The sequence below is a fragment of the Candoia aspera genome, chromosome 2 (assembly GCF_035149785.1).
Source record: "Candoia aspera isolate rCanAsp1 chromosome 2, rCanAsp1.hap2, whole genome shotgun sequence".
Classification (NCBI taxonomy): Eukaryota; Metazoa; Chordata; class Lepidosauria; order Squamata; family Boidae; genus Candoia; species Candoia aspera.
Window position 1 is genome coordinate 115,354,929 of NC_086154.1, and position 288,358 is coordinate 115,643,286.

The 288,358-nt window shown below is 41.4% G+C and overlaps 6 protein-coding genes across 12 annotated transcripts; 5 read left to right on the plus strand and 1 right to left on the minus strand.

Moving 5' to 3' along the window:
* The first annotated feature begins 2,793 nt into the window (after positions 1–2,793).
* Positions 2,794–27,116, plus strand: GAA (alpha glucosidase). Its single transcript, XM_063293369.1, has 19 exons — positions 2,794–3,368; positions 5,201–5,346; positions 6,220–6,385; positions 7,180–7,276; positions 7,868–7,987; positions 9,115–9,233; positions 9,842–9,973; positions 11,313–11,423; positions 12,052–12,165; positions 12,318–12,402; positions 13,848–13,965; positions 14,270–14,403; positions 14,641–14,792; positions 16,158–16,306; positions 17,942–18,083; positions 19,496–19,594; positions 19,808–19,972; positions 21,477–21,629; positions 24,381–27,116. The coding sequence occupies exons 1-19, from the start codon at positions 2,889–2,891 to the stop codon at positions 24,438–24,440; spliced, it is 2,742 nt and encodes a 913-aa protein (XP_063149439.1). The 5' UTR covers positions 2,794–2,888; the 3' UTR covers positions 24,441–27,116.
* An 8,941-nt stretch (positions 27,117–36,057) lies between these two features.
* CARD14 (caspase recruitment domain family member 14) lies at positions 36,058–59,964 on the plus strand. Its single transcript, XM_063293370.1, is given in 20 exon segments — positions 36,058–36,288; positions 37,098–37,235; positions 37,605–37,930; positions 39,166–39,336; positions 39,811–39,930; positions 40,588–40,713; positions 41,350–41,493; positions 42,446–42,574; positions 42,818–42,927; positions 45,181–45,275; positions 46,675–46,720; positions 48,194–48,383; positions 55,202–55,328; positions 56,380–56,617; positions 56,741–56,804; positions 57,546–57,681; positions 58,137–58,292; positions 58,920–59,011; positions 59,168–59,283; positions 59,619–59,964. Coding segments are annotated over 20 exon segments (2,958 nt in total). The 5' UTR covers positions 36,058–36,062; the 3' UTR covers positions 59,827–59,964.
* A 4,500-nt stretch (positions 59,965–64,464) lies between these two features.
* On the minus strand, positions 64,465–72,701 carry SGSH (N-sulfoglucosamine sulfohydrolase). Of its 3 annotated transcripts, none has more exons than XM_063293371.1 (8): positions 72,519–72,701; positions 70,897–71,057; positions 70,661–70,766; positions 69,452–69,602; positions 68,526–68,682; positions 68,285–68,366; positions 67,149–67,352; positions 64,465–65,740 (listed from the first exon to the last, which is right to left on the minus strand). In XM_063293371.1, exons 1-8 carry the CDS (start codon positions 72,628–72,630, stop codon positions 65,181–65,183), a joined length of 1,533 nt encoding a protein of 510 aa, XP_063149441.1. In that variant the 5' UTR covers positions 72,631–72,701; the 3' UTR covers positions 64,465–65,180. The 3 variants fall into 3 exon arrangements, with proteins under 3 accessions (XP_063149441.1, XP_063149443.1, XP_063149442.1); XM_063293373.1 differs by having other exon boundaries at positions 72,611–72,655; XM_063293372.1 differs by lacking the exon at positions 72,519–72,701 and adding an exon at positions 72,407–72,459.
* A 108-nt stretch (positions 72,702–72,809) lies between these two features.
* Positions 72,810–101,616, plus strand: SLC26A11 (solute carrier family 26 member 11). Its single transcript, XM_063293374.1, has 17 exons — positions 72,810–72,969; positions 73,358–73,715; positions 77,582–77,774; positions 78,532–78,617; positions 83,917–83,996; positions 84,910–85,052; positions 86,354–86,529; positions 87,819–87,891; positions 89,256–89,306; positions 89,845–89,905; positions 90,796–90,851; positions 92,344–92,484; positions 93,403–93,530; positions 93,955–94,054; positions 98,561–98,694; positions 99,386–99,458; positions 101,129–101,616. Exons 2-17 carry the CDS (start codon positions 73,524–73,526, stop codon positions 101,215–101,217), a joined length of 1,776 nt encoding a protein of 591 aa, XP_063149444.1. The 5' UTR covers positions 72,810–72,969; positions 73,358–73,523; the 3' UTR covers positions 101,218–101,616.
* Positions 101,617–117,344: 15,728 nt separating this feature from the next.
* RNF213 (ring finger protein 213) lies at positions 117,345–213,811 on the plus strand. Its single transcript, XM_063292934.1, has 66 exons — positions 117,345–117,481; positions 118,254–118,444; positions 120,698–121,375; positions 123,472–123,656; positions 125,278–125,436; positions 126,254–126,450; positions 129,072–129,358; positions 133,129–133,370; positions 136,057–136,263; positions 140,969–141,155; positions 143,725–143,777; positions 145,268–145,418; positions 146,591–146,710; positions 147,403–147,501; positions 149,194–149,316; positions 150,314–150,497; positions 150,936–151,094; positions 152,713–152,871; positions 153,198–153,799; positions 154,118–154,283; positions 157,434–157,651; positions 158,492–158,632; positions 159,846–160,007; positions 161,142–162,282; positions 165,601–165,794; positions 165,931–166,083; positions 166,516–170,097; positions 172,435–172,571; positions 172,884–172,982; positions 173,315–173,433; positions 174,414–174,548; positions 174,673–174,746; positions 176,280–176,427; positions 177,330–177,465; positions 177,877–178,068; positions 178,629–178,768; positions 179,465–179,619; positions 179,856–180,074; positions 181,115–181,296; positions 181,877–181,997; positions 185,244–185,344; positions 189,786–189,968; positions 190,118–190,275; positions 190,363–190,465; positions 190,739–190,853; positions 192,637–192,857; positions 193,144–193,336; positions 193,756–193,881; positions 195,349–195,459; positions 196,010–196,252; positions 196,968–197,049; positions 198,628–198,662; positions 198,947–199,041; positions 201,177–201,336; positions 202,558–202,732; positions 203,446–203,540; positions 204,500–204,751; positions 207,540–207,672; positions 208,618–208,719; positions 209,123–209,303; positions 209,399–209,600; positions 209,877–209,954; positions 210,336–210,533; positions 212,381–212,470; positions 212,579–212,757; positions 212,884–213,811. The coding sequence occupies exons 2-66, from the start codon at positions 118,295–118,297 to the stop codon at positions 213,023–213,025; spliced, it is 15,309 nt and encodes a 5,102-aa protein (XP_063149004.1). The 5' UTR covers positions 117,345–117,481; positions 118,254–118,294; the 3' UTR covers positions 213,026–213,811.
* Positions 213,812–215,866: 2,055 nt separating this feature from the next.
* ENDOV (endonuclease V) lies at positions 215,867–241,862 on the plus strand. Of its 5 annotated transcripts, none has more exons than XM_063293375.1 (10): positions 215,869–216,044; positions 219,347–219,515; positions 220,875–221,009; positions 222,098–222,137; positions 222,697–222,809; positions 223,381–223,449; positions 224,045–224,173; positions 231,798–231,874; positions 232,462–232,523; positions 240,698–241,862. In XM_063293375.1, exons 1-9 carry the CDS (start codon positions 215,986–215,988, stop codon positions 232,520–232,522), a joined length of 852 nt encoding a protein of 283 aa, XP_063149445.1. In that variant the 5' UTR covers positions 215,869–215,985; the 3' UTR covers position 232,523; positions 240,698–241,862. The 5 variants fall into 5 exon arrangements, with proteins under 5 accessions (XP_063149449.1, XP_063149450.1, XP_063149445.1 ...); XM_063293376.1 differs by lacking the exon at positions 240,698–241,862 and adding an exon at positions 237,912–240,691; XM_063293379.1 differs by lacking the exon at positions 224,045–224,173 and having other exon boundaries at positions 215,867–216,044; positions 223,347–223,449.
* The last annotated feature ends 46,496 nt before the right edge of the window (positions 241,863–288,358 follow it).

The following is a 288,358-nucleotide window of genomic DNA, read 5'->3' on the forward strand; positions in this document are numbered from 1 at the left end:
ATGAGCAGGTCAAATCATACTTTCAAATTTGGTGACAATATTGTAAAACTCAACAATTTTGGAAACAGATTCATAGTAGAATGAAACAAATCTTAAAAGTTAACATTCCCATTTCAACCTGCAATATTTTTATTAAACTTTCCTAACCATATATCCCATCAAAATATATTGAATGAGCTTTGTATGTGCTAACTGCTATAATTATATTACATGCTTTTTATTACATGCTTTTTATGGAAAGCTCATTTGATTCCCTCAGTGGAAGAATGGTGAACTAAGTTCTGGAAGTATACTTCCATGTCTAGAATAAAGTTGCATCTTAAAAGTAAATTTGACATGGAATTCAATTCAAACCATTCTTAGACAACAACTTAATACAATTCATGCCACATCCAAAACTTGGCTTTCTCTATTTATAGAGTTTATAATTTCAGTAATGTGGATTAAATTTGGTGTAATTTATAATCTTGGTGAATTCTAGTGCTGATCATGGTTCTTGATAGTCACACTTACTTTAAAACTTAATGGCAAGTCAAGTCTTTTAAAGTAATGTAGTTACTCAAAACTAAATAATGATAAACTGGAAAATTGTAATCTCCATAACATGTTAAAATCCTGCCTTTATTCACTTGTATTTTACTTGTATCCCTTTATCTTGTTATTTTTGTGATTATATATCTTCTTTAAAATTAAATTAATTTTAAAAAAACGTCCCATTTGGATTTTAAATCTCTTGTGTGTCCCAAGCTTCATTGTTATTTTATCAAGTAATACAAATTGCAGAAGCAATTTTTATCCAGACCATTCATAAACACTCAATGATCTGAGTGAATCTGAGGGAGAGTTGAATTCATACAAATTTAAATCAAAGCCATAGTTTATTTATATGCATAACCACTTTTACTAACTACTTAATATGCATATTTTCCATCTCCTGTATTCCAAAGTACAAAATGTGTTGTATGAAACAGCCTTAACGTTTAATAAATTATGCAAAACGGTCCACCAGTACACCTGCCTTCGGTCCTTCTAAATTTAGAAAAAACACCTAATAAGAAGTAGCAAGCATACACAGCAGCAGGAGCGGCGGCGGCAGAAAGTTCACATATAATTAACTGCCTCCAAATTCTATCGAACTGCATCCCAAGACTGGCCATGGCATTTCTTTAATAAGCAATTTAAAAAGAAGATCTGCGTTTGCAAGTAAATGGGAGTAGAATGAACGTTTCCATTATAATCGCCAAAATCACCGTAATCCCAAAAAGAAACACAAGATTTGGAGGGGCTGGTTTCTTTGTTAACGGGGTGGTTATACGTGTCAGTGGAGACCGAGTGCAACTAGTCGAAACATTTTACAGATTTCCCCTACTTTCTCTAGAAAAGACACCCCCATCACCTAAATTGTTTTGCACGGGGGAAGCTCTTCCATGGCGCGCCATAGAGATGTTGCCTCATTTAAAGGATTCTTAATAGAGAAAGGCAAGACCGGAGCCTTCCAGCCGAACCCGTTTTTCTGGGCCCACCATTTCCGGGCTGCAAAAAGCCGGACGACTGTTAGATGGCAGCGAGAGAAATCAAAATCTTAACCATCTAACGTACACTGTAGAAGGGGAGGAAGTCGAAATCGTCCTTGAAGGAGGAGGATCAATCATGTGACCCGCTATTCACGTGATCTTTTGGAAACTCCTGAGCCTTTCTGTTTCCCTTGAGAGGTAGGCTGATTGCGGGAGATTCTGTCATTTTCGCGTAAGTGAATATTTGAGAGGGGGTGGCTTGGCCCAAAATCTTGCCTTTTCTTGGGTCAGATAATCGTAGTCGTGTACGGGGCTGGGCTGGGCTGGGCTGGGCTGTAGACTTGCTGTGGGGTTTACTTTGGTCAGGCTCAACGGATAGAAAAAAACTGCTGTACACATCTTCACATTAATCAGAAAGAGTCTGAGCACTTTTTCAGACTAAGAAATGTTATGGCAGAAGCTTTCGTCAGACGCAGCTGTGGAAGTGAGCTGTAGCTCACGAAGGCTTATGTTTTTAATAACATTTGTCAGTCTGAAAAGATGCTACCAGATTCCTGATTTTTATTTACCAAAGACTAACATGGCTCTCCTCTTACAGTGTCCACGTTTTCACAGTATAATCGGCACTGAGAAACCAAAAAGGCAGTTAGAATTTTATGCTTGTAATACTGGCATCCTAAACTGTAATTCATATTGATAGAACACTTTTTTATTTTCTCTATTCTTAACACTCTTTAAGTTTTCTAAGTAAGAGAATGTTAATAATCTCCAATTAATATTGTATAAACTTCACTGTATTGAAATAATATAATGTACCAAGGTTCATAACGTAATAATCCTATAGGCAGCATGGGGTCTGCCTTGCCTGTAGGGAAATTCTAACTGTCTTCTTGGTTTCTTTGTTCCAACTAGAGCCCAGGACTTCAAGGCTGCTGCCAGATTTCCTGACACAGGAAATTTGTTCCTGCAGAAAACCAGCACATGTAGCTTTAGATGATTGATACAGCACAGAAGGAAAAATGCCCAAGAGCCTTGTCTTTTGAGGAGCAGCAGTGGTGGGGGGGTGGGGGGCAGGGGGGCATTGTTTCCATGGGAGGCAATATTGGGTGCAGAGGAGTGACTTTTAGATTTTCTAGGCCTGACATATGTTCATCTGGGACTTCCCACTTGGATATAAGGGATAGGTTCTTAAGAACAGCCAACTTGGACAATGCAGCTTAGCACAAGCCTTGAATTCCTACAGCTTATGTCTGATCTGCATCTCCTCTGCAGTTGGAGACTTTGACTGGTCGTATACCTGCTGAGGAACAAACTCCTGCCTTTCTCCATGGTGGTTCAATGGCCTGACAGAAGCTGTGGTGGAAGAAACGCACAATGCTGGTGACTTCAGCTCTAGCATTTGCGGTTATTGTGCTTGGTGTATCTGGGATCTCAGAAGCAGCCACAGCTACTTCTAAACCAAAGAATGATCACTGGGATAGGAATCATGGCAGGGAATCAGAGATACCACAGCAGAAGCTGAAAGAACACTGGGAATCCCTCTTGCCGCCTAAGCAGTGCGACATCCCTCCAGACAGCCGCTTTGACTGTGCCCCAGAGAAGCTTCTCTCTCAAGATGAATGTCAAGCTCGGGGATGTTGTTATGTCCCCGTTTCTTCCAACAGCTCTGCTGGTTGGCAGCCATGGTGCTTCTTTCCTACCAGCTACTCTAGTTACAAGATGGCAAACCTAACTGCCACCGAGACTGGCTATACTGCCCACTTGACCCGCAGTGTACCCTCTTTCATGCCAGATGACATCATGAATTTGCAGCTGGATGTGATTTTTGAAACCAAGGGGAGGCTTCACTTCATGGTGAGTAGGGACTATTATTTAGAAAAGAAGGGAGTCTGAGATGTTCTGACATTAAGCAGACATGGAAGATCCTTTTTAACTCCCCAGCTCCCTGAGATTGTGACACTAAAACTTGGTGACAAAATGGCCACATTATGATAGAAAGAATCTTGTTTTGTTCTTTTCTAAAAAGAAAAAAACCCAAGATCAAATGGGCACACAAGATCTAAAGGAGCTAAACCAAACTGAATCTTGCCAAAGCCAGAAATTGTCATTTTCCAACTGATTTTAATCCCTGTTGTGAGGAGGGGTTTTTGAGAGTGAGAATGGAAGTGGGGAGCCTTTGGGAGGAAAGCTACTCCCATCCCTACTCTTAAACTCCCACCCCCCAGCATTTTTCAAGGATGGGGTACTTAACGGTAGAGATGGAGCAGTTTCCTCTCAGTCCCATTTCCACTCTTAATTTCTCACCAAACCCATCTCTTAGTGACATCAGGATTACATCTTGTGATCCTCTAATGTTGCTTGTTCCTGCTCTATAGAAACCCTCAGATAATCCCTTTCTCGTTAAACAGAGATGGTGATTGCCAGGCTATGTGCCTTTGGCAATTCTGTGGGAATTGAGAAGCTATAGAATGGGACTGCTAGGCCAGAGTTCAGTTTCTTATGAATCTTAGCATTTTAAAAATAGTAATAATTTCAGAAGCTAAAGAAGTGAATAAATGGCTGGGTACATACATCATGTTAAGCTATTATGTGGTGTGTTTGGCTTTAGCTTAATAGTTTGTATGAACTCAGTCACTGTACTTCATGAAGTGTAGTTATGGTCTAGCTAGGATTGCTCTACCTACCCCAGGCTATCACTAGATGGCAGCAAAGAATTGAAGTTTTCTGTATTGCTTTGTTGATATTGGGCCAATGACAATATGTGTGAATCCAACTAATTATGGTTCAATAAATTATGATTATGCACAGCATGGCTTAATGTGATTAGTGACTCTTAATTTACATTTCTAGAGGCTGGAGCAGGGACTGCCGTGCCTACATAATTTTTTGCTTCTCTTTGTGACCCAAATACATCCTGCATATGATAAATACTTCAAATACATTATGCAGATAGTGTAGGTACATATGATGTATGTATCTAAATTATTCATTATGTATACATTTTCGGAAATCTAAGCACAGAAATTGTAAATGAAATGCTGTGCTACAAACTCAGAAGTGATTAACACTAAGTTTACTCCCAAGCAAAATCATATAAGAGTGCAGCCTTGAACTTATTTTGTACTGCTTACATTCTGCTCATATTCTGCTCATAGACTTCTGTTTTATAAATAACAGTCAGGGTGCAGGAATATTAAGTGATGTATTGTATCAACTGAAAGGTGGGAAAATAATTAACCAGCAAAATAAAAAGTCCTCTTGAGCCGAACAACTGGATTTCATTGTAACTCCAAACTCATAACTGCTCTCCTTTCTTTCATCTCACAAATGAGTTTGAAGTAGAAGCCAAGTCAAGAGAGCCAGTTTGGTCTAGTGGTTAAGGCAATGGGCTATAAACCAGGAGGCTGTGAGTTCTAGTCCCGCCATAGGCATGAAAGCCGGCTGGGTGACCTTGGGCCAGTCGCTCCCTCTCAGCCCAACCCACCTCACAGGGTTGTTGTTGTGGGGAAAATAGGAGGAGGAAGGAGCATTAGGTATGTTTGCCACCTTGAGTTATTTATAAAAACAATAAAGGCATAAAAAAAAGTCCCTTGCAGGTTGACTAGATTTTTCTGAGCTGCAGCACCTTGTTTTGGAGTAGCATAATCCAACTTTTTGATGCTGTGTCTGTGTCTCTTTCACCACAGCTTAAGGATCCAGCTAGGAAACGCTATGAAGTTCCTTTAGAAACTCCCAAGACAAACAATACGGAGTCCTCGACTCTCTATTCTGTGCAATTCTCTGCTGATCCCTTTGGCCTCATTGTTCTTCGGAAGTCCAATGGGCAAGTTCTGTAAGTAGCTCTGGACTTTCCATATCCAAGTATTCTTCTACATCTGTGTATTTACCTCCCAGAAAATCATCCTAATGAAGGCTGAACAGCTGTATGAAGATAATATAGGGAAGCCTGAGAGCATGTGGTAGGGGGGTGACAGAAACTAGTGCTTCTAGTTCATATATTCTGGATGTTGAAGGGCCAGTTTTTGTATTATACGCCAGAGTTTGCTTTCACCTGAAAGCATTTACAGGCTTTTGACGGATGTGCATATCTTCCAAATAGGTATTTGTATCATTCATGCATTTATATTTTGCATAGGAAGCGATGCCCGTAATATATAATATGTGAAATAACCTTTAATGATTACATCTCTAACCAGCAGTATTGATGTCCTGAGTTGAGTTTCATATTTTCTGACACGCAGTATCTCTAACTCTGGACTAAATTCTTTTGGTCTTTCCTTCAGATACCTGTTGTCTCAATCAGGCCAACTCTGGGCCATATACAAAAATAGAAAACCATAAACAGAAATTCTCACAAACAATTTAGAAACCATTCCAAAAATAATTAATCATAAATAGATGAATGCCCGCAATCATACTAGGATCTGAAGGTCTGTTGAAACAAAATAGTTTTATGGAACATTCCTGAGGGAGGAGCATCTCTCAGAGCCTCATGTTCCATGACTGCACTTTTTAAGATGAATTCAAGCATGCAGTAGCCTCCTTTTGGGTGAGGAGACTTACATAGCTCACCATGCAGCCAGGGATTGGATTGGATTGGATTGGGGCCCTGGAAGTAGCCTCCAAGATAGATTGAGGTAAGTGATAGAAAAAGGGGACATTATTTGTAAACTGTTTGCGGAGATTGTCCACTTTCTCCCAATAGGCTTAATACCACTGTGGCCCCTCTGTTCTATGCTGACCAGTTCCTTCAGATCTCCACTGCTCTGCCATCATATTTCATCTCTGGATTGGGTGAACATCTGACCCCTCTTACCCTGAATGTCAACTGGACCAAAATTACCTTGTGGAATCGGGACATATCACCTGCGGTAACTCACAGGAGGGTGGCAAGGTTCCCTGAAAGGACAGCGTCTCTATTTAATCAGGATGCTATGCAGACATCATCTGATCTTAAGTTTGTTTACTCAGTTGCTAAGGAACAGATTTAGCAACCACTGATGCACAGATTTCATGGGAATAATTCCAGTATTTTGTGCAAAGTTTGCAAAAACCTAGAAAAAGTCAAAGGGAAAAAAATCACAAACACACCCAATGAAATACAAGTTATATTCAATGGCCATACAATACTAGGGTCTTTTGTAGAAGAAATAATGACAAATAGAATAAGTTGTGTATTTTGGTTGGAACTCTGAATAGTGTCACATTGCAAGATTGTGTGACGGGTCTCACCTGGGCACTCTACTGTTTAATCAGCTTTAGTCTGCAATTTCCCCTTCCTATGGGAAATGTAGTTCTCTGAAAAACTTTTGAGAGCTCTGGAGGATATTCTCAGCATCTCATTTGAAGCCCCAGATTCTTGGCAAGAACCATGGCTGGCATACCCCTCTACTGGAGACTGGCCCTCTGTGTGTGGAAGTCTGGGAAATAGTCAAAAGCTTGCTTGATCCAACTGCTCAATAGACTTTTTAGGTTCTCATTTAATTGGCACTTGAATTTTTAAAAAACAGTTAGTGAAAAGGGACCATCATGCTGGAAAAAAATATTTGCTTAGTTGAGGCTGCCCGATAGGTTCTGAATTGCTCAGCTAAAGTCCAAGGCGTTGCTGAAGTGTTCCTGTTGTCCGCAGCATTGACTCTATGCACTATTATTTCTGTGTTTTTAGCCCTCTGCCAATTTGTATGGTTCACACCCCTTCTATGTGGCTCTAGAAAAGGGTGGCTTGGCCCATGGAGTCTTCTTACTGAACAGCAATGCTATGGGTAGGTATTGTATCAGATCACATCACTGATAGGTAAGGCCAAGCTTGCATATGATAAAAAAATAACCTAATGATCATTTGTGTATTGGATATGAAGGAGCTGTTTTGTGATTTGGAGCAGAGACTCCGATTCTGTCTTGTAATCAAGGTTCAGACCATGTAATTTCTTTTTAGCCTCAGCAATTTAGCTTGTTCTATTGATTGATTTCAGTGTGTAACAGTGCAGCCCTGCCTATTTATATTGAGAATTAAGGCCCTCCATGATGCTAAATGCGCTAGGACTTCAATCTGACAAATATTGCTTAAGCTTCCTTTTCTTTCCTCAATAGTTAAGAATCTGCTGAATGTAAAAGGACAATATTTGTACCTCTTTCTATTAAAGGGAATTGGCTATAATGTGGTCAACAGCTCTCATGGTCAGCACAGAGGCAAGAGTAGCCATTAAGCAGCAGAGAGAGGCTGATCTCATGATAATGGAATATGATGGCTGTACAGAGGTTGTGGGGGTAAAATCCTGCCAGTATCTCTGCAATATGTGGATGGTGTGCTGTGTCCTTCAAGTAGTATTAACAAGCCACTGTTTGTCTTGTAGATGTGCTACTACAGCCCAGTCCAGCTCTGACATGGAGAACTACTGGGGGTATCTTCGATTTCTATATCTTCTTGGGCCCAGACCCTCAGAGTGTGGTGCGCCAGTACATGGATGTTATTGGTAAGCATTTGCACCTTTCTGTGTGAGAAGGTAGGCAGTGTTTTGAGGACAGGCTTTCTCTTCAGTGTAGTTGCTCCCAAGAAGGTTCTTTGGTAGCTTCCTGTGAGCACTAAACACTTCTGAGGGTAATGGCCACTTTTGTCATTAACACTGCACTGCTCGGCCAGCAAGATCCCTTGTTCTTTAGGCAGTCTGGCTCTTGTAGCTTCTAGACTTCTATCAGAGTACTGGGTGTTGGTGCTGGAACTCTTAAAGGGTACGTTCTGAGAGATGGCAGAAATAATGGGACCCCTGCTTCAGATTTCTGTCATACTAATTGGAAATCTTACCCAACCTGGATTCAATAATGTGGGCTTTAACCCCCAGGATTCTTAGCAGTGGCCTTGCTGACTGCAGAATTCTGGGATTTGAAGTCCACCCATCTGGATGGTGCTCCGCGTAGGAAAGAATAGATGAAAACTTGTCATTCATGGGGAGCTCCTCCAACGGTTATCATTGTAGAATAGTTTGGGGTAAATAGGATATCCTTTTCATCTCTGAGCCCAAGAAGGTAGGGAATCCGGGGAGGAGGGGAGAGGAGATAGAGGAGAATCTTTGAACTGCCTTTTTAAAGTTTGCTTTTTTAAATGCTGAGCATCTTCAGTTCCCAGAAATTCCCAGCCAATACACTGTACAAAACATGGGCAGGACATCAACTCAGAAAGGACTTCTCTGAAGAAAGGATAGTCCGCAGTTTGGTAATAATGTGCTAGCCTATTTGTGCTTTGTACATTTTTAAAAAATCACATAATCTATGAAGCAGTCTAAACCACAATGTCAGTGATGGCCATTTTTCTCTCTCTCTCTATTCCATATCCCGGCTCGGTTTAAGTACTAGAAGGGTGGAAGCAGCCGTTTAATCCTGCTGAAGCTGCAGTCCAAAACATGGGCCTTAGATATAAGCATAACCTTTAAAATAGCTACGCTAGATTTTACCAAATTGCCAAAGTAATTTTGGGTTGAGAGGTTCAGAAATATTGTGGGTATTTTACTGAAACTCTGTTTCTATGGGAGATTTGGAAGCGCTGATTGCTTGATCCAAGAGACTTTGAGTGTTGATTCCGCTCTCTCCCCCAAATTTCTTTCAGGCTACCCATTCATGCCTCCTTACTGGGCTCTTGGCTTCCATCTCTGCCGCTGGGGATACACTTCCACCGCTGTTACTCGGGAAGTGGTGAAAAACATGACCACAGCGCTTTTTCCCCTGGTAGGTGCCTTCTCTGAATTCCATCTGAATACAGTTTCTCCCTGACCCTTGGGCTGGGTTCGCACCTTTCCCTAAGCCATAATGTGGTCGTATTTTGTTAAGTTCAGAGATTATTTTCCGATGCCCAATCACTTGCTCGGGCGATCTCCTGTAGTCAGAAACTAAGAAGCGCAATGGATGCAACGGCAAAATTATAACAAATGAACGGCTGCAGGTCCAAGTTCATATTAATGAATACATAAAGGAGAAGGCAAGTTAAATATAATACGGGTCGTCAAATATTTCTATAATGTTTACATGTCATAATAAAATAAAAAGGAATTGTACTAAAACTTCTCAGTTGGTTTTAGCTTGGTGTGTTTTGTGAATCCAGGCATTAATTTTTGTAAATGAGGGTTAATGGATTGGGTAAACTCAGCCAATTGTGATTTATTTAATAAACCATTACAAAACAGATCATGGGCTAACATGGTATGTAAACCAACCTGTGTGAAATAGTACAGCTGCCGTGTCAATGTGACCACTGAAAGAGAATACTCATTCATAGAGAAAAGTTGGATAGGGAGCAAACCTGCTCTCTCATCAGTATCTCCTCCCTGGGCTCACAGGATGTGCAGTGGAATGATCTGGATTATATGGATGCTAAGCGAGACTTTACCTTCAACAAGGATGGTTTCTGGGACATGCCAGACATGGTGAATGATTTCCATCATGACGGTCGGAGGTATGTCATGATTGTGGTAAGTTTAATGAATCCTGAATTCTCCTTTGTGGGGCTTCCTTACAGTGGCTGAAGATACTGAAGTTGACCTGGTCTTTTCCATATCCAGCCCTCCCTAATGCAGGAGTGAACCTTTTGGAAAGAGAGTGCAGTCTGGATTTCTTCCAGTTTAGGGAGGATTCATAGTTTGATTGAAGGTCCTCTAATGCAGATATAAAAGTTTCTTGTTATATGTCAGCCTAACTTTGAAGTAGGCAAGGTCAGGAAACAGGAGTTGCTAGAAGTATTGGAATGTAATTTAATGCATTTAGGGTAATCTAACAAAAACTTGAAAGTTGGTCACTACTTCAGCTTATACCTAACACAATCAAGGCAAAGTTGTTTTGAGCTTCTTTCTAACTTGCTACTTTTGCGGGACTCAAATATATTTTCTGTAATAGCTCAGCATTCTCCCCGTTCTGTGAGTCAAACTAATATCCTATCACATTTGCAATCTTTTAATAAGTGGGGTAATATGACTGGAAAAGTTATTTCTGTTTGGGACTGTGAAGAAAGTAGCTTTGTGGAAGGAGTCTCTACTGAAAACTTGGAAGGGAGACAGATAGGTGATGGTGCAATGTCAGTGGTGCCTTCTTGTATATACCAGTAAGATTGGGATGGTCTGACTTTTTTTCTCCCATAAGGGATTTTTGAGTTCTTGTTTGTTAAATTGTGTAGGGACTAGTTGAAGTTGTATGTTGCGATTTCAATATGGTTTCTGTTTCAAAATGACAGGAATCAACACTGTTGAGTTTTAACAATAATGGAATAAAGGGGTTGGGAAACTGCATTCACCCCGGGGCCTCAGATTGCTCATCTCTGCTTTTTGGAGTAGAAAGGAAAATTATACAAACCTTGGAAGTGCAGAGAACTTTAGATGTTCATGTATTTAAACGTTCAGAGAAGCAACAACAGGATGAATGTCTTTCCATACGTAATGGGTTTCTCTCTCTATGACCTTAAATATTCCATCCATGTTTCTCATTTGGAATGTTAGAATCCACAAGCTGTGTGCAGTTGCCCAACTTCAGTAATAGATGCTCCTCTTCCTCCTAAAATGTCAGGTTTGCTTCTGTTTTTCACACTATTCAAATGTCATAATCTGGACTCTCTACATATAAATAAAGGCATGTTCATTTCCTATGCCTCATGTGCTTTTTTGGCAATCTGTCTCCTAACCCTGAAGTACTGCCAAAGTTTGAAAGCGTGTGTGCTTTGTTCCCTTGCTTGAGACAACTCTCTCCTGTCCCCTTCACATTTTCATATGCCATCAGGTTCATTATGGCTGAACAGATGTCCCTCCCTCTGTTTCCTTGTAGGATCCAGGGATCAGCAGCTCCAGTCCCCCAGGCAGTTACAGGCCCTATGATGAAGGCCTGAAGCGGGGGGTCTTCATCGTAAACGCAACAGGACAACCTTTGATTGGAAAGGTGAGACCTGGGATCACCCAGGAATGGGGGCATATGCAGAAGTAGTCACTGGGTTCAAAATGACAGGAGTGACTGGACAATCAAAGCCCTGTTCCTGTTTACATGTGTGTAATGTATATGAAACATGTTAAAAAGTAGTGGGCTTCATTTGCCCAGTCAGGCCTGCCATCCTGAAGCCAGTGACCATGGCTGTGGACACTCCTGCCATGAGCCTTGGCAGAGAAAGGATAGAGTTCCAGCAGGGGAGGTGCCACGTGGTGGAATTTAAGCCTGTAATCAGTAATCTAGCAGATCTTTAAAGAGGAATAGAGCAAGGGGAGGTAGGGGTTATACTTTTTGCTCCCCTCATGAACATTTCTCACACATTTCATGTCTTCCTTTGATCTTGGGCTATTGAAATCCAGATTTGAAAATACACATCTTGAATGCAGATGCATGCGTAGCCTCACTATTGTACAACATCATGAAAGGAGAAAGGGTTCAACTTTCAAACAAGGCTTTTTATTCTGATAATTAGCATGTTGATCTTTTTATTGTTCCATCTCCAAAGATACATCAAAATGCATCATGGTAGCATATACAGAAGGTTTGCTGTTTTATACTCATAGCTCTGATTTTTATCTTCCAGCTTTGGCCTGGGCCCACTGCTTTCCCTGATTTCACCAACCCAGAGACTCACCAGTGGTGGTATGACATGGTCAAGGATTTCCATGACCAAGTACCCTTTGACGGCATGTGGATAGTGAGTTTCCAAGCCTGGGACTTGGGTGTTGAACAGCTGGGAGACATTCTCTTTTGTAGACAGTGTTTCTGGTCCTTCCAAATCACTTTCCTCTCATGGAAGTTCTAATTGAGAAAAATGGTGCATGAACCTCCTTCTCTTCCTTCTTCTAGGACATGAATGAGCCATCAAATTTTGTGGATGGTTCCTTGGAAGACTGTCCAAACAACAAGCTTGAGAACCCCCCTTATGTACCAGGTAAAAAGAGGAGCAGTTTGAAGGTGATGTTTCTGGCAAACATATGGTATAGTTGGAGAACTAAGAAAAAGAAATGAAATAAATCAAGTTATTTGAGGGATGGAAAAAGACAAATGATGGAATAAAGCCCATCAAGGAAATACCTAATATATTCAATTTTCTTGGGCAAATTTAAAACATGGCCCCAGCTTAGTTCAGTTAACAGTCATCTTGATAAAGATGATAAAGAAGAGGTATAAATATGGCTTCCCTCCTAGTGATTCTTAGGTGTGTGTGTGTGTGTGTGTGTGTGTGTTGCTGGCTTCTTATATTGCCCTAAACCATGGTTCATTTTAACTGCAGTTGAACAAGTGAGAGTGTTCTGATTTATACATAATACTAAGCCCGAAACCATGTTTTACAAACAACAGTGACTGAACTCACACATCATACCCAGCCCAAATCAGACAGATTATCTAATGGCTTAGGATACTGTGTGAACCAGCCACTGTGTACTTAAGGGGCTCTTTAGGCAATTTGATGGGACTGTAATCCTATGAGTGTTGGATTTTTGTTTTTTTCTTTTTGAGCACAGTACAACTTTCCTCAACAAATATGCAGAGAACTGATTGTTTCTAATAAGACAGGGCATTGCAGAAATTCTGGCAAAAACCTGCCAGTTAATTGAACAATACAAATTTGCTAAATAAGAAGCTACAGTGAAGAAGGTTTGGGGTACAACGTACAAGGTTTCTAAATAAAATTTGTGTTCAGTGAAAGAGTATCCTTAATAGCATATTTCACTACTGATTTTTAGTTCAGGATGGAAAGTAAACATATTGTTGGCTGAAATACATTGCAGACATATGAACTTCATAAATGACTGTATGACAAATGATACATAAGCACTGATTGCATGTGATTTCTGGAAAATGCAGACATTGATTCTGAACATTCAGCAGTTCTTTGGCCTACCATTGCAAACACTGGAATCTGGATATTTAAGAAGACTTTGGTTGGCTTTTTTCAATGTTTTAGTTTGGGGGGCATCCAGTCCAGGGCTGACACATATGACTTACAGTCAAGTCTAGTGTGATTTCTTGATGTAATTCAGTGTTTCTCAACCTTGGTGTGCACGATGCTGGTTGGAGAATTCTGGGAGTTGAAGTCCACACATCTTAAAGATCCCAAGGTTGAGAAACACTGATGTAACTTAAACTCTGAGACTGGAAGCAGAATGGCTTCTTAGTGAGCTCTCTCTGAAACTTCTATAGCACTGCTTGCCTGCTCCCTATAAAACTCAAGACACAAGTCATCAGAAGGGGATGCTTTATGCTGGGAACCAGTGATCCCAAGATCACTATAACCTCTAAAACACTTCTGCACACCTTGCACATCATGTGCCTTTTGGCTTCCACAAGATGATTTCATTGGTTATCTAGTATTTCTCCCCCTTACATTTGCAGGTGTGCTGGGTGGATCGTTGAAGGCAAAAACCCTCTGTGCCTCCAGTAGGCAATACCTGTCTTCCCATTATAACTTGCACAGCCTTTATGGGTTGACTGAAGCCATTGCAACACATGAGTGAGTATGAAAGGGAACTCTGCAAGATGAATAGTTGTTCCTTCGATCTTGTGCAAGAGAAGGAGTGCCTCTTGGATGCAAATTTAGGATAATAGTACATTTTGGTTTGGGGACAGGGACAAGGGAGTGCTATCTCAGCAGGTAAGCTGGAACTAAGCTACTAAATGAGAGGCCATGATCTACTGTGGCAAAATCTATGGCTCCAGTGTTTCAATTGTTTTCTAAACACTGTGCAATTAGGAGTGTGAAAGCTCCAGGATCCAGATCCATAGAAGTCATTTGAACACTTCCCTTCTGTTCTCAGTGCTTTGGTGAAAGTACGAGGGAAACGTCCATTTGTGATCTCACGTTCCACCTTTGCCAGCCACGGACGCTACGCCGGCCATTGGACTGGGGATGTCATAAGCGTTTGGGAGCACTTATACTACAGTATACCAGGTATAAGTATTTGCAGAAACCACTTAGTGAACCTTCTCCAAGTTCTTACCTGTTCTATCATGGATTTTTTTTTTCCATATCTCCCTGGGAAGGAAAAACTGTTATCAGAAGAAGATACTATCTGGCAAGATAAAACATTGTGCTTTCTCTCTTGTGGAACATCAGCATTGCTCCTGCTGCTTTCTGGAGCTTACCATTCAGGGCCTTTCCTAATCCACACTGTCTGTCCTTTTAAAGCGATGCTGCTCTTCAATCTCTATGGGGTGCCATTGGTTGGGGCCGATGTCTGTGGATTTCTGAACAGCACAACGGAGGAGCTGTGTGTGCGCTGGACCCAACTGGGCGCATTCTACCCTTTCATGCGAAACCACAATGACCATGGGAGCAAGGTAAGCAGGATGACTGTGGATCAGCCTGGCCATTCTTTTAATGGGGGAGGGCTGTGACAGAATGGAGTGAAGCAGCAGGCTGGCTGGCAATTCTGGGAGTGATCATCTCAACATATCTAGAGGCACCGGGTTTAGGAAGTTGATTTAAAGAGTTTAACGAGGATATACTGGACTTCAGGTGGTAGTGAACCATTTCTCAGAAGTTGATTGGTCTCTTGTCCATCAAACATTGGGTACAAAGACAGGTTGTTGAGGAAGTTTCCCCAGTCCATGAACTTTCAAAAAGTTGGAAGTTGAAATAGGCTTCAATTTGTTAGGATTTTTTCTGTCAAGCTTGTAGCCAAGGCTAGTGTTCTTATCTTCATTATGAAGCAATGACGTAGCATTTAGATTGAAGTCACTGCAAACAAGCAAGTAATAACTCATGTTTATGTATTTGGGTTTTTCCCCCTTCCTTCTTAAAAAAATTACTATCTTCTTTGTATTTAGAGCATGCTGTAAAATCTAGTTTTATCTAGAAAAGTAAGAAGGGGTGTTACTTGCATTTGTCCAATCAGTGCACCAAAAGTTAACTTAATGATCTGAGAATCCTGGATGACAAACTCTAAGACAATATAATATTTAAAAATCAAAGAAATACAGATTGCCGTAGGATGTCATAATGATAGTCTTTAGTAGTTCTTATGTGTTAAAAAAATAATCTCTATTACCACATACCTTATTAATGTGATAAAAATTGCATAACTCCATCCTGTTTGTTTTAGTCAATCCTATACTAACTAGACCACAAAAAAACGGGATTCATTTATAATGCACTCATATGCATGCTTACTTACTCAGAAGAAAATCCTACTATGTTGCCGCCTGAATGGCTGAATTAGTATGCAGTGTCCAAATTGGACAGTGTTCCTGCTGATACAGTGCTGCAAGACATGTGACTTTAATAGTTTCACTACTGTTGCAACAAGCTGTGGGACAATGCCAGAAGAGATATTCTGTGATCTGGCTTAATGTTATGGCTTCCTTATGGTTGTGAAATAAGCTGTTACCAGCTAGGTCTAAACCTTATAATAAACCATAAAGTAGGGACCACAACACTCATAACTGATTTTCTCCATGACTACGTGATAGCTTTAGCATATTGTGTGAACTAGGCCTTAGTGCCTCAATTCTTGTTAACTGCATTCCTCTTTTGAGTGTCATGCTACCCCCATAGTAGGGGGAACTTGTTAGTGACAGAAAGAAAAATGATTCAGTATGGAAAAGAACTTCCTGAATTCAACCTTAGCAAATATAGAAATGCCTTTTCTGTCTCAGGAACCTAGTCACATGATGTCTCTCATTTCTTTCCTTTCTGCTTTGCAGTCTCAGGAGCCATATGCCTTCAGCCAGGAAGCCCAGCAAGCCATGAGAAAAGCCTTTTACCTGCGCTACTCCCTGCTGCCCTATCTTTACACCCTGTTCCACAAGGCCCACTCCACAGGCGAGACAGTAGCCCGTCCCCTTTATTTTGAGTAAGTCAGGGGACGGCTGCGTTGCAAGGGAGGATACGGCCCGGTGGATTTCAGCTAGCATTTGATTCGTGGCTTTGGAGCAAAAGCTCGAATTATTATGAAATAACCTTCACCAGTGGTCTTCCAAATGAGCTGGAAGGTAGCTCCCATCATGGTGGGAATTCTCATCTTCAGAAAACAACAGGCAGGGTAAGGCTGCTCCAGAGTCTAAAGCTCTAGATAGCCAGGTTGGTCTATCTAGCATTGGAGTGAGAAACTTACGGCCCTCCAGATGTTGATGAATTTTAGCTCCCAGCTATCTGGAAAGCCACTGGTTCCACACTGTGGATTTAATGTAAGGAAGTATGAAGCTGTATTTCTTTTACTTATTTGCTTAAAATGGTTTATCTTGTTTATTTTTAGGCATTATAATGTTTATAGCCCGCTTATTAGCTTAGGGTGTGTCACATCCTATAAAATACTAAGATAAAACATTTTTTTAAATCAAAGATCCATCAACCCAGCTAGGTTTCCTCCAAAATTTCCCAATTAATTGTAATCATTTATTCTACTGGGATGGGAATATGAAGCAAGGCCTTCAAAAAGTTCCAAGTGAGTATATGGATTCATATAAGCTCTTTAAAAGCCAGTCATTTGTTGCTGTGCTCTGGAGCTGTTGTAACATTAAGGCAACCATATGTAGAAGGCATTGTAATAATCTCACTTGGACAATACTCTAGTTCCTCAGTGGGCAGCAGTCAAATGCTGTTTTGATCAGGAAATGGCTTAATGGTGTGGATGATAATTTATCCTGAATCCATGCCATATAGATGTTAAACACTAGAGGGGGGGCTAGATGGATTCTAATGGCACTTTGCAGGCTAATGGCCATGATTTTCAAGTGGCAATGTTCTAGCAGTATCTTCTGAGACTAGGAAGGAAGAGTGGGTCTATTGTACAATTAGCTGGAGGCAGTGCATGAAGACACCAGGATTGATGATATATTCTACTAAGGAATAAGGAAGAATCAGTAGAATCGGTTCCCCTTGCTAATTTCTCCATATAAGTCATCCTACTCCAAGTTTTGGTCTCATTCTCAACCACCAGAATAAACTCAGTCTTTGCATGTAAAGTCAATAGTTATCCAATGTCCAATTTCCATCTTCTCTATCCAGCTAGCTTAGGTGGAGGTGATAAGAAATAGATCACAACATCTTCGCTGTCAGCATTAGTGCTTAGAGGAAGCAAATGGAGCAGGCACATTGAACCTGTAGTTTCTGAAAAATGTCTTCACAGAATAAGGCAGTGAGTGATGTAGTGAATGCTAGGTTTGAAATGAATGGATCTAGAATCAAATCCAAAGGTTACATTATCTTGTAGCCTAATTTGCCTTGTAGCCTTGTTATGAAGATAAATTGGGAAAGAACAGATTGCCTTGAGCAAATTGGAAGAAGTGTGGGATACAAGGCAGACAGACAAATTGAAAACCTTTTGCCTGTCCTCAGCGGAGGATGTAGTGCTGTTCCTCAGTTCTGGTTGAAGGAAATGTATCTACTCATGAGAGAGAAATATTTTGTAGTGACTAGTGATTTTTTTTTCTTGATTGCCAGGAGTTCTTTAAAGTCCTGTGGTCATGTTCTTTTATGATTTTTGCAGATTCCCTCAAGACACTTATACATGGAACATTGATCGACAGTTCATGTGGGGAGCTGGGCTCCTCATTACTCCTGTGTTAGAAGAAGGGATAAGAAAAGTGACTGGCTACTTTCCTTTGGGGACATGGTATGACACCATCACGGTGAGTGTTGCTGTTGGCATTCACAGAGGTTCAGATGGAGTGTCTGTGACTGCTTTGCCTTAAGCAGCTGTTAAACTTGCACAGAATTTACCTAAGTGGCTAGAGATGGCCCATTTATTCCTGTTCTGTTTTCTTGTGCCTACTCTTCTGCTAAGAGAAGTAGTTCTGGGTACTTTTTCTATAATGTCAGCCCTATAGGGTAGGCCAATTAGGAAACCACTGTGTATAGGTCTAAAACTTATTTTATTAGACCAGCTATAGTAACAGAATCTTGCAAGTCTGAATGTGCTGCCCTCCTCCCTCACTTTATCTTTGTGTGATAGATTTCACCTGTCTGAGATTTTTCTCAAGTTAGTTTCTTGGAATGAACTTAAGCCTCACTTGTCTGATTGTTGCCTTGGTAACCGATCTTCCCACTGTCCTTCAAGGTTGTATTTTATGCCCTCTACAATAGTGACCAGTGATTTGCTTGCAGTCTAACACTGACCCTTTTCATCATGAATTTCTGGTCAGGGCAGGGGTGACATATTTTGGAGAATCAAACAGAATAAAATGTTTGAAATGATAAAATAGTGTATTGTTTCGAAGAAGCAACAAAAAGAAACATCTTTAATCCAGAGGCAGCTCAACTAATGGAATTAGTAATTAATTACTAATTGCTAATTTTTAGTTACTAGTTACTAATTAATTAGTAATTCCATTACTACTAGAATATGTAGAAGTGGGTTGTTGCTATGACGATGTATTTTCAGTGGAAAATACTGGCTGAGCTCCAGCAAAGAACTTAAAGGACAGATTTTGTATTATTTTCTGCACATCTGCCAAATGGAACAAGTATTATCACCCCTTATATACAACACATTACACAACATATTACACAGCAAGGCAAGCTAAAATGCTTAAAATATGGTCTTTGAAGAAAAAGATAACCTGTTTAAAATGAATAAATAATCCAAATGATTCAAATGGAAATGAGCAATAATTGCAGATGTCCAAAGTGTAGTATAAACGTATTTAAGTAGAAATTAGTGGCTGGGGAAAAAATGGGGCAGGGAGCCACTAGAATGCCTGTTTTCATAATGTTTTTTCTTTATCGCTTGTTTGTTTGTCTGTTTTGCTTTTTTAAAAAAACTTTTTAAAAAATCATAACCATTGTATTTTCAGTTCAACTTTACTCTTGATGTATGTACATGTATTCTTTTCCTTTCTCTTTGTTTTTGTTTTTTGGGTGGTGTTTGTTCTACTTAATAAAATAAGTTGGAGGGCGGGAAGAACAAGTATTCAACTCATAATGAAATATGCAAGGACAACTAGATATGCCCCCTTCCCCTGGACAGGTACATGCTTACACATCCCTTTCAGGGTTCAAACCCTGTCTTAACGATATGCCTTTTATATCCGTGGCCCTTCAGGGATCCGTCATCCACAGCAAGGGACAGTGGATTCTCCTACCAGCTCCGCTTGACACGATCAACGTCCATATCCGCGGAGGTCACATTCTTCCTTTGCAGGTGGGTCTAATACTCCAGGTCTCCTTCTCCTGCCACTTTGCCAGAACGTAGGAGAATGGCGCCCAGCGCTGCTGCAAGTTTCTCTGGGCAGAATGTTTTCGGGTTTGTTTTTATTTGCTTGGGAGGGGAGGAGGGGAGAGGGAGTGTATGAAATGAGGCTTTTAGGCCTTTCTGCTTTGGCATAACTTCTTCCTCCACTGCAAATCTCTCCAGGAACCTGCTCTCACCACCACAGACTCCCGCTCAAATGGAATGACTCTTGTGGTGGCTTTGACTCTGGAGGGGGTAGCCAGAGGGGACTTGTTCTGGGATGATGGCGAAGGGCTGCTGACCTTTGAGAAGGGTGATTACACACAGATCTTCTTTCTGGCAAGAAATGTGAGTCTGGAAAGGACAGATTTGATCTCAGAAGCTGAACTGCACTAGCCAAAGCATATGTGGTTTTAATCAGCTATTCTTTATCCCGAGTTAGCCCCATTTGAGCAAGCATCTTGTTTCCCTTTCTACTGGATCACTCCAAAGCATCTGAATAATAGCAGTGTCACAGGGCAGCAGATGAGATGGCAAGGCACAATATGCTAAAAGCCTTTGTACACCCTCCAAGCCCACTTGAATTTACAGGCCGCCTCTTGCAGAATGCACGAATTGCTTTCCCACTGGCCAGGTGGCTTTTCATTAGTGCCCTTCTACAGCTGAATTACGACTACAAGAATAGGATTTAAAGTAGGGGTCTGCCATTTTTTGTGGCCAAGGGCCATACGTGATTTTTGGTTGGTGTGCTCTTGGTCGCACTGCAAAAAGTAGGACAAGGGAGTGGTGAGCTTTGGATATTAAATATATTAATACAAGCGATAAGAGTTCCCTTAGTTGATATTCACTTCAGAAGAGGCTCTGAAGACGTTTGAGGGTTGCAGGTTCTGCTTTAAAGGACAGAGTGATCAGTTATGATGAGACTGGATAGGAAGGCAGTAGGCAGAACCAATTCTCTCCAAAGGGTAGACTGATGGGTGTGTATGTACATGTGTGCACATTTCTGCTACCAGAACCTTGATAAACGTGCCTTCTTGTAGCAACGTTGTCCAAGAGATGAAAACAAGGCTAATATTTGTGCATTTCTCACACATTATGTCTTAGCTAGATGCTTCTTTCTAAAGATCAGGCAATGGGAATTCATGGCCAGTTATCAAAATATTGTTGGAATGTTCACTTTGTCCCAATAGGTGTTCCCAGAAATGTCATTCTTAGCCAGGCACTCTCCACGTATGCAATCCTGTATCTCCAGTTACTGTTTGGCAAGAGCCGTCTCTGCAACTGCCGTGCAATTCTGGGAAAAGGGACAGGTGCTGTACAAAGTTGTAGATAGGTGTTACTGGCCCACTTTTTCACACTCCAAAGCACTTGAGGTGTATACTGTTGGATCTAAATAATCAAACATTTGCTTACTCTTAATATATTTCAGTCCTGCCAGTTTTTAAAAATTCCTTTTCCTTTCTTCTGATTCCTTGAGGATCTAGCTGCTTACTACTTAGAAGCCTTTTACTTGAGAAAAGCCAAGAGAGAGACCTTGTGGGATCTCACTACCATGCCATGTCATATCAAATCTGGAAGTTGCATTTGGCTACACTACATCAGGACTACATGCATCTCCATGACATAGCAGGAAAAATTACACACAGCTATACCTCCAAAAGCAGGGAAAGCTCAGGAAAATCTAGATATTGTTTAATACGCGCCTAGGTATCATGACTGCACCACGTTTGCATGATTGCTCCACCTGCTGTGGCCCTGGCCCTCTCCCAAATGTTAAGAATGACCCCTGGCCCCTGAAGGTTACCTATTGCTGCACTACTTTCATCAGCTTCTCCTTTTCCTCTTGTTGCAGGGTGTGCTAGTTAATGAGATTGTGCAACTCGGCAGCCACATAGATGGGGTCCTGCTGGTAGAGGTGCTAGTGTTAGGTGTCCCCAGCCCTCCCCAGCGGGTCCTGGCAAATGGTACCCCTGTCTCAGACTTCTCTTACCGCACGGATACCAAGGTAAGCACGTTTCTTGCCCTGCAGAAGTATAAATCTCTTGCAATGGTACCTTGATAAAGATTTTAAAGACAAAAATTGGATTTGGAGAAGATACTGTAGTTATGGATGAAGCTTTCATGCCTTCCTAGGGTTCTCAGCACTAGCTCCACTATTGACGGAAGAGGTGGGCAGCTCATTCACTGAATGCCTGCCTCCTCCAGTTTTAGTGAAGCTCCCCAAACCCTTTCCTTCTGTGACACTGAAACAGCAAACTGCATGGCTATTTATTGGTGACCATCTGCTTGGAAACTCTGTGTATTTCAGAGTTAGAAAACAAAGATCGACAAGTATTCTGGATATCTTTCAAAACCCCTTGGGGAACTTTATATGAAGTTAAACTTGATAAATATTTTTGCATTGATTTATCTTTTCAATGCTTTCCCTTCTATTAAAAATGCTCCACTCAACAATAAATTAGGTTGGGTGTGCTTGAGATAAAAATAGGGGAAAATATCCTTCTTCCAAGTCTCCTGGAAGACGCTGCTAGAGCGAGAATGAATATATTTACTCGTGTATTTTTTTTATCTTGCCTTTTTTCCTCCTCTTTCTCTCTTGCCACACATGGCCATCAGCCCCAGAAATGGCTGCCCACTCTGGCACTAACGCAGGTCTTCCCTCCCTCCCACCCAGCTAGCAACATGCCAGTATTCCAAATGCTATAAGTGCAGATGAAGGGAGTTTACACATATTCTTGTTATTCATTAATTTGTATATACATTTTTGTTTAGTTTTGTAAGGTAATTATTGTCTTAATGCATAGATGATTTTCTTAAGTGCTAAGCAGTACACCTCTATTAATTGCTGAGGGAAACATTTAAGGCTATTGGCCTTTGCAGAAACTTTGCAGAATTCACATATAGATGCTGATGGGAGGAACTAGTACAGTCAGGACCAGAAATATTGGAAGAAGGATAACTGTTTTGGCGTTTGGCCTCTGTACACCACCACACTGAAGCTGAAAGGAAACACACCCAGATGGGAGCGAAGTCAGGACTTTCAGCTGTAATGCAAGGGGTTTGACAAAAGTGGGGCACTAACCATTCAGGAAGTACAGCCAGTGGCATACACCCCCTCCCCATCGTTGGTGGCTCATAAGTAATGGAACGAATGGCTGACAAGCAGCTGCGTGGCCAGGTGTGGCCTGTTTCCTGGGTACTCCATGACCAATCAAGCAGATAAAAGGCCTGGAGGTGGTTCTGAGTGTTACATTTGCATTTGGTAGCTGTTCACTGGAACTCTCAACATGAGGTCCAAAGAGGTGTCCATGCGAGTGAAGGAGGCCATCATTAGGCTGAGAAAACAAAATAAACCCATCAGAGAGATAGCAAAAACATTGGAAGTGGCCAATACAACACTTTGGAACATCCTGAAAAAGAAGGAATTAACTGGCAAGCTCTGCAACAGCAAAAGGCCTGGAAGACCACGGAAGACAACTAAAGTGGATGACTGCAGAGTTCTGCTCATGGTGAAGAGGAACCCTTTCACAACATCTAGCCAGGTCAAGAACGCTCTTGAGGAAGTAGGTATGTCATTGTCAACATCTACAGTCAAGAGATGGCTTTATGAGAAAAGAGAAAAGTATGGACCCAGCACCCCCTCCCATCTGGCAACACGGAGTCTGTAAGCACTGATAAGAACATATTGGTAGATGCCCCGGTAAGGGGTTCTGTGAACTTTTGATTGGAGGGGTCTGACAGAAAGGAACAGCTCATGATCCAAAGCATACCACATCACCTGTCAAACATGGTGGAGGCAGTGTTATGGCATGGGCATGTATGGCTGCTAATGGAACCGGGTCACTGGTGTTTATTGATGACCTGACTGCTGATAAAAGCAACAGGATGAATTCTGAAGTGTACAGGGCTATACCCTCTGCTCAGATTCACCACATGCTGCCAAACTGATAGGACACGGCTTCATATCGCAGATGGATGATGACCCAGAACATACAGCAACAGCTACCCAAGAGTTTCTCAAGGCAGAGAAGTGGGATGTTCTTCAATGGCCAAGTCAGTCACCTGATCTCAACCCAACAGAGCATGCTTTTCACTTACTGAAGACAAGACTGAAGTCAGAAAGGCCCACAAACAAGCAGCAGCTGAAGGCAGCTGCAGTAAAGGCCTGGCAAAGCATCTCGAGGGAAGAAACTCAGCATTTGGTCATGTCCATGGGTTCCAGACTTCAGGCAGTCATTGACTGCAAAGGATTCTCATCCAGGTACTAAAGGTGATCCTTATGTTTGTAATGATGTTGGTTTGTTCCATTACTTATGAGCCACCAACAATGGGTGTGTGTGTATGCCACTGGCTGTACTTCCTGAATGGTTAGTGCCCCACTTTTGTCAAACCCCTTGCATTACAGCTGAAAGTCCTGACTTCGCTCCCATCTGGGTGTGTTTCCTTTCAGCTTCAGTGTGGTGGTGTACAGAGGCCAAATGACAAAACAGTTATCCTTGTTCCAATATTTCTGGTCCTGACTGTATGTGGTTTGTGATACCCCAATTAACTCTAGTTCAGTGCAGATAAGTACATTGGTGTGTTGAGGAGGCAATAGTGCACCATATAAATCATCATCCAGATCTCCAGTTCTCCCCTCTGCTTTGTGGGGCTACTGGTAGCCACGCAAGCAGTAATACAGTGAAGAGTTTCTCACTTTGATGACAGGATACTGTTCTGAGCAATTGTAACTAACTTCTTCTTGTCACTTCTTTAGGTCCTCAGTATCCCACTCTCTTTGCTGATGGGGGAGGAATTTGTCATCACTTGGTCCTGAGAAGAAAAAAAGAAAGACAGACAACAATTTGAATGAATGATAGACATCTCTGAAATGAAAAATGAAAAGAAAAGTTTCTTTGAGGACCAAGATGCTTTGCTCCGGTCATAAGAGCCTGCAGGGATCTCCTATGCTCTTTATCTAAACTGGATATGTGACAAGATTTGGGTAGGATTGGATGCTACCAAGTTTCATGACCACATTCTCGGATGGCTTGAGTGACTGCATTTTTCAAATGTCGCCTTCTCCTCCTCTTCTTCCTACTTCGAAAGAATGTCCGTTAGGGATGTTGTAATAGTATATTCCCCTGCACTATGCAGGGGGTTGGAATGGAGTAGCTGTTCTCCAAGTGCCAGGGTTATAATCTGTGATTTTGTAAAATGAGGCATGGAGGGAGTATCTCATTAGATAAAAAATGAACGTACCAAATATTCCAACCAATATACTGAACACATGCTACTGTATTAATATATTAATTTGACAAATGTGCTGTATATATGCTAACACTTTATAAATTTATATAAAAACATTTGTAATAGTTCCTTGAACCAAACATTTTGACCAACAGTTTTCCTCAGTGTCAGAGAGATTTTCTCATCTGTCTGGCTTTGTTTAATCCTTTCTCAGTCAGAACAACAACATTACAATACAAAGCCACCAATCATTTAACAGGGCTTCACTTAAGCGTCATGCGCTCTAGTGCCGGTTGAATGCCCCCCCTTTTTTTTTCTGAATCCAGGATTCAAGCAGGAATATGCTTATAAAGTCATTTCACTGATTCCCTTTTCACAAGATATACTCAGGAATTACTTGGCACTTGTGTTCACATTCTTTCACATGCCTCTTTCACACTTCTTTCACATGCCTCATATAATGGGCAAAATAGAATTCAGAAGACAAGTTAAATACTGTAGTAAGCTATGAATTCTCAGTATTAAAATACTAACTTTATTTTAATCTGCATTTCCTATAATGAAACTTTACCATGGGTTACATTCCTAACAAAAGTTTTTGCCTCTGAAGAATCTACTTGGAATAGAATTTATTTCCTTTCTGGATCCCTCTGGTATTTGTCTTCTTACTTTCCATATATTTAGCTTTTTTGTTAGTGTGTGTGCCTTCAAGTCAGTCTTGACCCCAGGTGACTATATCTGTTAAGTCCCTGCAGTTTTCTTGGCAGCATTTTCAGAAGTGGTTTGCCCATGCCAATCTCAGGCGAGGACGCTTAAGCAGTTCTTTCCCTTGACAGTAGGTTGCTTCCCAGTTGCTATCTCTTTTTGAGGGAGTAGCTCAGTTCTCCATCAGAGAAGTGAGTTGTCTCAAGACCAGGCCTCTTTGAAGGGTTGGTAGACTTGCAGCCTGAATAGAGAAGCCCAGGAGTAGAGTTTCTTCCACCTTTTGTATTTGCTTGATTGCTTGCTGGCCCGTCCTTTTCTTCTACTTGCAAAGGCCTTCCTCCTTACAGTGTATACATTTTTAAGCACTGAGTCAAGAAATACTCAGTTCCTGGTGATGAGACTTATTCCCAGTGAAGCTGGTGTTTTCCCTGTACCACATTCATCTACCTAATTGAGAGTTGCTTCCTGTTCATACAAGTCATACAAGGACATCTAATATAGGAGTTAGACATGATGTTCTACAGAATTGTGTTGAAATGATGTAACATGGGATGCTATATAGTCTTACAAAGCTGTAGCATGTGCAGTATTTTTGTCAGAAGGTTATATTAAGAAAAAACGTACAGTGCATTGGTTGGACAATTTGCTACATTTTATATATTTGTTTTAAAACAAGCTGTGCATTTTTGGTACAGATTAAAAATTGTGGATACTGAAGGAACAGTTCCTAATTTCTTCATTCAGTTGGAACACAGAATAGGAAAATCAAGGAAAAATTGAAATTGTCAAAATGGATGTGATGCAGAATAAGGGAATGTTTATGAACCAGAATGGACCACTTTAATTCAGACAATTAGATGGTTTGTGGCCTCGGTCCATATAAAAGAATGAACCAGCAGTGGTATCCAAAAAGGACATATTTAAACATATGCTCAGCTATAATCAAATAAGGGACAAAATCGTATCAAAAGTTAGTGGCTATCCAGTAAACTTCAGTGATGGACAACAGTGGAATCAAATAGACTACAAAACAGGAAATAGAAGATGGAGAAGTGCAATCCAGCTAGCCAAGAGCTTCCAGATTCAGATTGTAGAACATACCATAAATTGCTGGTTTCAAATATTCAATTAAACATAGAACGTTAAAGAGAAAGGTGTGCCAAGATAGGGTGTGAAGAATATACATCGATCTTATGGTCTGACTGTAACAAGTTCCATGTGTCTAATTTGTGTGAAAAAGAACTTAAGGTGCTGTGTCAAGAGCCAAGAGACATTGTAATAACTGAGAACAAAACTAATCCCAAAATTTCAGAGAGAAAAAAAAATCTAATGGCTTTCAGAACAATCTGTTGTGATAACCAGGCAAAGACAAAGGATGAAACCCGTGGGCAGCTAGAAGAACGTAACAATGACTGAACACAGACTTCCAAAGTCAAGCAATCTCAGTCAAGAATGTCAACAGATGGAAAAATATAAAAAAGAAAATATGTAATCTTTGAAGAAGAGCTTTTAAGACTTGGCTCTTCCCCCAAGTGTAGGGAATAGGGTGAGGTTAGAGTAGAAGAAAATATGCGGGTTGCATGAGGGGAATGTGCCACGTTTTTCTGTTTTTTTATTTTATTGTTTCTTGTTTTTATTATGTATATGTTGTTTTATTGGTTGGAAGCTGCCCAGGGTTTGGTTTAAGATGGGCAGCTATCCCAAGGTTTTAAATAAATAAATAAATAAATAAAAACATTACAGCTAAAGTGGACATTCTTAAGGGTAATCATGGAAGAGGCCTAAATGAGGCAAAGGATTACTGAGTTAAAGGATTTTTACAAACTGGATTAAAGAATGACTGAAACATTTATCAAGAGATTCATGAACTTACTCTAAAAACTGACATACTCAGACAACAAATCAGCTGTTTGATAAAAAAAACACCAGATGAAATGCCCATTGCACTGTTTAAAACATCAGGAGAAGCTGAAGTCAAATCCTTAAAGATAAGGCTGTCTGCACTTTGAAAATATTTAGAAAAAATGTTTCACACCTTACATAGACCTCAGCATATTTTAGCTATTCACCAAAACAGCCTGTTTTTCAGGCTTATGTGCAAATCTGAAAAGAGTTGTGGCTGCTGTAGGAGATGGATTAACTTTAATAAATTCAAAGCACAAACAGCACTACTTAAAGGTCTGTGTTTATGAATATGGAACAAGTCTGTGTGAGACTGGAAAAGACGGGTGTATGTACCTCCAGGAAAGAAGGGAGGTGCAGGAGAATGTCCAAATTACCAGAGAGTTGCACTGATTTCTTATTCAAGGAAAGCTTTGCTTAAAATCTTACAAGCAAGCGTACAGAACAGGGAGAAAAATGCTAACTGAACAGCAGGTTTCAGAAAAGGCAGAGGGACATGACATTGGGTGGCTAACAAAAACGGATAATGGAGAGAGAATGAGTATAGGGAGATTTACCTTTGCCACACTGACTATAGCAAAGTCTCTGATCGTACCGTATGGAACACATCAGAATGTGGAATACATTGCTAATGGGAATGCTAGAACACCGGCTGCTGCTTCTGAAGGATCTTAACTGAAGGATCCTTTTAAGAATTGCACCTAAAGGAAGGGAGTGGTTCAGAATAGAGAAGATTGTCTTCTTAATTGTTTCACTGGCTGGGGAATTCTGACTGTTGAGAATTCTGCCAAGTTTGAGAAACACAGAAAAGCTTTTGGGTTCTTTAATTTATGTAGCCAATATAAGAATGTCAGGATTGGAAATGACAGCGGGAATTAAACTTACGATGCTTTGACCACTAGTTGTTCCAAAGTGGTTATTTTTGTAATCGGTACTGTGCTGTTCCCTAACAAATAGAACAGACAAAACCATACAATACGGTACAATAGCTATTAAATTATTATTGGAAGTATAGTATTCTACCTGCCTGCTGTGGAATGAACAAAGTCAGGACTTGGCCCCAGAACCTCTTTTTAATGCCAGGAGTCATTACATCAGGACTGCTAGAGTTCCTTTTTCTGATCCAGAATGGAAGACAAGCGTTTCAGAACCAGGGGCTGTGGAATACCATTGTACTTCATTGTTCGGGAGAAGCCCATAGTTGAGCATGAACCTTTTGCTTTCGATTCTTTAAGACTGATTTTTCCCCCCCTACATTGGAGAAGGAGCCGTTGTGTCATTTCCTCTCCCAGGCTTTAGAATCACACACCTCTTTTTGTTTTTTAACTCTGCATGCCTGCCTGCAATCTTGGGGTTTCCAGTAACTTGATCCACCCTTTTCTGCCAGCCTAGGTGAGGCCTCTCTGACTGGCTCTGCAGGTCTAACAACAGGCTTTTTCATCTTGAACATCTGGGGTGGTTGTCACCAAACCAAGTAACATTTCCTCAGAGAAGATATGTGCCTGTTACTGACATAGAGGACCACAGTGATGAATTCTCTCTCTTAAATAAAGGCTCATAAAGACAAAAAAGTACCTTATACTAAATCAGAAGACCTAATCCTAACATCTAAGATTTCTGACACAAGCATTCTGCAACTTTGCTATTGGAGAACCCTGCTGTCAGGGTTGGGAAGACCAGTTTTCTCTTGCATGGTACAATCTCTTAGCAGTAGTTGAGGCTGAGGAACCCAAAAGCTTTTCTGTCACCCTTTCTCCCTGTCATCCATTTTCCTTTGTTCTATCTCCTTGCTTGCTAGGTTGAGAAAAACTACTTGTGCCAGAAGCTTCAACAGATAGCTTTTCAGTAGGCTTGTGAAAACAGATCAAGGGACACAAGTTTTCACTCGAAATATACCCTGGACCCTCCCACAAAGAAAACGTTTTCTGAGTTATGATCTCACCCATAAAGCTCAAATTCATCCTTGATATTGGTCTTATCATCAGAATGTAGACTCTAAGTCCCTTCAGGCTGTGCATGTCCTCTTTTTTGGTTTGCTGTGTTGGGTGAAGTACCACATGTCTTTCTTGGGATATGAATGAATAAAATAATACATCAAAATAATAATAGGCTTATGATGGACATTTCTCTACTTTTTACTATCTCCTTTAGTTTTCTTCTATTCTTCTTGCTGCAAAGGCCCATACTTTCTACATATGTTAAGGTCCAGCCCAGAGAATGTGACCCATTTACCTCCATCTGACTGTCCTGCACACAGCAAAAAGCTGCCAAGGTCAAGTCTGAAGATCCTAAATTTGACTTCACCAACCTAGACTTCAACTCTTAGAAATTCAACACTGTACCATGTGCCAAATAGTTTCAGTTAAGGCTGTTTTGCAATTGTGTTGGTTATGAAATGTAAGGTGGCATTATTGGAAAGAGTTTCAGAAGTAAGGATAAGAATCAGAGGTGTACTAGGCATAGACGTTCCCCAAGATTTGGCTGCCCAAAAGCATTAAACTAATCCAAACTCAACTACTCTGTGGACGAGGGTAAAATTTCACCGGAAATTAGTACTGAGGAGGCAGGAAGTAGCCATTCTATCCCTCCTCCTTAAACTTCCATTAAAAGTTCTTTGCAGGGTGGGGGAGGAGATATTTTTCCATTGCTAGGCCAAAAAAAAATTTATTCACTGTCTTCCTAAAAGATGAAATAGTTTAGGATGATGCAGGCCTTTCTCTAGATACCCTAAATGTCTGTAAAATCCAATACATTTGAGGAAGGCCCTGATCTCTTTCTACATTCTCCAGGAGAATTCATTGCTATTTCCTTTGAGAGAGTCATTCTGGCAAAAGGACAGGTAGTGGATTTATTTGCTTATTTATTTAGTTTGCAATTTGTCAACCAACACTGAGATGTATGGATCCTCAGCTTCAACTTTTGTCATCATGATCATCATACTTAACAGCCAGTAATCCACGAACAGGTCTAACTCTTTGCAAGGCTATCTTGTAAATGTCAACCATTTCATAAAACTGTACGAAAAAAAGTTTCCTTTTTGCCTACAGTCTCTGTATCATGAGCAGCCCTGTGTTGTATACATTTTGCACACAAGTGGGAAATTCAGTTTTTTACCATCCTTTTCTTCAAAAAGCTTAAGTAAAATTTACAACACAATCCTTTTCATGTCCATTCGCTGAATTCAGTGGGCTAGTAAGAATGCCTTAAACCAGTGTTTTGCAACCTTGGCAACTTTAAGGTTGCAAAACACTGCCTTAAACAATGGTTTTTTTGCTATGCATAGTCAATCATTTCCATACTCTAAGATAAAAGTAATTAAGCTGGTGTCTTCCAGGTGTTTTAGATGACAAAACTCGTAACTATTGATGCCTGGAGATTATAGGAGTTGTAGTCTAACTCAAGAGGAAAGCAACAGTTTGGGAAGGGCTACTATAAGTGACTCCAAACAACTGAACATTATAAATTTACAGTTTGGTGTCTGAGTAGAACTAACATTTTTTTTTATTACATTCAAGTCTAAATAGAGCAAATAACTTATTTCTGATTTGGGGGAAGAGCCAAAACTTGGTTCTGAAATGCATATTTCTGTTTCCCTTGCTTAGCTGTATCTTTAAGCTGTTAACACTGGAAGACTTTCCCATTATATTTTATTGGTTAAATTTGGGGCTTATTATCCGTAATGTTCACTGTTATGCTTGCAGTATTTCTATAAAAATGAAATTGTAATTCCCCCTCCCTCCCCTAACCCTCAAGATCACTCTCAGGTCATTCTGATTTTAACATTAAACCCCTCTAAGACCTAAGCTAAGCTGAGAAGCAGGAAATAAATATTGCAAATAAACTTACAGGAACACTTGAACCATTTATTTCAACGTGTTATTTTCATGGAAGCATCCTACTCAGACATTTTTGCAGTTGTGATAATTACTAAATAGAAATAGAAATCTCTGTGCTTACTCTTCCATTCACAGATGAGAAAGCAGTGCCTATGATTATGTGTTGATTTGAGCTCAGTCACCATCAATCTTCGAACTTTGGCTGTAGGGTTATTCTTGAAACTCTCTTCAGCTAAAACCAAGCGGAGGGAGGTCTGGTTGTCTCCCAAGCCACAGGGATCTTTTGGTGTTACAACAAAGCTATACAGGTCTGCTGTGCGTCTGGCTTGGCCCTGGGCCAGAAGGAAGAACTACTGGATAAATGAAATCTCCCAAGCAGGCAGAACTAGCCTCCTGAAAAACTGGTTTGTCTGCTGCTACTCAAAAACCAGTCTACCTCTAAGACATGCTGCATCAACATGCCCATAACAACGTTTACCTCTGTTGATCAACAGGAACAGGTAAGACAAGCAGGGTCTCTGCTTTTACTTTCAGCTTTACTGGCCAGCAGGTAGACTGGCCTGAAGAAGGAAAGGGTTCCTATTTCTTTAGTGAGAGCATTTTTAACTCGTTATTTGAAATTAGGCCCAAGGGCAAAATGCGGATGAAGTGGCTTGTTCAGGGTTTCAAAGGACTGAGCCAGAACAGCAATCTCCTCCTCTTCCATTTAGGCAACTGTCCAGAAGCAAGTCTTTAACAGGGATGTCTAGAAATCCTGGGTTGTGGTATGTAGAATGTTCAGTAGGACTGAATGATCCTAGTTTAAATCCCTACTTAAAAGAAAGTTACTGGGGTGACGCTTCCCTCTTTGTCTATCACACTTCATAGAGTTGTTGTAAGGATGCAGTTTGTGAGGAGGGGGGGGGTGAAGAGCATCCCCTGAAGGTGCCTCAAACTCATGACTAAGCGAAAAGACAGCCACAGGTGGTGAACGGACCCTGAACCTTGAATATATGAAACAAGGATGTGGGTGTTTAGATAAGATCGTTTAGGTTAAGAATTTGTAGCTAATTGTGTGTAGGATGTTAGCTGATAGAACTGTGTGTTTGAGTAGAGATAGACTTTGAAACCTTGAAACAAGGATGAGGGAGGATCTGCAGAATCATCCCAAAACCCATAAGTTAGAAGATAGGGTAAGAATGTATGAGATAATGTTGCCTGTTTGGTAGGAAAAAGGAAGATTGTGAGCTGAGCCCCCGAAAGGGGGGGAGGACAGATTTAGGGTATAAAAAGTTTGTGTAAACCTTGTTCTTGGTTCTTTCCTGCACCTGCATGGAGGGAACCCGCCTTTGCAAATGCGTTACAAATAAACTCTTTTCTCTGTATCATCGAACCTTGTGGATTGGAATTCTTTTGGGAGGTTTTCCCGCTGACAAGTTGAAAGAAGATTGTGTTTGTAGCCCAAATAGAATGTAGCTGCAATAAATACATTTATTGTACAAAGAAGGAGGCTTAAAATGTTGTAACCTGATATGTTTCACTTTCTACAGTTTATCACTGCTCTTATCCAACAGATCTCTTACCTCCAAACTACCAAAGAGCTAGAATTCCAAGTTTTTGTTTTTATCCATTCAAAGACTGCCTGGACAAGTCCTTGCAGTTTTCTTGGCAGGTTTTTCAGAAGTGGTTTGCCATTGCCTGCTTCCTGGGGCTGAGAGAAAGTGACTAGCTCAAGGTCACCCATCTGGTTTTGTGCCTAAGGCTGGACCAGAACTCACGGTCTCCCAGTTTCTAGCCTGATGCCTTAACCCCTACACCAAACTGGCTCTCTAGAATTACAGATTTAGGGGCTGACTATTTGAAGGACTACCTCTCCTGCTATGAACCTGCTAGTTCACTTAGATCCGCGGCCAGATGCTTGTTGATGCGGTATGCAGGAGAGGGCCTTCTCCTGTGTAGTGCCCTGACTAAGCACCCTCTTCCTTAAGAGGTGTGTTTGGCCCCAACTGTCCAACCCACCCTGACATTAAAAACAGACAGACATTGCAATAACGCTATCTACAACTAACTAAAAAATCTATTGATTTTAAAATAAAATCTGGGAAAGGCAGCCCAGCCACCAAATTCTCTCTGGAATAAAAGGGTTTCAACAGCCTTGGGAGAGGCTAAAAGATCAGGGAGCCTCAACTCTGGGCCAGGCTGTTCCATAACCTAACCCTAACCCACAAGGATCATCTCTGGGCCCCGTTCACAACATATGGGGTGTGACTATTATTACACCTCTTGGGAGGCCTCACAGAACAGGCAGAGTCTGGTTGGGAGATGCAGTCCTGCAAATACATGGGAGCCAAGCCATGTAAGGCTTGATTAATCCCAGCACCTTGAATTGGATCTGGAAATCTTTGGTAACTGATGCAGTGACTGCAGCACAGGTGTTGGATGGCTAATCGTGTTCACACCAGTACTGAGTAATGTTCAAACACAGCCCCTGGAGATAAGGGCATCAGCCTGTTGGGAAGGGACGTGGCTCTATGGCTGTGCAGAAGGGGGCACTTCAGCCTCTGCCCTTGCTAATGAAACTGGCTAAAGCAGCAGGGCTGACAATGGCTCCCTTTTATACATGTGGGAAATTTTTCCTAATTGGGCTACATAACATTGAGCCAGTTGAGCCAATGGTCAAACTCAGTATAAGGTAGGCTCATATTCAGGGACTTGTTTCTGTGAAGCATTATATAATTTATAACACTGCATATATTAATGACTGAGTAATTTAATGGGGCAATTTAATGCTGTCTTCAATGCTGTCTTGTGCAGTGGCGTTAGAAGTGCGATATTATTTATTCATTATTTTATTTGATACAATTCAATGAAAGATGTCTAAGTTTAATTTTTTATGCAATCCTGGATAGGATGTGCTCTTGTCAGGCACCTCACATTCTCCTCAACCTTGTTGCCCCATCATATAGTTTTCTTCTATGCATAAAATGGATGTTCAGACAGATATGAATCCAAACCCAGCTGTAATTTCTTCTGTTTGGCCAGCCCATAAGGGCTACTTACTGCCCTTCCTTTGCAGATAGGAAGCCAAACCATGCTGGCTAAAGCATAGATGAAAAGCCATTGAAATAGATATACTGTAAGATAATATTCCCAACCTGCCTTCTATATTGGAAAGGTATTAGGGACCATGATTATGTGTGTTCATATCTTACTCTGCCCCATAAAATGATCATATTCTGGTAATTTATGCTAACTGCACTCTTAATGCTAAAGACAAAAAAAGAAATAATTTTTGGAATATAGAATAAAAAATTCATGCCCTCGTGACTTCTCATTTGGACTACTGCAACACGCTCTACGTGGGACTACCCTTGAAGAGCATTCAGAAGCTGCAGCTGGTACAGAATGCAGCTGCACAGGTTGTAAACAGTGTCGGCTATTTGGCACATGTCACACCACTGCTTCAGGAGCTGCATTGCTTGCCAGTGTGTTTCTGGGTGCAATTCAACGTGCTGGTTGTCACCTTTAAAGCCCTTTAAGGCTTGGGACCAGGTTACTTGAGGGAATGTCTTCTCCCAGTTGTTTGTACCCATCCAATCTGGTCTGGCAGCATGGGCATGCTCCATGTCCTGTCAGCCAAGGAATGTCAGCTGGCAGAGATCAGGAGACGTGCCTTTTCTGTAGCGCCAGCCCTCTGGAACATCCTCCCTCTGAGATTAGGATGGCCCCAACCCTTCTGGTGTTTTGGAAGGCCTTGAAGACCTGGCTATGTGCCTGGGCCTGGGGTCCCGAGTGTGTGAAGGGCCCCGTTTCCTGGTTGTGCTGACACCAATGGATTATAGTATCTCTTGGCTGCTACTTGTATTTAATTTCTTTTTGTACTGTGTTTAGGAAAACCAGTTTGGTGTAGTGGTTAAGGCACCAGGCCAGAAACTGGGAGACCGTGAATTCTAGTCCTGTCTTAGGTGCAAAGCCAGCTCGGTGACCCTGGGCCAGTCAGTTTTCCTCAGCCCTAGGAAGGAGGCAATGGCAAACCACTTCTCAAAAACCTTGTCAAGAAAACTGCAGGAACTTGTCCAAGCAGTCTCCAAGAATTGGACATGATTGAATGGATTAAAAAACACACACACAAAGTTTAACTGTTTAATTCTTTCATGATTGTTTGCCACCCAGAGTCACTGGTTTCAGATGGGTGGCTGTACAAATTGATCGAATAAATAAATAAAGGTTCACTTTGCTATTTTATTTATTCATTTATTTATTTGAGTATGTGTATTTTATACACACATGCACATGTATCTATGTGAACAAAGAATAGAACTCTGATGATAGTCTATGTTATTTGGGCTAACGAGCAATAGTAATGTTTGAAGCAGAGAGAGTCTAATCTAGATCTCAAAGTCTCATTGTTAGCCTTAAAATGACCAATCAATTAAATTACCTGTTAAAAAGGTTCTCTAGGCATTATATGATCATTTAAAAATAGGAGAAAAATAAAATTTAAAACCAAAACAATTGTAATATAATGAAAAACCAATGCAATCTAATGGAGCAAAAATCGGGTACTGTAGTCAGACCAGAAATAAAACAGGAACTAAAATAATGTAATATGGATAAAACAGCAAAAATTTTAAAAGCTAATGTACTTTGCCATTTTCTCTAGAATTTAATTTCTGCCATGCTTCATGTCAGTTTAGAATAGGAAATGGATTTTATGAAGTACCCTTATTCCTTCATTACCAGCTTCCGAAAACTATCAACATCTGTTGTCCTTTTAGGTTTCCATTATGGTGGAGACAGGAGTAGATGATCCCAACCTTGTTGATCAAGAACTCCGTGATATGGATGAAGAACGATTATGGGAGATGGTGGAGGGCCATCGCTACAGAATTGTGCGGGGCGTCTGCCCCAGTCGTCTTACTCCCTACTTACGGCAGGCCAAGGTGCTTGGTCAACTGGATGAGGAAGAAATACTGCACAGCCCCCAGTTCACAAATAGAGCCATGAGAGTTGGTAAGTAGTCTGGGTATTGTAATGTTAATGACAACGTGGTATATGTAATGTGGTGGACTGCTGAGGAAAGCATTAGAGGATTCAGGAAGAGCTATAATGGGTTGTGATGTTCAGTGGGACTACTGTCTTGGCTCCAGCACTACACTGTCAAGGGCACAAAGAAGCCATGGCTGGTGCATAGCAGCCAAAGCTAGCCAAGTTATTTTGGAACATGGGACAATAAATTCCACACAGTTGTCCTTCCTATCGCATTGTAGTAAAAATATATAAATTAATATTTTGCTTTTCTTTCCAGTACCCAAAATTTGCTACCAGAACGGGCCACCTCAGTCTGTCTAACAGTAGCATCGATAATATCTGGGGGGGCAGAGGTGAGAAGGGAGAGAGGAAAGGAAAGAAATTTCTTCCCTCTGAAAGAAACAGGAGAGGTAGTAGAGCCCTATGGAATCTGGTCCATTCTATAAACTAGATTACAGTACATATGGGATTTATAGTGTTCCTCCATCACAAGAAAATGGGGAAGTGTTCCAGCTTGAGTGGCAACCTTGTCCTTTACTTATAGGTTAAGACATATTTGGTAATACTGTATTTAAAAGCCAGAATAACACGTGCCTGTTAGTGGAACCAAAGGAGATTTGCAAGCAATTTTGCTCAAACACTATTGCTAAATTAGTAGTGTTATTTCTGGAGGAAGGCTGAACTATATGGCATATGTCCACCAAGTTTCTCTACCTGGATAACTTTAGGCTCTTCCCCAATTGGGCTTTTTCCCATTATTTTACACTACTGCTCTTCTTGATCTCTTATAGGCCACATGCTGGATCTCTTGAAATCCCGTGGGAAAAACGGGGCCCTTGCCTTTCTGGAAAGCCTGAAACTTCACAACCCTGATATTTATGTGCTCATTACTGGCTTGGAGCCTTCCATAGACCACAACAATTTTAGTGGTGAGCTTTTTCCATCCTTCCTACTTCACCAGTTCTTAGCTGGGTTGTTTTTCTAGGCAAAACAGATGAAAGTGTAAGCTCCATTGAGAACATTGTGGCATGCTGAGAGTTGATTAACCAATCTGAGTCTCGTTTGATTTTCAATATTTGGTCCCCCAGGGAGATAATTCAGAATGGCATCTCTTCCTTACCTACCAATTCTCCCTCCATACATGCACAATATACTCTCAGCTTGCAGTAAAAAAATGTAATATTGCTGAGCCTTTGACACCTTATTTAGTGCTATAATGCTGCTGATTGAAGTAGAAGCTTTATGGTGTTCAGGCCTGGACACTGAGGAAGGCCTAAGCGTTTTCACCTCTTCTCTAGATCTGATTGAAAGCTCCCAGCTGACAGAATGCTTGGCCAAAGCAGTTAGCAGCCTGCAAGAGGAGCTAAGCCAGGAGAAGCGTCAGAAGGTGTCCCTGCTCCAACACTGCCGCAGACTCAAGGAAAACACTGCACGACTGGAAGCTGAGGCTGAAAGCCTGCGGGGCATTGAGGCCGAGTGTAACCGTATGAAGAGGGAGCTCAGTGCTCACTTCCATGAGGCCCTCAAGCTTAAAGATGAACTGTATGGGCTCTCTTTGCGCTACAGCAGTGCCCTTCAAGAGAAGGACCTGGCTATTACCCGCTGTCGAAGCTTGCAGGAAGAGGTGTGATAGGAGAAGGGTGCATGGAGCTTTTCAGGGTTTGTGATATAATTTAGCAGGCCCTGTGTGCCGTTGGTAGGAGGAATGTGGATGGTGTGATCTGTGGAGCTTACCATGGCATTTTGCTGGTCGACAGGAGGATGACTGTAGGCAAAATGCTTGACAGAACACCCAAATGGTTGTGCTTGCAACCTGCAGCCATCTGTACCTGCCCACTTTTATTTGGAAGTGCAATAGAATATAAGAAACGTTAGCTCACATGGACCATCTAGCTCAGAATCCTGTTTCCATGGATACTGCAGCTGATGAAGATGAAAGATGCAGCACAACAAACAAATGGAAAACCAAAAAAAGATAATCTAGCTTCTGAATGACTGGAACGCACGTCTAGTAGACAATGATAGAATTGATGGGCTGTTAGTGATATACCAATTTGGGAGGCGTTTGCAGGATACCAGATTATGCTGATTTAAGCTAGAGATCCCTCAATACCCATCTGCTGAAAGATAATACAGATTATTAAAAAATCAGTCTGACTCCTGAAAATACTGGGGGGGGGGGGTTGTACATTTCAACTGCACTTTTGGGTATTATTGACCAAGCTGAGTCTGGTTTGGTTGTCAGATTGGTACTAGGGAATAGAAGAGTTGGCTATTATGATTTCTTTAGTATTTGCCTTTTTTTTCTTTTTCCTCCTGTGCTGTGATCAATCAGATCTTTCTTGCATTTAACTGTGTTTTCTGGATATCGGTATGCTTGGGCTGTAGAAGAAGACAACTTCCACTTAGTGTTTAGTAGTGGGATCTGCAACAAAATGTGGATGTGGTCCCTCCTCACTTCCTAGTCAGGGTTCCTTCCAGCCATGCCCTCCACCTACTGAACATTCCCCATCCAAGTTTTGTTTTCCATTTTCTTTTTCTATTTTTTCCAATTTCTACCAAACAGTGCTTGATTTTCTTTGGGCTATTGGGTTGGGAGTTTTCTCTAATCATTTTTTCCTAAAAAATTGTTCTGCACTTCTGCAAACCTTGGGATTTACTCCCATCTTATTTCTCAGAATCCTTGATTTTGGTCCATTCCCATCAGCTGAATGGGCTGTGCATTTCAGCGACATTCTTAAAGCCAGAAGCTCAGGATTGATGTTTGGAGGGAACTGCACAAACTGATAACTTCCTTTTTCCGTTCCACCAGCCTTGCTCACAGCTTCTTCTTCCTTTCTGTGTACCTGTCAATGGTAGCTTTACCTGATGAAGCAAGAATTACAGCGAGCCCAGGTGTCATCATGCCATGAAAGGGAAAGATCCTCAAGGATTTCTGGGGGCACACAGCTGCAGATAGATGAGCTCTTAAAGCTGAGAGAAGAGAACGAGCATCTCAAGTCACTGGTGGAGCTGGAAACTTTCAGTGTGGTAAAAGAAATTGCCAACTATGTTCATGTCCTTTCCTAACAACCCTAGGAACTGTACTTCAAGTAAGAGGATAAGAGATCTGTAATACAGAATAGTTAGCAATTTCACCAATTGCAATTTTTAGGCTTCTTTGGGACAAGCCAGGGGAGGTAACTTGTGAAAAAAACACAAGTTTGCAGCAGGTAATATGTCCAGAGCTTGCTTGGCCAAGGGCAGCTTCTTGCAAAGGTAAGCCACAGACTTTTGCACAATTTGGGGCCAAGGAATTTTTTTAACCCATTGTGTCAACATTTAGCATGCTTTTGTGTAAGTCTTCTACAGCTGCACAATGTCCTTTTCAGGCTGTAGTTAGGTGGCAATTGCCCTAGCCTGAGGGCCTCCTCCATATGGGGGCCCCTGTCCCCTTCTAGGTGTGGTATGGGACAGGAGTTGGGATGAAGAAGCTGCTCTAATGAGCCTACCTTACCTGCCCAGGTGCAGAAAGACATTCTAGAGCAAAACCTTGATGATGCTCTGGAGGGCAAACAGGAATTGCTGAATCGGATTCACTCTCTGAGAGAGCAAGCAGCACTTGCTGAGAATCAGCGCAAACAGGTGAGAATGCTGAGCTACCTGAAGTTACCTGCTTCTGTGCAAGAGGGAGGGAGAAAGTCTCTTTTTGTGCCTAGGAGAGCTCAGCTTCTATACTTTCAGGGATTGCCGCTCTCCTTTGTGCCTACCCTACATAACTGGGGACCAGGAGGCAGTCCCAAACCTTCTCCTCACTTATGTGTATGGCGGCAACCACGTGAAAATTAAAAGTACTACACTTGCATTACGTTAATTGCAAGACCAAGCCTTCTTCAGTGTTTTAAAAACAACAGAAAAGGTGCAGTGAGTGAGTTAATCTGATCTGATCTGATCTGATCTAAAAGGGCTAAAGAAGAGTAGATATTTTGTAATGTTGGTTTTACATACAGAGAGCATTATAACCACAATAGTTAACCATCCTGAGCTACCAATCCCAAAGTCCTAAATATCATTGTCGCCTTGTGCTTGCTAGGTGGCTGTAGGCAAACTGTTTTCATCTTTGTTCTCAGACATCAGGTTGTAGTACAGCAGGGGGTTAAAGGGAATTTGGGCCACATTATGCTACTGCTGTTGTAAGGCTTGCCAATATTACGTGTGATAAGAGCTATGTGCCCTAAATAGAAAACAATATGATGCCAAGACTATATACTTTCATCTTGCTATATTTGTGTTTTTATGCAGTGCTGGGAAGAAAAGGAAAATACTTTAATTGAATGTCAAAAGATGAAGGTAGACTGTGAGATCTACAAAGAGAAGATCAGTGCCCTTCAGGCCCAAATAGATGAGCTACAGAAAGAGAGAGATCAGGTATTAGAAAATGTGATTAACATGGAATGACAGTTTCCCAATCAAAGTGACAAACAGGTTGCCAAAAGATGGGAGGCTGGCTGGTTGGCAGGGATCTTAAAATTGATGAACATTGCAGTGATGACCAACATCCTCTCTTAAACACTTTGTGCCATGAAAAGTCCACTGGTAGAACTCAGCACTTTTGTGAATTATGAAGTTATATGGGCAGCTAAGATCTAGTCATGCAAAAATATCAGCTATGTAAATGAGCTTAGAGCTATGTAATAACCTCATTCATTCTGTTTGCTGAAACTTTCCCATAATAATGTGTTACATAAAATCATCCGTACTTCTGCATTTGCAGAATTTGGTCCACTAAATAGGTTTTCGTTTAAATTTTATACTTTGCAATCCAGGCTTCATGCAGCTTCCTAGCTGATCAGTGTGTCCAATGCTACAACCAATATTATTGAGGTGACTATCGTATTTGATCAACATGCCCCGTTCTTTGGGTTGATTCTCATTATTCCTAAGTTAATTACTTGAGCCATTTTAACTACTGTGAGAAATGTGCTTGTTGTTGCCTGTAGCTTATTTCTGTCTTTTTTCTCCCAAAACCTTCATATATAGTGTGCCTCTATCTAATTCCTTTAGGCCTACAATGCCAGGGACACTGCTCAGATGGAAATTTCCCAAAGCCTCCTGGAGAAAGATTCACTTCGCCGTAAAGTCTTCGAGCTTACAAATGAAATTTGTGAACTCAGGAAAAGAGCAAGCATGGGTGATTCATTGCTTACTGTGAGTTATGATCCTGGTTGGTCTTAATAGACATGCATGCCAGAGGAGAGCCAAGGATAAATCAATACTTCCCAAGTACCATCCTAATATTCCCCAAGCACCATCCTATTATTTGAAAGCCTGCTTCATAAAATGCAAAATGTAGTTATTATAGAATAACTGGAATTTTCTTTAGGGTTCTCAATTTCCCCATCTCATTCCTTTTTAAGTAGCTGTTTGTCAGCCCTTTGAGGTAGTCCAGACAAGAAGCACCAACCATGGATACTAGCACTACCTTTATTGTGAGGTTACAGTAACAGAATCTTTCAAGTCTGAAAGTACCTCTCACCTCCTGCCCTTTTACTTTCTAGAAAACTAGGGAGGGTACCTTCTGCTTCTGTGGGGTGAGATACCTTTGGCATGATGATTGTCTAGTCTGTAGCTCTTCCTCCTGTCTCCCAAGGTCATTCCCACAGACCATCACACTGTTCTCTTTCTACCTTTGTATGACACATTGAACCATACTCTTATCATATGGGATGTTAGTACACTGTGTGTACCTCCTAGTTGGTTTGCAAGGTACATGGGCTTGCAACATTCTGGCTAGATTACAGATTCTAGCTAGGACAGAATAGGATGAGCATGCTTGGGATAAAACTGAGCTTTGCTTGCACTTGTGGTATACTGCCCAATATATGTTAAATCTGATAGTATCCTTACTGTTAGCAGGAAACACTTCATATGGCATGGGTACAGTTAAGGCCTTAATCTACACCTGTTTATCTTACAAAAAAGCACTAGGTGAAAGTCTCAGTTGATCAAAGGTATGATGGGCAGTGGAAGCCAGTATCTATGGGCCCATCTGTTGACAATCACGGCATATTGTTGGTGACTTGGCATGTAAGACTCACAGACTCTTCTCTGTCTTGTAAACCAAGATATTCTTCTGAGGGGACACTTTCTATTTCCTTAGGCACCAAGGAGTGGGCCTGCCATCACTGAACCCAGGGAACATTGTCCAAGGAGAAAGCAGCGCCTAATACGAATGTATGCCATCTGTCCCCGGGAAGACAGCCAGGACAGCTTCATGAGCACATCAGAGGTGTGCATTTCAATGCTCCACCCATCTCACACCTTTGTATCTTCTTTAGTTTCAAGGTCATGGGGAGGGAGGGAGAGATGGTGAGATATGGAATGTGCCTGCTCCTGAAGTTGCCCAAAGGTTTACTGTGCAAAGCTTTACTCTATTAGGACATGGAAAACTTGGGAATGTCTCTGAATGGGGAAATTTGAGTTCAGTCACATTGGAGTGTGTTTATGGCCTGACTGTCCTTTTATTTTGTAGTCTTGGTCAAGTCAAGAGCAAATGGACAGTTTCCGATCATGCAGCCCAATCCCACCTTGTAAACTTTCTCTACAGAGAAGAGCCATGCAAGACAGCTCCCTTCCTCGGAGGTAACTATGTCAGGTTTTCCCATATTTTGTGCTAGATTGAGTCTGCAGATCTGACAAAGAACACTTCTAGGTTCTTTCTGTGCTGGGATCAAATGTTTCCCTTGTATGTCTTTCACAGTGCTGAGGGGTAAAAACTCACACCTATAAGTCTTCATGTTCCATTGGATTCTGTATAACAAAACCTAGCCTCCAATCATGCAGGTGTTTAGCTCCAGTAGACATAAATGAACCTATTCTAATCTCAGCTATGTTTAACTATTGTTTATGACAGGTTAAGCCAGAGGTGGGTAACCTTGTAATGGTGGATGATGAATACACTGTGGGAGGGCTGTTATTTTCCAGTTTTGTTCTTGTATTTTCCCTCATCTTGAAAGGGTTTAACATGTTAAAAATGTCCTAAAACCACATACAATGATGCTATGTTTCTTGACATTTCATTTCACTGCAATGTAATCAGAAGGGGTTTGAGAGAGGTGGAGGCACACAAATGCTGTTTGGGAGCTATATGCAACTCTTAAAATGTAGGATACCCATTTTTGGTGTAGAGGAAATTGGAGAATGTCGACAGTAATCAAGCAAATGGAATTGCTATTTCTTGACAACAGTCTAAATGTTAACAGTTCTTTGCAAGACTGTTACATTTCTAAAGCTTTCATTTCAGCTGAGATATAGATATACAGTAGATTATAAAAAAAAATCCCTTCTCACCCCTATGGGTGGTATGTGTCTTCCTCAACCTCGGGTCCTCTACCAGAGGCCTGGGAGTTTGAGGGTTCTGCGCAGTGTCTTAGCTGTTCCTAGCACTGCGCTGTTCTGGACAGAGAGCTCTGATATTGTTCCTGGGATCTGTCAGAGCCACCCTCCCAGCTTGGGGGTCACAGCCCCAAGTGCCCCTACCACCACTGGGACCACTTTGGCCTTCACTTTCCACATCCTCTCTAGTTCCTCCTTCAGGCCCTGGTAATCACACACACACATACACACATTCAATCATATAAGTAATATGGGGATGTGACTAGGAATTCCCCTGGGTCATGGCTGGAACAGATATGATAATCTTTTGAACTTTAAAATCTGCCTCAAGAGGCCAAATTGCATCCTTTATCCAGTGAACTAGATCAACTGTTCTCTTCTATTGTCTTCAGTAGCACAGGCTGGAGCACTAAGGCAGATTCAAAGCATTAAAGAACTAGTCAGAAATATTATTTGTGGAATGTTCTTAGTGGCCTAGCTCTGTTCACACGTAAGGGAAACAAAATGACAGCTTGCTCATTTCCACACCTGAATGTTGCACTGGTATCTGACTACATGTTTAGTTCTTCAAATGGTGTCACACACATATACACCCACATTCACACACTCTCCATAATGTTTGAGGCTTCCATAGGGCTCTGGTAGCCAAAGAGATTTTTTATATCCCCTCAACTCTTCCTGATCCTGAGGAAAAACTGAAGACAGTTGTGTAGTATTTCTTCTGGTCCTATGGGATAGATTGTTTTCCACTGGCAAAAGCTCCTGCCTTGTCCTGCCTCCTGGCTTCTGGAATTGCTTCGGACCCACTAGGTGCAAGACACTATAATGCCTTGCCATTCTCCCCCACCCCCCTGCTTCACTGTGGCACCGAAGGGTCAGCGCTGGTCAGAATTAACATAAGCACTGCCCTGTGGGATTGGACCCCTGGCCCACCTAGTCCAGCAGCCTGTTCTCATGGTGGCCAACCAACTGCACAAGGAAGCCCACTAGTCTCCCAGCAGATGGCCTTCAGAGGCAGTCCCACTGTCATCAAAGCTAATAGCCATGGATCCCCATGACTTTCATGAATTGGTCCAACCCTTTTTTGAAGCCAGTCAAGCTGGTAGTTTTTAGAACGCTTTCCCCCCTCAGTGCAAAAAGAAACTGGTGAGAGAAGTACAGAGGACAGGGAGAGGCACTGGCTGGCTGCTGGGCTTTTGTTGTTGTTGTTCTCCTATTAGTAACTAGAAGGGGCACTGACTGGGCACTGAAATGTGGTGCCTGGAGCTCAGCATTGGTGGCACCCTGCAGATACTATGAAGGTGCTGGGACAAGGCTGGTGGCTGTGTGGAAGTGCCGCTACACAGAGATAAATAGAGAATAAAGCAATGACAGTGACATCCAGACACATGCCCAGAGGGGAAGGAAGCTGCTGGCTGAAGGGAGTGCTTTGATCTGATGGATTTCACTTTTTCCATTCACAAGCTGTTGTTTCCCTCTCCTTTGTGTCTCTTCCTACAGCAGTTCCCAGGAGTTCTTGGAGGAGGAATTTTCTCTCAGCTCAACTGAGGAGAGAGTGAAGGACCCCTCCTTTGAATACGAAATGGGGAGAGACGGTAAGAGTCTCCCACAGGGGAAACGCGTTCCTTATATTTTCTAGCCTGTGGAAGAAGAAGGAAGATGTGTCCTCATTCATGTATTTGTACACCTGCTTTTTTGGTCCAAGACACATTCTAACACTGCCACTTCAAAGGATCTCTTTGCAAAAGCCCACACAATGTGAGGGCAAATTAAATATATAAATATAAATATAAACCACAGCAAGACACTGAATTAGTTTTAACTATGATGTTCAGATTCAAATCTGTGTGGAAGAGAAAAAAAGAGAAGGTACAAATCAGCCTGGTGCCTTCCAGAGCTCCTGGACTTCAGCTCCTGTAACCAGGAGCTTGGCCAAAATTGGGAAAGGTTGCTGTGAATGTAAGATTCCTGAGTGGTATGTGTCAATTAATCCTTTTCACGTAAACTTGGGGTCAACAGAGTCAGCTGGCATTAAAATAAGCACTGCCTGCCAGGTGTGGAATGTTTTCACTTTTTAGAATACAGCACTGATTTCAAGGGCGATTGGAATATGCTCCTCCGCTGAAAACAATAGAGAAGAGAATCATTCGGCACTCACAGAAGAAAATAACAAGAGCAACTAAAACCTTTGCAGTACTTCTTTCACAATACGGTATATGAAAGTAAACCAGAAAGTAGAAACATATCCAGGTGGTGTGAGATTGTCAGGAATGAGCCATGCTTCTTCTTTTCTGGCATTTTGATTCCAGCAGTAAGGAGCAAATAACCCTGGGATATTAATAAACCTATATTGCCCTTCCTTTCTTGCTCTGTTAATTTCTGATTCCAATGCTTCATGACAGAAGGGAGAAAAAATATTAGGGGCTGAAAAACCTATCAGCATAAAAATAGCTCCTGCTGGTTCAGGAATAGTCCCTAAAGCAGTGCGGGGGGAAGAATCTGAAGACAAGTAGAGATTCCAGTTTAATTTGCGCATACAGAAAGAGGTAGTGCTTAGCTGAGAAAGCAGAGGTTGCCTGCTTTCACCTGAAATAAGGGGAAATGAACTTTAGCTGGATTATTCTCAAGAATTTAATGTACAGTATATAAACATTACATAATATGTACGTGTATGCAGAAAGTAAAGAGAATCTGCCTGGAAATCCTGTATTTTTCGTTTTCTTGTCTTTCTACTATAATCCCCCATAATATGGAAAACGTCTTTCCAGATTTGCTCTTGAAAACCACGTTCACCTTCCCTCCCCCTATTTTTCCTCCATGAGGAGAGAAAATATGGGAATCCATATCCAGCAAGTCAAGGGAAATACAATGAGCATGTGCTGAAGATTATTTACCAGTCATAGGGGGAGTTTTGCCTGATTTCAGCAGGGCCTGGGTTAGAAAGCAACCAGTGATCGCTTTGCTGTCATGTGTTCCAATGTTTCTTTGTTACAGATGGCTCTTCCCTTTGGCTCCACGTAGACCCTTGCATCTCTGAGAGGTAAATATAAAGCTCCAGGCTGTAGGGTTTTGTTTATTTTGTAATACCTTACAGGTATTGACAGGCCCAAAGACAAGGAATGTGAGGTGAGATAATGGAAAGAAGGTTCTGGCTGCCAGACTTCCTACCTGGCAATCTAGACTGGAAAGATGCAAGAGTCTAAGAGCTCTGATAAATAGGACTGATTGGAAGAAAGGTTATTACAAGACAAGGGTTCCAGCAAGTATCCTACTGTCAAGTGAGACACTAATATAAAGGCAATTCAGGGAGGCAAACTTTTGTCTGTTTCCTCCCACTTTTTTTCATGTAGGAGGCCGGAAGCTTGCCTTTTTTATGAAGAGAGGCAGTCTGTATCTATCCACTGCTTTGACAACTGTCATACCAGTCAGTGTGAGAAGTAACTCAAGGACAAACTGTGAACGTTAGCCAAGGAATCTATAGAAGGCAACTGTGACAGAGAGAGGTATAAGTAAACTTTTATTCAGGCAAAAAAGTGTGTGATTCTATGGACATAATTACTTCTATTTAAGAATAATTCAGAATCAGTGGTCTGCTATGGTACATATGTGAACATGCTCACAGAAGGAGTCTCTCGGGCAAAATGTGAGGGTCTTGAAAGTGACTTTGTATTCTGGTTATTTCCTCTGATCTTTTGAGGCATGGTTTCAGAGCATTACTTGGGTGGCCTTTACTGGCTACTAATGCGTGGCAGAGAGATGGTCATTTATCCGGGTCTCCTACATACCCTTCCATTGCTGCTACATTCTGCAAATTAATAAGCCTGGTTTAAGGAACAGCATGCCTACAGGCCAATCCACCACTCTCTTGCCTGTTGCCTGTTCATGTCCAACAGAAATTAGAGATACGTTGTTTGCTTGGTTTACAGCAGAACAACTGCCAGAGCACTGCAACATTACTTAAAACTAGAGTGGGCAGCAAAAATCTGGATAGCCACTAGATAGCAGGAAAGTGTTAAAGTTTTCTATTTACAATTGCCAAGGCACCTGCTGGGTTTTCTGCCCCTGCTCCACATTTTTAAAAGTTATTTTAATTTAAATATTTTGAATAGGAAGCTGACATCCTGCAGAGTAGAGCAAAGCTCCACTTTTAGTTTAAAGATTAACTCTGGCCCTTTAGGCATTCTCAGAAAATAAAAAATGATAAATGGCTGCAAACAAGTTTTTGTGCACAAGCCCAGGAATAAAGACAAGAATAAAACAGCAAGAGTAAGCTAGAGTGGTAGAGCATTTTGGGAGCCTAGAGAGTAGGGAACAACCATTTCAAGTCCATAATAGCTTTCCTTGATCTTAATTTGTTTTAATCTGCACATTGAATACCACAGATAAGTGTTTCTGCTCAGTTAAGACCAGCATAGGAGCCAACCTAAAGTGTATAAAAAGCTGGAGAGATGCCCCAGTGGGAGACGCCAGAACCTATATGGACTTTATCCTGTCTGCTTTGCTCTCTTCTTAGTGCACCCATGCGCCGACGACTTGCGCAGCGCTTCCCAAGCCGTATCACAACGATTGCCTTCCAAGCTAATGCTTTGCTGGAGCAGATCAGCATCACTGGGGGCAACCAGACTGGCATCTTCATTGATCGAGTCACTCCTGGATCTATTGCCGATGAGATGTCTTTGTCACCAGGCCAGCAGATTGTGCTGGTAAGGCATTCCTACATCTTCACTGTATGTCATGTTTTATGTCTCTGCAAGAACTCTAAGGGCCAGTGGGCTCTACCAGATGATGAAGTCCTGGCACTAGAGCAACAGAACCAGCTGCTGATCACACCTGAGCAGGGCTTTGCAATTTGGGTGTATCTCAGCATTAGCACTGCTTCCTCATTGAATGAGGAAACATAGTTTCAGTTCAATGAACGCAGTTTGAATTGCAATGTATTGCTACTTTGTGCTTTAAAGGGTAGCCTGTTCTCCCATTGGAGAGGATTATTTTTTTCACCCCACATCACATCTTGTTGGCTTCTCTTATAGAGAGATTCTATCAAAGTTAAGGAAAGGGGTTCAGATGCAGAATTGCTGGTAGGCCGGCATTACAAGTCACAGGGGTTGAAAGATAATGTAAGCTTGCCACCATAGTCACTGATAATTAGCTTTTGGAGGTTTTTAATGGATGGGTTATATTTGTAATCTACTTCTGTTTGTACTGCTTTGCTTCAAATTACCTGTAGGATTTTCCCCCAAAACACTAGATAAATGATCATAAAAAAGTACACTGTACATTGAAAAACATTGGAAATATAAACTGTACATTGGAAAAGGCACTTGTCAGGGTTGTATTCTATCACCTTCATTATTCAACATGTATGCAGAAGTGTTTATGAGAAAGGCACATCTGGATGAATCTAATATTGGGGTAAAAATTGGCGGTAGGAACTTCAACAACCTTCGTTATGCAGATGATACAACACTGCTGGTGGAAAGTAAAAAAGGTCTAGAACGGCTAATCCTACTAGTCAAAGATGAAAGTGAAAAACTTGGATTGTGCCCTAACACCAAGAAAACAAAGATAATGACAACAGCAGAGAACGTGCAAGTCAGTGTTAAGATCAACAACGAAGTAATTGAAGCAGTAAAGGAGTTTAACTTCCTTGGCTCTAAAATCGATCAAAAGGGTGACTGCAGCCTGGAGATCAGAAGACGTGTAGTGCTTGGAAGAACAGCAATGACCACTATAAATAACATCTGGAAGGATAAATATCAGCCTCCCAACCAAATGCAGGCTAGTTAATACGATCATATTTCCAATAGCTACGTATGGTTGTGAAACTTGGACTTTGAGGAAGGCAGATAGGAGAAAGATAGATGCTTTCGAATTGTGGTGCTGGAGACGACTACTACGCATCTCATGGACAGCGAAGATTACCAACAAGGAAGTCCTAGTCAGAGTCAAACCAAAAATATCCCCAGAAGCCAAGATCACCTAACAAAAACTGTCATACTTCAGTCATGTTATGCGAGCTGACTCACTCGAAAAGACAATTATGCTGGGATTGGTCAGTGGTAAAAGAAGAAGGGGCCGCCCTAGGACTCAGTGGCTTGACACCATCAGAAGGGACACTGGAATGACTTTGATGGAACTAAAGGAAGCTGTAAGAGATAGAAAGGCATGGAAAGCATTTGATCCACAAAGTGACCGAGAATCAGATACGACTGAATGGATAAACAACAACATTGAGCAACACATGGAACTAGGAGAGGTTGAATGGTAGCTGTTTTATTTTCTGGTTTTGAGGAAAGGGGAAAGGATTTGTTTTAGCCACAGACTTAATGGAATCAGAGGGGGCAGGACAAGGCAGCCAATTATGGTCCAGTTTGAAAGGACAGCAACAAACACTGATTATGGCAGTTCTCTGTGCTCTGTTCTGAGTCAGAAAGGGACCAGGCTCACAGTGTTTGGTTGTCTGAATAAATGGGCAAATCATCCGAACAGCCAGAATCAATCTCAAGTGTGTTTTAGAAGGGTAACAAAAATGTTGGTCATCTGGAAAAACTCCATGTTGTGTGTGTATGTGTGTGTGTGTGTGTGTAAAGATGACATATTTCCCTTTGGGCACTTTTCTCATTTTAGCCCCATCTCTGTCCCCATCCCTGTTTAAAGGAAGAGCCCAAGGTTTTTTAGCTGACATGCAATCAGTGCCAGAGAGAGAAAACAAAATAGAAAAAGCAAGGCGTTCTAAATGGTGCTGATGGAAGAAAGAAGGTACTTCCAGCATGCCGGGAGCATTAGAACATAGAATGATCATGGTTGCTATAAAATTCCATTATCCAGTTCTCCAGCGATTCATCAGCAGTTTAAGAGCTGGGAAACAGTGACCCCCATACTGGAAAGCCTTGTTGGGCATCCTCTGTCTGGGTTAGTCTTTCCCAGTCTGGATACCTTTCAGCTGCATAGATTTTGTTGTTGTTTATTCATTTAGTCGCTTCCGACTCTTCGTGACCTCATGTACCAGCCCACGCCAGAGCTTCCTGTCGGTCGTCAGCACCCCCAGCTCCCCCAGGGATGAGTCCGTCACCTCTAGAATACCATCCATCCACCTTGCCCTTGGTCGGCCCCTCTTCCTTTTGCCCTCCACTCTCCCTAGCATCAGCATCTTCTCCAGGGTGTCCTGTCTTCTCATTATGTGGCCAAAATATTTCAGTTTTGCCTTTAATATCATTCCCTCAAGTGAGCAGTCTGGCTTTATTTCCTGGAGGATGGACTGGTTTGATCTTCTTGCAGTCCAAGGCACTCTCAGAATTTTCCTCCAACACCACAGTTCAAAAGCATCGATCTTCCTTCTCTCAGCCTTCCTTATGGTCCAGCTCTCGCAGCCATATGTTACTATGGGGAACACCATTGCTTTAACTATGCGGACCTTTGTTGTCAGTGTGATGTCTCTGCTCTTAATTATTTTATTGAGATTTGTCATTGCTCTTCTCCCAAGGATTAAGCGTCTTCTGATTTCCTGACTGCAGTCAGCATCTGCAGTAATCTTCGCACCTAGAAATACAAAGTCTTTCACTGCCTCTACATTTTCTCCCTCTATTTGCCAGTTATCAATCAAGCTGGTTGCCATAATCTTGGTTTTTTTCAGGTTTAGCTGCAAGCCAGCTCTTGCACTTTCTTCTTTCACCTTCATCATAAGGCTCCTCAGTTCCTCTTCACTTTCAGCCATCAAAGTGGTATCATCTGCATATCTGAGATTGTTAATGTTTCTTCCAGCAATTTTAACTCCAGCCTTGGATTCCTCAAGCCCAGCATGTCGCATGATGTGTTCTGCGTACAAGTTGAATAGGTAGGGTGATAGTATACAGCCCTGCCGTACTCCTTTCCCAATCTTAAACCAGTCCGTTGTTACGTGGTCTGTTCTTACTGTTGCTACTTGGTTGTTATACAGATTCTTCAGGAGGCAGACAAGATGACTTGGTATCCTCATACCGCGAAGAACTTGCCACAATTTGTTATGGTCCACACAGTCAAAGGCTTTAGAATAGTCAATAAAACAGAAATAGATGTTTTTCTGAAACTCCCTGGCTTTTTCCATTATCCAGCGGATATTGGCAATTTGGTCCCTAGTTCCTCTGCCTTTTCTAAACCCAGCTTGTACATCTGGCAATTCTCGCTCCATGAATTGCTGAAGTCTACCTTGCAGGATCTTGAGCATTACCTTACTGGCATGTGAAATGAGTGCCACTGTTCGATAGTCTGAACATTCTTTAGCGTTTCCCTTTTTTGGTATGGAGATATAAGTTGATTTTTTCCAATCTGATGGCCATTCTTGTGTTTTCCAAATTTGCTGGCATATAGCATGCATTACCTTGACAGCATCATCTTGCAAGATTTTGAACAGTTCAGCTGGGATGCCGTCATCTCCTGCCGCCTTGTTATTAGCAATGCTTCTTAAGGCCCATTCAACCTCACTCTTCAGGATGTCTGGCTCTAGCTCACTGACCACACCGTCAAAGCTATCCCCAATATTGTTATCCTTCCTATACAGGTCTTCCATATATTCTTGACACCTTTTCTTGATCTCTTCTTCTTCTGTTAGGTCCTTGCCATCTTTGTTTTTGATCATACCCATTTTTGCCTGGAATTTACCTCCAATGTTTCTAATTTTCTGGAAGAGGTCTCTTGTCCTTCCTATTCTATTGTCTTCTTCCACTTCCGTGCATTGCTTGTTTAAAAATAATTCCTTATCTCTTCTGGCTAACCTCAGGAATTTTGCATTTAATTGGGCATATCTCCCCCTATCACTGTTGCCTTTTGCTTTCCTTCTTTCTTGGGCTACTTCTAGTGTCTCAGCAGACAGCCATTTTGCCTTCTTGGTTTTCTCTTTCTTTGGGATGTATTTCGTTGCCGCCTCTTGGACAATGTTGCGGACTTCTGTCCATAGTTCTTCTGGGACCCTATCTACTAAGTCCAGTCCCTTAAATCTATTCTTCACCTCCACTGCATATTCCTTAGGCGTATTAGTGAGCTCATATCTAGCTGATCTGTGGGTCTTCCCTAATCTCTTTAGTCTGATCCTAAATTGTGCAAGAAGAAGTTCGTGATCTGAACTACAGTCAGCTCCAGGTCTTGTTTTTACCGACTGTATAGATGTCTGCCACCTTTGGCTGCAAAGGATGTAGTCAATCTGATTTCGGTGTTGTCCATCTGGTGAAGTCCATGTATAAAGCCGTCTCTTAGGTTGCTGGAAGAGAGTGTTTTTTATGCACATTGAGTTGTCTTGGCAAAATTCTATCAGCCTATGTCCTGCTTCGTTTTGTTCACCCAGGCCATGCTTACCTGTAATTCCAGGTGTCATTTGACTGCCCACCTTAGCATTCCAGTCTCCCGTGATGAAAATAACATCTCTTTTAGGTGTGTTGTCCAGTAGGTGCTGCAGATCCTCATAGAACTGCTCTACTTCAGCTTCTTCAGCATCTGTGGTTGGGGTGTATATTTGGATCACTGTGATGTTAGATGGCTTGCCCTGAATTTGAACTGAGATCATTCTGTCGTTTTTTGGATTGTATCCAAGCACTACTTTAGCCACTTTACTATTAATTATGAAGGCTACTCCATTTCTTCTGTGGTCCTCTTGTCCACAGTAGTAGATCTGGTGGTCATTTGATGTGAAGTGGCCCATTCCAGTCCATTTCAGTTCACTGATGCCCAAAATGTCTATCTTTAATCTTGACATCTCACCAATAACCACATCCAATTTGCCCTGGCTCGTAGATCTTACATTCCAGGTTCCAATGGTGTGTTGATCCTTAGAACATCGGATTCGCCGTTCACCACCAGCACCGTCGGCCGCTAGCCGTCCTTTCGGCTTTGAGCTAGCTGCGTCATTACGTCTGGGGCTAGTTGAACTCATCCTCTGTTCCTCCCCAGTAGCATTTTGACCATCTTCTGACCTGGGGGGTCTCATCTTCCAATGGTATACCAACATATCTCTGGTTGTACTGATCCATTTAGTTTTCACGGCAAGAATACTGGGGTGGGTTGCCATTACCTTCCCCAGGGATTGCATTTAGTCTGACCTCTCTGTCATGACCTTCCCGTCTTGGGTGGCCCTTCACGGTTTAGCTCATGGCATCATTGAGGTGCTCAAGCTCCAGCACCACGACAAGGTAACGAAACTTTGCTGAAGGCATAGATTTTAGTTCCTTGAATTCTCCTGCCAGTGAGGCCATTTCTGAGACAGTTAAAGTCCACTCATCTAGCAGGTGCCCCAGGTGGGGAAGATTAGTCTGGGTCTACAGCTTTGCTATCATTCGTTGGGCTAGAATCACAGCTTCTGGGAAGCTCAAAATCTACTCAGCCAGTCAGAGCAGTGTTGGTAAAATGTTCAGGGTGGGATGTATCCAGGCACAACACTGGATTACCTTCAGGGTTGAATTTCTACAACTGGCTTGGAACAAATTAATTTATTTGAAAGTAAAGTAAGCCAGAATTCGTTTATTATTAAAGAACAGACATACTGCTTAACTGCTTTTGCATAGCTTTTTCTGCCAGTGTGAGTGGTTAAACAAACCAGGGAATCACCTCCCATAGTTTGTTTAGCTTTATTTCTGAAATGTAATGGTTGACTGTTGCTTTTCTATTAAGTCAAGCTTTGGTTTCTTAGGCACACAAAGGCCATGAATCCCAGCTCAGACACCATAGTAAGCAACCCACAGGAAGAAATTCATTGTTTTGCTTTGCTGTTCTTGCTTCTAAGGGGATCAAAGTGGGAATGATTAGGCAGGATGCACCAGCATGTGCTAATAGAAGAGAGCCAGTTTGGTGTAGTGGTGAAGGCTCCAGGCTAGAAACCAGAAGACTGTGAGTTCTAAGCCTCCCTTAGTCATGAAAGCCGGCTGGGTGACTTTGGGCCAGCCAGTGTCATGTTCATCGTTTCAATGTTAAAGTGCATCGTAACGTTTCGCATGTCAGCCAGACTCTCTCAGCCTGACCCACTTCACAGGGTTGCTGTTTTGGGGAAAATAGGAGGCAGGAGGGTTAGCTACGTTCACCACCTTATTTATTTGTTTTATTTATATTTCAAATTTCGTCACCGCCCATCTCACTCAAAGAGCGACTCTGGGCAGTTGTTATATATAAAAAAGGTGGGATAAAAATAAAATAATAAATAATATAATAGTTCATAAATAATGAAGGATTTAGACTTATTGACACATTCAAACTGGACTAATCTCAAGGCAGTAGCTGAGAAATTGTCAAAATGGGATTATACTGAGCGGCGAATCATATGTCCCATAAAAATGAATCCAACTCCACTCTAAGCTCTATAGCTCAGCTTCCAGCTCCATTGTGGAACCTCCTTCCCTGTCAAGCTGTTTGGTCTTTTGACAGTTTCCGTGAAAGTATCATTAATATGGGAAAGGACTTTCCTCTCTCCGAGCTGAGCCAGGTTGCAAGTGATTGACCTCCCCATCTGTTTATTTGTTTCTGAGTCCCTTTGATTAACATTTCAAGTGCTTTGAATTTATAGGTGGATTATGGAGTCATGGAACCAGGTTTCAAAGCGGTCCTAGAAGATGCAACTCTTGAGGAGGCTCTTTGGGTCCTGGAAAGAGTGAATGGATTTTGTTGCTTGTCTGTGAAGCACAACATGGAGGGTAAGGATAGTTGCTTACCTCAGAGATGGGCCATGTCAGTCTCTCTATAGGTTGCTGAGCTGTGACTTCCATTAGGCCTCATGATAAACCATAAAGCTAACAGAAATTGGGCTTTGTTGACAGCTCACATTACCCATCTCCAGCCTACATGATGGCTTCAAAATACAAAAATCATAATGAACGATTCAGGCATGCTGGTGATTGGGTATTTCTCCCTCCTAGTGGGATCCTACAATGAAGAAAGGCAAATAGTAGATTTGTGAGTACCCCTAAGAGTGGCATACTGGAAAACAACATGAAGCTTTCCTGTACTATACCACTGAAGTTCATGTAAAAGATTTAATAATAATTGAGATGGGGGGGGGGGTAGATTGATTGTGCTGCATTAATTAGTATGAAGGAGGATCTACTCATTGTTTCCATGTGGGAATTCCTTCCCAGCATTTATATGTTTTTCTGAATCCCAAGAAAAATCAGTTGAGAAATCAGGAAAATGGGAAAAAGTATGACCCAGAGTAAGCATTGAGAATGCTAGCCAGGAGGTGCCCTCTACCATTCTGGCTGTAGCTTTTGGAAGGTGGGGTGGCTTTCTCGTGGGACCTGAGGAACACTGTGTGCTAGGGGCTGCCAGCATCCAAGCTGGTGCGACAGATACCACTGTCAGATCTACCATTATGCAGGGAGCAATCAGGGCCAATCTAATAGGTCCTCAGCTTTGGCGCCAATTGGATGGCTTTGAGAGTGCACAGTGCCTTCTGGTTGCATGTTATGAAAAAGGCAGAATAATGTGATTTTGGGAATTCCAGTTTCTTGTTCCTGAATCCAGAAGATTAATTGGAAACTGGAAACACTAGATGTACTCTTTTGATTTCTCTGCCTTAGGCATCAAAATATCTTCAGCCAATCTTGGTATCTCATGGACATGAGTATGGAATGTAAAGGACCCATTTGGGAAGTAATTGTTGTGCTCTTGCTTACTCACCCTCCGTCCCACCTGGCCTGTGCTATTGCTACTTTGATTCACAGTTTCCAATCAACTTCATCTTACTAGGTTACAAGAAACTACTGAGTGACCTGAACTCAAAGCTGGTGACATCTGGTGACTCTTTCTATATCCGATCCAACCTGTGCCTTGAGAGACAGGGTCCTGGGGAACTCCCAGTAGGATGCCATAACATTCTGCATGTCACGGACACTGTGTATCAAGGCCAAACCCAATGGAGTGCTTGCCACGTGAATCCTTATACCATGAAAGACATGGATACTGGCACCATCCCCAACTACTTCCAGTGAGTATAATCATCTCAACAGGTCTGAAGGGAGTAGGGAGTACATTCTTGTCTGGTTAATGGAGGGGTGCATATCTACTCTCTTCTGCTTTACACATTTCTGTCTCCATTTCTTTGATATAGGGCACAACAGCAACTCATTGCCCTCATTCAAGAACTGGCCCAAAAGAGCATGGCTTCCCGCAAGGTAATAAGGCAATCTTTCGTCCATGCTCTGCTTTGGGAAGTTAAATTTGCAAGTTGATTCAGACTGCAAACCAAGCTACAAAAATGCATTTCCACCAAGCTGGACCAAGATAGGGGTGAGGAAGAGGAACTCTATACAATGCTACATCACTGATCATCCTCCACACAGACAACTTGAATTGGGAAACAATAGCAATTTTAAAATTATCAAAAAATGCAAAAGAATTCTTTGAAGCATGGCATTCTAGCCAAGCTGCAGTCAAGAGACATATGTAAGGACCTATAAAAGAAATGTAACCAGACTTCATTCATGTGCAAACTAATTACCACCCATAGAACTCCCCCACCCAAGCATGCATATAACTGACAGTAGGAAGTTGTACACAACCTCACATCCCCCACATCTCCTGCACTGATTATATCATAGTAGTAAGCCAAAACTGTCGCACTGAGAACTCTTAACAACACAATAGGCCAACCCTGAGCTCCAGATATGCTGCACTGTCACAGGACCTGCACTCATACTCATATGTGGAAGGCATCTGGGTGATAATTACTTGAAACAAAGGCTTGGCATGAAAACCCTCTTGGGGACATTGTTCTAAGACAACTGCCCCAAGATGGTGACCTCCACATGCATCGAACTTCAGCTCTGATAATTCCCCAGCCAACTGCTACCATAACTCCTGGGTCAGCATTATACATTCTGGATTTGATATAACACCTTTCTTTTTGCCTTTAGAATTCCAATTTGCAACCCAAGTTGGTGCGTATTGTGAGCACAGACAACAGGATCAATCCACTCTGGTCAGCTATGGAATGTAGTTTCTCAGATTCAAGCAAACCAAAAGGCAAGTTCAACTAATGTGAAATTGTTTGTAGTTGTTGAGAAATACCATGGTTGCAACCTACAGATATTCATCTAGGTAAATTTAACACAGTGGAGCTTTTCTTTTCTTTTTTTTTAAGTACACATGCCAAGGATTGCACTATAAAGCATCTGTTGGAAATAACTAAGGATATTGCAAAAAAAAAAAGTCTCTGAGACTTTCTAGAAGCCAGACCATTTTCTAGAAAAACCATCTTGCTGTAGTAACCAGGTTACTTATCACAGGCCCACTGCGGCTATTGTTTTTCTGGGTTTTTTATATTCCTGACAGGAATTCTAAAGAACCTTGAAGTTGATTGTTGCACACAGAGAATATGAAATGGGGCAATTCAATAAATTTCCTCAAATGTGCTTTCTTAAAATATAGCTAGGGAGCAAAAAACAAGCAGTGGATGAAATCCACAACTATTTATTTTGTGACCGCTTTACTCTGTCCCCTTCTAGGCAATCCCAGGAGTTATGTCAGTCTGATGCCATACACTTTTGTCAGGCACTGCAGACCTGGGCGGCCGCGTCCCGTGCTTGTGGTGCCAGCACTTTTGAGGAGGATCCTGGCTGACAAGCTATGCCTGTCCAGTGGCTTTGAGAAATGTTTATCAGGTATACAGGGGCCAGTTGCCTTTGGTGGAATTTTGCATGGTACTGATTGTTTAAGCCATGGAAAACTCAGCATCTGAGCTTAGAGCAAAGTGAGTTGAAATGTCTCCCTCAGCCTTTCTCAATCTTCTGACCCTGGAGGAACCCTTGAAATATTTTTTCAGATCTCAGGGAACCCCTGCACATTCAGGCTCAATTATAGGCCAGAAGTTACAAAATTATCATACTTGTTTCATGTGTAGGCCTGTCTATATGCATTAACACTGTTCTTAAACTAAAGAATGAAACTTACCTCTTTAATGTGAAGTTGCCTGAATTTGAAATAATTTTTAAAATAAATCGTGATCTCCCAGGGAGCCCCCGTGACCTCTCAAGGAACCCTGGTGGAGAAACTCTGGGCTAGCTGATGGAATTGGAAGAGTGCACTGGCTCACAGTAAACTTTTCCAGTTCCTGTTCAAATAATTATCTTATTCTAGAAGATTGAATATTTCTTGATACTGTATTTGCTCATTCTCTCATGTGTCCAAACAGTACTTCTTGTAAGACATTTAAAAAAAGGAGATGTAGTTTGGGTTCTAGGACTGTTCAGAACCATGCTATCTGACTCTTTTCCTTCCTGCCCCTGCAGAGACTCAGAGTACAGATACTCTCCATGAAAACAAAGAGTTGAATGTCAGTTCTTGTGTACCTCGACGGGATCTGGAACAGTTAATGCAAAAGGTATTAGAGGTTGTGAGAACAGATGTTGTACTTGGGTAGAGATGCAGTTATCTCAGGTGAGGGACTAGGATGTATAGGATGTATGTCCCTTAGGACTAACACTGCAAATATTGTTCAGTGGCATCCATGCACTTAAACTTCTCACTCTACCTCTAGAACGTGCATGCCTGGCTGGACCTGGGCCTGGAGAGTGTGCAAGAACTTCTGGCAATGGACATTTATCCCATCATTATCCTCATCACCATTGGTGAGAAGAATGCCAAGAAATTCAAGTGAGTGCTGCTACTTTGATGACTTGCATTTCCCTCTGGCACAGCTGTCATCCAATTATCTTTTAATCAAGGAGGTGATTCATTTCATCTACCATCATCTACCATGATCATCAAAATCACTTCATCTACCATATAACTTGCTTTTATCTACCATATCTTGATACTGGCAGTTCTTTCTCCCATGGCCATCATTCTTCAACCTTTCCTTTTGAGATAATTTAGGAACTCTTTTCCTTCTCTGGCTTGTGTTTGTTTTCACACGCACACACGCACACACAAGCTTTGTGGGTGAGCTCCAATTTCTGACTTCCATAACCAAATGGCTTGAATTTCAGGAAAGCTCTTCAGCGCCTTGGAGCAACTGAGGAACAACTTTTGGAGAATGCCCGGAAAGATGAGGCCCAGCTGGAGACAGTATCCTGCCTCTATTGCACCATTGGTCCTGATGCCTGGGGTGACCTTGATGCTCTCATCAGCTGTGTCCGTATGGCTGTTGCTGATGAGCAGAAGAAGGTGGTGTGGGTAGAACAAGTGCCTCACTGACCTTTTTAGACAAATGTGTGGGACTTAAGGCAATTGTTTCATTTGAGCCTAGGAAAAACTGAAAGATGTTACTTGTTCTGGGCCGAGATTAAAAGGAACTAGAGCATTTTCCAAGCCTATCAGCTGTGTACATACAGTTCAGAGAAACTGCCATCATTTCTTTCTCATGTTCTCCATCCTTCCTCATTCACTCTCTTTCAGATTGATTTTATTTTCCCTCCCCAGCCCTCTGAATTCCCAACCACACATCAATCATACTTGTTGGCTGAATGTGCAGAGTCCCACATGCTTTTTTAGGTGAGATGTACATGCAGAGGTTTGGTATCATTAATTTCTTAACTCTTGGGTATTTAGAGTTGGTTCTCAAATCAGAAATGCATGGAGACTGGACTGAACCACATGGGGCACACAGTTCCTTATGAGCGCAAGTGTACAGTATATTGAACACTGAGCATGGAAATAATTGATGCAATTCATTTTCTTATATAAGAATTTCCCACAGGATAATAGAATAACACTGCATTGTTTTAAAAAACTTATCAAATACATTAATTAGCAAACGGAGCAAGTTTTTGGCAAGTTAACATTCCCAGCACTGCATTAGTCTGTTAATGTCTGAAATTGGACTAAAAGAACTTCAGCCATGCTTCTGTCCCACTGAAACTCCAAAAGTTTCACTCAGTTTGCCTTATTCCATGGCTTACAATACAGAGATTTAACTAGCAGGATTAGTATTAGATCAGGTTCAAATCCCCATTTGGCATTTGGTTCACTAGCTGACTTTGCAACTGTCACTCAGCCTAACAGGGCTTTGTAAGGATAAAATGGAGATAGAGAAGAAGCATTTATGTTGCTTCATCATCCTGAAGGATAGAAGTGGTATAAAATGAATAAATGAATGGACAAGTACAAGATTCTCTTCTTTCGTATCCAGATCAAACCTTAAGCTGCCAATATGACACCACCTTCTTAGCTTTGTCATTGGCCAAAAACAAGTCATTCTCAGTGCACACTATTGGTAATAATCGGCAGGTCAGCAGGTGGGCCAAATTCTGCGTCTCTCCACATTCACACAGCGTGTTGTTATCTGTCAGCAATCCCCATCTGAGCATCTGTCTTACACTTAGGCACTCCAACCCTCCACTATCCAGAGCCCTCCAAATAGCATAAGGGAGGTTGAATCCCTCGGCCATATTCTCCTCTGGGACTCTTCCTTGGTCAGTGACTTCTCTCCTCCATCTTCCAACTCGGTTCTGCTCTTGCAGGCCCTCAGGAGTGTTTGTTCTTGCCATGAAACTCTTCCTAGATTTTAGTCGACGAGTTTAAGGCTCGTACCCATACAGAGGGTGCCGGGGATCACTCTCTTGTTTTGTTCTCTCAACATCTGCTGCCACTTCTTTCCTGATCTTGGGTAGTGCAGTACCAACAAGGGGGTACATTTTCTCAACTGGTGTCGGTTTAAGACACCCTGTCACTATTCGTACGGCTTCATTTATGGCGATGTCAACTTGTTTCGCGCGTGTAGATGCACTCCATACTGGAGTGGCATACTCTGCTGCAGCGACACTCAAGGCCAAAGCTGATGCTTGTAATGTGGATAGCCGGGCTCCCCATGTGTAATTTGTCAATTTCCTAATAATGTTATTCCTCGCACTAACCTTGGCCTTAATATTCAGGCAGTGCTGTTTAAAGGAAAGCGTTTGATCAAGTATCACACTGAGATGCTTCGGTGTAGGACAATTCCGTAATTGGTTCCCTTGCCATATAACATTCAATTTAGCCCCGGCGTCTCGATTTCGAAGATGGAGAGCGCGCACTTGGGTCTTACTTGGATTAGGCCTCAAATGGTTAGTAGTGTAATACTGTCCTAATTTTTCAAGTGCTACGGTGAATCTTCCAGCTATCTCATCAAAACTTGATCCTTGTGTAGCCACTGCTGTATCATCTACGTAGATTAACAGTCGTGTGTTGTCGGGAACTCGTTGATCATTTGTATATATATTATATAATATCGGGGACAGTACGCTCCCTTGTGGCAGTCCATTCTTCTGTAACCTGCATTAACCTGCATCTACTGTTCTTTCCATTCAAAGTCACATAAAATCTCCAATTCTGTAGTAGATTGCCAATAACCCTAGTGAGCTCACCGTCTCCAGTGAGACTATTTATCTTGCATAGCAATATCCTATGATTAACGGTATCATAAGCTGCAGTTAAGTCAATAAAAGTCACTCCAGTAATCATCTTTTGTTCATAGCCGTCTTCAACATATTGTGTAAGACTAAGTATTTGGCCACAGCATGACCTCCCCGGTCTGAAAGCTGCTTGCTCCTTCATGATTTTTCTATCAATAATATCCACAATTCAGTTAAGGATCATCTGTTCCAACACCTTGTAGAGATGGCAACACCGGTTGGTAATTTTTTGGGTCATCCAGGTCTTTACCAGTTTCAGTAAAGCGGCAACTCTACGCCACCTCCACTGTTTGGGGATCTTAAACTCATCAATACAATTATTCATCAATCGTAAAAGCCACTCCAGTGTACAAGGGCCAAACCGTTTTATCTGCTTTGTTCTTATTTCATCTATACCTGCTGCTTTATTCAGTTTCATATTCCTTATGGCTTGCTCCAATTCAGATATCACAAAGGGGGTATTTAACAATCCCTCCCTTTGTTCCCCTGCTCAAATGACTTATTCCTGTCATGAGTACTGATGGTGAGCAGGAGGGGGCCCCCATCCAGGGGGGAAAATGCATGCGTAGTACTGAGGAGTTGAGCAGCCATTCAAAGAGACACAGATCAGACCTGCCTTGACTTTTGCGGTTTATCTGTCTGGGTTTTTCCCACGCTTCTTCAGTTTGTTAGGATTTTCTGTCTAATGTAGCAGTAATAAAGCACTAGAGACCTATTCCTCGTCTCAGCGTGGTTCCTGACTGTTAGGACAGTTCCCTTATATTTTTGCTTTGCATTTTCCCAATCTTCAGCAGCTGGCTGGCTACTTGGTCTGCTGTTACACCAATACACTTATTCTGTAGTTGAGCTGGATCATCGCCTAAGGTTTTAAGTAGTTTCCGGGCTCGTCTGCTGTTTTGCTTCATGTCAAGATTCTCGACTAACGCACACCAGCGCGAGTTTCAACTTTCAGCTAGTGCTTGCATCAGCTTTTCCCCAGCTTCGACTGTATCCTCCCAAAATGGTTGTAAAGCACCTGATACCTATCCAGCAGGGGTATGGCATCATCAGTCAGACCCTGGATGTATTGAGTACGACATCCCCTTGGGATATTTTTCTGATATTACAAGATGGAACTGGATTACCAGTCTCTCACTCTGTACTAGCATTCCCTCTCTTTCTCAGTTGTGAGCAATTTATACTTCCCAAGCTACGCAGTCTCTCAAAACACGTCACCCTCAGCTTTCTCCTTCATTGTACTGGCATCCCAGACCTCCCTGGCCCTTTCCCCCCCAAGGTTTAATTCTTATGAACTTTGTGCTTCCAAGCCTGTTCTTAGGGAGCTTTTCAGATTCCTCTTGGAACCACTGAAAAGCAGAGGTAGAGAAACATAGGAAGGACTCCTCACTACATTGCTCTATTGCTGATGGGCAACGTTTTCAACTCAAGAGGGTTGCATTGAAGACTATTGGATAGATCAACGATCCATGTGCCTGTGTGTGTACACCAAGCACCTCATAAATGGGCATCGAGCACAGAGCCCTCTAGGACATCTGAATGGCAATTTTAGCACCACAGTAGACCCACTCAAATGTCTCTCTGTTGCTAAATAACCTCTCCACCCTGTTGCCAGTTCAGTACAGCTGTTTGTAGGGAACCAGCCTGCATGTGTATTAGGGTTGTGCAACTCCTTCAGAAGAGTTCCCTTGGAATATAGGGGAATGCATATGAAGTACCTTTTGAAACAGCTTCAGCAGCACTGTCTTTTCTCAAATTCACAGGGCTGCTTTAGAAGCTGCTGCTGGCTGCCTCTACATATGCCAGTGGATGCACAGCCACTTCTGAAACAGTGGCATAAGCTTAGAAAAAGAGGGAGTTGCTTTAATAGCCTGAAAATAAGTGCTTCGTAGGTCCTTTGTGCATTCCAAACTGACTCTTTTGAAGGAGTTGCATGATCCTAATATATGCAGTGTGGGCTGGAACCCTACTGTATAAGTATTCTTCCGGTAGATAGTCATGTGGAATGCGTAATATCTAGCACAGTGTTTCTCAACCTTGGCCACTTTCAGATGTGGACTTCAACTCCTAGAATTCACAGCCAGGCTGGGAATTCTAGGAGTTGAAGTCCACACATCTGAAAGTGGCCAAGGTTGAGAAACAATGATCTAGCAGAAGCTGATATTGCTACAGCAGCCTCAGTGAGGAGAGGGAATTTCAAAGGTTGCTTTATGCTTAATGTTTGGGGTACAATCATTCCTGAGATGATCAGCCACACAGACTTTTAAAATCAACTGCTAATAAGCCCATAGCTCGAACTGCCTGCTAGTAGCAATGACGACAAGGGAAGAGAATTCTGGGTTTCTGCAGCAAGCTGCAAAACAGGCCATTGAGGCCAGATGTGGTCTATGGGCTGCCTACCCTTATTTTAATAAAGAAAGGAATGAAACCATCACAATCAAAAAAGCTAGTTAGAAATATTTCATTTCTTTATTGTATTAAAGCAGGCTTTAGCCATACTACTGTATATTCTGGAGAACTGGCTTTAAAGTGAACAGGAACACCTGCTACACAGACCTATACCATACCAGCATGCATATCGAAAGCTGTTTCTAATCATTTCAGTATTCTGTGGTAGAATAATGATTAAATGTGTATGTTACTGAATCTAGAGATTAATATTCACCACTAAATTTTTAAAACTGCTTTTGAACTTAGTTTCTATCCATGCCCTATGTCTAACAACTGAAATGGGACCAGCCCATCTATATTCTTGTTGCACCACAATTTGGGTGAGGACACTTATAGCAGTGGCTGAGTCATCTGTTAAGCCAGGTTTCTCCAGTCACTTTAATTGGACCACAACTTTTCATCACTTTCACACAGCATGGCCACTGTCCACTCTTACTTGGAATGATGGCAATTGTGGTCATCCATCTAGAAGACATTTCTGGAATTCTTATGGCAGCAAATGTTAAAAATATGGTGTGACTTCTTTTCTGGGCCAGAGGCAAACGCTTCCTTGTGTTTCACTCTAATACTTCCCTCAGCTGCAACTTCAGTAGTATTTAATTCTGCAAACTACAATGGTTGCATCACCACCCACTTGACCTGCAGATCTTTTCGTTACTGCTGTTCCGGACTGATGTGTAACTGCCACCAAAACAGGAAGGCAAAAGAAAATCACAGCTCATTGTGGAGTGGCCGACACTGGGGGACAGGCTTATCCTCCAGGACACCGTCAGGTACACATATCCAGGGATCACCGGTCTCCCACTGCCATTTCAACAACAGCCCCTGCAGCTCTTCAAGAGCCTGTGCATAGCGGGGATCAGAAGCCACATTGTGGCTTTCTGTAGGATCGATGCTGTGATCATACAGTTCCCAGCGATTCCGATAATAGTAGTTATGCAAAGTTTTATTCCAATGAGTAGGTTGCCCTGCCTGAGTTCTGTTCAACAGGTCCTGGAATGTAGGTGAAACATAGAAATCTTGGTCAATGGGGAAGGGGGTTCGGTTCTGTAAATTGTGAATGAAGTGCAGGGAGCCATGCTGCACAGCTCGCATGGGATAGTGCATGGTCACCTCATGCAGGCTTTGGCTTGCAAACACAGTTGTCCATTTCGGCTCCAGTGATAATGCCGGCAGCAGAGACTTCCCAGTGAGTTGCACTATCTGCTTCCCAAACAGACTGTAACTGGGATATGGCATAGAAAACCAGTCCAGAATGGTGGGAGTGATATCTGCAGAGAGAGAAGGGAAAATTGAAGCATAAAACTTGCATCTGATGCAGAGGGAGGGGGCTGGAAAGAACTTTGGCCACAGGTGTTACCTAGTATGGAACAATACTTGTGGGTCATATAACAAACCAACTGTTTCTTCCAAAGACTTGTGTAGGTTATATTGGAACCAGTTAGCCCCATTTTGTACCTTCTACATCCTCCTACACAATAGAATTTCAGCTTAATAAAGATGGCAAGGTCTTCACATACAGATTCACAGTGGGAGCCAACATGTCAGACTTCACACAGACTCAGCAGTAAATCTCTACTCTCAAGAAATTCAATGCTGCATTTAGTCATCACCTAACAGAAGCTTCTCAGACACAACATGGCTAGATTAGTTGCTTTAGTGCAGACAAGAAAGAAGCCATAACTAAGCAGCACAGAGAAATCCCCCCCGCCATTCTTTCTCAGCTCCAGGGTTTAAATCTTAAGCCACTTCTTCCTGTCTTTTTGAGTCAACAGACTTTGGCCGTTTTTTGAGATTCTGTTGGGCACCTGCCTAATGTTTACACAACAGTTCTGTCTGGGCTGGCCATTGCTGGTTCCTTCCTTGCCAGCTTCAGCCCTTACACTATACTGGCATCCCACTCTTCTACTTGCTCTTTTCCCTTTTTTTGCTGTTCATATGAGGGAATGAGAAAAGGGAAATACGACCTATGCTGTCTTCTGATACCAGCATGCGCATCCAATTGCTTCAGTAGGTGTGTTCCCACATTTGCCATGACTTATTTAACCTTAGTTTGTTAATAAGCCCTAAGTAGGCAGCCAACATATAAGACTAAATCATAAACCACAATTTATAAATCACACCAGCTGAGTTCACACCTTGCAATAAACCAAAATCAATTACTACAGTGGTTTAGTATAGGGTGTGAACTGAGCTTTTTATTTTATCAGAATAAAAAAACAAAAGAAAAGAGGTCTGGGGAAAAAAAATGCTTCTCCGAAGAGCTCTTTAGCCTGAGAAAGATTTTTTTTATCCCCATATCTTAAAGATACCTATATATGATCAACTGGAAATATTGATAATGTATGCCCTTTAAGGCATTTATTTATTTCAATGCTTTAAATAAATATCAGTATAACAGAGCTGTTTGGAAAGGTTCATAAAGAATATATATATATATATGCCTTGCTGAAAATATACTGGGAAAAGAGAAAAGAAGGCATAGACAAAACTGCCAGAGGAGTCAGCTGGAACCACACTGGTGTCATTTTTCCCTCTCTCTCCAAAGAGAAAGATCCTAGAAAAGGCTAATGCAAGGTGGAAAACATGTTACAGTTTGCAAAGTAGCCTGATGCGCTTTAGCACATCCCAGCCTCCTCTGTGGGACAAATCCTCCAGTTCATCTCTCAGAGCTCTTACCCAGGAGGCTGACGTAGGCACTGCTGACCTGGCCCCAACGCGAAGGATGCTCAGGAGATGAGACCAGGAGGGGCTCAGCTGTGCCTGACCAGTACAGGTTGGTTCTGCCACTGGGAAAGGGGATGCCATTGTCCGAAGTATAGATCACAAGAGTGCTGTTGAGGAAGCCTGCATGGCAGAGTTCTTCTAGGACAAGGCCAAGGCCTGCAGAAAGAGAATAAATATATACAATAAATATATTAGAAAATAGAAAATAGAAAAATAAATATAATACATTAATGGCATTATCCAGAACTAGGCTACATCCACATTAAGGGTCAAAGGAACACTCGTTTGCACCATTCTCCTTGTTCACACATAAAAGAAGCAGCATCTACATCATCCAAATCTCAGGAAGAAGTACAGCTTCCTTTTCTAGGCATCACACAGCCAGTATTAAAAGATTATTCAGCATTAATTGACCATCTTTCTCCCATTAACTTCCAGTCAGTTAAGATAATTGTGCATATTTTTGTAAGGATGAATGGATTATTGTTGCTTTGCTTCCCTATTGCAATTAATATATTGCTATCTTGCCATAAGACATGAGAGCCAGTTCCGCATAGTGGTGAAGGTGCTGGCCTAGAAACTGGAAGACTGTGAGTTCTAGGCCTCCCTCAGATGTGGAGACTGGCTGGGTGACTTTGGGCCAGTCACTCTCTCAGCCCAACCCACCTCACAGGGTTGTTGTGGGGAACATAGGAGGTGGGAGCATTAGGTATGCTGTCTTGAGTTGAATAAAATAAAGGTGGGATACAAATAAATAAAATAAAAGCTACTAAGTAGTAGTAGCAAGACTATTATACATAAGAGCTAGAAACAGTTCTTAGAGTCAACACAATGAGATGCACAGGGTTCTAAAAACTAGAAGAGATGTATCCCTTTTTAATAAAGAGAATATGATTACTATCTGCTCCCTCAGAACAGATATTTGTGCCTTTATGTACATAAAGCAGTATCAGACTGTCAAATATATAAAAATGCACCAGATCCTCATTAAATGCTCCTAGGGTCTTATTCCCTTTTAAAAGTACCATCATTCAAGCCTTTTTTCCCCACTCCTATAGGCAGAACTTCCTGGTTCAGTAATCATCTACCTTGATCCATGCGCCCAACAGTGGTGTATTGAGCTGCCAAATCTTCACGAGCAGCTGGTGTGTCTTGTACAAAATAAGGGACCTGAGGGCCAAAAGGAGACACAGCTGAAACTAAAAGCTATGCTAGGAAAGACCTCTGGGTACAAAGGTGAATTGTTATGAAAAATACTGGAGGAGGCTGATCTTTGCCACTTGCAGGTATTGCTGGAACCCAGGTGGAGAAGACAATCCCAGACCTCACCTGCACTTGATCTGGATGGTAGAGCTCAGGTTTCCAGTCTGGGATCCAGCCCATTCCAGGCTCCCCACTGCCAAATTTCTCACAGAAGACTCCATACTGTGGCTGGGAATGACCACAGCGATGGGGATCATGGAAAGCAACATAAAGAAAAAAAGGCCTACAGGTTGGAAAAAGGGCAGGAACACGGTTAAGTGCTATTCATAATGTCCCAACAGTGCTTTCTTTCCACTATTCAAAGCAATACTTTGGATGCTCTCCAGCTTTGCTAAGGTCCATTTTCACCTTCTCCATACAGGTAGTCCTTGACTTATGACCACAATAGGTACCGGAAAATTTGTTGTTAAGCAGTGTGGTCATTAAGCAAGGCATCATGTGACTGCACCTGATTTTACATTTTTGTGGCGGTTGTTAAGCGAATCACTGTGGTCATTAAGTGAATGACATGGTTCCCCATTGATTTTGCTTGTCAGAAGCCAGCTGGGAAGGTCGCAAATCGCAATCGTATGACCCTGGGTGCTACGACCATTGCAAATACATGCCAGTTGCCAAGTGCCTGAATTTTGATTATGTGACCATGGGGATGCTGCAACAGCCATAAGTGCAAGGACTGATTGTAAGTCACTTTTTTCAGCACCACTGTAACTTCAAATGTTGCTAAACGAATGGCTGTAAGTCAAGGACTACCCGTAATCCCCTGAATTCGGTTTCTCTTTGGTTTTGATTCTCTGTCTCTGTGCACAGAACCATTTAATTTTCAAAGACATTCTCTTTGGATCTCTGCTGGGCCAGTCAAACATGAGTGAAAGGTGGCTATCCTCTTCACACCTCCACCTGAGTGCCTTGGTTCAGGCAGGGCCCTGGCCGTGGATATGACACGGGGGCTTAAGGAAGGGATGCACCTGGGTCATTCCAGTGCCAGATCTTACTTCTCATCCACACTCTGGAGAAATTTCCGAACAAGCAGCTTGATTCGGGTGATGTTCCTCCCCACTTGCAGGACAGAGCTGTTTTCTTCAGTGTAAGCAAAGTCAAATGGATACACAGCCTCTGGCCCAACGTGCTTCTTGCCAATGATCCCTGAAGGAGACAAGGAGCTGGAGCCAGTCAAACAGGGGAGGAGAAAGTGAATAGATCCCTTAATTATTAACTTGTCAGGGTAGTGCTCACTTTATATGAACATTTTTTTTAATCCATTCAATTGTGTCTAATTCTTGGAGACTGCCTGGACAAGTCCCTGAAGTTTTCTTGGCAAAGTTTTTCAGAAGTGGTTTGCCGTTACCTCCTTTCTAAGGCTGAGAGAGCGAATGGCCCAAAGTCACCCAGCTGGCTTTGTGCCTAAGGTGGGACTAGAAGTCACAGTCTCCCGGTTTCTAGCCTGGTGCCTTAACCACTACACCAAACTGAGTCTCCATGTACAAAATAGACATGACCTTATGCTGGCATCTACAGGAGGCAAGGGGGGAGATGATGCAAAACATCATGGCAGTGTTGGTATGATGGCTCTGTCATGCTATCATTCTGACATAACTGCAGTTTGCTTGCCAATATGACTTTTCAAACTCTCCAGCAGTTTCAACACTTTGCGCTGCTGCCTGGCATTTAACTGTGGAATAGATCCAAGGATTCTACACTGCAGTACATATATTCATTCATAAAGCTTAACAGAAGGTACATCTAAAAAAATACTGACACAATCAAGTTTCAGAAACTAAAGGGGTGCAATTTATACTGTGCTATAAAATGTTACTATGTTGGAGTTCGGCTAAATAAGGCAAAGGCATATCTGAAGCAGGCAACCTACAATCCGCAGACAACCTTTTTCTGGTGGCCTCATCAAAAAATCTGATGATAAACCATCAGATAAAAGTAATGCTATGCTCTATCGGTTTTAATTGAGCAGTTAAATAAAATGTCCATTCTACTTCCAACAGCAATAGCTGCCTGCCTCAGAATTAGCATATGTGACATCTCTTTTTAAAATAACATTTATCATTGCTAACATTTTCTGATTTGGCTGCAAAGAAGGGAGACCAAATGTCTTTCCTAAGCATGCAGGCTGTCTTATCCAAGCCCCAGACAGAAAGAGTTCCAGCTGAATTGAGGAAGTGGAGGAAGGAATTCTGCTCTCTGCTTACCTGTTCGTATCCCAGCCTGGTTAAGCAACAAGGGGAGGCTCCGGACCCTATCAAAGGAGTTGAAGTGATGCACATCTTGATGCAATCCGTACATCCCATTTTGGTGCTGTGGTTAGAGAGAAATCATTTGCAATAACATGGGATCTACAATTTGGTGGCAATAATAATTTTCAGGGAAAAGGACAGAACCGTGCTCTGGCATGGCATGCTCTCTGCTCCCATCTGGGGAGCGTTACCTGAGGCAGGCCCGTCAAGAGGCTGGCCCGGCTGGGGGAACAGCTGCTGACAGAAGTGAAGGCATTTCGGAAGATCAAGCTCCGCTGGGCCAAAGCGTCCAAGTTTGGGGTCTTTATGACTGTGTTGTTATACACACCACTCTCAAAACCGCCATCATCCGCTGCCATGGAAAAGGGAGAGCACAAGTCAAGAGGTGAGATCTGTATTCTGCTCCTGTTCCTTGTGAACATTTGTTACAATCCTCTGGGACAGTCATCCACAAATCCATTAGGTTTCTGGCTGGAAAACATCTGGAGGGGGCTGGATTATTGAAGACTGCTCTCTTAGTTGGAGCAGGGCTTAGTTTTGTAAAAGAGATCTAAAGAGGTTTCAACCTCTGACATTCCAAAATGCTGTGCTGCATTACGGACTCAACCATTTATCCAAAATATGCTATATTGAGCTGTTGGTCCTTTTTTGTCCACCATTACTGTAGTGTTAAAATGATGTCTAAATGTTTTTGCCGACCATGGACAAAATTGATTGGTGTGATATCCTTGTGATTACGGTGCGGGTACATAAATTTGCAGAGGTAACTGCCAACCATTGATTGATAATCTTAACCTTAACCCATTTGGGGTGGGGGGAGTGTGAGTCAGCCAAAATAGGAGGACATAACTGACTGGCATGCAAAACTCACTGATGTGCAAAAAAGGAACAAGAGCTCTACATCGCTCCCCAGCATTGTTCCTTATAGCCTGGGAAGCCTTGTAGTCACAGCTGAAAAGGGAGAACTGTGGAATTTGAGCCACTTTATGTTCCACAGATACAGAGGTCCCACTAATTTAACTAAATGGACACAGCACAAGCTACAAAGTTATGTTGTGGACAAAGGGAAATACACCAAACATCTCACAGTCCTGTTAATTCTATCATACCTTATCAAAATTGGCATGAGTCCAGCCTTTACTTATTTCACTGGTATCTTTATTCTTTCACAAACAACAGCTGAGACCTTGCATCTCAGGGCACCATAGCCAAATAGCTCAATGCCTGTATCTATGTCCTTTAGGTTCCATACGTAAGCTTGCAGCCTTTTTTTCTGGGAGAATTCATGACAGACTTCCCACAACTGGAAAAGTCTGAACCTGTTTAAAGTTTGCCTGTCCTACAGCAATTAACCCACCACAGGCAGCTCAGTCAGAGGAATATGTGGGCAACAGAGTCCACGTTTGGAACCTCTCTTCCAGCCAACCCAAACCAAGAGAAACGTGGGAACAGAGTGGTGACTGTAACCAGAAAACCTGTATCAGTTGAGTTCACCTCCTGCTAACTACGTCGACACAACCACGAAACTGTCACAGCAACAATACTAAAATGGTTTGCCCATGCTTCCTTCCCGGATGCTTTTTCGACTTCCCAGTCTCTCTATAGCTCTGGGATTTCCTGATTGCCTCCCATCCAAGTACTAACCAAGCCCGACTCTTTAACTTGCTTCGAAACCGGCCAAAGTTTGCTAAGTGATCCCACCTTCTTAAAGCAGCTCCCAACGAAAGCCAATCGCGGGCGAGTATTTCGCGCGAGGCATCCCTACGCAGAACGGTCTGAGGCGCGGCCGCAACCCCAGGGTTGGTTTGCTCACCTACAATCAGTAGCACGTTGCGCGACCTGCTGGGATCCCCGTTCCTAGCGTTACAGAGCCTCAGCCCCAGAAGGAGGAGCGCCACCACACACCTCTGCACGGGAGACTGCATGACAAACTCGCATCGCCCGGGCCTTTCCTCGCCCGGCAGACGGTCACAGAACCGAGCTCCCCGGCGCTCAGCGCCGCTGGAAACTAGGAAGGAGCGAATCACTGCCCAGCTCCGCCTCCTCTCCAAGTCCAGCCCGGATCACATGAGCCGAGGGGGGGAGAAGGCCGCTAGGAATCTGGGAGTAATCTGCGTTTAGTTGCAGGTCAAGGCGCCTGAATTGAGGAACTAGACTAGAGTCGTGCAGGCACGCTCCGGAAGGGGCCGCTCGGTACCTTTGGAGAGGTGATCGGATGACTGGGTAATATTCCACATCTTTTACCACGACGCAGTACTACTAATGTAAGTTTTCTCAGGTCTTGATGACTTAAAATGCTCCCTCTTCCCTGCCTAGTCTTGCCCCTCCACCCGGAACTGTCCTAAATTACTTTTGGTCTCCTAACTTTAAGTCAATCGCCTCATTTGAGCGACCCTCCAGACCTCTGTCCTGTTTCTCATTACAGCTCTAGTAAGTGCAGAAGTACACCACAATAGTACACCAACAGCTGGGCCTCAAATATTTAAATACAGAATATGCCCTCAGTCCATGTCCTGTATGGAGATTAGAAGATGCCATAGCAATTGTTTACTTTTTAGGGGGCAACAGTATTATTCTAAGGTGGGATCCTCTGTTCGTATTCAAAATGGAGAATTGCTAGTCACTCAATCGTTATCCTATGCCTTTTCCCAGGTGTATCTATGAACTTCCTACCGCCAGTTTGGGAACCTTTCTGATCTACCCCAGCAAAACCATCAGCTGTGTTTGCCTCTCTCTGAGACATTACCTGAAAGTGGTTTGATCATGGCTGAGCTGGTGGATCCCAGGTGAATCAGTCTGAACCACACAGAGTCCAGCCATGTCAGAAGGAAGCCGAGAGCTTTGGAAGCAATGTTGCAGAACAACTGCAAAGAGATTGCCAGTGCTGAGTTGGCTTCCCAAGTATTCTCTGCAATGGCTACAGCTGGATCTTGTGGCTGGGCTGACTGTGGGGATGACCGTCGTGCCACAAGCTCTTGCTTATGCTGTGGTGGCTGGTCTCCCTGTGCAGGTGAGGTTATTCGTCCAGGAGCTTTTGTTAATGTGTTTTCTGAAGGCAGCTGAGCTCAACACAATGCTGTATTTGTACAACTTGAAAGTACATATCCTCATTCTGTATTCCCACTAGCAGTCTGACTGGCCTCATTGTGGGAAAGGTGCCTTCATCTGATTGGAGAGCAAAGAGGAAGATGGTAGAAACAGTTCTAATTCAATTCCTTTTTTTTTTTTTTAGCATCAGGGACTGTTGGTCTGGCAGTAGTGTTTGATTTTTGCTTGAGGGAAGGAAGGATTAGCTTAGCTTTACCGGATACCACAGAGGGCAAGCGGCTGGTGGCTTAAGGAATGGAAGTTTGGAGGAAGGAATGGCTAGAACAGGCATCCTTTTCTGTTTTAAGCATTAGCCTGAATGATGATGATTAGTTGACACCCTCATTTATTCATACAAATGTATGGTGCTCATATTCTTATTTGGCATGCTTACAGAGAGATAAAGAAAATCCACATGTTTTATATCCATATGTTTTTGTTTTCTCACCTGTCCTAGCCAAGCAAGAAATTATAAGTGGGATGGAACAGGAATGTGGCAAAACCTGATAGAGAAGCTGCTTTATACCAAGTCAAAATATTGTTCCAGATGTGGGCAATATAGTGCCCATTGGCATCAATGTATCGTTAGCACCTGCCTGGCTATCTATCCCACACATTTTTTTAAAAAAAGATTCTTTAAAAACATTAATTGGGAAGCTGGTATGGTGTTTCTTTATTTTCCAGAATGCCTCTGTGCCCTTGCATACGTACAACAGTGCTTTGTTTGGAGAGGCACTGCTTACCCAGGAAGAAAGACAAATGTTAGCAGGAGTAGTGGAAAACATTTCTGGGGTGCTAGAGGAGGAAAAGGAACAACTTCAACAATTTGCCTTCTGGTAAATGAGTGTTTTGTATCTGGCCATGCCCATTGTGGCAGCCATTTTATGGATGCATACATTCCATGGGAAGCCATTTTGAGATAATGACTTTTTCTCACAGGCAAAGGTCTAAATGCATCTACCAACCCAAAAACATTGCTTGCCCTAGTTATCCACTGGCAGACCTTCATTTTCAGGATTCATTTTCCAAATGAAAATGGTTGAAGTGAGATATTTATATGCCAAACATATCCTCTGCCATTCCACTCAACTCCTCTTGCTGCTCCATGGAAGAGGAATGGTGGTTGATCAGCATCAGCTTAGCCTGGATAGACAGGAGAGGGTGAGGGCTAAATTCAAGATTACCCCACCTTGATTCTGTTTAGTATGAGAGTGGCAAGAGAGAATCTCTGTTAGATTTTCAAGATTCTGCTCTTATACCCTGTAACAATAAAATAGAGTTCTAGTAGTTCATGTGTGGTCTATTTCCTGACCTGGCCTACCTCAAAGGGCTGACAGATACTATGAAAGAAGAGAATAAGCATTTTTCTTGTCTTCTACTGCCTCCGGTTGGAGGAAATGGGCGGTGACAAATTTGATAAATAAATAAGACAGACATTTATTTGCCCAAGCAGTAGAAAGTTCTCCACTTCTGTAATATATTAATAGTGATGAATCCTTGTATACCCAAAATTACATCATCCATGCATGAATATCAGCAAGATTGGAGAAACCTTAATCTTTGTAATATATTTGCAGGGTTAGCAGATTGTTAATAGATAATCTGCAGGATTATTTGGAAGTTATTTCCAGATAACTATGTATAGAATTGCAACCAAATGTATTCATGTAGTGCAGGGATCACCATGGAGTCTTTGGGGGCTCAAATGAATTTTTTTGGGGTTCATTTGGGGTCTTGGGACAATATAATGGGAAGAAAATAATTTTTAAAACCAGGTGGGGCATGGACCTGGGAGGGTCCTAAGGAAATCTTGATGAGGACAATGGTACTCATGGGCCTCATGCTGAAAACCTGGCATTTAGCAGTTTAAAAATTCTTTTTAGGAAAGGGAGGCCATGAAATAGAAGTCCATGAATATACTGTTGAGGGACCTGAAGGTCCAGGTGGGGGACAGATCCCCCTAGAAAAGGTTTATTTACGTGGTCACTAAAAGTCAGTCCTGACTAGATGGCACATAATCATCAACAGAGTGAGAAATGTTTAGCCAATGAATTTTGATAGTCCTTAGCACAACCTTCTGTGTTGTGACGACCTGATATTATGGATTATAACTCACATCAACCTTATCCAGTACAATCAAGGTTATGATATTTGCAGTTCAAAATGTTTGGAAGATCCCACATTAAGAAAAGCTGTTCTGGCAAACTATGAAGGCTTTTTGGTATTCAAAAAAAGTACCGTACTTGAACTGAGATGAGCAAGAATTGTTTAGTTCTGAAATACCTTAATAAAACATGGTTTTAGTGGTATCTCCCGTTAAAGTATAAAGCTGCCTTGAATCAAGCTTGGCTTGTGGTGATTTGCATGGATGCATTCTTGTAGTTCTCTTGGCATCCTAGGAAGTAATTTGCCCTTTTTTCTGGGATATTTTTTCGAACATCCCAGTCAAGCCTATTGCCCTGTGTTTCTCTAGAGCAGTGTTTCTCAACCTCAGCAACATTAAGATATGTGGACCTTAACTCCCAGAATTCCTCAGCCAGCCATGAAACACTGCCATAGAAGTTCCCATCGAAGTACAGGTAGTCCTCATGTTACGACCATATGTTCAGCGACCGTTTGAAGTTATGACGGCGCTGAATGAAGGGACTTAACGACCGGTCCATCTTGCACTTATGACCTGTTGCAGTGTCCCGAGGTCATGTGATCACCATTTGTGAGGTTATGTGCCGGCTTCCCACAAGAAAAGTCAATGGGGAAGCCAGCAGGGAAGGTCACAAGTCACTTGGGTAAATCGGGGGGACTTTCTTTGCGTGCCCTCCTCCTCCTCTCGCTCACTCACACTGCACCCTCCTTCCCCCTTTTGCATGCATGCACCCGCCAGCACCTTCCTTCCCCAGCCTCCCTGCACTTGCATCCACGCACTAGCACCCTCCTTCCCTGGGTATCCCTGCATTCACACACATGCACGCAGTCCACATCCTCCTTCCCTGGCTGCTCTGTGCTCTCACACATGCATGCACCCACCAGTACACCCCTTCCCTGGGTCTCCCTACACTCACATGCACCCTGCGCCCTTGTTTCCTGGCCTCACTGTACTTGGGCCGCACTGCAGCACCCCCCTCCCCCAACTCACACACAGCCTGTGCTAGGCTTGCCACTAAACAACCTGTGCATCTCAGGGTTACAACAGCAACCAGGACTGCCTGGATTGCCATCACTAAGCGATGTGGGCACCTGACATTTTGCTTTACAACTGCATTGCTTAGTGACAGCAATCCCGTTCTAATTGCTGTCATAACTCGAGGACTGTCTGTATTAACCTTACCTATCCCTGCTTGGTTTTGTAGATCAGCCAAGTTCAGATGCATGTTGCCACCTAGCTGGGCACTTTGCATTATACAAGGTGAAAAAAATCCATCATATATAGGTAGTCTTCATTTAGTGACCACAACTGAGACCTGCAACTTGGTCATTAAGTGAAGTGGTTGCTAAGTGAAACCTCAACTGTGCTTATGATCTGACTTTGCTTTACAGACCTGCGAAGGTCATAAATGTGAGGATTGGTCATAAAGTTACTTTTTCATCACCTTCGTAACTGCAAATGGTTTCTTAAGAGGCACTTGCTAAACGAGGACTACCTCGTACTCCTTTTTAAAATATTTCACCAAATTTTCCATAGAATGTGATTTGCATTTTGTAGGCCTTTCATAACCTTTGCAGTCTTATTGGATTACAGTTTTTCAAGTACTATGACTAGTCTCTGATGTTGCCTTCCCCTCTCCTTCGCAGTATGGTCTGTATTCTTCTTTCATGGGTTGTTTTGTGTACTGCCTTTTGGGGACCTCGAAAGATGTAACGCTCGGCCCCACAGCCATCATGTCCCTGTTGGTTTCTTCCTATGCCTTCCATGAGCCCGCCTTGGCCGTTCTACTCGCCTTTCTTTCAGGTTGCATCCAGTTAGCTATGGGACTCCTCCATCTTGGTAAGACATGGCTGCTTTTATATTGGTCTTTTAAGTGCACTGCCTTGTTGCTATTAATGCCAAAAAAGATGCTTGGGACTCTAATCCAACAAACTAAAAAGTAGAAATGAGTCGTCCCTATTTTTGTATCCTCAACTCTCTATAAATTGCAGGGCATTTTTCTAAATATCTACTCAAAAATATATCCTATTGAGTTCATTGGGGTAACTGCCAGATAAGCAAGTACAGGATTGCAGGCTCAGTCAAACTCTTTTAGGGTGATTTATAAACCATTCCTTACCCTCTGATAGGCTCTGATACTGTCTGCCTATATTTTTTGAAATGCATATGCATATGTAGTTGTGCAAAGAGAGTCACATACGCTTCATTTAAATTTCAGGTGTACTCTGTTTAAAGTATTTGGGGATGGCGATGCTTAAAAGAGATGAACTCCACAGAAGAAACTACTCCACAGATTATGTTTTCATATCATTTTGCTCTTCCTAATTTAGTTTTGAATTTACAACTTAATAGTCAGGTTTCTGCCCAGAATAGGACTTGAGTGCTTATTACAAGTTATAGCTGGAAAGAATCGCCCTCTCTCTTGCCCCCAGCTTCATCTAGCTGCCAGGTACTTTTTTGCTTTAGAAAGGGAGGAGTTGAGATCCTACAAAGGAAAGAGAAGATGACATGAAATGTCTGAGGACTGGATGAGAAATCCAGCCAGTCTAACTCCCAGGGTGAAATAACCCTAAGTGTTTTTTTCCATTCCTGGCAGGTTTCATTTTGGACTTTATCTCGTATCCTGTCATTAAAGGGTTTACTTCAGCTGCTGCAGTCACCATTGGCTTCAACCAAGTCAAGGTAAGCTGTCTCTGGCCACACTTCACGTAACAATTTAGTTGAAGTGGCTTCTGTAGGAATAGGATAGGGGCCCAACCAGCCTATTAAGTAAAGGGGGTTGATCTCTTATAGTTGGGGAGTTTGTAGGACATGCGGAAGATCTTTTGTGAGAGAAAAATAGGCAGGCTGGATTCACATTCCAATGTTTTTGCAGCTGTTTCCTTGAAACTGGTAAAAACTGCCCTTAATTTTGTTCTGCTTTCATTTCATACTTCTTAAGAAGCAACAAGCTTGTTTTCTTGAGCTTTCCACAATTCTGAAATGTATATAATTGTTTGTAGAGCTCAACCGTTTCCTGTCCCCTACATCCCTTTGCTGTAAGCATTGCCATAGGATGTGTGCCACTGAATTTTACCTTTTTCTTGTCAGTGCTGTGAGATCTCTTATAGCATTGATGTTTCCTCTGTGGTTGACCACAGTCAGCGATTTGCAAGAGGCTGAGAAGATAGCAATCACAGATACAATTCTTTGTGCTTGCGAGTGTCAGTTACAGGAAATAGCCCTGAAAAGAAGCCTCAAATCTTTTTTTTATAGAAGGTTTTGCTTCAGTTCGCTCAAAAACATTTTCTGACTTATCACTAGGGCGAGGATTTCTATGACATGTCATATTTTTTCTGGAACCTTTATTTGAATTTATAAGTAAGTTAAAACATGTTTTAGAGTAATCTGGTGAGAGATTACTATTTTGCCTGAAAAGTCATGTTTTGACTTTTTAAAGGTGTTACATAATATTTCTGCTTAATTTTATAACAAATATCATATTTTGGTCATTGGCAACCCTCCTGATAAGCCAGTGAGTTCGAGCCAGCAAAGAAAGTGAGAATTTGCCTGTTGTTTTTTTTCTTTTTCTTATTCTCTCCTCTACTCAGGAAGGGGTGTGTGTGTGAGTGAGAGAGAGAGAGAGAGGTGGGAACAAAGGCTTCTCCCCTGATCAGGCCTGAAAAAAAAAGTGAGAATTTGCCTGTTTTGTTTTCTTTTTCTTATTTGCTCCCCAACTCAGAGGTGTGTGTGTGTGAGGGAGGGAAAGGGAAAAGGCTTCTCCCCTGACCAGGCCTGAAAAAAAGAGTGAGAATTTTCCTATGTTTTTTTCTTTTTCTCATTTGTTCCCCATCTCAGGTGTGTGTGTGTGTTCAAGGTGGTGGAGTCATGTGAGAGCTGAAATTTGATTTCAACTCGCCTAAAAGTAGATGTTCAACGAGTGTGAAATTATTTATTTAATTAATTAATTTCTATCCCGCCTTTATTTTTATAAATAACTCAAGGTGGCGAACATACCTAATACTTCTTCCTCCTATTTCCCCTACTACAACAACCCTGTGAGGTGAGTTGGGCTGAGAGAGTGTGACTGGCCCAAGTTTACCCAGCTGGCATCTTGTTCAAGAATTTGGGGAGCAGATTTTCAGTAGCAATGGTGATATTTTGTTTTGTAAATTATGTGAAGTTAAGGTATCGGCCCAAACATTTTAATATTCAACAACATTGTGATACTGCGAAACACAGGAGTTGTTTAACAAGATTTACCTTGACTGAAAACAGGCAATGTCTCCTTTTCAAGAGAGCTGCTTCTTCAACTGCAGGTTCATCAAATACCCAGTCAGAATTTTGTAAGGATCTCTGTACAATGATGGTTACTTCAAATACTCCCTTAAGGAAATTAGGTAGTGGTAGCCTCAGGCATTTTCTGGAGAAGTACACCAGTCACCAGATTCCAAATGAATCAACTGTAAAGAAAAATTACATCTCTGCCTGCTATGAAGATGTGTTAGAAAAGATAAGACCTGCTGTTGACAACAATAAAATATGGATTTCAGTAGATGAAACAAGTGATGTAAACGGAAGATACGTAGCCAGTGTTATTATTGGCACTCTGAAATGTGACAGGTCTGGTGAAGTATTTCTTCTAACATGTGAAACTCTACAAAAAGTAAACAATTCCACTATTGCTATGCTCTTTGACAATTCTATAAAACTACTCTGGCCAGATGGTGTAAAAAGGGGAAATATCCTTCTCTTTGTAACAGATGCCACTCCATACATGACTAAAGCAGCCAGGGCACTTAAACTTCTTTATCCAAAAATGATCCATATCACATACCTTGCACATGGTTTACACAGAATGGCCAAAGAGATTCAAAGCAACTATCCTGATGTAGATAAGATAATTTCGAATGGGAAAAAAGTGTTCATTAAAGCTGCACTTCGAGTACAAAAGTTCAAAGAAATTGCTCCTACTTTGGCTCTCCCTCCCCAACCTGTCATGACACATTGGGGGACTTGGCTGGATGCGGTTGTGTATTATTTCACAAATTATGCTTCCTTGCAGTGGATAGTTAAAGAATTTGACTGTTGTGAATCTTCATCAAGATTGTGCAAGATTCCTTTTCTGAAACCTTTTCTGGAAACTTAGCATGTATAGGATCTAACCTCAGTAGATTATCAAGAGCAATCACCCACCTTGAAACTGTAGGAATGGAACTTAGTGATGCACTGAACATTGTAAAACAAACAGAGTGATTTAAAGGAAGCAAAGGGGAAAGTGGCTGAAAAAATTAGTGATAAACTGCAAAGAGTGTTGCAATCTAACCTGGGTTATTCAACACTTTGCAAAATAAGTAACATTCTAAATGGACTCGAAGCAAAATTTGAAGACTTCGGGCCAGAATTTTTTCCCGATGAGTTTGCTTTTTTCAAATTTGTTCCTATAACCTCTTGTGATGTCGAATGGAGTTTCTCCAGATACAAGAACATACTGGTGGACAACAGAAGGAGTTCTGAGTTTGATAACCTCAAGATGCACGTGGTCATCCAATGCAATTCTGCTGTTAATGAAAACTAATCCAGGGATGACCATTTTACTCTCAAAATGTTCATTTGATTCCTTCAATACTAGCACTTCTGCACTGGAAGTGAAGAAGAATAAACCTTTTAATTTGTGTGTGTGTATGTCTGTGTGTGTGTGTAAGCACAGATTTTTAAAAATTGGGTGCTAATTTCATAAAAATTATAAAGTCATATTTTTGCTTTAAAATTCATATTTTTGGTTTAATTGGTCATATTTAAACGGTTTTAAGGTCATAAATGCTTGCATATTTCTAACATTTTTAGGTCATAGAAATCCTTGCCCTGCTTATCACATTAGCAGAAATACTGATGGTCTATGCCATGCCTTTAGCTCCCTCTTGGAAGTTGCTTACTAGGCCCTAATAAAATTTTTAAGAATAGCAAAAACAAAAAAGAAAATACTAGCATGATGTTTTAAGCCTTACAAATTGGCTATTAATGACCATATGACTGTACATTATGATTTTTCTACGCTGACGAAGTATCAACCATTTTACATTTAAAAGGATATTATCTTTGCATTTGCAAGAACTTAAGTAGATATGCCAAAACTTAAAATGGGTTGTATTGAAATGGAAAGTTCTATTAATGTGTACTGCAAACCTGGGTTCCCTGGGAAGCTACCTAAGTCTCATGAAATACAGTATGTTGTTCTTTAATACAGTATCAAGGACCAAGGTAGCAGTATTTCACAGGGAAGATGAACGAAACAACTGCAAATTACACAGGAATGGCAAAAACCAGACAAGCAAATCAGAGGAAGTAGATGAATTTGTATACCTTGTTAGAAAGTTTATCAAAGTTGAAGAAATGGGTGGAGAAGTTTTAAGGTGTGCAAACACTGCTAGAAAGGTAGTAGGAAATATGTGCTCTGTTGCATGGAATGGATGTTGGCTGAAAGAAGCAAAAATGGCTGTATATAGGTGTGCTTCTGCCTACTTTGTTATATGGGAATGAGGGTTTGGTACTAAAATTAGCTCAGCGTAGTAGAAATAAGAAATGTGGATGATAAAACAAGAGATGAGGATCGAATCACAAAACCATATGTAAGGAAGACAAAGGGGAAGACTCAGAAAGTTGTGACTGAGTCATGATGAAGTTGATGAGATTCTCCAAAAAAGAGAGGTGAGAAGTTTAAAGAATAAAAGGCAGTATATGAAGCAGTAAATGGGTGTAGTAGATGGCTTACAAGGATAGAAGGATATTGAGAGGATGTTGCTGTAAACACAACTTAGCTTTGTTTCCTTTTCTTAGCCCAAGGCTTTAATTGCTTTAGCTTACTTTTCTTACTCCCTTTCTGCACTTTGCATAAGGTTGCTTAACCCAAAAGGGAATATCATGATGGGTATATATGTATGTATGTATGTATTTATTTATCAAATTTGTCACCACCCATCTCCTCTGACCAGAGGCACTCTGGGCGGTTTACAATATAAAACAATAAATATATAATAAAATTCCAATAAAATCCCTCTAAAACAATTTCCCAACTACCCCATCTAATAAAATCCAGATGGTTGTGATTTCCTTCAGTCATTACGTAGGAGGGGCACTTCAAGGCACCAGGCAACCCCAAGTATGGCGATTCTCCTCCCTGCCCCAAGCCTGGTGGCAGAGCCAGGTCTTCAACTTCCTCTGGAAGGCTAGGGCCGATGGGGCTAATCTCACCACTGGGGGCACGATGTTCCAGAGGGTGGGCACTACTGCAGAGAAGGCCGGCCTCCTGGACTATGCTTGTTTGTATTCTTTTTTTCCCCACCACACAGAATATTTTTGGGCCCTCTCCAGGGGCTGATTTTATTTATTTGTCATATTTCTTTACTGCCCAACTCGTATTATAATATCTGATTTTGTAGAAGAAGTAAAATACTTAGCTATTTTGGAACCTGCAAGGGGTTTATTTCTTAAAAAGTGCAGATTAGGGTGGTTGTCTTAAACAAACATGTTGTACCTCAGCTCCATAATGGGTGTAGGCAGGGATGTGAAGCCTGCAAGCCTCCAGATGTTGCTACAATCTCTAGTATCCTGGCTGCAAGGCCAGTTGCAAGGAATGCTGGGAGTTGTAGTTCGGCATCATAATAATAGAATGGGAGTTGTAGTTCGGCATCATCATAATAGAAGGAAAGGAAGAGACCACATTTTATTCCAATAAGAAACTAATTATAGTTGCAGACAAGCAGCTTGCATTTTCCCTTAATGTTAGCTTCCTAAATAGCCCCAAATAATCACAAATGGCTGACTCTTTGGGAGGAGGTGGGCTTTAAGTTATGACTGCTTATGAGATTACCAAGAGCAGCTCTTGTTTCAAATGGCTTCTGGATTCCTTTATTCACAGAGTATACCCTCCGTAACTGGTACGTCTATGTCTTTTTTAGTTGTTTCACCAACTCAATTCTTTCTGGTATTGAATTTTCCACAGACACTTCTGGGTCTGCAGAACATTCCACAGCAGTTTATCCTACAGGTATATTATACCTTCTGCAGAATTAATGAGACAAGGTATAAAATTGTTTCTCTCTTGGTCCTTTTCTTTTACTCCACTTCTTTCTGTTTACAGAAGTGAGAAATGTAGTGCAGAAATAGCATTTGGGAATCACTAACGTTTTTAGAGTGTTACATTTCAAGATGATTTTCTAGCATTCCTAAATCCTGAAATTCTGAAAGCTCAAATACTGTATGGGGAATCTTGCAATGGATCTGGAATGCTGATAAGATTGGGGCAAATCAAGTTGTTTGCCTCAGTACTTGAGGGCCAAATACTTTTTTTTTCAATAGAAGGCAAAGAATAAATGATCCTAAAACTGTAGAAATCGAAAGGTAGCCTAATATGTAGCCATCTGGTCTTTTATGCTTAATTGGGGCATTTTGGGGTGGATTTTATTAACTTTGAGGTTGACTTTATTGCTCTTACAAAAGTTAAATAAACTATATATGCTTATAGGATATGTTGTATGAATGAATGAAATCAGATCTGGGCATAAGTTTTTCAAGCTTTTAAATTTTATATATTTCCTTTAGCTGATTAAAAATCTAACCATCAGGAAAGCATATGTGTTATTTTAATATTAAAAAAAATACAGGAATCTTGGTGGCTGAATAAAGTGATGCACAAATTGGGCGGCTTAGGAGAAGGGTCCATACTTAGAAAGCAAATAGGATGGAGGGGGAGTTGTTTGCAGATCAACGTCATGATCTTGGGGTGGTTAGCACTCTGAAGATGCTCCCGTAAATTAAATTAAGAACTTTTTGAACATCTCTATCTTGGATTATATATTTTTATTTAAGAGCATTAGGGTTTTTTTGTATTTTAATGACTATTCTGGTTTTATTGTAAACTGCACAGAGGCACCCTTTGAGTGAGATGGGCGGTGACTAAATTTTAATAAATAAATAAATGCATGATTATCTTCAGGGCTGGAGATGCCATTCTTGGGATGTCCTGCCTAACAGTGCTTACGGTCCTGCAACAAATGAAAACAGGCATCCCCAGGACCCATCTACTGGAAGTCTTGCCTGTCAGGATCAGCCGGCATATAATTTGGACAACAGCTACAGGTTTGTCTGTCCTGTTCTCTAAGCATTTAATTTTCTTCTTCTTGGCAGTATTTTCTCTGTGTTGTGTTGTGTTGTGTTGTGTTATGTTAGTTTTTGTGATGGAATGTCTAGCAAACCTTGGGAACATGGAGGAGAGAATAAGTGTAAAGGAAATCAGACCTGACCTTAGGGATAGGGAGGGAATAAACTTCCAAGATTCATGCCAGTCTTTGGAGGAAGGCCAGGTCAATAAACAGGCATGACAGGGATTCCAGGAATACTCCTTATTTTAGTAAGGTAGAAAAACAGAATCTTGAAAGCCTGTCCAAGTTTCTCTCTGTCCCATCTTTTACTAAGCAAAATCAAGACAGGGTTATTTTGAGTCCCTTTCTCACACTTCCCTCTTTCTCAGGACTGTAATCTGTTCTGCAGGTCCCTCCTTAATGGCTTGCTCCTTCCTTCCCTATCCCCAAGGTCAGCTCTAAATTCCTTTACAGTAGGACAGTTACAGGAGAGAGGAGAACTATTACCGGAAAGATTCCTTATTCTAGGAAGGGGAGAAGCATGAGAAAAAAGACTCAGAGTAACCCTGCCTTGATTATGCTAGCTATAAGTTGATCTGGAGAATTACTCTGGCAAGTTTTCAAGATTCTGTTGGATTACCTTACTAGTAATAAGTAGTTCTTGTGTTCTGAATCTGGCAGCCTCAAATTATCAGATTGGCAATTATCTCTATATACTGATTCTTTTAGTAGAGATCCCTTGATACAGATTGGCTAGCCAAGTGAGATGCTCTGGAATGCTTGGTTGCTTAGGGAAAATACTATACAGGAAGGGAATGTTACCAGTTTGGCTGGCATTAATAAAGCTTTACATGTGGAATAGCTTGCTCTGCATCTTAGAGAGAAGCTGAGCAGGAGCCAAAAGGCAAGGAGACTGAAGGAAGGCTAGGCAGTGTATTAGAAGGGAGCAATCTGAGGGATGGTAGAGAAGGAAGCTTCAGGGAGCAAAAAAGACATAAGAGAGACCCAGAGGAAGAGGGGCTGAGCTTCTCTTACAATAGGGTCTGGTTTTGTTTTTTTTTGGTAAGAATCTATAAAGCACATGTATGTATGTGTTTTATCTACATCACAAATAAGAGGTGGAAGTTGTGGCCAGAAACTGCCCATTTGTAGAGCAGAAATGTTGGAAAGTCCAGCATTGGACACTAGTGTGCAGGGCTACTGGGACTTGCCTTTCCTGCTTTTGGCCTTGACTGTTCCTTCCATCAATGCCTGCCATTTGACTATGCAGATCTTTATTTAAGACTTTCTTCCTTACAGCCCGTAATGCTGTTGTGGTTCTCTTTGCTGGTCTTGTGGCCTATTCTTTCCAAGTGACTGGCTCCCAGCCTTTCAGCCTCACAGGAACTATTCCCCAGGGACTCCCTCCCCTCCAGCCACCACCGTTCTCCGTCGTTACATCCAATCTGACTGTCTACTTTGGGGAGATGGTGCAGGTGCGTATTTCTTCTGTACTGGGTCAGTCTCTCTCTATTTATGTCAGCCCTTCTAGGTAGACCAGACTAAGAAACAATGCCATGTAGGTCAAGGCTACTTTTATTCTAACAGAATCTTGTAATGTATGCGCTCCCCCCTCCCCTTTATCCATGTAAACTAGGGAGGGGCTTACTTGAGATGTTTTCTCAGGTTATTTTCTTGACCTGGCTCAGGCCCCACTAGTCTGATCATTGCCTTGGTAGCAGCTCTTCCTCCTGTCCTTCAAGGCTATTCCCTCTGCTCTCTACAGCTTGATCACAGCTTTACAGATAAATACAGTTAAACTTATAGCTGATTTGGTTTTTATCTCTCTCAAAAAGTGTAGTGATGGAGTTTAAACATATTCATCTACACCTGCTACAAAAAAATGTTCTAAAAGATCTTTCCCTTTTTTAAAAAAAACAGTCCTTATTAAAGCATGCTGTTTTCTTTCATATACTGAAATAAATTGTTGTTTGCACTGTAGGCTGTAATCAATATAGAATTATTTTTCAGTTAGGGTTGGGGACTTTTTTTGTATCAGAGTCTTGGCTGAAACTTAAATAGTAGTAGTAGCTTGAATAGCCTTTTAAGCTTGCTGTCACTTGCATCTTAGTACTTTTGCGCTGATGGAAGTTCTTGGAATGCAGAATGCCATAAAGTTACAGGAAAATTAAGGCTTCTACTCTTCAGTGATCCAGACATATAAAGTATAATATGGAAGAGTTGTTTATGTTAAAGGATGTATAGAAATATTTTAAATAAGCTAAAGATTTTCTGCCCTTTATGTGTAGGTAATGTCCTCATTACGCTAATTGGCTCAAAGCACAAATTGCAGGTTAATTTGGCAATTTCAAGATTCAACAGCTTGGATTTGTACAGTTTGATTAATGATAAGATATTGAAATGGGGAATATTTCCTAGGGTTGTGCAGGGATCTGGATTCCAAGGCCAAAATGTATTCAGGGTGTATGGGGTGCACAGGTAGGACCTGTTAGGAGCAGCTTAAAGCAGCCGCATCTTCTCCTGGTCTAAGGTGGCTGCCCTCCACATTTGATGCACCATCTTGGGAAAAGACACATTTGGTTTAAGGTATTCCTTCCAGATCACATAATGTCTTTTGAGTCCAGATCTCTGCACAACTCCAGGGTTTACTCTGCCTCTCTGTTACATTTCCTCCATTGGTACGGGACATTCCATTTGTAGCCATAGTTCCCTCTTCTTGGTCAAAACTGCAGTGGAATACAAATAGCCTCTTCCATCTCTACAGGCCATTGGACCTGGCTTGGCGGTGGTGCCACTCATGGGACTGCTGGAGACAGTTGCTATTGCCAAAGCATTTGGTAGGATCATTACCTTTTTGGACACTGAGGTGGAGGGAGGGAAGGCAGCACTTTGCTTCCATGCACACCTGACAGCTGAAAGGAGGTTTTACTTCTATCTGAAGGCAGTGACCTCTGGTCACAAATCACAGTAAGCCATAGTCTGTTTCACCGTGGATTATTGAATAAATCACAACTATCTGATGTGCACAATGCACTAAACCCTAAACCATGGTTTATAAACGAGTGGCTGGTAGCATCAGGATAAGCCAAAACTAAGCAAGCCATATCAGGCTTAGCCTGATCTTTGAATCCAGTGTATTTGTACAGGGAAGATAGTGATAATTAAATGTCATGCTTTGCATCTCCAGTCTGTTGTGTGGGAAACAGGTCTCTTAAACTACTTGCTGCTTTTGCTTGATGTAATTCCATATACAGGTAGTCCTCATTTAGTGACCGCAATTGGGAACAGCGACTTGGTTGTTAAATGAAATGGTCACTAAGTGAAACCACAACTGTGCTCATGATCTGACTTCGGCTTTCCTTTGCTTTACAGACCTGCAAAGGTCATAAATGTGAGGATTGGTCGCAAAGCTACTTTTTCATCACCATTGTAAATGCAAACCATCACTAAATGAGGCAGTCGCTAAATGACTACCTGTAGAGAACATGTGAACAATGCACCTGCTGGGGTCCTGGCTGACTGGCAGTATAGAATTGTCATGGGGAAGTGGGTCTACCATGGGCTGTGCTCATAGAAAAGAAGTATTGCAGGGTTGTTGTTTTTTTGAAAACGTTTATAGCAGAAATGAGGGACTGTGGCTCTCCCTATATTGGTGAATGATAGCTTCCACAGCCCTAGCTAGCATAGTCTGGGATGAGGCACGTTGGACATTTCAGCAGCATCAGAAGGAAGCAGGCTACCTACCCTTGGACTAAAACGTGAAAGTTTTCCTAGACTAATAGTCATTCAGGGTGAGATGTAGCTGTTTTCTTGTCCCTTCCTGCTTTGGAGGGATAGAGAGTCACCTCCATACACAACAGTACTCTCAGTGGAAGGATTAGGTAAAGAAGCAGAAAGAGGTCTCTTACTTAATCCAGGAGTGATCTCTCTTAGTTAGCGTCTCTCTGGAGTATAAATTCCAAAATCCCTAACAAGCCTAGTCAGTGGGTATGCTGATTAGGATGATGGGCACCATAATCAGACATACTGCATTTGGGAAGCGGTATCATTTTCTAGAAACATTTACTGCCCCTTGCAGTATTTCTTTTAGCTTCACATATCCCTGCCTACAGTGCCTTGCGAGCTTCTTTCCTGTGGAAATCGCTGACATAAATTATTCTTGGTCTGATTAGAATCTAAAGGTCCTTTTTTTGCTTGCTAGCCTCTCAAAATAACTACCAGATTGATCCCAACCAGGAGCTGCTAGCCATGGGTAAGGATTCTGCACAAACGGTTTGGTTGCAGTTGGCTGGATGAGGGGCACCTAAGCAAAATGGGAGTGAAGCAGGGGTGGCAGGGTGGGCTGGGGGAGGCGGGGAACTCCCATTGTCAGGCGCAGTTACTCTAATTAGCATGTAAGCAGAAAGAGCCCTGGGAACAGGCTTCACTGGAGAATCCTCATTCCGATGACTTGCAGCTTTAGCATTTTGGGTTCATAGAGTTGGAAGGCGTGTTGTGGGCTAATCCATTGGTCAGTATAGGAAACCCAGGGCTACAGCATCCTTCACCCTCTCCCACAGGATTAGTTCTATTGTTGAACTGCTCTTACCTGTTATAGCTTGTCCTCAGAGTCACCCAAAATGGATTCACCATGGCTTAATAACCCACCCCAGCCCTATCTTTTGTAGACCATGCATATCAAACCTTTTCCCTTCCTTTCTGGGGTGGGGAGGATGGTTCTAAAGAGTCCAGGAGGGAGGACACAGGCCTTGCAGTCTCACCGATTCTTTTCCTTGCCTTTCTTCCTCTAGGTTTTGCCAATCTGCTGGGATCCTTTGTCTCATCCTATCCAGTCACAGGTAGTTTTGGCCGGTAAGGAAAGGTGGGTTTTTTTTGGGGGGGGGGGTTGAATGTGGGATATTTATATAGATTAATAAGGTAGTTTGAAATGGTATTCTGCATGCATCACTTCCCATGGATTCATTGCCCCTTAAAAACGCTTAATCTTATGAAAAAGCTTTTCATAACCTTCTTTATGGGAGAGAAGGGGGTTCATATCCATGTGATAATTCATGCAGAACTTTAGGCAGGTTGCATTTTACTATAAAGTTTTTTCCCCCTTATTATTCAGGTAGGCATAGCCATTCAGGAACCCAGCTGGGGATACATTTTTATATTCAAAAACAGTTCCTGAGCTAGTTAATACAGTGAGAAAAAGGTGATGCCTGAGGCCAATTTGGGATGCCTTTTTTTTTTTTAACTAGGAACAGCAGGAAGGATGGTTTACCCCAGAAAAAGGCTCTTGTCTTGGAGCTGCACTTTGGACAGAAAACATCTTCTCATAACTCCCCACAAGTGTGGCAGTCTGAGTCTGAGATCTTACTGTTTTGGGCTGACTACTGACCCAGAGCCATTTTTTAAATTGAAGGCCACATCCTTGTGAAACAGGGAGAAATGTGTAGGGGAGGCAGTGGGGAAAGTGTGTGCAGTCCCAGCAGAAAGTGAGCACTTGCAGAGTAAAAGCCACATTTTAATTAAAATCTCTTCATTTTTAATTTTTTTTAATAAGTTGATTTTCTTCCAGCCTCTTCCACTTGATCTGGTCTTACATCATAACTTGCAAACTGATAATCGAAGGATGTGAGAAGAGAACTAGGGGAAGCATAGTCAGCCTTATGGAAAGGGCGGTAAATTGTGTGCATGCATGTCTTTGATGCTTCTGGGCATAGATGGGGCTAATCCTTTTGCTGTTCACATTGCAGGACAGCAGTGAATGCTCAGACTGGTGTATGCACTCCTGCTGGAGGACTGATCACAGGTAGGGAAAAGAACAATGCCTGTGTTGGAGGAGAATAGATTGGAAGCGGAAGGTTATAAATTACAAACAGGTCAACACAAATGCCGCTTGTGTAGCTCTCCTTCTTTCACTAAACCTGCCTCCTCCTTTCACTAAACTTGCCCATATAGTCCCTCTGCAGAAAAGTAAATACTGCAAGTAAAGTACATTGACTGTTTTGTGCAAACATAGATCCTTGATACACAGCAGGTAGCATCTTAAAGGCTAACAAATTCATTATGGCAAAACTTTCCTGGATCTTAGTCTGTGTCATGATCGCCGTTGATGTTTGCGACATCGTAAGGGCTCGCATGACAAAGCGCTGATGTGTGTCCCTGGCTGGGAAGGCGCGGCCGATAAACCTGACAAAGAAGGTAATGGGTTTGGGGGATCTCTTAAACAAGGGCTTATCGCCCGGCAATGGACCATTGACTCCATTGACAGGGAAATGCATAGGGCGAGGGTCTGATTGCCCGGTAATGGGCCATTCATTCTCAGGGAGATGAGTAGGGCAATGCCCGTGGCGAATGGGACCTGACGACCTCTCACCTGTCAAGGATTGATGGCCTGTCACTCCGTAGAGCTCGTGGGGCACACCCGGGGAGTGTGGGGGTGGAGCGCTGTTTGGCGCGAGACTATTTAATTTGAGTTCTGGCGCACTTTCCTCACTCTCAGCTTTTTACTGGTGTGCACTCTATTCTAAATAAAAAGCCAGAACTTAAACTTGATTTAGAGTCTGAGTCTTTTATTTAGTCGTAGGCATTCCTTACAGTCTGCTTCATCAGATGCATATAGTATCATCCTGAAAGAGGAGGATATATATATCCATGGTTGCAAATGAAGGGATAATCAGATGACAGAAGAGGGAATTGAAATACAGGTAATTACAATGATAATTACCTGTTTATGCTGGACATTCCTAAGACATTCACACTGTCTGGGCTTGGTGGATGTAGTTGCATTGGTGAGCTGATTAGCACATGTAGCTATTTCTTTTTAGTTTATGGAACATAAAGTTGAATCTTCTAATAAGTTGCAACCATTGGTGACTCATTGATTAAATTTATATGCCACCAAATCTTTCAAGATTCCCAGCAGCTTACAAGAATAGAAAGCACATAGTAAGAATTCAAACATCTGTGGTAAGCTCCAAAGTAACCCAACTCACCCACCTAAAACAACCATAGGAGGCAAACTAAATTAAATAATAAACCAAGATTGTTAATGTGGCAATGATGGTCCCCTCCCAAGGCTCTCTGGAAAAGTATGTTTTTTCACCAGTTTCTGGAAGGCTGTTCCAAAGGAGCCAATATCACTTCTGACTCTTTTGTTTTTGCTGCAAAAAACATCACTTCACCCTGGAAAACCCCTGGTATCGTAATGCATTCAGCCCTGCTCTGCCACCCAACCTAGTCTTGGCTTGTTGTAAACTTGCATCTTAACTCGTATTACGTGTGTCTCTTTTCTTCTGCAGGGGCCTTAGTACTCTTATCCCTGGCGTACCTTACGTCCCTCTTTTACTACATTCCCAAGGCAGCGCTGGCAGCAGTCATAATCTGTGCTGTGGCTCCAATGTTTGATGCCAAGATCTTCCGCACATTATGGCAGGTTAAAAGTATGAGCATGGATGTCTTGTTCTTTGCAAGGCTGGTCAGTTGGAAACGTTTAATACTTCCCTAAACACACTGAAGCTTGTTAGAATTCTGGCCTGAAAGGATATGTGTGTTTTTGAAGAAGGAGTGGGAGATGCTGTTTAGGGTAGGAAGAAGCAAAATGGAAAGTTCCTCTTTCTCTGTAGCTCTTCTTAGTGCTGGCTTGGTATTGACATAACTCTTGAATTGGATTAATCCACTATTTCTTTATTAAGAAAGAGGGAGTGGATTTAGGACTTAGATGCTTTTCATTGTTACACAGATTTTTAGACATGTAGGATGCAGTCCTGAGGCTACTGGAATGGCATCTTAGAAGCCATCGTTGAACCCAGCCTGTTCTAAGAGGACCTATATTAGATGGGGCGAAGGATCTGATGGTTCGTAAGACCTTGCAGCCTTGTGATATAGCCAGAGACCTACAGTATTTAAGTTAGATATAGAACTGGTGTAAGTTCTCAACATCTTGCTTCTCCTGGTGCAAGGATAGCACACCGTTTCTTGAAAACAGGAAAGCAGAATATCATCCTTAACCTGCCCCCGGCCCACTGCAAAGGCAACCTCAGCCCGTATTGTGTAGCACTATGTCAAAATTAGTATTTTCCTACCTCTGCCAGCAGAAATGGGGCTGTGCAGTCTCCCTGCTATGCTACGTTTCCTTGTCTACTGTCGAGCTTAGAGACGGAAACAGCATGATGTGTACATGTTGTCTTTTGAGCTTCAGTTCTAATCACTTTCCGGCACTACTTAGGTCCATGCTCTTAATAAAACGGTTGTACATAAGAACAGAGCTAGTTTTCTTTGGAACTGCTTGCTTGTTTTTCTCCCCTTTTGCTGATGGGGTAAACGTGTTCTTGATTGAATTCTCTGTTCTTTTTTCTCAGGGCTAGACCTGGTGCCTCTTTGTGTGACATTCTTCCTTTGCTTCTGGGAAGTGCAGTATGGCATCATAGCAGGGGTGATGGTTTCCGGAATCCTCCTGCTCTACCCCCTTGCCAGGCCTCGGATAAAGGTTGGTTTTTAGCTCACTGAGTCAGGGGTTGGAGGGTTTGCAGAAGACTGTTTCCTTGGGCAAGAAAACAGTACATGGCAGCCATACGTGATTGATCATAGAATAATTTCTGTTTTGCTTCTATCTGCTCCTGACTGGTTGTGACCCACTTAGGGGGAAACAGGTAATGGTTGACTTAGGCAGTGCTGAAGCAAGGATGTCGGCGTTTATATGTAACATGGGAATGTATAGACATTTGCCGCTCTTTATTCCTCTCAAATTTTCAATGTTACTGAGACTTCATACAAATAAGAGATACTACATAAACCTTCATTGAGACAATAAGCAGTTTCATAGGTACATCAGGAAGCATTGTGATGACTCAAACTTACTCACCTCCCCTTGTATTCCTTCCCACAATACTTTCTCCCAACTTTTTCTCCAGGTTGTGATGAATGAGGCAATAGTCATAAAGCCTGAGAATGGCCTTCAATTCCCAGCAGTTGAGTTCCTCCGAGATATTGTACACAAGCAAGCTCTATCAGGTAAATTGTATATGCAAACTTCCTGAGATGAGGCTTCTGTACACTTTTATCTAAGAGAGTTAATATTCCTCCTCTTGGGTGCCTCTGGAAGAAAAACTGCTCTGTGGGGTTGGTTCCATGTCTTTCAAACAGAAAATAAGCAAGAACTTCAAGAACGTAGGTATTTCAGTATGCCTTTTGAGGAAATGTCTGTGATGCACAGATATTGGGACCAAATGAGAAGGGTTGCCGGCTAACAGCTCTTGAGCCGAACTGATGGAACTTCAGAATAGACATTTAAACAAACGTATGATGTAGAATAAAGTTTGCTTGGATTCTAGCTCTTCAAGGAGTTAACTATGCAGGTGAAACGGATCCTCTTAATGCTATTACATGGTTGGCAGAAGCCTAGTGTTACTCAACAGGAAAAAGAAGAATGAGTAACCCCTTTCTCCCATGCTCAGGAACTTCCAGATGGTCAAGTTTACGCTTACCAGTGGGTAAGGCAAGAAGTAACACAGCCTAAGGCTTCAGGATGTTTGCATTCATTTCTTAAAGATTAAAACAGACCTTTAGATCTTTAAACAACCCCAGTTCCATTGGTTGGAGTAGCTATCCTGTCTAGTCCAATGCAGATTTTTATCTAGGTGTGACTAAGGCTAAAATGTGGGAGAAATGGACATGCATACAGTATGTATTTTTACCTCTTATGTCCCCATGTGCCCAGCTGTTTGTAAAATCTGTGATGTACTTGGCACAAAATGGATGTATATTTAGACTCAAAATTAAAACAAATGTTTTATAGTTTTAAACATGTGGGACATCAAGAACAAAGAGGTAATAAAAGTTTATTAGTTGATTTACAAAAACAGCACCACACAAATGCTCTATTCCTAGGCTTGTTGGGACAAAAATGTGACTTTACTCTAAGTCGCTAGCACCTGAATTGTCCTCGCTCTCTTCCAGAGACCTACTTCTGGGTGCATTGTTTGCATACCCAATTTGGATTTTGATTGTTTTATTTGGATAGCAGATTTTCATCACTTCTCTTAAGCCTTTTTTGTGTTTTAAAGTGATTTGTGATGCAACTTGAGATGCTTTTTAAGGAATTGATATTACCCTGCCATTATTCCTTACAGTTTAAAAAAGTGCAAGTCATGAGTAACTAATTGTTTAGACTGTGTCCATACTTTTTTCTTCTCTTTAATGTAAAATTATTTTTGTAAACTGTAATAGTCTTCTTTGGCTCACCCACAATGGAAATCCTGATAGCAACTATCAATTAGATTTTTATTTATCCTGATACACACTACAAGGCAGGACAATAAGGACTGGAATAAAAATAGGATAGTTACATTCTACATTCTTCCTCATTTAAAAGAAAAATATGTAAGCTCAGTCTTGAAAGTATTTGATTTGGATTCCTATCATCTTGGTTTTGGGGGCTGGGGGAAAATGTTTGAAACATGCTTTCAAAAACTTTAAATACCCTTTTAATTAAAGGAAGGGCAGGCAACTTTTTTGAAGTTGGGGGTCTGCATTTTCTTTTTAAATATTTTTGACCTCTGAAAGCCATGGCTGACAAAACAATTAGACCTTGGAATATTTGGAGCTGAAAGGTCCCCCCACCCCCATATGAGGATGTTATGTAATGGGGGGCAAAATAATCCTTGCAAAGGGTTTAATGTATTGGTTTTGACTCTTATTTTAGGGGGGGAAATAGACTGCCAAAAATTGCTGCCCATCAATCATATAGTTGCAGTCTAGGTGTGCTTTGTGGGTTCAAAATAGATACAGGGAGCCCACTTGTGACTCAAGACTGTGACCTACACTTTAATGAAAGCTTAGAACTGTTTAACTTTAGTAGGATTTTATATATTGGAAAGGGAGAACACCAAATATTTTGAAAACAGAAAAAAGATTACAGGTATTCTTTGCTTGACAATGGTAGCTGGGACCGGAAATTCTTTCGCTAAGCGACACGGTCATAAAGCACAACATCACGTGACTGGGCCACTTCTGGCACTTCTGGTTGCTGTCGTTAAGCAAATTCTGTGACGTTAAGTTTGCTGTCACATGGTTGCCATTTGCAACCTCCTCCTGGCTTCCCCATTGACTTTGCTTGTGGGAAGCCAAGCCAGCAGTGAAGGTCACAAATGGCAATCACGCAACAACAGGATGTAATTGCGAGCTGGTCACCAAGAGCCCGAACCAGGATTATGTGACCATGGGGATGCTGCGATGGCCGCAATTACAAGGACTGGTCATAAGTCCCATTCATTCAGCTCCAATGTAACTTCAAACGGTTGCTGAACGAGTGGTCCTTAAGTGAGGGCTACCTGTATTTTAGTGCTGCCCATGGTCTCATGCTGGGTATGTGGCTTCCATCATACTTTACAACCAGTTAACTTGTGAGGCAAGCTACTTTTAAGATTTTTATACTGATTACATATGTGTGTATGCACATGCATGTGTGTATGCTCTGTGTTTATTAAACAGCAGTTGAATGTGCAGAAACTGCAATATATCTGATATTCCCCAGAGATGATCTCCATGTCAGCTATTATATTTCTACCTGGCAATTTTTGTTTTAATTTAACAAATCGAACCATGTCCTTGATCAGTGAGAAAAGCACTGCAACTTGGCCAAATTCTCTTGCGTATACCCTGTAGAGCTTGCTAACTCTTTGATGGATCTCTTTCTCACACTCTTGTTTTCTGGCTTCTTTTCTTTGAAGGAAGAGGTAGTTGTTTGTGGTAGTGGTGCTGGGCAATGTGAGAAGACTCATCTGCCCCCCACTAGCCTAGAGATGGAAGAGGCCTGAGGAAGAAAGTTGTGGCAGCTTGTTCCTCTCTCTTTCAATGGTCTTCCTAAATCTCCAAGTGCTAGAAAGAGTAGAGCATATGGTGTGTGAGGAACGCTGTTCCCATCTTCCCCATCTCAGCCACCTGTGAAACAGCCTGTCTTCTCCCCAAACTGTGCACTCCTCAGATGTCTTGGACCTCCCACAGGTCATAACCAGTCAGTTCAGCCAAGTTTGCTGGAGTTAAAGAGGATTGTCTACCAAAGGCGAAAACTCAGAATAATTTCCCCTCCCTCCTTTTCTAATTAGGAAGAGACCCACCACACTCTTTCTTTTGCAATTTTGTTTCATCGTTTTTCCTGAAACACATCAAATTCGAATGATGATAGATGAGGATTTCATGGTGACTTACAGCAGATCACCTAGTTGTCCCAGAAACGCTGGGTCTGTTGCCTGGCATGCTTCGCCAATCAGACATGCAAGACCTAGAGATCTTTCCAGAGAGCTTTATTCTGTACAGAAGAAGGGCACTTGGGAATTGGTTGCAAAGCAAGCACATCCCACCTTTGGGGTGGGCTGCTTTTATATTGTTGCAAAAGTCACATTCTTTAAGTCATCAGTCGCAGCTTAGCTAAATGTCACATTATGATCCTCTATCTCAGTAATGGATATGCTTGCAGTTGCATGTTTGGTCACGGTAAAAATTAAAATAATTAGGTGGACCCTTGGCCTGAGGCAGCAGGGCTTGACTTCTCATCCCTGTCTTGTCTTTTCTTAAAAAAAAAACACTTAAAAAAAACTTTTTAAAAAAGTGTGTAAGGAATAGTGCTCCTATAGTGGCAAATGCTACTTCACCCCCAGTTATTACTACTTTGTTATGCAGGATCTGTCTTTCGGAGCTTGAGAGGCAGAACTACAGGGAGATGGAATATAGATCCCTTCCAGCTCATCCATTCTCTGGTTCTGCAAAATACATTTGGCTATCTGTTGTTGGAATCCAATCTCTGATTAAGAACACTGCATTATTAGGGTTCTTAATATTGATTAGAATCATTATGATAGCCCTATTTGATATAATTATACTAATCCTGTAAAGATCTATCAGCTCTGCTCACCTGTTGTATTTATATTTTTACTGTTTCTATTGTTGTTCTAGTTGTTGTGAGCTACCCAGAGCCACACTTGGCAGCTGTACAAAATTAATAAACAAATGAATAAAATATCTGCACAGGATAGAGATATAAAAGAATTCTGCCATGGAATTAGGAATTATTTTTAATATTCTGCTCCCACCAGATGTCACAGCAGCACAGATGTTAGCATCAAGGCCCAGCTTGCATTCATCTTTCCCTGGTCGAAAATCTGTGTCTTAAAAAAATGTCTATATTACTGGAAGCTGTGAGCAAACAGTAATCATGATTTTTAAGAAGCTTACAGTGGGGGAAATTCTGCTAAAGATTACAATTTTTATATTAAATAATGAAAGCAGGATGATTTGCATTTTTAAAGGGTTCTTTAATTTACACTGAAAATTATGTAATTTGAGGGAGATGTATGCAAAGCTTCCAAATGTTGTGAACCTAGAAGATTTATAAAATGTTCTTCTATTTTTTTTTTCCAAATCTGGACCAAAATATTGCTCTGCTAATGCAGTTAGGAGATTCACTGCATAAGGCCTTGTGTTCTTCCTTCCTTAAGCACACTTGATGTTGTCTTCCTTCAGGGCCTCAGCAACGCAGTGTCATCCTGGACTGCAGCCACATCAGCAGCATTGACTATACTGTGGTATTTGGTCTGTCTGAACTTCTGCAGGAATTCCAGCACCGGGAACTCTGCTTGATCTTCATTGGCTTGCAGGTGGAAGTTGGGGTGGGGTGGGGGCAAATGTAAATTGTGGCTGGGTAATTTAACCTAAGTCTTACAGGCCTAACATTTTTCATTTAGAAAAACGAAGATACTGTTTAGTGACAAAGCATATGCTTTGTATGTAGAAGATTTCAACCCTTGGGAATGCAGGAGCATGGATATGAGAAGCTAAGGCCTTGAAGAAATGCTTTCAGTTCTCATCCCCTCTAGCTTTCACCAGTTGAGGTCCTGCTGGCTAGTGTAGCCCTAATGTATCTGCAGAGCAGGATGGTGGGAATAGACTAAGTTGTTCACTACGTGGATTTATAGTCTGATTTGATGTAGAATAGCCACATATGTTCATAAATTAAGCACACCAACAGTGCATGGTTTCTGAAACACAGAATGCTCAATGTCTCTCTAGAATATAGTCTACATATTCAAGATATATGGGCTGCCTTATACTGTGTCAGCCCACTGAGTTGTCTAGCACTGTATTCTTTCCTTTGACCCAGAGATTTGTCTAATCCTACCTTTTAGCCAGAGAAATAAGGGGTGGAACTTGAAATCTTAGATATGCAAGGGATCTGTTCTGCCTTTGAACTGTGGATTCCTTTCCTTCCTCCCTCCGTTTGGCTTCTAAGAGCTCTCATGGGAAAAAAAAATGACTGACTAGTTCTCCCATTGTCCTTCATGCCCACAGGCTCATGTCCTTGAAGTCTTGCTGGCTGCTGACCTGGAGGGTTTCCATAATTTTTCCACCCTACAGGATGCAGGTAGGTAAGGATCTAAAGAAAATTTACTGATTCTTAAACAGATACTGAATATTCAGGGCTGTGGTGCTTTGTTATATAATTGGATGTTTTCATCTTCAGACAAAAAATTATTTCTCAAACTGCACTCCTATCAGTTGAAAAGTCAGTAGAGGTAGCCTTCGCATAACTACAATTGGAGCTGGCAACTCTGTCACTAAGTGCCATGGTCATTAAGCGAGACATCATGTGACAGTGACGCTGTTTTACTGCTGGCTTCTCCATTGACTCTGCTTGTCAGAAACTGGCTGTGAAGTGGGCAAATGACAATCATGTGATTGCAGGACACTGTGATGGTCATAAACACCCTCCAGTTGCAAAGTGTCCAAATCTCAATCAAGTGACTGTAGGGATGCTGCAACAGTCATATGTGTGAAGACTGGTTGTAAAGTTACTTTTTCAGCATGGTTGTAACTTCCAATGGTCGTTAAACAGGGCAGCCGTTAAACAAGGACTACCTGTACACTGTACCTTTAAATTGTACCGTTAAACAAGGACTACCTGTACAAGGGACGCGGTGGCGCTGCGGGTTAAACCGCTGAGCTGCCGATCGGAAGGTCGGCGGTTCGAAACCGCGCGGCAGGGTGAGCTCCCGTTGCTCGTCCCAGCTCCTGCTCACCTAGCAGTTCGAAAACATGCAAATGTGAGTAGATCAATAGGTACCGCTTCGGCGGGAAGGTAACGGCGTTCCAAGTCGTCATGCTGGCCACGTGACCCGGAAGTGTCTATGACAACGCCAGCTCCAAGGCTTAGAAACGGAGATGAGCACCACCCCCTAGAGTCGGATTCGACTGGACTTTACGTCAAGGGAAACCTTTACCTTTACCTTACCTGTACACTGTTTGAGGAAGGTGCATACTGTGAGGTGTGGGCTAACCCTTAGCCTGAAAAATGAAGACAGAGCATAAATAAACATGAGGGGAACAGAATGGAAAACAGTGCAGTCAGAAGTTGTGAATTATAAGCAGGCTGTGTAGGGCCTAGTCTAGACTGACTGGAGTTCTTGCTGGGCAGAGGTGATGCAGCTACCTAGAGCCTCTTAAATGACTGCTGTGGCAGAGGCCAGAATGATTTACTTGCTTCTGCAGTTCTTAAGGCAAAGGAAGATCAGAACAGAAGTGTTTTCTTGCAGTGAGAGCTAGGTTTTAGCTTTTTGATTTTTTTTTCTTGTCCTCTCCTCCCTGAGATTTAAGGGGGAAACCTCCTGGTGGTTTTCTGGCCAGTGCAAAAATCCTCTTCTGTTTCTCCATCTGTTGCTGGGGAAAGATGAATGTGATGGTCCCAGCAGGGAATTCAGCTTTTTGAGGAATATCTTACTTGTCCTTAAGATAATTCAGATCCAAAAATAACAAGAAGCTTGGTCCAATCCAATGTCTAATACAGTTGATTTTAATGGTTTCTAATTTATCTGGTTTTTAGTTTTATGTTTTATTATGGTATAACAAGTTTTAATAAGTGCATTTTTGTGCACGTAGTTTGGACATAAATCTTTTATATAGTACAAATGTATTTTACGTAGTATATATGTGTTCTCCTGGCTTATAATCTTTAGACTATTTGTCTAAAACAAGCAGGATTTGGTTACAGAAACTACAGTGTATCAGATTCTTAGCATAATGTATTTTTTTTTGTAGAAAAAAGTCTTGGAGAATTGCACGTTGCCATTGGAGATATGCTGGCTGACCACAGCAGCTTACTGACTACAACTGGCATCATCCAGTGAAAGAAGAGAGCTCGTTAATGACTGTGACCATCCAACAGGAGAACCTCAGGCTGGAGGATGAAGCTTTGGGCCCTTAGAGTGGCATAACAGAGTCTGAGTAGAGACTGTATCCACTCTATGATTTATGGGCACTATTACACATCTCAGTTGGAATTCAGAAATTGCTAGCACTTTGGAATTTTTTTAATAGGAAAAATGAGGAACGTCAGCTCAACAAACAAAGATACAAACAAATAGCTGAAAATCATCTCCTTTCAGGACTCTAGGAAAAACTTGTGAAACCAGTGTGGGTTAAATACTTCTATGACTGTGATTTGTAACTTGGGTGCCTCTAACATATTTCTGAAATCAATGGAATTATTAATTGGTGATATTATTAAAGGGACACTGTTCTTCAGAGTGGCACTGTTTGTGGCAAATAGTTTCCAGATACTGTATATACTGTAATCTGTAACATTCAGTTCAGTAAAAAATGAACTGTTAGATGCCTTTCTTTTACAGAGTTTGGATAAAGTCAGATTACTTGCCCATGTGTAGATCAGTTTACATATCTGAAACATTTGAAGCACTTTTCCACTTGCCACTCCATTTTTTGTATAGTCACTATCATCTAGTTGAGGAGTTCTGATGTGTCCTGGCTATCTGTCTGGCTGCTCACTTGGCAGGAACCTGCACGCACCAGCAAGACATTGATTTAGTGCGATCAAGTAAGTGTTGACTGTTGGTGTCCACACCGATAGGCTTTCTCCAAGAAGATCTGTCTTCAACCTGGCTTTTTATGTCTCCCAGTGGTGCATTCACTGCCATTATAATCATGTCCATTCAGCTTGCTGTTGCTTTTCCTCTTCTTCTTTCCTTCTCTTTTTCCCAGCATCATGGACTTCTCAAGGGAGCCGAGTCTTCACATAAATATGTTCAAAATACTATCATTTGAGCCTGGTCATTTGTACCTTGAGTGAGAACCCTGAATTGATTTGTACTATAATCTGTTTTCTTGACTAGCCATCCATGGTATTCTTAGGGGTCTTCTCCAACTTCAAAGTTCAGAAGCATCAATACTCTTTCTATTCTGCTTCTTCAAAGTCCAACCTTCATATCCATAGAATAGGGACAGCCATTACTTGTACAAGTCTGATAGAGATACGTCATGGCATCTAAGCATCTTTTCCAAGGCCTTCATTGCTATCCTATCAAGTGCTAGTATGTGACTTATTTCTTGACTGCTGGTTCCTTTACTGTTGATAGTCCTAAAAGGCAGACACTATCCACCATTTCAGTGTCTTCATTGTCAGTTCAAAGGCTGATTGTTGTACCCATTGTCATTAGCTTGATTTTCTTTATATTTAATTGTCCTATTTTTTTTTCACTGTGCTCTTTGACTTTCAATGCTAGAGCTCGCAGATCATTTGCATTTTCTGCTATCGGGTGTCATCAGCATACCACAGATTATTGAAGTTTGTTCCTCCAACTTTAAAACCATCCTCATCTTCCAATCCAGCTTCCCTCAATATATAATCAGCATATAGGTTGAGTAAATAAGTAGTATATAACCTTATCTCACTTCTTAGCTGTCCTGGAGTCAGTCTGTTTCACTATGTTCCATCTGGACTGTGGCTTCCTAATTTGTGTATAGATTTTATACGAGGAAAGTAAGGTGTTCTGGGATTCCCATTTTCCTAAGGACATTTCACAACTTGACATGGTTGACACAATCAAATGCCTTTCTAGAGTCAATGAAGTATATACTGACTTCTTTTTGGTGTACTTTGGCTTTCTCAATTATCCAGCATGTCTTGTGTTCCTTGGCTTTTTCTAAAGCCAGTTTGAACATCTGACATCTCCCTTTCCAGGTAGAGCTCTAATCTGCATTGTATGAGCCTAAGTGTTATTTTAGTAGCATGTGATACTAAAAATATTGTGCAATAGTTTGCACACTCGGTTAAGTCTTCCTTTGGTACGGATATGCAGTATGACCTCTTCCAAACGGTTGCCCACTATGTCCATTCCTTTAACCTTTACTGTGCTGAGCTACCAAGAAGCCATAGGTAGAAAAAAATCATTGATCGCGTAAGCAAAGAAGCTGAGGGAGGGAAGATGCATTACAGTGACTAAACTGTAGTCTGTGGGGAAAAAATGGTGTACACTACAGGAGAGACTATAGCTACTTGCGGTTGCACAAATAAGGGTTTAAAATGGTGTTGGGAGCCAGGGTGTCAATTTTAACACTCAGCGCCAGGATGCATCCTGCCATCGTAGTTCTGGGTCTGTAGTAATTAGGTTAGTATACTTACAGAGCCACCAGGAATGCTTTGAAGTAGTAGCCTCGCGTGCCTGCAGGGGTCAGGAATGTTGATTAGAGTTATTTAGCAGCGACCTGACACCAAGGTCAGGACAAATGGTGTTACCAGTTTTTCAGTGTAGGATGTGTAACTGGGAAATGTAAAACTGTGAGAATATAGGGGAGGGGTTGTAACGGAATGGCATCCTAATGGGGAGGGGGCTAGGGCAATTGGGAGAAATATAACTACCATTTGCGTGGGCATTCCCTCATTCTAGCCTTTACACTGGAATGATCACTTGTATTGAATAAAGGTCTCTTTCATGTCCTTTAATGGCTTGTGGCAAGAGTCTTTGAATTAATAGCAACCAGGATCAGGACCATCACACTCAGTATATGAAGCTGTTGTCGGGTTCTGCCTGAGACCCAATAAAACCACAGACGCCAGAGTAGGCGTAGGTTCTGGTTTTATTTGGGAATAGAATGCATGCCTTTAGAAAGCTGAGAGTGAGGGGAGCGCGCCGGAACGGGATTTAAATAGCCCGCGCCGGTCAGCGCTCCACCCCACATCATCCCAGGTGCGCCCCACGAGTCCCAACAGTTCGTCCTTGCCAGGTGAGAGGTCGTCCAGCCCCCCTGCACCCCAGGCATCGCCTCGATCGCCTTCCTGTGCGGGCGATCAGGCTTCTAATTCCTCGAAAGCCCAGGCGCGCCTCTCCTGTTTGGTTGTCATTCAATTTCATGTTAGTTACTTTGTATTGTTGCTTCCTGGGCTGCGGGCCTCGGTCGTTACATTGTTTCTTTGCACCCATTACTGCTTTTTGTGTTTCTTTATTGCCCTTGCCTAATCCGCCAGGGACCCATCTTCTTGTATTGTCATGCGAGCTGTTGCAATGTCACAAACATCATGACAGCTGTAAGGAGATACAAAGCTTGTGGGGATACTGGAGCTTTCATGCGAACCTCATTCCAACAAATTTAACCTTTTAATTACTGCAAAAATTATCAGTGTTTTCTAATTAACTGTTTTTCTTTCTTTTTCACAAATACTGCAGAACTGATTGGAGAGGTGAAAGTCATTGCTACACCACCTTACGTTTCCCTTCTCAACGTGCAGTACTGTTTCTCAGGCACACTTCCTATTGCTCAACTCCAGAGCACCATCCATGCCCGGGAACTCAGCAGACAATGACTGATTCCCCTTTTCCAATGTTCCTTGCCAGATGCCTGCAACCTATTATGCCCTTTCATTCTAAGTGTAGATAGGTTTTTCTTGAGTACTAGGAACGTTTGTTTGTAAATTGATCAACTGATTGCCCTGCGTTTTTTCCAGTCTCAAATCTTCCTCTTTAGTTTCCTGAATCTCTCTCCATACCTTCCTTCATTTCCAAATAGCTCCCCTCCCTTCTTCTCTCTTTCATTTCTCTGTTTTGTACTAGAGAAAAAAGAAACAAGTAGGAAAGCTAGGTTTTGAAGACAGGCTCTTTCAGAAAAGAGCAGAAAGAAAGCAAACATACAAACAAACCCTGGAGTGAAATTTAATGAAAGTGAGAACAACAGAGCCAATCTTCCTAATATTTTATTGTCAGGTGTGGGATGTAGGGCTTGTATATCAACACAAACATTTCTTAAATTATTTTCACTTTTAAAAGTTGAACTTTTCCTCAACAAAATGGTGCTTCTTCATACCAGCATGGCAGTCTAAAGGGAAACAGTGAGGTTCCCAGTTGCTGTTTATGTTTATAAATCATGGTAGTGTTTTCTTACCGTTTTATGTGTCAGCCGCCCAGAGTCACGTATATGAGATGGGCAGCCATATAAATCGAATAAATAAGGCATGCTGACTGTGGAGGAAGTAGTTCCTCAAAACGTACTCAGGACACAAAAATCTGTTCTATATTCTAAAATAAATTTCTTTAGGTGGGGAAGGACTTACATTGTCCTTTTTGCTAACGGTCCAAAACCTTGAGCAATGTGTTGGAAATCACAGTGATACTTGTTCGTTGATGCCAGTCTGCAACAGACCTAGTTAGAGAAATTGTGCAAAATCCTGGTTATCTTCTTCAGGTGACATAGGAACTTATTTCTGTGAATAAAAATGTATGTTGAATATTTACTTCAAGCAACCTCTCAACAATATTTACCATTTATTATGTTTTTGTAGAGTTACTGCAGCTGAAATTGTAAGGATAGTATACATCCAAGATGACACAGAGGATAAAAATGGTTTTGATTTGCAGATCATATCCAGTAAACTGAACTCTTCTCTCTTCCATGACCCCTGCCACTGAATTATGGAAGAGGGAAACAAATCATCAACCATAAATGGAATTGATACCAAGACCAGTGATAAAACCTATTTGCCCACCAACTGCCCTTAGTCTATCATACAATTCTATCACCTTTTTTTTCTCATTTAAACTTGAAATTGTAATATGGGTGAGCCTGATCTTATCCTTAAATGACTTACGCATATTGTATGAACTCTCACTTAAATTATGATAAAAGAGGCCATTCTTTTACCCTTGCTATGTTGTTCGAAGTTGACACACTTCTCCCATATTTTTACTAGGCTGTCAACCTTTTCCTATCTGAAGTGACTATAATTTATCCTAGACAGAACAATACCTTTTGCACTGCCACTGTGTTTAGCGTTGGCTTCCTTTTCTCAAGTTAATTACTCCCTTTTTTGTTTCTTCTTTCAAACTGTGACTTTTCCTACCACAGCTTCCTGTGGTATATTAGCCAGTAGCCTCTAGCCAGAGTTCGTGGGGGTAAGACTAGACCCCAGTTCTTGTAAGGAGAGAAATGAATATCATGAGAAAACTGTACACAGAGCTATAATCTGGAAAAGGCTCAGTAGTTGTAACGGTATGTGGGAATGACCTTGGGAGACTGGGTGAAGAGATGTTGCCTAGGGAACAGTCAGATAAGAGGGAGCATAGCCCACAGCTGCACAGTGGGGGGAGCAAGAGTCTCAGGAGGGACCCTCCCTAGTTTCTCAGGCTGTCAAGGTGATGGTGGGAGAATTGTACTTTCAGACTAGCAAGATTCTGTTAACGTAGCCATTCAATAAAGTAGAATTAGTTCTTCTGGTCATGTTTCCTATCTGGGAAAGGCTGCCAGTGGTCTATTATCCAAGAGAGAAACTGAAGTCTCACAAGACAGCTGCATGAATCTCATGACCTTTTCAATTAGGAAATGTCTGGAGCTTCTACAGATGCATATGCAGGCAATTGTTTTCAGATTCTCCAGCTAGGCTGATGATGAGCCATTGATATCTGAGCAGATATTTCACTAGCTGATACACAATTTCAGCTTGTTAGAAGGAATTCTTACCAGGGTTTGTCCCAAGCCGGGAATGAAAAGACGCAGGCAGTTGCTGGAACAGAGGTTGGTTTATTTCCCAAGAGCATGTGCAGAGTACAGAGTATGCTGGTCAGAAGGTGGCCACACTTGTATTTCCCCCACAAGCCCTTTATATAGGAGAGCTTGTCTGTTGTTACACAAAGGTGTTCCTGCCCCCCTAGGAAATTGAGAAAAGTGTAGTTTACTGGACTTCAGAGAGGAGGCACTCTGTGGTCAGGCCCCCAGCTGTTTGTGTTTTCTGGGCTCCCTGCGGGCTGCGGCTTTGTCTACTAGCTTGGAATTTTCACCTTGTAAGGAATCTTGTGATTGGATTATGGAGATCTGTTTGGCTGGGGAAGAAGTTTACCTGAATGGGCTCTGTTAAAGTGTGAATGAGCGGCCTTTTGTGCTCCAAGGTTTCTGATTGAATCGGAAGGGAATCCTTTGTTTAAAGAGTTGGGCTTCCTTTTAATCTCTGGCATCTCCTTTTTGCATCAAACGCATTCTATTTTATAACCTTTAACCTTGTTCAAGGAGAAGGCAATATTACAGGGAGACAATGTTCTGGGGGAAGACAACATGGAGGGCAGGGAGAGATCTTAATTTCTTCTAACAAGCTCATTAAAACTGATTACTTGAATGGGCACAATGATTTTGAAATATTTTATGTTAGTGTTCATTTTGCAATACATAATCATTGTTAGAAAAATCTGGCCAGTTGGATATGACTGTTGCTTGCACTCAGCTTTTCTGAACTGAACCAGGAATAAAGAAATACATAAACTACCAGGAGTAGTTAATTATATTTGCGAAGTCAGAATGCTGGGAGTAACAACCACCCATAGCATCCATCAAGGATAGCTGTTGGGCATGTTTAACATTGTGGGGAAGGGGCTGAGGGTTGCAAAGTTAGTATCACAAAGCAGTATTACATATCACATCCTTTGATTTCTAACCATGAAATGCCTGTTTTTTAGGGCTTTAGCCTAAAAAGTGAGGGTGAGGTACTAAGTTGATCAACTAAAGAAACTTTATTTGCACAGCGCTGTTTAGACAGGCTGAAAATCAGACCAAAGGTATAAATGTAGAACATAAGGATGGGTGGGGGGAGAAGTGAACAAGAGAAAAGACAGAGGGAATGAATGCATGGATAATACCTTTCCAAATTACATATCCCAATGTATAATGGCATCCTGAAATTCATGTGCTCTTTCCAACTTAATAAAATTCTTCAGAGGTAAATGGCAACATCAACACAGAGATGGGCCCCACAGCTGATGTTACACTGATTTAGGGAATGCAGAATGATTAGCTCTAGTTTTGGGAAAGGAAGAATAATGCTTGCCTTTTAAACACCCCACCATCCTCCTGATGCACCTGGGAATGACAGGATATCTGGAGATTACAAAGAATACCATCCTCTGTTTTCAGGACCATCCCCTTTGGAAATGTTTTGCTCAGCCCCTTCAAGGCCAACTGTTCAAGCATAGCAGGCATAAAAAAACAGTAAGCATAAGTGGGCTGAGTCCTAAGTAAATAAAGCAAAATAGAAACCTATCAATTCTGTCAAGGACAACCTTAGGCAAGATCCCCACCCACTCATGAGCTGAACAGAAGGAAAGTGCAGAAGAAGGCAGTTCAACTCCTTTGTGACCCTCCCACAGAATAAGCTGTGATCATACATTGGTGAAGTTAATTGCTGTTCTATGCCAGCCTGCTCTACAATCAAACTGCTGATTACATTGACTGACAACAGATCAAAAACAATTGGCCAGGACACTTCACTCTCACCTTTGCCACAAGCTAAGCAACTGAATTCCCTGCTTTGACTTGGAGGGAGAACTGCTCACAAACATTGAGGAGGAGCATTGATTCAAGACAGAAGAATCAAATAAATTATATAATAGCAGTATGATCTATGTTGAGTCTTGGGTAAAACAAAAATCTGCTTTTTAGTTGTTATTTCTACTTCCCTCTCCTTTATTACCTGAAGGGGTGTGATTTTACTTCTCAGTTTGGCTGAAACCTATTTTGTTTCTGTGCATCTGATGAAGTGAGCTGCAGCTCATAAAAGCTTATGCCTTTTAATAAAAGTTGTTAGTTGGGAAATGTGCTAACAGACGCCTTGTGATTCCAGAGATGAGTTTATGAATCCATATTAAATTTAAATTCAAGGTAATGTTATCAATGAAATTAGTGCTTCAGAAGGGCACAATCCTGCTCTAATGGATATTAATTGCCAACACTGTAGTTTTGGAGCGCTCAAACATTTTAGTCCAAGTTGATAGGACAGCATTAGATTAGGGAAACTGAGCACAGGGAGTGAATTATTTCTTAATAGGGATCAGTAATGGGACCTTTATATCAGAATGGAACTTCTTTGTTATTTGTTCAGTTGCTTCCAACTCTTTGTGACTTCATGGACCAGCCCACGCCAGGGCTTCCTGTCAGTCATCAACTCCCCCAGCTCCCCCAGGGACAAGTCTGTCACCTCTAGAATATCATCTATCCATCTTGTCTTTGGTTGGCCCCTCTTCCTTTTGCCTTCCACTCTCCCTAGCATCAGCATCTTCTCCAGAGTGTCCTGTCTTCTCATCATGTGGCCAGAGCATTTCAGTTTTGCCTTTAATATCATTCCCTCAAGTGAGCAGTCTGGCTTTATTTCCTGGAGGATGGACTGGTTTGATCTTCTTGCAGTCCAAGGCACTCTCAGAATTTTCCTCCAACACCACAGTTCAAAAGCATCGATCTTCCTTCTCTCAGCCTTCCTTATGGTCCAGCTCTCGCAGCCATATGTTACTACAGGGAACACCATTGCTTTAACTATGTGGACCTTTGTTGTCAGTGTGATGTCTCTGCTCTTGACTATTTTATTGAGATTTGTCATTGCTCTTCTCCCAAGGATTAAGCGTCTTCTGATTTCCTGACTGCAGTCAGCATCTGCAGTAATCTTCGCACCTAGAAATACAAAGTCTTTCACTGCCTCTACGTTTTCTCCCTCTATTTGCCAGTTATCAATCAAGCTGGTTGCCATAATCTTGGTTTTTTTCAGGTTTAGCTGCAAGCCAGCTTTTGCACTTTCTTCTTTCACCATCATAAGGCTCCTCAGTTCCTCTTCACTTTCAGCCATCAAAGTGGTATCATCTGCATATCTGAGATTGTTAATGTTTCTTCCAGAGATTTTAACTCCAGCCTTGGATTCCTCAAGCCCAGCACGTCACATGATGTGTTCTGCGTACAAGTTGAATAGGTAGGCTGAGAGTATACAGCCCTGCCGTACTCCTTTCCCAATCTTAAACCAGTCCATTCTGTGGTCTGTTCTTACCATTGCTACTTGGTCGTTACACAGATGCTTCAGGAGGCAGACAAGATGACTTGGTATCCCCATACCGCTAGGAACTTGCCACAATTTGTTATGGTCCACACAGTCAAAGGCTTTAGAATAGTCAATAAAACAGAAATAGATGTTTTTCTGAAACTCCCTGATTTTTTCCATTATCCAGCGGATATTGGCAATTTGGTCCCTAGTTCCTCTGCCTTTTCTAAACCCAGCTTGTACATCTGGCAATTCTCGCTCCATGAATAGTTGAAGTCTACCTTGCAGGATCTTGAGCATTACCTTACTGGCATGTGAAATGAGTGCCACTGTTCGATAGTTTGAACATTCTTTAGTGTTTCCCTTTTTTGGTATGGGGATATAAGTTGATTTTTTCCAATCTAATGGCCATTCTTGTGTTTTCCAAATTTGCTGGCATATAGCATGCATTACCTTGACAGCATCATCTCGCAAGATTTTGAACAGTTCAGCTGGGATGCCGTCATCTCCTGCTGCCTTGTTATTAGCAATGCTTCTTAAGGCCCATTCAACCTCACTCTTCAGGATGTCTGGCTCTAGCTCCCTGACCACACCGTCAAAGCTATCCCCGATATTGTTGTCCTTCCTATACAGGTCTTCCATATATTCTTGACACCTTTTCTTGATCTCTTCTTCTTCTTCTGTTAGCTCCTTGCCATCTTTGTTTTTGATCATGCCCATTTTTGCCTGGAATTTACCTCCAATGTTTCTAATTTTCTGGAAGAGGTCTCTTGTCCTTCCTATTCTATTGTCTTCTTCCACTTCCGTGCATTGCTTGTTTAAAAATAATTCCTTATCTCTTCTGGCTAACCTCTGGAATTTTGCATTTAATTGGGCATATCTCCCCCTATCACTGTTGCCTTTTGCTTTCCTTCTTTCTTGGGCTACTTCTAGTGTCTCAGCAGACAGCCATTTTGCCTTCTTGGTTTTCTCTTTCTTTGGGATGTATTTTGTTGCCGCCTCCTGAACAATGCTGCCAACTTCTGTCCATAGTTCTTCCGGGACCCTAACTACTAAGTCCAGTCCCTTAAATCGATTCTTCACCTCCACTGTATATTCCTTAGGGATATTAGTGAGCTCATATCTAGCTGATCTGTGGGTCTTCCCTAATCTCTTTAATCTGATCCTAAATTGTGCAAGAAGAACTTCGTGATCGGAACTACAGCCAGCTCCAGGCCTTGTTTTTACCAACTGTACAGATGTCCGCCACCTTTGGCTGGAAAGGATGTAGTCAGGAACTTCTTTACCTTTGGAATTTCTTAGGTGAAAACCGGTAAATCCACGTAGTACAGAGATTGCCACACAAATCACAAAAACAAATGTTGCATTGGCATTTTCTTGTAGCAAAATGAAATATTGTGACTTCCCGGCTACTGTGCTGCCTGATAAAACCATTCATATTTCTTATCAAACCCATTGTTTTCTCTATTTGTTTGCCAAGGTCTCATCAAGACCACAGGGATGCCCTATAAAATATTTATAGGTGTAATGCTACCCATAACATATTTGCAGCAGCGTTTCTGCATAACTATTTGGATTGTAGAGAGCCATGGAGAAGAAATGTAGCAATTAGCAATTGCTGCAGGAAAGGAAAATAGCATTAAAAAGGAACTTAAGTTGATTCTGACTGTTGGCCCAGCCCAACACTGGGTTCGTTCACCCTGTGCAAGGAGCCAATGATTCATGCAGAGTTGAGGAAAGTGGAATTCAAACACTTTATTTCTGTGCAGAAGCAAAGGAGTACGCATGAACAGCAACCAAGTGCAGATCAAGTGCGCCTGCTGAAATTCAGCATGTTCTTTTATACCATAAAACCACATATACATGTCATAATTTCCTGATTGTACATCACTTGTTCCTGATTTATTGAAGACATGGGCAGTTTAGGCTAATATCCCATAATAAGCATGCAGATGCACTTAAGTAGCTAAGCTTTCTGCCTCTGGGTGTGTTTTCTAACAAGCTAATGATAAATGTTGTTTCGCCTTTGCCTGGACATCCTTAACCACAGCTAAGGTAAATGCCATGTTACCTTCCTCTATTCCAGTAAAAAGTTCTTTAGCAAGGTTGTGAAAGGTGCAAGGTCACAAAGTTACGAACCTGCCCGCTAGTCTGAGGCTTCTTGCATATGAGGTGTTTGTGGTTACCCTCTTCAGCTCCTACTAGCAGGTGCTAAAGCAAGACATAGCTAACTGCTGGTTCTGACAAGCAAAAGCAAAAGCATAAGCAGAGGGATTAAAATGGAATAGCTCTGGTTGAAGCTAATTCATGGCTTACAAAACCCCTGATGGTTTGTTAATAGGCCAGGCCCTCATGCCCACAACTTCGGTATGAGAAAAGGAAGAAAGCCACACTTACAAGGTTCTGTTTCTGTAGCCTTCATCAACAGAATTCCAGTATTTCTTGTGAAGTCTGACACCCCTCTGCTTGCGCTAGTTGCAGGGCCGCAACTAGGGTCTGTGTCACCCAGGGCAACCATGGATTCTGTGCCCACTTTGGCGCCCCCCAGCACTCATTTTGGCGCCCCACCAGTGCGGTGCCCTGGGCACATGCCCCAGTTGCCCCCCTCCCCCGTTGTGGCCCTGACTAGTTGGGGAAATCATACTGATCAGTGGCGTACCACTAACGAGTTATGTTAGAGCAGTGTTTCTCAACCTCAACTATTTTAAGATGTGTGGACTTCAGTTCCGACAAATGAAGTCTGGGGAAGGAGAGAAATACTGGCTGGGGAATTCCGGGAGCTGAAGTCCACACATTTAAAAATTGCTGAGGTTGAGAAACACTACTAGACTGTGAACTGTATTTAAGCTTTGATCAACAAACATATGCAATTGTTTGGTATAGTGTTGCTTTTTGTAGCGATTGTGCCCACAGGGCACAAAGGTCTTGAGAGGGAGGGAAAAGGTGTTCTGAGAGTCCATCCTCCCAAGACTGCAATGTAGCAATGATCAAATCAAAGATATTCTGTGGAGTCCTTGGTGCTCTCTGAGCCTTGTGGATAGTGGGCAGCTGGACATGTTGACCACCCATTCTGGTTCTGGTGCCTCTTTGTTTCTGGAGTTCAATTTAAGTAGCTTAGCTTGGAGTTTGGTTTTCCTTTTTTTGGCCTGTCTCAGTGATGTGGTCTTGATTGTAGTTGTCAGCATGCTGATGTGTTCAGGAATCATAGCTTGTTCTAGTTGTTCTTTCAGGTTATCTATAGTGTGTTGATATTTGTTTAACCTGAGATGGGCATCCATGATCATGAGCTGTATCATTTTTTGCCCACTTTGTTGTGCTATCTTCCATCCAGCTGTGCAGTTATTGGAGGTTTGTATCTGACACTGGAGGGCAGGGCATTCTGTCACAGGCATTCATGCAGAAAGAACAGCTGTTCTTTGGTAGAAGTTTGCCTACCTGCAGATTTCTCCCATTTGCATGCTTTCTGGAGTGTTTGACGCCCATATGTGGTATCAATCGAAGCAAATATTTGTAGCTCAGGTTTGAACTGTGGAGTCCTTGGTGCTCTGTTGTTTTCTTGCAGACGTTTCATTGCCAAACTAGGCAACATCTTCATTGCGAACAGGGAGAGGGCCTTGCTCTTGGTTGTAATGGGTTGGGTGGGGAGGCACTTTTTGATAAAGTTGAGAGGGTATCCATTTTGCTGGAAGATGCTGTACAGATGATCTGTTTCCTTTTTCTCATGTTCTGGGTTGCTGCAGTGTGTAAGTGCTCGTCTGAATAATGACCCAATAGCCCAAGAAGAAAAAACAGGAGTTATTTATAACATACAGTGCAAAGACTGTAACAGCCACTATGTGTCATGACCTCGTTGCAAGGCACAAAGAGCCTCACAACGTGGATCATGATCATTAAGGAAAAGGGGAAGGAGATAATCAAACCAGGGATTAACACAAGCACCCAAAGGCACCCACACCCATGGACCCATAAGCAACTGAAAGGAGAGACGTCAGAGGAATGAAGATAAGAAGCACATGGTGCCCCGGAGGACACAACCGTCGCAGGGAGACAAAGAAGACACCGGGGAAAACGCCCAGGCAGCCATCAAGGGTCCCATCAAGAGGGATCGAGGCATTGAGGGGTGGGGAAGCCCGGGGCAACACAGGAGGGTATAAAAGGGGCACCCTCACACTACCTACCCCGTTCCCGTTTTTCGTTCTGTCAGCTATCATTCCAATAAACCAGAAATCCTTAATACCCATTAAGTGAGTCTGTGTCTTATTGCGAAGCGAGGCTGGCCCTGACACTATGTAGAAGAGACAGGCAGAAGACTAGCAGAGCGCATCCACAAACACCAACTAGCAGTCAGAAGACATGATGAGAACTCCTTAATCTCACAACACATGGACAGACTCAAGCATACTTTCAACTGGGAAACTGTGAGCATCCTAAACCAAGCCAAATCCAAAAACGCCAGAGAATTCCTGGAAGCCTGGCACTCAAACAAAGCAGCCATCAACAGACACATAGAGGTAAACAACATTTACATACCATTCAGAAGAGACAATAGAAAAGCCAAAAGACCAGTACACTCCCTTGCCAGCAATCAACACCCAGATAGGCAAAAATCAACACTAGGATTAACACCAGATGAACAATCAAACAGCACAATACACCCTAATTAAGGAACTATTAACTCAGGCTATCAACCAAGCAGCAAACAGCCCAGTCAAAGAACTCCCAAGGAGAGAACAACACCCCCACCAACACAAGCAGGGCAAGCCACAGTATATAAACCGAGAGCAAGGCCCACTCCCTCTTTGCACTGAAGATGTTGCCTAGCCTGGCAATGAAACATCCACAAGAAAACAACAAGGCTCAGAGAGCACCAAGGACTTCACAGTTCAGCCTTGAGCTACAAATATTCACTTTGATTGGTACAAAGATATTCTCATTCAATATCAAAATCCATTTTAACTGGTCTTCCATTGTTCTTATTTGTTCTACTGCCCAGAAGTAGGGTTTTTTTGTTCCCATAAACAGTCTGACTCACTTTTAGTGAGCAACTTCATATAATCTAGACATTGGTCTATGAAATACAGCAGAATCTGTACTGCAATTAGCTTCACTGATCCTACTTAGCTATTCAAATTCACTAAATCCAGTCCTGTTGTTTGAGCTAGTTTGGTGTAGAAACCGGAAAACAGTGAGTTCTACTCCCACCTTAGGCACGAAGCCGGCTGGGGGACCTCAGGCCAGTCCCTCTCTCTAGGAGGAAAAAGTCTGGGGCACTGAAAAACTTGTGAAAAACCTTGCCAAGAAAACGGCAGGGAGGAGTCCAGGCAGCCACCAAGAGTCAAAACTGACTTGAAGGCACAACGAAGTCCTGTTGTTTGAGGGGGGGAGGAGTAGAAAGCTGCCTCCCAAGACAAAATCAAAAAGAAACCTTTGTTTCCTCTTTTTAGAAACCAACCGAGAGAGAAACCCACCCTCTTGATTGGTTCCTTGGTAATGAAGCTTCAGTTGTCTCCACCTGTTGCCTCGATAGGCAGGTCAAACGAACTGTTCGCTAATCTTTCCAGCATTGCGAGTTGGGTGGTTTTTCCGCCCAACTGGGCTAGTTTTAGAGAGCAGTTGTGGGAAATTTTTGACGGTTGCGGTTTTTTGGGGCTACTTTTAAGGGCGTGTTGGGCTATAAAAATTTTGGGCATCTGGCAACACAATCTTTCCAGTGTGTGAAGTTCCTCACATTCAGTACTGGACAGCCCACCGCAAAAAGTGGTGGAGACGCTTTCAGCCGGCTGCCTGAAGAAGGAAATTCAGCCAGCTGAATAGAGTCGGGCTGGGCTGGGCTGGGCTGGGCTGGGCTGGGCTGGACTTTGCCGCCGTAAGCGAAGGCAGCACACGAAACTCCTCCTCCCGCAAGTCTTTCGGGCCCTCTAGAATTCTCCGCCTGCAGTCATGCTTTCGATTCTACAGCAGCCTGCAAAGTAATTTAGAGGCGGGGCACAAGTGTGACGTGGGGAAAGCGATAGTTTGTGCATCTTCTATTAAGGCGGCAAGGAGCGGTGGAAAACGAAACTTTGCCGAGGACCGGCTCTTCAGCTGGCTGTGCTTGCGGTTTGGAGCAGAGGCGTCTTTGGGGAAAGGGGTTTTTTAATTGCGCGGTGCGCTCTCGGCTCTCCCGGTGGGTTCGTTTTGGATCGCGGCTGAGGTGAGTAACGCGCCGTGGAGATGCGTCCCTGCAGACAACTAGCCTGCTTTACGGGGAGCCCCGTTAGCTCCTTTTGTAGCCGAAGAGGTCGGCTAAAGAATGGGGTTATGGCGCTCATCTCTTCGGGGTGGGATGTGAAGCGCTGGTTCGGGGCTTCTGCCACTGAGAAAAACAGTCCGACTTTTTGTGAGTTGTCGTATCGTGGTAGGACGGGGGGCCTCGGTCCTTTTGTCGTTATGAGAAAATGGAGGGACGGCTCTGCCTTGCACAGGAAAACGAGGAGGTGAGGAGAAAAGGGAAGCGCGGCGACGCGTAGCCGTGCTTGCAAGATCGCTTTCCTTACGGGATAATAACTTCCCAAGTTGCGGGTTGCGCTGGTTCTTTAGCGTCCTGTATTTGCAGCTTTTCTGGGCGTGACACCGGTGATCTGAAATGAGGGACAGCTGTTTCCATCTTTGTTTAGATACCAAAGAGCTAAACCCGCCTACTGTTTCGTTTTTAGTTGAACGCTAACTCACTTATCCCCTCTTCTGGGATCTGCCACTGCTACAAATTACGCTGTACCGTAAGTTAGATAGAGGAGAGTAATACAGTAGACTCTTGCTTTCAAAACCGAAAGTGATGTTTTCCCGCAACAAAATACCGTATTCCAAAAAGTGTTTCCTGCTTGCAACCCTTCGGAAAACGTATTGGAGGGAAGGCTGGCCGTTGTAGCGTAACCTCCGGGGCTTTTGCAGATTTCGCTTTCTCATTGGTGAGACCGGGCGCATCTATTGGTAGTCGGTGGATGGAGAGGAAAACGAAAGCTATCGGCCGGCATTTGCATAGTGGGCGTTGATTGGAGCCTGCTGCTGCGGCCGCAGAGCTACGCGTGTAGTACCGAAAGCTTTTCCTCGTTCCACTTTTTTTTTTTTGTAGAGGCAGCTTAATTGTACGAAGTATGAATAACTCTCCTTCCGCTTTTGCTCAAGTTTTCCTGCTTTCTGACAGGCTGTAAAAAAACTCATCCTGGGTCGCCGATCACGCAAGAAGGGCATTAAATGCCCTAACTGTCAACGCACTCAAAATGCATCAAACAATTTCTGCAGTAATTGTGGAGGATGCTTGGCTCCTGCTTCGAGTGTGCAAGGTAAGCACCAGCTATTTTTCCAAACAAACAAAAATTACCTGCCATTTTAGAATAAGGATTATCCCAAATAATTACTCCAAAGAGAGAACAAGACTAGATTTTCTTTCCCAGTGTCATCCAGATTCATTTGACTGCCTTCAGTGCTGGAAATTTAGTGGAGTTCCTACTATCTTCAAAAGCATACAGAATCAATCTAAATTTTGTTCCAGTGCAATTTGTTAAGTGTTTAACAAATATGCCCAATTATATAATCGAAAATCAGGTGAATTAAAACTCTCAGTGTTAGGTGAAAGTTTCAACTTTGAAAGAGAAATTCTTTAAAAGATTTGATAAGTTAATTATTAATTTTCAAGCATCTAACGGAAATAATATTAACATCTCTCTTAAAATATATAACAGTCCTGAGGTGATACTCATTCCCATAATGTTTGTAGACTCATGGACATACTCAGTTATCAATTTCACCCTTACTCTGTTCTCTGACTGAAAGTGCTGTTGCTAGAGAAGTGGAGAGCATTTGAGATAATACATGCTATTAGGTTAAGTGCATAGTTGCTTTTAAGTGAGAGGGGTGACTGTGTACTTCAATTTCAGCATTGAATGGTTGATGTTCCCTGTGGTACTGGCCTGGGAATGCAAATACATTTTGCAATAAAAAGGTTTAGCAGAAAATGGATAGTTTCAGTAGCTTAAGCAAATCTTCATTTGTTGAGATTCACATTTCTGCCTCTGATTTGTGCTTAACTGACTTTCAGAAAGCATTTTGCTTTAGTTGCAGATAAGAGTGATGCAGAAAGGACCTCGACGGTAGAGATGGAACCTGAGGGAAAATTACAGGTGGAAAGCTCCCCTTTGTTGGGATCATTTGTGGATGAACAGCCATCTAGCAAACAAACACATGGAACACCTGAGGAGTCTCCATCAGGAAGACTTGGGAAGGGCACCTCAGCCTCCCGAAAACGAGTGAGTATATTTGGATGCTGGTTGTGCTTGGTCCAGAAAAGTTGGCGCTCCTTGCAGTAAGAGAATATTCAATTACTCTGTCTTCTTTTTCTTGACTGGAATCTTAGAACTGCTCATTTGTTTTTGCTGCATTTACTTGTTTATCTGTGGTTTGTTGATAGTTTACTGCATTAGAAGCTAACATTTGTATTTTTCTCCCAAATGATAAGTTCTCTGAAAGCAAGGCTATTTTTCCACAGGCAGTGGAAACTCTGAATGTTGATGACTGTACTGTACTGGATGAGGATGATAACCCTCCTTCCAGAAAAAAAAAGGGGGAAAAACCATACCTCAAGGAGGGCAGTAATCCATACTCAATTCCTCAGCAGGTAGTTTTTCCACTGTGTGGTATAATCTAAGTGCTTATTGTCATGAGCTGTTGCCTACTCACATACTAGTCTAAGTATTCTGAGATTTGGGACTTCGATGTTCTGAATATGAGTAAGTTTTTGAAACAAAATTGAGAGGTCAGAGTGTTTCCCTCTAGGATATCTATTGATACCAAAAGTTGAAATGAAGGACACCCTTGGTGGCTAGAAATAGGAACCTGAAGCTGTAAAATCTGAAGGATGTCCCTCCATCTTGAACCTGGGTCTAGCCCAACACTCTGACTGCTGTACTTCCCAGCTCTTACTGAGCTCATCAAAGTGAAGCAGTTGTGAGTCTCCATGGTACTCTGTTAATTGGGCTAGATTTTAAATGTCTGTTTAAAACCATGTTTAAATATAATTTATAGCAACATACCTAAGAGTGTGCTATCTGCATGAGCAGTTCAGCCTGAACTTTTATATTATGTGCCTCTTGTACTTATCAGAAAAATCCTTAGTACTGATGCCAGACTTTGCAGTATATTTATTAAAAAATATACAGCCCCTTTTACTCCTCATTTTTTCCTAAAATGCATACTAAAATACACATTTTATTAAGTGTGAAACAGCAGAATGCATTAACTGTTAAGTTTCTCTAAAAGTTATACAAGCAATGGAGAAAATCCTTGTTGTTCCATTTTTTCCTTAAAGGGAAATAAGTTTTGATAATTGTTTAATTATCAAAATTGGGTTTGATACTTGTTTGCACTATACACTATAGTATATGATACACTTTGCGTCATACAGTACAGTAGGATCTCAGTTAACCGGAACTCAAGCAATGAGCAAAAAAAATGAAGAAATAATACGTTAAATAAAAATTTAAATAAAATCAGTTTTTAGCAGAAAGATAAGTTTAAACTTGGCGCACCGCGCCGATCCCCCTCCAGCAGAAAGGCAAGTCCAAAACCGCCACGCCCACCCAACCCCTTGTCATGATCGCCACATCGCAACGGCTCGCATGACAATACAAGGAGATGGGTCATGCGACTAAGACTAAGGCAATAAACACAAAAAAGTATCAGTGAGCCTATAGAAACAATGTAACAACTGGAGCGGCAACCCAGGAAAAGGTAACTTACAAGTAATTGAATAACAAACAGGAGAGGCGCGCCGGGGCTTTCGAGGAATTAGAAGCCTGATTGCCCGGCAATGGGCGATCGAGGCGATGCCCGGGGTGCAGGGGGGCTGGACGACCTCTCACCTGGCAAGGACCTCTCACCTGGCAAGGACGAACCGTTGGGACTCGTGGGGCGCACCTGGGGCGATGTGGGGTGGAGCGCTGACCGGCGTGGGCTATTTAAATCCCATTCCGGCGCACTCCCCTCACTCTCAGCTTTCTAAGGGCATGCACTCTATTCCCTATTAAAGCCAGAACCTAAAGCTACGCTAGCATCTGTGTCTTTATTGGATCTCAGGCAGAGCCTGACACCCCTTTTCTGTGATACTGATTATATTTATTTCCTTTTTCCTCCCAGTTCTTAATCCTTGCTACTCTGTTTATTGCATGGCTTGCTTGGGGTGACTTCATCTTTTTTTCCTGAAACATTTGTATGGTGCAGTTACATTTTGTTTGTGACAAACTATAGGCAAACTTGCAAAGTCTCTTTGCAGTCATTTGAAGCTGTGTCACAGGAAGAGAGAGAATATTTGATAATCCAGATTCTTATAATTTTGATTTTAAAAGTGCTGTGTAAAGATATGGCTAACAGTATGCTGGTGCTGAAAATCTAGAAGTTTGTTATATTTAATGAGAAAAGGATAAATTTAGCTATTAGAATTGTTTGTAATGTTCCAGAATGGGATTTTTCCATTTCAAATAGCGTTTTTTCTTTCTACCTTGTAGAAGAACAGGAAAAAGAACAAGAAGACTCTTCCAGATAGTGAATTGCATAATGCCTTGTCAAGCTCAAATTCAGCTCCATCCAGTCTTGACTGTTCACTTACACCAGATTCAGCTGATGTGAGAATCCCATTAGAAGAAAGTCAACACTCTGAAGCGAAGTTGATTGACTTAATGCCATCCACTGGTGACAGTAGTGGCCATATTAGAAATAGCTCCTTCTATGCAGATCAGGGCCAAGAATTTGTGGGCAGAACAGAAATCCAGGCTCAGTCAGAGCATAATAACAACAATGGTGCAGTAAGTCAACCTCTTATTGCCACTGTCACAGGGGAGAAGATGGAGAAGGAAAGTTCCAGAATGGTTGTTATAGCTGGTAAACAGAAGGATCCTAGCAAGAAACAATGTGCCACCAATTCTGTTGGACCTAGTCAACTTTCCGAGAATACATCCAACATATTAGATGAAAGTCTAACACAACCTGTTTCTAAGGGAAACATGGATAACAGATCTTCAGATTTCAATGTTAATGTTACATCTTCTGAGGAAAAAAGTAGAGGATCAAGTACTGAACATCAAAACGCTGAAATGAAGAGAGCCTTGCCTGAATCTGAAGTGGGACACAGCAATACAACAGAAGTTATAGAAGAGGCCAAGCAACAGAGTGCTTCTGGTTCAAAAGTAAATTGCTTGTCTTATTTGTGCTAACCTATATCTCAGTCTGTTTTCTGTTAATGTAATGGTATGTGGGAATGACCTTGGGAGACGGGGAAGAGCAACAGCCAGGAGAACTGTTGGATAAGAGACAGCTGAGCCTGCAGAAGGAATGTGGGCATGGCAAATATCTCAAAAGGGACCCTCCCTAGTTTCTTGGGCTGTAAAGGCAATGGGGGAGAAATGTACTTTCAGACTTGCAAGAGTCTGTTAATGTCCATTGATTAGCCTATCTGGTTGTGCTTCCTGTCTGGACTACCTTGCAAGGCTGCCAGTTGGAATGCTCTTTTTAGGGGGAAAGCTAGAGCATAAGCTAAATAAATATATAACATTGTATAGATGATGATTTTTGTGAAGCAATAGACACATTCTGCCCCGTAACTAAATCCTTGCTGTAGCTCAGGGGTTCGCAGCTTTAAACTTTGTATATCCTATTACAATGTCCTTAGAGATAATTATTTTTGCAGGCCATATGTAAGGTGTGTGACAACTTGACATCCATGGGTGTGTTTATGCACAGGCCTGCAACTAGGGTCTTTGTCACCCGGGGCAAACATGGATTCCATGCCCATTTTGGCGCCCCCCAGCGCGGTGCTGGGGCGCATGCCCCGCTTGCCCCCCCTAGTTGCGGCCCTGATTATGCATGTTACCCCCACGTAGCATCTGTAGGATAGAAATTTTACTATTCTTATGAGGTATTTACCAATTTTTATGAGGTATTTTTTAAGAATAATTTTGAAGTCTCCACCATGGATTACTTGCAGCATCCTTGCAGACCACCAATGTTTCCTGGACTATTGTTTTGGAACCCTTGCTTTAGGAAGTTCCGCAGTTCTAGAGCAAGAAGAAGAATGTAATATCTGAATACTTAACAGTTCTAGATTTCCGAGTCTACTGAAATCAACTGCTTTGATTTTAAATTGATGCAACCCTTTTTCTACACCCACCATCTTAGCCAGGTAAATAGCATGTTGGAGACTGGTATAGGGTGCTCCAACAAAGGAAATTTTTTTCAGCAGCAGCTTGTGCTAGAGATCCCCAACCCACTTCTATATACCACTCTCTATATTAGAATGTTGAAGACACTGAGGAATCTGGTAAGGAAATATCTCTGAAACGAAGACCCTACGGGTCACGGGTTGTCTTCTATAAAATACCATGGACTTTATTAATCTCCCGAGAATGTTTCTCCTGAATGTTTCTTGTTTTCCTTTGATTAAAAAAAGTTGTAAGAAAGGAACTTTGAACTTGGTAACTAGGGTTTAGATTTGTATTTGGCTTAAGGCTCTCCTTTGGGGTGAGATGGGTGGTGGCAAAATTTGATAAAATAAATAAAAAGACATGGCATGGTCAGAGTAGAATCTTTATTGCAAAGAAGGAAAAGAGCACTAAAACAGTTAACTGCCTTCTATTAATATGATGGTGCAATTTCCTGTTACTCCTAACATACTTCAATTCCAGTACTTTCTCCTATCTTTCCCATGGTTGAATAGATTTTTTTACCTGAGGCTGAAACTTAACTACCTCGTATTCATTTTATCCTATAGAAGAAGACCATAACAGTCTCCAGAAAAAAAGAGATAATGAAGAATGTCATCCCTGCGTAGTCTTCCCTTCTGGGGGTGGGGGGGAGATGGGCGGTGATAAAATTCAATCAATCAAGAACGTGTGTAGAACTTGACCTACTTCAAGTTATTACATTTCATTTCTTGATTAAAGAGGATTGTCACTCATGGACAAATGTGAGATGTGTGCCCACATTAATTTTTTGTTGTTGCATAAGTTATATATGGTGATCTTAAACAGGAGATCATACTTTATATCTATCTGTCTTCTTGGATCTCTTAATAGTGAAACTTTTTTGTAAAGCAAGAGTATCTTTCTGGCAACCAGACAGGGAACATCACAGAAATGGGCAATTCCATTTTTCTGGTTACCTTAAGTAATTGTGGCACAGCAGATTAGCAAAAACACTTACAGGCTGATCATGGATTTATTTGCACGGGCACTTTTTAATGATTTTTTGTTTTGTTTTTGTTATATCTGATATGCCTTTATTACAGAAAGCAAAGTTAGAGGCAGCCAAGGGGGAGAATGTCTCTGAAAAGGGAGAAAAAATATGCACTCCAGTAGAAGAGTCTGGGAAGAAAAGGAGGGGTTCTGTTGCTTCTGGAAATCAAAAGCAGCAGTCAAGAAAGAAGGCCGATGCACAGGAGATAAACCATGAAGACCCTGCTTTCAGACAAAGGTATGACATACTTATATGCCATGCAGTATATATGGTTTTTTTTATAATAGGCTAATAATAGTTGTTACACGATTCTACAAAATCTCATTTTCTTTTTTATCCCTATTTGCAAGGAATGAAATGGAAGTTTCAGGTTTAGTGGAACTGTAACATCATAATCCTTCCTTCATAGGTTTTTCCAATTACACAAAAATGGAAACAGTGCAGCTTCTAACAGGCTTGATCAAGAGTATCCTCCTGTTTAAAGGAGTAATTCCAATATGCTTAATCTTTAGTTGATCAATTTTTAATTTCTTTTGTGTGGGTAGACCTACTGTGCTTTTGATTATTCTTTCTCCCCTCCTGTTATAAGGAAATAACGAATGCTCCTAAACATCCATGTGGGTCTTCCTTTGTGATTTAAGCTCTTACTAAACACAGGAACAGTCTTGGCAATGTAGGCGAGACTCTTCTGTGGCTGTCCTACTAAGGGTGTATATCAGTCTGTCTCAACCCGGTTCTTCCAGAGCAGTTGGACTCCCAACCGTGCTGGTTTGGGGTGGTGGCAGTTCAACATCTGGAAGATGTTAGATCAGGAATTCTGGTATGTGTGATGGATCACTCGGTGGTACTTTCATTTGGGATCCCTGTTTGGAATGGCTTGAAAATGGAGCCCTCTTCTTACTGTGGATGTTCTGCTTTTGAATGCTTTGTTTCAGTTGAAATCAGTTATTAGCTGAATCAAACAGCTGAGAACAGCATCACTTAATTCTTGAAAAAAAATGCTTTATGCTGATAACTGAAATTTTAGAGTGCCATAGATTGTTTTTTGCTTCATACAGAATTTTCTGTCTCCTGATGATGGCCATGTACAGATGCACTTTCTGGCACACACACACACAGCAGCCCCCCAAGTTTCTCTCTTTTGATTAGGCTTTTTTAAAAAGCTTTTTGTTGCAAATAGTAGATTCCTCCCCCGCCCCCCAACCTATTTGCAAGCTGTGGAGCAAGAAGAAGAAAGGTCCTGTGCAGCCCCGATTTACATGCCAGTGGTTCCCATTCAGTGCTGTACGTGAGACTAAAATACCCTTCAAGTCAAGCTAGCTCCTAGTGGTCATCCGGACAGTCCATGGAGTTTTCTTGGCAACAACATAGAAGTGGTTTGCTGCTGCTGCTGCTTTCTGTGAAAAATTTCAACTTCCCAGTATAACTTACAGCCCTGAGATTTCCTAGCGGTCTCCCATTCAAATACGAAGCAGGACTAAACCTGCTTTCCTTTTCAGGATCAGCCAGAGAGGTTTACTCTGTGTTTTCCTTGCTGTGATGAAATAAAGGGGATACCAGTTTTATTACAAGCTAGGTGCATGCTAAAGATAATCTTACTAACCGCAGTATTAGAGAGCTCACAGTGGCTATTGCTATGAAGCCATTGCTTGTTTATTTTATTACTGTGTTTCAATAGTGTACTGTATTTTATATGGTATTTACTTTTTGAAAATTTGTACATCCTCTGAAGATGTGTCCTATATCAGGCAGTATATATGTAATTTAAATCAATACTTGTTTTATGGAAGTTTTCTGTATCATAATTTAGTAGTATTAATACTGAAGTTGTCTTCTGTCTTCTTATCCTGTCTTGCAGTCAGATAGATTTTGAGAATGGTATTACAGTATATTTCCATGCCATTCTGTCTAAGGACTTCAAGATAAATCCTGAGAAGCATAAAGTATTCATTAGGGCAGGGGGGATTTCTGATTTTGCTGACTGGAAGGATAACGTCTGTGAGCTGAGCTGTACCAAGTAAGTATATCTTTGCAAATTCTAGCATAATCTCAATTTCAGGGCTAAAAGGCTTTCGCTAGCATGTGAATTACATGGGAGGTATTTAGCCTTCATTGCAACAAATGCTCTCCCCCTCATTTCTTTTTTGAGGGTAAAATTTAGCTCTGTCTGAATGTGGGCGTGCTGATGTTTGTATTATAGCAAAGTTATCTTAGGACAGGTGCTTATATTGTATCTTATATTACAGGGGAAAGGCAGTTAGAGAAAACCTATATACTTGCGCTCTTGCTGTTAATTATTCATGAATAATGAAATTGATAAAGAGGGCAAGGTCACTTCTTTGTCCAAAGCTGTACATTGTGCAAGGGCGTGAGTATATTGGAGTGAAGAAATGCTAGACTCTGTGATTTATGCTCATGTTGTTGGCACTTCATACATACCAGTATTCTGGTAGGGAGAAGGGGGACATTATGTCTAATCTGGTAATGGGCACAAGAAGATGCTAGATCCCAGAGCTCTGCACTTATGTGGTCTGCAAAGAAAGGAAACTAGTGCTAGTTAATGTCATTTTGTGCTTCTATAAAATTGTGGCAGACCCACAGCCTTGATTATACTTATTGATGGTGATTTATGAAGCCCCGTTACTTTTGAAAATGAAAAGGAAGGTTTAGTATTGCATTTTACTTTTACTGTTAGTGTATACAAGAAATGTAAGCCCATTACAGTTTCAGGAAGAATATTCATGTTTTTATATGCTTCTAGAATTTTATCTCAGCAATAAATTGCTTTCTTGCCTGTTACTGCTTTGTTGCTAATACAATGTTTTAAATACTAGAGATCTTGAAGAACATGGATACCTGATTGAAGGCTTCACCATAATGTCTAAGGAAAACTTGAATAAACCAATTTCTTATAAATACTTGGTTACAAGTGGCAAAAAACAGTTGTATGAATTCATTTACAAACCTGCTTCAGCAGATGTACATGTAAATCGCTCCTTGTTTTTATCACCAGAGTTTTTAAGTGGTACAGGTAAGGAATTACCCCTTGTATTACAATCTTGCCAGGGTTCTATTAAAGAAACTCTTGCCAGGGTTATATTAAAGAAACTGAGATTTTGTGGTATCAAAGAAAACAAGAGTCCAAAATATGCGATAGAACAGTTTCTCCAAAGAAATGTTTTTAATACTAGATTAGGTGTAGCAAAAGTCCTTCCTGTATTTTTCCTATTTCAGCTTTTCTCTTATATTCTATTGATTCAGTTTGTCTCAGTCTTTCAGTTTAATTTTTAGTTGTTGAAGGATGTGTCCAGATTGGTAGTAGACAGATGCAGCTTCCTCAGTAGGTTGACAGAGATACTCTTGAATGTACACCTGATGCATCTCCACAAGGCATTGTGCTTCCTCCAAATCCCACCTTTTTTGGTGATTGGTCAGGCAGATATTCAGCAGATCTATGACTATTTCCTTGACTTCACATCTCAGCTGGATCTGTCCAGCTGGCATATCTCTCTGAGTGGATATGAGTAATTTCATCCTCTAGTTACCATGCAGAACCATTGCAACAGCCCAGCAGACAATCTTCTGCCTCAGTTTTTCTTGCTAGATAGTCACTTTAATGCTACTGGGTGGCTTTATGCAGATCAAGAAGAGCAAAGAAGTAAGCATGCTTCACGGTGTAGGCTTGAACTTGCACTCTTGTCTGTGTTCAGTTACATTTGCTTTTGATTTTATACCGGTGTTGCTCTAGATACCCCTTCAGTAGAATTATCTCTTGAAGCTCCTGGGAAAACCAAGGGGCTTCCTTGGATCAATGGCCACTTAGGAACATCCTCTCAAGTGCCACAGCCAACCCAATATTCCAGCCACCCACTCAGCAGAACTGCCTGCTAGAGCTTCAGAAAATTCTTCAGGCGTCCTTGGAAACCAATAGGAGCCTGGGGTGGATTGCTCAAATAAGTCCCTCCTCCCTACCTGTAAACTCCATAGTGACCTGATTATGACAAAGGAGTGATAGAAATGGCCCCTGCTCTCGGGTCATGGCTAGCTGCTCTGAGACAAAATCTCAGAACTAATGTGTGACTGCCTTTGTGGGTCACATCCATAATAATTCGGGATTGTCATGGTGGCCATGAACCCATGAGCAGGGTCTCCTCCCCCCAGTGAAGGCAAATTGAAATGCCCCTGAACAAAAATTTAGGGGAGTCCAGTACCAGCTGAATGATGAGATCAAGCAGCCTCAGTAGGGATAAAGTTGCACAGTGGGAAGTGGGGGTGCAGAGCAGTAATACCACTAGTCTGTAAGGTCCAGCCTCACAAAACAGCATATTCGTTGGGACTTTAGATACAGTACGGAATTCATTTTTTCTCACACTATTTCCCCCCCACTTATTTGGTTTAAGGGTCTGGAAACCTAACTCTGAATTGACAGCCAGTGGAATAAGCTGCCACAAGTAGTAGTAAATTCTCTACTGGAGGTCTTCTAACAGAGCTGAATACTGTAATCAACCTTCTCTAGAGGATTTTGCACTGAACTATTTGTTCTAGATACTCTTATGTTCTCTATAGTCCCTTTCAGCTCTGTCATTGAATTTATCATTTTGGAGAGATTACAACAGATCTTAATAGTTACAGTTTTGTTTCCCTGATTTTCTTTTTATTATAATTTCTTATGTACTATGAAAATGGGAAGTGGATGTAATTTTTTTTGTAATGGACGGTAAGTGGGCTTTTAAAAAAGAAGTATTCTAGTTTGGTCTGCTGGAGATGTACAGGTAGTCCTCACTTAATGACCACAATAAGGAAATTGGTTAAGTGGTATGGCCATTAAGTGAATCACAGTGATCGTTAAGTGAATCCAGTTTCCTCAATGGACTTTTTTGCCAGAAACCAGCAAAAAAGGTCACAAATCGCATTCACGTGACCACAGGGCGCTGCAACTGGTGGTAAATGCGAGCTGGCTGCCAGATGCCTGAAATGCGATCACGTGACCGCAAGGATGGTGTGATGATTTGCAACGGTTGTAACTAAGAGTACAGGTCATAAAGCACTTTTTCTGAAGCTGTTGTAACTTCAGACCATTGTTAAACGAACAGTCGTAAAGCGAGGACTACCTGTATGTGGCTGGCAATCAATCCTCCTCCAAATGTAGTGTTTCATCTTTCAGGCTGTGCTGATCCAATTTCAGGTTGTATTTATGGAAGAGCAGACTTTATTCTGTTGAATTGGCCATTGTATCTGAGTTTGATCATAAGATTCAACTGGAAAGAGCATTACTGCAACAGATTTAAGATTAAAAACTAGGTCATATAGTTTCTGGCTTTCTGCGATGATAATAGAAGACAATCTGCTGTTTCGGTATCTCTGCTATCAAGCCAAAAAGAAAATTCTATTCTCATCCTAGCTGAGGAAGCTGAGAAATTGCACATTTACTGATCTTTGTGTACTGCTGTATTTCAAAACGCCTCCAGCAGTAGGCAACATAAAATGAACGTGGATGGAATATAGCTAATACCTTCCACAGAGGTTGGAGGAAAAAGACCGTAAAAAATTGGGGGGGGGGGCTTGAAAATTGCATAATGCGGTTGCATTAGCACACAAAGTAGAAGAGCTGTATCTTGCATTTCAGAACTTTAATATTACTTTATTTAACAGATTGGCATCAGTATGACGATATAATATGTCTTAAACCTGAGGAGAGTTTGTTGAAGAAATTTATGAGTTCGTTGTGGAAAGATAAGGAAAAGGATATTGTGAGAGGGAAACTGATAGCAGTAAGAATAATGCTGGACAGACTCTTCAGTATACTTCATCCCTGGAGTCCGATTAACCTCAAAAGCTTTTTCCAGCATTTCCAGCAATTTTACCATGTGAATAAAAGACCAATGGTAAATGAAGGACAGCGAAAGGAATGGAAAGAGCTGCAATTTGGAGAAAAGCAGGTATTAAAATCTCTTTATTGTATACACAAATAAAACTTTGTAGCCAAACTTCTATAGAGTTTGTATCATCTTGACTGAGGTGACCCTGGTGCACTTTGTTACGGTGACCTTGGAACAAAATGATGCAGCTAAGTTATTAAACTGGGCTGAGTCCATATGATGTTTAGGATAGGCCGAATATGAACTCAGTCATTGTGGGAATGAAATGGAACTCTTCAGGGAATGCACCTCTGCACGTATTCCACTGTGGACTACATAAGACTCTAGTATCAAGCGAATACTCTGATGTTTAAAACAACTTTGTACTTCAAAAGTGAAACTGATGCAGGATTTAATTCAGCTGGGAAACCGTTTCTGGATTACAATTATATATATAAGCTAATAGCACATCTGAAATTTGGGCTTCTCTAAACAGAGTCTTTAACTGTTCCCATAGAAATTACTGTACTTCCCAGTTTTATGCTTTACAAAGTATATGTATATGCCTGCCTGCCTGCCTATCACAATTATATAACCAACATGCTTTTCCCTAAACTACTATATTTTGTAAAAATATAGTAGTTTACTTATTCGTGTTGATATTCATATATTGGATTTCAAAAATGACCAATAGCTTTTAGAATAATTTATTTGTTTATTTATCATATTTCTTTACTGCCCATCTTGTATTAGAATGACTCTGGGCAGTTTACAAACAATTAAAATATCATTAAAACCATACAATATAAATATAAATACACATAAATATAAAATGCAAGATTTAAAAGTCCAAAATGGTGAATAACAATCTCATCATTGGCCCCCTCAAGGTGCCAACCACCACCATGATTGGCTATCCCCCCTCCCATCCCAAGCAAGGTGGCACAACCAGGTCTTAACCCCCTTCCAGAGAGTCGGGGGAGTGGGGGCCTGCTTCAACTCTGGGGGTAACTTATTCCAGAGGGCAGGTGCCACAGCAGAGAAGGCCCTCCTTCTGGACCCTGCCAGCCTCTCATGGACAGGGTCCGTAACATGCCCTCTCTGCCTGACTGGGTGGGACGGGTTGATGTAATGGGGGTGATTGCTTTAAATAGATGAATATTCTATAATATAGTATATTCATATATTTAAAGCAGCCATTGAAATATTGAAAATGTCAACCTAATTCTTTGATGCTTGTAAACTCCCTATTTTTCTACCTTTATACTTTATTTATTTATTGCTTTTTAAAATAATGACAGAAAAAGGAAAACAAAACAAAAAAATACACAAAGATACATATGTAATAAAAAATACAAAACAAGTCTTAAAAAATAAAACAAAGTAACAAAAATAAAAAATATAATGTCTCATTCCAATAATAAACAATTGCAATTCTATATTTATTTAATGCAAATATGATGCGAGTATGTCTGTCTAAATCTATCTATCACAATTATATAACCAACATGCTTTTCCTAAACTACTATATTTTGTAAAAACAAGTCCCATATTTCATTATACTTATCCGTACAAAGCCTACGTCTATAGGCAATCCTCTCCTAGGTGGCAAGTGTAATCAAGTCTTCAATCCATTGAGTAAATAGGGCCATACATCTATCTTTCCAATTTTGCAATATCAGTCTTTTGGCCATAGTAAGGGCATGGAGAATCCACTTATGTTGTCCAGTTGTCAAATTCCATGTACTAGGTATGTGATATTCATACATTAAGTTGTTTAAGGCCCATTGACACTCTTGCTATAGAAGTTAAGATGCTCTCCCATTATCTAGGCAATATAGGAATCTCTAATTCTTTATTCCATTCATGTCCTAGCCTCTGCATATCGAATTGATATATTGATAACAAATATCTATAAAAACTAATAGTAGTAATAGCCTTAAACTGTTAAACCTTTAAACAAGTTGTTCTGTTAAACTGTTAAACTTTAACAGTTTAACAGAACAACTTAAATGTAAAGTTTTATATTTCTTGTTCTGTCTTTTTTCCCCTCTGAAATCTTTTTGTAGGGTTCTTTCCTGTTTAAATCTCTTTTTCTTAAAAAATGCTCAATTAAGAAAGATTGATTGGTTCTGGTGTCATAATGGTCACATTTTGAAACAGCTGAAGCTTCTGAAGACCTTCAAATTGTAGAAAGTAGCTTAAATGGTGATGCATGGGTCACTGTGGCCAAATCCAGCCAGCACAGGAGCAATTATAGCTGGTGCAGTGGACGTAACTGCACAACTACGTTCCTTTCCATAGCTGCCACCTATGAATCTAATGACAGTGGAGGATCAGCAAGCAGCCCATAATAAAATTCAAGTTTCTGAAATACGTTTTCTATGACCAATAGTGTATCTTTCTTTCCTCAATTATGTTCAGCCTAATCTATTTCATTATCAACCCTACACAATATTCAAGGGTACTTATTATTTCCTTGGAGTAAAATGGCAAGGATGATGATGTTAGCTGGCTGACAGTGCTTAGGCAGTGCTTAGAATACCTCTCTTAGCAGTTTCACATAGACATTAAATACAGTAAGAGACAAGATGGAATCTTTATCAGTCAGAGATTGCGCCTTTATAGATCTTGAATTTCAAATAGAAGATTCTTTAGTATTGGACATTCTGCACCTACAAATCTACATGGATCACTTCCCTTAATTATGGGGCCAGTCACATTCTGGCTGATTTAAGCGGTCACAAAGGACAAAATGTTAAATACGTGATAAACCCACTGTCTCCAGATACCTGGCCCGTGCCCTCAGCATGTACAAACTGAAAGCATTCTAAAATAATGGGACAAATGGGTGTAGAAATTATATATTCTGACCTGTCCCAATGCTGGAGTCCAAGCTGAGGATGATGTGATTGACATTAATTACACAGGTGGTACAAATTGCTCCCTGTAAGCTACTGATTTTTTCCCTTTTAGCATCCGAGTCAAGGCATAGCTGAAATACTTTCAACAGAAACAATAAAAACAAGCAAGCACTGTTCATTTCCTCTGCTGCATCAATTAGGAATAGATCCCAGTGCACTGTTTTCTCTCAATGTTTCTTCCATTTGTGCTCTGTTATCCCTTTTGCTTCATCATTCTCATCTTCATATTAAAAGTGGAAGGCTGATAGCAGCATAGATTTTATTGCCTGTGCTTTTTCACATTCCACCGAGCATGGCAGGATTTGACAGTATTGCAGACAGATGAGATAGGAAATCACCCAATATATACAGGAAATTGTTTAGATCTATTGGACACTTGAGTCGGATAATTTTTTAATCCACTACCTCTGCACAATCACTATTCTAGAAGCAGAAAGCTACTACACAACATAACACATTAACAGCTTGAATTAAACCAATTTCTTTTCTAAGTTGAAAAACTGACTTGAAGCCAGAATTCCCTAGTTTGGACATGTCAGGGAGCTTTGACTTAATCTAAATCAAGAACTAAATGCGTGAGAGGGTACTGATGAGACTCTGTGCCTGTACCTTGGCTTATGAAGCCAATAACCTGGCCAGTCACTGTTGTAACAGGCAAATATACAAGAAAAGTTGACCACTGTATACCTGTGGTTTGGTTGCAGCAGGAATTTCAGGCATTTCATGGACAGGGGAAACTAACATTAGTGCGTAGGTATTGCTGCAAAAAGGCAAAATATGTTCATTCATAGCCTAATCTATAATCTGACTTATTTGGGTTAGGTTCAGGACAAGGTATGGATCTAGATGTTCTGTTTTTTTAACTATAATTTATGCCTTTATATGATATATGGTTAAAGGTGCAATTCTCTCTCTCTCTCTTTAAAGCTGCAAGAGGCGATTGTGAATTACTTGATGGAAGGATCCAATTACCTTCACAACCAGAACACTTCAGTGTGTGATAAATTAGGCCTAGCACTGATAACCCTTACTCTAGCAAAAGATTACAATATTCCACTATCCAGAAAGGAACTGCCACAATTATGCACATTTCTTTGTCTGGAGAAATCACCAGCAGATGTAGTGAATGAAACCAAGCACTTCAGAGAGATGTTTTCCGAGTGTCAGGGGTATGTAACTTTGGGGAATATAAAGAGAATCTAGGGTGGAGTGGGGGTGCTAAGGTTATGGGAGAAAGATGGTGGGTTTGGTTGGGAGGAAGGCAAGCAAGCAAGCGGGTGTGTTATGCATGCCTTATCTGCCTTGCTGTTTTTTTTAAAATATGAACTGAATAAGTCTGTTTGCTACTTTGTTTTAGTTGATGTGTGGGTGTGTGCATGTCTGGTACTAGAACTTTTATTTTTTTCATGTGATAGATTTCTGAGATCAGTGTACTTTTAGTGAAATATGTGATTTGACATAAGTTGCTCCAAAACGTTGCTTGTCTATAAATCTTACCAGTTTCCCCCACAACAACAAGCCTGTGAAGTAAGTTGGGTTGAGAGGGAGAGACTGGCCCAAAATCACCTAGTAAGCTTCCATGGCTGAAGGTGTACTTGAACGTGGGTCGTCTTGGTGTCAGTCCAGCATCATAGCACTGCACCGTGCTGGCTGTCATGTGACATAATGTATATAAATGTATATATGTGTTAAAAGCCACACTTCAAAAAAGGTGCAGAGCCAGCCCCCCCCCAAATTAATTGAATTGATAACTACTAATTAAATTTGTTTATAAAACAAGGAATCCTGTTTGTAAAATTAACTGATCCCTACCTTCATGCTTTCTCTTAAAGACAAAAATACACTTCACACACACACACACACACACACACACACACACACACCTACCTCTTGGGAGGAGGAAAACATGAGGAACCTTTTCCCTCCCCTCTCAGGATCTTTGTCTCCAGCGGGCGCAATCAGCACAGATGGCAACAGTGCACATTACAATGATGGCATAGATTTATTAAATCAAAGTTTGAATGTTGTTATCCTTTCAGTACATTTCTCAGTTCCAGCACAACTCACTAAAGGTGCATGCCACTGATCAGCATGATCTTCCTAGCTGATGAAAGCAGAGATGTTGTCTAAATTAGCAATCAGATGGTTTCCAAAAGATGTCTTGGAGCATCTTGATTCCAGAAAGGTTTCCCCATGTAGAAAACAATTTGGAGGGGAGATTCAGTTGTTCTCAGGCAGTTCTCAGACCATGGAAGTTCATGCCCTGACTCTTTGTCATGAGCACTGATGGTGAGCAGGAGGGGGCCCTATCCAGGGGGGAAAACGCATGCGTAGTACTGAGGAGTTAAGCAGCCATTCAAAGAGACACAGATCAGACCCGCCTTGACTTTTGGGGTTTATCTGTCTGGGTTTTTCCTACGCTTCTTCAGTTTGTTAGGATTTTCTGTCTAATGTAGCAGTAATAAAACACTAGAGACCTATTCCTTGTCTCAGCCTGGTTCCTGGCTGTTAGGACACTCTTGGTCCTTTCACCCATCAGTGAAAGTGTGATCTTCTCCTGGTCTTTGGCATATTGTTCTTAGTCCACCCTAGCGTGCTTTTGTATTTCCATGCACCTGTGCATTTTGATCATCCTTGACTTACGACGGTTCATTTAACAACTGTCTGAAGTTACGATGGCCTAGGAATGGGTGCTTTATGGCTTGTAAAGCACTTCTGCATGTGACAAAATGTTGCACGCCCCCCCCCCCATGATCACATGATTGCATTTTGGACCCTTGGCAGCTGGCTCACATTAAGATGTTGCAGCGTCTCACAGTCACATGATTGTGTTTTGTGACTTTTTTGCTGTTTTCTGGGAAAGCTGGATTTGCTTAATGACTGTGGTGATTTGCTTAATGACCCATGATTTGCTTAACGACTGCCGTAAAAGTGGTCATAAAATCAGGTCTGGTCATGCAGTGACTAGACTTACAACTGCAACAACTTACTATAGAAATGCCAGTCCCAATTGTGGTTATAAGTCGAGGAATACCTGTAGACGGACTGTACGTACTTCATTAGATCAGAATATTCATTATGCTGTTCATCAAGCTCATTATTCATCATGATCACTAGAAAAGGTTATTTGCTGGGCAAGCCTGCAAAGAGATTATATTCTGATCAAATGTGGATGCCCTCTAATTGAGCTGGCCCTTGGCTGCTCTATATCCAAAGTACAACACGTTATCCTTCTGTTGTCCTTCTCACAACACATTCCCCTCCTTCCAGCAGAAACCACAAAAAGTAAGAAGGCACAACAACAGGATGTAGTTGGGAGGAAGGGAAAGGGAAGAGAAAATGGGGGACCCAGATGGGATGGAGATGAAGAGAGGGGCAAAGGTAACTGAACAGGAAAGGAAGAAAATGGGAAGTTGTGTGTAGGTCTTAAAAAAGGTATGATTCCCAGTTATGTGCATCCTCCCACGTAATGGGCACCCAAGGGTGGGTCGGTCTTACACCGTTTGAAGACAGATCCCACTTGCTATTGGTAAAGAAGGTAGTTTGTTCTCTGGGTCATGGAAGATATCTCAGTGGCCATGCTGTCACAGCAGCTATTTTGCAAATGTGAATCCTCACCTCTTAGGGCAGATATTTTCTCTGTGCCCACATTGTATTCTCTGAATTTTCCATGCGCTTGTCAGTCTCAAAAGGTTGGGGGACAGCAGCGCAGAATAGAAGAAACAAAACAAATTCTGTTATTTTGTTATAACTGTGAAGGACTCTATTTCTGTTGGAAGAAAGAATGGCAAGCTACAGAGAGATTTAGATAAAACGTTTTTTTTAGTCGATCTTAATTTCTTCTCTCTCTTTCAGTATGGAGCAGTATTTGATAATGTTCTGTAATAGCTGTATTGCAGAAGACATTCACCAGTGGGTGTGGACACTCCCAATTCTTTATCTATTTACTGTGGCTGATTCTGAATATAAGGATAGGACTTGCCTTGAATCTGAAGAGAAATGGGCAAGGTTGGAAGGTATTCTGTATTCTGCGGTCAGAGATGAAAAATGCAGCTTCATTAAGTAAGTTTTTCAGCCTATTACCTTTATTTCTGAAATGATTTCTGATTTTTTAAAGTTGATTTGAGCTGAGGCGTCGATCTTCAATTTTTATAGACTGGAAAGTTTGACTCCAAGAAATAGAGTGTCATTTGGTGATGTTGACCTCCCAAAATAATAAAGGTTTATGACCCTCACAAATGATACTGATGTTAATAACACTTATTATCAATTGTTGCATGACTAATTAAACTTTCTCCAGTGGTGTGGGTGGGTTGCATGATTAGTTCATAAAATGACTGAATAGATTACTGGGGTGCATGCAAAGGTTTCAAGAAAGAATTGAGAGTATTATCAAACAATATTGTGATATAAGAGAACATTATGTATGTTCTCTTATATCACAATATTGTGATAATAAACTGATAACTACCAGTTTAAGAAGTGTCATATTTTGGTAAAGTATTCTAATGATTAATATTAAGTAACTAATATACAGTTGTAATCGAAATTATTCAACCCCCATTGCAAATCAGGTTAATTGTCAAAATGTACAGACTTTCAGCTGTTTGCAATGAACAAATCAAAAGCAATTGAAATAGCTCAATACAATGAATGCATCAAGTGGTGTCCCCAAATTCAACTGAAAATGCAACTTATAATGACTTCTCCAGTCTCAGAATTATTCAACCCCCTGAATAGAATCTGTCACAACAGCACCCATACAGTATGCAAAATAGCTGTTGTCTCAAGCACACTTGATGCAACTAATCAAGGGATTCATTAGTTGCACCAGGTGTGCTTGAGCTGGAACACATGAAATACCTGAACTGGCTAGGGGCTTGTTGAGTGTCACGTTTGACCGCATGTTAGAAATACAGTATGGCTAAGTCAAAAGAATGGTCCAAAAAGGTAAGAGAAGAGATCATCGCCCTTCACAAACAAGGAACAGGATACAAAAAGATAGCGAAGGCACTGAATGTTCCTAGAGACATGGTTGGAAGCATAGTTCACAAGTTCAAAGTTAAAAGAACAGTGGTTACAGTACCTGGACGGGGCACAAAAAGGAAGCTGTCAATGGCTGCAACCAGATTTCTGAGAAGGCAGGTGGAGAGAAACTGTCGAGTGATTGCAAAAGACCTGCAGCAAGACTTGGCAACAGGCACTGAGGTTTCAGTGAGCACAGTAAGTTGCATACTAAAAGAGAAGGTTCCCATGCCAGAACTCCAAGATGTACACCACTACTGACCCAAAAGCACAAGAAAAGTCAGCTCTAACATGCTCAAAATTAAATAAATAAGCCACAGAAGTTTTGGGATTCTGTTCTGTGAAGCAATGAAACAAAACTGGAACTTTTCAGCCCGATGGATCAGCAGTATGTCTGGAGGAAGAAGAATGAAGCGCATGCTGAAAAGAACACTCTGCCTGCAGTTAAGCATGGTGGTGGCTCGGTGATGCTCTGGGGCTGCTTTGCATCCTCTGGCTCTGGAAACCTGCAGCGTGTGGACGGCAAGATGGATTCATTGAAGTATCAGGTAATCCTAGGAGAAAACGTCATTCCATCTCTAAGGAAGCTGAAGCTTGGGTGTCACTGGACCTTCCAACAGGACAATGATCCCAAGCATACCTCAAATTCCACTAGGTCTTGGATGCAGAAGAAGTCCTGGAAGATTCTGCAGCAGCCATCACAGTCACCTGACTTGAACCCCATAGAAAATCACTGATGGGATTTGAAGAAGGCGGTTGCAGCACACAAACCCAAGAATATTACTAAACTGGAGGCCATTGCTCATGAGTGGGCTAAGATTCCTCAGGAACGGTGCCAGAAGCTGGTGCCTGGCAATGCATCTTTTTTGCAGCAGGTTATCACAGCAAAGGGGTGCTCTACTAAGTACTGAAGATGCTTGCCATGAAGGGGTTGAATAATTTTGAGACTAGAGAAGTCATTATAAGTTGCATTTTCAGTTGACTTTGGGAACACCACTTGAAGCATTCATTGTGTTGAGCTATTTCAATTGCTTTTGTTTGATTTGTTCATTGCAAACAGCTGAAAGTCTGTACATTTTGACAATTAACCTGATTTGCAATGGGGGTTGAATAATTTCGATTACAACTGTAACTGATCAAAATTTTCATTTGCCAGAATGTATCATTAATTCTCTTTTAAAGCAGAAGTAGAAATGCTGACTGAAAGAGTAGGGCTGTAAACAGGGTATAGTTTGAGTAAGTTATTTAAATTACATGTCCTTCCATCCACAGTAGTTGATTATATGGTGCAACTGGCTGAGGAAGCTTATCGTGTGGGTCAGGCCATGTGTAGGATTGAGAGCGCAGTGACTTGGAGTAGGGCCTATTAAGTGGTTGTGCCCCATTTTGTTTCTACTCAATTATGTTTGGCACCAAAGCATATGAAATTTTTGTGTCAATTAAAAAGTAATCTACACATCTGCACTGCTGTGTATGTTTTGGAATCATTTTTTTATTTTTAACTTTTTGTAATTTGACATAGTTCTGTTTTGATCTGTGTTGTAGTCATGCTTTGGGATTATTTTTTAACGAGGCGAAATGGGTAATCACTTTTATAAACAAATAAATTTAAATATGGACTGCAAATAAGAGAGCCAGTTTAGTCTAGTGGTTAAGGCACCAGGCTAGAAATCAGGAGACAGAGTTTTAGTCCCACCTTAGGCGTGAAAGCCGGCTGGGTGACTTTGGGCCAGTCATGCTCTTTCAGCCAACTCACCTCACAGGGTTGTTGTGGGGAAAATAGGAGGAGGAAGGAGCATTAGATATGTTCCCTGCCTTGAGTTATTTGGAAAAATAATAAAGGCAGGATAAAAAAATCTAAAAAAAAAAAAGATCCAACAAGAAATGTGAACAAATACGGTGTTCTTTGTTTAGCAAATGATAATGATTTTTCAGAAACATTAACAAAGCAGGCTAACAGCAAAAGGCTGGAAGGCTGGACCCAAAGCCTTGTGGTGCTCTGCAGGTAGTCCTCTCTTAATGACTCTAATTTCCATCACTAAGTAAAATGGTTGTTAGGTGAAACATCACGTGACCACACTGCTTAGTGACAGCAGTTCCAGTAGTCCTGGTTGCAGTTGTTAGGCAAGGACTGCGTCATTGTTAGGTGAGGACCTCATGCTTCTCCTGCCCTGAGCAAACTGCTGGCTCTATCCCACTGCCTCCTCTTGTGCTGGGTCTGGCAAGCTCCCTTTGGCAGACGAGACTCTGCTGCCCTGCCATGCTCACCTCCGCTTCAACTTCCCCCACTCGCCTATCTCCCCCACATCTCTGCCCTTTTGGCCACCCTGCACTCCACCACCGCTGCCTACTCCTGCCACCCCCAGCTGACCTTCACCGTCTTCCTCCTGCTGCTGGCCCAGGAGCTGGGCGAGGGTGCAGCCAGTAAGCCCTTTGTGTTGTGTGTGGCGAGCAAGGCCTTTGCAGTGCTCTGGAATGTGAACGGTGAACGAGGCCTTTACAACGCCTTGTGACATGGTCCCAGGACGCGCACAGTGAGCAAGGCCTTGTTTGCGGGGCATCCCAGGCCTGCATCACAAGGCATTGAGAAGGCATTTGCCATGTGTATCCTGGGGCTGTGCCCCCACGCAACACCTGGATCCCTGGCCATCAGCGGGAGGAAGAAGATAGCAAAGGGCAGCGGGGGTTGGCAAGAGTAGGTGGTGATAGAGTGCAGGGTGGCCAAAAGCGCAGAGATGGGGAGATAGGCACATGGGGGTAGCGAAGTACACACTGCAGTCATAAATGTAGGCAAGTTGTGAAGCACCTGAATTTTGATCATGTGACCTCAGGGGTGCTGCAATGGCCGTAACTTCATGCACTGGTAGTACGTACCATTCGTTCAGTGCTGTTGTAACTTTGAAAGGTCGCTGAACAACTGGTCATTTAGCGAGGACTAGGTATACTAATATAACAGAAGGTGGCTGTTTTGGATAGAAATTGGAGTACTAACTATAGATTATTTTTTTCAAACTACACATAGATTAGATCTTTTTTTATCACCTGCAGTAGTCCATAGAGCCTTCAGATTCAATGCATCCATCCAAATATAACAATTTTCTTTATTACCAATTTTGGAACATGTGAATTCTGTAATGGAGATTGCTATACTTATGGCATCCTCTCCCTCCCTCTCTTCTTAATTAAGAAGCTACTATATCTTTGTACTTTTAAAAATTTGGGGTCTCTCACCTCTACTAATAGGTTCCTCTTGCTTCTCAAGGTCCTATTTTAGATGCAGCCCTAGTAGCGCTCAGTAACTGCTGAGTTCATTATTAGAGGAAATAACAAAGAAGACAAAAATATCAGTGTGTTGGTTACCTACATATCTCGAAAAAAATTAGTTTTTGAAATGAAAATGTAGCCCTCAAAACTAAATTTGGTCTCAGAATCTGTTTACTCCTAGTAGCTTTCTTTACTACTGCTGGGTTCTCCCCTTTGAAACTTTCTTAATTCAGTTTAAGTTCATTTCTTGGTCATTTCTGAGTCAGCAAACCCAGTTCTTTTAGGTGTAGCAGCTGACAAATGTAAAACTAACCCAAAATTTCTAATGTTTTAGGACTATAGATTCGTAGTTTCTCATATTCCATATAACCTTGAGATTGAAGCTCCTAAAAAAAGTAAGAATATGGAAAGTACTCATTGTGCCATGTTTTTATTCAAATTTCTGTGTAATTATCATGCTTTTCTGTATGTTGAAAAGGAATCAAATGACAGAAAAGAAGCATTTGCTGAAAGGAAACCAAACATTATTCAGATCCTGGTTCTGCTTGTTACCACTATGGAATCTGGTGGAATTTATCTCTGACTCTTCTGCTGATCCATTAGACTGTCTTCTAGGAACTTTTTATAGACTGAAGGAGTTGAAAATCCACAATAATAACTGTCAGGTTTGTTCTGATTTCTAATGAACATTTTCATTCATCTTTGTCTGATGATGGCAAGGGATAGATTACTAGAGACTCAGTCCCATGTGCGATCCATAGGTTTGTTACAGGTTTGTCATTACTCCTGTTATAAAGTATGTGTAAGCAAGTACGAGAATTTTGGTTGGCCAAGCTATTCTAGGAAATTGGTCCATTAAGGCCCGAGTTACAGATTTGGCATCAATTTGGCATATGTCTGCTATCTTTGGCCAATGGGTAGAATAACCTCCCTAGATCAGAACATACTGTTTGCCCTGGGTGCCTTCAAATAGATTGGTCTCACAATATCCACCACTTGCCTCTGGAAGGGTCCTGTATCAACAGTAGGTTGCAGAGGGCCTTTATTCTTGTCAGGGCAGTATTCCATGCGCTGGCATATGTCACAGAATTTCATATATGCAGATACATCCTTCTCAATAGAAGGAATACTCGTTCACTTGGGTAGTGATGAGCCAGATTTGGCAGCCTCAGGCAAAACTAGGTAGGCACCATGAGCTGATAATAAGGGCTGTAAGCCACCCTGTACCCTTAAGGAGATGTATTTGCACAGAATTCCATTTTTGATATATTGTGGCTCTCAGGACTCCTTGAGGGTTTTCAGCCCCACGAGGTAGACTAGACCAGGCAATCCACTCCAGGAAGGCTAAAACTACTTTTATTAACCTTGGCAATAATAGCAAAATCTTGCAAGTCTGATTGTACTGTACCTCCTCCCCCCCATTACGCTTCAGTGAATTAGGGAGGCATCTGCCTGAGCCACTTCTAAATGTTATCTTGTTCTGGACTTAAAAAAATACTTCAGCTGATGACTCTCTACAGAAGATAAGACATTTTCTGATAATTCCTGGATTGTTGTGTCTCCCAGAAGGCCCAGTCATGACACTGCCAGTTGGCCTCAGTCTGTAGATCAGGTTTAGGGTATGTGGAGGGGGATAACCAGTGTAAATGCCATTGGGTTGTGGTCCCCTGATTCCTTATTTCCAAAGTCAGGGAGAGTTGTCACTGGAAACTGCCAGAGGAGTTGTGGTTGTTCTTCCTTCAGTTGAGGGGGTATCAGCCCTACAGAGTAGACCAGATCAAGGAATCAACTCCCTAAGGTTATAACTGTACTTTATTGAGTTAGGCTATAGTAAGAGAACCTTCCAAGTCTGCTTGTGTTTTACCTTCCCTCCCTCTTAAAACCCATTGAGCCAGGCTAAGCCTCTTCCTGATGCTTTATCCTTTCCCAGGGTTTAAGGAAGGCTTCTGCCCTTGTTTCTGTAATGGCTTCTGACTATTTCCTTTAAGGCATTCTCCATGACTCTCTACAGGGGGACACTTAGTGTTATTCATGAGTTAATGATAATGGGTAAAAAAAGATTTGGGTCTGATGTGGGTCGTCTGTTTCCTTCCCTCTATCTTCTACTTGAGAATAAAAGAAGAAAAGGGAAAAAACCCTGCACAATTCTAACTTTAATGAGTTGGATATTGGATTCAAAGAAACTTGTAAGAAAGGGGAAAAAAGTCTTTCCCCCAAAGAAATGAGTACTGTATCCACTTTCAAATAAACTTTCCAACCAAGAAAAAAGAAGAAAACAATTCATATTTATTTAGGCTCACTTTTTTTACTTGAATCGCTGCTTTCCATAGTGTGTGCTTGTAGAGTTATGTGCAGGGTTGTGGTGGCTTGGCCTCTGTGACTCCCATAAGTGGGTTCCCTAAGTCTTCCCCCACAATCCTCAGTGTTGCAACCTCCCATAATCCATGGAAGTGTGGCCTCTCTGGTCATTACTGCCACCATTCTGTACAGAGAAATTTCCTCTGCATCTTTCTCTCAGAAAGTGGTGTGTAGGACTGCTACTTTCTCCTCTTGCCTGTGGGTAGCTAACAGTGAGTTGTAGGCTCACTTCTCTGGCAAGATGTGTGCGTGGGTTTCAGAAAGAAGGTACTAGTTGTTATGCAGATTAAAGCTAGGTAGCTAATGGAGAATTGCAGATAATAGGGGAAGGGAAAAGGAAGATTTCATTACCATATGTACTCATGGATAAGCCGACCCTTGAATTTTTAACCAAAATGTCATGAAAAGTGTGTCGCCTGCGGATAAGTTAACCCTCTAAATTTTCATGTTTCAATTTTCACAATTGGCTTATCTGCAGGTGGCACGTTTTTCATGGTATTTTGATTAAAAATTTGAGGGTCGGCTTATCCGCATGTATATTCGGGTACTTAAAAAATTCATTACCACATATAATCGCAGATAAGCCCATCCATGGTTTATCCGTGAGTATATACAGTAACTCACAGGCCTGAATGCACACATACACAATGCAGGCAAATTTTACGTAGGTATGTATGTTTAGGTAGGCTAATTGTCCAACTCTTCTCCAGGGCAGAATGTGTTTCTTACGAATGGAGGCATTCAGATGCTACAGAAAAACACCCCCACACACCCCTTTAGGCAGCAACTGTAAAGCTAGGCATGGATACTTGATTGGGAGATGTTTGTCTAAAACAGTAATTTGTTTATCTGACTGAGCTTTTTTCTCTATTTTAGGAGGTAAAAAAACTTTTAGAGATAGTGTTGCACATCCTGTCTGAAGGAAAGATGTAAGTAAAATGTGCATATACTTTTCTTTTAAAAAGTATTCATTTAGAACACGCCTCACTGAAGTAAACAATAGAAAAATTGATGGTGATTCATTTTTTGTACCTTATTTTGCCAAGCTGAAAATGGTAATTCAGTGGATAGTCACAACTAGGTCTGCTCAGGTCTTTGAGGGGGTACTTCATGTTAATATATTGTTTTCTACTGGGGTTTGGGATTGGGGTTACTATGGTAACTAATCATTTTGGCAGGGTGCAGAGGTTGAATTCAACTGTCCCCTTTTCGAATGTTAATTTTTGCACCTGGGGGGAAGGAAGGAACTTGCTTGGACTTGCTTTAGTTTCTGTTTCCTTTTTTCTGTAGTAGGCATGTAGCTGCTCTGAGAGTCTGCAAGAATGCAGAAGCCTTTTAAAGATGTTTTGCTTTCTGTAAATACATTATTTTTATAGAAATGCCTGGTGTGTGTGACTTTTCTGATCTCTCCTGGGCTAAAGGCTTTCCCAGCAATCTGCCAACACTTCACTTAATCAGAGATTGGAATGAGTAGCTGATGTGTGTGCAGTTTCTAGACAAAGCATACTGCCATTTGCAAAGCTGACCTGCTGATAAAAGTGCGGCCAGGCTTATGAGGCAAAATGGCACACTTCTAAATGGCCCGCTGTCTCAAGGTAGTATGATGCCTCTGTGCAAGATAAAATGCAAGCAAAGTCAATGGGGAAGCCGGCAGGGAAGGTTGCAAGGTGCCCCCATAAGTCGCTTACGCTGCTTTTTCTCCCGAGGAGCCCCACTATGGAGTATGAGATCCCTGGGATTTCGTACTCCATAGCACCTTGCTCCTTCCCAGCTGCTGCCCTTGCCAGCCTGCCCGCTCTTCCCAGCACCCACCCGCAGCACCCCCTCCCCACTCCCGCATGCTCGTTGCCTGGGACTTCCGCTTCTTCCCGCTTATTGACACGCAGAGTCCTAGGATTACGACGGCAACTGGGACTGCCGTTGCTAGGCAATGCGGTCAAATGACGTCACTTGTTATGATCACATCTCTTATTGACGGCAATCCCAGTCCCAGCTGCTGTTTTAATCCCAGGACTACATGTATTTTGCTAGGGCTCTGTTTTAGGCTTAACTTTGATAGTAGGCAACTTCTCCAGTCCAGGGACATATCTGGAATTTTGTGAGTGTTTGCATTCACAAAATGGCTTCTACAGAAGACTTCCTAGTTTACAAAATGGATGCCATGATAGGTATGACCAGTTGTAAAGCACCCATGCACTTAACTATCCTAATACTGGGACTATTTATAAATAGTGTTGTAATTGCATTTAATAAGATGAGAAGTATTTTACATTCCTATAAGCTTATAGATGAATTAAGCTTATAAAGTGATGTTTTCATTGCAGTATCAGTTTGAACTCTCAGTTTTGTTATGTATATTTTTAATGTGCATTTCTGGTGTCTCTTAATTGTAAAAATATATAAATTTTCTACTATTCAGTACAATGCAGCAAAATGATTGGAGCTGTTCCGCTTTAGTCTGTCAAAAGCTTCATGAGATATGCAGTAATCAACTCCTGGGAACACAATACAAGTTACTAGCTACAGCAGTTGAGATTGTTTCAAAAATTCTTGCACTTGAACCTGTAGAGGTAAGCTTCTTTCTCTTGCCCTTTAGTAGTTCAAGATGAGTGGGGAAAAGGCTCTCTTGATCCCCCTGAGATGGATCACTTGGAGGGGGTGGGATTCATTGGGACAAATAACTTTGTTAATGTAGTTATACGAAACACATAGCCAGCACAGAAGTTCCATCACTGTTTTGTATTAGTTCAGACAGATAAAAGTATTTCAAGTTCACAAAGTAATTTGACTTGAAATTCACAACCCTAATGTGATGATAGCAGTTAGTTTATTGTCAGACCTGGCATAGATTTGGGAGTGGTTATGGGCATGCTGGATTTAACCCTACCTGTTCTTCCCTGTTTTGACATTCAAAAGATATAGCCGTAGAAACCCCAAGGAGGTTCCGGGGAGGGTTCTGAAGTTTGGCTTTTCCCTTCCATGTTCAAATTTCACAGATCTCGGTAGGAGGAATGCATCATTCTGTGATGCCTGGGTTATCCTTCCAAACATTTTAGGATTATAGTTGAAATAAAGGAAGTGGATTATATGTCAGTCACGTTGGCAAGCTTTATCTTAAGGGACCTAGGAAGCACACCTTCTCTATTGCAGTACCCACCTCTTCCATCAGAGATGGAAGAACCCCTTTTTCCTGGGGTTCCAAAAAGCCTTTAAAAAGCCTTTAAGCTTTGGTCCGAGGCTTGGGGTTAATGTATTGGGGGTTGCTGTTCTGCATTTTAATGGTTGTTTTTGGTCTTGAGCTGTTCTGTTTTGTTTGTTTTTATTGTTTCAATTTAGTATTATATTTTGTAAGCCACCCAGAGTCCACTTGAATTGGCAGCTATATTAGATCTATTTTTAGTGTTACTATTATTGGAGGTGGGTAACTGCCTCTAGAACCTCGTGTGGCACAGAGTGGTAGGCGGCAGTATTGCAGCTGAAACTCTCCCCACGACCGGAGTTTGATCCCAGCGGAAGCTGGCTTCTCTGGTAGCCGGCTCAGGTTGACTCAGCCTTCCATCCTTCCGAGGTCGGTGAAGTGAGTCCCCAGCTCCCTGGGGGAAAGGTAAAGTGAGTTAAGGAATCTTTCTTCTCTTCAACTGCCTCTAGGTAGATCTTTCTCTCCTAAACTTTTACTTTTGCTAATTCAGGTAATAGGCTGCTCCTTTGTTCAACAAATTATATTTTCCTTTTCATATGACAGGTTTCAGAAAAGGACATTGCCACAACAACATTCCAAAATGTTTGTAAAACTACTAGGGATTGGTTTTGTAACCGCCTTTCAAAACGTCTGTTGGGAAAAGGGTCAACATCAGTTATTGAGGTTTGTATTTTGGAATTGCAGGTATATCTAGATTTTATCCAGAACATTATGATCTGTAGTTTCCTTTTTTTTCCCTTTTGAACAGTAGTCCTAATTTTCTTTTCCTTGCCTCTGGTATATCAGTAATCCTTATAAAGAAAACTGTTAAATGCATGAATTTTTGCACTGTTGTTATGGTACGTTGTGAAGTGAACCAGCATCTCTGTTGATTATCCTAGCCTATCAGTGGCATGGGTCACCAATTGCAATATTTTTCTCAGTTCTTTACAAAACTACAGAATGATTAGAGGATGGAGAAAAGAGAGACCAATGTTGAAACGTAATCTATTTTATTGTAGAAATTGTGAAAATGGTTTGGATACTTACTTTCTTGTTCTTCAGGTATATGAGTTGTAAAAGCAAAACGCATAATAGGATCTCAAATTGTAGTTTCTTTCCTTCAGATGGAGCTTGACCTGATTTATTACAGTACTCAGTTTAGGCTTCCAATTCTCTCTCCCTTTTATTATAGTTAATTGGTGATTCATACCTTAAAAGCATGTATTCTTTCCTAATAGGTGATTAAGTATTCCAGCATTAAAGTTAAAGAAATATTTCCATTTGAGTTGAATAAATACTCTGGTTCCTACTTCTTCTCCCTTAAATCGTTTTTCATTTGTTGTTTTAAAATGTGAAATAATGCTTCCTTGTAGGTATGGGATCATTTTTTGAAAATAGAATTTCCTAACAGCAGTAATTCTGAAGACTGGAAAGAAGCTTTAATTGCAGTTTTGAAAGGCAGAATTAAACAGGTACCTAGATGGATGGATGTCATATGCATGAGATACTAATCTGCTTGTGGCAATTGATTGAGATCTAAATGAGGATTACCTACTTGAAATGTATAGAAAGCTTTTGTATAACACTTTTGTGACTCTTCTGTCCTATTGTAATGGCATTAAACCAAGATTAGTCTGATCAGTATCATATCTGGGCAATACTGCTTGGATTTTCAGAGGGCTTTCAGGCATTCCAAATATGATTTTGGGCAAAGAATGAATCACTGGAGTAGCATAATCTTACCAAATCTTTTGTTTTGAACTGATGTGTGGTTCTGCAAATTACAGTTTATTGCTTACTGTATGGTGTGAATCTACTCTGTTCAACAGTTAACGGTTAAAATATGGCTTGGCACAGTACACAAACCAAGCCAATATTTGGCTTTGCTTCTACATCAATCTTTCCTAACCTGGTGTCCTCCAAATGTGTGGGGACTACAATTCTCAGCATTCCTGGGCTCTAGATATACCAGGTCTGTTCGTAATAAGACCTTTCTTTTCTAAGACTTGTTTTTGGAAGAGAATGCAGATCATCTGTGCATTATTGAGATCTGATGAGGATGCTGCTGTGGCCCTTTCAGAGATTTGCACTCTTAGGTTTCAGGTCCTTCCCTGGCAGGGATGGGGAAGGTGGTGGCACATTGAGGATTTGTTGGACTACTGTACTGTGTTTATATGAGACTGAATGATACAGGACTGCAAGATGTTTTCTGGAATGGTGAGAGAAAAATCCACACCTCTGCACTTCTGTCAACAGCTTTGTTGGGTCAAACATCCTAGTTCAGTTTAGAAGACCACACAGAGGTTTCAGTTCAGAATGAAGCAGCTGACACAAACAAGTCACACCTGTGTTCTGGGTCTCACACAGGCTTCCTGTTAACTTCCATGTGCAATTCAAAGTGCTGGTTTTGACTGCATATGGCTTGGCATTGAGCTATTTCCAGGCCCATCTTCTCCACTCAGTTTTAAAGCTGCCCAGTATGGAGCTCCTGGAAGAATCTACTAGCAGTCCCCAATTTCCATGAGCTTAGGGAATGGAGGTCTGCGAATGTTTCCTTGTGGAAGCATCAGTGTTATGGAACTCCCTGCCCCCTGAAATCCAATCAGTTCATACCTTGTTAGGCTTTGAGGAATTATTAAAAACAGAATTGTTAAGAGGACTTCAGATCTATAGATGTCACCATCCTTTTTATTCCTTTTCAGAGAATAATTTTATCTGTGGTTTAATGTTTGGGAACTGCTTATTTATTTTATAATTTTAATTGTACCATAGACATTTTATTGTTGTGATTGTAACCCTCTGAGAGTCAATTGTGCTGGTCAAAAAAAAAAAGAAAAAAGGAATAAATTAAGTGACTCAATAAATGCCCAATCATTGTAGAAAGGCTATTGCAAATGATAATAGTGTATGGTAGATTTTAAAGAATAGATTTGAAGATTCTCCTAACATCCTACGATGATGCTTAAAATTAGAGATACATTTGAAGTAATCTGTATCATGCCCCATTTCCATCCTGAACAAGCAGAACAACATTTTATGTATTTTGAAAAATGATTTATTATAATCAGATCTTATCACCATAATCACTAAATTCCACTTTACAGAATATAAATACTTTGAAACCTCAAATTGTGCTTTGTTTTTCTTTTGTTGTTTCCTGATAGGAAGATGCTGTTGAACAAATTAAAGCCTACTGTAGTCGCTATGAGGAAATTAAAAAATTCAATTCTGTGATTTTGAAAACATTTGAAAACTGTGCCATTGAAGCTATTGATTCAGCATACCAGGTAATTTATGTAAAATCAAAGATTGTTTAATCCAGCAATGGTTGTTATGCTTCAAATCCCAAATTAAGGCAGTATGCCTTCCTGGCATATGCTGGCCTCTCCTTCCAAGCTGGCTGACAAATGCACTGCATATATAGGTAGTCCTCAACTTATAACCACAATTGGGACAATTTCAGTTGCTAAGTGATGCAGTTGTAAAGCGAGACATCACTTAACCATATCACTTAGCGACCACAATCCTGGCAATCCCTGTTGCCATTGTTAAGCGAATTCCACCGGCCATTAGCTAGGACCGGCCAGTCCAAGCCATTCCAGGCTTGGTCCCTCCCAGCCCCAAGCTTCAGTAAGGTAAGGGCCTGCCTCCAATTTGCCACACACCAGGAAGCCATAGCCACCCCAGCCCAGTCCCAGTCTCCCTTGCCACCCTGCACTCTGAGATCCATGCCACCCTGTGCTCTACCGCCCCAGCTGACCTTCGCTGTCTTCTTGCTCCTGCTGCTGCTGAGGTGTGCCTGGCCTTGCTGTTGGGCCGGGCTGGGGCTGGCTTCAATCTTATATTCACATAATGTTTGTTCTCAGCCCATTCCTAACATTTAGTCAAGGTCATTCTGTCTCTTTCAGAAGTGAAGGTTGGTTAATTTGGAGTAATAATAACAATGTATTGCCTAGGTTACATAAGACTAAGGATTGTTGTTTAGTCTGTAGTTTATAGCTACAGTATAGAAAAGTTAGAGGAAGGGCCTTCAAGGCCTGCCCACACATGATGTTTCAGTTTATAAGGTTCTATGTCCCCATAGAGAGGTGACTGTCCCTGTTGTAAGAGTAGTATCTATCTCAGCAAGTTAGAAGAAAAATTCACATGGAAGGAAAAATACATTTTCAGTGGGGAAGTACCGTTAGATGATAAAATGAATTTTGTGAGTCTTGTGCAAAATCATTGCATGATAGAATGAATTTATCACTGTCTAATAATGCATTTTTTGTGTGTCTTTCCTAGAAACAAAAAAATCTGCTTGAGTTGATATCTTCATTTGATCTGAACAAGCTGGGCAACATTATATCTGCTGCTATCATAAAATCCTGGCCAAGGGATGAAATGGGGACGCCTTTGACAGACCTTCAAAGTGTACTAAAGCATCTGCTTGAATGGCAAGACAGCAGACATATATTCATTTTCAATCGTATGTAAATCATTTAAATGATCACCGCTGTAGTCAGAGGGAATATGTAAAGGAGCAAAGTAGCTACGTAATGCAGAAAATACATTGAATAATGGAGGAGTTATATTGGATATTTCATACATTTGGATATTTCATACATGTATATTGTATTAAATTATGACAAAATAGTAATCTGCTTCATGAATGTTCATTGATATTTTGACTGAAAGAATATGTAGTCTTTTTAAAAATTTTCCCCTGGCAAAAATAATAAGAGTCACATCAGTGAGTAGGGCTGAAAAATGAGATGTAGCAAAGTATGCATGTGAGTGGGACAGGGAAATGAGAATAAGTCATCTTGCTTGGAGTTGTTTCCAGATGACAAGGGAAAGTAGCTAACTTGAGCGGTTTAATGCCCCCAAATCTTTAAGTACTTACTGTTTTTAATATATTTAATAGGTGCAGAAGAAAACATTCTAAACCAATTTACTGAAGATGCTCGATCGTTAATGGCCATTGCTGAATCTTCATTTGAAAATGTTGTCAATACACTTGTAACAGGCCATATTCTGATTAAGCATTTGGAACTAATTTTAAAACATAAGGCACAATTCATAAGTAAGTTTCTTTTGCATATATAAATGGAGAGGGATAAATTGTACTAATGCAATTCAATTGCATGGTTAATTGGGTTTTATGAAAACATAAATAACCAGGACAGTAAAGAACAACACATTTTTGTTTTTATCTGGTGTCATCTTAGAGGAATTGTCATCTGTGAATGAGAAGGAATAGAATACATCTTTAAGATGATGTGGGCCGACTGCTGGCTTCAACAGTATTGTCTTAAATATGCTTTGTTTAAAAATCATAGGAATTTAAGTTGAATAATAGGATGAGGATACAGGCTTGCTTAACGCCTTTGCTAGTGAAGATGGCTTCAGTTAGATCAGCAAAGATACTGCCCTTAACGTGAGTAGTTGTGCCATGGTGTACCAGCATTATTAGTCTAAAAAGACGGTGGTCTATCATTGTAGTGGCTAATTTCCTCCAGAATTGTTCTCATGGAATAGAATCAAAGGCTGCCTCAGGTCTATAAAGGCTACATACAGGGCACCTTTGGGCTGACTTTAGTATTTCTCAGCTAAGTGATGTAGCCTGGTACATTGATTCATGGTTGAGTACAGGTAGTCTTCACCTGACCATTCAGCGACTCTTTGAAATTACGACAGTGCTGAAAAAATGGATTTATGACCTGTGCCCGAAATTCTTACTGTTGCAGCGCCCCCGCAGTCTCATGATCCAAATTCAGGTGCTTGGCAGCCCGCCCACACTTAAGACTGCAGGGGTGCTGTCCCCCCACCAGCCGAACTCCCCCACCAGCCTATCTCCCCCCCACCCCCGGTCTCTGCCCTTTTGGAAGCCCTGCACCCTACCTTGCAGGGTGGCAAGCAGACTCAGAACTGAGCGGTTCTGAGGCCGCAGCCAGCTCCAGCCTCCCTAGCCCAGCCGTGCAAAAATCTGGCCAAACCCAGCCCGCTTGTGTGAAAATCTAGCCCAGCCAAGCCCAGGCACCATAGCAAGCTCCTGCCTCCCCAACCTGCATTCATTCACCCGGCTGCCTCCTCTCCCAGTTCCCCGCATCGACCTTTGGACTTTTTCACCCAGCCACTAGATGCTGGCTAGAGAAAGGGCCTCATGGGTGATGGCAGCTCATCTACAGAGCCACCTCCTCACTGAGGCTCATCGGGTACCTATATTATATTACTTGCTTTTGAAGATCTGTACACTTTTTTCCATGCAGTTTAAAAACCACTTTAGAGAGTTGTGCAGAATGTGTGTTCTAGAGAATACTAGGATGTTCTGATTTTGGACCATGCTAATTCAGCTGTTCTAGGGATGGTGGGTAATTTTGAAATGGAACAGAAAATGGCCCATGCCTGAGATGGCCCCAGATTGGCCTAGTCTAGAAAAAAGACATATTGTTCCAATGATCCCTAGAATCTCCCCTCCTCAGAATGGCAAATTTTGCATATTGCTACTGTTTTGGCATTTAGAACTTCAGAATTATTCCTACTGTGTTTTTATGCTATATCTGTTTAGCTGCTGTCTAGGTAGGCTTTAGTGTTATTTTGTATTGTTTATAGATTTTTGACTGTGCACTGCCTAGAGAACTTCTCTTATCAGCTGGTACAAAAATACAGTATAAAATAATAATTCTCAATTTTGATTTCAGAATGCAAAGAACAATCACTCCCAATTGAATCACCTGAAGGACTGAAACTAGAAGAAGTGTTAAAGCTGAGGCTACAGGAAGTATTGCATGTCAAGAGGGAGCAAAAACATTTGGGAGTCCTCTTGGATATGTTGAGGAAGGTTCAGTGCTATGTAACCGGTAATTTTTTAAAATAATGAGTTAATAATAATAAATAATGATCATTTTAAAATCAGTACTTAGGGTTTTCCTCTGCAAATTATTGTCTGATACTTCTCCTTTGCAGTTATTGTTTATATCCTCCTAAAATGGGGCTTGAATGTATGGAAGGCTGAATGGGAAGGCAACTGAAAATTCTAACATCAGAGAAATAGAATAATGCAGATATGAAAATGCAAATTCTTGAGATTGGTGCTGTAGACTGAAGCTTTGTGCAGCTTATATCAAATCGTTAGACAAACTGAAAATTACTATGTTCCAACTTACATGTTTTCCCTTTTTTAAAGTGGATTTTACTGAAATGGAGCAAAAGTGTAGCAAAAATCTGGCACTGGAAATATTGGATGATGTTGTGAATGTGAGGAAACACACTTCATGCAGTGATGATGGAATGGAGACCTACCTCCATTTGAGTCAAGACCTGAAAGAGATATCTGAATTTGTGTATAATTGCGAAGATAGCCACATCTTTAAGTATTGCTGGGAGCAGGCAGCCAAGAGGCTGATGCATAACACTGAGGATCCAGACACAGAAGAAACTGTGACCGTTCTAAATATGGAGGATGTGTATGACTGCTTATTTGATCCTTGTCGCAAAGAATTCCAAAGGCTTTCTGATAGCTTGAAATTGGGAGAGCTCACATTTGCTGAAGTGAATGCTCTCTTCAAAGATTTTATTAACCATTACAAAGAACTCAGAAGTGATTTCCAAATTATGTGCAAACTGCAGTATCCGGATAATGGAGAATGGATAGATGAACGGATCCAGCAGATCCAGCAGTATCATGAATTGGATTTGGCATTAGACTCTGCTAAAGTTATTGACAAAGTCAAGGAGGTTTTGAAGCTTTCTGGCAATTTCAGTGTCCTGCAACAATTGCTGAACTTAGTAAGTATATCTCTAACTTGCTGTTCAAAAGACAGTCCAGTAACCTAAGAGATTTTGCATAGTTTTGGTCTCATAAAATTATAGGGGTGTACTTCTAAGTGGTGGCTACATGCTTCACTGATACGGCCCTATGAGCTGATAGAAACTACACATCTCTGTTTTATGCCTACGTTTCCTAAAAGGAGTGATAAAAGGCCATGTCAGATCTGTGAATCTCTAAGACCAGAGGGTTAACAAATTAGAAATCCGTGGAATAAAGGGAAGGGGATTTGTGTGTTCTTGATATGCATTTTTTATTTCATGTAATCTACTCTTCAGACAAGTGAATTCCAATCCTTTCAACATGAAAAGCTTTCTTCTATGAGCCCTTCATTGATGCGTGCTAAAAAACTGCTGCAAGATATTACTAAAGAACGTCGTGGGTGCCTCGAAGAGCTTGCAGTTAGGAAGGAGTTTGTTAACTGGGTCAAAGAGGCTTTGCAAGGTAGAACTGATATATCTCTGCTGTTTCTTCTTGACCTTGAACAAGCTTTAACTCTACTATATGTTGGGTTGAGCTGTTGTTTTCTCCATTCTGTATATCAGGTTGGGATCTATGAGAAGACTTGTGGACAGAGAAAGCATAAAGCTGAATGTTTTATTTATCTTTTTGAACCTTCTCTTCCTCCTTTCTCAGTCTGACATCTTGTTACTTCTATACTTTGTCTGCTTTGAATTCTTCTTTTGCTTGCACAGTGAGGTACATAAACTTGAATGTGGTATTTCTTTTCCCTACTGTTGCCTACACAGAGACAAAGCATGAATTAAACCTTGACAAATAGAACATCTAGATGCACAATCAGGCATAACCAAGCAAAGTCACACACATGATGTTGAGAATAAATGCAATAGGAAAAGGTAAAGGTTGAGGAAAAGTTTCCCCTTCAGATTCCTATGTAAATAGTATAGGAGACCAGGTGTGGGGCAGTGACACCTATAGTTTTTAGGGGCCTTTGCCCTGCCAAAAATGAGCTGGGTTTTTAAGAAGGATCTAGGCTATCTTAGTATCAGTGGGGACTCAAATGCAGAAGCATGGTGTCACAAGACTGAAAGAATGGAACTAGAAGAAGGAAGAAGGGCAGAGCAAAAACCATAACCTGAAATGTGAAGTTCCAAAGGTACAGTGGAGAACCAGAGGCCATTGGTGGTGGAGGCAGCAGCAGGATCAGTGATGGAGGTGGGGCAGAGAGACATTAATGATGATGTGGTGACAGGTTCACTATGGGAGCCAGCAGCAGGCTATTGTTGGACGGTGGCTGCTGAACAAGGGCAGTGTTGATGAGGGCAGCTCAGGAGGCTGAGAAGATGCCAAAATAACCCATTATTGTAGGCCCAGGATACCGCCATCCAGGATGGGGCTGCCTAGAGCACCAGTCATGCTACATTGGAGCCTGAGAAGCCTAGGGTGCTGGTAGCAACCAGACAGGGGCCAGTGGGTATAAAATAGCAACCTAGGAAAAAGGTTTGCCCGCATTTCAAAACTTCTGTCCAGCCACAAACCCGAGCACCTGCTCCCAACCCAAAGGCCAAGCGCAGGAATACAGCACTAACTGGGCATGTAGGGAACTGGGCTCTGAGTTGGCTGATCTGGATAAAAATAACGGAGTAGTGTATTTTGGAGACATTGTAGGTAAGATGGAGCTAAGACATAGGATAAACTAAGATAAAGGTCAGAATTAGATGAATGCTAGGAAAGCTAATTCTGAATCAAAGTGAAGGCTATAGTTATAGCTTGTCTGTAAAAGGATAACTATGAAGAGACCCTATTCATGGGATCTACTGTATGTTGCTTTACGCCCGAGTGCCCACGTCCCCAGATTTAATCTACAACACATGGAAAAGTGGCATATGAATATTTGGGAGGTGGAAGAAGGCTAGAAAAATCAGCAGCAGCAGCAGCAGTTAATGTGATTGGCACCATATGAGACTTAACATTATAGCATCACAGGAGACTGAGCAGCAGCAAGAGCTTTCTGTAGACTTGTCACCTCCATCGAACTAGTAGGCAAATGCGATACCCTACGTATCACTCTAAGGATCTCTTGGTAATAGAAGAATTTGGGTGCAAGAGCAGAACGTGCTACTGCTTGCTTCCATAAATTGTCAAATAGACTTTGAGCGGGGCATTGTGTCTTCTGCTTTTGGATTTCAGCTATAGCTACAAGTGCTGCTTTGTGGAATCAGCAGGCAGAAGATCTTGAGGATTACTACTTATGGTGCCTTTGTTTTGAAAATGTGTAGAAGAGTCTGAGTTTGTTAAGGTTGGAAGAAAGGAGTGACAGGAATAGGCGACTCCCTGCCAGTCTAACACACTGCATCCTGGCCCTCCTTTCCGCTGATCTTGGTAGCAGATGCACTCTAGCTTTAGGCCAACTCAACACTGATCTGTTCTCCTTCCGTCTGTTAGAAACTGATAAATCACTTCTGAGCTTCCTGACTTCTCTGTATTCTAAAAATATTTCTCAGAATTAAAGTAGAATTAAGCAGTAAAATGTTAATGTATTTCACATAGCTTGTTATTATTAGGAGGCCTATTTCAGTAGCTGACTTTGTGACTTTTTCATCTTGTAAAGAATTAAGGAAGGTGACCTGGGATGAGCTTGTTCTCTGCCATGGTGGCTCCTTGTATTCATGCAGACACCGAAACAAAATGGTTTGTGCTTTGCTTTGCAAATAAAGAGGAGAGAGCAAGGATCAATTTGATTCTCCTAGGAAAGCTCTCAAAGGAGAAGGGGGGGGGGCTGCAGATGGGCTGGTAAAAAGGGGTAGAACTAGTAATTATAAGCTGGGTGAGGCGGATGTTCATGTACCTTAAGCTTCTTGTGAAAGTGGGGAGCAGCTACCTATACAAGTGTATTGCTGCCTCTTAATTTTTTTTTAATATGGCAGAAAAGTTATTTACTTATTTACAGGGCTTATATGCTGCTCCGGTTGAAACTGACTGCAAATACTCAAATTACATTTACATAAATCAGGCTAAATTGCAAATTTTAAACATAAATAACAATACAAAATAAAACACAGGAGCAGAGAGGGAAAAACCCTATATTCGTTAAACTCCAAATTACAGTCAAACTTGTTTTCCGTTGCTTTCGTATTTTACATTAATCTAGTTTAATCATCATAATAAAATGCTTCGGGATCATTTTCCTTCTTTTGTTAGGGATGTGCAAAACCTAACGTTTTAGGGAACTTCGGAATGTTCTGTTTCTCCTCTGCAGTGCCCCAGGACATGCAACGATTTTCTAGAAGTTAATTCTCCATTTAGAAGTAGAGCCACTTAGAGTTCAGAGGACCAACTTCTAAAAACTGTTGGATCACACCTGAAACAGTGTAGCCAATGTGGAATGGAACGTTTCCAGAATTCTTCAGACTGCTAGGTTTTCCCATCTTTATTTTTCATTATTCCACTGCACAGAGTCTTGTGTAAACAAAAAAAAGCAACTGTAAGCCATGCAGGCATTGGATCCATCCTCCAGCTCAGATAGTACAAGCAAGTGACTCTGCTAGAAAGCACTGCAACACATCCAGGGAAGCCATTCATAGATCATAGATTTCCTTTTATCTCACAGAATGCTTTGTTCATTTCCATTAGACATCAGTGAGCTGAAAGTGTTTGTGGAGCTGGCTTCTATATCTGCCGGAGAGAATGACTTGGATGTGGATCGTGTGGCTTGTTTCCATGATGCTGTATTTGGCTACTCCTCCCTGCTGTATGATTTAAAGCAAGAGGCAGGATTTGAGGAGTTCATGGAATGTTTGAAGAAAATATGGAAGGCCCTGGAAAGTGATCACAACCTCTCCACAAAGCTGGTAATTACTGCAGTAGTACCATAGCTCTGCATTACTCGCCTTTAAATGCCTGTGCGTTTGAGAAAGATGCTTTATGCATATTAATTCGTCAAAGCTGAGATATAATAGAAGTATTGTTTGAACCTGAGTCTGCAGATCAGTATATACTTGGTCTATTCAAAGAGAAACGTGGAGCTATGTTTTGTCACATAAAGTCCAATTTGCACATTATGTCAATTGGTGGCTTCTATTTATTTATTTACTTAGATTTTGCCACTGCCCATCTCCCCCCAAAAGGGGAACTCTGGGCGGTTTACAACAAGGATAAAAACATTAAAATACCATAAATAAATATAAATACAAATATAAAATTGAAGATAAATACAGTATAATATCCAGATGATGATTCTAGTTGGAATGTCATTCACAGGAATCTAAGAGGCCATTTTAGGGTGCTAACCATCTCCAGGGGTGATTACTTCCCCTCCCACCCCAAGTGAGGTGGCAGAACCAGGTTTTTAATTGTTTTCGGAAGTCCTCAAGAGATGGGATCTGTCTTATCTCTGGGGGAAAGATGATCCAGAGTGTGGGAGCCACTGCAGAGAAGGCATGCTTTCTGGACACCCCCAGATGAAATTCTCTTACAGGCGGGGTCCATAACATGCCCTCTCTGCATAAATAAATAGGTTTTAGTGAAATTTAAGTTGAAGTTCATTAAACTTCTATAAAATATGCTTGAAAACCCAGAAAATAGTGGGGTAGAAATTTTAGAATGTCTGTGCTTAAATGTCATCTCCTTCACCTGATTTGGGAAAGTTACAGGCTAATGGGAATAATACATGTTATATTTTCTCCCTATAGCATGATTCTGCAAGATACTTGGATTGGCTAAAAACCATCAAAGAGAGTCATGGCTCTGTGGAATTGTCATCTATATCACTGGCAACAACAATCAATTGCAAAGGAATTTACAGAATTAAGGCCCCACTAGAAGGGCAGAAGGTGAGACATTGTTTAAGGGAATCCAAAACATGATGTCCTATTTTTTCTATTCTTCTGCTAAATTCTACAAAACTATTTTAAACGTTTGTTTATGCATTTAATCCATTTGCCTCAATTCCTGAAGCAATTCTAGGTGGTGTAAAACAAAATCCAGATTAAACACAGAAATACAGTAATATATCAAAAAGATATTATTGTATTAAATAGACTGCTGTAATCCTTGTTTAATGGTGCTAATTGGGACTGGAAATTCTGTCATTAAGCAATGCAATTGTAAGTCAAAATACCATGTGACCGTGCCGCTTAGCGACAGTAGTTCTGGCAGTCCCAGTTGCTGTCATTAAATGAGAACTGCACAGGTCATTAAGCGAGGACCTCATGTGACTGCGACTTCCAACTTCCTGCTGGCTTCCCCATTGACTTTGCTTGTGAGAAGCTGAGACGGAAGGTTGCAAATCACAATCACATGACCACAGGAACGCTGTGACAGCCATAAGTACAAGGTCCTGTTGTAACTACCACTTGTTCAATGGTAGTTGATAGTAGCTGTTATAAGTTTGAACAGTCGCTGAATGAGTGGCCATTAAATGAGGACCACCTGTATCTTATTTCTCCAAGAAGGACCTAGTATTCAATGAACCCTTGTGCTGGTAGAACTTTGTGACAGAGTCACCTCTTCCCTATTGGCCAGGCATGCATTGATGTGATTTAGCCACTGTGGCCAATCATGATTGGCAGTGCGTTTTGTAGTGGAGGCCTTGTTTTTTCAAATGCTTTTTCTTCCCAGCATTTTATAGATGAATAATGGGTGAATAGCACCAGTTTTGCTTTGGTTTTCCTTTTCTCTCTCCCCCTACCTTTTCAGTGATAGTTATTTGTATGTTATTCTTATGTATGGTTTGCATTTTTATATTTTATTTCTACTGTAAACCCCTTCAAGATTTACAATAGTGGGAAACTGTATAAAAATATATTAAATAATAATGTATAGATATTAAGCAATCAAAAGAGTTCTGTGGCATTCAGATGATTGTAGATTTGTGCATTCATTTTCCCCTGATTATTTTCTATTAATAACATTTACTTTATCCCAGGGTAGTTGTAGCTTCACCATAATTTATCATAACCTGGAGGTGATAGATGGTCAGGCTATTCCTGTATAAAGGAAAACATAGGTCAGAATTCTTTTGCACATGTTATGTTTTGTTGTAAGGTTTGTCAGGACACTGTTCTACACCTGACTATTCAAGAAAGTCATGGGGACCAAGAGAAGATACGGCAGTATTCTCTGGAAGAGCTTGAAGAATTGATGAACAAGTTGATGCTGATGTCAGGAAAGGTAGAACAAAGTGCAGAAGTGGATAAATTTTCTGAAGTAAGTTTCCTGTCCTATTTTCCTCTACTTTCTAAATTATTACTACTGAAATACATGTGATGGAGAAGAATGAATGTTATGATCCTGCTTTCTTCTTCATGCTGTTTCTAGACTGTATTGGTAGTATTCCATATTCAGAAAAGCATTACAATGCCTGGATATTGCCTGCCAAAGTCCATAACTAAATCCACATCTTGCTAAATTAGCAAATTTCATATTTCAGTGTTTTTGCATCTTTAGTGAGAATCTATAGATTTTAACATTCTTGAGAACAAAGTTATTGAAACCTTTCAAAGAGAATGGGTTATTGAAACCTGTTAGATTTGATGATCCCATGAGAGTTCAACCATTTTTTATTCTTAAATTTCCATGGGTCTGTGCTATTGCATCAGATAACATGAGGGTGTACATCATCAAAAAGGATTACCAACTCCTGTAATGTTGAGAGTATGACAGTGATTAAGAGGAATTGATGATTTTAGATACCCAAAACATTTAAAATAGATATATTTTGAATATGTTTAAAGATAATTGCTTATTGCTGAATTGTGTTAGGAAGGTAATGGTTATGATGTTTCTTTTGGGAATATGGGATTGTTTCATCCCTTTGTGATATATATAAGTATATCTTAGTCTCATATCAGAGTGTTGGATGGTAAAGCACATGGACACCCAATTTATTATCATTTATAGCAATAGTAAAATTTGTTTCATGAATACTACAGTGATTCAGTATTGTAATGTCATTGTGATCCCGCTCTCATAGTCAGACATGGGACTATGTCTCATTTTTCTGGCCTGTTCCTGAATATTTCATGTTCCTACAATTCTATACTCTTTTCCATTTACTCACATATGCTCCCCATGCTAATAGCAGCAAATAAACTATTAATGGTTCCTCATAGCTTTTTGTGAGCTTATTGGTTACAAGACGGAATGGGCTGGGCTTGGGAGCTGCACAGAAAATGGCTATGGATTGCATACTTGTATTCTAAATAATTAAAAGTTGATTGAAGCTAGATTAAGGCATTTGCTAGTAAGCTGACAGTGGATAATATATACTTTGCCTGGGTTGTTGTAATAATGATTTGGATTCAATCTACTGTTGTGTTTTTGTGTGTGTTCGTCACTCAGGTGTTTACTAGCGTTCGGAGACTTGCATTGTCCTTCATAGACCTTTATTCTGCTGGAAACATGCTCTTCCGAAACTGGATTGCCGACATATATTGCTCAGCTAAGAATCAGTTTTGCATTAATATGAACTTTAATTTAAATTCTATCAGTGGCCTTTGTGGAAGTGGAGAAGTGGCAGAAGTTCTGCCAGCCATATGCAGAAAGATGGAGAGTTTCCTGGAGAGGTGGAATTACTTCATGTCTGAGAAGCGATCCCAGTATTTTTATCTGAATTACTACATGGCTGAGCAACTAGTATATTTATGCAAGGAGCTTGGTTCAGGGAAACCCAGTGAGGCTGCCTTAATGATGCTGTCCTTCATAAAACACAGCTGCAGTAGAGAAGATACTGAAGAAGTCTCCAAACTAGTGGTATCTGAAATACCAAAGAGGAGTTTCGATGTCATGTATGGACTCAGGGCAGGTAGAATAGAATTGACGGAACAATTGGAGGAAATCTGGAGATCCTACATGGAGAACATGGGCTTATTCCTTCCACACTGCTTTGATATTGAAACCCTTGGTAGGTTCCTATCTACTTTGGCAGATTTGGAGAAAAGGAGTGTTGTGCGAGTATTACCACAAGGTCTTCGTGCTGGGCAGCCCAACATCATTCTCTGCCCTCGCTCTGAAGTTATGGTTTCCACACTTGCCATCTACATGAACAGTCCAGAAGAGATGCTACCCTCTTATGATGAAGTCTTCTTGTGTACACCACAAACTAGCTATGAACAAGTGGAATTGTTTATGAGGCGGTGCCTTATTCCAAACAATAAAGAGAAGAAGATTTATACCTTGCTCTTTGCAGATGAGTTGAGTTATGATGTTGGCTATAAGTTAGAGGAACTATACCAGAGCCTTCAGTTAAAACATACAAGTGACTATCATTTAGTGATGTTCTGCAACTGTGAAAGAGAACACTGCTACATCCCCTCTGTTTTTAGTAGTTTCATCATTCACATGGTCCCTCTTCGGCCCCTAAAAGATATTCAAAGTTACCTTGGGAAGCATTACAAAGCCAGTGAGCTTGGAAATCCATCAACGTCTGTCTTCAAGGATAACATGTGTGTTGGGATTGTATCTTCTGAAAGAGCTGGAATGGGTGAGAGAACCAAGTCCAAACCATCTTCCATCTTGGATATATAATCAAAGTTTAGCAAGAAAAAAATGACCCAGATTAACACATTAAATATTAAGCAGGCTTGTTTATAATCAATCTGTTTCAAACCATGGGTTTATGTTAATAGTAGTAGCAGGTTAAGTAGTGCTATGGCTAATTGGAACTGTGATTTTTAATTAACATGTAATGTGAATCTTTCTGAACTTCTTGCTGTGATGTACCTGGTCCTAGTTATTAATTTAGAGACTCCCAACAGAAGCCATCCAAGGATATGTAAGAGTTCTTTATTAATACAAATGAACAGCTCTGATACAAAGCTCAGACTGAGGATTACCCGCACAATTGCTGGTTTAAACATTCCCTCCTCAGCCATCCCCCCTAATGGCTAGATACTCGCTGACATAAACATCCTACCCTGTAGTACTCCTCCCCTCTGCTTTTATCTTTCTAATGGTCCTTCTGAGTCCCAGCTGCAAATTCCACATCTAACTCTCAGCTTGTTTGATCTTACCAGCCCAGCTGTCCTTGAAGCTGAATTGAAGTCTTAACAATCCTAATCAACAATTCCATCTTCTACTGCCAGCATGCTACACCAATTACTTCAAAACCCATGATTTATAATGGAAGGATTTTACATCCTGACACTTGCCAACTACATTGGAGAACTAGAGGGAAAAGAGGAGTACATGAATGTGAATTAGATTAAAACTTGGCAGTGGAAGTTGAGGAAGTAAATGTTTGTGATCTTCAAATTTTGGTCTATTGAGAAAGCACCTTCTTTGCAAGCATACGTTTTAAAGCCTTTGTGCTTTTACTCACAATAGAAAACAGAAGAAAGAAACACCTTCCTCCTTTAAAAAACCCAGAAAAGAAATCAGAACCTCCAGGTTCAACTCCCCTTAGCATTATCACCCTGGCCACCATAGTCTCTGTGTCTCTCACACACTCTATGGTGTGTGGTCCTCAGGCACCAGAAGATTACCTACTTCAGAAATAGTATATTATGTTTTGTTACATGTATGAAGGTGACAGATTCACAAGATCATTACATACTTGTGTTTAAGGCTGCCTCCAACTACGCTTTCCTTTATTGCCTTTTGGACTTTTTTAAAATAAGAATTTTACTAGATTTAAAGCAAAGATAAAAACTACAAAAAAGAAAAAAACTACAAAAAGAAAAAAGAAAAAATTAAAAAGGTGTGAAAACATAAGAAAAAGTTTTTTAAAGATTACATACAGAGGTGACTTCCGACTTTTAACAGCAAGGATATACAGCATTTTCCATAATCAATCCCTTACTCTATGTCAAACCAAAACCACATCTTTTCTATAAATCATTCCATTAGTACATTATAAAAATCACTAAATACAATTGCTCCCTCCCCTTATAGTAAAAGAAAAACAAATATATAAACTTCCTAATCAACTCCCCCCAAAAAACATTTAATTATTTCCTTCCTACTGCTACTCTATACATTTCTGTCCACTATAATAGATAAAACTAAAAAATATGTAAAATGTCTGTTCTTACAATTAATAATACTACAGTCATAACAGTCTTAATCATATTAAACCTAAAACCAAACATACATTATTATACCATATCCATCTTAATCCAAATCATTAAAAGGGAATGAAGTCAAACAAACCATGAAAGCAATCCAGATAAACATTCTTAAATCTTTACCCCACTTCAAAATAGACCAATACACCTACATATCTCCAGAATACACGTAAGGCATTTTTCATAAAAAGATCAAACAGCCCAATTGCCCCCCTTAAAAACTCTGACTTCTCAGCAGAAAACCTTCCGTAAAACAAGACCTCTTCCTTCCCATAACATTCCATCAGAAAAACAATTCCATTTCTAGTTTGTGGTTTGGTCTTTCCTTTTAACTCCTTCAGCACCACAATCTGGTCTTCTGGCATTTTAACAAAAGCCTCGATCTCGCTGTCACTAGAAACGTTGCTGAACATTTCTGTTTCTTCCACGATATCCCCAGCCAGATAACACTGAGAGAGCTGATATTTTCCACATTGTCCCAAATACCTTGCACAATAACTTGACAAGAATCGGAAAACATCTGCTTAAACTCAGAACAGAACCCTGAGAGAGTCTGCTTGAAATCTTCCATGTCGCAAGCAGTAGATTATGGCACCCCCTATATGCTTAACTAATAAGAGTTAATAAAATGTTTCCAGAGATGTTTACACAAGTAAAAGTATGCAAAAGGGCAGCTTCACAGGGAAAGTGGCAGCAGAAAACTGAAGATTGGAAACAGCAGATTCAAAGTGTACGAAAATGTTAAATTCTTCAAATTCAGTACAGAAATAGTAACAGGGAGACAATTATTTAATCTCAATCCTCCTTAGTAGGAAAACAAGCCAAAACTTAAAAAGATTTTCTTAAACCCAAAAATAACGATAAGCACCAAGAGGGATTGCTTTTCCTTGCTGTAGAAAGCCTCTCTTAAAAGCCTCTCTTTAATAAACTTAAAAAAATAAATAAATTAGGTGATTTAGAAATGGGGTGGGTCAACTTAGTTTCTCTTTAAGACTGCAGCGCGGCTTGGAAATGATGATGTCCCAGCCTCCCAGCAGCTCTTGCCCAATCATCACGAATACTGTTTGCGATTGTCTGGCTACAAGTTGCCGTTCTGGAGAACAGATGGGATGATTCCGAGTGTTTTCTTTATTCATGAAAATGCTCCTGGGCTTCAGTAAAAAGCCTGCCTGAGCCCAAAAGATTGCCGCGTTGTCAGTTCTGTCCATGGAGCCCGCAGACACAGCTGTTCAGTTGGCCATGTCCCCCACCAGAAGCCCCTATTGCTTTTCGGTCTTGATTGCTCACCCACATCATCATATAACCACTAAATAACAATCCTATCCAGTGTGTGTCTTTGCATACACAAATGGTGACTGACAGGAGCTATTCTTGTGATATGAAAAACTAAAACAAATACATATATTAGATGGTGTGATAGTTCAGCATATGTATGATAGAACCACTATATATTTTTATGGGACCATAAGAATAGATTCAGCATTCTAATACTTGAGATCTAATCATCCCTAGGTTACTTTTTAAAAAGAGGAAAATGGGATTTTTAAAAGCATTTTAATTTATTCTGATCTTTATTCTTAACTGGTTTAATTTTCTTTGACATTTCCTATATTCTCCCTATTTGTTGCTAAGCACTTGTATAGACTATGCGAGTTCTCAGCCTCAAATTAATTAGGTGTTTTGGGGTTTTTTTCCTGTCAATATCTAAAATGCATTTTTTTTGTTAAAAACAATAGGAAAATCTCTCTATATAAAGAGGCTGCATCAGAAAATGGAAGCAAAACTGCAAGGTCGCAGCGTTCTTTTAAGAACCATTCGGCTGATTGAACCCCATGTGAATGAAAGAAAAGTCCTGAACTGTCTATTTCCATTCCTGGACCACAAGTCCCAGAAACAGCCCATGATCTTCCATTTTGATATTACTTCTTCTGTGAGTATACCACAGTTTTGACTGAGGATGTTTCCCCTTTCACACAATAAATCCTTTTGTAAGAGGATATGTTTACATCTAGAGGAGGAGCATCCTTCTTTATTTGAACCTTCCTTATGTTTCTGTATTCTTCTAGGTTCAAACTGGAATTTCAGAATTTTTGTTCAAGCTGTTCATCTTACGGTATCTGGAAGATATAGATGGGAAAATCTGGCTCCGAAAACAGTGCCACCTGTATGTTGTAGAAATTCTGGAAGCATCTCCCTCACCAAAAAAACAAAGAGAATCTGTAAGTATACCCAGAGGCATATATTAGAATATATATTTGCTGTATTTTTAATACTTTAGAGCAGAGTTTTCAAACTGGGTTCTGTGGAATCCTAGGATTCCATGAGACTATGGAGAAAATAGGGATTTCCCCTTAATCTCTTGAGGAGCAACTGAAGGAAAAAAAAACTGCAAGGGACAAAGGTGAAACTGTTTGCAAGGGACTGAACCTTTTTTCCCCTTGAAGAACGTTTTCCCATAATCCCTTGTAGCGAAGAAATAATTGTGTTCTTAGTAATTTCTTACAACTCTGTGCAGTATTGACAACTCTTTTCAATAGTGCAAAATTAAAATATAGAAAACTGATGGAGCCTGTGAAAAAGAGGAGAATAAATTCAATAAACTTTACTTGTATTATAACTCCTTCCTTTTCCCCCCTCTATTTTATTTTCAGATATTTCCAAGATTGAAGTACAGTTTCCTTGATGTTTTCCCCCAAATAACTTGCAAGTCTCCTAAAGAAGTACTGGAGAATGATACTCAGAGGAATTTATTTCATGACAGAAATAATCCAGGAATGGATCAAGAAATGTTCTGTAATGCAGCTTTTCAGAGACCATTCCAGTATTTGATAAGAGAAAACAGAAATGAAAATCTTGATAGGTTCCAGTATAGAAAAGGCTTGGTGGAAGGGACTCCAGGACAATGCCTACAGCTGTTCTTGATGTATTGTGGAATGATTGATCCTTCTTGGTCAGAACTGAGGAACTTTGCTTGGTTTCTTAACCTTCAGCTGAGAAATTGTGAAACCTCTGTGTTCTGTGATGTTGATTTTGTCGCGGACACTTTGCAGGGCTTCAAAAATTTTGTGGTCAAATTTATGATTTTAATGGCAAAAGATTTTGCAACTCCTTCACTTAACATTTCTGATGAAAGCCCTGGCGTGCAAGTTTTTGAAGGGGTTACTGAGGAAGCTCTTGCTCCATTTCTGCTTCGGAAAAAGTGGGAGTCTGAACCCCATCCATACATATTCTTTAATGAGGATTCTGTATCTATGACTTTCATTGGCTTTCATCTCCAGGAGAACATCAATGGTGGCATTGATGCCATCAATCCTTTGAATGGCAGTATTATCAAGAGCAATGTCATGACCCCTCAGCTTTATATGGGATTAGTTCTTCAAAAAGTTCCATTCAATGTTAATTTTGATGCACTGTCCAGAGCTCAGAAAATTGAGAAACTTTGCACAGTCTTAGGGATCCAGTGGCCAAGTGATCCTGATGAAACTTATGAACTTACAACAGACAATATACTAAAAATCCTTGCTATTGAAATGAGATTTAGGTGTGGAATTCCTGTTGTCCTGATGGGAGAAACTGGCTGTGGAAAAACCAGGCTTATAAAATACCTGTGTGAACTGCGTAAAGGTGGTGCCAATGCTGATAATATGAAGCTTGTCAAAGTTCATGGAGGTACCACAGCAGATGCAATCTATACTAAAGTGAAGGAAGCTGAATGTACGGCAAAATACAATAAGAAGAATTACAGTTTTGACACAATTTTATTTTTTGATGAAGCTAATACTACGGAAGCTGTCAGCAGCATCAAGGAAGTCTTATGCGACCACACAATAGAAGGACAGCCTTTACTCCCCAACTCAGGTTTACAGATCATAGCTGCATGCAATCCTTATCGCAAACACACACCAAAAATGATCCAACGCTTGGAGTCAGCTGGACTGGGTTACCGTGTCAAAGCAGAGGACACCAGCGATAAGCTTGGCTCCATTCCCCTTCGGCAGCTAGTTTACCGCGTCCATGCACTCCCTCCAAGCATGATACCTCTGGTGTGGGATTTTGGACAATTGAACAATATTACTGAAAAACTATACATACAGCAGATTGTGCAAAGACTTACCAGCTCAATCAAAATGTCTGCTATTGAGATCCAAATTATTACTGAGGTGCTTTTTGAGTCACAGGCCTACATGAGGCAGCGGAAAGATGAATGCAGCTTTATCAGCCTCAGAGATGTAGAACGCTGTGTGGAAGTCTTCAAGTGGTTTCACAGCCACAGTGAACTTCTCATTGAATATCTGGAGAAGTATCTGGCAAGTAATTCTCCTAAAAGTATAATTCAGAGAGACAAAATCATTTGGTCTTTGATTCTTTCAGTTGGTGTTTGCTACCATGCTTCCCTGGAACAGAAAGAGGCATACTGGAGAGTTATCTGCAAAATACTTCCAGAACCGTACCACAACGAAAAAGGAGTTTTTGAAGAAATTAGCTTAGTTCAGGATCTTTTCTTAAGCGGTGTGCCTCTGAGGCAAAGAATAGCAAAGAACCTGGCTTTGAAGGAAAATGTGTTTATGATGGTCATCTGCATTGAACTTAAAATCCCTTTGTTTCTTATTGGGAAGCCAGGCAGCTCAAAATCTCTTGCCAAGACCATTGTGGCTGATGCCATGCAGGGTCAAGCAGCGTATTCTGATCTGTATAAGGAACTTAAGCAGATTCATTTGGTGTCTTTTCAGTGCAGCCCACATTCAACCCCTGAGGGGATCATAAATACATTCAAGCATTGTGCTCGCTTCCAGGAAGGAAAAAACCTTGGAGAATATGTCTCTGTGGTTGTATTGGATGAAATTGGATTGGCAGAAGACTCTCCCAAAATGCCTCTGAAGACCCTTCATCCTCTCTTAGAAGATGGATGCATTGATGATGATCCACTTCCTCACAGACGGGTTGGCTTCATTGGGATATCTAACTGGGCTCTAGATCCAGCTAAGATGAATCGAGGTATCTTTGTATCCCGTGGAGACCCAAATAAAAATGAACTCATAGAAAGCGCGAAAGGTATTTGCTCTTCAGAACTTTTTGTACTGCAGAGAGTTGAGCGTTTCTTTCCTATCTTTGCAAATGCATATGAAGAAATTTGCAAGAACCAAATTAAGGAATTTTTTGGGTTGCGCGACTATTATAGTCTTGTAAAAATGTTATTTGCTTTGACAAAAAAATCTGGAAGCATACCAGGTCTCTGTGAAATAGCAGAGGTAGTTCTCCGAAATTTCAGTGGCAAAGAAGATGTTGAAGCCTTGGATATTTTTATGTCTAAGATTCCAGGAGGAGGAGATGACATTTATAAGGATATCAGTACAATTGTTTTAATCCAGCAGAATATTTATAGTGATTATCAGGATGGTGAATGCCGATACCTGTTAGTGTTAACAGAAAATTACGCAGTACTTCAGATTCTCCAACAGTGTTTCTTCAGAGATGTTCAGCCAGAAATTATTTTTGGTTCCAGCTTTCCCAAAGATCAAGAATATACTCAGATTTGCAGAAACATAAACCGAGTGAAGATTTGCATGGAGACTGGGAAGATGGTTGTTCTTCTCAACCTACAAAACCTTTATGAGAGCCTCTATGATGCCCTCAATCAGTATTACGTTCAACTTGGTGGTCAAAAATATGTTGACTTAGGTTTGGGGACCCATCGAGTGAAATGCAGAGTGCATCCCAAGTTTCGACTGATTGTCATTGAAGAAAAAGAGGTGGTGTACAAACAGTTTCCCATTCCATTGATTAACCGGCTTGAAAAACACTATCTGGATTTTAATACTGTACTGAACAAGGGGCAAAAGAACATTGTGGAATACTTGAAGAAATGGGTGGATGACTTCGTAGCAGTTAAAACTGAAAAATATTTGATGGGTCAACAAAAATACACACCTTCTGATGTTTTTATTGGCTACCATTCAGACACTTGTGCTTCAGTTGTCCTGCAGGTGACAGAAAAGCTGAAAGAGTCTTTTCTTCCTCAACAGCTAATGCAGAAAGTACAAGAGCAGGCTGAGATGGACCTGTTGAACTGTGCCACCCCAGATTCTGTAGTCCGCCTTGGTGACTCTAAACTGGACTTTTTAAAAGATAAGTTAGCTAGGATATATTTTCAGCAACAGCGACACACTTCATTTGCTGAATTTTTGCACATACGCCTTGAGTCAGACTCCAGAGACCATACGGTTTTCATTGAGGTAAACTGCAATTAAATACTTCCTCCTCCCGAACTTTTTTTTTTTGGTATTCATAAATATGGTGAATTCTTGGGGTTGGTGTGATACGTGGCAACAGCTACTTAGAGACAATTTTAAAATGCTCCCAGTCGGGGTGCATTTCTATCATCTGTTGGAGTCAGGGCTAATTACCTTGATTCAGGATGGATACAAACAGTTTTTAAGACTTAGGTCTATTTTGAGCCACCTTTGGATGGATAAAAATAACATAGTTAACATGGGGAAAAGTAAATACAGTTTTTACCAAGTCCAGTCTGCTGAGATGATCATTAATATAGTCATCTATACTTACAGAGCAATTCTTGTTGCTTAATAGGTTGTAGAAAATGGGTTATTTAGATGTAATCACAGAACTATTCATTACAATAATATTTATTATTCCAATTTCTATCATCGCCCATCTCCCCCTGAAAAAGGGGACTCTGGGCGGTTTACAATCTATCCTGTTTAATCATCAAAACTATAAATCACATATTGATTACATATTAATGTAGAAAGCCTCAAGCTTGCACACTTAGGTGAGGGAAGGAGAACATGCATATACCTGAAGCTTGCTAAGGTTTCTTATATTAGTAAATTGTTATTTTCTACAAATTTGGACAGTACAAAAGGAGCACAGCTTACTTGCATGGCTGCTGTGTTATTCTGTGTGCTTAGGATTTACCCTCAATACTAAATGCTTTGAATGAAAAATGCATGTAGGAGATACTTGTGGTGATAATGTGGAAATGTGCTTTCCTGTCAGCATCTCAGGATTCACAAGGTCTTTAACTGAGCAAGCTGAAATAAGATTTTGTCTTCGGAATGTTTTTCTAGTATTCCATCTGTAGCACAAAGGTTGAGAACCAGTGTTCTTTTTTCAGTGTAAGGGTCTGGAATGCTTAAAGCAGAGCATAACTGTTCTTTGAACAAACAAAGGACTATTTCAGTACTATTTCTGTATATTAGAACTAAGGAATTTGCTATACAGGTAGTCTTCACTTAACGACCATTCCTTCAGCGACCTCTCGAAATTACAACGGCACTGAAAAAATGGACTTAAAACCCGTGCCTGAAATTACGACTGTTGCAGCGCCCCCGCAGTCACGTGATCAAAATTCGGGCGCTTGGCAGCCTGCCTGCACTTATGACTGTGGGGGTGCTTCGACTCCCCCAACCTGCCTACCTCCCCCCGCATCTCTGCCCTTTTGGAAGCCCTGTACCCTGCTTTGTGGGGCAGCAAGCAGACCCACTGCTGCGCCTCTCTGGGGCTGCAAGAAGCCCCCGAGCTGCAGCACAGGATGAAACTGCAACCAGCCCAGCCCAGCCATCCCAGCCTCCCCAGCCTAGCCCTGGGAAGCCAGCCCAGCCGCCTCAGCCTGCATTTGTTCACCCAGCTGCCTCCTCTCCAAGTTCCATGCACCGACCGTACGCCTTTTCTGCCCAGCTGCCATGGGCGAAGCAGAAGCGCCTGGCTGCCTTTGAGACTCCTTTTGGGACCCAGCTTCTCTAGCGAATGTTTCTTCCACGTGGCTCCCTTTGAAATGTTGTCTTTGGAAGCTTACGCCCTCTTCTCAGAGCCTTTGGAAAGAGAGTACAGCTCTGAGAAGAGCACATAAGCTTCCGAAGACAGCATTTCAACGGGAGCCACGTGGAGGAAACATTCGCTGGAGAAGCTGGGTCTGAAAAGGACTCACAAAGGCAGCCAGGCGCTTCTGCTTTGCCCATGGTGGCTGGGGGGAAAAGTCGAAAGGTCGGTGCGGGGAACTGGGAGAGGAGGCAGCTGGGTGAATGCGTGTGGGCTGGGTTGACTGGGCTGGGCTGGCTTTGTGCGGCTGGGCTGGGGTGGTTGCAGTTTCATCCCATGCTGCAACTCGGGCTTCTTGCAGTCCCAGAGCCGCACGGTTCTGGGTCTGCTTCGCACCCTGCAAGGCAGGGTGCAGGGCTTCCAAAAGGGCAGAGATGGGGAGATAGGCGGGGTGTGGGGGAGTTGAAGGCAGTGTTTGGGGCTGGGAGGGACCAAGTCTGGAATGGCTTGGATTCGGGTGAGTGCTCGGGCAATCCTCACATTTATGACCTTCGCAGGTCTGTATAGCAAAGGAAGGCTGAAGTCAGATCACAAGCACAGCTGAGGTTTTACTTGGCAACTGCTTCACTTAACGACCAAGTTGGCAGTCACAATTGTGGTCACTAAATGAGAACTATCTGCATGTGTGTGGGAAGGGAAAGAAAGTCTTTCCCTTTGGATAATGAAAACCTGATGTCTATTCTATGAAAACTTTGTTAACATGACAGAAAAACCTGCCTTGACTATTCTAGATTACAACCTTCTCCAGGCTCCTGACTGCAGCAGACACAGAGATTTTGGAGGCAGAAGTGCAGCATAATGCAGACAGCCTGAGAGTTTTGTTCCTGCAGCAATTTGACACAGAAGACTCATTTTTAAAAGAGATTCGGTGAGTTTTCATTGTCTAAACAGGTTACAGAATAATACATATTTGCATGTTCCTTGCTTTATATGTCTTAGATTACTTTTTTGAAGTGGCATAGAAGTGCTTGTAATAAAGTAAATGATTAATAGAGTAAATTTGGTATCATGGAGTAGTTTTATAACTGAACTGAAGTGGAGGATTGTAGTGCATTTATGTTGTTCAAACTGCTGGAGTTTTTGGAGAGGTAACATTGTTTTAAACAGGGGTCTGGATGTGAGTGATCCATTCTTTCTGCAACAAAGTAAAGCCCATTTAAACATTTATGTCCTTTCTCAGGAATTTTCTTGGTGGGAGGACACATGGGAGTAAAATCCTCATTATTCAAACTGATTTTGAAAACGGATCTCTCAGTGCCCAGCTCATTGCCTCAGCCAAGTAAGTTGCCTGTTAGATAAACCTATTAGATAAATAATACTGAGCATATAATTAATAGTTGCTATAATGTATGTATTTATTTAACAGTATTCATAAACTAGCCAAGTTCATAGGAGACTTTTACATAGTCCGATAAACAGTCCAGGCAAATAGTGAAAATGCTAATTTCGTATAATGCTATGTGGACCTATTGGTCATCTTAATACCATATATCAGAACGGGGTGGAGAATAAGCTTTATCGGTATTGAAGTAATGGGAGATATTGGGCAGGTGAATAAGGGCTTTGCTTTAACTTCGCAAAAGAGTGACACCTGTTTCTCTTCCCTTGCAGGTATTCAACTGTTAATGAAGTCAACAAAATACAGGAGAATCAAAGCAGGGTGTTTGTATTTTTCATCACTAAGCTGCCACGAATTGAAGGAGGAAGCTCCTACATAGGATTTCATGGAGGTAGGTTGACTTATGTACAAGAACACAGAATAACAAGGAGACTGGAGATCTAAAGGTGCTGCTGTGGCTTCAGGAATGTTTCCTTCTTCCTCTCACAAATGGTCCCAGCAATGCGATTTACAAATTACTGCAATATAGAAAGAGGCGTGCTTCTAATACAAGGCTACAAATAAGATGAAAAATTTATTATGCCATTTATGCCAGAAAAACTTTGCAAATGTTCTTGTATAGCATTCATAAATATATCTGTTTCATTGTCCACGTGTATTAGAAAAACAATCTGAGCAGCTGTGTAAATACAACAAGGTATGGAGCTTGTTAGTTTCATTTATATTCTTACACATCCTTTATTATTTATTACAGAGATTCCTGTGCCAAACTATTCACTTATACCTTACTGTACCTTTCTAGCCTAATGTCCATCACATTGTATCCATTGTCTTTTGTTTTTTAGCTTGTACTTTAAGACAAAAATCATAGATATGCTTAAAAAAAAATCAGGATTTTGTGTATAAAACTGAAGTTAAATACTTTGACCTGGGCAAATATTATTGGAATATATAAAACTTAATTTTAGAGAGACCTTCCACTTCGTGTCACTATAAATGCAAAATCTATTTTTCCATTGTCTTTTTTTAATAGAAACTCAAATGTGTAGTAAAAATAGTATACCCCTTCAAACTCTTGTTTTTATAACAGCATTTTTTTTTCTTTCCCTGACTTCTCCATAATTTCTTCAGAAGCTAATATACAGTATTTGTTTCCCATAATCCTGTCCTTTGGGCCTTCCACCTTTTCTGAGACATGTGGTTGGCCAAACTGAAAGGGAACTTAATAACTATGAGGGCCTTGCAGTTACGTGGCAGAAGATATATTATTGTTACTGTCTACCGCTCTCTATGTTAGGTTAAGTTGTTTTCCTTGAAAACTATTAATGGGAATGCAAGTGGCAGCCATGAAATATCATCTGTTGCTTTTAGGGCTGTGGCAGTCTGTACATATTGATGATCTGAGGACATCCAAGGATATGGTCTCTGATATAACATCCCTCAGAAGCATCACCATTAGCCAGCTGTTTTGTGAAGATAAGGGAGAATCTGCAGAGAATCCTGAATGTAAGCATTTCAGCTACGTGTTTTATGTAGTGTTAAATTCCAACAGCTTGTAGTAATTTCCACCATCACTTTTAGAATCAAGTTGCATTCCTGTATGAGATTTTCTTTACCATTTTAACTGCAGTGACAGAGGAAGCAGAAGAAATAGAGGAGGAGATGGAGATGGAGGGATCACCAATATCCAAACCAGAAATACTTGTAAGTCCTAATATAAGTCCTAATATTCAGTTCGATTGCTTCCCATTGATGCAAGGGCAAATCATTCCAAAGGTGTGCATTTTTTTCTTTGTAACAACTTGCTTTCTTTATTCAATGGAATCAGATTATAGAAATAACATGACACATATTCATATCTAGGTATTTATGATTATCTATGCTAGCCTTGGTATGATTCACACATTGCCCTTTTAAAGGAACATACATAATTTGAGCAGGATTCCTATTTGTGATCATGCCATTAGCTGCTATTTATGATCTTTATGATAGCTCTGTTAGCTACTGTTTCAGAAGACTATATAGATGGGCATAACGTATCTCCTTTCAGTTATGCAAACATGTTTTTGAAATCTCTGTAGCTGGCTGCCTACCTGCCTGGTTCCCAGCACCACAGTGTTTTTGTTTTACTCAGGCTGCTTATCCAGGCAGGATCTCCTTTTTATCTGGGTATCTGTGTGATTGTTTCTTCCCCTGCTCCCAGGCCCTTGGGTGAATCCAAGAGTGGGCATCTTAAGGTACCAGAGTCCCATGTGGCCCTCAAACTTTGTTTTTTGCTGAAGTTGATGAAAAAAGGGTGACATAATCTCCTCCTGTGACATAGTAGAAGAGAAAAAGTAGTGGTTTACAAAAAAATCGGATTTGAAACAACTGTTCTGATCCTAGTGGATCTGTTGAAATGCTGGTCTGACCATATGAGAACCGTCCTGGACACAAAATAGCTGTTTCAAGCTTGGAATACTCTTTTTGAACTTGAAAGGGCTGTTTTGTACTTAGAACTCTTCCATCTGTGGTTGGAACAGCATTGTTCTGGCAAGATTGGGACAACCTATTTCAAGTTCGGAAGTATTTCAGATTTTTTGCACTGCTAGTAAAAAACTTGACATGTAAGCCCTAGTAAAACACAGCATAGTTAAAACAGTTTGGTCTAGTGGTTAAGGCAATGGGCTAGAAACTGAGAGTCTGTGAGTTCTAGTCCCGCCTTAGGCATGAAAGCCGGCTGGGTGACCTTGGGCCAGTCCCTCTCTCTCAGCCCAAGAGCCAATCAGGCATGATATGAGAGTTCTAGTCCCGCCTTAGGCATGAAAGCCGGCTTGGTGGCCTTGGGCCAGTCACTCTCTCTCAGCCCAACTCTCCTCACAGTGTGCTTGTTGTTGGGAAAATAGGAGGAGGAAGGAGTATTAGGTATGTTCATTGCCTTGAGTTATTTATAAAAATAATAAAGGCGGATAGGAAAAATCAATTTAAAAAAATTTTAAAAATAAACCAAAAAAACAAAACAAACACCAAATAAAATCCTTAGGAACTTCCTCTCAAGGAAAGTCATGGCCCTGGACATGCATCATCATCACTGCTTTCTAAAGTATTGTGATACCCAACTATCAAAAGGCTCTCCAGTTGAGTTTAATTAGATGCTCACTCCTCCCACATCTCAAGGGATCTAATAGTCATGGTGGAAATTATTGTATGTTATTTCAGGATATGCTAATACATTTTTTTTCTTCTGTGTCTGGAAAGACTAAGATTTTGGACACAACCATACTTTTGAGGAGCTGTGTTCAAAGTGCTGTTGGCATGTTAAGAGACCAAAAGGAAGATGCTGGTCGTAGCACAAAGAGAATTGAAATTCTTCTTAGTCTCCTATCTGAGGAAGATGATTTGAAAGGTATATATATATATATATATGTCCAGAAGGGACATGGTCCTTTGTAAAGTGAAAGATATTTTAATGCAAGTTCCTTATTCCATAATATATGAACTTTCAGGATACTAAATAAACGAAAAGCTTGAAATAAACAGTCAGTTTTTATTTTATAGTTCTTAGGGTGTATTTGCTTTGTCCGTATCTCTGCTTGACTAGACACCATAGAAAATCAAAAGATGAGAGCTTGCCTTCCTTCTGGAGTGCTTTGGAAGTGTCAAAATGTGTAAATATGAAATGGTAAAGTAGATCCTTGTTGTTGTTAACCTGTATCAATCCACTGCAGGATGAGGCTTCTTTATTGAAAATTATGGACCATAATCTACTCCCTTGTCCAATGTGAATTGGCAAGTAGATGCTTTTTACGTCCCAGTCTAGGGTTGAAAGAAAGTGAATGTATAGGAATTCTATAGAATGTATAGGAATCCTGCAAAAGGAGAAGGGTTTCAGCCTCATTGACGGCTACTTAATGACTCCTCTTCTCCGTGTCTAGTATTTTATTTATAGCATACCTTTACCCACACCATTAGCAGTGGTGAGATAAGTGGCATCACTAAGCAGTTAAAGAATAGAGAACAGAGAAAGGGAATAAAGTGACATTTCTCATAATGGGTATGTAGACCTGCAAATAATTCTTCAATAATCTTAAATTGTTGAGGGTAATGGCCAAGTTTGTAAGTCATATAGCTCTTCTTATGGAAACACATTTATGATTTCATTTAGGATCATTAAGTACTTGCAAAAGACCAGGAAATCTTGACTGTTGTTGATACAAAATCTGAGTTACCCATCAGTAGTGTCTTTAATCTTGTTTGAAATTTAGCACTAAAAAGTGTTCAATTAGAATATCCTCTGCTTTTTTCCAGGTTGTTTCCTGAAGATTACAAAGAACCGTCTTTCTTGCCTTTTGAAAAAACAGGAAGAGAATTCTTTCCATGTGAAGGAGTGGGTGCTCCGGGAGGCATCAAACCTCAGTGCCCTCCAGGAAGGAGGAACATTTAGGTACAGCTTGCACTACGTTAGGCTGTGCACCATGCCTTCGGCAGAATCCTGGTATTCCCATGTCAGACAGCTCCAGTGTATAGATTAAGGATTACATTCACGTACTAATCCATTCACTCTCTGGAGCCACTTGCTTTTTTTAACTGGTGGGTCAGGTTGAAATATTACACATAATCCAAATATGCCAGTTTCTGGGAGATTGAGTTTCATTGCAATTTGTCACTTACTGAAGTTTTAGTATTTCTTCAGTCATAAAATATGCATCTGACGTTTTTAAAATTCTCCCTAAAGTACCTTTAATTCGCTATGAGGTTAGCCAAATCAGCTGAAATAAAAAAATGACATTTGGATTTGATTTCTTTATAATATGAAATGCCATTTTGTTTGCTTTTCCTCTCTTGATTTATGTAGGCGCACTCTGTGGAAACGGGTCCAGAGTGCAGTGACTCCACTTTTGGCCTATATGGTATCTATTTTGGACAGAGATTATAATCTGGATTTGCTGGTCGAACCAACTACAGAAGATTGTGTGAAAGCCTTGTGGTTATTCATCTTCAATGAACTGAATCTTCTGGATATCCCTTATGTCATGGGTCAGGGCAGGTAAGCTGCAGGAAAAAGATGGGGATGAGGTTAAGAAACAGATTTGTTGATCACAGAGAGAAGTAAATGGAATTTGAATATGAAGGAATAACTTGACATACAAATATGTCAGTGATGTGCAATACTGCTTTAGCTGTTCATTTTTTAGTGAGCATGGCTTATTAAAAAATAAATTCTGCTTCATAAAGAGTTTGTCACATTTACCACCTCAGCTGAAAGTAGAAAAAAGGTAGAAAAAAAATCTCCCCAATCACCAACATTTTGATGAAAGAGTGAGGCAGGGTGAACAAATACAGAACTTCAGAAGAACAAATCGAAATAGATTTATTTTACGTGATGGCATTCTTGTTATTCAATATATAGATAATAGTGTGTATCAGATACCCCACCATACAGTCATCAATCCATTCAGTGTGTCTATGTTTAAGCTGATCACATTTTTACCTGTACTTGATTGAAATATATCTCATTATATCTTACTTGACTTTTTTTTTTTACATTAACACATTTAAAATAGATTTAAAAGGTATCTGTTCATTTCAACTTTTACCTTTTTTTAGTTCTCAAACAAAACCAATTCAGGTGCAGAATTACATGGAAGAGTCTGCAGGGGCTGGCAATAAAATGCCTTTCAGCTGGAAGATAAAGGATTATTTGGAAGATCTTCGGGTTCAAGCACAATACATCACTAATAATGAAGGTGAGTGCAGGGAGACAGTGAGGACAGGAAGGCCTGGCGCGTGGAGTCACAAGGAGTCGGACACGACTTAACGACTGAACAACAACAAATACAGGGGGAAAGTTAAAATGATGTCCCTTTGCTTGAGAAACTTGGCCAAATTTGGTCATACATCTTCAGTTTATTTGAGAGTGGTAGTATTGAAATACAGTGTATCTTAAACGTATATTCTTTCTGATTTACTGTAGGTGTATACCTTCAATGGCCAAGTCTCATATTTCTGGAACACTGCTTATACAGTAAAGTTATTGTGCCCAAATTCTTCCCCTTTAGCAAATACGTTCTATTCCTTAATAAAGTTCAAGTGTTGGTTATATAAGATGAACCTTTTATTTTGAATTTCCAAATGCTAATAGAGAAAATGGCCAATCATAGACAAAATTGCTGTATATTTGTATTGTATACTTATTCGTTTCCAAAGAAAAATGTTTGTGAAATTAAAATCTCAGATATTTTCCCACATCTGTGGTTCAGTGCTAAATTAAAGCATTTGAGTAATTTATCCAGAAGCTCAGTTAGCACCTATAAACAACAAAATCAAGAAAATTATATTTTTTTATACTAAATGTGTTTTACATGTTAAAGAGGACAGGTGTACTGGTTGACTTTATTTCTGGGGGAGATGCAAAGCAATTTAAATCCCATTTTGTTTTCCAGGCCATGCAGAGAAGTTTCTAGACATCTTTCAGCAGACACCACTGGGGCAACATATGGCTTGCTTCTCAGAGGAAGAAAAGACCATCTTTTTTCACTGTTATGTCAGAGACTTTATTCTCCTGGCAATGGGTGTGACCTCAGAGAGAGATCTAAATGTACGTATTTCAATCCTAGATGGCTAGGGGTTGGGGACACAAAAGCTTGCCTTATGATGCCCAAGAGCTGTGTGCTCTAATATGTGGCTATAAGTGGGTGGGCTTGGCACTTAATTACTACTATATTACATACAGATAAATGTTTCCCATCTCTTTGAAATACAGGTAAATCCTTATGATTGAGCAACTGATTATGAAGAGAATCTCTTTCCAATGTGTTGTTTTTGTATTTGCAGATGTTGCAAGTGGCCCTCTTGTCATGTGTGGAAGAACTGAAGGCCACCTCTTCTAGTACAGAAGCAAGAGTGCCATCCCTTCCTTGGATCCATCTTGGTTACCATCAGTTTAGGAGCCAGCTCCAGAACTTTTCCAGGATTCTTGCTGTGTACCCAGATGTGCTTCATGCTCTTGAACAAACTGAAAAGAAAGGAAGCTGCATTTTGCACAGCCAAATGGTGGGTGGGCTGTAACATTTAATCTTTATAGGAAAACATGACACTTGGGGAGAAAAGGTATTATCTCTTGAGTTCTTAATCAGGAGAAATTAATTTATCTGCAAACAGGCGCTCCATGCATGTTTTAACATGTTTTTATGGGCTGTACTCCTCATGGTGTATTTGCCTTGCAGTGAGAACACATGGATAATCTCCCAAGCAGGGTCAAATAATAGTGGAATTGCTTGTATAAGTGGATATAGAGCATTTACTCTCCCATAAGGTGTGAAAATTAAATTTAAATAAGATATAGGTGATCGATTGCAATATATTGTGATAAAACTACAACAAAAACTCTTCGCTAAATGAATAAAGTAGGCTGAAAACAAGAAGTATAAAGTTAAAATGAAAAGAAGAAAATAAGATTTTAAAAGGAAGACAGTAGAAATGTAAGTCAAAAGTACAGAAATCAAAGGTATGTAAAATAGTGGCCATTAAAACTGGTGGATGGGATAGACAGGAAGAAAGCCACCTGTAATAACTGATGATATTACAGAGGGGAACTACAGATAGTCCTTGTTTGACAACTACAGTTGGGACCAGCAACTCAGTTGTTAAACAAAGCAGTTGCTAATGAAACCATTGACTGTACTTACGATCTTTCTTCAGCTTTACTTTGCTTTACAGACCTGCAAGGGTTGTAAATGAGAGGATTGGTCATAAAGTTACTTTTTCATAATAGTCATAATTGTGAACAGTCGCTAAACAAGGCAGTCACTAACCGAGAACTACTTGTATTTATTTAGGGAACTATTTAGTATTTGATTTTTATACCACAATAATTGTCAGATATTTAGTAAAGTACAAAGCCATGAATACAAGACACTATGATGGAGTGAGGGCATCAAAATCCAAGATAATTTTTCTATTGCTGTACTTTACTAAAGGACGCTTAGATCAGATAACCTTAATGTAATTCTCAGTCTTAACTATAGGATGAATTGTATGTTCTTATGTTACTTGTGTATGGTAAGAGGCTTCTTAATGCCTGTTCGCCATAGGTACTAGATGTGTTTGCTGCACTGGCCTGTACTGAAATGTTGTCATCGACCGTTCTGAAATGGGAAACTCATGCATGGCTCCAGCAGGTGAAGAACCTTCAAATGCCCATTGAACTTGTATGTACAGCAAACTGTAGACAAGGCAGTGGAAGCCAGTGCAACCAAGTACTCCAAGCAGTGAAGTAAGTAAGAATTCCAGGGTGTAGAAATGTTATTTTGTGTCTGCTTTCTGTTGTGGTAAGTATCATTTTACACTTCTTTTTTCTATTGTTGTTAAGTTGCTGGCTTTTTAGGTCAACTTCATAACTGACTTCCTGTGGTAATCACATGCTCTAAATACCTTTAGCTCCTGTTGTCCAAACCTATGTTGCATCTGAATCTATAAAGTTGCAAGTATGTTGGGGGTTACACAGAATGCTACATTTGGCAGTCGTGATTTTTTTGAAACTACGGAGGTTCAAGAGGACAGATGTGTCCTTTAAGCTGCCTGTTGGCAAAAGGCTTCTTCAGAATAATTGTTCCTCTGCCCTGCTGCACTTAGCTACACTTTAAAGGCGACCTGGTCAGTTGTTAATTCCCAAATTAACTCTTTGTTTCCACTCACAGTGGCCTTTGCAAGTGAGTTCATAGGTGTATCTGCCTCTGTAAAAGGCAGTGAGGATCTTTTTATTATATAGTATGAGTCAATTTAATGTGTCTTTCAGTTCAGCTTTTTGATAGTATCCTATTTTCCTTTTATAAATAAGCCATTTTTTTCAACAGGAGACAATGGAATAGGATTTTCTCAGTGTCCCTCTTTGTGGAGCACGTGTTGCTTCCAGCAGAAAGGCTGATTCCAGAACTGCAGGAGGTGGTAAAGAAGTGTATCATGCAACTTGATCGTGTAAGAACTGCAGTCTCATCTGATTGGAAGTATCACTTTTAGCCTTTATTTATTTACTTGTTTAGCTGGTTGTCATCAATACAGCGACTTGTTGTTGTTGTTTTTTAAATCATTTTCTGACCAATGCATACATTTATGACCAAATTTCCTGCCTGACAGCAAAAGCCTTTAGTGTGAAACTGATTAAGGTCTGGTCAGTTTCAGGCAGCAGAGTGATCTGGTTGGATGGTTCTAATCAGGGTAATTAAGGTCACAGAACTGAGCTTGTTAACACGGTGAACATTTTCTAGGGAAGTGCCAGGCTGGGAAAAAGGCAGCTCAGGAGGAGATAACTTGTTTAGGCAATCTCTCCACCCTGTGAGGGGGCAAAAAAAAGGGGGAGGGACAAATAAATTAAAACAGGTCAGGCACAGGACACTGGAGGAGAGAACGTTATCTAAATGAGATGGTAGCAACCAGTGATCTTTGCAGCATCTTCTCTCCTTCCCTCCCTCTCTCTGTGTCATGTGTTAGCAACCATTTCACTTCCAATTTAAGGGCTGAACTGCAGTGACTAAATGAGGAGAGGATGTACAGACTTAACTATTTAAACTTTTGGATTAATTAGTATATGTCCTCAGAATCTACTTTCTGTTCATGACTTGTCAATTGTGGGGAATAGTAGCTATAATTTATGTCCTCCCCCACTCTTACTTTTTCTGCTTTTTCTTAAGCTGTTGCTTCTTCCTCCTTTTCTTTTTCTGATCTTCATTTGCTGAGTTTTACTTCCATAGAGTTGTACATATTTCCAACTGGAATTACTTAGTTACATATTTCACTCTGTCATACAGTACTTATTTCTTGCTTATAATTTCTGAGTTAAATATACCCTGATCAGGGTAACCATGGTTTATACTAAGGAATGTGCCATCTGGTTTGGAGGAAAAACTAAGTGGAGTTTTGGGACCAGTTGGAATTTTGAGAGCTACGTTATGTGGCCAGTCATAAAACACACATTTATTAGATAGCAAATTGGTGAGCAAATTCACCACCCCTGCTTAAATTCCTAAGGTATTGTCTACCACCTCTGCTTATCCAAACAAGCCATGGATTGTTATCACCCAACATTTTATTTTCTCACAGTACCTTTGAAGTCTACTTGGATCACAAAAACATCCTTAAAAATAAAGATGAGCACTGAGGCTGGTGCTTTACAGTGTTAGCTTTCCATTAACTTTTAGTATTAAAACAATATTTTTGTATATAATTTTTATTGAGAATTTTTACATAAATGAAAGACAAATATAAAGTGTAAAGTAAAAGTATAAAGGAGAAAAAAGTAAAAGTAAAAGTATAATGAAGTAAAGTAAAGTATATAGAATAAAAGTATAAAAAAGAGAAAAAAGAAAAAGTGCAAAAAGTGCAAAAAGCAAAATAGAAAGTTAAGGAACAAAAATCAGGGGGAAAAGGGACTTCTGACCTTCTTTTCAACACTTATAAACAAATTCATTATCCTCCTCCCTCTTTGATATTACAAAAATCCCCTTCAGCTTCTTATTTAATCCTTTTTTCAGTTACCAAATCCATTAATCATTACTTCACTTTTTCCCATTTTCAACAAAAAGTCCATAAAAGGTTTCCAGTCTTTATAAAGTATTTATTGTTTTATCCCTGAAAAACAGGTCAGTTTGCCATTTCTGCCATCTTCACAATCCATTCCAATTCATTGTGGGTATTTTGGTATTCCTCCATCATTACACACAGTAGTCTTGCTGCAATTACCATATATAAAATCAGTCTTCCATGAGTCTTTTCTAATTGGCTATCCATAAGTCCCAATAAAAAGAGTTCTGTTTTTTTTTTCCAATATTAATCTTTAAAATTCTTTGTATCATTGTACGTATTTGTATCCAAAATTTTCTAGCTTTTTCGTAAGTCCACCATGCATGGTAAAATGTCCATGTTTTTCATATTCCCAATATTGGCTTCAAGTATCCTTACATCTTTGATAATTTCTCTAGTGTCATATACCAATGGTACATCATTTTATAAAGATTCTCTCTTAAATTATAACACAACGTGAATTTCATTCCATTTACCCACATTCTCTCCCATTTGTCCATCTCTATATTGTAACCAAAATTCCTAGCCCATTTTATCATGTAGTCCTTAACTTGTTCCTCTAACATTTCAAATCTTAACAAAAGTTTATACATTTTTGCAATCACATGCTCATCATTTGTGCATAATTCATTTTCAAATTCCTTCTTATATTGTTCAATTCCAGTTACCTTTTTATCTATATTAAATCTTTCTCTTAATTGTGCATATGACACAATTATATGTATCCCTCTGCAGTCAATCGTTCTCTTGACTTCATCTTAAGTTCTCGCTGTTCCTGTGTTAATAGATCTTGATATGTTAACCACTTCTCTTTGCCTGCTTTTCTTTTGCTGAGACCAATAAAAGGTATTTTCGGGCACAACCTAGGTTTGCATTTGTTCCATACTCTTAATATGACACTTCTCACATAATGATTTTTGATATCTACATTAACTTTTAAGTTTATTGTACTGTAAAAACCCATGCCAACCAAACCTCAAGTTATGTCCTAATTCTAACACTGTCTTACTTCTCAGCAACACCCACTCTTTCATCCAAACCAAACAGCACACTGCAAAATAAAATTTAAAATCAGGTAATTGTAATCCTCTTTCTTTTGGATCTTGGACAATTTTATGTTTAACCCTTTGTTTCTTGCCCTGCCATATAAATCTGGATATTTCTTTTTGCCATTGCTTAAAAGGTACATCATTTTTCAAAACAGGTATTGTTTGAAATAAAAACACAATTCTAGGTAATATATTCATTTTTACCACAGAAATTCTTCCGGACAGTGGTAATTGTAACTTGTCCCATCTTAACAAGTCTTTCTTAATTTCATTCCACACCTTAACATAATTATTTTGAAATAACAAGCAATTAATATTAGTCATGGTAATACCCAGGTATTTTACTTTTTTCTCAATTTGAAAACCAATTTTTACAATAAATTCTTTTTGATCTTCCAACCTCATGTTTTTTGTTAACATCTTCATTTTCTCCTTATTAATTTAAAATTAAAACAATATTTTTAAAATATTTTATATTTAAGTATTTAAAATATTTTTTTAAAATGGTGTGTGAGGGAGTATGTTGGCCCTTCAGTTTCACTTTTGGAAATTGTAATGATAATATTTCTCTCCCCCATCCCCTCTCCTCCCCCAGTGTTTTCAGTGGGATTCTGACATCAAAACTAAGAAAGTATTCACTGCAGTGATGAGCGTGCTACGTCAGTGCAAGGAAGATGCCAGTCAATCATTTTGCAGGTAATGCTTTAGAGATGGGATGATCCATATTGTAAGGATGACTTACGCAGAACTGAAAAAATGTGTAAACTTCAAAAATATCACAAATGTTCTCTTTTCTGTTGGATCTCAACCTGGTATTCCACAGAAAGGTCAAGACCTATAGTAACTCAACCTGGTTTCCAAACTATCTTCGTAGTGAAGGTGGTAAGGGTAGGAACCATTACAAATGAATGGGCCCTTTCTGCCTTTACAGATTTGCGTCTTTACCTTCCACTCTATCTCCTTCTTCCCTGTGCTAGTGGAAAAGGGGCAATGGAGGAAGATAAAGTACTTACACACAGGCCACAAACCTAGGTTCAGAATAAGCACCAACGTTGAACCTGTTTCAACATTCATCACTATGTTAGTCCTTTTCCTGGATGCTTCATATCTCACTGTCACATAATTCAGAAATCTGAATAAAATTAAAGAGGAACTGACTTTTTTTTTTCAAACTAATTTAAACAACCAGAATGTAATGCAGTGGTCTGGCATACAATGAAAGCATTTACAAGAGGATTGTTCATAGGTGAGTAGTAGAGAAAAGAAGGAATACTGAAAAAAGCCCATGGATCACTGCCTTGTCATGGGGAAGGGGCTTGCGTAACTCAATGAAGCCATGAGCTGTGCCGTGCAGGGCCACCCAAGATGGACAGGTCATGGTGGAGAGTTCTGACAAAATGTGGTCCACTGGAGAAGGAAATGGTGACCCACTCCAGTACCCTTGCCAGGAAAACCCCATGAACAGTATCAAAAGGCTAAAAGATACGATGCCGGAAGATGAGCCCCTCAGGTTGGAAGGTGTCCAATATGCTACTGGGGAAGAGTGGAGGGCAATTATGAGTAGCTCCAGAAAGAGCGAAGCGGCTGAGCCAAAGCTGAAGGGATGCTCAGTTGTGGATGTGTCTGGAAGTGAAAGGAAAGTCCAGTGCTGCAAAGAACAATATTACATAGGAACTTGGAATGTAAGATCAATGAATCAAGGTAAGCTGGATGTGGTCAAATATGAGATGGCAAGATTGAACATTAACATCTTGGGGAATCAGTGAATTACAATGAACAGGTATGGGTGAATTTAATTCAGGTGACCATTATATCTACTACTGTGGGCAAGAATCCCTTAGAAGAAATGGAGTGACCCTGATAGTCAATAAAAGAGTGGGAAGAGCAGTACTGGGGTACGGCCTCAAAAACGACAGAATGATCTCAGTTCAAATCCAAGGCAAACCATTCAACATCACAGTAATCCAAGTCTGTGCCCCAACCACTGATGCCGAAGAAGCTGAAGTTGACCGGTTCTATGAAGACCTACAACACCTTCTAGAACTAACACCAAAAAAAGATGTCCTTTTCATCATAGGGGATTGGAATGCTAAAGCAGGAAGTCAAGAAATAACCGAAATAACCGGCAAGTTTGGACTTGGAGTACAAAATTAAGCAGGGCAAAGGCTGATAAGAGTTTTGTCAAGAGAACACGCTGGTCATAGCAAACACTCTTCCAACAACACAAGAGACGACTCTACACATGGACATCACCAGATGGTCAATACCGAAATCAGATTGATTATGTACTTTGCAGCCAAAGATGGAGAAGCTCTATACAGTCAGTAAAAACAAGACCTAGAGCTGACTGTGGCTCAGATCATGAACTTCTTATTGCAAAATTTAGGCTTAAATTGAAGAACGTAGGGAAAACCACTAGACAATCCAGGTATGACCTAAATCATATCCCTTATGATATACAGTGGAGGTGATGAATAGATTTAAGGGATTAGATCTGGTAGACAGAGTGCCTGAAGAACTATGGACGGAGGCTCGTAACATTGTACAGGACACAGCAACTAAAACCATCCCAAAGAAAAAGAAATGCAAGAAAGCAAAGTGGCTGTCTGATGAGGCTTTACAAATAACTGAGGAAAGAAGGAAAGTGAAAAGCAAGGGAGAAAGGGAAAGATATAACCAACTGAATGCAGATTTCCAGAGAATAGCAAGGAGAGATAAGAAGGCCTTCTTAGATGAGCAATGCAAAGAAATCAAGGAAAACAATAGAATGGGGAAGACTAGAGATCTCTTCAAGAAAATTGGAGATATCAAGGGAACGTTTTGTGCGAAGATGGGCATGATAAAGGACAAAAAAAGGCAGGGACCTAGCAGAAGCAGAAGAGATTTAGAAGAGGTGGCAAGAATACACAGAAGAACTATGCAAGAAAGATCTTAATGTCCCTGATAACCACGATGGTGTGGCCGCTGACCTTGAGCCGGACATCCTAGAGAGTGAAGTCAAGTGGGCCTTAGGAAGCATTACTAACAACAAAGCTAGCGGAGATGACCGTATTCCAGCTGAGCTATTTAAAATCCTAAAAGATGATGCTGTTAAAGTGCTGCACTCAATATGCCAACAAATTTGGAAAACTCAGCAGTAGCCACAGGATTGGAAACGGTCAGTTTATGTTCCAAAGAAGGGCAATGCCAAAGAATGTTCAAACTACCGTACAGTTGTGCTCATTTCACATGCTAGCAAGGTTATGCTCAAAATCCTACAAGCTAGGCTTTAGCAGTATGTGAACCAAGAACTACCAGAAGTACAAGCTGGGTTTCGAAGAGGCAGAGGAACTAGATATCAAATTGCCAACGTTTGCTGGATCATGAAGAAAGCAAGAGAGTTCTAGAAAAACATCTACTTCTGCTTCATTGACTACGCTAAAGCCTTTGATTGTGTGGATCACAACAAACTGGCAATTTCTTAAAGAGATGAGAGTACCAGACCACCTTACCTGTCTCCTGAGAAACCTGTATGCAGGTCAAGAAGCAACCGTTAGGACCTGACATGGGACTACCAATTGGTTCAAAATTGAGAAAGGACTACGACAAGGCTGTATTTCATCACCCTGCTTATTTAACTTACATGCAGAGTACATCATGAGAAATGCTGGGCTGGATGAATCACAAGCTGGAATTAAGATTGCCAGGAGAAGCATCAACAACCTCATATATGCAGACGATACCACCCTAATGTCAGAAAGTGAAGAGGAACTAAAGAGCCTCTTGATGAGGGTGAAAGAGGAGAGTGCAAAAGCTGGCTTGAAACTCAACATTAAAAAAAACTAAGATCATGGCATCTTGTCCCATCACTTCCTGGCAAACAGAAGGGGAAGAAATGGAAGCAGTGACAGATTTTATTTTCTTGGGCTCCAAGATCACCGCAGACGGTGACTGCAGCCATGAAATTAAAAGGCGCCTGCTCCTTGGGAGGAACGCTATGGCAAACCTAGACAGCATCAGAGACATCACCTTGCTGACAAAGGTCCATATAATCAGAGCTATGGTTTTCCCAGTAGTGCTGTATAGCTGTGAGAGTTGGACCATAAGGAAGGCTGAGTGCCGAAGAATTGATGCTTTCGAACTGTGGTTCTGGAGAAGACTCTTGAGAGTCCCTTGGATTGCAAGGAGGTCAAATCAGTTGATCCTAAAGGAAATCAACCCTGACTGTTCATTGGAAGGACAGATACTGAAGCTGAAGCTCAAATACTTTGGCCACCTGATGCGAAGAGAGGACTCACTGGAAAAGACCCTGATGCTGGGAAAGACCGAAGGCAAAAGGAGAAAGGGATGGCAGAGGATGTGATGGTTGGATAGCATAACCGATGCAATGAACATGAATTTGAGTAAATTCTGGGAGACAGTGGAGGACAGGAAGGCCTGGCGTGCTATGGTCCATGGGGTCACAAAGGGTTGGACACGACTTAATGACTGAACAACAACAAAATAAATCAGTTGCATGATTACCTGGAAAGAAAAGGTCAGTTAAGGGTGACTCATGTGCTATTAACTTCAAGATAGGATTATTGCAGTGTACTTTTTCTGTGGCTTTCCTTGAAGATGGTCTGGAAATTGTAACTAAACCAGAATGTAGCAGAGCCTCCCTAAGGTCTGGCATATCTCCATGTTGAAGTAATTTTTCTGGTTGCTGGTGGCTTTGTGGTACCAATTCAAGGTGATCATAACGGTCTTGGTTTAGGGCACGTTAAGTTGAGGAGTCTGCTCCACACTTTTAGATCACCAGTGGAACACTGTTGGTGAGTCTTGGCATAGATTCCTTGAACAGCTGTGATTAATTCTGCTTTTCCTAAGCCAGGGGCTGTGGGGGAAGCGACTGGCACTGAGGTTAAAGCAAGCCCCTCCTTTTGAAGATAGGGCTCAAAACAAACTTACTTGCCAAGGCATTTTAACTGTATTTTTGTTGCTTTTATTATATTTCTGGAAGCAACCTTGAGCTGTGATGGGAGTGGGCAGCATACAAATACTCTAAATGAATAAAAATAGTTGTGGAGGGTAGAACTGTGCTTATCTGTGTTACTTTGTTGTGAACTCTGTAATTAAATGCATATTGCTACTTACATGTTTCCTCTTGAATTCACAGGTTTGGGTTAAGGTCATGCCCAATATGTTTGAACGATCCTAGAGATCCAGTAAACCTTCCTTGTGATCATGTATATTGTTACAATTGTATCAAACAGTGGCTGGTGCCAGGACAGATGATCTGTCCATTTTGCTGTGTCAGTCTACCAGATGATTACAAGCCCATAGTGTCTGAAGAGCTCAGGTAAACCTTGTTCCGGTTCCAGCAGATAATTTTTCTGAGGACTTTCAGTTGCTGCATTGGTTCTGCATTTCTCGGCTTGAACCCGCATGCTATGCAGTGCAAATTCTGCAGTTGACTAGATAAATAATAACGTACCATTTTCTCCACAGCATTGCCATAAAGAAAAATACCAACTTCCGTAAATTATGCAACAGTTTTTTCATAGACCTGGTTTCTACAATGTGTTTCAAAGGCAATAATCCCCCAGAGAAAGCTGTGATTGAAGAGCTGTTCAATCTGATGTTTGTTCACAAGGCAATTTTGAGAGGTATGATCATAACGTCTATCAATAGTGCTCTGTCCTAAAGGGATGCATTGTGCTGTTTCTCCAGACTGATTTGAATTATATCCTTAGGCCCTGAAAGCTGGCATACCAAATCTTTGTCCCCCTTTGATGATGTGGTGGATAAAACTCCTGTAATCCGTTCTGTGGTGTTAAAATTGCTTCTAAAATACAGGTAAGATTTTCAACTGGGATGCATAAATTGGGACAGAGCATTCTACTTCAGAGTTAGCATTGCTGTTGCATAGACCATTTTCATTGTGGGCCTCATTAGGGTTCAGACATCACTTTTTAAAACTTAATTGATTCTTCTCCCTTCCCCTTGTTATACAACCGCAGAAATGCATCCTTATGTCTCTGAGGGTATCTTTTTATTTCCTGAATATCATTAAAAACAATACAAATGCCTACATTGTTTCTGGATAAATGGAGATTTCTCTTTTCATAGCTTCAGTGATGTGAAAGTCTATATACAAGAACATTTATCACAAGTTGTAGCAAGTCACATCATGGACAAGGAAGATAAAATAGAGCTGTACATGCTATTTGTCAATTGCTTTGAGGTAAGTGTCTTTTTCAGATTTCTTTTAGAGGGAAACATGACCAATGAGGACAGTAAGTTGAGGGGAAAGAGTATTATATTTGAATTTTAAAAAAAGTGTGTGGTACTCTCCTTAAAGGAAAAGGTATTACAACCATTTTTGCCTAAATAATTTCTAGTTGTCCTATTTCTGCTGTTTTATGGAGGCTATGGTCCTGTGCACTTCGATTTTCTCAAAAAAAAAAAAAAGTGTATTAAGGACAAACTATTCAGAGACATGGGAGAGATGCTGCTGTTATGCTATCATCTGAAAATGGACAAGATCAGAATCTGCTATAATGTAGTCAAGCCTGGTTCTTAATTGACTTCTATAGATCTAGAGTAAATGGCTGAATTTTTTTTTAAAAAAGTGAATTTTTGTATTTTTCTACAGTCTTTTCATTTTTCAGTTTGGTTTTACATTTACTAAGCTACCATTTGCTGAATCTAGGACAGAAGAAGCAGCTTTTCATGGATCACATAATGGCAGCTTAAATAATGTTTGGTGTAGTGGTTAAGCCATCAGGCTAGGAACTGGGAGACTGTGAGTTCTAGTCCGACCTTAGGCTCAATGCCAGCTGGGTGACCTTGGGCCTGTCACTCACTCTCAGGCCTAGGAAGCAGGCAATGGCAAACCACTTCCAAAATCTTACCAAGAAAACTGCAGGGACTTGTCTAGGCACTCTCAAAGAATTGGACACGATTGAACAGATTTAAAAAAATGTAGATCATTGCAAATGCACATACTTTATTAATTTTACTAATTGGAGATTATCACCATGTTCCTGGTTTTAACAAGCCGAATGATAAACAGTGAGCTGTAGTTTGACTGACAGATTTTTGTTTTTAAATTTTGGAAACATGGCTTAGTTCTTAATACCAAGCCCTCCTGTAGTCCTCCTGTTTCTGAATTTTTTATTTCCCCTGGAATTACCACTTAAGGAATCTTTAAGTTAAGGGCATTCCAGGAAACATAAGACAGAGCGAGTCTCCATTGCTGCCTCCACACAGAATTTCTCTGATAAACTTGGCTATGAGTGCAGCAAGCTTTTTATAAATTTTTTTTATCCTGCCTTTATTATTTCTCTAAATACTGTAACTCAAGGTGGCGAACATACCTAGTACTCCTTCCTCCTATTTTCCCCACAACAATAATCTTGTGAGGTGAGCTGGGCTGAGAGTGTAACTGGCCCAAAGTCACCCAGCCGGCTTTCATGCCTAAGGCGGGACTAGAACTCACAGTCTCCCGGTTTCTAGCCGGGTGCCTTAACCACTGGACCAAACTGGCTCCCTTGATTGTACTTCAGTAATAAGTGCAAAGCTTGGCAGATCAGGGTTGCTAAACCTATACCTACTAGATCTAAAACCTGTCCATCCCCTAATGCATCTACAAAACTAAGGGCCAATACTCACCCTTAAGCTGGAATACGATTTTCCCCTCCATCTGCTTTAAAATGAGGACAGTTGAATGTTGGGGTTGGCAGTGCCTCCACCGTTCCATTGCCTGCTCCCAAAGGGTAGACCTAATTCTTTATTTTGTTGAAAATATTCCAGATATTTTTTTAAAAAATACCACCCCTTAGGAGCTGAGTAAATTCAGTAAACTGTCTAAATTCTCAATCCAGCAGTTTTGGTATTTTGGTATAAAATATTTTATTTTCATAGAGAAGACTTAATGGCTTAATTTGGATGCTTTAATTGGTATAAAATTATTGGAAATTATTGGAAAACAATAATCAAATTGGAAAATACTCTTTTATTTTCAGGATTCAATGTGTGAGAAAACAGGAAATTTCCCCAAGGAAAACAAAACAAGCTGCTTGGCAAAGGATGGGTATTTTCTGGAAAATTATTTTCATCAGTACAACAGCAGCTGTCCAGTCTCCCAAGAATTCACCATTGAGTATTTGCAGGGAGTTGCCAACATCCGTCTGTGCATGGATAGAGCTGCAGAGGTGATCTTTGAACTTCATGAAACTTCAGGCAAGTGGATTATAGTAGCCACGTGGAAATGCTAACTTACCAGAGAACTCTCATGAGCAAGTTCTTATTCATTGTATAACTGATTTATCCTTGGAGTTCTTATTTGAAAAAAACATGTTCCTGCAGGTAGTACGCTACCACTAGAATGTGTCCTTTTCTTGTAAATACAAAACTTTTGCAAGGCAAATTCTCTTTGCAAGGTACGTTCTCCACCCTCTTAGAACTGCTGCTTATTAATACAGTAGTGGTGTTGAGAAATAAATACTAATTTCCCTTCTTTCTGCAGATAGTAGTGAAGAAAAAGAAAAGCAACTCCACCTGAAAAAAGTGGAGCAGTTCTTCTGTCATACTCCAAATAACTGGTATAGAATCTACCTTGTTCGAAAGCTTACTAACAAGTATGGGTTGGAGTTCACACAGAAGCTTTTGAATAACCATCAGTATCACTGGGTATTTCCATCAGAAATAATTAAAGAGCAACAGGTAATTCCGATATATTTCTGTTAACAAGTTCTAAATATTTATTTCTGGAAGATGGCTATGAACAGGAGGGGCTAAATGAATGGGCGTTAGGAGGAATTTTGTAAAAAGATCTGTGTTTTGCTTACCTTGATTAGATTGTCTTGCTGATTGAGATTGGTGGTAAAACAATGGCTGGAGAGGCATCTGTCTAAGGTGACATGGTCAGGCAGTTCTTCTGAATGACCAGTGGATTCATGTGCCTCTTTACTTAATAGATAATATGAAGTTTAACTTTCAGAAGCAGCATCTGCTTCTAGTTGCCCCACTTTCTAAAGAAAGTGTCAGAATCCCATTGACTGTGGTAGGGACAAAGTGAATGAATGAGTGAGTGAATACGCAGCTTTTAAGAAGTTCATTTACTTTGTGTTTTGTGGCCTCAGAGATTCCAAGAGACCAGTTGCATTGATCGATTCCTGGTTTGTGGCAAGAATTACAAAGCCATGCGTGATGCTGTGGGAGAAGGATTGATAAAATGCCAGACAGAGGGCATTGCAGCATTCCTGAAGGTAACTTCCTTCTTTCTGAGCAGCATAGCTCTTCTTGGTTGACGTGAAGAGGGCCTTCTCTGATTTGGTAACAAGCACAAAATACTCAAGGATTTCTTGGATGCTCCATTCATTTCTGTTGTCTGTTAGCTATGCTGGACTTCAAGAGATTTTTGTTGATATCATTTTAAAGATACCATTTGTTCTGTTTTGTTTTTTTAAGGTCTTTCCAGAGAGTGTTAGATAGCCAGTCTGGATTCTGGAAGGAAGTTTTACTGTTACTGTTTACAATGGAAAGCTATTTTTCCATCAAGAATAGCTCATTGCCGGTTTGAGCCAGTGAATCCCTTTGGAATTTAACTCTCATGGCTGCCATGGGGAGCTTTGCTCACCCCGTTTTTCTCACCTCCCAGATGCTCTCTGTCATTCAAGATTACCTTAGTTTTGTTTTCTGGACATGTTTCCAAACAAAGCACTAGGCTGTAACCATCCTCTACTTTTATTTTCCAGGACCAGAAGTATTCCTGTACATAAAGTTGAAGCCCAAGCTGGCACTTTTCATTGCAATGTGCTGAGTTGTTAATAACTGCTTCAATTAATAGAATCTGAGGGAAAACACAGTGGGGAGTAAGAAAGATGCACATAGGATCTGAGCTTTAATCCACTTTGGTCTTATTGGAATAATTGATTCTAATTAACCTGTTCCAGTGGTTTATTTTCTTTCCTACATCTTTTTGTAGCATGCTTTGTATATTGTGTTGTATTGGTGTGGGAGATAGGTCTACTTACAAGAAGCTGAAAATGACAAAAATAATCCAGTCCAGAATACTTGTACTAGTTGGTGGAATAAATTTGACTGCCATCTTGGGATAGAGATTCTTGTGCAAATCTATGCCAGTTCCCTTGCCTAGTTTGCCTTACATACTTGGTGAGAAACCTTTTACAAAAACAGCTTGGTCTGGCCATATATAGATTGGTCTAGGAACATTTAGGGGGTTCAGTGGTTAAGACACCAGCTTGTCAACCAGAAGGTTGCAAGTTCGGCAGTTCAAGACCTGAACGCCATGTGATGGAGTGAGCACCCACATTCGCCCCAGCTCTTGCCAACCTAGCAATTCAGAAGCATGCAAATGCGAGTAGATAAATAGGTACTGCTTTGGTGGGAAGGTAACAGCATTCTGTGACTGTCATGCTGGCCACATGACTGCAGAAGTGTCTTTGGACAATGCTGGCTCTTGATCCATGAAATGCAGATGAGCACCGGCCCCTAGTGTTGGACACGACTAAATGGGAACCTTTACCTTTTAGGAACATTTAAACAACCGTGATTTAATATCTCTTTAGAGTTTGGTGTGTAAGGCTGTCTTGTTATAACTTCAGGTTTTATTCTTTTAATGATTCTGCTGTCAGCCAGAGATGGTAGCTCTACTCCTGATTATCTTGTTTCTTACTTTTAACAGTTTTGGTTATTTGTATCTTTCTCTTCAGACATATAAAGACTCCAAGTCTGCACTGGCAGTTCATTTTCTCTTGGCTATCTTCAGAGAGGTCACATCACTGTATGGGTGCAGAGACTCAAATATTCACCCTAAGCAGAAGGTAAATGAGTTTTGATTGTGATCTGCAAATAAGTGCTGCTTTAGAAGGAAAGATCATGCTCATCATAGAAATGCCTGGGGTAGACTTAAGTACAGGTTGGTTGTGCATGAAATAGAAAGTGTTACTTATTTTCTACTCAGAACACTCAAAACAGCAGTTTTGAGCTTAGAACATTTCATGATCAGATATTTTGCACATCCTGAATGGGTTGTGGTTTGTCCCAGCTGTTTCCATTTGGAAAATTTGTGACAAGACTGTACCTATACACCAAATAGGACCTGTTGTGGTGTTTTCTGTACTGCTTTTTGTGTTTTATGTTAGTGGATTCATACACTATCCAGAGAACTCTTGGTATTAGTATATTGTAAGCTTCCTAGAGTTATTCAAGTAGGTAGTGTACAACTGCTGATAACGAAGTATAATAATATTGAATGAATGAATGAGTAAGTAAATAAATAATCATCATTATGCCACGGATTAAGTAAGCCTTTTGAGCCTATGGGAAAACCTTATTTTATTTTTTGTAAAAAAAAATATTTCTTTTTTTCAGCAATGTGAAGTACTTAAAGAATTCATCCAGAACTCCAGAGTTCTTCCTTCTCCAAAACTGGAGTCATTTGCTGAATCTCTTGTGACTAATCAGCTTCCCTTGCTGACCCTGCCCCCTCTGTCTTTCGGCCACAATGTGATGGTGATTGAAATGGCAGTTCATACTGCAGTTGTTTTGCTTTCTAGCCAGAATCAAATCCTTGAACCTCTAAGGAATCTGGCATTCTCACCCAATACCATGCAGGTAAGGAAGTTCCTGCTGGACTTTGCTTTAGACTTCTCTTAGTTCTTTAGGTAAACCCTTATTTTTTTTTAAAAACATTGATTTGATTTGTATCCTGCCTCCCTATCAATGTGAATATTCAAGAAGGTTAGCAACTACTAAAGTATGTAATACAGATTTTTAAAGAATACAGAAAGAAACAACAATGAAATTAATGAATGAGAAATAAAGGCCTACAGAACACAGTTCTAAAGGTCGAGAAAGTGGATATCAAACACTCTGTAAACTGGGAGCGATCTGTGGCAAGGGCCTCTCTTGCATGTTTTAACAACTGGATGGATCCATCATGGGAGAGGCTATCCTTCAGATAACCATGCTGTAGGCCATATAAAGCATTAAATATAAACACCAACAGCTTAAATTATGCTTAGGAAACAATTGGTATAGGCATCATGCAATTGCAGGATCACTTATTGGTTAATAGAGTAAGTGCCATGTAGCATACCAGTTGAAGCTTCCAGACATTCTTCAGAGGTAATGCTGGGCAAACAACTTGTTTGCTAGTCTCTCCTTCTGTTATACCTTTAAAATTTGGAGATATTTCTCAATGTTTCCTTTTTAATTATATGAGAAAATGAGTTTGGAGCAGTTAGGTTGGTCAGTCATAAAGAAATCTATCTCTGTGTATTATCTAATACCACCTTGATTCTCTTTTTCCATCTGTCCCTTTTACCAGAATGCTTTTCTGCCAACTATGCCGGAAGACATGTTGGCTCAAGCTGTGAAGTGGCAGGGAATGAAAAATGTTCATTGGTATAGTAAGTATCATCCTTTTGGATGTATGATGGGAAAGTCATGGCAGACATGTTCAGAGTATAGATCCGAGTACATTTGGCTACTTTCCAGTATCTTATTTCCACAAGGCATAGGGATACAAGTAGTATCCATTTTGGTCATGGTCCTCAAATGTATTAGCCTTGTGACCTGCATGCTGATCTTTAAGAAAATGTCATAGGACCATAACAAAATAGGTATGGTGTTTAGGTGGCGGGGGGTGGGGCTGTTGACAAAATCATAGCCATGAGGAGTGTGGCTAGTCATAAAAGACCGTTTCATAGAAGGGCAAGCTAAAGAACCTAAAATGCAAATTAAACCTAAATGCAAGATGAAGGTATTATTTGAGCTCCAAAACACAAACCTGCTCTGTTGAAACCAACTTTTCTCTCTCTAAATGAAATTAACCACCTCCGCCATGCACATAACTCCTCTCCATTGCTCTGCTCAATCCAAATCTCTGTCACTAATTTCTCAGTGTAGGGTTGCCCCCTCCTCTACATCCTTCTTTCTTGTGAATATGTGCACCAGGCAACTTTTTCCTTTCTCCTATTCCAAGCAGTGTTAACAAGTCTAGCAGGGGTTTCTAGCTTCGCTGTGGGCCCACGTAGAACCCAAGGAGGAATGTATGCACAACGACAACAGGTTAAGAGCATGGCATTTTGTAGGGGAAGCGGAAGCGTCTGTAGATTCAGTGGTACCCATGTTGCTGTACCTGCCAATTTGGCGTGAAATCAGGTGTGTCAGTTTGTGATACGTTAAAGAACCTCACAGAGTAAAACAACTTACAGAAATAGGAAATATTTATAAAGATGTTTACTAATAATCCTGCCCTGGTGATGGCATGCAACAAGAAAATAAAAACACCAATATTTTCCAGTCATACATATCAAGGTCCTGTAAGAGATACAGTGATAATCTGCAGAACTGCACAAACTATCCCTGAAAGCAACCAGTGAATTTTGATTTTAAAAGGAGTTTTAATCAGGCAATGTAGTAGGGTGGCTTGTTAGAGTAGCTACACACTTCTTCCATTTAGAAGGATGCTGAGATGCAGTTTTAGTTGGAGAAAAGTAGAAAAACATTGGGAAAGATGGTGATTCCAGTCTTGCTGCTATGTTGATATGCAGAACTTTTATCAGTTATACTTGGCTTCTGCAGCACAGCTGTAGAACGCTTCCCCTGCTGAATAGTTCTCCTTATTCTTTCTAAGAAAGAAATGCTAAAGCCTCAACAGATCTTCTACACAGGTAGCAGCTAATATGCAGCTTTCTTGTTTACTTCTGTTTCATATGGTATTGCTGTTTTTGAAGACCTGAAAACCAGACCATTCAATATTATAAATGTTGGAGGGTCTCTCAGTCCATCTTTCTAGTATTTAGTTAAGAGATGCATGATGTGACATTTGCATTTTGAATGTCCTTTTTTCTTGTTTTATTTCCTTGTACAATGTCATTAGCTTTTTGAGGTCAGACTATGAATCTTGAGAGTAATTCAGAATTTTCTTTGTTCCATTTCTGGTACCAGTGCCGACTTACCTTTTTTTCCCTTTATTCAACCAGCATGTCCAAATGGTCACCCCTGCATTGTTGGAGAGGTAGGAAATTTCATGTGAGTGTGTGTGTGTGTGTGTGTGAGAGAGAGAGAGTTGTGTCTTTTGTAGTAAATTTCTTTAAATGCGTTCTGTGGTATAGTTTACTTAACACTTAAGTTTCCCTCAATATTATATGTTCCTTAAGGCAACATTTCCTCAGCCAATTAACTAAAAAATGTTACCTTGATTAATAATTTAAGAGGGATATTCTAATCACAGGCCAATTGGACTTACTGGAACGGTGATGAACTATTTTTCTCTTTTTAATATTTACTTTTTTTTTTCAGTGTGGTCAACCTATGCAACATGGTGTTTGTGTTGATTGTGGTGTTCAGATTGGGGGTGTTAACCACACCCCACTGCCAAACTTCCGAAAAGCAAGGTTTGAATTTCAGTTTCTTGGAATTCTGAAGGGAAATTTTATTTGTAAATGAAAAGATCAGGTACCATGATTTGGGTACATATGTAGTTTCCATGCCTGGCAGCTAATATGATCCAATCCACACATGCCCTCACTGCAAGTTAGATTAAGTATCACCTACACACTCCTGGTGGCAGTTTTCATTCTGAGTAAGCAAGTTAAATAAATAAGTTTATTGTAACCACAGGTCGTAAGAATGCAATAAAATACAATAAAATAACAATAAAATTGTAAAATTGTAAAATAAAGTAATAAAAGAAGCATTAGATATTAAAAGGTTACAACAAAATAAAGCCAAAACTACAACTAAGAACTTAAGTATTTCTTCCTAAGTTTAAATGAGAGCAGAGCAAAAGTAGCAATTTGGTTGTGATAGTTGGAAACACATCTGCAAGAAGAGAAATCAGTTTTTCAAGGTCAGAGCCCTTAGGTTCATCTGCCATTAATAATTTGGCCCTGATCTCATTGTATATGGGGCAGTGGAGGACCTAATGGATAATGTCCTCCACTTGACCAACACCACAAGGACAGAAGCATTGTTCCACAGGGAGCTTACAAAATCGCACTTTGAGATATGCGGAGGGCATGGTCTGCAGGCGAAGAGATGTTAAAGCCCTTCTCATGGAAGACTGGTTATGTTAACCAGGTACTGGGAGAGGCTTCTATGTTTTTTATAATGATGATACCAAGATGAGAATTTGGATGATTGTACTACAGATGCATCTTTATTAGCATCCCTTTCAAAAAGCTAGTCTCTAATATTTTCTCTGTTCCAAGTTCTCCCAAAGGTGGTAGGGAATACATTTGTAGAATGGGTGACAAAAGCTTAGTCTATTGATTCCCAGCTCTGTAATGGAGAAAACTGAGTTTCAGAAGATGGGATTCTTGAAGGCTTTCTAGTTTCTTATTGTGACCTAACAATGCAAGATGTATTCTAACGGTGATGGAACGTGGCCTGACCTTCAGCCTTAAATAGGAGGCCCAACATCTTCCTTATGAAATTGTTTTGGACTACTTCTATTTGGGGAATGATCTTCTCATCCCACCCCCAAATCTCAGCCCCATACAGCATCTGAGCTATCATCTTACCTTGGAATATTTTCAGTGCAGGGGCTACCTTATAGAAAAATGTCAGAATAGCACCTACTGTATGCTGGGCAGTTGCCAAGACAGTAGATAAGTGTGCTTTCCATAAAAGGAACTTATGAAATGTGATGCTCAGGTATTTAAAAGAGGGACGTTGCTCTATTAGTTGGGCATTATTTTCCATCTGTGTTTAATACTACTTTTGCCAAAACCTACCTTTATTTTTTTGTAATTTATCTTCAGTTTTTCTGTTTCACAATAAGAAGCTAGTCTGGCCAGTAATCTTCTAAGGCCAATCTCAGTGCAGGAAATAAGAGCCATATCATCAGCATACATTAACATTGAGATTTTCTGTCCATTGAGTGAGGGGGAGAATAAACTTTGTGACTTCATGGCTTTATTCTGAGTAACTCTAGCTAATTATGATCCTACTATGCCTACTCTCCTGGTCTCTTTGGAGTCAGTTCATTAGTGTTTACAACACGATGAGGCTAGCGTGCAAAATACATAAATAACAGTCTTGAGTTCCAAAGGAAGAGTGTTCCTACTGCTAGGCAAAGTTCACAAGAAAGACAATGTTATTCAAACAAGTCAGATTTCTGAGACCTCACAGAAGGGGCTTGATATACTAAGAGCTAACTAGAGCAGTTTAGAGTATGAGCCTACAACCATTGGCTGTCATCAAGAGTGGTGGTCTTTGTGATTTACATACAGTACATGGGCTGCAGGCTGACAGAGAACCCTTTCAGAATCTTCTAGCGCTTGCACTGAATAACTGCCATATTTTTCATCAACTTTCTAGGATTATTTCAGCATTTATATAATATATTTAATTTTGTTTGCTACAACTCCTTAGTGAAAGCAAATACTGTTATAACTTTCTGTGCGTTACATAATATACCTACGCCATTTTGGATGGTAAATATTTTATGTTATAATTCCTAGTATCTGGAAATGATTGAAGAAAAGTAGGAAAAATGTGCAAGTTTCCCTGTGTAATATCTATGCAGGAATATTCAGGACAGGACACACAGAGGCCACATACTTGGAGATCCGGGGAAAAGGAGTCCTGTGATCACATCTGAGAGGGAGTTACCTCCAGCTGTCCTAATTCTGATTCGCTTGCTCACTCATTTGGCATTGCTTTTGGGAGCCTCATATGATGCCCAGGTATTTTCTTTTGAATGAAAATTACAACTTATATGCTTCTTTCTGAAATGCATTGTAGTGCAGGAACAGATGATGACTTAGTCTAAAACGGAGTTACTTGAAAAATCAAGTTTTCTCAGTATTATGAGGAGAAAATAATAACAGGTGCTAAGGCTATGAGGCCATAATAGTAGTCATATTATGGTTAGCAATTAAGAAGTAACAACTTCATTAAAGTATTATAACTACAATTATGTGTTTAATGATTATGGAACATAAGATGCCCTGGATATTGCCATTGTTCTGTGTATGCTTCAAAGTTGCCAGGAAACAAAATGGAGTCCATGTTGTGGTTCTTCTAGATCAGCATTTTTCAAACTTGGCAACTTTAAGATGTGTAGACTTCAGCTCCCAGAATTCTCCAGTCAGCATGCTTAAAGTTGCCAAGTTTGAAAAAAAACTGTTCCAGATGGAGTCTTGTAGTTTCCTTTCCCTCAGATACTTATGCTTCACTTCTCCCACACCCATCCTGCTTCTGAAAGTAGCCTGCATATTACCACTTTACGCTAGAATTAGCTGAAAATGTGATTTGCTTGATCAAATAAGATTATCACATGGGTCTGGAGTTAGCTATTTCCTGACTTGCACTCTTAGCAAAGAGCATGCAGTACTGTAACCTGAAATGCCCAAGGTCTGTTTTTTTTTTATGCAAGTGCTCATTGCCCATAGAGAGATATTACTGATATTTTTAAATAATACATTGCGATTAAAGTAATCTGCATTCCAGAATTGAGTGAAAAATGTGATTTTGAACATGCTTTATGAGAACTAATATGATACTGTAGTTAAGATGTTGGTTTGGCACTGGGAAAACTCCGCCTTAAGTCCACCTTCAGCTATGGAGCTCACTGCTGATTCTCTTTCACTCCAACCTACCTTGCAGGGTTGTTATTGCAGGGAAAATGGAAGGAGGGAGCAGAGTATATGCTGCTTTGAGCTCTTGATGGAAAGGTGGGATAGAAATCTAACAAATCAATAGGTTGAAAGCATAGCTCTTGATTATGGTAGTAGAAAATTAAATTCAAGAGAATTATGGGTTCCCCTTATATTGTAGCGATTAATTCATTTATCTTTATGTTAAAGGAAAATTTAAATTTTTTTTTAAATAGCTAGCTTTGTGATTAAATGTTCCTTTACATGTCGTACAGACAAGAATTCTGAACAGTAGGTTCTGTTGTTCAGTCTCTCCTGCAGATCATAAAGCCACCGGTTCAGGATCCAGTAAACTTCTTGCTGTTCCATATTCATAAGGACTTAGAGCAGCTGATCAATACTCTTGGAAAGAGTGCTGATGAAACCACTAATGTTATCCATCTCATTCTGTGTAGCCTTCTCAAGGACCAACGTGCAGGACAATGTAAGGAGAGCAGCTTGCTGAATGTTGCTTTCATGTCGAGACACAAGAATTGTAGCCCATGTTTTGGCAATATATTTCAAAGGAACTGGGAGGAGCAGTGGCCAAGAGTGACTAAAAGAAGGCTATATTTTACCCTTGAAAAATCACTGAGCCATCTGTCAATGGGCGGTTGGCATACCTGGCTTTTAGTCTGATTTCATGGTCACGCTCATTTCATTAAGGGATTTCTATGGGTTAGGTAACTTACATCTTTCCAAAAAGTCCTTGATTGTATCTTTAATAATGTTGTGTGCCTTCTTCATTAACCTGCATAATACTGCATGATAGTGCTTGTGATAGTAAACAAAGGTTAGTGGGGAAAATAACAGACCCACCAAAGTTTTCTGTGGACTTCTTTTTACAACGCAGTAACTTGCAGTGTTCCTTTTTAAATCTTCGCCCCACTGAATTGCATGTGGCTTCTTGTACAAGTTTGGAGAAATCACTTCTGCATCTGTCACTCAACTGTACATTGAAATGCTTCACTGTGGAAAGAATATGGAGTCCATACAGAACTCTGCATTATTCTGTTGTTACAGTAGCAATGTAAGGAAGAAAAGTGATTATTTTCTTTCTGGAGCTCTGCCAAAAAAAAAAACCCCAGGAGTTTTTTTTTAATCAAGCAAAATAACTGGGTAGTTGGGGGCAGAATAAATGCAATAAATCTTTTGCAGGGCCAGTGCATTTTGACAGCCAGCTTTCCACAAAAGAGCACAGAAATAACTGGGAAAGAAGTGTTGCACACACCGTAATTCTACCTGAACTAAAGGTAAAAAAATGCATTCAAAGAGTGCATTGGCTAGCAAAGACAAATAATAGCTATAAAGTAGTGCAACTATAAAGTATTTATTGTGAAACTCCATATGTAACTTATTTCTTTGTGTTGCCATTTCTATCTGAATAAGTAAGTGAGAATTTATGTGAGAGCTACATTCAGATAAAGAACTAATAGCAACAATATTCACTAATTTTAGAAAGGATTTCTAGCATGCTGCTAACAAGCTGGGCTGAATTTTAAATTAAAGGAGGGTTTATATGCTCCATAACATATAACTGGTGACACTGGGCAAAATGTGGGTTAAATGTAAGGAAAGCAGTATGCCTTCTTTCTCTGTGCTGTAGACACAAAGTGCTATACTATCTTGGGTCCATAAATCAAATTAATGGAAGATAAGGCTATTAGTTGGGCCTGTATCATGTTGGCAGTATGTAACACCAGTTGCTAGAAAACAGGTGATAGTTGTTGTGTTCTTGTCTTCCTGTGGGCTTTCCACCAAATTATGGATGGTAACAGCAGTCTTTATTCTTTAGCCTATTCTGCCATTAAATCCTGGGATAAATATTAATATCAATGAATTGAAAGAAGCAAAGTACTAAATAGTTCTGTTTAATGAATTAAGTATGCTTGTTAGGTTCTGCTCATTAGTTAAGTGTACTTGCTTGTTGAAGGGAGTAAGCTGGTGTACCCTCCATTGTAACCTTCCTCCAATCTTACACTTTGGAATGAATACATAGAGCCTTGTTGAGGTCAAGCTCAACATCCCCATGGTAACCTTAATGCCTGGGGCAAGCTCCAGAAATTGCATAGAGCTGTGTTTCAGATTACAACAGATATGGAAGATGCTGAAACAGCTTTTGTATATCTACCTTATCCTAGTTTAAAAGGGTTATTTTTGTGTATTTCGTTTTTATGATGCCTCTCACACATACACCATGTTCTCTAAGCAGCTTTTGGATAAAACTCTTCTGGACTTGAATAAACAAATCAGTGAAGATGAAAGACTTTCTTCCAACCCTGTAGTGAAAATTATTTATGGGGACCCTGCAGTCTTCCTACCCCATCTTCCTAACGACAGTACTGTGCACTCTTCTCGGATATGGAGTTGCAGGAAGAGGATCTCAGTTGAGCACCTGGCCCATGTTGTCCAACAGAAAGGGGACAAAGATACTGTGCCCATCTTGTGGAAATTTTTGCAAAAGGTGAGCCTGCCAGTATCTTTACCAGCAGTCATGTCCTGGGATTTGTGAAACTGAAAACATGCAGCTCTAGAACCTAGTTGTCAGCTGCTTTTCCTAATTAATTGCCCAACACAAAAGCTTGCATCTGCTTTCTCTTTTTGTATTAGTTTTATTAATGTAACCACTTTGATATAGGAGCAGAAATTCTTCTGTCAGCTGCTTGTCAAAAGCTGGGCTACATCAGTGCACATCAAACCACGCAGAAACTTTGAAAAATTAACGTTGCAGCTGCAACATAAGGAAGCTTTGTGTTGGTGTTTCTATAGCACTGTCATCCAGAGACCCAAATCTGTTCTAAACTTTGAAGGTGCTGAGTGCTGTCAGATTTAGATCAAACTAGCTTTCTATTTATTCATGGTTGCACATGTGAAATTAAATAGTAAAATTTAATGACAAGGGACAATACATGGTTACTTGATTATTTAGTTGGTAATGCAGCTGCCTTCTGGATCATCCTTTTGATCAAGTGCTGACTCTATAGAAATCAGCTGCTTTCACTCTTGCAGTGGGAATGGGCAGGAATAAACTAAATCATAGAATCACGTCTCATAAGTGGGATACGGCCGGGGGACCAATTATGATTGTCTTACTTTTGATTAAGAGAAAAAAATGACATAAACGTTAAGTGCATGTGAACCTCTGTTGTGTGCAGTCAAACATACAGTTCAAAACAACTTAGTCTTGGCTACTATCATTTAGTTAAAAGAAAGACAGACAATGTTTTACTGGGTCCAGCCCTTTTCTGGAAGTGGGGATTATTGCCCCGAAATAGTTAACTGCTTGTGGATGTAGTGGGAGACTCCACATCACCTCTATCTCTACCTGTTAAGGAAAAAAAAAATTCTTCCTTCAAAAAGAAAATATTTGCCACCGTTATCAGGGAAGAGCACAAAAATTTGCTCTGAATAATTCTGGACAATGTAGGAATAAAGATAAGATAATCAGAAACAATTCAAAGGACATAATAAAAGACTACCAAATTTGAAATAAAATAATTTAGAAAATGGATAATTGTGTTTAGCTGTTTAATTACTTAGATAATAACTATATGGCTGAGAGAATGATGAACTGGTTGGACATAAGCTGGTCCCTATTTAAATCCTAAGTCCAACTTACCCCCAATTCTCTACTGAATTTTACACCAAGTTCCTTGTATTATTTCCTGTTGATTATAATTCCTAGCTAAATTATCTGACCAAGAAAAGACAGATCTCAGGCAGTGTTCTGATAGAACAGGTGAGCATCTTTAGAGGGACAATAGTATGCACGTAGGAAGTTTTCTCATCTCAACGCTGCTTCACCAGAGGTTCTTTGATCCTGGCTATTTGAACCTTATTTCAGCTTGCTTGTTCCTCAAACCCCACTGGTTCAATTAATTACACTGTAAGTAATTGAAGTTCTTTTCCTCTCCAGCTATTCCCTGGCTTCTGTGTTTTCACTTTCTTCTCAGGGTTCACCCAAAAACAGTGATTGATCCGAAGCCTTCTAATGGATTCTCCTCATTTTTTCCGTATGTTCTGAGGGGTTGTTCTCTTACATTCTTTTTTCTCTTCAAGCCAGCACTCAGCTGACGTGTACATAAGCAGAATGAGTTCTGAGTCCAGTGCCCACTCTAGTTTTTGCTAGTCTGGGAGCAATTCCCATTGCATGAAAATACTTAGGTTTTGATCCCATGAATTTTTGTTTCATGATGCCTGAAAAGTGCCTGAAGAGTCAAGACCATCTTTCCCTTAAGTGAGACCTGAATTAAACCATACCATAATTCTCAGTTGTAATGTCTCACACACAAAAAAGTGCTATACAGTGTGCCAAACCCAAAATCTCCATGGTCATTATGTGAGAAGATAAATAGTATCTGCTCAGAAGTCATTTGGTTCCCACTTAAGGTGAAGGCACATGGAATCTGAAATTGAAGTGTGAGTTTGGGGGGATAAATTAGAAAATTGTAATTATTTTTAATATGTGGAAAGATCTTAGTAAGAGAGTCCCCCTCTTGGGGGGCGATGGGCTGTAATAGAAATGTGAATAATAAATAAATAAATTGAATTATATGGGTGGAAGCATACTGTTTTGTTTCATGGAGTACATCAGTACAAAAATAACTCTCCCTCAGTATTAGATCTATTCACAAATACTGCACATACTCCAGTGCCCGTCTCAGTGGTCCAAACCCATGCAAGAGTTCAGAAGGCTTTTGTAATCCCTTGTTCTCAACTGCATTGAAGTGCACCGTGCATCTTCTTCTGGCTAAGAAGAACTTCCAATTTAAAAGCAAGTGTTGCTGACATGGTTTTGCAACTAGATTGCCAGTTGATTCTTCCCACAAGAGGAACAATCAGTATTTATTTTAATAAAGTGTAAGAGTGAGCAAGTTCATTTCTGAAATATTAACATTTGTTGCTGATACAGTAGCTACTGAGTACCACATACCTTTCTAAATTGTTTATAATTGGATAATTGTTAACAATATTGTCTTCCCAGGTTCATGGACAAGTTGGAGGATTTTTCAGAACAAAAAGTGAATGTCTATTAATGTTGATTTATAATTGATCTGTTAATATTAATACAGTCTTATCCGTTTGCAAAGCCAGGAGCACATGCCCCCAATACTGCCCCAACTTTGAGAGAACCAGGTTTTATGTATATACTGTATTTATATATTGTGTTCTGTCTTGACAGTTAACTTGTGTTTAATTTCTAAAGACTTAGCCTCTCCTTTCTGATTTGACCTTTTCTGCTCCATTTTTAGGAGGCTGAATTGAGGCAGGTGAAATTTCTGCCAGAAATTCTTGCCCTGCAGAAAGACTTGGTGAAGAGATTTCAGAACGTCTCAGAAATGGAGCATCACTCAATTGAAGATTTTCTCAGCAATTTTTCCTCAGGTGAGATTCTCCCTTGCTCACTGGCTAGATAGCAAAGCATAAGAATGTTAAAGCATTTGCTTAATACCAAGCACATTTAGAAAACAAAGGCGTTCAGCTGTCTGGAGAGTATTAATTTGTGCAAAGTTTATGCTTGGCAAGCATTGCAAGCCTAAATGAGGAAAGGAAAGGAAGATGGATCAATCACTCCCTCTTTATACATGCAAAAAGACCAATTGCTCTGAGCCTCCCCCCATATGGAGAAAAGGGGATGCTTTGATACAGATGTGATCATTCCCTTCTTCCTTCTAAATGGAAGGCAGCTCTTGAGGGCATCCAGGAGGTGGGTTCAGAAAAAGGGCATCCCCTACCAGAAGCCTCTCTGCTGACCCCAACTGGCCTACTGGGGGTTTAGGAAGGGAACAGTCTGGCCTTTGGGCCAATGATGCCCCATATTTTTTATCAAATTGATTACTGGCACAAACAATTTAAATTTGTCTTTTCTTCATTTCCTTCTTCTGTGATACTACATCATCAGGACAGACGCAACCTAAGTCAAACAAAACTAATATTTTGAAAATTCTCATTCAGTGTGGGAACCAGGTCCATAAATCTCTGTTTTTGGTGGAATGTAGATCATGCCCATACAATCTAATGAACTACTAGATTTTACTTCAGCCAGATGTGATGGTTAGGCATCTTCACACATGATAGGTTCTCCTTCTGAATGTTAGGAATACAAACTAAATGAAACCTTTGAGTTAAATGCCCTAGAGCTACTGGGGTCATTGGGGTTGTCAGGGATGAACTGTAAGTGTGACTGGTAGCCATAAGAAATGGTATGGTATCTTGTGCTGGATAGTCTGCTCTAGCAGAGTTGCTTTTAATTTCCCATTTTTTGAACCAGAAAGCAATATTTGACTATATTCCATCTGTTACATACTGTTTGTTTTTTGCATCCTCTAGGAGGTGTCAAGTCACTAATGAGTGTCAAGTCACTAATGAGAGTTAGAGTGGAAAAATTTCTGGATGTGTGGAACAAGCTCAGATTATCCATAGAAACAAATGGTAAGACTCCATCTTACTCTATCAGTCAAACAAAATGGCAACATTAAGGAGTTCTTTGATACCACCAAAAGGAAAAGGTCATGTTTTATTTACCCTTAGCTGGCCTGTTCCCCTGCAGACTCTAGCCCATAGAGCAGGAAGCTGTGGCTGACTCCTGGCATCTCTCATCATTGGCCATGCAGTTTGGGGGGCTGATGGAATTGTACTTCAGCAACATCTGGTGGGCTATATGTTGGAACCTACCGACTTTGTTTCTTCCAGTACTTCCTTTGTAGTGCATCATTTGTATGACTTCGATGGCATTAAATGATTATATAAGCAAGAAATGATCCAAAGCTAAAGGGGAGTATCCAGCAGTAAGACCGTGAATCTGGCTTCCAAACATTTTCTTCTCCCACTGCAGGTGAAATTAAGCTTCCTAAAGAGTATTGCAGAATGGACCGCACTATGAAAGATACATTTGAAATCCTTCTGCCTCGCCGGAGAGGTCTAGGCCTGTGTGCCACGGCTTTGGTCAGCTACCTCATTCAGTTACACAATGATTTCGTCAACACCATAGTAAATGATTCCACAGATGCCAATAGGTATGCAGTTCTCAATTCTTCCTGCAGCTGACAGATACTGCTGAATAAACAACATAGCTGGTTTTCTCTTCCTTTTTCTTGTTACTTCTCAACAGCTATTCTGTCAGCCCTGCTGAAGTGGCCGAACTGCATATGATCAGCTATGAAGTAGAAAAGGATTTGATCCCACTCATTCTGTCCAACTGCCAGTATAGCATGGAGAAAGGAGGAGAGGCACTGCAGGAATTTGACCTGGAAAAAATTCAGCAGCAAATCGTCAATAGATTCCTACAAGGGAAGCCCAAGATCACATTGCAGGTATGTGCACAATGACCATATTTTTATTTATTTAACTTATTTATCAAATTTTGCCACCATCCATCTCCCTCAAAAGAGATTTTGAACGTTTTCTTGGAAAAAATAAAGGACAAACCTGAAAAAGGTGCAAATATGAAAGAGGTTCATAAGGATAAAAAAAAATTAATTGATGTTACTAGTTAGTGTTCTGGGGCCTGTGAGATCAAACTGCTAGTCCAAAGATACTCTTGCAAAGATCTGCTCATGAAGCATATGTTTTGTTGTCTTTCTTAATAGGGCATACCCACTCTGGTATATAGATATGACCAAAATTATGAGCATCTGTTCAGTGATATCAAGAGAAAGCTGGATCAGGTGAGTTTCTGAGAAGAGGAAAAGACAAGAAAATCTTGCTATCATCTTTCTTGTTTGGGTCTCATCTTGTGCTTATTTACTTGATTGTCAGTCATGGGGTGTTCAATACAAGTAACTTACAGGAAGGTGTGTGTTTACTCTTCAGTTGAAGTAATTTTATCTATCCAGTGTTACAGATCCCTGGCAGTCTTAGTTGTTACTTTGTAGAAAAAACTTGGTGTAGAGATTGAGCATGGTGTAAACAGCAGCTTATCTGGATATGTGTGCATTTTTACATTGCTTGCATGCCTTGAAGAGGTGCCAGATGGCATAAGTGCCTTTTCTTTATAGCAAAATGCAACAAGGATGAATGCTGATTGATCTTATCTCCTTAAATTACAGAGCTCCCTTTCAAATTCTAAAATGGGCATGATCAGAGGGGAGTTGGTGTCCTACAGTGACATCTGTGAGGCACTCTCTGTCACTGAAATTATTCTAAGATTCCTGGCTACAACGGGAAGTGATTCACAGATGACTTTGACCGACTACACTGAAAATGTCCTGCAGATGAGCAGTCAGATAAGTCTTCCAGTGATAAAGGTGAGTGCAGGGGATCAGGAAAGAGACAAGCTGGTTAGGCTGAAGCTATATATGTATAGCTCAGACTCAAAAGATGTCCACCATTCTGATCACTGAAGAAAGTTTCCAATCACTTTATGAGTGGTAAATATCAGTCTTCTTGAATTCATGATAATTATCCTTGTAATTGGATTGCCTTTTGGTAGTATTTGGGCAGTAGAAGGGAAAGCATAGTACAAATGAAGAGTATAAAAAGATCCCTGATGGATCAGGTAAGTGCATTTCAATCAGGTGAATCTAAACAGCTTTTAAGTAAAACAAATACATTCCACTGTTGCTGCCTCGCAGCCAATGACCATCACCACATCTTATGGTAGTACTTTCTAGAATTTATTATGCATATTTCTAGGGGGACCAATTATAATTACTTAGGTGGCTTAATATATCTGGACATAAAATAAAAAGTAAAACCCAAAAGATAGTGTCATCCAGAGGGAACAGCAGAGATAACCCCCCCAAGGTCTTGCTGGACCAAGAAAAAGTACAACTGGTGCCCAAGATGAACCTGTGTGAAGGCCCACAGCTGCCACCTGCTCTTCAAGCAGGAGTTGTGAGTCCAGAAGAACCCCCAAATTATGCACCAGACCAAGACAGGATAGTGCAGCCCCATTCTTGGTGAAAGATGGAAGATCCTCCACACTAAGGGGCCCAAACACCACTTAGTCTTGCTGGGGTTGAACCTGAGCTTGTTCCTCTTGAATCAAAATCACACAGTGTCCAGACACTAGGACATAATGTCAACAGCATCACTTGGATGGCCCAGGGACAAGATGCGTAACTGAGTATCATGATGCCTGACCCTTAATTAGCAGATGGCCTGACTCAGCAGCCTCATGTAGATGTTAAATAGGAGGGGTGAGAGCATAGAGCCCTGAGGTACTTCATAAAGAACTTCTTCCTTTTATCAGTCCTGAATCCTAAGTTCTGTCATTGTGAGAAGGGGAGGAAATCTCCTCTTTATCCACATTTTCCATACCATGCAATTTTATATATCTCTATGCTTGCCTGGGAGCGCACAGAACATTTTGCTTCAAAATGATTCAAATGCGAAATTCCATTAAATGGCCCATCTTTCAAAAGTTCAAAGCTGGGGTTTTGAGTGCAAAATAGGTGGTTTTCAAGCATTGGGGAAATAAATGAATGTTCAGAAACTCTGGAACAGACTCAAACACTATTCAGGACAACCCCATTTCCAAGTGAAACAGCAATTTCAAAACTCAGGATAGGACACTCATTAAATTAATGCTTAAAATGCTTCAAGGCAAAATGTTTTGCACACCCCAGTCTCTAATTTTTTATTATATATAATATTTCTGCTCATAGTTAATTTTAATATTTTAATTAGTCCTGCCTTTTAAAAAGTCTGCTGCTTTGTCATAAGCAAGCTACTGCCTTTACCAGCTGGGCATTGTTGTAGTCACCTAAAAAAACTTCTTCCCAGGACAGCACTGGACTGGGCCAAGATACTATGGTGCCACAGATGTAATCCAAAATGTGCAATCTAGGTTCCCTTGAATTGTAAGGTGTTGAGAGGCAACTGTTAGTGCAGAATATGTCTTGTGCTTTAGCATCAACTGTCCCCATGCATGAATTGAGCTTGGTGTTGTGCTGCACAGAATTTACAGGAAAAATGTTGGCAAGCACTTCCCAGTATCAACAGATTTCTAGAATATATTTGTTACAAAGGTTTATATTAATATTTTATTTAATTACCTAAATGGCCGTTCATGGGTGCCATTTAGAATTAGGTTTGCTTTACCACTTGTAAAAACTGTGTATATATGTTTGTGTGTGTGTATTCCTTTTAGGCACTGAGCCGGTGTCAGCTAAAGCATGCCATTGCATTGTGGCAGCTCCTTTCTAGTCATAAATCAGAACAGCAGCTGCATTTGAAAAAGGTAGGATGTGGGATAAGGATGTGATCACTTGACATTTCTTGTCACTGTTTTCCCTTTTTCCCCATTAACTATTTCGGTCTTGTCTCTTCCTCATAATGTATATTCTAGGATCCTTTTGGAGAGGTCAGTGAAATTTATAAAGAGGAACTCAGAGCGGATGATATCTGTCTTCTCAAAGCTTTCCTCACCCAGACAGGGCTGGAGTCCTTCCTTCAAGAGTTGCATGAAATGATCATGCTGAAATTGAAACACGCCCGGGCTGGAGAAGAGTTCAATCCTACATGGAAGTAAGAGCACCAGCAGCCCAATCCACATCCTTGCACATCAATTCACTTTGGCTTTTAGGGTAAAATGCATCCTGTTTTGCAGAGTAGCTTGTTGTTTTTGTGCTCATTGTTTTTCCTTCTTTCCAGGCTTAAATATACGCTTATTGAATATCTTCAAAGAAAAGACAGCAACGTGCTTCAAGACTTGGAGGCTATGTTCCCAGAAGATATCCAGGTTTCCCAGGGTATTGCTGCCTGGAAAATGGCTGCTATTCTTAAACGGGGTTGATGCAGTCCAGGAAATGAATCCAGACACTTTACCTCTCTCCCTCCATTCACTGACGAGCAGAGCAGAACAACATTTAACTTGTTTTTTTCTTTATACTATAAAGAAGTTTATACTATAACAAAAAGAAAGGGAGATTACAAACTTTTGTACTTCAGTTGATCCTAAATTAAAGGATTATGGCACTGTATGTGAATAGCGATGCACTAACAAAGGAATTGCTGCCTTAGATCATGAAGGATTTCTAGAAAATGCAAGTTGGATAGGTACACTGCATTCAAAGGAAAGCATTTTCATTGTTTATAGATTTCTAAAAGGACCATATACTGTCTGTAACTTTGGGTTTATAAATTTAATTATAAACTTTCCCCTTTAGTTTGTTTACCCTGGCAGGAGGCGGAGAAATCTTCTTTCCCTCAACTTCTCTGGATTTTCTAAGTGCTATTAAAGTTGTCTTTTTTATTATCAGGGACATACGGTCTTTGTATTTTTTTTTCATGCACTAAGTTGTCTGCTTCTCTGAGACTGTGTATCTAAGCAAGGCATGCTAAAGCTCAGTCAAAGGAGCAGTTCACATGGCTGCCTTCAACCCTGCACCAACAAAATGACCCCTCCAGATGTCCATAGTTATCATTGCCCAGGTTGCCCCTAACCTATCTTTCTGCTGCATTTTTGTTGAGGGACAGACTTAGTTCATAGGCATGTCTCCCTGTCCACAAACCCTTTTGCATTCTTGGGAAGCCCAAAATCAAATCATAGGAGATTGTGGAAACTCATTTTTTTTTAATTTGATACTCATATTTTAATTTATAGCTGAAATTAGTATTTTTGTTTGAAATTTCAGTTGACTCAGATTCATAACTGATCAAAAATGATCACAACCTCTCTTTGGGCTGAACAACAAATATATGTAAATAGAATACCAGTTAAAGCATACTTCTTGAATCTTAAGAAGGATGTGATAGAATGCTAGCTATAGTGAATAAAGTAGAATCAGGTAACAGTCTCTTAGTAACTATCTGTAAATAATAATTGAAATTTCGTTTAGAGGTATTAAGCTAGCTTCTCAAAGCAGTTAAGATGGCATTCAGCTATTTTAAGTTTCTGTGCATAACTGACACAAAAATGGAAAGCATCTTTGGGCATAAATACTGTTTCATATGGAAGAAAACACTTTTACACTTGTGGGAACCACGCACTAACCCAAAAAATAACTTGTAATCCTGTTAGAGAATAATATACCTATATTTTAAAATATTTGGATCAAAATATAACAAGTAATTCAGAAAAAGTAAAGCAGGTAAGAAGCAAGCAAGTATATAAGTCAACCATCCAATCATGTATAATTTTTGTTAAAACTTAAAAAAAAACTAATTCAAACTAATATAAAGTAAATAAAGGGAAGAAAGCAAAAAGTGCAAGAAAAAGTTAAAAATAGAAAAAAGATACAAAGCAGTGGCTTCTGATACTCTTCACAGCAGTTAAGATGTGATGGAATGTGTGTCTCTGAGAGGTGATGCTCTATGGAGCTTGCAGGAGAGGAAGGAGGGGGTGCATTCCAGGGGGAGAAATGATCTTACAGTTTGGAGGACCTTGGGCAGCCGGCCAAGAAGCTGAGACAGGACCCGATTCCCTGGGGTATTTCTCCCTAGCACCTTCTTAGCTTTGACTAGTTTGGCAAGATTCTGCATAAGGCAGAAACAACAAAGAACTAGAGCTTCATTCCCAGCTCAGCGTTGTTTCTTTGCCTCAATCCCTGACATAGAAGTAAATTATATTTTAACCTCTCTAAATTTACATCATAAAACTATCATCTGTCTAATTATCAAAACCATAAATCACGTTCATTTTTTTCATTATTATGCAAAAAGTCCGTAAGAGGTTTCTAGTCGCCAATAAATCTAGATGGTGTTTTTTTAAAGAAATTAGTTTATCCATCCCAGCAAGATCTGGTAAGCATTTTAAGAAAGTCTCAGTGAGCCATGAGGTTGTACTTCCTTTGGTTTGCCTTCGAGATTTTCCTGTTCAAAACCCAGTATCTACTGACAGGTTTTGGCTGCCAGATATGAGTATGTATTTCAATAATTCTGTACTTGGTTTTACTAGTTAATTGACATTTGTATAAAGTTAACCATTGGCCATTGTCATTCAATTCATTGTCGTTCAATGTAAGAAACAGCTTCTGCTCTTCCTTGAATTGCATGGGAATGATGTGTTAATAGAGCTGGCAGAGAACAGTAGGTCCTGACTGATTTTCCAGTATTCAAAAATTGCAATTTATAAAAATTATCTTTTTTTCTTTTAATAAAAAATCCTTGTTACAAAAGTGTTCAGACTATGTTCCTTACTCCTTATATAGCAAGTTGTAATTATATCACCTTTCTTGAGCTGCCAAACATAACAGTTTGGTGTTACTAGTTAACTGATAGTTAATTGACATTTAGCAAATCACCAAAGCTAAAACCAGTGCTGGAACGCACAAGGTTCCTCCATAGAGTCATTCAAGAAACCCTCTGCTGATTATTGTGTGCTCCTGGCGCACAAAAATCCGTAGCTATCTCTGAAACGGGTGTTATTTCTGGATTTATTCACAAGCGCGTTAAACACCGGTGGCCTTAAACCAGAGCTGCAGAGCCTGGGCTACAAAAAATCTAGAATAGTAGATGACAGCCAAGCCCTTTCTTTGCTGCCATCTAGTCGTGCGGGTTTTTGCAGCCTTAGCTGAGCGCCTGTATGGCGGGGTGGGGCTGCAGGCGTCGTAGCCGCAGCTACGGGCTTTCCATTGGGGCAGACCCAGGCCTTCCTGAATGCCCAGCGAGCGCGGTCGCACATTCCCCAGCCCTCCGGTGCAAAGGGGGAGCCGAAGGGAGGGAGCGCTGTGCGCCGCGCTCGGCCAGCGGAACTGCCGCTCTTGCCCTGCGGGAGGAAGTCCCAGGCAGTAGGAAACTCAGGGCGCCGCTGCAATGGCGGACAGGATGGGAACAACGGAGGAAGAAAGGGAGAATTTGCGGCGCTGGGAGCGGTAAAACGCCAGCGGGGGGAGCCGGAGATAAAGAAGGGTTTGGGAGGTCTTCCTGCCAGCGGGGAGCCTGGGATTTGTATTTCTTGAGCTGCTGTGTCTGGCGCCGCCTCCTGGGTCTCTCGTGGCTATAGCGCTACAAAAGGCTCGAGGGCGCCTGCCCGCAACCTGCCCTTCGCCAGGCGGGTTGGGATTGGAGTAAAGGTCCGGGCTCGCGCTGAGCGGGAATTGCAGGAACTACACTCGCAGCCCGTTTGAAAGCCGCACGCCGGGAAGGGGGGCTGCTGGGGACACTGGCTTGCGAGCCCTGCCCTGAGCTGAAAAGGACTTGCTTCTAGGCAAGAACGCGAACAGCGCGGAGCGCGCAGATGAGGCGGTGTGGTGCCTCCTTCCTGAACTGGGGATTGCGGGTCTAGACATGGTCAGCTGCTTTCCAGCTGCTTCTCTACTAGGGCCAAGCGGTGAATCTTGATTCGGAGGGAGAAAAAGGAACTGAAGCCTGGGCCGCGGAGGCCCTCATGTCACAGGAGCGCCTCTTTTCCTGTGCTTTTCCCTTTGGAGTCCAGGTCCTTACACAGCCCTGCCTACAATGCTAAAATTTAATCCCATTTCAGAGATAGGTGAAGCTCCAACATCTGAAAAAGATAAGGGCAGAACAATCAGTAAAAATAAAAAACTGGAGCAGACCTCATTGGAGAAAGATACCATACAAGTAGAACATTTCAACATAGAAAAAAAGTATTTTGGGTAGAGGACCAAAGAATCCCAGGATAGCAACATAATCTGATACAGAGTTAGTGAAGAGGGAGAAGCTTTTCTCTCTGTCGCATAGTACTGGAAGCTCAGATCATCCCATGAAAACTAGTGGGAGATTTAGGGAAGATGAAGAAAATACTGTACGGTAATTAAAATAGGGTCTCAGATGTTTATCTCCCCAGTTCCTGATAGCCTCAGTGAGCAGGTGGAAGGTCACAAATTGCCCATATCTGGAGATCTGCAGGATCCCCATTTATGAATTGATCAGTGGGATTACTGCCAGAAGGACATTGGAGATGTGCTAGCCCCAGTATCAGAGGCAACATGCTTCCACATAGCAGTTATTAGACAACCTGAGCAAGATAGTGGGTTCATTCCTTGCTTGTGGGCTTCCCAAGAGCTCCTGCTCAGCCACTGTGGGATCTGAATATTGCATTTGATAGGCCTTTAGATTTGTGTGGCTGTTCTTAGGTTCTTCAGTTAATGCCTCAGAAGCAAACCATGTTTTTCTTGAACTGAGTTAAGGTTATGACTACAACTCAGTAGTTTATATGCCTGGCCAAGAAGTGTTTGGCATTTGGAGTCTGTATATTGTATATTGAATGTTCAAACTATCGAACAGTGGCGCTCATTTCACATGCCAGTAAGGTAGTGCTCAAGATCCTGCAAGGTAGACTTCAGCAATTCATGGAGCGAGAATTGCCAGATGTACAAGCTGGGTTTAGAAAAGGCAGAGGAACTAGAGACCAAATTGCCAATATCCACTGGATAATGGAAAAAGCCAGGGAGTTTCAGAAAAACATCTATTTCTGTTTTATTGACTATTCTAAAGCCTTTGACTGTGTGGACCATAACAAATTGTGGCAAGTTCTTAGTGGTAAGGGGATACCAAGTCATCTTGTCTACCTCCTGAAGAATCTGTATAACGACCAAGTAGCAACAGTAAGAACAGACCACGGAACAACAGACTGGTTTAAGACTGGGAAAGGAGTACGGCAGGGCTGTATACTCTCACCCTACCTATTCAACTTGTACGCAGAACACATCATGTGACATGCTGGGCTTGAGGAATCCAAGGCTGGAGTTAAAATCGCTGGAAGAAACATTAACAATCTCAGATATGCAGATGATACCACTTTGATGGCTGAAAGCGAAGAGGAACTGAGGAGCCTTATGATGAAGGTGAAAGAAGAAAGTGCAAAAGCTGGCTTGCAGCTAAACTTCAAAAAAACCAAGATTATGGCAACCAGCTTGATTGATAACTGGCAAATAGAGGGAGAAAATGTAGAGGCAGTGAAAGACTTTGTATTCCTAGGTGCAAAGATTACTGCAGATGCTGACTGCAGTCAGGAAATCAGAAGACGCTTAATCCTTGGGAGAAGAGCAATGACAAATCTCGATAAAATAGTTAAGAGCAGAGACCTCACACTGACAACAAAGGCCCGCATAGTTAAAGCAATGGTGTTCCCTGTAGTAACATATGGCTGTGAGAGCTGGACCATAAGGAAGGCTGAGCGAAGGAAGATCGATGCTTTTGAACTGTGGTGTTGGAGGAAAATTCTGAGAGTGCCTTGGACTGCAAGAAGATCCAACCAGTCCATCCTCCAGGAAATAAAGCCAGACTGCTCACTTGAGGGAACGATATTAAAGGCAAAACTGAAATACTTTGGCCACATAATGAGAAGACAGGACACCCTGGAGAAGATGCTGATGCTAGGGAGAGTGGAAGGCAAAAGGAAGAGGGGCCGACCAAGGGCAAGGTGGATGGATGATATTCTAGAGGTGACGGACTCGTCCCTGGGGGAGCTGGGGGTGTTGACGACCGACAGGAAGCTCTGGCGTGGGCTGGTCCATGAAGTCACGAAGAGTCGGAAGTGACTAAATGAATAAACAACAACAACATATTGTATATTAAACATATGAAGGACAGAAAATGGATGTTCCCAGTGAACACCAGTCATCTTGTGGGGGAAGCGGAAGTTAGTGTAATATCCCATCAGCATCCCAAAATTGGAATGAATCTACAGGGTCTATAAGACCATTCAGAAAAGCTTTTAGAATGTGGGTGCAGAGTGGGAATAGTTTTCAAAATGAAAATGTGGATTTACAATTAACAGTAAAGCAATGTATCTGCATCTTTCTACATATCCATATTGGCTGAGATGGAAAACATCAAAAAATCGATCACTAGTACATCATTTTCAATTTTCTTAATTCTTGGAGGGGAGAAGTCTTTTTATATTTATGGAATAATGGATTGATGGTGGGGGCATAGAATAGGGTCATTTCTTAAGTTCTTTGAAATTAATAAGGTTTCATGATTATTAGTTTGAGAAAAAGATTTTTTCCTTTTTCAAAAAATCCAAAATAGTTCAATATTTTATTCTGGAAGCATCATTTTTGTTGGTTTTCATGCATCTCTCTCTCGCTTTCATTTGTCACCACTGCTGAAATATCCATTATATCACCCATAATGCTTTTTGCCTGTCACCAGCCTTAAATGGTGCTGGGAAGAGGCAGGTTCTACTTAGTCCTATTGTATTTCTTAGTCAGCAAATCCAGATGAAAGAAGATGTGATTGAACAAGACACAGAGGAATGGCAGAGCAACTTCTCCTTTACTGGACTGAGAAGAGTTGGAGGAATGGATTTGTCTTATCTCAAAGATGCCACACGTGCCTGTGCTTCATTGGTGGTGCTCAGCTACCCAGACCTTGAGGTAAGAATGATAAAAGGCTAAAGGCAAAACAAGGAATTTCTGAACATCAAGGGTTAACATAGTAAGGAGAATAAAACTCCAAATTTCCAAAAGTTTGACTACCTGCCTTAGTAATATTAACTTAGTTGTCTTGGTGGATTCCAGCTGCTGAGATATTTATTTCCATAGTAGGATTGAGGATAAAATCTTGGAAGCGATTCGAGAGAAAGTGGTGAGTTCTGGGACTGTTGCCAAATTTAAGTGTGTTCCAGCTGTTGTCAGTTTAGCTTGTCATTTTTCAAACTGTGGTCTCCCAGTCCTCTGATTTTCAAGTTGGGGAATGTTGAGGCCTATCCCATCAGTCCATCAGCATTCTCCAGGTGAAAAGGGTATACAGCATTTTCAAAGGTTGGTAAGTCTTTGCCAGTTTGCTGTCTCACCATGAAGTTAGTGGAGTTATAGTTTTGCTTCTTATCATATTATGATGTCCCTGTGCACCACAGTTACCTACAAGAGCATCTCTTCAGAAGATCATTACTTAAGAGAAACTCTATCAGAAACCACAAGATCTAATATACAGTAGGGATGGGTGGATGGGTATGTGGGTTTTCCACTGTTTCAGCCATTCCCCAATAGGTTTTTCAGGATACTTCTGATTTTTCCATGAAGAATGAGCTGTTATGTTTGAAAATATATCAGTTTTACCTCTTTGCAAGCATTTTTAACATTGTATAGAGAAATACAGATAACTGTTTAGTGTCACTTCAGTTGCAAGAGAACACAGATGTGATCCACCATCTGCTACATTGTGCAATCAAAGTATTCCTGACCTTGGCTGTTTGCTGCCAAATACAAAATCCTGGTGCTGTTGGGTGAAAGAGAACTGGCAGGAGATACAGGCTTCTTTTCAGCTCTGAGACTTGGTGAGAAAGACAATCTCAAAGAGCAGTTTGGTAGACAAAGGAAAGGGGTGTGATGCTTTTTCTGTTTTAGCCTAGATAGAGGCAGGAAATCTTTTTTGGACCTAAGCCTGGGTTTTTTATTTCTTTTTGCTTCATATTTTAAGTGAATAAATATCTACTTAAATAAATATTTATTTACTGATTATTTTAAAGCAGTCTCTGGAACAATCTGGTGTTCTGATGACAGTAGATGTTTTGCCTTGTTTGCATGCTGTATCTGTTCTCACCTTATATTTGCAAACAGAAAAAAGGTTAAATTTCAACCATTTTGCTGCTCAGTTTTGGGCATGCAAAATGGGAGCTGGGAGGTCCATGCAGTGCATGGGTTGTGGCTGCCCACCTCTAGCCTAGATGACCTTGAAAATATTGGTCTTGCTCCCTGGCAAAAGTGTTATTCTTTCTCCTTCTGCCATCACAGGTCCTCTACAATGACTGCTCTGTGGTGGCTGTGAATGCCCCCTATGTGGCAGGATTCCTGGCTTTCCGAGAAGTCCCTTTTCTACTGGAGGCTGTGCAGCGGCTGGAGACACAAGAGCCTAGCCTCATGCCCCAGGTGGGATAGTTTTCCTTTATGAGAAGAATGCTACTGCATTATGTCAAGGATCCATTTCATCCAGCATTCCCCTCCTTGGGAGAGCCAACAACGAGGACTTGAAGACTTCTGGCCCTTAGCGTTTTGTGGCTTACTCCCTCTGGATGTGGATATTCCGTCTAGGTATCCATGACTGTTTTTCTCTTTCCTGAATGGCCAGTAGTCACTAAGAACATCTCTGATCTCTCTAGAGAACTGTTTCTGTACCTTGGCAACTTGAAGATGTGAGGACTTCAACTCATGGCTGGCTGGGGAATTCTCGGAGTTGAAGTCCACACATCTTCAAGTTGCCAAGGTACAGAAACACTGTTTTAGAGAGTCTGGGCCCAAAGCCAACATCTTTAAGTTGTGCTACAAACCCAACAGAATAGCTGTTTTAACCTAGTTTAAAACCTCTTCTGTTTTGTCATCCAGCCAGAATAAAAAGCACCCTTCCCGCCAGAGCCAGGGTGAAACAGCTAGAGTGGCTTCATTCTAGGAAACTGTCTTCAGGTCACCCCACAGATTTTCAACTGGATTCAGGTCTGGGCTCTGGCTGGGTCATTCCAAAACGTTGAACTTCTGGTGAAGCCATTCTTTTGTTGATTTGGAGGTATGCTTTGGGTCGTTGTCGTGTTGAAAGGTGAAATTCCTCTTCATCTTCAGCATTTTAGCAGAGGCCTGAAGGTTTTGTGCCGAAATTGACTGATATTTGGAACTGTTCCTAATTCCCTCCACCCCCACCTTGACTGAAGCCCCAGTTCCAGCTGAAGAAAAGCAGCCCCAAAGCATAATGCTGCTGCCGCCACCAGGCTTCACTGTGGGTATGGTGATGCGCAGTGTTGTTTTTGTGCCAAACATACTTTTGGAATTATGGCCAAAAAGTTCAACTTTGGTCTCATCAGACCATAACACATTTTCCCACATGCTTTTGTCAGACTTGATGTAGGTTTTTGCAAAATGTAGCCGGGCTTGGATGTTTGTCTTTGAACTTTTTGCACATCTCCGTTAGTGCAAAAGCTTTCCACTGTATGTTACCTATGACTGATGTGCCTCTTTGGTTTTTCTAGGTGCTTCTTGTCGATGGAAATGGCATCCTGCACCACAGAGGTAAGTCTCCTGGCCCATCCTTGCCAGTAAATCCTTTAGATTTATTGTAAATTTAAATGTAGATTTAAAGTTTAGATTCACTTCCGTCTCTGAGCTGTTTATAGCAAGCCTGGAAGATCCCAGCATGGGGAGTCACTGCATTGGTTTCTCATGCGTGTTTGCAGAGCTCTTGGAGAAGAAGCTGTTGGTGTTCACCACCTCCTTGGCAGTGGTCAGAGGGGGAGCAGGGGGCAAACAAAAGAATTCAGTCTCCTCTCTGTAGGCTGTACTAACCTTCTTGGTGAGAGGAGGTGAACAGGTTGTCTCCCCCCATGCCCAAAAGGAATGGCAGAGCAACCAGGAGGCCTTTGGAAGGGAGGTGAACATCAACAAATGCACTGCAAGGTTGACACCAGCCTTATTTCCCTCTTTTTGGTTTCAACATGGCTTACCCTTCCTTGGGAGCTTGTTGCAATTCATGCCCAAATAAAGTGGCCCAGATTTTCTCTTCAGAACAAATCTGAAACTTCTCTTACTACTTTTTCCCCAGAGTTGCTTTCTTCTGTGTTATCTTCAACAGGTTTTGGCATCGCCTGCCATCTTGGTGTGCTCACCAGTCTTCCCTGTGTTGGTGTAGCCAAAAATCTCTTGCAGGTTGACGGTTTGGCCAATGATGAGCTTCACAAGAAACAAGTAAGTGTTGAAAGGTGTGAATTTCAATTTCACATTCTTAATTCCAAACAGTAGGGGGACTGTTAGTTATTATCCCCCAGCAGAATATCTTGTTAAAATTGGAAAAGCTGCTGGCTTATGTGTACAAATAGCTGTTCTGGTTTTTTTCCAATTAAAATGGGAACAATGATGGTGCTATCTACAGAATGAAATATATTCAGACTGATTGACAGTTACGTAGTGACCAATATGCATTGCCCACTGTGTGTTAAAAAATACAACCAACCTTGCCTTCCTGCTGTGTGCGTGTGTGTTTGCATGACCTTGACACATGAAAATTACTGAAGCGGGAGCCACTTATTTCTATGCAGAATAAAACTTGTAAAGGAGAATTCCATCCAAGCTATTTTGCTTTCAGACTTTTTATTCAGAGATTTCCTGTATAGAACAGCAGTGCAGAAGAAACACTGACACTTGGCTAGCACAAGCCCGTTTTTTTAGCCGAAGAGGCTATAGGAATTAATCTTGAATTGATCCAATTACCTTCATCCATCCCAGCACATCTGCTGTAATTTCTTTCCCCATACTCCAGATCCGAGATCTTCAGGCTGGAGGAGATGCGTTCTCACTCTCAAATACCTCTGGGAAAATCTTGGGTATGGTAAGTACTGACGGGGTGGCATAGTGTGTCTATTGGGAAGTGGAAAGAGTCAGAAGTGAGAGAGCAATAAAAAAAAAAGATTGATTCGTTCTCAGCTATTTGGCAACAGTCAGGCCTGAACCAGTCTCTGCTTTTCAACATTAACATTGTGTTAAGCATCATACTTTGTCTTGGGTGCTTGTAGAAAACTGATTAATAATTATCAATGAATGAATGAATGAATGAATGAATGAATGAATGAATGAATGAATGAATGACATATTGGCCTTATTTTTCCTTCTTCGACTTCAAAATCTAGCTTCTCACTCCTTTGGCCAGCTAGAATTTTCCTCAGGGCTTTTATTATGGAATATAGAAGAGGCACTGAGGAGAAATAAAAAGAAGGGGAGAGAGAACTCAGTGTCCTCCTGGTTGAACGAAGCATGTATTTAGATGCACATACTGCAGTATTGCCTACTTCAGGGTACAAGAAATACATGAGTCTGATGTTTACGTTGTTCCTACCCCATTTTTCTTATTCCTCTATCATTCATGTTTTTTGGAGGTTGCATAGTTTGCCTGTACCTAGCAGTATCTCTGTTTCTTATCTGCCCAGGCCTTGCGCAGCTGTGCCAAGAGTACCAAACCTGTGTATATTTCAGTAGGCCACAAGATAAGCCTTCTATCAGCTGTGCGCCTGGTCCGCTCTTGTTGCAAGTATCGGATTCCTGAGCCTATCCGGCAGGTATGAGTAGAATGTGTGCTTAGAATGCTGACACCAGCAACCTCAAGTAAGCAATTTGGTCAGCTAGCATGAATGTACTCTAAATGTATGGACTTCAGTTCCCAGAGTTCCTAGCTAACAATGACCATTGCTAAGAATTCTGGGAGTAGAAGTCCATATGTCTAGAGCACCCCCTGGTTAGGGGAGGCTAGGAAGCTAGGCGGGGCTAGGTGATCTGAACTCTGCTGTATCAGATCATTTTGAACTTCATCTGTATTACCAGATGCCTCTGAAAAGTCACAAATAGGGTGTGATGGTGACAGCAATCCTTTTGTCGCTTGTTTTCAACATTCTATCTCCTGAAGATGTGCAATGAATCATTTTAGGGCTTGATTTAGAAATTTAGAAAATGATACAGTTCAACTGGGACTACATTAGCAATTGTGCAATTTGACTGAGGCCCTGAATCAGAAGCAAGATATAGTGAAGTCAACCCTTAGTTTTCCTGTTGATTGAAAACCAAAAATAGATTGCACATTTTAAATTTTAAATACCATTAAATGAAATTTACATTTATATTAAGACTCTTCCAAAGAGCTGAAACTTGCCCAATATCAGAGAAATTGAAACAGGGATTTTAAATTTTAGTTTTTAAAAGAGGAAAATTTCTTACCCTGGATCTGCAGAAATGGGGATCAAAGGTTATCTGCTCCATTTTTTTGGATCTGTGTAATTCCTTTTAAAAAATTCCCTAGAACAGTAATGGTTGGGTTAAGAAGCCAAGATGTATCTCAGTGAATAAGCACCTCTTCTTTCCATGAAAAGCTCTATGCAACTAGTTTGTTCTTTGATCGCACCATTTGCACAAGGGATTAGGCTCTGCTGGGCTGTACCAACGATCATCTGAGGAGGCTGCAGAAGCTGCTGAGCCAGAATTCAGCCAGTGGATGGCAGCACTAGATCACCATTTTATTTACCTTGAGGCAGAGTTTGAGCAAGGAGAGATTCTAGCACAAAATGTGTGGGCCACAGACTTGTCAAGAGCTGGCCTTGAAAGATGCAGCCATCCCTTTAATATGTGCATGTGTAGCAAAGAAAAGCTCAAGCACAGCAGTTTCTCACCTCTTTGCAGTGATGTTGTGATAGGAGGTACCATTCTTAATGTCCAAGTACCCAGGCTGCAGGAAAGATTTATGAGTCAATAATGAGCCCCTTTCACCCCTATGTCAGCATCTTTCTAGATGCTAGCTTGATTCTAAGCTTCAAAGGAAAAATCCATTTTGAACCTCTTATGGGTCCCAGCACCAATTGGTTTTAGGGAACAGAATCCAGCATGTTGAGCTGTTCCCCTCTTGAGCTGGAGCATACTTTAGATGTGAAAACTTTGAATAAACTAGTTATAGAAGAAAGGCAGAATATACTGGAGCAAATCTAGGAGGAAAGAGATGTGTCATTGATAAGGGCTACCAGATATGAACTGCAAAAATCCAAATAACCACAAGGTGACAGCAAAAATTTAAGATTTTCTGCATCTCTTTGCTTCCACTATTGGTCGTCTGGATTTTTGCAATTCAGCTCTGGTAGCCTTGTGTTTGATCAGCCCTTGGAGGTCATAGCCCAGGCTTTGGAACAGTGTTTGATAGTCTTGTTTCCCAATTATATTGACCATTGCTTGCATTTTTGTTCCTGATGGTTGTCCTTAAGAGTGTGGCTCAGTGGTAGATGGCCCAATGGCTCACGCTTGGCATGCAGAAATGTCAGGTTCAATCCCTGGCATCTTCAGATGGGGTTAGGGAAATGCATTCATGAAACCCATCAGAGCCACTGTCAGGCGGTGTTGACAGCACTAAGCTGGAAACAACAGTGAATTGATTCAGTATCGGACAACTTCCCACGTTCCATACCCACACATCTTCAAAAGAATTACTGAACAAATAATAACTCAGCACTGAAATTAGGGTCCATGTTCTGTGTATGGTGGTGGCTTGAAGCAAATGATGTTCCTTCTTATAGTATGTAGGGGGATGTGCATGGCTCTTGACTGTCAATGCCTCTAGCCCTGGCACAGAAGCCATGAGCATCCAAGAGAGCCAGTGTTTGCATCGCCTCTGATGCCTTTCTATGGAAGAAACATCTCATGTGCCCGAACCAACCACCTTCAAACTTTTAGTCTTCCAGTAATATTCCTGCATGTGTGACTATGTCCTCTGTAACACAAACAGAACTCTGCACCCTGCTTTCTTCCATGCTTTTTTCCTTTGCTGCAGCATGCCTTGCATTTCACAACCCATTAGCATCTTTATGCTGCCACTCCCACATTCCTCACTGGAGAAAATAAAGCTGCATCCCAAATGGGGGAACAAGCTTAAAGCGAGAAGAGGTGCCTCCCAGCCCTGGATAATAGTAATAGTAAATGGTAGAGGTAGTAAGGCTGCCGTATTTTCTTGCATTGTGACAAAAGCACTTGCAAGCCACACAGTCTTGGCCTTTTTGTCCAGCGTGGCCAGCCTGATGTTTTCTGTTTATTGATACTCCAGGCATAATCTCCAGTCCCTAATGCTGCTGCTAGTCTACTCCAAGAATAGATGTGATCTTGAGGGATTATTAAGGCAACATGACCCACCTTACTGATTAGCCTCTTGGGTTAATAAGCTAAATTAAGCCTTCTTAGCACAGTGCTAAGAGTGAAGGCTGGAAAGTGATTTTGCAGTCTAAGAGGACACTCAGCTTCTCTCTCACTCCCTGCCATGGAAGCAAAATGAGGGTAGCTCTTGATGCTGAAGGTGGCATAATAATCTTTGGTGAAGTGGGCAGGAAAATGAAACAGAAGGCATTTTATTGAAAAGGTACTGGAAGGTATTGCAATTCCCTGGATATTGAACCAATTAAATACCTAGCCATTGCAATCCCTGGACTACAACATTCATCACAGAGAACCTGATCTTTGGTCAAACAGGAATATTTATTTGCTAACTGAATGGGGTTTTTTTGAAATCACTTATAAAAGAGAGACTTTTCTCCACTGTAAGAATCCCACTTTAAGCCATGTTTGTTTTCATCCAAAGCTGATTATCTTTTATTTTTAATTATATCAAAATTATATCTATTTTATTAAGAATTAAAAACTGAACTTAGAGAAAGAGAAGAGATGGAAAGAAAGAATAAAAAGTGCAAGAAAAGAGAAAAAGAAAGAAAAAAAAAGAAAATATAATAAAGAAAAAGAAAAGAAATATATAAAGGTGTGACTTCCAACCTTCATTACGGGTATAAACAAATTTAACTTCAAAAGTTAAACAGACATCTCTTCATCCCATATCCCATCTTTAACTATAAGCAAATCCATAAAACATCAACTTTTTAATCTTGGTATCAGCAAAACGTCCATAAAAGGTTGCCAGAACATTGCAACAAAAGTTCTTATTTTAATCTTGATCAAAAAAACCAAATTTATATTCCTTCCTTTTACTTCTAACAATCTTAATCTTTAATTCAATCAGATACTGTTACAGGAATTGATTTCTCTTCAATTCTTCTTTATCCCATCACACAGGTTTCTTCAAGGCTTTAACAAGCCTCTTTTGTAAATTCAATAAGAAAACATTTTCCAGGTCATTCTCTGGGTTTATCATTTGTATTTCCCTTTTAATTTTTAAAACTTCAGCCAGTTTCTTTTGTATATCCAGTAAAGCATCCTTTTCCAAATCATTCTCTTGGCCTGTAATTTGTAGTTCCACATTCTGTACTTCCTCTATTTTATCAGATAACATTTGTTCCACATTTTTCATTCCTTCATTAACATGTTTTAGACATGGTCTATCCATAGAAGCAGACATCATTACTGACAGTGTTGATATTGTAGTTACTAACTTCTGGCTCCATTCGTCAAAGATCTCCTTTAATATTTTGGATGTTACAACATTTTGTATCATTCTGCAACTCCCAGTATTAACTGACATCAGGTGTTGTATTTTTTTTCTGCTTAAAATCTTCAGTCCTCTCTAATCTCCAGTTTCTAAAATCATCACTTATCTTTTGTTATGACTTGCAGTTGCCAAGTTAACTAAAGTAAGTCTGTATCCCACAAGAAGTTGTTGATTTTTTATAGTTAATTCCAAAATTTTATAGTGAAAGTCAACATTCCAAATTTATCTGGACCCTTAATCTGCTTATAACTTTCTTAGATTAAAATCTTATTTAGCTTTTTGCTGTTTATTTCAAATTCTTTAAATTCTTAAACATGTAATTAATTTTTCTTTTGTTCAGAGTTTAAGATAAACTCACCCGATGAAGACTTTTCAAACTTGTTATTCCAAAGGTCTCTAATAGCTTTAGAATAGTTAATAGGCAATTTCTGAAAGTGATTAGAAAGTGAGGTTTGCAAACTTAGTGTCCTTTAAAAGGCTCCACCATGGTTTCGAGTAAGATGGCTGATTCCTTCGTCTCCTGGTACTCAAATCCACAGAAAACTGCTGTCCTGCAGTCTCCTTGTGAGGAGCAGCCGTCGGGAATACATGTGGGCAATCTCCTGTCCTTTCCTTAGCCAGAGAGGTTCCAAGGATCCTTGGTCTTTGCTGTGGTCATTGGTTCCGCTTTCACAGTGCCATCTTCAGTTCACCATACTTCTCCCAGAAATCCTGTTTTTAATTATCTGAAATTCAATTTTAAATTTTCTGGTTATTAAAATGTTTTGTAGGTGCTTTTAAAGTAGAAAAGTAGGCTAAAATATTTATTAAATAAATACAATGGCTAAATGGCATTTAATTATGCTAGAGAAGAACTGGCTTTCAGCTTCTATTATTGCCAATAATTATTGGCTTGAACCATTTGTATTCAACGGATTTTTGCCTTGTAGGATTTGTAGGTATGGAGCCAAATGTTGTAAATTAATTTTGTTAGGCAGATCTAAGACAAATTAATTTGTCATAATGAATGTATCTAAATGTTCAAAACCCCATTCCTTTAACAAAAGGTGGACATACAAAATAGCTAAGGTGGTCTTTTGTGCCCTGGCCCTGTTCATGAAGTATGCAAGCTTTCATGTTAACAGAGTTGTTCACCTGCTCTCTAACCTGGAAGCTTGAATCAGTCTGTACCAATAGCGAATGATTCCTGTCTGTTCTTTCATATAACATATTTAATAGAACAGGTTAAAACAAGAATAGCCTTCTGGGTCCTATAAGACTGCAGTTCCCATCACCATTGGCCATCTAGAGGGTTCATGGATTCCATGTCCCTCCACTAAAGATATTTAACATTTGACGCCTGCCTGCATCCCTCCCCATTCCCTCCATTATTCCCTACTTTGTGATGTACCAGATGGCAGCCTGACACTCATAAACTCTGCTGAGTACTTGTAAACTGTCCTGGTTTTTAGGGAAGTGAAATGTAGGTTTGGCTGAGAAAACATAAAATAAATAGACACAAGGAGCTTTGTTCAACAAGTAAGTTGTAAGAGTGTTGGACTGGCATTGAGGAGACCCAGGAAAAAGTCACCACTTGACCACAATGTTCATTGAGTGACTTGGAGCTAGTCTAGGGCTACCAGGTCTGGGCTGAAAAAAACCCTGCATGACTACTAAAGGGATCTCCCTCTGCTGCAACCTAGTGGTTGTCCAGATTTCTGCAGCCCAGATTTGATAGTCCTAGAATAGTTACTTTCTTTCATCCCAACCACCCTCTTATATTTGTTGTGATGCTATCACTGGAATGAAGAATAGGAACCTGAAAAAGGAAAGGTGAATGAGATTTAAACTTAAAGAAAAGACTATCAAAGGAAAAGATATTAGTGCAGTGATTTATGGAAGGCTGCGTAGAACATTTCATGTGAAGACTGTCTGTTCATTCATCCCACAAAAAGTAGAGAAAGGATAACTTAGGAATAACAGAATGAAGAATGTGAAAGTGGTAAGTAAGAGTAACTGAAGATAATGTATAGTGGAATTGAAGAAAGCAGTCAAGTGTGACTGGAAAGGACTGCTCACACAAGAGGTTAGGTCAATCAGACAGAACAAGGGTGACCAAAGTTGAATCTCAACACATCTGGAGCTGCCTGATTCTGTACCTCAGGCCAATTCCATGCGGGTGTATTCCTCCCTGCTGCTCCAATGGAATCATCTGGTGGGGGGTGCTCTTAGTCAGATCCTGTTCTAAGGCTACAGCAGGCTTGAGAATCCTGAATGCGTTTGTGCATGCATGGGAGCATTTTGTTCTCTTGCCCCTCTATTTGCTGTGACCATTGCATGGAGCAGGTCAGTGGTTCTAGATCACCCTCCCCGTTCCAAGCCATGTTAGTCTATGGTGGCAAAAAATCAAGGAATCCAATAGCACTTTTTCTGACTCACGATGTTTATTAAAAGGCATAAGCTTTCATGATGGTGAAGCTGATAAAGTGAATGCAGTTCACAAAAGGTTATGTCTTTTAATAGAAGGTGTTAATGTGAAAAGGTACTACCAGACTCCTGACTTTTTGTCTTCCCCATCCTGCCACCCTTCAGATGCATTGTGCTTTAATTCCTGTTGCCAGCAATCTGACAGGAGTCTGGGAACTCTAGTTTATCTGAATAATATGTTCTGTGCGGACCTGTTATGGCCCTATGAAATGAATTGTTTTAAATTCAGGCAGCCATAGAATTTCTTGAACCCTCTCATCCCTTACCCAGTTTCACTGTAAATTTAATTGTACCAGATGCCAAAGCTGTCACCCAATTTAGTTTTGTTCCAGAATTTGGCAGCAATTCTACCGAGAAATGTATTGAAAGACTCAACCCTAGAAAAGAAAGCAGTAGTCCATTAAACATATTTATCTCCTTTGCTGTGAAGATTTTCGGTAGCACTTTGCAGCCCATATCAAACTGCTCAGTTTGCTTTGAATGGAATAAGATATACATTATTTGAAAGATGGAGCTTGGCATTCTCTTGCTTTCTCTTTCTCTGCCTCTTTCTCAAAAAGAAGCACAGTGGAACTGATTTGGACCGAGATCCTAGTGTGGGGTGTATAGGAGGCTGTCAGCCGTAAGCCTTTCTCCTCTTGCTGCAGTCCCAGCCTGGCTCCCACCCTCTTAAATGAAGGTCTCCAATGTAGTGGATCCTTGTTAGCAATGTAAATTGGAGACACTAAAGTGGAAGAAGTAGAGCTACCCTCCTGTTCAAGCTGGTAGTTTGATCCCAGCCAGATGCCCTTACTTTTAAGTAAAGAAGACAAGTGTGGTTGCTAACCAGATTAAAAATGTAATACATACAGTAGTTTGACTCATAGTCTGACTCAGAATAAGATAGCTTCTCACATTTCCATGACCACAACTGGAAAATAATATTAGCTAGATGGGCCATTGATCTGATCCAGCATGGCTTTTCTTATAAATTAATTGCAAGCTTTTGGGCATTGGTGAGCAGAAGGGACCCATTTTCTTCTCAGTCCAAAAATGTATCATGAGATGTAACCCTCACTTCTCCTTGGGATAGAAGCTGCTTTGTGATTGGCCTATATATGACTAGGATCGAGATTTGTAAGTCGTATTTTTTTTCTCCAGGTAATGTCACAGTCCAGTAGCTCTATCCCTTCTCCCTCCTCCGATTCTCCAAAAATCCTAGAAATTGCCACTTGCACCAGTCAACCCCCTCATTTTCTTCTCTGCCCCGATTATAGGCAGATATAAGATCCAGAGAATACATCCGGAAACATTTGGAGGTCAACTTTGCAGTACCCCCTCCTCAGCCAGAGAGGTAAGTGTGTATGTGACTGGAAGGCTATTTGTCCCCCACAACCCAGTCAATCTGCTTTTTTAGTGCTCTCTGGGAATGGCATTAAAGTGACAGCCGGGGTAACCTGGCAAGTTGAAACCACAACAGGGTCTATTCTGCTCCCCAGGACCAGCTATTTCTGGCAGAGCACCGTACATTCTCTGCAAATTACATGGTTTCCCAAGACTGTTTCAATCTAATTTGCCACAACCTTGGGAAGATCACAAAACATTTTCATATCTTGGAGCAAAGATGCCATTTTGGCAACAAAGTCATCCAGGTAATATGTATGATCTGGAAGAGTTGCATGTCACCTCTGCTGTGTTATGTCCAGAGTTATTCCAGGAGGGTAACATTTTATTCTTAGAAATCGGTCTTCCAGTGAGTAGCATTAACATGGGTGAGCTTGGAAGGTACAACAAGAAGTGGAATCTAGGATCCAGCCCCTACAGATGGATTGGGATGACATACTCTGCCCTTACATACTTGCATCCCAACATCTAATGCCAGTACATAAACTAGGGTGTTTTTGTCATGATGTGTGTTTGATTGCTTGCTTCCCTCTTCAGAGGCCGAGGTCTAAAAAGTGCCAGATTGGGGGAAGCTGACAAAGATGAAGGCAAGTCCTGAGGTATGAATGTTCCAGTGAGGCCCTTGGAAGAATTTTACCCTGGGGTGGGAGATGGGGACACACCTTCAGTTCAGGTAGCAAAATGTCTTGGGTTGGCACAATTTCCACTCCAAACCTTAGTCTCTTTCAGGTTCATTTTTGATTTTAATCTTAGTTTGACCCTGTCCTATTTTGCACCCTCCCTTCCCAGATTTAATCACAAAGGTGAGCTTTTCAGCTCCAAGACTGTCATCCTGGGGACGGGAATGTAGCCTTCTGTCATGTTCACCGTTTGAATGTGCTTGGTACATCGTAACGTTTCGCATGTCATTTGCCTGATACGGGTTTGGTCTCGGGAGAGAGGAAGATTCCTTGTCAGGGAGTTGTTATCTGTTGGCCGCTGGGTTGGAATGTGTTTGGGTTATCTCATGTGTTCAAGGTTGCTTTCCCAGGATGTGTGGAAAGCGGTTACCAGCACCTGGGAGGGGGGTGGTTGCTATGGCTGGTAGGGGGGAGGGATTACGTTTGGAGCCGAGGGTTTTTAGTTTGTATTTGGCGCGCTTTTAGTCATTCTCAGCTTTCTCTGTATCTGCCATAATTTCCCTAATAAATCAGATTTCATTTAAGTAACCCCTTGTGAGTCTGAGTGTTTGGGATAGGCAACCATTACATAAAGCTGAGAAACCAAAACTTCAAATCCCGCTGGCCCCTATCCAGGAAAAGACAGGTTCTTTCGATCCTGTGAGGGAGAGTGCTGGCGATGGTCGATCCAAATGTGCTACTCGTGGAGAGTGATGGGTCGAGTGAGGGAGAGCCCGACTCTACCATGATGCGCCCCGACAGAGCCCCCCTGGGAGAACTCTCAGCGATTCAGGAGGAGGCAAGTTCGGGGTCTGGAGCTACGGGCATGAAGACCGCGCCAGAGACCACGGTCACGACCCCAGGCAAACTGGTCACCTGGGACAACAGTCGTGGGGACTTCTCAGAGGCGAGGAGTTCGTCCTGGAGGCAGCGATACCCGCTGTCCCCAGCGGTGGTACAGATGCCACCGAGGGGGGACTTCCCCACTCCAGACCGAATTCGGGTGCTAGAGTCGAAGATAGACTGGAGCTCATTCTGCAGAAAATGAGCATGGACCTGAGTTCGCTGAAAGAGGTGCGGGAGGGGTCAAGCCAGCGGCATTCGACCCCTTCCTCCCAGGCACAGTCCCCGGAACGGAGAAGGGGAGCTCGCCCCAGAGAGGGGGACCGGGCTCCCAGGGTGGAACTAGCGTCGCCGCCCGTCCCTGAGCGGAGGCAGCCGGGAGCTGTCAAAGCAGCTGAACCACCAGTGGGGGGGTGCGGCCCGCCGGGCGGAGGACTGAGGGACTTTTCTGTCAAGTTCGACGGAGACCTGGCAAAACTCTCGTTCTTCCTGACGAATGCCAAGGCGTACATGGAAGAGTGGGGGTCGCTTTTTCGCTCGGAAAAAGCGAAAATCATCACCATTGCCACCAAGCTTAAGGGGAGGGCAGCGGACTGGTATGTACAGATGTGCCAGTCGGAAGCCCCTGAACTGGAGAAATTTGACGAATTCCTCTGGGCCCTACAGCACCATTTTGAAGATCCACTAGCTAAGGAGCGGGCAAAGCGTGCCTTGAAAGAACTCAAGCAGGGATCGAGAACCGTGGCTGACTACGCGCTGGAGTTTAAAGCACTAGTGGGGAAGGTGGAAGACTGGTCGCAGGCAACTGTAATAGAGTTGTTCAAGGATGCTTTAAACACCGAAGTGCTGCGCTGGTCGCTGGGGCGAGATGATCCTGACAGCTTGTACGGGTGGATCCAGCTCGCTGGAAAGGCTGAGCATGCCCACGAGGTGTTTGCGCAGAGACGGGCGACGAAGTCAGGGCGAGATGGAAAACCCACCCGCCCTTTGGGCTCCTTTGGAAGATCCGGACAACGTTCGTGGGAAGAGGAGAAGGAGCGCCGCTACGCGAAGGGGCAGTGCCTGCGCTGCGGCAAGGAGGGGCACCGCGCAGCGGTGTGCCCGCGGGTGAAGGGCGAGGACCGGCAGGGAAAGTCGACTGCGAAGTCCCCCTCTCTGCCGAGGAAAATGAAAGCAACAGTGGCTGACAGCGAGTTGGAAAGCATGCCATTCTATGGGGACGAGGGTGAACCGGAATTGCTGCAGCCGGCGGGAAATGCCAGCCACCTGCTCTAAAGGGCGCCGCAGGGCAGGTGGTAGAGGAGGGGCGCGAGCCTGTGTCGGTGAGTGGCAACTATCGCATTCTCACTGTGAAAGTAAAGTTGGGATCCCGCTCGAAGACGATAGAAGTGTGGGCGATGATCGATTCTGGGTGCTCACGGTGCTTAATGCATCCCGACGTGGTAGCTGCCTTGGAGTTGCCCACCTTTCCGTTGCAACGACCCATAGCTTTCACCCAATTGGACGGATCCATGGCAGGGGGCAAACCGGTCACGCATTTCACTGGTTTGGTAGCCTTGCAAATGGGTAGCCACCGGGAGGGGTTGTCCTTTATAGTGGCTCCGGTGGGGGGCCCTTTGGTGGTTTTGGGTGTCCCATGGTTGGTCCAACAAAATCCTCAGATAAATTGGGTCTATCGAACTGTAACATTTAGGGACGGATTTTATCAAGCACCAGAGGGAAACGAAGCCCCAGAGGAGGTGGTGGGGGTAGCGGCAGCTGCGACTCCGCAGTACCCAAACCCTCCTCTTGAGGGTCTACCGGAGGAATACCAGGCATTTGCTGATGTGTTTGGGGAGAAAGAAGCGGATCAACTTCCCCCCCATCGGAAAACTGACTGTGCCATTGAGCTGGTGACTAACACCCAATTGCCTAAGCCAAAGATTTACTCAATGACTCAGAAGGAACTAACTGTGTTACGGGAGTTTGTGGACAAAAACTTGGCAAGAGGGTTCATTGAACCAGCTAGCTCGCCAGTGGGGGCACCGGTTCTCTTCCGCCCGAAGAAAGATGGGACATTAAGACTCTGTACCGATTTCCTTGGGCTCAATGCAGTCCCAATATCAAATAAATATCCCTTGCCTTTGATAAAAGATATGTTATCACATCTGGCTAAGGGGAAAATCTTCTCGAAACTGGATTTAAGGGAAGCCTATTACCATGTGAGAATCCGGGAGGGGGATGAATGGAAAACGGCATTCAATTGCCTGTTGGGAGCTTTTCAATATAAGGTTTTACCGTTTGGTTTGGCTGGGGCTCCTGGGGTGTTTATGCAATTGATCAATGAAGTTTTACATGAACATCTGTTTAAAGGGGTATTGGTCTACTTGGATGATGTATTGATTTATACTGAAACTCTGGAAGAACATGTACAGTTGGTTAAGCAGGTGCTTCGCAAGCTAAGGAAAGCTGAGTTGTATGCCAAACTGTCCAAATGTGCATTCCATCAAACACAAATTGATTATCTGGGGTACAGGATCTCAGATAAAGGCATAGAGATGGATCCTGCTAAAATCCAGGCCATCTTAGAATGGGAGAGACCCCGCACCTGCAGGCAACTGCAAAGTTTCCTGGGGTTCAGCAATTACTACAGGTTGTTCATAAAGGGGTTTGCAGAAATAACTTTGCCCCTGACAGATTTGCTTCGGACGAAGGGGGTGGGAGAAACCCGCCGGGTAAAAAACCCAGGCGCGCTGCTTGTCAGGCAGCGTTCGAGAAGCTGAAGGAGTCTTTTACACAGGAGCCCATTTTACAACACCCTGACCCCTCCAAGCCTTTTGTTGTTCAGGTGGATGCCTCTGATTATTCTACTGGAGCCCTGTTGTTGCAAGCAGATGGGGCGGGTTGTTTAAAGCCATGTGCCTACCTGTCCCGCAAATTCTCTGAGATGGAGAGACGTTGGCATGTGTGGGAAAAGGAGGCTTTTGCAGTCAAAGCGGCTTTGGACTCTTGGCGCCACTTGCTGGAAGGGGCTAATCATCCATTTGAAGTGTGGACTGACCATAAGAATTTGGAAGCCCTTAGTACCCCTCGCAAGCTGAGCCCTAAACAAGTCCGCTGGGCTCAGTTCTTTAACCGGTTCAACTTCAAACTGAAGTTTATCCCAGGGAAAAAGAACTTTTTAGCAGATGCGCTGTCCAGGCAACCCCAGGACTCCAGCTCAGCGCCAGAGGTGGTCAGCACGCTGTGGACACAGCCACAACTGGGAATGCCAGCTGTGACCCGCAGCCAAGCCCGTGCGCAGCAGCCTACCGGCAGTGATTCCGCTCCGCAAGGCACCTTGTCCATTTCATCCCAATTGCAACAAAAGTTTCTAAAGGAGCAAAAAACTGACACTTGGTTGCTAGCCAATAGAGACAGTGTTACTTTTGACCGGGGATTTGCTTGGAAATCCAATCGTCTCTATGTCCCTGACAGCTTGCGAAAGGAGGTTTTACTCCGTTCGCACGATGATAAGGTTGCTGGGCATTTTGGCTTTGTAAAAACTTTGCACCTGGTTCGCAGACAGTTTTGGTGGCCCACATTGCGCAAAGATGTGAAGGATTATGTGGCATCTTGTTCTGTTTGTGCTATGTCTAAACGTAAGGTGGGAAAGCCTCAAGGCTTGTTGCAACCAGTGGCCAGTCCCGCTTGCCCCTGGGAGGAGGTTTCCATGGATTTCATAGTGGAGTTGCCTCCCAGCCAACGAAAAACTGTTATTTGGGTAGTAAAAGACTATTTCTCCAAGCAAGCTCATTTTATCCCATGCGTCTCCATTCCTTCAGCACGACAGTTGGCCCGCCTATTCCTTGTACACGTGTACAGGTTACATGGATGTCCCTCCCGCTTAATTTCTGACAGGGGCACACAATTCACCTCTCAATTTTGGCGGGCATTTTTAAAACTTTTGGGCACTAAACAGGCATTGTCCACGGCGTGGCATCCGGAGACTGACGGGGCCACGGAGGCGCTAAATTCAACACTGGAACAATATTTGCGTGCTTTCGTGAATTATCAACGAGACGACTGGGTTGGCCTCCTTCCCTTTACTGAGGTTGTCTACAACAACGCCGTTCATCAAAGCACCGGTCAAACCCCTTTTCGCACCGTTCACGGCAGGGATTTTGTCCCCATCCCTGACTTGCCGCAGCCACCTGTCCCGCCTGCTTCACCATCCGAATGGGCAACACAGCTGGCGGACTCTTGGCCGGTCATCCAGCAGGCCCTAGCAGACGCACAGTCTGCTTACAAACAGCATGCTGATAAAAAGCGTGCCCCTCACCCTTCGTTTCAAGTGGGTGACATGGTGTACCTGTCTACCAAATTCATCAAGTCCTCTCAACCATCGAAAAAATTAGCTCCTAAATTTGTGGGTCCATTTCCTATTGTGGCACAAATTAACCCAGTGACTTTTAGACTTGATTTGCCGCATAATTTGAAACGCTTACACCCTGTCTTTCATTGCAGTTTGCTCAAACCCCTTACTCGCTCTGACCGCTGGCATGATCAACCTCTGCCGCCTCCTCCCATCATGATTGACGGGCAACAACACTTTGAAGTAAAAGAAATTCTTGACTCTCGCCGGCTTCGCAACACACTGCAGTACCTGGTTCGCTGGAAACATTTCCCCCACCCGGAATGGGCGGCCACTCACGATGTGACTTCCCCTATTCTTGTTCGTCATTTCCATAATGCTTACCCCTCCAAACTGGGTCCATAAATTTATTTTTGGGGGGGGGGAGCAGTATGTCATGTTCACCGTTTCAATGTGCTTGGTACATCGTAACATTTCGCATGTCATTTGCCTGATACGGGTTTGGTCTCGGGAGAGAGGAAGATTCCTGGTCAGGGAGTTATCTGTTGGCCGTTGGGTTGGAATGTGTGGGTTATCTCATGTGTTCAAGGTTGCTTTCCCAGGATGTGTGGAAAACGGTTACCAGCACCTGGGAGGGGGGTGGTTGCTATGGCTGGTAGGGGGGAGGGATTACGTTTGGAGCCGAGGGTTTTTAGTTTGTATTTGGCGCGCTTTTAGTCATTCTCAGCTTTCTCTGTAACTGTCATAATTTCCCTAATAAATCAGATTTCATTTAAGTAACCTCTTGTGAGTCTGAGTGTTTGGGATAGGCAACCATTACACCTTCCTATCTGTCCCAAGCAAGTGCTACCCGGAGATCAAAGACAATCAAAACAGCTCTTTTAAGGGTACTTTCATCCAGGGATTTGCCACTTGCCTTAGTAGTAATCTAAGGCAGTGATGGTGGTAGACAGGGTTCCCCTGTCAGTAATAGCTGACAGATTACTTCCTGCAGGGCAGAGAATCTTGGGCTAATTCCTCAGGAAGGATTTTCTCCTGCCATCTGCTCCATTCCATATCCTGAAGTTTCCATTCAGTGCAGTGAAAATCCTGAAACCTAGGACAGCCTCCCCCAACTTGGTCCCTTCCAGATGTGCTGGCTGGGAATTCTGGGAGTTGTAGGCCAACACATCTGGAAGGGACCAAATCATTATGTGTGAGCTTGATGGTCATAGGCTTGGACTGATCCCTTTCAGCAAAAAATACATTTCCTAACATTACATTAGATCTTGACTGGAGACACTGAACACCGACTATGGTACCTGGTTTGTAATGATTGTGAAATGCTGTTTTGTATTTATTTCATATTTGTATACTGCACACTCCTAGTAAAGCCAGCTTGTGGCAGTGCATGTGCATCTATGAGGATGGGGAGTATTTACTGGTTTTAATAATTTGAATAGTGTGAATTATTCACAACAATTTGTTCAATTTGCCTGCCATGAAACAGATGCTGGTTAAACCTATTATGGAGATAGAAAAGAGGTGGGTTATCCCTGAAATCACAGGTCCCTAAATACTCAGTATTCCTTTTTCCCATTCTAGCCAAAAGGATGTCTGAAGAGGCACAGGTTGTTCTGCTGCCTTACTGTCCATCCCTGTGTTGTGCCCCTCGGCCTGGAACGGTCCCAAGATTTTGGAAAGACTGCTGATGCAGTGGTAGAGCCGGGCAGCTGCTAGCTCTCAAATCTGTGCCATCACAGCCCACTTCTTGTCTTTCCCAAGAGCAGGTACTCACAAGTGCCAAAAATAAGTAGCTTGTTTCTAGGTTACACACTCCAAGTGTTCTGATTTCAGAGATGGATTAAGTTGTTTCAGGGCTTCTGTTCTTTAGTGCCATCTTACTGTTTTGCACCATCAACTGTGCAACAGCTTCACAATAGAGAGGAGTGTGTATAGATTAGCACAACTTTGTTCAGGCCAGTGATAATGCTAGTGAAGGAGTTAAACCTGTTTACTGAGAAGGAAATCCTCCTGAGTTCAGTGGCACTTATTAGAAAGTCAGCTGGCTGCAGGCTGCAGCTTCTCTTCCCCTAGGTATTATAGCGTCCACCTAGAAGTGCAGAAACCTGCTGTAGAAACACTTTCTGTCGATAAACAATCTCCAAAAACTGCCTTCCTGGAGATACTGAAAACATTGCTCAAATAAGCTAATTAATTAGTTACCAGCGAGTCTGTTAATGAGCTTTTCAAAATTCCCTGCATTTGTTGGCAGCCTTAAGAATTTTTATTCTCCTACCCCTCTCCAGGATAAATGAAGACACAGACTCTGAACATCAATGGGGCATCAAGAATGTGGTTCAGGACCTCTTTCTATAAATCATGGCCCAGATGTGTAGCTTGTGTGCTGCTCCTGGTGATGACCCTTTCCTGACGTGCAGTGATAGTACACAAGAAAGCATTGGTGGGAGCCAGTTGAAGGATGGGCCCCTCGGTGTACAGACCTTCAGTCCTCGCTCAAGGCTGTTTCCCTCACTGTGTGACAGGAAACTGGTCTTTGTTTCTTGGTATAAATGGAAGACCAGCTGAGAAGTGATCTGATTTGTGTGGAAATAAACCCCACCCCAAACATGTGCACACCACTTGGACTGGAGGCCATCGGGCGGGAGGAATTGTTCCCCCCACCAGAATCCAGTCTTTTTTCCGAAGCTGCTGTTTGCCCTTCAGAGCAAGCCCTAATTGACACCTAGGGAGGTTTTGCTTAGGGGCAGATGCCTGGAATGCAAGTAGCCAGATCTTTTTCCTGAGACCAATGAGAGGAAAGAGAGATGAGGTTTTTTCTCTTCTACACATTATACTGTCATGCTCAGCTTTTATTTGGGCTTCAGCTGGCAGCTGTATCAAACAAGCTCTCCAAAGCACCTATCTGTATGATGCAAGTGTGTGTGTGCTTCCATAGACACATTCAACATTTGGGGAGAGGACATCTTACATGTGGAATATATAAGGATGATTCATACTCAGCTGAAATGAAGAGAAGCCATGGTCTGAACTTGGAGAAACATCTTGGGATGTATGTTTTTTTGTCTCTGATACAGCCACGTGCAAAGCACATCATTATCTCAGTTTGTAATATCCTAATGATAATTTAGATTGTTGATTTATAAATGAAATGCTGAAAATAAATCTTGACTAGTAATTCTGTAAATGATGGTATGGGTACCCTTGTGTGTAATTGGATAAGAACAAGGGTAGCAAGAGTGTGCTTCCTGGCATCTGCTGTTGCTTGTACTGTAAAGAAAATAGATTGTAGGACTATTGGGGAAATAAGAGAAGAAATTGTGATCTGAGTGAGAAATGTTCTTAAACGCAGCATGTTAGTGAAGCACAATGGTTGTCATCATTTGGTTGATGTGTGTATGTGTGTGTCTGCCTTTTGCTTGAGGGTTGTTGGGTTTTTTTTCGTGATATTGAGTCATTTCAACGTCTGGCTTGTCCTCCGTCCCTCACGGTCTGCGTGATTGTGATTGCTGCTGTCACTTTCACACCTCCCTGGGGAACAGATGCTGAATTCCCAATTCCCGATGGTCCCAGCAGATGGGTGGAGAGAGGACTTTGTGTATTGGGTGGGTGTGTAGCTTGCGGAAGCCAACCATCTGCTCCCTTGTTTTGTAGGAGGTTCCAAGACCTGGGTTAGAATACAGGCTTATGAGGAGCTTTAAATCTTTCCTGGTACATCCGTTGAGCCACCTGCAGCCTGCAGACATAGTCATATTTGGCCTCCAGCAGTTGACGCTCTAGCAGCCAGCCTGGTCATTTGGCAGTACTGAATAACTCACCATAAAGCTAACAGTAAAGAGGATTTGGTTGTATTGCTTACATGCAGGCATGGCAGAAATCGGTTTGCAGAGCCCTGGGAAATGTGCCATGTATCTTGTGAGCAAAAGCTTAAGGACAACCAGTCAAAGCTTCTGCTCCTCTACCTCTGTTTATTTCTAACTCAAGACCTGCTCTGGATCACTTCTGACATCACTTACCCTTGGCCTATGGCTGCATCCCCAGGATCTTCCCCATCCAATTCTGTCCTACAGGTTGTCCAAGTTTTGATCCTCCCTCCCTCCCTCCCTCCCTCCCTTCCTGAAGTCCTTATAGTTATAGTTAAGTCCTTATAGTTTTGACATGCAACTCTGACTTTGCTCCCAGCCTCTGTTCCCTGAGTCTCATCATGCAACCCAGCTTCATCCCAAGTATTAGATCTTCTCCACCTTTGCTTTTGTCATGATCTGCCATTTCAGCTCCATCCCCTGTTCCCTTCTTAAACCCAATCTGGGTCGCCATCTTCTTAGATCTTTGTGCAACCGTGCTCTGCATTTGACTTTGAACTTTGATGCTAGGCCAAAGTTCCTTACCCTATTGATTCTCCAAGCCCTACAATAGCAGGGATGCCGAGAGCAAGTCAGCACACTTTTGCCAGCCTGTGTCAGCAGCTTCCTTTTGCTGAGGAAAGTGGTGCCCTAGCCCAGTGCTACCCCAGCCAGAGCGGAGCTGGCATTTATTTGAGAACAACCACAGCTTGTTGCTGCTGACAGATGAGATGCTGAGCTGTGATTCAAAGCAGGGGTGGAAACACGGGGGCTGTTAACCATTTTGCAACTCAGCTCTTTTGCTACTGCAAAGGCTCCTTGGTGAACAGCGTCTGCAAAGGCAAATACAATCTGGCTGAAAGCAGTGGTGCCATCTGCCCGCAGCTGTGAAGGTGTCAGTGCCTGAGCCCCCAGGCCACCTGCCAGATGGCTCCATCCATCATTCTAATGCTTCACTTGTTCCTCCATACAGGAGCTGGAAGCAGCACTAACCATGGTCCTGCAGGGCCATTTGGAAGGAGGCTTGCCACCTGTCAGTGGGAAAAAAGCGGGGAGGAAGCAAGAGTCTCCTGCCTCCTCTGCTTCCTTGGTAGAAGAGAGTAACCTGAGCAAGAGCCTGAAGATCACAAGGTGGAGGCAAGGGGGCTGTAGAAGCCTATGGATTTGGAAAGCCATAGAATCAGATGGCCTCATCACCCTCTTCTTTGCGGGTGTCTGTGCCTACATGCATGTTGGGCACAGGGAGGAGCCTTTGGGAGGTTTCAAGAGGAGCCCCGCAGCACCTCCACATCCTAGAAAGAGCAGCAGCAGCAGCAGGCTCCTTTTCAGAATGGATCTGTGACTCTCGAATTTCCCCTTCCAGTCCTTGCGTGGGGTTAGTTTCTCCTTTACTGACTAGCTTGGGTTGGATCCTGTCCTTGCTTCATTTGTGTTTTCTCACCCCGCATGTCTGGGGCTCAGTCAATGGATCATCTTCAGGAACTGACAGCGGGAAGAAATCTGAGGGTTTCAATCCTGCTCCTGCTTCAAAGTCAATTTTGTTTTCTTTAGTTTTTTAAATCAAGACTGTGCTTGAGTTCACACATCACTCTATGCCATAATAAGGTTTGTGGGTCTTGGCATAGCATGTTTTGTGAATCCAGCAAATTGTGATTTATCTGACATTTTTGACAAGCCATGGCTAATCAGACTGTGGCTTAGTATGATGAGTAAATCCAGCAGCCTATGGACCTTCATGCTCCAGAAGTTACAAAAGCGCTCTGCCTAGTCCCTAGGATGTCAGTGGAGGCACCTTTAAAACCTTAGTGTAGTCAACTGCTAATTGTAGAAAAAAGCTTTTGTTTTATTTTGAATTTATACCAAGTCCTTCCTTCCTTCCTTCCTTCCTTCCTTCCTTCCTTCCTTCCTTCCTTCCTTCCTTCCTTCCTTCCTTCCTTCCTTCCTTCCTTCCTTCCTTCCTTCCTTCCTTCCTTCCTTCCTTATTTATATGCCACTCCAATCATACCTGACCCTGAGCAACTTATAGCCCTCCCAAAACAGTAATAAGATTAAAACTGAAACATAGCATTGTAAGGATAATACAGTGACAATGTAATCAGTAATATTCCACAAGATGAGGAACAACCATAACATGTAGCTGAGTTGGGACCTATCTGATATTGGGGAGTGCTGTTCCAGAGGAGGGGAGCAATGACTAAGAAAACTCAGCCCCAGCATCCCTGCAGATAACATTCCCTAAGAATGGGAACTGGAGGGAGTGTTCTCTCCCAGATTCCAAACGATGGGCAGATTGGGAGAAGACAGTCCCACAGACATGCAGGACCTGAGCTCTGAAGTGCTTGACAGGTGACCACTAGCACCTTGAATTGCAGCCTGCCTTTGTAATGCCTGCATATCAGGCAGGGCTTTTAAGGGATTAGGGACCCAGAAAAGGGAATGTTAGTAGCTCATAGTTCATACAGTGACCTGAAGTTCCCCAAGTCCTTCCTTCAGGAATTTGTATTGGGTGTCCTTACAGTTGACAGCAGGAGGCAACCACCTCTGGTGGCAGATGCTGGGGAAGGAGATAGCAGTGGCAACTTCCTGGCTGTTCCTGTCCGATTTTCCTGATTTTTTGTCTGTTGGAACTCACTCTCCACACCCTTCTCTGAACCCCCTAAACAAACTTGCTGCCTCAGGTCTTCTAGAGGAACATCAGTGTAGCAAAGATTTCCCTGCCTGTCCAGGGCAATCTGTATGTGCCAGAAGAAAGAAGCCCTCTTACCCTTAGTCTGAGGCAGCCATGTATCTTGGGCTGTCCAGATCTTTACAACTGTGTAACTGTAACCTGGATACTGGATTAATGCATTTTCTGGATTCGTGCACATACAGTGAAACGCATACTAACCAAACAGGTTGAGTTTACATGACATGTCAAGTCACAAACAACTAAAGGTTTGTGCCACGGTATATAAGCAGAGAGCAAGGCCCGATCCCCCCTCTTTGCACTGAAGATGTTGCCTAGCCTGGCAATGAAACATCTGCAAGAGAACAGCAAGGCTCAGAGAGCACCAAGGACTCCACAGTTCAGCCCTGAGCTACAAATACTCGCTTCAATTGGAACTAAAAGTTTGCTTGGACTGGGGCTTTGTCTGATCTGATTAAGCATCTTGTGGAGCACAGCCATCATGTGAGAATTTATTCTTGTCCAATATAATTCAAAGCACTTCTGAATCTGGGAATCTTCTCTCAATTCATTGAGAGAAGTAAGCCAAAGATGGACAGCTGATTTTTCAGATTTTGATGGGGTTAAATGATCCAAAGAGATGCATCGAGCCTTGGGTTGATTTAACCTTTAAAGGATTAAAAAAGAGACAAAATGTCAGTGTCATATGTACTGTAGCATTACTGCCAACTTTCAGTGGGTGGGGTGGGGGTGCTCCAAGAACAAGAGAATAGGGGCTGGGAGGGGTGCGTACAACCCATAAGTCACAGGTTGCCTGCGACTAGGATAAGCTTTTAACTCTCCGGGTACAGAGAAAGTCAGCCTTCACAGAAAGAAAACGAAGGGTGAGTGGTATTACAGAAGTTCCAGGAATGGGGGGATAATTTGGATGTTCTGTATTATTCTATTTCTTTTCCACTACTAGTAGAGGAGTGCAAAGCCTGAAAAAGGGGCTTTGCAATATTCAGGATCCTGTACAAAGTGCCTTTCTTCACAATGTTAAAGCAGCCACATCTTTTCAGGCTGGCATGAAGTTCCGTTATTTAGGCTGACCATATTTCCTTGAGACAAAAACGGGACATTGGGATGGCAAAACGGGACAGGGTTAAACTTATGTAATATTCCGTATTCACGAAAAAGACAATAAAAAACGTTATTGACAGTAAGCTGGGAAGGTGCAGGAGGGGGAGGTGCAGCAATGGTTGGGTCCGGAGAGGCTGGTGCAGGGGTGGCTTTGGGCGGAGAGGTTGCAGGAGGGCTGAGGGCGGCGGCGAGCTGGGACAGGAGGACAGGAATGACGCAGCAGGAGGCTGGAGAAGCAGAGGGCTGAGGGCAGTGGCAAGCTGGGGCAGAAGAACAGGAACAGAGGAGTCTAGTGAACAGCTGTCCTGGACAATCTGTTCTTCTCTGGTGCACCCTTTTATTTTATTTTCTTCCCGCCGTTTTGGCCTGAGAGCCAATCGGCTTCTTTTCTGCTGGGCGCGCTTTTCCGACCGTCTTCCACTGCACTGATTGGCGGCAGCGACTCTTCCTCTTGCTCACCACCAACCAGCTGTTCCTGCAGTTCCTGCTCTGGGTTTCCTGCTGGATTAAGAACTACTGCCAAGTCAGCCTCCTTTTCAATTTCAATTTCAATTTTTTCCCGCTTTTCCCAATAACGGCTCCAACGTTTTTAAAAAAATGGGACAAAATTGACATCTATATTAAAACGATGGGATGGTTGGGAAATGTTAAAAAACGGGACTGTCCCATTCAAAACGGGACGTATGGTCAGCCTACAGTTCTTGCCACATGCCTGTACCCATGCAGCCACTTTGCTTAGCATTTTTCCCAGCAAAGCAGAGTGACTGTGCATACCTACACATCAGGAGACAACGAGAGCAGTTTACAGAGCCGCAGTGTGAGTCTGGAAAAAGATGCAGCTGCTTTAATGATTTGACGAGAGATGCTTTCTGTGCGCTCCCACACCTTGTAATGTGCTACTTTCTAAGGATTTGCACAGCCCTAAGAGCGAGCGTCCCTGCTCTCTTCTTTAACATGGTCTTAAGTCCTTGCCTTTCTGTCTTGCTCTTTCTATACATGCAACTGAAGTTAATGGAAGTATTTCCAAATTCAGCACAAAATTACAACAGAGTAACTATATCTTGGCCAACAATGCTAAGCATGTGTTGACTTCTCAGCACATATATCCAGTCACTTCATCCTTGTTGCTGGCTCTCTAAAGGCAGTGACAGATTAGCTGGATCCCTTGTCAGTTTAGAAGTAAGGATCAAGGAAACCTTGTTCAACATATGTGAAACCTTCATAGGGAGATATGTGGACTGGTGTCTGCTCACTTCCTTTTCTTGAGACCCTTGAAATCTCTGTTCACTAAACACCTTTTTCAGCCATGTTTTATTGGATGATGTCTGTGGGTTGTTAGCAGCAGGCTGGTATCCCTAACATCTGGTTTTGTGCACTCTGAATACAAATTGGGCAGCATTTCTTTCACTACATTAAAGATACAATGTGCCTGAGGAGAGATAGTTTGCAGGATTAGTCACCCAGCTATGCACCCTACTTCGTTCTTTGCTTTCTTCTTTGTAGAGAAAAGGGTCTGAACAGGATGGAACAGTTTCAAGCCAAGGCCTTTATCTGGATTTCCATGTACTTCTGACCCACACCCCTTTCTCCACATTTTTGGAATACCAACGACCTAAGTGCTGTTTGCAGTGAATTCATTAACTGGGCTGGGTAAGAAGAACACAGGTAGCTGCTCGGTTTTAAAAATTATGAAATGAATCAAGAGCATCAAGAATTCAGCAAAGAGCAAAAGTTGAATATATATATATATATATTCCTTTTCAAACAATGCCATATTTTATTACTGATTATAGCCAGAGTTACCAGCTTAGAACTCAACAGCAGTTCCTGGACTGCAAAAGAGGAAGCAGATTGAACATTTTTGTCCATCTACATGAAGGATCTTGTTTGGATCTCTTTCACACACTAAGACTTTTCAGCTGGGTTTTCTATTCTGAAATAATACACGTTATATTTTCTATGGTTTTAATTAATTGTACTTTATTATCTTTCTTCTTTATAACATCATTAGAACTTTCTGTGTATTAATAATATGCCCAGGAAATTTAGATTCTCAGGTGACCTAAACGTTTTACCGCTAAGAACAATAAAGAGAACATTAACTCCTATTTTGCAGATATTCTGATCTGAAGAGAAGTGTTGCTAGCTTGAGTCAAATACCAGTTTGTTTCCAGATCAAGAACTCTGACATAACTAGGTGTCTCTGGGCTTGGGCATCTGGGACTCTTACCTGGATGCACCCCCGACCTTGTCTTCAGCTGCCTGTCCTTGGAATGACCCAACCCTCCTGGCCAGTCCTCACGTGCTTTCTCCTGCCAGTAGTTGACCTCCAAGCAGTTGGGCTGAATGTGCTGCTCCCCTACCGGCATATTCCTGAGAAGCTTGCGTGGCCTCCCAGAACCACTGCTGGACAGAGCACAGGCTCTTTCAGCTAGGAAGCATGTAATGAAAGGGGAAAATAACATAACAGGATGCATTGGATGATAGGAGAGATTGGCCAAGCTCCTGGGAGGCATCATGCTCCTATTTGGAGGATTAGCTGTACTAGAAGGACCTCTCAAGCCTCTTTGCCTTGGCTTTGTGCAAAATCTTAGAGAATTAAGGTAAGTAGAGATGCCAGGCTTTATCATATAAGACTAAAGCCCTCTCCAACTGCGTAGCGCTCGTTGGAAGGGTATGTAAGGAAAAGTCCGTGTTCTAGGTTGCTTATAATCTAGCATTCAACACAGGCAAGAACTGACAGGGGAGGGAACAAAACTATGGGACATGAAAAATAAGTAGTACAGAAGTCATTTTTCTTGTCACTGCCCAGAGGATTATACCTCCCATGGTGATACACATGATAGCTTTGCGAAAAGTGCCAGGCTCATTGGTCAAGTGGAGCTAAAACAGATCCCGCCTGCCCCCGTCTCCCTGCCCCCCTCCCAAGAAAATCCCTGGGATGCTATTTGCCAGGCTCTAGACCAGGGTTCCTCAACCAGGGTTCCGTGGTGCCCTAGGGTTCCGCAAGAGGTCACGGGGGTTCCCTGGGAGATCACGGTTTATTTTAAAAAGTATTTCAAATTCAGGCAACTTCACATTAAAGAGGTAAGTTTCATTTTTTATTTTTAGTTTAAGAACACTGTTAATGCATATATACAGACCTACCCATGAAACGAATATAATCATTTTGTGACTTCTGGCCTATATTTGAGCCTGAATGTGCAGGGGTTCCCCGAGGCCTGAAAAATATTTCAAGGGTTCCTCCAGGGTCAGAAGGTTGAGAAAGGCTGCTGTAGATAATGTAATCTGGTTCTGGGAAGCCACACAAGTTCCTCACAAATTGGCTAGGGGAGGGGAGGGGTAGGTAGGAAAACAGTACATTCAGCCAGGCTATTCTAGCTTTGTAAGCCACCCAGAGTCATAGTAGTGAGATGGGCCACTATATAAATTTATCCAGTAAATAAATGTGGAGTTGCAACAGGCTAATGATTTGATGTGATAGAAGTAGATTCCTGAACTCAAGATGAGCTCCATCTCGTGCTGTTCTGCCTCACATTTAGATCATCCTGTTAAAATTAAAGCATATTGTTGAATATTTGAATTTAGCAGGAATCCTTGCTGGAGAATGTGCCCCTGAACCTATGCAGAGTGCTAAACAATACCAAGGAATTAAGTAGCAGCAAATCCCATTCAAAAGGAAAACTACTTGTAATATAGGATGCAGACAGCGGGCTTAGCCCAGCTGTCAGTGAACACTGACATTCCTTACGTTTGAAGAAAAAGGTAGATTAATTAAGAAATACATGAGATAGAAAAGACTTCATCTTGAAGAGAGAGGGCTGGGGGCAGGAGGGGGGAGTTCCTAATCTCTCTAAAAGCAGAGACAACCTTCCTCCCTCCCAGCATTTTACTAACAAGGGGCCAGTAAGGGGTGATGTGAAATCCTTCCCCTTTTCTTTCTCTCACCATTTGCCCCAGTGGTCAAAAGCCTTGTAGGTAGAAAGGAGGGATGCAGTCGATAAAAGAATGGTCTGTTCTGTGTCTGCTCATCCAAAAAGACCACAGCAGAACTGTGTTGTTCTCATCTCTTCTGTAATTGCTTTGGTCCATCTAGTGAATACTTAGGCAGTGGCTGACCAAATGCTTCAGGGAAGTGCAAAGTAGGTCACAGTGATGAAAACATGCAATCGTCAAAGGGCTAAATGAACGTGGTGCTCTATTTTGCTCTAATGCTTAGCAGAATAAACATCCATGCCTTTGTGCAAATCTTCTGAAAACTCACGGGAGTCCTAGTCTACTCATGCGGCGGAGATTTAAGACGGCAGAGTGGACTGCATTTTTCCAGACCCATAGCATCACTTTTTAAAAATTATTTTAAAGAAGGGGAGAAAAATTTCTCTCTTCTTGGTTCCACTCATTGCCACTCATGCTCTCTTTCATTTCTCTGTCACGTCCTTTCCTACCCCTATATTCTCAACTGCAGAAGCCCTAACCAATGGAGCTTTTCTATACAGGAAACTTGCAGTGACCACTGCATCATTTTAAACCAGTGAATGCCCAGACTCTGTTTCCAGGAGTCCCAGTCCTTGGTAAATACGTCCTTTAACTGTGAAGCAATTTTTTCAGAATACAGGCAGACCTTGGATGAAGCTTGTATTACACAACTGTATGAAAAATGCCGACTCTGACCTTCTACTCTGAACATTTTGTTTCCTTGATAGTAATGAATCACTGTCAGACGATTATGAAGCAATCAGGAATTAAATGACACAGGGCTGTAGTTTCACTTCTGGAACAACTTTTGATGGCAAAGATTTGACTCCAAGAAACAAGGTTTTGATGCCATGGCTCAGTAAATTCTAACAATACTATTCCTGATCAGTTATCTATGCAAGTAAATCAAATACACTGGAGGAAAGCAGAGGAATGGTGTTTGGGCAATCAAGTAAGAAATCAGCTTTTGGAGGGAGAAATTTGTCATATATAAATCATTATCATGGTTCCAGTCTAGCTTTTGACAGCCTTGAGCTTGGTCTTTTGGAAGAATCCATGGAAGATGGAATTAAGGTTGTCACGTCCTTTGCTTCAATAGTGATCTTGTTCCAAGGGTGTTCAGCTCCATAGAACATAATGGTGCCCTTAATTTCATCGAATGTATATTTGCCTCTTTTAAAAGTGTGTGTGCATGTGTCTGTGTGTGTGTGTGATTCAGACATCTCTGTTCCTGTTCATTGTAGATATCACACTTCTACAGATGGAGGATAATCAGCCATAATAACCCAAGGCAGAACGAGCACTACCTCAGAAGTCTCCTTCAGTATCCATAAATTATGAAAGTGGAGAAATGCCAGAGCCAAACATGCTTCTGGTCCTAGGGCTTTCACTGAATCTCTTATAGTGGGTTGGTACAGCAATGGCAGAGCGTGGTCAGACTGACTTTCTCTGTGAGAATTTGTTGCTCTGTGGCAGCTGATACTTTCTATTGCAATCATTGCATGGAAATCTTTCCTAGAGATCCACACCACTGAAGACATGCACATGAATGTTTTTTACCCCAAGTTATTAATCTGTCATCCATCAAGGAAGCCTGGATATTGCTGTCCACTCTTTAGGCTAACAGCAAGGCATGTTTAACAAAACTCTAAATTTCCTCCCATACCAAAGGCAGCTTCAGTCACATGGGTCCCAGGGGCAGCTGTCTTACTTGGTGTCTCAGCCATCTTTGTGGTTTTCATTTCCTGGATTTTTTTTTAATTGCTAAGAAAACAAACCAGATCCCTGTGGTGGCCTAATTGCAACTGGAACTACCCCAGATTACATGGGGGAAGGCTTTCCTCACCCACTTTCTCTGCTAGTTTTACCCCTGCATGTCTTTGGCAGGAGGTAAAAAACAAAAAAAAAAGCAGAGAGGAGGAACTGGAGTACTCTCATTTTGCAGATGTTCTAAGCTTCACCCTCTGTATCCAGAGGCCAAAATAAAGTAATCCAGGCTGAGATCAAACCGTCTGTGAGAAGGTACAGTAAATTACCTACCAGCAGGCCATTGATACAAAGTGTGGTCTTTCAATTACAAGCATGTTATATGAATGAACACGGCCACCATTTATATGGCCCAATGGCTGGAAGTGAAGGTGTTCATTCATTATGAATGAAGGCCCTAAAATTTTATTCATTTTCTAAATTTATTACTGATATTTCTATGCCACTCTGTTCCAAAATGGCTCTTGAGTGGCAAAAGGTATGAAAAGTAGCTATGTTTGACTTGGTGGAAGGATGCGGTGGAAACAAAATTGGTATGCAAGAGCAGAAATGTATGGAGAGGGGTAGTGAGCAGTGTAGATTTTTTAACATGTCATAAATTCGTTTTACCATTTGTTAGTCCTTTTCTGCACTCTGCATAACATCGCTTACGCACTGGGTGTATGTATGCATGCATATACAGCTTGCAAATCAGATTGTTGCTAAGCCGTAAACCATTGTTTACAAACCATAGTGACTGGCTGAGTTCCTACCACCCATTATGTCAAAACCAAACCAATTACATGTATGGCTTAGCACCACACGTAAACCCAGTCTCTCTGTGAGTTGATGGGTGTTTACAGGAGAGCTGGACAAGGAGGCAAGGGACTCATTCTTCTTTATGCCACAGGCTCTGGGTAACTCCATTCAAATGTGTCCACCAATGTCCCACCCTTGTAAACTGCCATGGAGAATATATTATGAGGCCTCAAACAGTATGTTTTTGAAATAACACTCATCCCAGGGGAGAAGTTTATTCAGTCAGCAAATTTTAGTTAGAAAGCCAGTTGCTTTTTATTCCTTTTATCCTGTGGACAAAAGCAATTTTACTCATGGTTAATAGTCTTTTAATTGGGAGTCCCACAATTTAAAGATGAGTCAGGCTGACCAATTGGAGGCTGAATTTCTAGGCCCACTGAAATATTTACATCTTTTCCCAACATTGCAAAAAGTGCAAATAATTCTTATATTTTGGCTGGGATTGCCCAACATATGAGGCTAAAATATGATTAGCTCATTTGTGGCACAGTCTGTTGTACAAACCAGACATTTGGATTAATCCAGTGAGGCATCATTCACTTAGCTCTGGGTGGTGTGTTCTTGGAAGCATGTCTGCATGAAGCCAGGGCCTCCTTTCTTGATCCTACTTTCTTTTTTGGTGTGTTTTCATCTCTCAAAACTTCTGACTGCTCTTAACATACAACCATTCCCATATCAAAATGGTTCTCCTACCTTCTGACCCACAGCTCGGCTGCTCCTTCTACTGAACTCTCCTTTTTGTTTTGGCACCAGAAAATTGTCTATCCTTTTCTTTTTAAAGATGACACCAAGGAATTGGTAGTCTGTGCAAGAGGAAGAAGTGAATGTTGTGAAAGTAGGGCTATAGAGTAGAGGATTTGGGGATTATATGATGTCATGGTCTTGGAGAGTGGAGAAAACAGTGGAATAGGTGGTGGTGGAAGTGAAAGGAAGAATGAGGCTTTACAGCTGTGGAGGTATCAACCAGTCCTGTCAGCACAGCCTGGACTTGCTGTGTTAGAGAAAGCTGAGTAATTAGAGATGACAGAGAGTGCTAGACTGAAGGCATGGTGACCTGAAGAGAGGGGAAGAGCTGGAGGCTGACTGGTTTAGTATTGGCTGCTCCAAATGGTGCCATGTCTCCACAGGTCTTTGTGGATCATGGGAGCTGGGTTAGATGCCTCGTTTGCCCCAGCCCTATGACTGCTGTGGCAGGGCATGTCTATCTGACCAGCCCTTATTTGGTCATCAGTGATCTCCAGATGATGAGACATCAGAAATGTGGCTTGGTATTGTCTGTGAATGGCTCTGTGGTAGAGGGAAGAATTTAGTCACCTGTTGGGACAAAGTAGTGGCAGCAATGTTGGTTTGGATTGCACCTGAGTGGGCTTTCCCTTTTGCTGATCCACGGAAGCTCACTGCAGAGCATCACGAGATGAAGCAAAAGGACAAAGGAGACATCTAGAGGGCCACCGGCAAAAGACCAAGAGTAAATCCACTGAGCTCAGATACAAGCCTATTGCCCAGCCCAGCATGGTGGTAAGAACTGCGAAAGAGCGGTATTTCTCCACTCTTATTGCATCCACAGATTATCATCCAAAGTGGCAATTAAAGTGATCCAGAGCTTTTAGAGAAGGACAGGGTTATTGGATCACTGTGTGGAGTTAAACTGCTCAGATTTGCTTCGAGTTGGGTGCTAGCTGGGCAGGTCCTGAAAAGTGAATGGAGTCTTTATCCTGTGATGTTATGTGGGCTGAGTTTGAGCCTCTTGGTCCTGAGGAAGCAGAGAGGGTTCTCTGCAACATCAGTGATATGGATCCTTGCCCTTCCTGATTGTCAAAAACCTCCTGAGAGGTTTCAGGAGGCTGGATCAGGGCAGTGGGGAACGTATCTTTGAGTGTACCTCCTCCTTAAGAAGATATTGCTTGTCCAGGCAATTTTATGCAACTATTGGCCATCTTCCAGGGAAGATGGTTGAGAAAGTAGTGGTGATTCAAAAAGTGGTGGTTGAAAAGGTAAGATCCTAGAGGTAACAGAGTAGCTGTGCCATTTTCAGTCTGGGTTCAGGCTCAGATATGCAACCAAGTCCCCATTTTTCACTCTTGTAGATTACCTGAAGTAAGATGAGGATAAGGGAAATGTGACTTTTCTGGTCTCATTTCTGGATGATCTCTCAGCTGCCTTTGACGCCATCAGTCTTGGTATCCTTCTGGATCACTTTTGAGATTTGCAAGGTGGAGCACTTGTTTTCTAGTGAAAAATAATTCTGTTCTGTTCCAAGAGTTTACACTCAGTAGAAAGCAAGTTACTTTGTAAGGGGGGGAAAATCACAATTTACAGGTGATCTTAAAGAGAGGCAAACTGGGTGGCCATGTCCTTCCTGTACCTGAATAGTTAAGTAGAATGAAGAATTTCAGAATATACAGTATATCTTCACTTTTGCATGGCTGATGTTAAAGCCAAATGAAAGGTAGAGGAGCAAAAGCCTCCTTCCTCACCTGGTGCCCCTGACACGCTACAGCCACCCTGTTTCTCTTTCTTCCCTCTGGTACTGCCTTGAGCCCTGACTCAACGAAATCAGTTGGTTCTCTGCACAGAGCTAATTAGATGCTGTCTTGGCTTTGCAGGTTTTCAGCATAAGGAGGGAAAATAGTACCGTTGGTGTGCTTTTTTCCCTCTTACAGTTATGATCGAATCATCACACTGCATGTTCATTTTCCACAAATCCCCAACAGTAGGGGAGGTTTTATGGAACCTCTTCCTGGGATGGGCTTCCTAAAACCCCTTCCTCAAGTGTCCATGTGTGTATGTGTGTGTGTTCTACCACTTGTTGTCTCAGCTATTGGCAATGTTTGGCAATTGCATTTTATAAGATAAATGGGGAAGGAGGGGCTGTGATGAGCATCTGGTGGCCAGGGCCATTTTATCATTGTTCTAAACACCTCCTTCCCTCTCCCTACCACCACCCTGGTCTTCTTCCTCCTCTTCCCCTTCTCCTAATCGTAGCCTCTTGAAATAGAGCATGTACCTGACATTATAGAGTCATGAATGTGAGATGGGTGGCTATATAATCGAAATAAATTGTTATTGTTATTGTTACTGTTGTTGTTCTCTAGGGCAGTGTTTCTTAAAGTGGGGGTCCTAGGATTCCTGGGGATCTCCCAAGACCCTCTCAGGAGTCCACAAAATCAAAATTATTTGCCAGGCTATGTTGAAAAATAATGCAATATTAAAATCCCATCAAACAATCATGAGAAGTGGTAGCAGCAGGAAATGCATCAATTTTAATTTTTAATTTGGTAAATATTTATAACTATAACCCATACAAACAAAAGCTCTTTTGGGGTCCTCCATAATTTTTAAAAGTGGGAAAGGGATCCTGAGAGCAACAAGTTTAAGACACACTGCCCTAGGGTGATATCAGCCAAGCTTTTCATTTGGCCATGTCATTTCCTGATGGCAGATGAAATCTGGAAGTCTTATTTTAAGGACATATTAATTAAATGGGAAATATGATGCATGTCTTTGACATCCAAATTAATAGTTTATGAGGTCATTATGAGAGGTGCCATGAGGATGATGGAAGAGTCTGCTTGGGCCCAGCAGAGATGAGGAAAATTAGTGAGATCAGCTTCTAAGAAAATCCCATATGGTGCAGAAGCTCAAAAATAAGTTTTCCTTTATAGCCTGTGACCAAGGAGGGGAAGAGGAAGAGGATGTGAAAGGCCAGATTATTTTGTCCTTTAAAGATGATAGCTTGCCTCATTATTAACACATTTTTAGAGTAGCCACTCTCAATTATATCCTCTGTTTCATTTTCTTCCATTCTTGAACCCAATCAGTTTATGTCACTGCCAGAAGAGACTTAGCCTATGACATATTTCAGACAAAAATGCTATGGAGGGGAAAGGAAGTTTTTTTGCCTGAAGGCAAGGGAAGAGGAATATACAGTACAGTCCTTCATGTTGCTGCACAAAAGGATACTTTTAACAGAAAATAAAATGGCTTGGCTTCAGTGGCACTCCAGGGATCCTAATGCTTCCTTCGTATTCATAGGATGCTTCCAGAGAAAGCTCTGAACCAGGGTTCCCCAAAATGGTCAATATCAACCCCCAAGGGTAGATTGGGCTATTCATTGCTCTTGTTGTTGTTGTTTGTAACACTATTAAAGTAGCATTTATTGCATTATTTTCATATAATAAATGTTTGGGAGTTGATGAACATCTGAAACTTGGAGTCCTTGGTGCTCTCTGAGCCTTGTTGCTTTCTTGCGGATGTTTCATTGCCAGGCTAGGCAACATCTTCAGTGCGAGGGGGGAGTGGGCCTCGCTCTCAGTTTATATACCGTGGCTTGCCCTGCTTGTGCTGGTAGCTGAAACTTCATGAAGGGGTTGATGAGCTGAAGAGTTTGGAACCCCTGCTGTAAATATGAAGATGATCTGCCTCACAGATGACAGTCTATAAAGGGGCCAGAGGATGCCTTTCTCCTGGATTGTTTCCCTGTTTCTTTGTGGAAACACACACACAGGACAGCTTATTCTTTTTCCTGGGTTTGCCCAACACAGCCATAAACTAACCACACTGACCGGATTCACAGAACACATTGAATCTCAAGCTAGCCAACCACCTTCTCATCATCCATGCTGCAATTCCGAAGCATCTGTCCTTTGGTAAACCTGCTATGGTAGCCGTCCCAGCTGGGGTTACTTCCCAATCGAAGAAATGCCTAGGATCAGTCAAGAAGCTGCTGTGCTGCTTGTGTTTCTAAAGGGGCAAGTGTCTGCAGACGTCGAGCGAGAAAATAGCTGCTTCTGCTAATCAATATGTGGCTCCATTATTGCTCTTTTGCCAAGTAGGTAGCAGCTGTTTTACTGGCTGTAGGCAATCACTCTGCTTTTTCCAAGGGAGCTGGAAACAGCAGCCTCGGCTCACCTTGTGGAGATGAAAGTTGACATACATTAAACACTGTGTAAACTGGGAAGAGGCGTAGATTGAAAAGAAAAAGATGGGAAAGAAGAGTGCTGCTTAGCAGATACAGCAGAACTTCTCTCCTAGTTATCTGAGAAAAAGCTCAGTATTTTCACACTTTGGGGCCTGCTTAAGGCTTGTGTAAGAATCAAGGGCCATCTCGTTTTGTCCTGTCTCAGTTCGATACTTGTGAATGAAGGGAGCAGGAGGAGAATGCTTGTATTTCGCAGCTCCTCCATGGTCCCTGGATGGAATATCAAGCAAAGATCTCTCTTTCCTTTCTTTTCCAGCAAACAAAGGCTCACACAGCTTCTCTTGACAAGCTTACCATCTTTTCCTTCCAGGTTCTTAAGAGACTGGCTATGTCTTTCTTGGGATTCTCTCAGTTACTGGTCCTTATGTAAGATGGACTTCTTAACCAAGTAGCTTACAGCCTCAGCCTGCACAGGAAGACTGCCCAAGTGATGTCACACTTACTCAGCGGGCAGTGTAGAGCCATTCCTGGCTGATCTTGAAAAAAGACAAGCAAGGAGGGACCTAGTTAGTTCCTGGATAGGATAACACTACGAAATAAAACCACATGGACATGTCCATGAAGTCACCAAATCAATTACCGTTACGTATCCCACACCTCTAGTTTAGTTCTAGTTTACTAGCTAGTGTTTGTCCACAAGTCACATCCTTACAGATATCCACAAAATATCACATATGGAAAGCTTCTGGAGCACAGCACATGCTTCAGCCAGAGAGGAGCCGGCCGCATCATTTGTGAGTCTGCTTTGAGCCAGGAAAGGGCTCGGCATTATCCAAAGGGAGCAGGGAACTGCTTAGACTCTGCTGGCAATCAGTTCCTTTGAAGACATCCTTGTATGACTGACAATTAAAACCCTGGTTCCTTTTAATAAATCCCTGAAGAGAGAAGGAGAATGTGAAGCTGAGAAAACAACTCGGTTTGGAAGAAAATGGGCTGCTGGGCACTGTTTTTCACCTAAGGCAAAAATGTCTCTCTGCAATGTGCAATGCGTAGGCACTATTCCTATTTTCTTAATTCTCAGGAGGATGGAGAGCCCTAATTTACTTACTTTGTGTATTTTTTAAAATGACACCTTTGGCCTTACCTTGGCTTGGGCTGTGGCAGCAACAGCAGCTGGGCTTCTGTGATACAGCCTATTTTAGGGCAGGCTGTGCCTCTCTCAATCTGCTGCTAGAACAGGTCTGCGGCCCTGTATTGTTCCTTATCTGTGTTTGTTGCCAACAGTGTCAGTAAGAGCTGAAGCTGTGCAGGGAGAGATAGGAAGCCTGACGCAGGCAGTCCTGGGACCGCTGACCATGGAGATAGCAGGACTCCTTGGCTGCTGACATCTCCCTCCCATTTGTCTCCAGCATTTCTGCTTAGAAAACTGGGGTATGTTTTGAATGGAATAGCAATTTGTTTAAAAAATGCAGCACCTGAGGTGACCTTGTTTCACCCTCTTACCTGAGAATGAATCTCATTGACATTTATTGGGCCAAGAAGACATATTTACTGTATATGAGGAAAAGTTAGAACTGCCTGGCTTGCAATCAATGAGTAGATTTTCAGGGGCTATTCATTTCTTTTGTGGTCCTGCTTCTCAAACACTCTCCTTCTTGAAACATTACCTCTCCCCATTCAAACTTGGTTTAATATCTTCTTTCCCCCCAAAGAACAATTTGCAGCATTGGTCCTCTTATCCAAGTCTCCCCTAATACAATGCCCACCAGATGTGTTGAGAGTACAATAGGCCTGCCATTTCTGCTAGCAAAAAGAGGTGTTTGCTGCCATCTAATCTGTTACCTAGATTTTTGCAGCCCAGCATAGTATGCCTAGTTTACAGTTCCCCGAATTCCCAATATGGCCTTTAGAGTTCTGGGAGATGTCCCAGGCCCCCTAGAGGGGCTCCTCAGGAGCAGCTGGCCTTGCCTGGAAGTAGGGCACACACCGTTAGACTATGCCTTCTCTTCAGGAACATCCACAAAGCTCGGAAGGTCTGGATTGGCTACAATAGGGCCCAGAGAGCAGAGGTTCTGCTGGTGTGGCATTCTCCAATTAGAAAAGCTGTACCGATTGAGTGTCTCCCTGCCATACAAAGTCTTAGATGATAAAGGTTGCCTACAAGTAATGGCCTAGCTCTAGAAATAACTTGATGGGAGGAAAGCTCGTGTCTTCTAGCCTGTGTAGTCTCGTTAACAACTCTACTTTGAGCTCTTTCTCCAGGCAGCTGATGACTTCTCAGAGCAATTCCAAAGGCTTTTGGAAAGTCTTTAGGAAAGCAAGGGCTCTGTAATACCTTCTGCAATGGTGCCGGGACCAGTGTGATTAAAGCTCTTTGATTAACACACAAACCTTGTTTCTGGTGAGCTGGAGGTGGGTGCACTTGGGGGAATCTGCTTGACAACTTCGAAGGCTGCTGTGACAAATTGCTCATATATCAATTAGCTTCCTCAGTAAATGTCACCTGATATCTACTTGTTTGTAGAAACTGGAGATCCAATTAACCTGCCATTGTCGCTGCTGGCAGCTGGAGCACCCCTTCCCCCCTCCCCACTTTACAATGTTCTAGCAGAACTCAACAGCACGGCAGCTTTAGACGAGTCCCACGGCTCTGGGGCTGCTTTCTCACAGCTTGCTTAGCTGCAGTTAACTGAATTATGTTTTATTCCTTTAACCTGATTTTCTGGATTCGCATGACGTGTTGAACCCTAACTAACCCCTCTGGCTGGGTTAATGTGATAGGTTGGCTGCCTTGTGCAAACCCAGCCAACATTTTCAAAGGAAGGGGCTCCTCAAAGGCCTGGGCCCAGGATATCTGCTCCTTCTACAGGAACCTTCCCATCAGTTGCTCATGCAGACGCAAAGTTTCCATTTTGTTGGGCTTTTCATGGATTTAACAGGATGTTTTTATTTGACTTAGTTTTAAAGTAGTTTTATGGTGTTCATTTTCATTTGCATCAAGATTGTGTGTCCTGTGGGCAGAAAGGCAAATCAGATTACTACTACTGGAGAGAAAGAGAAGAATAAGCTACTTTGATGACCATGCAGCTATACAGAAAGAGGAAGGGGAAGGGGGAGGGAGGGGGGGAGGGAGGATCATTCTACAGGTATGAAATGCTGATAGGTCCTACCACAACCCCAGAACAGGCATAGCTGAAAGTCATGGCCTGTCTACAGAGCCTTCATTGAAAGGTTTTGTAGTGTATGGAGTGTTTCACAATATTATCTTCTCTTCTAGTGGTGGCATTGATCTGGTCTGGTATCAAAAGTGAGGCAGTTGCAGGGGTTCTCTTGCAATGCTTAGTTCCTCATAGAACAGGTGCATCCCTCAGCAGAATCACTGATCTTTCTTGCAAGAATGCTGCTGGCTTAACAGCCAAAAAAAGCATAAGAGCAACTGAGTGGCTTGGCATTCTTTGGTGGACATGATCCCTTTTTCAAAAGAGATTTACTTTTAGGAAAGGGATGGGTACAGAGAAGACCTTTCTTGCTGCACCCCTGAGTAGTTCTCCTGTCAGAGAACTGTAAGCTCAAGACATCTGAATATGAATGTGTTGCTCCTTTGCAGCCAGCCATTTACCAGTCCCATTGCACGGACAGTGAAGAGTTTTTTTTAGTAGGCAAACATAATTCAAATGTATTATTTATTAATCTTCTGATCTATAGGAGGTTTGCAAGTACAGAATGTTCTTATGGTGGTGATCTAATTTAATTATAATATACATAATTATAAAAGTGTGTGAGAGCAAATTGTACAGGATCAGTGAAGGGTGTGTAATGGGGATCTGGCCGGAAGCTACTCCAGAGTCTCCTCCTCATACAAAGAAGAAATAATGAGAATGATGGCAGAAGAGGTTCTCCTTGGACAATGGTCTAGGTCACCTTTGTGTCGCCAGGGGCCAGCACTGCCATCCAGCCTAGCCAACATAGACTATTCTGGGTAGGGATAATGAGAAGAAATGGGAATGGGACCAACTTCAGCTTCCTCAGGACTCAGAATCTGCCCCAAAAAACTGACCTCTTTTTTTCCCCTTGTGGTCATAATAATTTTACAGAGATTGAATGGTCCTTATTATTCAGAAATTCTAATTTTCCTTAGGCCACTTGGAAGCATGTCCATTCAACATCATTCTTCCCAACATGGGAAGGGTTAATAAGTAGGGTTTAATAGGTTTAATGAGTAAAAATACACTACTCTCAAAGGGTATAAACCTGTGGCTAGTGGTGTGCTGGTAAATGTTTAAGAACCAGCTCTGCCAGCTTTATTGCTGCTACTGAACCTCTCCACTAGCCGTGGGAGAGCTGATTGGCATGCCAAGTGTCATAGCTCAGCTCTGCTGTCAACCAGCTCACAAAATTACTGAAATTTTGGCTGTTGTGAACCAGAACAAGCCATCCAGCACACCACTCATTGCCTGTGGCCCTCCAGATGCAGCTGAACTGTATTTCCCACTGTCCCTCACTATTGGCTGGGGCTCCTGAGAGCTGTAGGTCAGCTGAATGGCCACATCTGCTTTAAATATTGGTCTGTGTCTTAAGAAACAGTGTCCTTCCCACATGGGAGATGGGGGGCTAGATGGGAAGAGGCATTTTGGTATCTAAAGCAGCATGTCTCCACAATGATCTTTTGTGCTTGGTGCATTCAAAATGCTTTTTCCTAGCTGTTGTCCAAAATTTCATTAGAACATATGGTGTGTTTTTCCTGCAAGATAACCTCCCTGTCCTAATCACTATGACTTTTAGCTGGAAGAAACCCATGACCCAGATGAAAAAAAGGAAAATGATGGAACAAACAATTGACAGCACCAGTGTGAGAAGAAAGGGCAGGCAGAGCTAGAATGATCGAAGGAGGGAGGGATGGTGAGAAGAGCTGGGATAGTCAGGAGAACATGGAAAGGAAATAAAGATGAAGGAGAAAGGAGAATAGGGGCAAAAGAGATTTAGAAAGGTGGGGGGAGAAAAAATAAGGAAAACAACTAAGGTTTAAATCTTTCTTCTTCAGTTAGCATTTTCCAGGTTCATTGTATTATAGCTCCCATCATTCCAAGCCAGCATGGTCAATGCTATTGTGGCCTTGGGGATTTGTAGCCCAACCCCAGACATTCTCATCTGGGGAAGGGTCAGGTTTTGTCATTTTGTCTAAATTGTTCAGAATGTTATTTTCCATTGATATCTCTGCTTTGGGGTTTTAATTCATCCTGATGTTCGGGTCTAGACGATTTTAAGGTGAGCATATCTGACCCTTGTATACCAACCAGACTAGCTTTGAATGATCATGCTTAGTACAGCTTTCCCAATCTAGGGTCCTCCAGTTGTGTTGGGCAACAAATCCTACAATTCTCAGGCAGTGGTTGAACCTTCATCTTCAATCCCTTCTGCCTGATGCTCAAGGAGCTCATTTGGGACTTGTCCTGCAGACAGAAAGAAATTATATAAGGACGACAGCAGCCTGACATGGGTCTGGGCAGAGAAATGCAAGCTTCTGCTGCCACAGGCCATCACTAACCTAATTTTAGAATGTGTGTCTTTCTTCACGTGAAGCCTCTTTTTTGGGAGAAATGGACTGACAGGGTGCTAAGAAGATGGAAAAAAAGAAGGGTCCCAGGGGTATGCTGGCCAGGGCAGGTTTTTGGATTGAATGCCAAAAACTGAAGAGGCACGTTTGCTAGGGAGAAGGGCATAGAAGCAGGAAGCTTGAAAATAAGATGATGGGGAGCAAATGGAGCATTTCTTTCTTTTAGGCCTGGAGTCAATATGTGGTCAAGGATGTTGTGCGACATGAAATGCTCTGCCAGATGGTCATCTTAAAGAAATATCCAGCAGTCCTTGAGCCAAGAGAAAAATATGGTGGCCTCACTTCTGATCCCTATTTTGCAACAGAACTGGGGCTACTGAAGGGTTTTGGCCTTATGCACCTTCAGTGGGCCAAGTTAAGAAAACGAACTGGTGGATTCCCCCACCTTCATTTCTTCTCTTGCTGGTAGGAGAATAACTACCAATCACTGTCCCTATTGTGGAGTGGGGTGAGGTGAGTGCAAGTGGGTCATTACAAAAATCTTCTTTAGTCACAGATTTTGCAAGCGTGGAAAGGTATGCAATGTTATGTGGGAAGGGGAAGGAGTGTCCCTGAGGCTCCTGCTCAATGCAGATCCCTCCAATGCCTGTGACCTGTTAGTTGGCTAGCTCTGAACATGTGTCTAGTGCTCTTCTGAAAGAGTACTAAACCCATGCTCCAAAATAGCCCAGGTAGCATGTCATAAGCATGGAGCAGGGGGTTGGGGTGAGGCAGGAGGTAATGATAATAAGCAAAGTCAATTCTCAGCTAGGAAAAATGGCACAACCTCTCCAAAGTTTTAAAAATCGTAGAAAATATGGGTACTCAAAACCTCTCGTTAGCCAGATCCACGAAAAGCCTGAGGATAGAACTAGTAATACACAACTGTAGAACCCATATCTTGTTCCCGGTTCAAATCAACTTTCTCTGCAGAAAAGGAGTAGCAATTGCTGCTGGGGAAGCCACGTGTCCAATCTCTCCTACAGCCCAGCCGAAATGGCCAGGGAGAGCAGTGATCAGAAGGGATGGGGTATGCCCACAGCAATCTAAAGTGGACATAGGAGCTGGGCAGATCCTAACCCCTGATCATACAGTCAGTGAAGAGTGCCAAATTGTTACAGTATTGATGGCTAAAAATTGTGTCAAGAGAATAGGAAAAACACCAGTTTAGAGTAAAACAGTTAAGGATGACTTTAAACTGCTGTGGATGAGACAATGGCAACATCATGAAGACACTGAGGAAAGAAGTAGTTGCCAAGGTGTGCTCATGCCATGGTTAGGGGATGTGAGGAAGAATTATAAGGCTATCAAAAAGAGTAATGTCATGGTGCAACTCATGGAGGATTAGCTTCTGTGCAGTGTATATTGCTTTTATTCTTTTATTTTAACCTGAAGGTGGTGATGAAGGGTGTAATACAGGCAGCCCAAAGTTTATCTTGCGGTGCAGTGGCATCAGCTGCAGGCCCTTTGTGGCATCGTGCTCCTTTGCCACTCTAGGTTAAGCAAGGAACTAGGAATGAACAGTCAGCCTTCCATAGAAGATTTATTATGCAAACCCAGAGAGAGACCAGCTCCTAGACTAAACTCCCTGGCTTCCTAGGATATGGGAGGAAATAAAACATAGCAAGAGGAAAATATTGTTTGCAGGACAACTGGCTTGACATATGGCTATGAAAGTGGAGAAAGACTGGAAAAGACTTTGGGGGCTGACTTCAGGGACACCTGGATTTCATGAAGAAGGGTGTATTGCTGAATTCAGGCAGTACATTAATTCCTTTCTGGACTTATGCCTGCTGAAAATAGAAAAGTAAAGGTTTTTAATGACAGATAGTGCAGATATTCCAGTATGGTCTCCCTGAGCACTACGGTTTAATAGCCCTTGGTTTGGTATCTACCAGGTTCTATATAGCAACTTGTTGGTTTTCTTTTTAAGGATGTATATTTTTTTAATACTGGGAACATGATTTGCTACAAAGCCAAGCCTCATCATTAATGGCCATTTTGATTTCCAAGGAAGGTTGTTTTGAGGCACAACCACTCAGAACAGAAAGATCCTGGGGGTATTGTGAGCATCCTGAGAGAGGAGATGGAGGGTCAGAGAAGGGTTAGAGGCATAGAGACAGGGTGGAGATGTAAAAATGGCAGGGAATGCGGCTACATATGTGTGGGTTTGCCACTTGGCTTTATGTGTGTGTGTTAGCTGCCTCATTTGTTTGGTGTGAGATGTGGATTACCACCACCCCACAAATCAGCACAGTACGGGTATTCTGGCAAGGGATCTCTTATGACCATACAGTTTATTACTTGAGGGGCAGTGCTATTTTGGCTACACAATGCCGTTTCATTTATTCCACTGGCTGATGGCCAAGACCATTTGTTGGCAGCACCACCACTGCCTTGCAGCACTTTGCTTGCTCTTTCTACCTCACCCTGCTCCCTTCCTCCATGGCAGTTAATCTGAGTAATGGGTCAGAGGTGGGGCATAAGGGAAGCAAGAGGGAGCTCTCCCGATGTAGCTTGCAACTCTCCCTTTGCATCAATAATCTGTCAACTGGGTTCTTTCTGAAGATAGACCTAGCACCAAACCATGACCAGAGATAGTTTGGCTGATAAGTTAGAGGTGCAGAAAAAGAGCGCTCCCGCTTTACCCCATGTTTTCAGTTTCTCAGCTGTGCTGATTTTGGATGCAGGTTTGGTGATCTTTCAAAAGAGTACTAGGTCCATGTTCCGAAACAGTCTAAATGCCAGATCACAGATGTGGAGCAGGTATGGATTTGAAGATAGCTAAACCCTCCCTCCAGGACACTCACCCTCACTTGCCCAAGCCCATCCCATCACTCATTAGGGGAACTGATTGCTTATTGTTTTTCCCACCAGCAGGTGACAGTGGAAGGGAGGGAAATGCAGCCAGTAGAATCCACCAATTACTTTCCTCCACTTGTCCTGCATTAAAATTTGCCAGTCTCATTATTAAGGCAGGTTAGGGCTCAGCAGCTGGGGGTACACAGTTTATTCCAGCACACCAACTCAAGGACTGGAAGATAGCAGGTTAATACCACTGTGAGAAGAGCCCTGGGTCTTCATATGTCCCCAGGGGGAGAGAAGTGCATTACTTTCTTCCATCTAGAAAGTTTGTTCATATATTGCTAGGGGAAAAAAAACCTGTGCAGAAGTGCCTCCTCCCCCCCTCCTTCCTGTGGAGAGGAAAACAGCAAGGCTCTCACTTCAAACGCCATATTCCCTTCCCCCATTTCTGCAGTTGATCCTTGATATACAGTCTGGTAGTTTTCCTTTGGGAAAAGAACAAGTTGCTTGCAAACTCAGAGGATGGATTGGATGATTCTCTATAGAGAAGCCATTTATTTTAGGTGAAGCAATGCAACTGAATTAATAAAAAAGGCAGCATTCGGAGGATGTTCTAAGCACACCACAAGTCAACACTGTACTGAGAAGAGGACATTGTAAAGGGGGGAGCAGTGCTGTGAAAATAAGTCATAGGGTTGGCATGATTCTGGGAGGAGGGAAGAGTGGCTGTACGGACTAGGGAGGAGGAAGCTTCTCCCCACACACTGAGTTAATCCACTTGGTGAGATCATCTCCCTTTCCCATTCCTCAGAACATAACCTACCCATTCCCATCCAGCTCTTCAGGGCATGTTGCCGGCATCCAGACAGATTGCCCAGGCATTTTGAAGTGTAATCAATCAAACAAATAGAACTATAGAGGGAACAGGCTGAATTTTGTCAAACAGGTATTAAAAATGCAACAACTGATCGTTAAACAAAAGATGCTACCACAAATATAACTATGGGAGGTGATAAGAATTAAGAATTGTATCTCAGGGGTACTTATCACAGACTTCCCACATAATTTCATTTTTTAAAATATAGGTAGAATATGACAGATGACACTATTATCTACAAAAATCTGTGTTTGCCAAGTGGTAAGTGGCTGCAAGAGACCCCAGACTAATGAAATGCTGGACTACTAGTCTGGAGAGAAGATTACATACATATCAGATACACTGGCACCTATAACAAACTGGTGTCCAAATGATGACATGCATGCAATGACATCATCATACAAGTGCAGTGATTGTGTACTTGCATCACAATTGCCTGCACAAGTCCATTATTTTATGATGATGTCATCATGCACACATCATCATTTGTCCCTGTTGCCCCCTACCCCATAGGCATCCATCATTAGATATTTGCAGTAAGTCACAATTTGGTGGGGTTCATGCAACGCTCCATGGCTTATAAAGTCAGGCACACAAGAATCAAGGAACAACTGATAAGGAACAACTGAAGAAAACAGAACCCTTTACAAAACTGCTAAGTATCAAATGCAAGCTCTATTTATAACCATGATCAACTTTCTTGCATCTTTATTTCTCTAAATAAAAGGGCTAAAAGATGGAGATACAATTTCCTTCAGTTCTTTATTTTGGTGACAGCCAGATACTAGGTAGTTTACTTTTGACCACATGAGAACTAACTTTCACACATACAACATGCTGTGTCAAACTAAGCAAACCAAACTATGGCTTAGTGCAGTGTGAATCTGAATGGTTTATAGCAGAGGTTCCCTAGTTTTCTCTGTTCATGGTGTCCTTAGCGTCTCAGTAATCTTTTCACAGTGCCCCTAGCAATTCTGGGGTACCACAGGGAACTCACTAAGAGTTCTGTTTATTAAGTAATAAAATATTCTGCAATGCCCTGTGAGTTCACCATGCTGCCCCAGGATACTGTGGCACACAGTTTGGGAACCGTGAGTTTATAGATTTTGTTTCACTGCCAGTTCTAAAACATACTATGAGGTCCTCTCCAGAACAGATCAGTTTCCAAAATGGCAAGATTGTGAATTCAAGATTGAAAGATGTAGGATGTTAGAAACTTAAGAAAAGAGAACCTAGCACTTCCTTACAGAGAGAAGTATTAGTGGGGTCAGCATTGGGATAAGTGGTAGAACTGCCTCATGACAGCATATATCCTACTAATACAACTTATAAAAATGAATGAATTGCCAAGAAAACTTTCAACAGTTCCATTAGCTGAGTCTCATAATAAGGCTTTGTTGACTGAGCAGTGACAGCAATAACATTTCCATTCTTACATATTTATTAGAGAACAAAAAAAGAAAATGCAGAATGGTGTTTTCTTCTAATAAAGAGGGGTTGCTTATTCAATTCTTATTTAATGAACATTACATTCAATAACTTAGAGAAGGCTCTTATACTGTGATTTTCATTATAATTTTTGAACAATGTAATTGATTATTTTAAAAGTTGGTGGCTAATCAGTTTTTTAAAAAAATATTTGATGGTTGATAGCTTAAAAATTAAACACTAAATTAACAGATTACAACTGTAATACAAGATGGTATTAGTATTACATTAGAATCATTATTATTTAATTAAGGAGAGAAAGAGGGAGCACACATAATGGGGATGAGGAAATGAAATATGAGAAGGCTCACTTGTTAAATGTCTCTTTAAGCAAACAGTTCCAGAGAGAGAGAGAGAGATTAAGAGAGAGTCTAGAATTTCTCTTTAATATGAATACAATTTTTTCTTTGATCCTTTGATCCTTTGATCCAAGCTATGCCATGGATGGAAGAGGAGCCTTTATGGCCAGATCTAGGCTTTTATTGGTGAAGAGAGGGTGAAAACTGCCTTGCACATGTAGAAAGATGAAACCCCAAGATGGAAGATTTGGAAGTTAGCTAGGTAGAACATGAAAGATCCATTCTCAGGATCCCTTGTGGGTTTGTTTGCTACAAAGACTAATTTGACCAAGCAAGCCATTCCAAGCTGAGAGGATATTTCCCCATTAAATGCAATTTTCTAAAGTTGAATCCCCCGAGCCATTCCTTGAGGGAATCATGCAAGGGTCATAGCACCATTTTGGCAGTTCTTACATAAAAACCCAGTGAGTTCACAACAAATCTAACATGGTCCCTTTATTTGGATCGTTGGGATTCAGGAAGTAAGAAACAGCCAGCCTCTGTCTCCGCTATGCCTTGCTGAGCTGTAACCTCTGGAGGTTGCTGCTAACCAATTGGAGCAACCACAGCATGATCTAGTGAGGCACCTGAATGTCCAGGATGTCTGAGATTCCTCGGCATGCCCTGTCCTGGGTGACTGTACAGCCATGGCAAGGACTGCAATGCTGTTCCCTCTTGCTAATGGAAAGGTGAATGAGCTCCATCAGCCAGCCACCTGCATCTTATCCCCAAAAGCCCTCTGAAGGTAAATGGAGACAGACCCTTTTAGCATTAAAGGGAATTGCAGCTCTGGAACTGCTGCTCTCATCCTGCTTTGCAGCCAGCTGGCAAACAAGAAGCCATTTTACACGCACACACAGGCACGCATGCTTCTTATTTCAAATGAAGTTTTAGGGAAAACCTGTGCAATACACTGTGCTGGGAATGTTGATGAAAGGTTGGGTTATTTGAGGAAAAATGCAAAAGAGCTAACCAACATTGTACATGCCCAGTCCAGTTTGCTATCAAGCAGGCAAATCATAGACTTGTAGCTCTGGGAGCTGAACTACTTTGAAATGAAGGACTTGGGGAAGGAGGCGTGCAAGTGGCAGAGAGAATAGCAGGATCTCGGCTCACAAGGTGTGAAAACCTAATCAGTCAAACAGCACAGTCTGTTCATATCGGTTTCCCAGCAACGAGGCCACCGATATTGGGATTGACTGTTGACATCAGTGGTTAAGCTTTTCTAATTTTTTGTTTGGAGCAGTAGGAAAAATAAGGGATGAGGAGCATATCACCATGCAATTCCTGCTGAATTACAATCTCTGCAACCCCAGCCAGCATGGGCAATTGTGAGGAGTGCTGTGAGCTGTAGTTAGTTGGAAGCACAGGTGGTCTATTCCTATTTTAAAGAGAGATGGTACCATGAACAGTATTGCTGTGAGAAAACTTCCTGAGCTGATCTTTTCCCGAAGCAGAATCCTTACAAGAAGAATGCTTTCAGCTTCTATGGATGCATATTTTGAAAAGCAGCCAAAGACTTTTTCTTTGGGGATTTCAAGGATATTGGTATTCATTCATACCCAAACTCTGGATATACAAATTGTTCCTTCAGCCCTTCCTATGAATGGATTAATTTTGCTTTCAGACAATGTTTGGTTCTAGGGGCCATTTTTTAGTCTATCGTTGGTCTTAAGCTCTTGCTTTTAGAAACCCTGAGGAGTCCTATTACTCAGCAAACTTAAGTTTCTACCCATTCTTGACATCCTACTCTTTTTGCCTAAGGGTCTTCCCTCACTACTGAATTATAGTGCCATCCACCGTGCCCACCTATGTCAGCCCTTCAAGGTAGGTCAGACTAGGAAACCATGCCATGTAGGTCAGTACTACTTTTATTGAAAAGTTATAGTAACAGAATCTTGCAAGTCTGAATGAGCTTCTCCCCTCCCTCCCTTTATCTTCATGAGAACTAGGGAGAGGCTTGTCTAAGACGTTTGCTCACATTACATTCTTGCCCTGGACTCAAGCCTCTTTTATCTGACCACTGCCTTGATAGCAGCTCTTCCTCCTGTGTCTCAAGGCCATTCTCTCTTCCCTGTACACCCTTGAATGGGCAGACCTATTGGCATGACCTCTGCTATCTCCACGGCCAGTCCCTCTCCTGCTTCCAGTCATTGCCACTTGCCTGACTTCCTTCCACGGTAATCTTGGGTAAGCAAGTTAGGGACAAGTAGGTCACAGTCTTTGTGGCTTTATTGTACTTGCTGTTTTAAAAAGGTTAAAAAAAAAACACCTTGCTCCATATCAGGCCATTGGTGCATCTAGCACAACCTTGTGCATGCTAGCCAGCAATGGCTGCCCAGAGTTCTGGGCAGCTGTCTTTCCCGGCCCTCTCCCTAAGACTTTCTGAATGCAAAACTGAGACTGAATCACAGATCTTTTGCATGCAAACCATGCACTCTTTCACACCATGGACCATCACACTTTTACAGACAATAGGAAGGAGGTGTGCTGGGAAGGGGCTGGCTCTCTAGTGAAGCCCAATCTTCCTGCTTCCTTTGTGCTGCCATTTATACCCCCCGTTTCTCTTTTAGAAGATCAGAGATGGCCCTCAATCATAAACAGTGGTGTTGGAGAAAGGGAGACTGCCTTTATCTTGTTTCAAAACATGCTGCTCATAAAAAGCAGCCCCGAAGTGTTGACTGCAAGAGCTAGTGGGAGAGAAACTTTTCCCCAACACTTTGCTGAGGAACTGCAGAGGCTCCCCTTTGCTGCTGTATCATTGCTCCAGCCTGCTCCATGTTCTCCATTAGTCTCCCACCTCCATCTGTCACACTGTGGTTTTCCTAGTGTTTCCTCCTCTTCTTCCCACATTGCATACGGAAGGGCACCTGGGGAGCCTTTATAATCTGTGGCACTTTATTTTTATTTATTTATTTATTTCTCAAATTTGTGCTACCGCCCATATCCCCCCAAAGAGGGACTCTGAGTGGTTTACAATAGGTTAATCAATTAAAACATTAAAAACAATAATCATAATAGAGCATAAAATACAATACAATATAAAATAAAACAATAAAAATCCAGATGGCTACAAAATATCATAAATATGAGGGGAGCACTCTAAGGTGCCAGCCATCCCCAAGAATGACTCCCTCCCTCCCCATCCCAAGCACGGCTTTGCTTTTTCTGGCTTCTTTTTTCAAAAATATTGGAGCCAGAATGGAAGCTTGGGTGGGAGAAGATGGAGTTCTTTAACAGACGATTGCCACTTTGTATTGCGTACATCGGTGACGCTGTCAAGGCTCTGCCTACCAGGCCGCACAATTCTTTGGCCTTTTGCATATGTTCAACAGACTGGCTGAGGAGGGAAGACAACTGCTCAGCCTGAAGTTTTCTTATTCTCAACACGCCACCCACCAGTCCCTGCTCCCCTCATCTTCTGTGGATCCAGGAGGGAATCTTCTCTCGGCTGCAAAAACTCATCTCCCACCCTCCTCAAAACCTGTCTTCTCTACAGACCAGTCTGTGGATAAGAGTTCATCTCTGAAATTTAGCTTCATTTACACCTTGGCCTGCTGAGAAGGCAGTTCTTAAAATGGGGGGAATGACTCAGGAAGAAGACATCCAAAAATTCTGAAGTTGTGGGAAATGCCTGGGTGTGGCCCCATAGCTTTGGGAAGTTGTAGGGTCACAGGAAGCTTTAGGTCAGTGGAGGAGTGGTGGAGAGAGGGATGGACCCTAAACAATGGCCAATATGGCTGAATGCTGCTGCTGTGCTATTTACCAGCTGTGTACATCCTTGGTCCTACTGGTATCTTCCCTGTTTCAGGAAATTTGGCAAATTTTCAGAAAGACTGAATACAGTGTGTCTTTGTATGCGCTACATATTTAACCCCTGCTCAGAAAATGTGAGTCTGCTTGTACATACTTGTGTGCTATATTGGATGCTCTCATTATATGAAGGCAGCAAAGATTGCACTCCAGGCAAGAGCTATTGCAAAATACATGGGATTCCTCAATAAATGCTATCAGACTGACACAGCTAATGCGGAATCTTACTGCTAAGGCAGAATCAGGTCACTGAGGCACAGTTGGGCACAATCAAAAGAACAGGCATCTTTTCCAGCTTGCCTGCTTTTGTTGCTTGGAGGAAAGGGAGGAAAATAAAGGCTTCACAGTGATAGCTTGAAACAAGGTCACCTTATCTCCAGTGTCATTCATAGGGTGTCTAACCCAGTTTATTCCATAATTCACCCCCCTAATAGTACACAGTTTGTACTTGCCAATTCCTGAGCAGAGTTCCAAACAAATGCCAGCTTGCCTCCTTTAACGAGCAGATTTGAATGAAGCTACTCAGGGACCTAACAGCATACAGGACAAGTAGTCTGCAGTAGAGCAGGAGTTTTCTTTCTACAGGAAGGGAGTGAACATAGGCACTACCGATGAAGCCATTTCCAAATTTACCTACTAGCTGGAAGATTGACAATGAATGACCCTTAAAGTTCAGTCTTGTACACCAAGGAGTAAGCCCACACGGGACTCAACTTTTCTTCTACACAGATGATTGCATCTTATTCACTAAGCTTGAATTACAGGCTGCACTATGCCCTGTGTATTGAATTCTGGGAGGCAACAATAACCCTGCCCAACCTGCTCTTGTCCCTCTTTGTTGGGCTGACAATTCCCAGGATTCCCTAGCCTTTCAGCATTTCTGGCTGGGGAACTTCTACAAATGGGTGTTGCCATTTCAGCACATCTGGAAGGCATCAGATTGCAGATGGGGGACAGTTAAAGGGATACTTAGGGCAAATCCATGCAGTCTCTTAGCCTGCCTGGTGTGAGGACTGGCCACCAGCCATTTCCAGAAGACATCTTCTCACGCCACTGGCTGTAACTTACCTACCAAGGATGGATTTAGATGCTCTGCTCTGGAAGTGGGTTTTTTTCCTTTTGTTATGTCTCCAGATGCTGCAGATAGGTGATGAATGGCATGTTATCCAGCATGTTATCCAGCAGCTGCACATATTCAGATAACCATTAGTAGTCACCCAAGGGGTACCAAAATCTCTAACTCTTTGCTGCCACTTAATGGACAATTGATTGAATAGTCGAGCTATCAACCTATCGTTTCAAGGAATAATTTAAAAAATGTAATCAGTTAACAGCATGATGTGAAACAAAAATGAAAAAAAAATGCAGTGTAACCAGAAAATTGTGCATACCAACTGGAGGAAGATTTTCACATGTGAAAAAAAAATGCTAGGCAGGGCTGGAATTTCACCCAGTCACAACTTGTAGCATGTGTGCATTAAAGCTGCATGGACAGCAGCGCAGCACAGACTTGTTCCAGGTGCATGGTAAGCACGTGCTGGGGAGACAGCAAGAATTGTTTCCTGCCAACTCCAGGATGGGATGGAAGTCTGGCAAAGCAGCTGTGTGGATGTGGCTTTTGAATGCCATTAGGAGGGAGAGATGTTGCAGTCAATTTCCTACCGCATGCCAGGATGAGCTCTCAGTGTTTCACTTCTACCAGGAGAGATGCTGAAGCTCAGAGCATCCAAACGCTCTTGCCCTCAAGAATCTTCTTTCCAATTCTAGTTATGGAAGTTGAATATAGAGAAAGGCATTCTCCGCATATAGTTCATATATAGTTCCATCTAAAGTTGCAGAACTGAGCCTGGCTTTGCAAATAGAATCCTGCCGAGCCTTCTGATTGAAAATAAATCTCATTCTGAGTTTTCTGGCTGCACGTGTCCCCAAAACCTGATCTTAAATTGGGCCAGTCAAGCTGAGACAGGAATTAATATCTGTTGGGTAATTTAATTCTGCCTGGCATATTTATGTTCTCTTGATCTGACTCGCCCTCTTCATATTAGTGGCTGAGAATCACAGTACCCTGGATAGTTTTGACTAAATGTAACGAGATGTTAGAAACTCATAAAAATGCATTGTTTGGGTTGCTAAATGGAGGATGCTGGAATTGATTCATCTACTAGCAACCCCCCCCCCCAAGCCTTCCCAGTGGAACTTTCAGATTTAATTTGAGTTTCCAGCATCTCCCTGGCAGTCCCTATTCTCCTATGGCTACTTGACTGGGTTAGCCTCCTGAATAGCAATAGCCAGCCTGTCCTTTGGGTCAGCTATCTGCCACGTTGAGTCTGAACACTTTTGTTTGGTTCCTCTCCCTTGGCAGCACTGGGACCTTGGTCTCTGTTACCTTGTTGTTGGTGGAGTGATTTTGAACAAGGCAGTAAATCTGGGTTTAAAAAGAGAAGAGATGGGCAGCTGTAAATATTAAGGGTCATAAGAAGAAGAGAAGGCATTTGTCTTATTGGTAGACATTTGTGGACAACAGCAAAGGCTAGAGCAGCCTTCTAGGTTGTCTAAGACTACTGCTCCTGTCATCTGCAGCTTGGATATTATGGGAGTTGTGGCCCAACAGGTTTGAAGGGCACCAAGTTAGGAAAGCGTGGTCCAGACTGAACTCCCATCCATTCATCCATTCTATATCCTGCCTTTCCTTTAGGAGCATACAGTGATTGACAAAGCATGCCCTTCATTTTCTCCCCCGTAGCATCCCTGTGAAGTAGGTTGGGCTGAGAGTTGGTTGTGGCCGAAACCTGGCTCACCTAAAGCAACCAAATCAACAGACACACACACTTACATACATACACATACACATATACACACATACTTACATGTACATACATACATATATATACATACATATACTGCTTTGGCACTTTGCTGAGCAGCCCTGAGCAAAAGCAGAACCAGAGCTTATATACCCTTGGCCTACTACATTGCAAAGGCAAGACAAAGGAAAAGGCAGACACAGTGTAAATTACAGCATGACCTCGGTGTGTTTTTGATAAACCCATCTGGGTGAACTTCTTATTGTTTGTCCCTTCCTACTATCCCTGAGATATGGTCAGTGAATAGAAACAATGTGGCTTACTGGGCCACAGGTTCCTGACTGATTCTTCCCCCGTTGCCACTCAGGGTCAATTCTGCTTGCTGTGAATGTTTTCTTACAAGGGTGCTTTAAGCAGTTCACGTGTGTGGGGGTGGGTGGTGATGGGGGGCATCTCATAGGTTTGGTAGTGATTGCAGCTCACATCTGTAGGGGGGTACCTTTTACCACCCCAGCAAGTTAATTATATAAGGTCACCCAGTGAACTTTCACGGTTGAGGCTGAGCTATGTCTGCATCTCCCTGGTCCCTAGTCCCAAACTATTCCACACTGGTTGTTGAACTGTTTCTAGGACTAATTTGGCCAGAAGCAGCACTATGTCAATTTGAGCAAGAATAAACCAATTAACCAGCTAAGCTTTCTCTTTCTCTTCCTTTTTTCTTTTTAATCATGGACAAAATAATTGAAGCAGATACTGAGTGATTATCAGGATGATTCAGGCACATTCATTAACCTCGTGATTTCTCATTGCTTGATGCAGCTGAACGTGAGACTTTTCCCACTAAAAAGTATTTGCAGTAGCCCATCTGTGCTGTTTGATCAGCGAGGATTCATTACACATCCCTTGAGGCTTCAGTCTTCGGGTGGCCAACATATATCGGTGTCTGCCAGCCCTGTATGTTATTCTAAGATGGAAAAACAAGTGAAAAAGCCAGACAAGCTTGAAAACGTGTCTGAAAGCATCCTTGGCTTTCTTTGTAATAGCTGTAGTTCTGGAAGAGGAGTTCAATCTGCCAAAAGTAAGGATATTAAAAAGGAGGTGAAGGATGATTTCAAACCACAAATCTTATGGAAATTATCAATTTCCTGGGTTATTCAATAGTAACTTAATGGTGTTTTATAACTGTATATGTTGAGATTCACACACACATTCTTGAATGATATCCAAGAATATATTTTACATTTCCCCCTCCGATCATTAAAAAAGCAAAGAACTAAATTTGCAGTTTGTTTGCTGCAAACATTAAAAGGAGGAATTGTGGTTAGCATGTCACCAGTGTATCCCAGAGATGGAAATGATACAATGATGAAAGGGAAATGAGTGAGAAGCAACAGAGCCTGGCAACAGGCTAGAAATTGTTTCCACGTTCCAGTTCAGAATTGGCTGGGGATGTTTGCTGCTAACAGTAACTGGTCATTAAGGCAGTTGCCCCAGTAGAGGAAAGTGTTTATCTGTAGGTCAAGGTCAACCTATGGAACATGCGCATTTGCCACTCAGCAGGTCAGATACCCTGAGTGGATGGCCTGCTGGCTGGAGTTTGATCAGAAGTCCCGTCAATGGCAGAACCCAAATTTGCTTTTTCACCTGAAGGCTGCGGGTTCAATTTCTGCTTTCCCCCCTTACAAACAACTAAGCAAGGATGGGAGGCCTCAGGTCCTCCAGATGATGCTGGCCTATTCTGTTCTGGCTTTGTTGAGGTACATCCATGAAACTAGCATCTCCTTTGTTCTGAGTGTACTGAGTGTTTCCAAAAGAACGTAATACCACTAAACTAAGCAAAGGCTTGTTCACACAAGCATGCACGTGATTTAGCCTTCTCATTATTATTTCCACTATCTCTGGAAAACAGTTGTGCTAATGTTGTATAGGATGGGTGATGGCTGTTATCAAGTGATAGGAAGGTGCATGAGAACCAGCTTAATAAACACTCAAATAAAAATCATAAAGGGGAGGATGAGGAAGAAGATACTTTAAAGCTACAGTGTATTTAAAGCATTCTATTTACAACAGGGATAGGCAATGTGATGCCTGGGGGCATCAGTATCCCCCCAGACTCCTCCCTGGGTGCCCTTTAGGCTTCTAGCAATATGTCAGCCCTTCGAGGTAGTCCGGACGAGAAGCACAAACCATGAGTTCTAACACTACCTTTATTGTAAGGTTACAATAACAGAATCTTGTAAGTGTGAAAGCATTTCTCTTTTCCTTCACTTTTACTTTCTTAAAAACTAGGGAGGGTGCCCTCTGAGATGCTTCCCACACCCCTTTTCCTTCTGTGGGCTGAGATACCTTTTGCATGATAGTTGTCTAGGCTGAGGCACTTCCTCCTGTCTCCCAAGGTCATTCCCACATGCCATTACACAATATGTGACATATTTTAAATATTCTTTGAAGAAAATAAATATGAAACAGGCATGCTGTAAAGCAAATGACCAGTTTCTATTATCATTTATTTGTAGCAGTGCCTAGGACCTACTGTAAAGGTAAAAATCATCCTTGGGGGCCAGCAGGTATGAAAGGGGCAAGCCTTCCATGGCATTTTGTGAATGCACTCAAGAAATGGTCTCAGAATTTCAAAGGCATTCATGGCCACCAAAGGTTGACTCTGCCAGAATTAAAGGCTAGGATAACTAAAGAGTGAAGAGGCCTGGAGAATCGTTTTTCTGAAACCACTGGTGCATCATCATGCCATGACAGAAGCAGAGACTATGAGAAAAATCCTTTACTAATGCTTGTTAGAAAGCAGAATATGTCCCTTTGCTTGGATTCTATGTTATTTGTTATACCTTCCAAAGGAGGAGGAGGAGGAAGAGGAGAAGTTGTTGTTGTTGTTGTTGTTGTTGTTGTTGTTTCTGCAGTTGGAATATAGGGGAACCCATGTCCTTGTTTAAAAAGAAAAAGTTTAAGAAGGCTGTTTGGAGGAGACTCTTGAACTTAATTAACTCTCCTCCAAGCACTGCCCCACTCTTTCCCTTGCCTCCTTCCTTCTCTTCTTCCTTTGCTCAGTTTGCTCACAGTCCCCTTTGCTCCGTAATTAGTCCCTTCCCAGAGACCTTCATAAAATGTCAGGCCCCATGATGGGATCAGGCTTGTCACCGGCAATGAGTTATGGCAGGTGGGCCCAGCACTTGGCAAACCTTGCTGCTTCTCATTAGCTTTGGAGCCCAAAAAACCAGGAGGCGGGGCACTGAACGGTACTTACGGTGGTGGCATGATATTGTTACTTAAGTCAGCTAGATGAGCTGCAGCTTAACAAGTGACTGCTAGCTGTCTTCCGAATCTTCCAAAAATAAGGTAATAGGCACAGCAGCTTTTTGGTCATGTGCACATAAAAATATATTTATCGTGCTATTTCCTTCTGAGATAAGTAACATTAGGCAGAGTATCGAAAAGGAATAACAAATAGTAAGATGAAGACAAGAGATGGAAACATGGCTAATACAGCTAAAAACCAGTTAAGAATTAACACCAATGCTATTCCCAACACCTCCCTATACATTTCTTCTCCTGAAGAACACCCTTGCTTCCCCCACACCCATAGACACTCTCTTTTGTTCTTTAAACTTCTCACCTCTCTTCTGGAGGCTCTCATCAATTCCAACCAACCACAACTTTCTTGGTCTTCCTCTTCCTCTTCCTCTTGCCCCATTTGCTCTTCTTGGATATATTTGTTTTGTTCTTTGATCCTCATTCATTTTTTATGCCAGACTAAATCATTCCAAAGTATCTCCTTCATATCCTTCACTCACTTTTACATTTCATTCACATTCATCGTGCACCCATTTACACTTGATCCTATCTCTTCCTGTTTTACCATACACCTTTCTCAAATATCCCCTTCCTGCTGTATTCAGCTTACCTTTACGTTTCTCCTGATTTACCCTTCTCTTAACTTCCATGTAATGAACTGGGCAGAAGCACACAGTTTTGCCGTTTTAAAGAAATGTTCCTCTCTTGAAAAGGAACCTGGGCAAGGACTTATTTTTGGATTTGCATAAGAGGGTTTCTAAAACCTTGAAGAAACCTTTATGATGGCAGAAAGAAAGCTTGAATGGAGATTCAATCCTACAACAGTAACTTGATGAATTAAAGATTAAGATTGTCAGAAGCAAAAGAAAGGAATACAAAGTTGTTATAAACGTGTTTGATCATGGTTAGAATAAAAAATATTTTTATAAAATTCTGGAAACCCTTTAAGGACTTTTTGCTGACACTTGGACAGAAATGACAATGATTTTTGGATTTCTGAATAGTTAATGGGGGATAGGAAGCAGTGAATTATGCATGTGATTTGATAGGGGGTGAGGAGATGAGAATTTGCCAGTACTTGTTGCAAGGAAGATCAGGAGTCTCTTCTTTAACTATTATTTTTTCTATTTCTCTTTTCTTTTCATCTTCTCTTTTCGTCTTCTTTCTTTTTTCTTTTGCGCTTTGTTTTTCTTTCCTTTCTGTTCTTTTTTGTGATTTCAGTTTGTATTCTCTTTTAATATTGTAAAACTCTTTAATAGAAAGTATTTTTTTAAAAAAGAAAGACTCATATCTCACAAAAGACCACATATCACCTTACTAACAGCACATGCACATCTTAAAATTTCTCCACTGATTTCCCCATCTTCAGTAAACATTGTACCAAGATACACAATTTCATTCACATCCACTAGTTTTCAGCCATTCATATATAACGGGCAATCATTCACTCTAGTTTCCCGGTCATGCAAACTACCTTCACTTTGTTATATTAGTTTTCAGGTCCATATTCCTTGTTGCATTATAAAATCTAACATTTGCTGCAAATCATGTCATCATCTGCATACAAAACTACACATGCATTCACATTCCCTGTGAACATCTCTCTAATGTCACCACAAGCATTCTTTATACATTTATCCATAAATACATTTAATAATCAGGAGGACATCAGGCTCCCTTGTCTAACTTCCCGCTCAGTGTCAAGCTATTTGCTAAGTGTTTTATTTATAGCCAGGCATGCTTCCATCATATGCTGCTCTTATTGCATTCAGCAACCGGCCTTTGACTCCCTAAGTGTTCAAAACGTTTGAAGACCATTCAGCTTATCACACAGTTTCCCTAAGTCAACAAAGTCAGCGAAGTCAACTTTCTCATGATATTCAAACATTTCTGAATAACACAAAGATTGTGGAGCCACACTGCACTGCCCAAATCTTGCTCCTTGTTACAGCGTCAGTCAGAATTCTGCCAAACCTTTTTGCAGGAACTTTTAACAAATGGCCTTGTAATTTTTGCATTCACTCTTGCTACCATTCCCTCTGAGGGGGGAAGCAATAATAGTATTCCCCTGATCATCAGGCTCAAATGCAGTCTTTGCACAGACATTAAACACTTTGCCCAGCCACATTTTAGGATTTCTCCAGTTAAATCATCTACGCTGGAGCCTTACAATTTTTCAATATTCTCACAGCATTTATAACTTCTTCTTCATCTTTATTTTCTTGGATTATAGCGTTTATTGCATTTGTTTCAGTTCTACTGTTTGACATATCACTATCCTTCCCATACAAACCTCTAAAATGCACCTTTCAAAAATTCTCTTGACTTCAGTTGCATCTCAAATAATTTCATTACTTTTATTTCTCAGTTCCATTCATCTGCCAGGGCTCCTTATTTAACCTTTGTCACCCACTTCCAAAACATTTTAAAAAAAATTTGCCAAAACATTTCTGCCTCTTTTAATCCCAACCTTTCCTTGTCCCCTTTGACTACATTCTTCCAACTTTTTCTCTATACGCTGTACATATTATGTAGTATATTTCTCTCATCTTCATTTTTTGCAGCAGTCCTTCTCTTATATTATTCTTTTCATTCACGGCCTCTTTCAGTTCATCATTCCATCAAGCATCCTTTTCATACTTTCCATTCGTGTAACTCCAGGCGTTTCTCTGGTGCTATGTGATAACATCCTTTCACTTTGTTCCAAGTTTCTTTCCTTTCATCCATTTTTTAAAATTAATCAGTTAGAAAGCAATCTATCTTCTAATACTTTTTCATAGAGAATATGTACTTTACCTTTAGTTGTTCTATTTTCACTCTTGTTTCTTTCACTTTTTTCCACGTCCATTTTTCCCAAGATCTACTTTTGATGCTACCTGAATGGTCTGTCTCAATTTAGAATCTCTTATTCCCTTTGTAGTCCTTCACTTATTCTCTCCAGCTTTCATTATAAACTATCAAACCAATCATGCTTTTATATTTCTATTCATTTTTTTCTGCCATGTATACATGCAAATAGACTTATGATTAAATCATTTAGGCCCTTTTTGAAGCAGACATCACCAAAAAGTTGCCATAGCATTTGTTCTTGAAACTTCAAATGGCCCAGTCACTTCTATTGTACTCTCTTGATTCATCGTCTCCCATTCATTTACATCACTTAGCAAAATAATGTTTCCCCTTGGATTGCATCCCTTCAGAAAGTTGTTCATTTCTCCCAAAACTCAGATCTGGTTCTTTCTATTATCACCATTCATTGGTGTGTATCATATGGCTATGACTGACTTATAGATTCCTATTTTCATATGCATTCACAGCAACCCAGATGTCACTAATTCATATTTTCAGACATACATTTTAGCCCTTTTGTTCATAATTAAACCTATAAATCAACTCTACTGTGCAAAATTGGACCATCTTTCTTTAGAACTGTTACATCTGTCCTTATTTTCTTAGTAACAGATATACAACATTATCTATGGTTCTTTCTTTGTTTGCTTCCTTTAATTCATTAATTCATTCTCTTTATCAGTTAATCTTCTTACAATCCATGTCACAGTCTTGGTTACAGTTTTATACAGATACGGTATATTGGTATTCAGATGAGAGCCCAATCATTGTTTATATAACCACACTGACTCTGTTAATTTTATTTCTTTTAAGAATAATACTCCAGTTGTGAGGTTTATTGAATTTGTTGATTGGTGAAAAGTCTTAATAAAAATTCATACAGGTCACAATCTTCCACATGTCATGATCATCACTAGATGAGTCATAGATACTTACCTCTGTCACTGATCATGTCTTTGGTCAATCAAGGCTTTCACAGAATTTTTTTAGCAAGATAGAGAAAATGTAGACTAGTTAGCAGTCTTAGTCTTACCCATGCCATATGTAGTGCTCCATGCTAGCAGCAAGGATGGTGCCAATCAATTTTGGCACAATTTAGTCAGTATTGCACAAGCAAAACCCAAACCTAGTTTTACCCTAGGCATGGTCACATTATTTTATGTAAAGTAAGATCTCTAACATACTAACAGTCTGTTGCCCATATCCCTCTGCAACTGTTAAGATTTCCACCCAGTTCCCTCTAGTGCCTGTACTCATGCCCATACACATATATAATTGATAAATTACACTCCATTAAACGTTGAATGTTGACTCTTTAAACCACATAGACCTTTTCCAGAATTATGTATCCCCAACCTGGCAGCTTAGATGTACCCAAGCAATGGGTAATCGAGTCCATCCACTTTACTGCTGGTTGTCCTCTTTTCTTCATTTCTTCCACCATTCCCAGCACTATAGACTTCTCAAGGGAACTGGGTCCTTGCATCTTGTGTCCAAAATATATTAGTTTGAGCTTGGTCATTTGCACCTTGAGTGAGAGCTCTGGATTGATTTGTTGTACGATCTGGTTGTTTGTTTTCTTGAATATTGATGGATATTCTCAAATGTCTTCTCCAATACTAAAGTGTAAAAGCAACAATACTCTTTCTATCCTGTTCCTGTTTCTCCTGAGTCCAACTTTTGTATCTAGAGAGTATCACAGGGAAAACTTGGCACAATTCTGATCTTTGTAGGTATACATACAACACAGTATCTAAATGTCTTTTCCAAGACCATCATTGATACCCCACCAAGTGCTAGTCTGCAGGGTATCTTTTGACTGCTGGTTCTTTTACTATTAATAGCCAATCCTAAAAAGCAGAGGCTATCCAGCACTTCAGTGTTCATTGTCATTTCTAAGGCTGATTGTTGTACCATTAGTCTGGTCTTTATATTTAATTGCATTTCCATTTTTTTCACTGTGCTTTCTTGACTTTCATTAATAGAGATTGCAGATCATTTGCATTTCCACCTATCAGAGTAGTGTCATCAACATAGCACAGGTTACTGATATTTCTTCACCCAGGTTTAAAACCAAGCTGATTTTGTTTCAGTCCAGCCTCCCTCAGTATATATTCAGCATATGTTGAGTAAATAAGAGGAGAGTATATACCCTTGTCTCACTCATCTACTGACCTGGAGCCAGTACGTTTGTGATCTTCCATCTGGACTGTCCTGTTTATAGGTTCACATGAGGACAAAGAAATGTTCTGGGATGCTTTTTTTCCCTAAGGACATTCAACAGTTTGACATGGCCAACACAATAAAAACTTTTCTGTAGTCAATGCACATATTGACTTCTTTTTAGTATTATTTAAAAGCAGCTTGAACATCTGGCATTTCCATTCCCATGTAGGGCTTTAAACTGTGTTGGATGATGCTAAACATTATTTTGCTGCCATGTGAAATTATACTGTGCAATGGTTTACATACTCTGTTAAGTCTCCTTTCTTTGATATCAGCATGAAAACTGACCTCTTCCAATCTGCAAGGCACTGTGTTATTCTCTAGATTCATTGGCATAGTCTGGTTAGAACAGTTGCTGATTCTTCTTCCTACGATATTTCTGTAGTTATTCCATAAACTCCTGTAGCCTTCTGACTTGGTAATTATAATAATAATAACAACAACAATAAATTAAATTTATGTGCTGCCTGATTCCCAGTGACTCTGAGCAGTTTACAATTCTTAAAAACATTTAAGAACAAAAAAAAACCCTCCACAAAAAACTAGCATGAGGCAGAATAACAATGATGGCAAAGAAAACAAACCCAGAGAGGAACAAAAAGGAAGAAAGTTGGATGTTGACATCCGTACTGTACGATATTTCAGTATACTCCTTCCATCTCTGTTTGATCTTCTTTGAACAGTTACTACTGTATCTGTCCATTGGTGTCCTTTATCAGTCTGAGGTTGAAACCTCTTTAGGAACCTCCTTGTTTTTCTGTGTCTGTTTCCATCTTTGATGTCTTTACAGATGTCATTGTAATACTGCTCCTTATCCATTCCAACAGCTCTCTGAAATTCTTTGTTAAGTTCCTTCCTGAGATATTAGTCTTTCTTGGCTTTGGCTTTGGCTTCTCTTCTTGGCAATTTCCACCATTTGTTCTGAAATCCAGTTTGCCTTCTTCTGTTATTCCCTGTCAATGAAGTTCAGGACTTCAAAGTGATTCCTGAGGTTCTCCTTGAAAATGGTGAGTATATGTTCATATTGTGGAGACCTGTTGTTTTAGCTTGACTGGAATTGACACATGAACAGTTCATAATCTGTTCCATAATTAACCCCTGGCCGTGTGTAGAGACTCAAAAGGATTACCTTGATGGAGAGAGGAGAGATTCGTTATCAAAGCAACAAAGATCAAAACATGGCTTAAATCCAAAACAAGAATGTATGTGTAAACGTCTCAGACAAACACCCCTTTAATTCATGAGTATAACAAAGGGAGGATGTAAAGCATAATCAGGCTTGCAAGATTCTGTTACTGTAATCCATCTGAATAAAAGTAGTTCAGACTTCCATGGAGTTGTTTCTTGGTCTGGTCTACATTGCAGGGTTAAACTATGCCTTTGCTGTTATATCTTGAGATGTCTTACGAATATGTTAGCAATTAATAAATCTTCAGATTGGCAGAAATTGATAAATTGTTCTGGTTCATTTCTGTTTCCTAGGCCATACAGTCCAATTATGTTATCCTCCATACTATTTCCAACTTTGGCATTCCTTTCTCCAGCACTCCTTTCTCCTGCTTGGATGTTGTCTATTTCAGATTGAACTTGACCACAGAACGTGTCAATTTCCTTTTCTTCTGTATCAGTGTTTGGAGCATAAAGGTGAATAACCATCATATTAAAGGATTGTCCATTAATATTATTCAGTCACTGACTGCATTGTCTGACTTAGCTATATCCTTCCTGACTGTGAAAGCAATGCTGTTCCTTCTTTGTTTTATGTGTCCTGTGTAATAAATAGTATGATCTTTTGATTGAAAGTGTCAAGGTTTAGTCCATTTCAATTCATGGATGCCTAAGATGTCAATATTAGTCAATTCATTTCACTTTTCATTGTTCTGAACTTTCCCATATTCATGCTTCTTATATTCTATGTAATTATCCTTGCAGCTTTGGATTTCTTTTTCCTGCATGACAGCATCAGCAACTAGATGTCCAGAAGTCTTTAACCTAGCCATATCATAAACCCGCTTAGCACTCCAAAAGATCCTCAGGTCTTCCTCAGTTGCGTGTTGAGTGCCATCTGACCCTGAGGGGCTCATCATTGTCATTGTACCATTGTCATGACCCCGTTGCAAGGCACAAAGAGCCTCACAACGTGGGTCATGATCATTAAGGAAGAGAGGAAGGAGATAATAATATCAGCGCTTAAACCAAGCACCCAAAGCACCCACACCCATGGAATCATATGCAGATGAATAGAAGGACTTCAGATAAGCAGCGATAAACCGCACCTGGTGCCCTGGAGGACACACCTGAACCAGGAGGACAAGGACAGCAACCGGGAAAACGCCCACACAGCCATCAAGAAACCCATCAAGGGGAATGAGGACAATGAAGGGTGGAGGAGCACGGGACCCCGCAAGAGGGTATAAACAGGGCACCTCACCACCGCACCCCCATTCCCGTTTTTCTCTCTGTCAGTCCCGTTTCAATAAACCGGAAATCCTTAATCCCTATTAAGTGAGTCCGTGTCTTATTCGGAGCGAGGCTGACCCTGACAACCATCATTCACTTCATCTTCTCTATCCATGTGGTTTGCTTGGTAAAATACAGGTGCTGTTCACCATTGCCTTTTCCCAGGATGAAATAATGTCTTTGCTGTGGTCACTAAAGTGATCATCTACCCCAAGCATCTTTCTGTATTGCTGCTGCCTGATATAGGTTCCTGCTTGCTTTAGCTGGGTGAACTTCACACCTTGGATGACCCTGTTGGTATTATATACTCAAGGCACACACTCTTGGAGTTCTTTGCTCATCCCTCCCAGGAATAACCCTCCCCCCCTACCCCATGACAAGGTGGCAGCAAGCAGGCCCTCAGAGTGGGTGGGATCTATACTTATATGTATAATGCATCCACTCTAGTGGAGCTTGGCCCATTCATGTTCAGAGTTTCCTTTTGTAAGATAGGCTGTTTGTTATTGTGCTCCGCACCTCATGCTTTTGGACATTTTGACAGGCCCTTGGTCCCCAGGGGCCAGGAATACTGTGTCAGTGGCAAAATCAGGCAGGAAAAGGAAGCTTGTCATAATGTGGGCATTCAACATTTCCAGCTAACTTCTCATAACGAGGCAAAGTTTAAAAGAACTTTTCTATTTGAATGTCTCCCTCCCCCCAAAAAATCTTGAAATGTGTCATCATAGCAGTATGCTATGCATAATTCTTCAAACTTCCCTCTCCCCCAGATCCTCTTGAAATCTTTCATGTTGCATAATAAATGTCAGGCAAGTTATGACTGGTTGGTAACTTGTCATTAGTGAAATGAAGGCTCTGGCTTAAAGTGAAATCATTTTTTTAAAAAGACAAAGGCATGTTACAGTGTTCCATCACAGTATTTTATTTAAAGAATGAAAATCATGTTCCATTTCTGCAAGAAAAATTGATGTTTCATGATTGAAATTGCTTCAGCTTTTACTAATTAAGTCATAGAAAGCCAAGTTCCTCTTCAACCCTAGTTCCTTTTCCTCACTCTAAGAACAGAATTCTATCCCAAGTTGCAAATGTGGAAATGTTCCTTTTTTTTACATGGATTGCCAAGGTAAGGAGTTGGATCTGACCAAACCCAGAGCTTGAGAGCCTATCTGTACTTGTGGCCTTTCCTCTCAAGTTGTGGGTCCTATCTTCACTGAAAGTGTCCCATCTGCTTCTCATTCTCTGGATTTATTTATTTATTTTCATCTTCATACCTTCCTTGCTGCTCATCCCATATGAAGCTTGATTTTTTCTTTCCTAATTCCTCTACCTTGTTTGCCCCCTTCTCTGAGCCTCACAACCCAGTCATTTCTGGGCTCTGAGGGACCACAAATGTCAGACTGTGTATTCCAGTTATAACAACTTTTGCTCTCCTCTTGCAGGTAACAAGGAAAGATGTCTGCTCAGGAGTGTAGCAATGGACTAATGATGATGGGGAACTGCCTGTGCTATGGATTTGCCACCTAAGAAAAAATGTAAACTGACATCTAAGAAAGAGACATAAACAAGTAATTTACCGCTCTGTTGTTTTTTTTAAAGTATTTTGGGTTCCTTAATTACTCTGGTCCATACTGTAATCTCAACCTAACTTGTCTGTACTTGTATCTTAGCTAAATTTTCCATTTACCAGGGGAACTTCACCAATTTATTATATATCGAAGTATATATGTAAGTGAGGAGAGCCAGTTTGGTGCAGCAGTTAAGGCATCAGGCTAGAAACTGGGAGGCCATGAGTTCTAGTCCTGCCTTAGGCACAAAGCCAGATGGGTGACCTTGGGCCAGTCAATTTCTCTCAGCCCTAGGAAAGAGGCAATGGCAAACCGCTTCCGAAAAACCTGCCAAGAAAACCGCAGGGACTTGTCCAGGCAGTCTCCAAGAATCAGACACGATTGAACGGATTAAAAAAAATGAGAGAGATGGAAAAACAAACAATCCTAGGAGATGTGTACAAATATAGTTAGAAATATTTGGGAATGCAAAATCACCCTCTCCCACTACTAAGAAGCAAGTATAGTCTTAGAGAATTGATTCTTTGTTTTCCCAGAAATCCCTTGTTTGTTTATCCTGAGCAGGAACTTTCAAAGTCACTTTGAAAATTTGTCTGAGGCAATTTTCAGTACAACTTCTAGTCCCAGCTCTGATCAAGTTTGTCTTCTGCATATGAAGAATTTTCTTTGACTGCTACAGACATTCCCCCACCAGGATGTTGCTAACAACACCCACACAACAGCCTGATTGTGTTAATATTTTACATCCCCCCGCCTCTGTGTGTGAACCACCCCCAAAGATTTGCTTCCTCAAACTTCATTGGATGTGCTTCCTGAGCAAAAATCTCCCAAATAATTTCCCATTTTAATTTCAGGCAAAATTGGGTGATCAACCTCAGATATTATTGTAGTTGGGCACAAAGACTTGGGAGAATAAACAAGGCTTCCAGCAAAAGGTGAATTTTATGAAGGCTGTATTCTAAAGTAGCCAAGGCAAGCAATCATGGAGTCCAGGTGCTTCTGGCAACATTTTGGCTAGCCATTGGGAAGATGAGGCTTATTCTAAGAATGATGGCATGCTGGAAAGGGTTGCTTCAGGGTATGGTGGAACAGGGTAGACATTTATTGAGTTGTTTTATGTGGTGGCTGTATGAAGGTATTTCTAGCAATATGGATGCCTTTGGAGCTGAGGATGCATAGACAAAGAGAGGTTGAAGTAGGTTCATGCCTCTGGTTGTGGCCTGAAATTGATGATCCTGTAAATCGCTCCCACTCCTGATTCTACAGTTCATTTCTAACAGAAACTAAGCATCACGTCAGAGACTTGAACACGTTTGTGGATGCTCAGAGAACTGCGATAATGCACTAGGGAAATAAGTGTAAATGAATGCTGGGGAGAGAGAGTGTG

What these genes read in the sequence shown, in the direction of transcription:
- GAA (XM_063293369.1), top strand. Translation starts at nt 2,889, where the DNA reads ATGCTGGTGACTTCAGCTCTAGCATTTGCGGTTATTGTGCTTGGTGTA. An exon ending in GAACCCCCCTTATGTACCAG is followed by an intron (nt 12,403 to 13,847) that starts GTAAAAAGAGGA and finishes TTACATTTGCAG; the next exon opens with GTGTGCTGGGTGGATCGTTG. An exon ending in GAAGCCATTGCAACACATGA is followed by an intron (nt 13,966 to 14,269) that starts GTGAGTATGAAA and finishes TTCTGTTCTCAG; the next exon opens with TGCTTTGGTGAAAGTACGAG.
- SGSH (XM_063293371.1), bottom strand. Translation starts at nt 72,630, where the DNA reads ATGCAGTCTCCCGTGCAGAGGTGTGTGGTGGCGCTCCTCCTTCTGGGG. An exon ending in CCAGGCTGGGATACGAACAG is followed by an intron (nt 69,603 to 70,660) that starts GTAAGCAGAGAG and finishes TGTCTCCTTCAG; the next exon opens with GGATCATTGGCAAGAAGCAC. An exon ending in ACCATCCAGATCAAGTGCAG is followed by an intron (nt 68,367 to 68,525) that starts GTGAGGTCTGGG and finishes TTTGGCCCTCAG; the next exon opens with GTCCCTTATTTTGTACAAGA.
- SLC26A11 (XM_063293374.1), top strand. Translation starts at nt 73,524, where the DNA reads ATGTCAGAAGGAAGCCGAGAGCTTTGGAAGCAATGTTGCAGAACAACT. An exon ending in AATTTGGACAACAGCTACAG is followed by an intron (nt 85,053 to 86,353) that starts GTTTGTCTGTCC and finishes TCTTCCTTACAG; the next exon opens with CCCGTAATGCTGTTGTGGTT. An exon ending in GTCACAGGTAGTTTTGGCCG is followed by an intron (nt 89,906 to 90,795) that starts GTAAGGAAAGGT and finishes TTCACATTGCAG; the next exon opens with GACAGCAGTGAATGCTCAGA.
- RNF213 (XM_063292934.1), top strand. Translation starts at nt 118,295, where the DNA reads ATGGAACCTGAGGGAAAATTACAGGTGGAAAGCTCCCCTTTGTTGGGA. An exon ending in TGTGAGCTGAGCTGTACCAA is followed by an intron (nt 125,437 to 126,253) that starts GTAAGTATATCT and finishes TTTAAATACTAG; the next exon opens with AGATCTTGAAGAACATGGAT. An exon ending in TCTCACCCAATACCATGCAG is followed by an intron (nt 196,253 to 196,967) that starts GTAAGGAAGTTC and finishes CCCTTTTACCAG; the next exon opens with AATGCTTTTCTGCCAACTAT.
- ENDOV (XM_063293375.1), top strand. Translation starts at nt 215,986, where the DNA reads ATGGCGGACAGGATGGGAACAACGGAGGAAGAAAGGGAGAATTTGCGG. An exon ending in TCAGCTACCCAGACCTTGAG is followed by an intron (nt 219,516 to 220,874) that starts GTAAGAATGATA and finishes CTGCCATCACAG; the next exon opens with GTCCTCTACAATGACTGCTC. An exon ending in TGGCATCCTGCACCACAGAG is followed by an intron (nt 222,138 to 222,696) that starts GTAAGTCTCCTG and finishes TATCTTCAACAG; the next exon opens with GTTTTGGCATCGCCTGCCAT.